Source organism: Lepidochelys kempii, chromosome 26 (genome assembly GCF_965140285.1).
Source record: "Lepidochelys kempii isolate rLepKem1 chromosome 26, rLepKem1.hap1, whole genome shotgun sequence".
Lineage (NCBI taxonomy): Eukaryota > Metazoa > Chordata > Testudines > Cheloniidae > Lepidochelys > Lepidochelys kempii.
Genome location: NC_136405.1, coordinates 14,350,836 through 14,616,622, shown reverse-complemented (window position 1 = coordinate 14,616,622; position 265,787 = coordinate 14,350,836). Strand labels below are relative to the sequence as shown.

The following is a 265,787-nucleotide window of genomic DNA, read 5'->3' as shown; positions in this document are numbered from 1 at the left end:
TGGCAGCTGGCCATGGCTCCGATCCCAGCCTGGGGCCAAGGTTGGGAGCGGAGCCACACATGGCTGCAAGCCCAGCTGCCGGCCCCACAGCAGTCTGGCTGCGGCTCCACTCCCACCCCCAGCCTTGACCCCTGGCTGCTGCCCCAGCCTCGGCCCCCGAGGGGGTCGTTGCCCACCCCCGCTCCCTGGGACTTCTGCCCCATCCAACCCCCCGTGTTCCTTGATGCCCCCCAGAACCACTGCCCCATCCACCCCCATCTTCTGACTGCCCCCAGAACCGGGCAGGAGGGTCTCATGGGCCACCGTAGTGGGTGCCCACCCTGCCCCTAAGAGCCAGAGGGACCTGCCGGGGGGCGAGGTGAGGAGTCCCGGCAGGGCTTACCTGGGGCAGCTCCCAGGAAGCATCCGGCAGGTCCCCCTGGCTCCTAGGGGTGGGGGAGCGTAGCTGGGGGGGAGCAGGGGGAGGGGCCGCTCCCCCCACTGATCACATCAAAAGTGGCACCTTAGGCGCCAACCCCCTGGGTGCTCCGGGGCTGGAGCCCCCACGGGGAAAATTTGGTGGGAGCAGAGCCCCCCCCCAGCAGCTCCCCGCCCCGCGCCCGGCCCCAGCTCACCTCCGCTCCGCCTCCCCCCCTGAACGCGCCGCCCTGCTCGGTTTCTCCACCCCACCCCCCCGCGAATCAGCTGTTCGGCAGGAAGCCGGGGGGGGGGGGGGGGCTGAGAAGCAGGCGATGGCTTCGGGCTCAGGCCCAGGGTGGCAGAGGTGAGCTGGGGGGGGTTCCCTGTGCCCTTCCCCCCCCCCCGGTTACCTGCTGCATCGCAGGGAGCCCTCCTCACCCCCCCCCCCCCGCTCACCTCCACCACCCTGGGCCTGAGCCCGAAGCCGCCACCTGCTTCTCAGCCCCTCCCGGCTTCCTGCCGAACAGCTGATTTGCAGGAAGCTGGGGGGGCGGAGAAGCAGGGTGGGGCAGCACGTTCAGGGGACGGGGAGCTGCTGGGGGGGGCTCTGCACCCATCAAATTTTCCCCTTGGGGGCTCCAGCCCCGGAGCACCCCGGGAGTCAGCACCTAAGGTTCCACTTTTGGCCGGTTAAATTTAGAAGCCCTCACGGGACAACCGGTTCTAAAAGGGCTTCTACATTTAACAACCGGCTCCAGCTCACCACTGCCTTTACCCCTGTCTGCCCAAGCCGTGGCCCCACGGAGTCTGTGGGACAAAGTTTCTCCTCTGCCTTGGTGGGTCCTGCATTTTTTGGCAGATTTGCTCACCTCAGAGGTTCACAGCAGCCCTCAGTTTGGCCACTTCTGCTAGAGGCTCAGAGCAGCCGTTCACTCAGCCAACCTCATCGGGGGAAACAGAGAACAATCCCCGCAGTCTCTGTGTCCCACCTAGTGGGTCAGGGAGGGCAGATCCCTTTCCAAATTAGACCTTCCCTTCCGGTGTTTCTCACAGACCAGGTCAGCACCTCCTGTGTTGAATCAGGAATGGATGCAGGGAACCTGGGCCCACCCTCTACACCAGGTTCCAGCCCAGGGCCCTGTGGATAGCAGCTGTCTACAGTGTCCCCTTTATCAGCTGTGTGACAGCTACAACTCCCTGGGCTACTTCCCCATGGCCTTCCCCCAGCACCTTCTGTATCCTCACAGCAGGATCGTCCTCCTGAAGTCTGATCACGCTTGTACTCCTCAGTCCTCCAGCAGCCTGCCTTCTCACTCCCTGCTCCTTGCACAGCCCCTCACTAACTGATGGGAGGTCCTTTTAAACCAGGTGTCCAGATTAGCCTGCCTGCCATAATTGATTCTAGTAAATTCTTTAATTGGCTCCAAGTGTCTTAATTAGCTTGCCTGTCTTAATTGGTTCTAGCAGGTTCCTGATTGCTCTAGGGCAGCCCCTGCTCTGGTCACACAGGGAACAGGAAACTATTTATCCATTGCCTTTGCCTTTGACCAGACTCCTGCACCCCACTGATCTGGGTCTGTCACATAACTCACTTTTTGCAGTTCACCAAACTTGGAACAGATCATTGAAATTGAACAACCATCCTAAAGGCCCTTTCTTATCTTAATCCCCTGTTAATCCCTCTGTTTATAAACAAAATTCTGACTTCCTGCCTCAGGGGCCCAAGCTGGGAGAAATCTCCTGTTTCCTCTGCAGAGCTCATTACATTGCACACTCAGGCTGCTTGCCTGAGGCTTGCCGTGTGGGGTGTGATGCCCTCCCGCCCCTCCCAACTCTGCTCATGCTAATATCGCATCTTTCGCCCTCATCTGGACGGGGCCACTACTGAGAGTCTAATGCAGGGGTGGCCAATCTGTGGCCCCGGAGCCACGTGTGGCTCTTCAGGAGTTAATAGGCGGCTCCTTGTCTAGGCGCCAACTTCCCAATGTGCCGGGGGGTGCTGACTGCTCAATCCCTGGCTCTGCCACAGGCCCTGCCCCCACTCCACCCCTTCCCGACCCTCCCCTAAGCCTGCCGTGCCCTCGCTCCTCCCCCACCCCCCCAGAGCCTCCTGCACCCCACGAAACAGCTGATCGGGCGTGGGAGATGCTGCGGCAGGGCTGCCGGTGTGTGGGAGGCGCTGGGAGCGGGTGGGGTGGAGCTGATGGGGGGCTGCTGACGTATCACTGGGGCTCTTTGGCAAGGCACATGGGTAAATTCTGGCTCCTTCGCAGGCTCAGGTTGGCCACCCCTGGTCTAATCCAACCTACGAGACAGTCACTGGAAATTGCCATATGCTCAGACCAACCTGGGCGAGCTGTTTCCCTGGCTTTCTAGGAGTCAAGTGGAGGGGGCTGGAGACAAAAACCAGCTGGATGGTGTGTTGAAGGCATGCGCTCTGCGGGCACTGGGAGGAGCATTATGCCCAAGACGCAGGGGGCCAGTGGCAGAGGGGCCCTGTGCTCAGGAAGTCTGGAGCCCTGTAATCCTGTGGGATGGAAACATTGTTTGTTCTTTTTGAACCAGGGGCAAACAAACAACTGAGTTTGGTCCTGAATGCCCCACTGGGCCTTTCCTTTCCCAAGACACAAAGGAAACAGAAAGGGGATGGGGGTGGTTGAGGCACTGTGTCTTCAAGGAGGGCGTTCCAAGGGAGGTCTCCTGTTCAGCTCCGAACTTTTTATGCAGTTGTTTCCAGCAACTCGTTAAAAAATAAAGCACCTTTTACTCATCAGGGCACAATTCCTCCATGAGCCAGAGGCGCAGCTGGTGTAAACGAGCGTCACTGACTGAAGTCGCCAATTTACACCTGTCCCGGAGTGTGGGGGAGTCCAGGCCCTGCACCCCTCTCCCAGGGATTCACTGAGACTCTCAGCCAGCCAGTAAAACAGAAGGTTTATTGGACAACAGGAACACAGTCCAAAACAGAGCTTGTGGGTACACCCAGGACCCCTCAGTCAAGTCCTTCTGGGGGAGCAGGGAGCTTAGACCCCAGCCCTGGGGTTCCCTGTGTTCCTCCACCCAGCCCCAAACTGAAACTAAACCCCCCCAGCAGGTTCCCTCCTGCAGCCTCCGTCCACATTCCTGGGCAGAGGTGTTACCTCCCTCTCCCCCTCCTGGCTCAGGTGACAGGCTCTCAGGTCTCCCATCCCCAGGGCACATTCCCAGGTCAACACTCCCCCCTCCCTGCTGCGTCACATCATCACAACACCCGCCGCGGAGCTGGCTCCAAGCATCTCAGCAGAAACTCCCCCATGGTGTGACATACACAGCTGAGCGGGGGCTGCAAAGCGGCTGTTGGACAACCCCTTTGTGTAGCCGTGCCAACTGGCCTGCCTCCCCATGTCTGTATCGGTGCATTGTGGGACGCTCTGGACAGCTATCCCCCAGTGCCGCAGCAGGGGACCGGGTTCCAGGGGGAGGTGCCTGCAGAGTAGTACAATCCTCCTAAACCAGGAGGAGTGGTAGATACGCTGGAGGGGAGGGATAGGATACAGAGGGACCTAGACAAATTGGAGGATTGGGCCAAAAGAAATCTGATGAGGTTCAACAAGGACAAGTGCAGGGTCCTGCACTTAGGACTGAAGAATCCCATGCACCGCTACAGACTAGGGACCGAATGGCTCGGCAGCAGTTCTGCGGAAAAGGACCTGGGGGTGACAGTGGACGAGAAGCTGGATATGAGTCAACAGTGTGCCCTTGTTGCCAAGAAGGCCAATGGCATTTTGGGATGTATAAGTAGGGGCATAGTGAGCAGATCGAGGGACGTGATCGTTCCCCTCTATTCGACATTGGTGAGGCCTCATCTGGAGTACTGTGTCCAGTTTTGGGCCCCACACTACAAGAAGGATGTGGAAAAATTGGAGAGAGTCCCGCGAAGGGCAACAAAAATGATTGGGGGTCTGGAACACATGACTTATGAGGAGAGGCTGAGGGAACTGGGATTGTTTAGTCTGCAGAAGAGAAGAGTGAGGGGGGATTTGGTAGCTGCTTTCAACTACCTGAAAGGGGGTTCCAAAGAGGATGGCTCTAGACTGTTCTCAATGGTAGAAGAGGACAGGACAAGGAGCAATGGTCTCAAGTTGCAGTGGGGGAGGTTTAGGTTGGATATTAGGAAAAACGTTTTCACTAGGAGGGTGGTGAAACACTGGAATGCGTTACCTAGGGAGGTGGTGGAATCTCCTTCCTTAGAGGTTTTTAAGGTCAGGCTTGATAAAGCCCTGGCTGGGACGATTTAGTTGGGGATTGGTCCTGCTTTGAGCAGGGGGTTGGACTAGATGACCTCCTGAGGTCCCTTCCAACCCTGATATTCTAGGATTCTAGGATTCTATGCGTGCATTCAGCTGCCATGAATTAATAAAATAAAAGGTTGTTAGAAGGAGGAGGGAGAAAAATTGTTCTTCTTAACCTCTGAGGACAGGACAAGAAGCAATGGGCTTAAATTCCAGCAAGGGAGGTTTAGGTTGCACATTAGGAAAAACGTCCCATCAGGGTGGTTAAACACTGGTACAAATTACCCAGGGAGGTTGTGGATTCTCCACCATTGGAGATTTTTAAGAGCAGGTTAGACAAACACCTGTCGGGATGGTCTAGGTAATACTTAGTCCTGCCGTGAGTGCAGGGGACTAGACTAGAGACCTCTCAAGGTCCCTTCCAGTCCTAGGATTCTGTGATGATTCTATGATTCTATCGTTAAGGGTTTCTTGAGGCAAGGTCAAATGCTAGCTGCAGGCTTGCAGTTTTTGCTAATCAGAATGGGAGGAGGGGAGAAGCGAGTGAACAACCAATGAGAATGAAAGAAAATAAGTGGATGGAGACCTTGAGTTTGGACATCTTTGATATAGGAGCTTATTATGGCTCAGATGGTTAGGAATGTTTTGTTGTTAAGTAGTTGATTGAAGTCAGGAGAGCTGATAACCCAGTAGGGGTCACTATGAGCCATGTGTTTTATAAAAGCTAGTTATAAAAAGTCTAGATAATAGAGTGTACTTGGGCGCAGTTCTCTGAAGCTATCCGGAGAGATTTTTCCCTGACCCCCTACTCCCCGGTGGGGAAGCAACTGGCCATCACGACCTGCTGCTAATTACTCGATACCATCTCAGATTTTAGGTAATTATTTGGGATATCCTAACCCTGTTGCTTGTGTGTGTGTGTGCTTAAATCTAATAAACAGTTGTTTTAGATAGATGAGTGATATAAATAAGCATGCGTTTATCAGCCAGAAGTGCTGTGTTCCCATTGATTTATTCCTGATGTCGTCTGGAGGGAAACAGTTAAGTTACCACGGCTTTGGGTTTTAAGACCTTGGGTAACAGTCTGGGGTGTACAAGCCAGCTCCATAGCCAGTCCGTGTCTGGTACAGGAGTACATGACAGTATCCTACTGCCGGATTCTCCTCTCTTGGTGGTGTAAATCTGGAGTAACTCCTCAGAAGGCAAGAGCAGTTGCAGGTGCTCAGTATCTGTGAAAATCAGGCCGCTAATTTAGGTATCTAAATAAGGAGTTAGGTACCTGTGTTTGAGAACTCTCACCAACAGCTATTGTACTGTCAGCCCTTATTGAAAAGAGATGAATGGCAGAGAGGTCTATAGATGTAACCGGGTCCTTTGGCCATGGCTCTCAAATCCTATAGAATTGACTAGACAATCACCATAGGCCTTTTTGAACAGCTCTACAGAATTCTACAGCAGGGCTATTTATTACTGTAGCGGGGCGGTTACCCCGCTCCTGGGATAAAAGGAGTGAGAGCAGCTGAGGGAGGCCGGCTGGGGAGTTGGCCACAGGTGTGGCTAGCTCAATCAGGGCACAGCTGGCCCTGATAAGAGGGCTGGGAGCTAGGCAGGGGTGAGTCTCATGCCAGCTTGGACTGGGAACGACCTGGCTGCCTGGGAACAGAGGGCACCTGATGCAGAGCAGAGCAGAGCAGAGCAGAGCTGGGGAAGGGCAAGAGGAGCTGGGGAGCTCCAGCCTGGCAACTCCCCAGGCTGAGACCTTGTTAAGGCCTAAGGAGGTAGTGGGCTGGGAGGAGCAGCCCGGGGATAGGCAGAGGCAGCTGGTCCAACCCCCTTGCCAATGAGGAGTGGCCATTACAGACTGCAGTTTGCCCCGGTGAGTGGGAGTCGATGATGACTGGCAGTAGCCACTGAGGTAAGGTGGGTATAGGGGGTTGGGATTCCCCTGGGAGTGTGGGGGCACTGCCATGGGGCAGCACCCCAGCTTGAGAGAGCACCGGGGTGCGGGAGGGACATGGGGCCTGCGGCAGGTGAGACACTGGCCAGCAGGGGGCGCTCCGAGGCTGAGGAGCTAATTCCTGAGCCTGACCAGCAGAAGGCGCCGCGGCGGTGAGTGCTTGGCATGCTACAATTACATTTTATAAGATGGTTCAAAGGAACCACAGATGATTTACTGTGAACTTTTCCGTAAGTAAGGGATTTTCCACTACAACAGCCCCTGACAGTTACAGTCTGCAGTGTGCGAGCAGTATGACCAGGCCCCCCTAATTGAATTAAAATCCTGGATGGTCCAAAGGCATCTCTAATACACCTTGTGTACTCTTCAATAATAGTTTACAAGAAATAGCTGTTTACAGTGTAGTGGTGCCAAGATTGTCCAAAGGTGAAGTAATGGCTTTAAACTAATAAAAGACTAACGTGGAAATAAAGGAAAACTCTTCCTTCTGGGAAGGCCCATTCGATAAGAAAAGCTATTGTGATAGCCTCGGCCAGAAAGTGATTAAGGTACTGTGCTCGCGAGCGGGGTTGAAGATGGTAGTGAAGAACAGCACTGCCCAACCCTCCGTGTTCAGAAATCAGGAGTCCCCCAAACTGTGAGACTGGTTTCAAAATCCTAAATGTCAGCCTCTGTTTTTCTGTTTTCTGGTATCTGCCTTTAGGGGGTCACGTCTTCAAGCGTTTCTCCACAATTATAAGGGCGAGAAATGTTTTTTAATGAAAGCCGAGATCACAGAGATCCAGGAGCTGGGGGTTTCAGAAAAATAGCAACTAGTGTGAGACTTGTAATGAAATCATGAAAGCTGGCAACGTTGGATAATGTACGGGGTATGTCAGCAACAAGGCTTTTGACTGTTAGAGCATTGCTGTTCTGCAAGATGGCAAAATATACTGTACATAGAACAGAGCAACAGAACTGCGTGACTAACAGATCCCTCTTCCAGAACACCTGTCAAACCCTAGGAATCGCATCCATACAGTGTCACACAGGTGTGCTCTAGGGCCACCATCATAACATAACAGCTAGCCTGTCAAATGGGGTGTAACATAACAGCCATGCATTTGACTGCAGCTCAGGCTCTTGCTGGTTCAAGTTCTCCTTGACCATAAGATGGGGTTTCAGGAAGAAGAAAGCCAAGGAATGTGTGGGCCCCTTACTGAATGAGGGAGGCAACCTAGTGACAGAGGATGTGGAAAAAGCTAATGTACTCAATGCTTTTTTTGCCTCTGTTTTCACTAACAAGGTCAGCTCCCAGACTGCTGCGCTGGGCATCACAAAATGGGGAAGAGATGGCCAGCCCTCTGTGGAGATAGAGGTGGTTAGGGACTATTTAGAAAAGCTGGACGTGCACAAGTCCATGGGGCCGGACGAGTTGCATCCGAGAGTGCTGAAGGAATTGGCGGCTGTGACTGCAGAGCCATTGGCCATTATCTTTGAAAACTTGTGGCGAACCGGGGAAGTCCCGGATGACTGGAAAAAGGCTAATGTAGTGCCCATCTTTAAAAAAGGGAAGAAGGAGGATCCTGGGAACTACAGGCCAGTCAGCCTCACTTCAGTCCCTGGAAAAATCATGGAGCAGGTCCTCAAAGAATCAATCCTGAAGCACTTACATGAGAGGAAAGTGATCAGGAACAGCCAGCATGGATTCACCAAGGGAAGGTCATGCCTGACTAATCTAATTGCCTTTTATGATGAGATTACTGGTTCTGTGGATGAAGGGAAAGCAGTGGATGTATTGTTGCTTGACTTTAGCAAAGCTTTTGACACGGTCTCCCACAGTATTCTTGTCAGCAAGTTAAGGAAGTATGGGCTGGATGAATGCACTACAAGGTGGGTAGAAAGCTGGCTAGATTGTTGGGCTCAACGGGTAGTGATCAATGGCTCCATATCTAGTTGGCAGCCGGTATCAAGTGGAGTACCCCAAGGGTCGGTCCTGGGGCCGGTTTTGTTCAATATCTTCATAAATGATCTGGAGGATGGTGTGGATTGCACTCTCAGCAAATTTGCGGATGATACTAAACTGGGAGGAGTGGTAGATACGCTGGAGGGGAGGGATAGGATACAGAAAGACCTAGACAAATTGGAAGATTGGGCCAAAAGGAATCTGATGAGGTTCAATAAGGATAAGTGCAGGGTCCTGCACTTAGGACGGAAGAACCCAATGCACAGCTACAGACTAGGGACCGAATGGCTAGGCAGCAGTTCTGCGGAAAAGGACCTAGGGGTGACAGTGGACGAGAAGCTGGATATGAGTCAGCAGTGTGCCCTTGTTGCCAAGAAGGCCAATGGCATTTTGGGATGTATAAGTAGGGGCATAGCGAGCAGATCGAGGGACGTGATCATACCCCTCTATTCGACATTGGTGAGGCCTCATCTGGAGTACTGTGTCCAGTTTTGGGCCCCACACTTCAAGAAGGATGTGGATAAATTGGAGAGAGTCCAGCGAAGGGCAACAAAAATGATTAGGGGACTGGAACACATGAGTTATGAGGAGAGGCTGAGGGAGCTGGGATTGTTTAGCCTGCAGAAGAGAAGAATGAGGGGGGATTTGATAGCTGCTTTCAACTACCTGAAAGGGGGTTCCAAAGAGGATGGCTCTAGACTGTTCTCAATGGTAGCAGATGACAGAACGAGGAGTAATGGTCTCAAGTTGCAGTGGGGAAGGTTTAGATTGGATATTAGGAAAAACTTTTTCACTAAGAGGGTGGTGAAACACTGAATGCGTTACCTAGGGAGGTGGTAGAATCTCCTTCCTTAGAGGTTTTTAAGGTCAGGCTTGACAAAGCCCTGGCTGGGATGATTTAGTTGGGGATTGGTCCTGCTTTGAGCAGGGGGTTGGACTAGATGACCTTCTGGGGTCCCTTCCAACCCTGATATTCTATGATTCTAAGAACTGCTGTCAAGAGATGGGGTCCCTTTGACCATGAAGGGGAAGAGCATCTTCATACAGTGACTTGCCAACCTGGTGAAGAGGGTCTGTTGTATTGATCTCAAGGGTCAAAAAAGTGAAAGGTGTTTCTAAACTCTGTGACAGTCCCACATTCAAACAGTGATGGGTCTAGGGGGTTCTACAGAGGCCTTGGGCTACTCAGGCAAAGACCCAAAAGCATTAATTCTAAAGTGGAAAATTCAATGCGCAACACCCAGAAATAAAAACAAGAAACTGGAATGGAGGGATTATGCAAAACAAACAATGAAAACCTATTAAAGTCTCTCTCCTTTTGGAGTCTGTTATTTTCATTAACAATCTTTCTTTGATGAAAAGAAAAGGGTTAATTTATTCTCAGCCCTGGTCATAGAATCATAGAATATCAGGGTTGGAAGGGACCTCAGGAGGTCATCTAGTCCAACCCACTGCTCAAAGCAGGACCAATCCCCAACTAAAAAATCCCAGCCAGCTGATGTTTGAAGGGTATTCACTTCTCTGGATTTTTAACAAACACACAGCAACAGGTGGGGGAAATATGGCTTTTGTTGATCTGCACACAATATTTTAAAATTCTGCAAAACTCTGCATATATTATTTGTCAAAATAACACAATATAATCACACCAGTTTCAATTATTTTGGTAATTTATTTCAAAATACCTATCAGCAAGTGTTACAGACAACAACAAAAATTCAGGAAATGCTTTTTGACAAATAGATTCCTTACTAGGCATATTAATACAGAACGTTTAGTAATAATTAATTTAAACTACAATACAGAAACGTATTTCCTGCGCCCCTCAGAAGCAGTGCAAAGGCTTGGGGGAGTCAGGGTAAGTGGGAGAAGTAAGGAGCAGGGTATTTGGAGGGACGGATTCTTAGGGAGTTGGGCGCTTCCCCCGGGCAGACTCTGGCTGACCCCAGCCTCTCCCACTCAGTCAGGCACATCTGCCCCCTGTCCCCATGTGTCCCTGCATCCCCACTCCCCCGTGTGTCCCTGCACTGCCACTCAGCCATCCCCTGCCCCCATCCCCAGGTGGCCCTGCACCCCCACTCCCATTCATCCCCAGCCCTATTCTGTCCTCCTCACTAGCCCTTCTGAATCCCAATGTATGTAACCCCCCCAACAGCCCCATGTGCCCCCCTCTGTTTGCCCCCCCATATCCTATCACTCCACACCTGGCCCCACAGACATGTCGCCGTGAGAAAAGCAGCCTCCGCTCTCTCCCCGTCCACTGCTGGCTGCTGCAGTGAGCTGGCTGCCCTCTATTCTGGCACCGTAGCAGCCCCGGGTGGGCAAAGGCATAAATGCAGTGCCTCTCCGGCAGAACGAATTTTCTGTGGAGAAAAAAAAAATTTTGGGGGGCTTTGAGCAGGGGGTTGGACTAGATCACCGCCTGAGGTCTCTTCCAACCCTGATCTTCTATGGTGCTATGAATTCTGTACGTGTGCAGTAGCGCAGAACTCCCCCAGGAGTAGCTGATCTCTTTAGAGCGCTGGACGGCTGGTCGGTCATGATTGGATGCTTTGGCTGGTAGGTCGACCACAAACATCTGTTGCTCGGACCCTGGCTCACATTGTGGTCAGGGACATCATTTTGTTGCGTCTTTTCTCCTTAGGCAGGGCAGGGTTGTGAACGTCTCATCTCACTGTGCTGATGCAGCGCAGCTGATTTCAGAGTGAGCGACAGGATAGAAGGAAAGACGAGGAGCAGAAAGTAACACAAAAAGAAGGGAAACAGAACATGAGCTTTTAAGTGCCTCTGCAGTGCTGGGAATTAGGTAACCCCACAGATGACTGAGGACTGGATGTCATGATGGTATGATGGCATCCGGGATGCAAGGGGAAAAACAAAAGTTCCTTAAACAAGAGTAAGGCCTAATGGCCTTCCTCTTGGGAAGAAATCCCTTCGGTCTGGTCTGCTCCTTCTGTCTTGGGGTCAGGAAAGATTAGGTGGGGTGACAGGAGCTGGGACAAGGCGATCGGAGTTGGGATTCATTGAGCTGACATATGGTGGGAAGAGATGTAAAAAAGTTCTACCAATCCCAAAAGATCAGACCATTGCCTCCAGCTCTTACCCAAATATACACTTACAGCCAATTCTTATGATCTAAACTAAAATTTATTACAAAAGAAAAGAGAGTGAGTGTTGGTTAAAAGATCAGTACACATACAGACATGAGTATAATGCTTGAGGTTCAGATTTATAACAGAGATGGAGAGCTTTGCAGATGCAAAGAGTTCTTTCAGAAATGGTTCATAGGTTATAGTCCAATGTTTGTATTCAGCGTGGTCCACTCAGAACTGGGATCTCAGTCCCTGTGGCTTGGGCTTCCCCTGCATGAAACCTCAAGCAGATCTGAGATGACAGGATCAGGACCCAAGCCAGTTTTTATACAGTTTCAGGCCCTCTTGTAACAGCACAAAAAAGCCTAAAATAAAAACCATACCTAATCAGCAAACAAACTACCTAAATCCAAAAAGCTCAAATGATAACCCTCCAAATAAATAAATAAAATAAACAGGTTAACCCTAAGTAAAATTAAAAAACCCTTTTTTGTGTTTATGCACAGTGCTAAAATCTAAACTCAAATACAAAATATGCATCACACCCCTACCTTTTAATTCACCGCCCCCCCATAATATAATTAAATTAAAAAGCCTATGCAAAAATTAAAAAAATACCCCATCAAATACACTGGCCTCAGAAACAAATTGTCTACATAAAAGCCATGGTATATCAAAATACTTGTAATAAATGTAATATTAATATTAAATATTGAAATAAATTTAATGTTAATAAATACCCCTGTAACAATGTAAAGTGTGAACAAGGAGATCAATCTGTAACTGATTGTGAACAATCAGTTGAGATAACCCACTACTTTCAGATCAGCTATCTCAATGTAAAGTGTATAATTTAAAAAAAACAACATAAACCTTTAAGGTCATATGGTAATAATGCTTCTCAGTTATTACCTGTAAATAAACTTAAAGCTTAGCACAGCAAAAAAACATTCCAAACCTGGTCTGTTGTATATAAAAAAACCTAAGGTACATCAAGCGGAGTGCCCCAGGGGTCGGTCCTGGGGCTGGTTTTGTTCAACATCTGCATTAATGATCTGGAGGACGGCATGGATTGCACCCTCAGCAAGTTCGCAGATGACACTAAGCTGGGGGGAGAGGTAGATACGCTGGAGGGTAGGGATAGGATACAGAGGGACCTAGACAAATTAGAGGATTGCGCCAAAAGAAATCTGATGAGGTTCAACAAGGACAAGTGCAGGGTCCTGCACTTAGGAAGGAAGAATCCCATGCACCGCTACAGGCTGGAGACCGACTGGATAGGCAGCAGTTCTGCAGAAAAGGACCTGGGGGTTACAGTGGACGAGAAGCTGAATATTGTTAAGAATTACACCTGGTAGGACACGCACAGTTCGAATCTAGGCTGAGGCACAGAAACAAAGTCCACAACTGCAGAGTTCCCAAAAAACACTAAGTTTATTACGCTCGAGCGTGGTGCCCCCCTGCTAGCCAGGGGGGGACCACGAATATAGATTATACAAAGGTTATATACTTTTTAGCAAAGCATGTTGCCCTCGTGCATCAGAAACCTTAGCCAATAAACAAACCCTTGTCTTATCTACCACCTATCCCTGCTTGGTGCATTCCTCGTGCTATACCAGTATGTTAATTACACAGCATGGTCCTAAAGCCATGCATCAGTAACTTTTATTATCAGAATGGGAGGCCTCACATCAAGGCCAAGAGACAGGGAGTTAGAGACTGACAAAAACCAGATACTGGGAGTCAAGGCAGGCTGGAGACAAGGAGGAGAATTTTCACAGGGATTCAGTATCTAAGGATCACTCCTCCTGGTGTATGATGTGCTGGCATTCAAACAATGGTGGGCCCCAAACCAAAATGGAGTCACATGTGCAAACTTTTCCTTAACAATATGAGTCAACTGTGTGCACTTGTTGCCAAGAAGGCCAATGGCATATTGGGCTGCATTAGTAGGAGCATTGCCAGCAGATCAAGGGAAGTGATTGTTCCCCTCTATTTGGCATTGGTGAGGCCACATCTGGAGTATTGTGTCCAGTTTTGGTCCCCCACTACAGAAGGGATGGGACAAATTGGAGAGAGTCCAGCAGAGGGCAACAAAGGCCGGGGCACATGACATACGAGGAGAGGCTGAGGGAACAGGAGTTATTTAGTCTGCAGAAGAGAAGAGTGAGGGTGGATTTGATAGCAGCCTTCAACTAACTGAAGGGGGGTTCCAAAGAGGATGGAGCTCGGCTGTTCTCAGTGGTGGCAGATGACAGAACAAGGAGCAATGGTCTCAAGTTGCAATGGGGGAGGTTTAGGTTGGATATTCGGAAACATTATTTCACTAGGAGGGTGGTGAAGCACTGGAATGGGTTCCCTAGGAAGGTGGTGGAATCTCCATCCTTAGCGGTTTTTAAGGCAAGGTGCCTTGCCATAAACAAGGTGCCTTGCCATAAAACCTTGGGTTCGTCTTGCCAAGACTTCCCCGGAGCATCGTGTCATGACCGACAGAACCCGGCCACTAAATTGATCCGGACTCTAAACTGGTAACTGTAACATCGACTGGCGGGACTGTGTGTGTGCGTGTGTGGTGTAATTGAATGCATATGCTAGTTATTGTATCTTCAATAAATGCGGCATATTGCCTTTTCCCCTTAAAAAAATCCGGTGTGCTTCTTATAAGCATAACACTAGGTATATAAAAAAGGTGACCTTTACAGAGCGCTAAATGTTAGGTGGGGGGAACAGAAAATTACAATAGGGTCATAGAAGCAACAAGAAGCAGAACAGTGGAAGAATCTGCTCAGCATCTGAGATGTCTATACGTAAATGCAAGGAGTATGGGGAATAACCAGGAAGAACTGGAGTCATTAGTACATACCCTAAATTGATTGGCATCACAGAGATTTGGTGGGATAAATCTCATGACTGGACTATTGGTAGAGAGGGGGTTTGCTTGCTCAGGAAGGACAGGCCTGGAATAAAGGGAGAAGGTGTTGTAAACATCTAGAATATATACAGAAGGAGGTGAGAGGCAGACTAGTTGAAAGTCTGTGTGTGACGATAAAAGTGGAAAAAAACCAGGGGGGATAGCGTCATGATAAGGGTCTACTATAGACCACCAAATCAGGAGAAGGCCGTAGATGAGGTTTGTCTAGAACAAATAACGGCAATATCCAAACACAAGACCTGGAGGAATGCCGGACCATGACTGCCTAGACAGCTGTGCAATAGTAATACAGCAAAACACAGTATGTCCAATAAGCTCTTGGACTGCATTGGGGACTACGCTTTGTTTCAGAGGGTGGAGTACGCTACCAAGGGGACAACCATTTTAGACTTGACTGGGACTAACAGGGAGGAATTGGTAGCAAACCTGAAGGTGGAAAACAACTTGGGTGAAAGTGACCATGAAAAGATATATTTCATTATTGTAAGGAAAGGAAAGCATGAGAGCAGCGGAATAGGGACAATGGACTTCCAAAAAGTAGCCTTTGACAAACTCAGAACTGGTAGGTGAGGTGTGTGGTCCCCATTTGTATTTCAATACCTGCCCTCCATCCCCTCAGCTGCGGACTAGCATATTCAGCGGTGATAGGGTCACTGGAGAGGCACGGCCTATTATAACCTCAGCTGGAAGCACGAGAAGATGCATAACACAGGTGTGGGTCAACGGACGCTGCTACGAAAACCTTCCGGCTCAAGCGCACGGCACACATATGCACCCACAATTGGACTACAGATGAGGATCACATATCTTGAAGAACCTCCAGTTACAGGTAAGCAACCTCCTCTTTCAGTATGGCCAAATGGAAGGTCATATATCTAGGAGTCGGACTGAAATCAACAAGATGAAATTCAGTATAATTTCAGGGAAATAACTGCTTAGATGGTCGTACTGCCGTAAAGGAAGAGCAGGTTGTAGTGGATCACCAACTGAATAGGAGCCAACAGTGTGATGAAATTGCAAAAGAGGCTAATATTGTTCTGGGGTGTATAAACAGGTGTTTAGCAAGTAAGACACAGTAAGCAATGATCCTGCTCTACTTGGCACTGGTGAGACCTCAGTTGGAGTACTGAGTCCAATTCTAAGCACCAGGCTTGAGGAAAGATGTGACAAATTGGAGAGAGTCCAGAGGAGAGCAACAAAAATGGTAAAAGGTTGAAAAAACCTGACCTGTGAGGAACAGTTAAAAACCTGGGCGTGTTTAGTCTTGAGAAAAGAGACAGTAGGGGACCTCCAACCTGGGAAAAGTCTTCATATCCGTCCAGGGCTCTTATAAAGAGAACAGGGCTCGGTTGTCCACTGAGGGTAGGACAAGAAGTGATCAGCTTAGGGAGGGAGATTTAAGGTAGATATTAGGAAAAACTTTCTGCTGTAAGGCTAGTGAAGCTTTGGAACTGGCTTCCAAGCAAGGTGGTGGAATCCCTGGGAGGTTTTTAAGAACAGGTTGGACAAACCCCTGTCAGGGTTGGTCTTGGTTTACTTGGTCCTGCCTCAGCACAGGGGCCTGGAGTAGATGATCTCTCAAGGTCCCTTCCAGCCCAGCATTTGTATGATTCTGTTTCCAGCTCCCTCTGGGAATTGGAACCTGCTGCCTGGCAGCATGAATTGTTTCCCCATGTGACTCCAGGTGTGTAATATTCAGTGTAATCGGGTATGGTTCTGCTAGGCAAACTCCATTAGCATCTGTATCTTCAGTGGGTGTTTTCACTTCTGCAGAGGAAACAGGACTATTCGGAACAGATTAGTAAAGAGTCAAATGTACAAGAAACCCAGCCCTGGTGCAAAGTAAATCCCAAGCACTGGTCCAAGAATGGTGAAAAATACAGAGGCCAGTGTGGCCACAGAAGAACCAGGCCAGGCGCCAGGAGAGAAATTCACCCTATGCAGAGAAGTGGCACAGGCCAGCACAGGGCCAAGGTACAGACTTGTGCCACTCAATTCCTATTTTGAGGGCTCTATTGGTGTACCGGCCTGGGCTGGCCCTTGGCACTGAATGTAATTCCCCCGATGTGCGTGAATGGGAACCAGACGCACAGAGACAAGAGAACAGAGGCAATAACGGTGGCTTGACCTAGCACCTTCCATCCAGTACGGTCCCGGTGTCCTTCACGGCCTGTATCTGGAGATCCCTCGCTTCCCAGGAACATGCACCCAAGTGCACAGGCCTCTCCCGTCAGAGCTAAAAGAGAGCAGCTCCTTTCACCCATGGCTCATCGACCAGAGGGTGAGATCACACCTGCACATATGCCCGTTCACATGCACATGTAGGCATCCATGCATCCATATGTGTACTCACACATGCACACATATTATAGGGATCAGTGCAAACCGCACCTATGGATACACACTAGGGTGACCATGCATCCTGTTTTGGCAGGGACAGTGCCTTTTTTAAGCCCTGTCCTGGTCATCCTGACGTATGTTGGCAAAAGTGGGCATTTGTCCCGTTTCCTCTTGCCAACTGATCATCATCTTGCTAACCCTAACCCAACTGATCATCAGCTGGCAAGAGAAAACTGGACAAATGCAGTTTTGTCAAAAAACGTGGGTTGCAACCTTTGGAGGGGTGCAGAGGAACGTGCCGAGGGACGGGGGCAAGCAGCAACACCAGCCCTGACTGTGTGGGAGGGAGGGCTAGGGAGAGCAGCTTGGGCCGGACTAGCCTTGCATGGGCAGGTAGCCGGGGGTCTTCGGCTGGCCCCGTTTGCAGGGGGTAGAGGGCAGCTTCAGGCTGGCCCCGCGCAGGCAAGTGGCAGGGAGGGCTAGGGGAGAGGCACATACCGGCCCCGTGCAGTGTCCTGTTTTCCCTTTAAGAAAACATGGTCACCTAACACAAACACACACACACAAATGTACCAACACACGCAGAGCAGGTGAAAGGGGTGCAGCTGCCAAATGCTTCTGAGATAAGTATGCTTGTGGTTCCAAACAACCTCTCTGGTTGTGAATTGTTTCCATCTGCTGAGATGGCTCCGTGACAATGCCGGGGGAGCTCCTCCAGAGCTCGAGCTCCCAGTGCTATCTCCTTTCCATCTTGGTTGTGTTTCCTCTCAGCTGCTGCTCTGCAACCCAGACCAGCAGTTCTCAAACTGGGGTCCGCAGAGCCAGGTGTCCTTAGAGCCTGCACCTGGGGTCAGCAACATAGTATGAAAAATGTTTAAAAAAATCTCACCGCACATCTGCATTGCCTACTGATTAAAACTGAGAAATCTATTATTTCTGTTGACATGACATATTCCATCGTGCATGAACAAAGCGGTGAGTATCAACTCACGTGGGATAAGCGTCAGCGTAAAAACCCTCACTGCTTTGCGGCAGCAAATCAGAAGTGATGTCCATTTTGGGGGTGACAGACGCCTTTGGCGGGGGGAAATGGAATATATTTGTACAGTGGGTGAGCGATTTACATTAACGATGGATAAAACGTCCGCATACTAGAAACTGCTATTTGTGCTGAAGCCCTGGACAGTGCAGAGTCAAATAGTAAGAAACAAATGAAGAACAGAAAGTCTGACGAAAATTATATTGATTTTGGTTTTATGGAATTTAGTGATGGATGATTGCAATGCGTTGTATGCTTACAAAGCCAATCAAATGAAGCAATGAAACCAGTAAAGTTGGAACGACACCTCCCAACAAAGCACCTGGAGTATAACAATAAATCCAGAGACTTTTTTCAGCTAAAGAAAGAAGAATGCAATTGACAGAAAACTCAAATGACAAACATAACATCGGTTCCTGAAAAGGCACTCTGGATCGCAAAGCCCTGGCTGGGATGATTTAGTTGGGGTTGGTCCTGCTTTGAGCAGGGGGTTGGACTAGATGACCTCTTGAGGTCGCTTCCAACCCTGATATTCTATGATTCTATACTAGAAACTCATGCTTTTAACAATGACGGTGCTGGTTTCAACCTCCCCGAATGACCATGCTGTTCTATGGGGACCTAGGGCAGGGATTCTCCAGAGCCACATCCAGCCAGTAGGAGGAAATCACGAAGGAGGCTTGTGAGCTGGGAGCAGTTTCTGTGTTAGGGTGGGGGAGAGGAGATACCAAGACGTGGTTCACAGACACCAAGGCCAGCAGGGACGGGTAGAGGCATCTGGTCCATGAGTACAGGGTCACCTGTGTCCCAACCTGCTGGGGCTGATGCAGGAGTTTAATGAACTGCCATTTTGTAGCCACCTCCCTGGTGACCTAGATGTCCCTTAGGCCAATCCACAGCGCACTCTCATGCCGCAGGGTATATTTACCCACAGACTCTGCACATCCTGTGAGAACCGTTAGGCTCTGCTCAGCACGCTCTCTCGCTCTCGGTTCAACCTGTTTCCTGCACTAGCATTTCTGCCAGCAAACGCAGGAGGAAGCGTGAGGGAGCTCCAGACGTCTTCCCTCCCAGCCCTGTCCCTCGGTGGCGATTTCTGAGAGGTCGCTGGAGCCAGAAGCCCATGGCAGGGGGGTGTCTAGTTCGGTATCTTGGTGGCCCCCCGGCTGGAAGGGATTCTCGGCTCTTCAGAGGAGCAGGAGCTTGAGAGGAAAAACAACATCGGTATTTCTGCCTTCAGCCTCCTGCTCCCTCCCCAGCGCTCTGGCACCCCTGTGCCCCAGGTTTTTGTCTAGAGATCCCCCAAACACACACACAGGTTATGAAGTGACGACGTCTCCGCTGGTTACGCCTTTCTCCCCCAGGGCTCTGAATGGGGGTTTCCTCTGGTCCTCCCGCTTCCTCCCCAGGCTGAGCCCAGGGGGTCCTGTCCCGCCAGGCCCAGGGCCATGGCCTTCCTCCTCAAGTTCTTCCGTTTCGGCGCGGAGAAGAAGAAGGCGAAACACTACGAGAACGTGAAGCGAGACGTCAACCCAGAGGACATCTGGACAGTGCTGGGGGAGCTGGGGGATGGCGCCTTTGGGAAAGTCTTCAAGGTAAGTGGCGGGGAAGGGCTGGGGTTGGCCCAATCACCAGGCCGAGCTGCTCGGAAGGAAGCCCAGCTCGGCGGTGCTCCCAAGTGAGCTAGCCGCCCAGCCGGGCACGGAGCTGCCTCGCTGAGCCGGTCCTGTAGCATGGGGCCGTGCGTTTAGAACTGTCCCAGGCCAAGAGCCGGCAGCTGGGGCGCATCGTCCGTTGCTGAGGCCCGAGAGGCTGTGAAGGGGTTTATTCCACTGTCTCTGGTTAGGGTGGCCCAGGAAGGAAGAGACGCATGAGGAGAAATATCCTAATTCACTTCCTGGACTCCCGTGGCCCTTGGTGGGTGGGCCACATTTGGAGGACGGGATACAAATGGGTGATGGGATGGATCCCTGAGCGAAACACTGTACCTCTGGGCCATGGTTTTAAGAAGGGACTCCTGATTGTGGGTGCCCAGCTGAGACACCTTAAAGGGCCCTCATTTTCTGAGAGGGCTGCAACCCCCCACCGTGCCCCACCCCCCAAAATCAGGCCCCTTGAAGGAGGCTCGGGGCAGCACCCACAATCACTAGTCACTTTGGGAAATCTGGGCTCTGATATTTCCTTCTTAGTGTGCTCATATCTTGTACTCCTCCCTTAATAATGTGCAATGGGCCACTTCCCGAATTCTCTTTATCAAGCTGATATTCATAACAAAACCTCATAATTGAGCTCTTCCACTGCTCTCCATAATCCTTCACTAATCCGCACGAAGCCCTGTTAAGTAGCTGCATATTAATTCCTTTGTACAGATAGGGAAACTGAGGCACTGTGGTTCGAGCCCCAGAGCCTGCATTTCAGAGGTGCAACCTCCCGGTGCTCCAGGGCCAACATTTCCAAACTGGGGAGCCTAAAGCTGGGAGCTGCGGGGTGCAGAGCACTAATTTATGCGCTTCACTCTGGCTTCAGCCCGCCAGGTTTGAACATGTTGGTCCACACAGGGTCAGGCTGCAAGTGAGGTGCTTGCCTCCCCTTGTCCACGCTGCGGGGAGAAACATTTCCATGGCAGTGGGCAAAGCCTGGAGGTGGAGGCTGACGGGCAGGTGAACCTGACCCACAAACGTACATCGGTGGGTAACGATCATCATGTAGTGGGAAGGGAGCGGCTTGTCTGGCTCCTCAGTGCGGGACTGGGCCTTGCTGTGTTTTGGGAGGAACTAAGTGAGGGCCTGACCTTGGGCCCCTTTATAAGCTCTTGGTTGTGCTAAAGAGCTTGGGGGAGGGAGGGTCTGCGTGCCGGGAAACCGCAGGGCAGAGCGTGAGCTCTGAACAGGAAACTGCCGGCAGAGCTGCAGCTGCACACGGGCCTGCCGTGTGCACCAGCAAAGGGCTCAGCAAGGCTACCGGGCTCGGCATGAAACTGGGCTTCCCCAGGGACCAGATCCCCAGGACTGCGCGTGGGAGGACAGGGGAGCTGGAGGCAAGAGCCCCAGGGGCGGGATGCTGGGGCCTGTGTCGGGGTGGTGTTTGGAGCCGTCGAGTGCGTGTCTGGAAAAGGAAATGGCTCTGCTGAGAGAGGCTTGCACCTATTCTGCCAGAAGCGGCTTCTGATTCTGGGAGACTCGCCCCCCTCCCTCTGCCCAGGGCCCAGTGCCCTGGCCAGTGCCCTACCCTGACGACTGGTGCAAACGCGCCTTCCCCCGCCCAGGGCCGGGGTTCTTGGCTGGCACCCGCAATGGCGGGAAGGCGGGACCAGGCTGGGCAGGGGAGTCTGATCTGCGCTGTGACGGCCACTCCAGCCCCTCCTCCAGGTCCTGCTCCTGCCCACGTGAGAGTGGTGGGGCTGGAAAACATGGCGGGGGACAAAGATCCCCCCCACACCCAATATTTCCATTGCAAGGGCTCCTGCCGCCCCCTCGGTCCTGCTGCCCCTGCTCCGCCCCTCTGAAATGCAGCCCCAGGGTGTCTCTAGGCTTGGGCACCCACCCCCAGAAGCCTCTGCTGAACATGCTGGCCTAAGACGCTAGGCAGATTGCGGCTGCAGGTGGTTCCCAGTTAGCAGCACCGAGGGCCTTCGGAAGGTTTTAATTGACCAGCTGCTGGTCCAGGGACTCCCCTGGCTTTAGCCTTGCTAGCATGCCCCGTGCCTGACTACTGCCTCCCTCCTCCTGCCCCAGGCAATACGAGAGAGATGGCAGAACACCCTCATCTATAGGTTTGAATGCAACAGAGCCAGGCATAGCAGGAACAGCAGCTGGCATGGGGACCATCAGTGTGGGCACACGCCCTTGGATGTGTCCTCTTGGGCTGGCCTGGACTGCCCCTGGGGAGTGGTGTCCGAGCCTGAGCCTCGGCCCACTCTTGGTTGCTAGATAGTAGTGAGTACGCCGAGGGTAATGGGGACGGGGGTGGCAAGTCAAGATCTGTTCAATGTTCAGTGCAGGGATATGTATCAACGCTACAGGCCTGATTCAGCACCGGGTTGCGGCCGGTTCCTGGCAGTAGCGTGCCGTTGGGTTGGAGTGAACTGGCCTGGCCTAGAACCGGAACGCTGCACTGGGGAACCGGGGCCAAGAGAGGTACAAACGGAAGCATTGAGAACCATGTGGGAATTTCCACGTTGCCTGGAAGCTGACCCGCTGCAGGCAGGACATTACACACTGTGGGAGCAGTAGGACCTCAAGGTCTTGAGGAAAAGGGGACCAAGCCATGCTCTGTCGGGGTAAAGCAGCCACGCCTCTCCTGCCAGGCATGCTGAGGAGAGCCGAGAGGCTGCACCCCCAGCTGATGCTGCTCCATTGACTTCATGCCTTCTCTGGCAGGCCGCACCAGCTGAGGATGTGGCTCCTGGGAGTACTTGGACTGTCTCTGGGTTTGGTCTGCACTGTGGTTTCTCAGCCAGTCTGACCGTTGCTGTACCATAAGCTAGCAATGGTGCTGGAACGGGGTAGTCAGGCCACTGGCACAAAGACTTTCTCTAGGAATGAGGCCCATGGACAAATGAAATCCACCCTTCCTCTCCCAGGTGCCCAGAGGAGGGTGGAGATGTCGCTGGACTCCGAGACTCCTTCCTAGATGTGCTCTGCACTTAGACACCAAGTCGCAGGCACCTTGGTGGGTGTTCCAGGGAGAGGTGTATTATCCCCGTCTAATTTGTCTGGCGGGACTCCCCCTGCCCCTCGGACACCGGCTGCCGTTCTGGGCACCTCACGCCCAGAAGGATGTTGCCAAATTGGAGGAACTTCTGAGCAAAGCAACAAAACCAGGGGTGTGGCTACAAAGGTGCGAGCCATGCCAGGGCCCACGCGGTAATGAGCATCCAGCCAGCGGGACCCCTGGGGAAAGCAGAGCCCACGTGACCCCGCTCAAGATGGAGCGCAAGGTCAAAGCATTAGCTGCTTTGCATGGGAGGGGGAAAGGGGGATGGAAGCGAGGGAAGAGAAGGGGAAGGTTGAGAGCTAGATCAGAGCTGGAGGGGACCAAGGCGGGGAGCTGGCGGAAGGCCTGAGGTGCTGGGGGTGGATCAGAGAGCTAAAAGGACCAGGAAGGGTGATTGGGTTGGGGCTGAGGGAGCTGAGGTCTGGACTGAAGGAAGCTGGAGTGGGGTTGAGGGAGAGCTGGGGGGCTAGATCAGAACTGGAGGGGAGGGAGGGAGGGTCGTCAGGGGAGCTGGGGATGGGAGGGCTGCATTGGGGCTGTGCGGCAGCTGGAGAGGAGCTAGGTGGGGGTTGGGGGGCTGGAGGGGAGCTAGATGGGGCTGGAGTGGGGCTGTGGGGGGCCGAACGGGGTGGATTTCAGACTCAGGAAGGGAGCCCCTAACTCATTCTTGCCCCAGGGCCCTCCGGTGCCTCGTTCGGCCACTGAACAGAACTGAGGCAGGGGCTGGAGGGGGGCGGCTGTGTGGGGAGACGACAGGGACGGACCGGCCCCCGGGGAGAGCTGTGTCACAGCCGTGGGGCAGGGGAGAGGAAACGGTGAAGGGTGTCCACGCGAGGAGGGGCGACTGTCTGGGAGCAAAGGAGGTTCAGCCCCCGGGCAATGGTCCCTCGGCACGTGGTACGTCAGGGCTGGTTCAGTGACAGGCCCTGGCGGGCTGCGAGGCGCTGGCTGAGGTGCTGGCCTGTGCGACCCAGGAGGTCAGCCTGGGTGGTCAAAACGGACCCTTTTGGCCTGAAATCTAGGGGGCAGATCCTCAGTGGGCGCGACCTGCAGCTAGGCCGCTTACACCAGCTGGGGCTCTGGCCCGATGACTCTAGATTGTGGAGCAGCCCCCGCGGATCTGGGAGTGCTCACGCAGAGACCGCGTGTTCTAGTGGGTAGGTAACAGCGCGGGAGTAGGACTCCTGGGTTCTGGGCCTTGCCGGCTAAGCTTTGGTAGGTCACTCCCCCCCCGTGGCAAGCAGGGATACAGCTTTCCTGTGTGACGTGCTTTGAGACCTGCTGTTAGACCGGACAAAGCGCTGGGGGACCGATCCTGGGCCAGCCCCGCTCGGCTGCCGAGACTCGGGGACCTGCCACGTCCCACGGTGCAAACCAGGCGCTGTGCGGCCACTTCCCTGCAGGCAGCTGCTTGGGAGGCAGCAGTGGTGGGCCGGTGGGAGCAGGGACTCTCTGGAATTGCTACCTAGCGTGGAGGCTTTCGTCAGCCCCGGTGTATGGCGAGAACCATTACCATAGCACCGCTGCCTGCCAGCAGCTAGCCGGGCGTCTAGCAGAGCAAGAATCGCTGGTAATTAAGAAACCACAACGACTTCCGCTGGGCCGCAAGCATGCACCAGAGTGCGCGTGTCTCAGCTCCTCTGCTGAGAGAGCCAAGCCCCGGGGCGGGGAAGGAACAGGGCTGCCCCAAAACCGGGGCCTCCACAGGCAGTCCCAAGCTCCCCGCTGTCCTGCAGAGCCTGGCTGTGAGGTTTAACTCTGGCGCCCCTGCCCGCTGCGCCCAGCCTTCCTGGAGCACTGATCTCGCAGAGCCAGGAGAACGCCAGCCAGCAAACCAGTGAACTGCAGCAGCCTGGCAGGGACCTAGGTACCCAGAAGCGTTCGAGAGTGAGTCTGACGTCCTGCTCAGCAGCTCTCCACCCTCTGCGTGGGTCAGTCACAGCTGCTGACTCTAGGGCCTAAAACAATTCTTTGCTGCCTTTCACTCCGCCTAGCCCTGCCGGGCCAGCCCCACTCGGGGAGAGGGAGCCAGCGTCCACTGCTTCTTGAACGTTCAGTGATCAAGGATAAAGGGAGAGAGAGCCAAGGCCGGGCAAAATCCAGGCTTGATTCCTTCCTCTACACCTCCGGGCCTCTCCCCTCAAGCACGTCCGGAAAGGAAAATTCTCCAGGGGGGTGTGGGGGGGGAAATAAACAAGGAGAAACAGTTTTACTTTGTGTAATGACACATCCACTCCCAGTCTCTATTCAAGCCTAAGTTAATTGTATCCAGTTTGCAAATTAATTCCAATTCAGCAGTCTCTCGTTGGAGTCTGTTTTTGAAGTCTTTTTGTTGAAGAATTGCCACTTTTAGGTCAGAAATCGAGTGACCAGAGAGGTTGAAGTGTTCTCCGACTGGTTTTTGAATGTTCTAATTCTTGACATCTGATTTGTGTCCATTTATTCTTTTACGTAGAGACTGTCCAGTTTGACCAATGTATGTGGCAGAGGGGCCTTGCTGGCACATGATGGCATATATCACATTGGTAGATGTGCAGGTGAACGAGCCTCTATTAGTGTGGCTGATGTGATTAGCCCCTATGATGATGTCCCGTGAATAGATATGTGAATACAGTTGGCAACGGGCTTTGTTGCAGGGTTTGGTTCCTGGGTTAGTGGTTCTGTTGTGTGGTGTGTGGTTGCTGGTGAGTATTTGCTTCAGGTTAGGGGGTTGTCTGTAGGCAAGGACTGGCCTGTCTCCCAAGATCTGTGAGAGTGATGGGTCGTCCTTCAGGATAGGTTGTAGATCCTTGATGATGCGCTGGAGAGGTTTTAGTTGGGGGCTGAAGGTGACGGCTAGTGGCGGTCTGTTACTTCCTTTGTTGGGCCTGTCCTGTAGTAGGTGACTTCTGGGAACTCTTCTGGCTCTGTCAATCTGTTTCTTCACTTCAGCAGGTGGGTATTGTAGTTGTAAGAATGCTTGATAGAGATCTTGTAGGTGTTTGTCTCTGTCTGAGGGGTTGGAGCAAATACGGTTGTATCGTAGAGCTTGGCTGTAGACAATGGATCGTGTGGTGTGTTCTGGGTGAAAGCTGGAGGCATGTAGGTAGGCATAGCGGTCAGTAGGTTTCCGGTATAGGGGGGTGTTTATGTGACCATCGCTTATTAGCACTGTAGCGTCCAGGAAGTGGATCTCTTGTGTGGACTGGTCCAGGCTGAGGTTGATGGTGGGATGGAAATTGTTGAAATCATGGTGGAATTCCTCAAGGGCTTCTTTTCCATGGGTCCAGATGATGAAGATGTCATCAATGTAGCGCAAGTAGAGTAGGGGCGTTAGGGGACGAGAGCTGAGGAAGCGTTGCTCTAAGTCAGCCATAAAAATGTTGGCATACTGTGGGGCCGTGCGGGTACCCATAGCAGTGCCGCTGATTTGAAGGTATACATTGTCCCCAAATGTGAAATAGTTTTGGTCAGTGATCCTAATTTGGGGCCACTTGCCCAAGTGATTTCTGAGATACAGCCCCCCCATCCCCCAACAGCTGTTCTTAAAGTTGACATGTTTTGGCAACTTTGTGCACGGCTAGAGATCAAACTCGGGCTGAGCCTGAGATGGTCATACCAGGGTCCCAGATGCTTGAGGGCTACCCCAATGGAGAGCACGCCACTCACTGGCTCTCAGGGGGAAAACAAGTTCCAGTGTTATTCCAAAAACGTTTGGGTCTCCACAGGGGTGCGCACCAAGCCGTTCTGGCTCATGTGCCAATTGGAGACGTGGCCCATGTGCAGAGAGAGACATTAAGGGAATGCAAGCTCTGCCTTACGGGCCCTGAATGGCTCAATGACTGTTCTGCTTGCTAAGTTTGTGTGTTGCTTGCTCATTGTGAGTTCAAATCCCTTCCTAATCTAAAATGCAAAAAGCTCACTTACTTACCAGCTCAGTGGTCAGGGTCACCAGTGTGCTTAGATGTTTGGCTGCATGTGTGTTCCATCTGTGTACTGCCACAGCAGACCTCATTGGAACCACCCAATGACCACAAGATCTGTTAAGGGACAAAGGCACGCAGCCAGGTTTATTGTTGACAAAGCACAGTACTAGTATCCCACAGACTCTACCAGACCACTAATACATGTATGCCCATAACAATGGACTAGCTCAGTGAATGGTGGGACTTTCCGTTCTTCGCTAGGCTAGACAAAGATACTCCCTCTGAGATACATCTTTATACCTCAGTACAAACAAGTTAGTACTGCCCCCTGACGTGGTTAGTTGTTACCCATCACCTTGCACATGTTGGTTTGATCAAAACATCTTTATTACGTACTGTGATCCTGACCTTATCTTTAGCAGGGGTCAGTGTGTTCCTGTTATCTTTGGGGAATGTTTTTGTACCATCCTTGATATCGGGATGTTTTGGTACCACTTGATATCAGGATGTGTTTGCATGAGTGCTCTGTGCCTAGCACTTCTTAGGAATGTGTATTTCTGCAATATCAGCCCTGTTCTTGCCAGATTCTGTGATGTTGGAGCAAGTGCAAATCCTTCTTGTGATGACAGGAGAAGCCTTGCACTTGATTCTCGTTGGGCGTAGTCTTTTGAGGGTCTATTTTGATCTCAACAGTCAGGTCATTGGCTTGTGTTCCTTCCCTGCCCTGCCGATCAAGGGGAGTGTGTTGCACCATCCTTCACATCTGTTTATGTCTTGTGTTCAGTGGGAGAGTACAGATCTGCGGTTTCCGTGCAATATGTGCTGAATTATATGAACGAGAATTCACCTGTTCAACTCATGGAGCTTGCTTCCAAGTGCATGTCTGTCATGAGGAAATAGTCTGAGCCCGACAGGATCTCCCACTTGTAGTACTGGGAGTCATGGTCATAGTTAGCTTTGGCCTTTGCCTGTCTCTCTCTTTTTGTCTATTTCTCCTTCTAACCCTGCCAGCTATAGTAATGGTGGGGCTATGGGCACCAAGGTACATGTGCCTCTTGACGTCAAGCCTAGCACCAGGTTGCTACTGAGCCCTTCTCTGGGAGTGTTCTTCCACCAAGGAATAGCTTGCCATCTCCTTCCTTTGTTTGGTGCCGCTCTCTTTAAAAGAGTTTTAGCAAGTTTCACTGTCAATTCAGCTTTGCCATGTGCCACGTGATGGGACTGAATTCCCATTGCTGGGAAAATTGCACAAACTCACTGCAATTAAACTGGGGTCCATGGTCTGAAAAGACACAGTTCGGGGTCCCATGCTCCCTGAAATGCTTCATTGCTGTGTCTAGGATGGTCCCTGTGATAGTTTCTCACAGTTCATCTCATTCTCCGGAGTCTGAACAGCAGTCTATAATAACGAGGTAGTCCATGTGGTTTGCCGCGAAAAGATCCATCCCTACTTTGCTCCAAGCTCTGCGGGGAAGTTGTGCATTTTCATTGCGTAATTTTGTTGCTTGACCTGCATTTCTCTACCTGTCCCAACTGCTCACCAGGTCTCTGATGTCCTTGGTCATATTTGGCCAGGATACAGCATCTCTGGCTTTCCCAAGACAGGCTTTGATTGTAGAATGGCTCTGATGTATTCTTCAGAGAGCTTATGTTCTCAGTGTTATGATTCCACTCCCTTTACATATGATGCTGTCTTGTACGCTCCTATCGGCTCAGTAGTTTGAATATTCTTAAGAGCCAGGTGCAGCTTCTCGCCTGGCGTCTGGCCGCCCTGACGGAATGACGGACACGAGCCCTGGTAAATCTTTATCTTGTATAGTTTGTTCTCAGATTCTTTCCAGCTCCTGCCTTGATACTGGCGGATAACTGTGTCTCTCTGTCTCAAATGTTTGTTCAGCGGCGGTAGTTTCCTGTTGCAGGGCTGTTCTGGATAAACAGTCAGCCGCGTCCGTCTCAGTGCTCTCTGGTGCGGGAGGGTCACAGGCTACTCAAACGGTTTTCCATCCCTGAACGCACTTGGGAACGTTATTGCAAGACATGTGTTTTCAGTGTGGATGTGTCTTTGTTCCACTGGTGACAGTGACCTGTATCCAAAAACTACGAGCAGTCCCTTTGGTAGGAGGGATGCCCCAAACCTGTCTCGCTGGCCTTACGTTGCATGGCTGCCTCTTCATATTTCAGGATGGGAGAGCGGGTCACCAGCTCCTTGGGATGTGTGATCAAGCAATTCCTGAACGTCCCTAGACATGAGCATGTCCTCATGCTGTCCTGGCCCCCCCTGGGAAGCTATCTATCCCAGCACTGAGCCGCAGCAAGAGAGTTGTTCGCTAAGCTGCAGTGGCATGAGAGGGTGGCACCGATGGGGCTGAGCGTAGGATGTGACCTGCAGGAGCTTTCTTATGGGTGAGGATGCGCAAGAAGGAAGAGCCCAGCTTGACTCTCAGATCCTGGACTGCATTTGCAGGGGCAGCTGTTAGGGAAAATGGCTTTTTACTTGTAAACTGAGCAGATTTCATCTGGAGACACCATATATATGGAGCCTGCTGGGGTGCCTCTTTGAACCTTCAACAATCGCCTCCTCCTCCAGTGATGAGTTGTGTGGCTGCTTACAGAGCCTTAGCTGTCACTCAGCTCCCTGGAGGAGGGAGCCAGATTCGCTTACAGGAGCTGGGAATCGAGGGTTCACAGCTCAGAGGGGAAGAAATTGACCCTGTAGCTTTTACAGCTTGACAGATACTTTGCACACCGTGTGTGCGCCTTTGAGAGAGTTGCCTTCGCAATCCAGTTGCTCTGTGTGAGAGTTTGGGTTTGCCCTGTGGCCTGTTTGCTAGATTTCCCCACTCCCTATGGTTGTGCTGTACACTACTTGGCTGCCAGCCTCCACTCCAGAAGTGGCTGCATTTCAGTGACACTGCGAGTATAACATTTGGAAAGTGCTTTGAGATCCTCATATGAAAAGTGCTAAGTAATGTGAACTGAGGGTGCTGGGGAGACTTTCCAGTGCTGACCCTCAGCTTCTGGCTGTTCCCAAGGTGGCTGGGCAGGGCTTTGGGTTGATTCCTCCCTGCATTGCTTTGTACATGTTCAATCTGTCTCAACAGGCACAAAACAAGGTGACAGGGGTTCTGGCTGCTGCGAAGGTGATTGACACGCAGAGTGAGGAGGAGCTGGAAGATTACGTGGTGGAGATAGACATCCTTGCCTGGTGCGATCACCCAAACATTGTCAAGCTGCTGGACGCACTGTACTGGGACAGCAGGCTGTGGGTGAGCTGTGGGGGCAGGTGGGCTGGCCTAACCTCCCAGTGTGGGTGATCTCAGAGCCAGGCGTTCCCTGGTGAGCCTTAGGACGAAAGCTAGAGGGGGAGGCAGACCCCACAAAGGTAACCCCAGGGCATGTGATTTAACCGGAGCCTTAACACAAAATAGATTTTTTTTAAAATTGGTCAGTTTAAAAAATAATCAGGTGACTGCCCCTTGGGCTTGAGCCGGGTGCCACCATTCCGAGCCCTGCAGGATGGGTCCCATTAGCATGAGAAACCGATGCCACGAATCAGGGATATTTTCGGTGTGATCTTGGTTATTTACCTAACACACGCCCGGAGCCTGGTTCCCTGAATACAGTGGGAACGAACAGCAGCATGCAGCTCCATTGCTCAGGAATCCCCCAGCCTGCCCCTCCCACAGTCTCTGTGCCCAAGAAGCTCCATCGCTCTGCTTCCTCTCAGGGTCACACCCATAACTCCTCCCACGCACACGCCGGCTGCACCCAGTCTCCTGCTAGCCCCTGCGTTTGCAATCGTTCTGATTGGGCTGGAAACTTCTCGCAGGAACCCAACATTGTCCAGCCGAAATGTTTCAGAGAAAGACTTTTCGTTCAAAATTGCTTATGGGGAAAATGGTGGTTTTGCCCCCAGCTGTAGTAGCAATTCAGAGGCCGCAGTGAATCATAGAATCATAGAATATCAGGGTTGGAAGGGACCCCAGAAGGTCATCTAGTCCAACCCCCTGCTCAAAGCAGGACCAATTCCCAGTTAAATCATCCCAGCCAGGGCTTTGTTAAGCCTGACCTTAAAAACCTCTAAGGAAGGAGATTCTACCACCTCCCTAGGTAATATATTATATTATAGAATATTTCTACCAGCCAGCCTCTAAGAAGGGTGGGTGCAGGAACAGGTGAGTGTGTGTGTGGGCAGGGGGAATCAGTCTTTTGGAGATGTAGGAGGGAAGTTGAGGGAAGCTTGGCCTTTGCCCCAACGTCACTGTCACAGCAGTGCAGTCAGAGCCGAGCAGCGATGGGGAATGGTTGAGGCAGGGTTTGAGAATGAGGCTGTGACGGTGATGAAGGAGGGACGAGCAGGTGGGTGAAGCTCTCTGGGTGGGAAGACCAGGGACTCCCCCTCGGTGGAGTATACAAGCCAGAGCCCCCTGCTGACGCTGCCCAGCCCCACCCCTGGCATGCTGAGACTGGAAGCTGGGCCATGAATGTGGCTCTCTGCTCTCTCCTCAGATCCTGATTGAGTTTTGCCCAGGAGGAGCAGTGGATGCAGCGATCCTGGGTAAGTAGGGGGGCGACCATATTTCCCTGTGCTGAATATGGGACACCTGGTAAAATTATTCGTATGCAAGCGAGTTCAACGGCAACCAGTCAGAACTATGCAGGACAAACGTACAAATTAACATCGGGTTGTCTGAGCCCTCGTTAAAAAGAAATACTGCGTAGATGGATTCTTTTTCTTTACCTTCTTATCTTGTCTCAGTCCCTCTTCCCCCCTTTCCCTCCCTCCCCCCCCCCCCGGCCATGTCTGGCTGGCTATTGAGAGCACAGGCTCTTCGGGACAGGGCCCAGCTTCGGCTCTATGGCTGTGCAATGCCCGTAGAACGGGGCCCTGAGCCCAGCTGAAGTCCCCATCCCTGGCAAGGTGCTGCCTTCGTGCCCGTACTAATTGGGCCAGCTGTAACCCCTGACCTGAACCTGTCTCCTGTCGTGCCCCATGCCCAGGGTGCTGTGGGCTTTAGCTACCACACTAACTCCCCAGGGGTGTCTGATTTCAGAGCTGGAGAAGGGTCTGACGGAGGAGCAGATCCAAGTGGCCTGTAAGCAGATCCTGCTGGCCCTGCAATATCTCCACAGCTGCAAGATCATCCATCGGGATCTGAAGGCTGGGAATGTCTTGCTGACCTTGGAAGGAGATGTCAAGCTGGGTGAGGCTCTGGGGAGAAGACAAGGGCGGGCTGAGCACGGGGTGTGCCATGGGTTCGGTAGCAGTCCAGTAGCAACCCAGGATCCTGCTCCCGGAGGCAGAGAATTAAATTGGTTAGTCTCTAAGGTGCCACAAGGCCTCCTTTTCTTTTTGCGGATGCAGACTAACACGGCTGCTACTCTGAAACTAGAAGAAGTTAAGAGCCTTCGGGTTCTACTGTATGATGCATTCCAGTGAATTATCAGCAGGCGATATAGGACGCCGCCAGCCAGGTGCACCGTATTCCCAGAGCGGCTGTAGCAGGGGTGTGTGCGAGTGTGGGGGGGTCACACCCTTGCTGGGCCGCATGCTTGGCTGACGTAACTCCACCGGCAGCCGTGAAGTGACTGAAGTCAGCAGAGTCGTGCCATGCTCCTGGGTCATGGAGTTACGCCCACAGAGAGTTCAGCCCTGGAGACAGTAACACCTCCCACTCATAGTCATCGATTGTCTTCTCTTCTCTTTATGACGTAGCTGACTTTGGAGTCTCTGCCAAAAACTCCCAAACCCTGCAGCGACGGACATCCTTCCTTGGGACACCATATTGGTATGCGCCGGCACTGCCTGGGAACAGCAGGGCATTGTGGGTAATGGACTTGGGAACAAAGTTGTTTGCTACTGGCCTTTGTCGCCTGTGGACACGGTGGCAGATCAGAAATGCTCTGTACTGTCCCTCCAGTGGTAGGCTGAGCTCCAGGGCGTTGAAAGAGGGGATACTGGAACCAATCTTTTCCATTGACATCATTTCAGCAGAAAGTGGCTTTTTGTTGAAAAGGAAAATGTAGCAGAAAAAAGGGTTTTGGATGAAAAATCAGCAGCTGAAAACATTTTGGTAAAAACTGTTGGCTTTCGGTAAAAACTTGCTGGTTAATTTTGAAAACCGCTCTTTTTTTAAAACTGAAAATGGTTTTTAAAAAAAATGTTTTCTGTTTCTGAGTCTGGCTTTTCCTTGGAAATGTGAAAAGTTTCATGGGCAATTTTGACAAAACAGAAAACGATTTTTTTCCCATAATAAAGTCTTGGCCTTTTGACCAGCTCTGGCAGGTGCAGGATGTGATGAAATCCAGCTGCCCGAAGAGACTGGGATGGCAGATGCCCCTGTCTGCACTCTCCTCACTTTAGGAGACCCCTGGCACCCACTCATGGCACAGGTACTGTCCCCCAGCTGAGCAGGGCTGGGTGGGACTCCATGCAGAAGACATCCTCATTTTTGTGCCACTTCCAAGACAGTCTGACAGTCTCATTATTTGCTGCTCTAATGGGGCTGGTGACAGCAAATGCTCAGGGAGATGCTGATGGGGAAGCCCATCGGTAGGTCATTGTGAGCTCATCTCTCTCTCTGGGCGCAGGATGGCTCCAGAAGTGGTGCAGTGTGAGACCTCGAAGGAGAACCCCTATAACTACAAGGCTGACATCTGGTCCCTGGGGATCACCCTGATCGAGATGGCCGAGATGGAGCCCCCCTTCCACGAGCTGAACCCCATGAGGGTGCTGCTGAAAATCTCCAAGTCCCAGCCACCCACCTTGCGCTGTCCCAAGCGATGGTGAGTCCATTGACCAGGGAACCCCAACACACGTAGTGCTGAGAACCCACCGACATGGTCATGGCAGTGATTTGCAAGGGTGCCCACCTCCAGCAATTCCCAAACTGCACAGGCATGCAGCACCTCTGGGGGTGGGCACCAGCATGCAAGTGGGAGGAAGGGAAAGGTTGGCCACCAATACGGGAGTGAACCCTGACTCTTACTAAAACCACCTGGAGGCTTTTGCTGTCCATGCACGGCAGACAGGGCTCCGTTTACAAGAGGATCCGGCTGTCCGCCTGGGAAGGACAAAGGGCTGAGCCCCCCGTCTGGAGCTTTGAACCCATAGCTCCAGGGAACAGAGGTATTGCAAACCACAGCCTGGGGCTTGTTACAGCATTGCTGCTGCTCCACAGCGCAAGCCGGCAATGGGGGGGTTACCATCATCCCATGGTATAGGTGGGGCACGGAGCCAAAACAATTGCAAGGGATGTGGCCAAGGTCCCGCAGTGAATCAGTGGCAGAGCTGGGGCTAGACCCTAGGAGTTCCAGCTTCCGGGCCACCTCTTAGCCACAGTCTGGGCCTTCTTCCCATCACCTGCCTAGGCTTAAAGGGGGGTCCTGGGCCAGGCTGCCCCGGGGAGCACAGAGCTAGAAAGCAGAGCTCAGGGGCTGAGCAGCACGGAGGAGTTTTCGCCTCTTCAATCCATTGCTGTGTCCTGCAGGTCTGAGGAGTTTAAAGACTTTCTGAGAAAATCGCTGGAGAGGAATCCTGAGGTCCGGTGGTCAGCCAGCCAGCTCCTGCAGGTGAGACATGCCCCCTTGGCCGCGTCCTCCCTCACAGGGCAGGGACAGGGACTGGGGGGCAGGCGAGGGGACTTTCCCTTGCTACCTTGTGCCCCAGAACCCCTCGCTTCCCTCAGCAGTGAAACTCAAGGTTCCCACCGGCACGTGCGGTGCTCCCACCAAGAGGTGCCTTGGCCCCCCAGCCCGGCACACAGAGACTGTCTCTGTGGAGAGCTGCACCTGACGGGTCCCTTGCTTCCCCTCAGCACCCCTTCGTGGCAGAGGTGTCGGAGAAGCGGCCCCTGCGGGAGCTGATCGCGGAGGCCAGGGCAGAGGTGATGGAAGAGGTGGAAGAGGAGGAGGAGGAAGGACATGTCTCATCAGTAAGCAGCAACCGAAGCTCATTGTCATTTCCTAGAGGCCAGGCTGGCTCCCCCCAGGGGGGCCGCGCAGGAAGGGGAACATCAGCGATCATGTGGCCTGGGGCACGAGGCCGCCTGCCCCTCAAACAAGCCCGGCTGGGCCTGGTGTCATATGGGAATGGGGGCGATAGCGGGGGCGGGGCCAGGCTGGGGCCGGGCATGCTGCGTGGGGGGGGAGAGTGGGTGGGACCGGGTGTACTGCAGGGGGGTGACAGCAGGCGGGGCTGGGCATGCTGGGGGGGGGAAATGGGCAAGGCTGCGGGGGAGCGATAGTGGGCATGCTGGGGGGGGACGTGGGCAGGACCAGATGTGCTGTGGGGGGGGCGATAGTGGGCAGGGCTGGGCATGCTGGGGGGGGAGTGGGCAGGGCTGGGCATGCTGGGGGGGAGTGGGCAGGACCAGATGTGCTGTGGGGGGGGGCGATAGTGGGCAGGGCTGGGCATGCTGGGGGGGGACTGGGCAGGGCTGGGCATGCTGGGGGGGGACGTGGGCAGGACCAGATGTGCTGTGGGGGGGGCGATAGTGGGCAGGGCTGGGCATGCTGGGGGGGGAGTGGGCAGGGTTGGGCATGCTGGGGGAGGGACGTGGGCAGGACCAGATGTGCTGTGGGGGGGGGCGATAGTGGGCAGGGCTGGGCATGCTGCGGGAGGGACGTGGGTGGGACCAGACCTGCTGCAGGAGGAGGAGCGAGGAAGAGGATGGGGGTGATAGCGGGTGGGTACGTTGCTGGGCAGGGAGATCCCTGAGTGAGCTGGCGCCAGCCAGGCTGTACTGGGAGAGCAGTGGGGGGTAGCGGCTGGGGCATTAGCCTGGGAATCAGGCCTCTGGGGCTCTAAGCTTAGCTCTGCCCAGGACCTGCTAGGTGACCTTGGGCAGATCCCTTCCCTGCTACCTGGCGTCTGTTTCCCTATCCACCCTTCATGTGCCTTGTGCAGTGACTGTCACTCTCTGGGGAGGGGCAACAGAGCTGGGTGTCTGCACGAGGGAATGGACCACGGCCTAAGCCAGCCTTCCCCTCTGCTTCCCCAGCCATCCAGGGGTTTCTCACCCACTTGCTATGGTGATTCATACTCAGTGGCACTGGAAAAGGGGGGGCCCTGGCCCTCCCACTTTTCACCAGCGAGCAACGGGGAGAGGGGGCAGAGTAGAACGAGCCGGGGTGTGGTTTTGGGGGGTGGGGGGTGCAAGGGCGCGGGGGGGTTGGGCCTCAGCGCTCCCTGTGCTTGGCTGTCACCTGCTTCAGCAGGAGGGAACCTTCCATGGGCCGTGCTGTATGGACGGTCCTCAGGCGTCTCCTGCCTCCCTGCCCGGCCATTCGGGATCAGGTGACGCTCTGAGCCAGGTCCTTAGGTGTTGCAAGCTGGAACAGCTCCATTGATTTCATTGGCACCAGCTGAGCATCTGCCCCCATGGCTCCTCCGGGTTAGATAGGGGGGTTTCATGAGGTCGCGGTTTAGATTTGGGTGTTTGACAAGAAGCTGCAGCTATCTCTAACCTTTCTCTTCCTCTTGATCCAACAGCCACACCATGACCACAAAGGCTCCTTCTACAAGGCCTCCAGCAGCAGCCACCACGAGCAGGAAACGCCGTCCCAGCACAGTCAGAACCTGGATGGGAGGGAAGTGCAATCCCTCCCCACGGCAGGAGCTGGCAGGGAGATGGACATGATGGCTCAGCGAGCCAGCCACTCCGCTCCACCAGCAGAGGAGAGCAAACAGGAAGAGCAAACGGGGTCTCCTAAGAATCAGACGGGGAGCCCTCTCCCTGCTGGCCAGCCTGAGTTCCAAGGACCTGGGGTCAACACCAGTGTCCAGGGGGACTCAGTCCCCTATGGTCCCCAGATGAGGACAAAAAAAGCTTCTGATTTCCTGAAACAAATGAGGCGAAAGTCCGCGCCCATGTTTGCAGCTTCCCGGGAGCTGCGCGGCTCCATGAGGCTCCCCTCCCGAAAGCCCTCTGACGTCCTGAAGCTGATGAGACGCAGGTCGTTCTTTGGTGGGTTGAAGTCACAAGAAAATGCCAGCGAACCAGGTGGGATCAATGGAGAGCCAGTGGTGCATACAGCCAGCGGGAAAGCTCAGGGCAAGGAGCAGCTGCCTTCATGTCCTGAGCCTCAGCCATGTGTGGGACTGCCAGACACTCTGGAGGAGACAGCGCCAGATCCCTTCCGAGCAGCAGCATGCAAACCAGAAGCAGAGAAGGACTTTAAAGGGGACCATGAAAAGGAGACCAGCCCTCTAGAGAGCCAAGCCCAAGCAAGAGAACTTTGTACTGGGCTAAATCATTTAGCACCATCTAAAGATCCAACTGAAGGGCAAGAGGTGGAAGCAGAAGAAGCAGAAACTGCTGACGATCAGGCCAACTCTGTACTGGAAGAAACTCAGGCAGGTTTTAAACTCCCCGACTCAAACATAACAGACAGAGTTCCCTCCACAGAAGCAGAAAGTCAACAGGCAGCTGTAGGCCTGGAGGACAGGACCCAGACATGCCCCACTTTGCTCTCAGTGAGTAACATGGAAAACCTGTCAAATAGCGATTCTTCCAGTAATTTATTGGCTCTGCAGGAACACACAGGAGCAACTAAGTGGGACTTGTCTGAAGGCTCAGCTGCGATGGGAGAAGGACAGACCGTGGATGAGAATCCTCCCCCCAGTTCCAGGAAATGGAGGATTCTGGTTGAAAGGACAGAGGAAATACGAAGTCTAGCCAAGAAACATTACCTGGATTGTGCGTCTGTGAGCAGCCCTCTTGCAAACCTGGGCGTGAGCGAGGGCACACAACTAATAGCAGCTCTAGACCTTTGTCAGACTGGTACTAAAGTTCTGAGCATCAAAGAATCCTGGAGACAGCTCCAGCCCAAAGGTGCTGGAGTGTGTATAGATAAGGAAGCGAGAGGGGTTAGATTACAGACTGAAAATTTCTCAAATGCAGCAGAAGCACAAGAAGGTGGAAGCCCAGAGACGTCTGGAGAGGTAGCAGAGCAGACACACTGGGAAACTGAGCATGAAAGACTCCTCAAGAAATTAGAGCAGAGTGGTGAGAATTGGCAACAGGCAGAAACCGTCTCAGTAAAGAATGAAGCAGATGGAGACATGGAGAACGCAGATGAACACACGGAGGTGGGATCAGCAACCCTAGAAGAGCCGTGTTGTATGGGAGAGATTCCAGTGACTGAGAATGGAGAGAAAAATACAGCAGCCGCTCGTTCTGCTCAGGAATCAGTGGTTCCAGCCAAAGCGGAAACAGGGAAGAATGAGGAAGAAACTATAGACAACAATATAAGGGGCCATTTAAATGAAGATCAACATTGGGGGGTGGACACCTCCCCCATGGAGATCATGGGGCCAGCACATGAGGAGGCAGAAGGAGATACTGTAAACAAGGTTGTAGAGGAGCATTTAAAGGGAGACCAACATGCAGTCCTGGACACATCCAGCCAGGAGATACTGGTGCCAGCAAGAAAGGAAGCCCAGGAAGGCACTAGAGAAAATATAACATTGGGTCATTTAAATTTAGAGGATCAAAACTCAGTGGCGGATACCTCCCCGAAGGAGGGCCTCGTGCCAGATAAAGCACACACAGGGGAGAAAGTGGAAGACAGTGCAGACAGTCCTAGGGGTGGCCCGTTAAATGCTGTTGAGGACAAAGACCGTAAAGCTAGGGGAGATGGAAATGGTAGAGAAACAGCAAAGGAAGAGAGACATCCACCCGGAGAAAGTCTGGCAGAGGCTGCTCCGGATCCAGAAGGGGCCTCAGGGGATGGAGCTGGAAGAGAAGAGAGAAGTGCCCCCCTGGGGAACGGAGCAGGGCTGGAAGCCCAGGGGGCATCTATTGGGCACCCAAAGGTAAGGAAAATCGTGAGCTTTGCTGAGGCATCCCTGGGCTGCCCCGCCTCCCTGAAACAGACAGCTAATGGAGGAGCAATGAGAGATGGAAAAGATCCCAGTGGTGAGGGAGATTCAACCTTAAACGATGGTTTAATGCACGACCAAGAAGAAGAGATGCTGACGTCACCGGGCAATACAGAGTCTGACATGCACCGCCACCGTCCTTCTGCAAGGCTGCAGACCCCGTGCTGCACGCAAGACGTCACACAGGTAGGCTGGCATGACACGTGAGACTAGAATGCTTTGAATGGGGGGCGGGATGCCAGGGTCTGGGCCATGGGGCCTTTTGTCTCTAGGGCTGTCTCTGGGCCTAGCTGGGAGGCTATTGTGGGCTGACTTGAGGTTCTTAGTCCTGTGGCCATACCCAAAAACCCCTCCTACTCCCCTGGCCCCACACAGACTGGCTCCCTGGAATGGAGAAGGACTGAGCTGACTGAATCCTGAGGGAGGTCCCTTTAGATCAGGCCTGAGGCACAGCCATGGGGAAAGGGGAAGATACTTTTTCTGCCAGGCCTACAAACAGGACTTCATCTTCCCCGGGGTCTCCCCCTGGCAACTCTGAGGAGCACCATTTTGAGCATTTTGAGCCCCGAGGCTGTATAAAATCCATGCTTTGTGGATGGGCTGCGGCAGGCAGGCAGTGCAGAATGGTCCAGGAGCACAGTGCTGTCTGGTTTGTCTCACAGCACATCCATGGTTAACTGCTGCTTTGTCTGGAGGATGTAACAAACCAGAGAAACCACAGACTGTTTCAAGCAGAAACAGATTAAACTGTTAGCACCGAATCCTAATGCCCTTTTTCTCTGTCTGTGCTCAGCGGGACAGATCCTCAACGTTTGTAGTGCGACAAAGGGCCCAGGACAATTTACACCAGCAGAGGATCTGTTCCAGTATCTGTGGCTGGCTTCACTGGGCACTTTGCCTGAGCAAGGGCTGAGCATGGACTTGGGGAATTAGCCCAGTGACCTCAGTGAGAGTTGGCATGTGACCCTCCGGATTTGATCCATAAGAAAATGACAATTATGCAAATACACCAGACCCTCACTAGAACGCGGGATTTGGGATCCATGTGCGGTACCGCGTTAACGCGGGGACCCCGTTAAAATGAATTCCAATTAAAGTCATTAAATTTGGGATTCATGGCCGCGACCACATTATATGCGAATTCGCGCCATATAGACGCGTGTTCTAGCGAGGGTCCGGTGTACGTTATCCAGGGAACTGGCATGTTGGGGTCTCTGGTGCCAGGCTCTGCACTGGTGGTTTGTCACGATAGCTGCTAATCGACAGCTCTTCCTCACCCAGTGCCGGCTGTGAGGAACAAGACCCGCTCAGAGCAGGATAGCCTCACTAAGGTTTGGTCCGGGTTCCCTTTCCCTGTGCCAGCAAAGTGTATGTCAGTTCCCATTCCCTGTGCCAGGAGATGTCAATTCCGCCCTTTCTGCACAGAGGTCCTGCCCTGATGCCCATTTTCTAGGCTCTTCCGAAAATTGTCAGCAACGGCCACACACATGCCGATTGCTCTGTTTGCCAACCAGACGCTTTAACTGATCGCCCCGCTACAATTCGTTGCGTGAGCCCAGCTCCTTGCTTTCATGCTTGGTCCTATTCAGAGTGACCCAGAGCTGGGCAAACCTTCCAGAGGGCCAAACCCTGACAGCCTCCGCTCCTGCTCTTGCTCTGTCAGGATATCACAGCTACAGAGGCAGGAAGCAGTAGTAGTGACCCAAGAAATGGAAGAGACAATGAAGATGACTGGATAGGGAAGTTGCGGGATGTACATTATCCTGGAGCAGGTACCTGAAAAGAGCTTTGTTTGTGTGGGGTGCTGCTGACAGATGTGATGGAAGAGAGGGTCCAAGGTCTGGAGATGCAGGTAGAAACTGTGGTTGAATTTCAAAGGGGATTTGCATGGATGAAGAAGGGAAGGCAAGAGGAGGCTGAAGGGAAAACTCTAAGACTTGGAGATGCAAGCTGGACTGGAGAACTGTGAGGGTAAAAGGGGCCAGTGGAAGCATGTGATTATGAGAACAAGCCAAGGAAACAACTGGTGAGTGAAGGAGAAATAGAGCTGAGGAAAAGGTTTGTGGAGTTGGAAAGTGAAGGGGCATGGCAGAGAAGGCGAGAGGGCCAGGAAGAAGAGAAGAGCAGCTAGTCACTTACAAGAAGAGGGGAAAAGTCAATGAAGATAGCTGGATTTCGGAGCCCCAGGAGCACAGATGATGATTCGCAGAAGATTGCAAGTGAGAGCAAAGGACAAAAGGCAGGCTGAAAGAACAGAAAGCTGGAGAATGGCACCAACACCAGGAAGAGGAAGGTCTATTAGATTGGGGACTCCCTACCAAGAAGAACAGACAGGCATGTCACCAGAGTTGATCCAGAGAACAGAAGGTTGTGCTGTCTGCCCGGAGCTAAGATACGGGATGTGGACCTGTGGCCAAAGAGGATCCTAATGTGAACAGGAAAGAATCCACTGACTGTCCTTCATGTGGGAACAAATGACACAGACACTTAAGGAAATGGAGGCTTAGGTGATCTTCAGTGGGATTGTACCTGCCCCAGAAGAGGAGAGTGAAGGTGAGACAAGATGATGATGATCAACAGATGCTCAGGCATCTGGAGGGCTTTGGGATGTTCAACCGCTGGGAGGCATTCACTGACAGAGGACTGTTCTCCTGGAACGGGCTCCACCTGAGTAGGGATGAAGATAGACTTCTGGGATGGAGGTTGACACAACTGATTAAAAGAGCTTTAAACTAGGAATTTGGGGGAGATGGTTGGGAGATGCTCATGTAATCTCAACACCTGATCCAAATATTGAGCGGGAGGAAAATCAAGTAACAGAGGATACAGCAATGGAGAAAGGAATACCAAAGGGCAAGAGAGTGGACATCAAGAGGAAAGACAGCGCTGATTCCAATGGCACTAAATCAGGTGGGCAATATCGGCGATGATCCGGTGAGGAATTTGGGCAAAGCTGAGAAGAAACAACGAAGATAACTGTACACCCGTGCAAGGAGCCTGGGTAACAAAATGGAGGAAGTAGAGCTACTGGTCGAGGAAGGTGAAACCAGACGTGAGAGGGATTATTATCCCTCTATTGTTTCTATAGAAACATGGTGGGATAGTTGTCATGGCTGGAGCACATGGTTTGAAGGGTATGTGCTATTCAGGAAAGACAGAAATAAAGATAGAGGGCTGCAGTAGCATTGTATATTAATGACAAGGTAGATTGTAAAGAAATTAGAAGTGATGAAATGGATAAAACAGAATCTATTTAGGTAAAAACACTTTGGGGAAGAAAGGTACCAGAGGCTCCACTGGGATAATGCTTGGGGTGTGAAACAGACTCCCAGGATCCGATCTGGATAGGGATAGAAATCTCTTTTATTTTTCATGAAATACTGGGAATTGTGTGGTTATGGGAGACTTTAACTTCCCAGATATAGATTCGAGGAGAAGTGCTACTAATAACCAGAGGGTCTAGGTTTTCCTGGATGTGACAGCTGACAGATTCTTCACCCAATAATCACTGAACCTACAAGAGGTGAGGCCATTTTAGATTTGATATGGTTGAGTAGAGAGGAGCTCATATTGGAAAAACCTGGCAAGCCCACCCACTGCTAAAGGTCCCTTCCCCAGCCTAACGGGTGGGACCACTGGACACAGGGACCAACTGATTGCGGGGGACAACTAATGAAAAACAGGGATCAGAGTGAAGGTCAGAGGTTCAAAACGAGGATACCGGATGGGGACACCAAGCAGAAAACCCCAGACAGCGCCCACTGCTCCTCTAAGCTGTTGAGGGAGCCAGCAGATGCTGCCCCGTGGAACTCTGCCCGGATGCGTGAAACTAGGGAGGAACGGAAATAGGCCCCGCAGTCGCAGAGCACCCCCTCGTCCTACATCCTGGTATTGTAGATGGAGACTTTGGCCAGAGCCAGGAGGAGGTTGGCAAGGAGGTCTCACGACTTCGTGGGGCCAGAGAGGAGCTGGTTGTAGGGGACAACCTTGGTTGGAGTGATCACGAGCTAATTCAGTTTAAACTAAATGGAAGGATAAACACACATCGATCTGCAACTAGGGGCCTTGATTTCCAAAGGGCAAATCTGAAAACACGAAGGGAATTAGTTAGAGAAGCAGGCTGGACTGAAAAACTCAAGGATCTGAATATGAAGGAGACTTGGAATTACTTTAAATCAAAGTTGCAGAAGCTCTCTGAAGCCTGCATCCCAAGCAAGTGGAAACAATTCATAGCGAAGGGATACAGACCAAGCTGGCTGAACAAGCATCTCAAACAGGTGATTAAGAGAATGCAGAAAGCCTATAAGGAATGGAAGAAGGGATGGATCAGCAAGGAAAGCTACCACTCGGAGGTTCGAAAGTGTAGGGATAAAGTGAGAACTGCCAAGAGCCAAGCAGAGTTGGACCTAGCAAAGGGAATTAAAACCAATAGTGAAAGATTCTATAGCTGTATAAATAAAAAGAAACAAGGAAAGAAGAAGTGGGACCTCTAAACACTGAGGATGGGGCGGAGATTAAAGATAATCTAGGCCGGGCCCAACACCTACACAAATACTTTGCCTCAGTTTTCAATTAGGATAATGAAGATTTTAGGGGTAGTGGCAGGTAGCTAATGGAAATGAGGATATGGAAGTAGAAATTACCGCATGCAAGGTGGAAGTCAAACTCAAACATCTTAACAGGATCAAATCGGGGGTCCCAGATAATCTCCATCGAAGAATATTAAAGGAACCAGCACATGAAATTGCAAGCCCAATAGCAAGGATTTTTAATGAATCTGTAAACTCGGGAGGTCATACCCTATGACTGGAGAATTGCCAATATAGTGCCTATTTTTAAGAAAGGGGGGAAAAGTATTCCAGGAAACTATAAGCCTGTTAGTTTGACCTCAGTTGTATGCAAGGTCTTAGAACAAATTTGAAAGAGAAAGAAAGTAGGTAAGGACATACTGGTAAATGGTAATTGGGATAAAATACAACATGGTTTTACAAAAGGTAGAGTGTGCCGATCTCCTTCTTTGAGATGGTAACTGATATTTTAGCCAAACGAAAGGCAGTGGATCTAATCTGACTGGATTTCAGTGTGGCATGTGATACAGTTCCACGTGGGAAATTATTAGTTAAATTGGAGAAGATGAGGATTAATACAAGAGTTGAAAGGTGGGTAAGGAACTGCTTAAAGGGGAGACTACAGTGGATCATACTGAATGGTGAACTGTCAGGCTTGAGGGAGGTTCCTCAGGGATTGGTCTTGGGACCAATCTTATTTAACATTTTCATTCATGAATTTAGCTCAAAAAGTGGGAGTGTGCTAATAAAATTTGCAGATGACACAAAGTTGGGAGGTATTGCCAATCCAGAGGAGGACCAGAATATCATACAAGAAGATCTGGATGACCTAGAAAACTGACGTAATAGAAATGGGATGAAATTTAATAGTGCACAGTGAAAGGTCATGCACTTAGGGACTAACAACAAGAATTTTTGCTATAAACTGGGGACGTATCAGTTAGAAGTGACAGAGGAGAAAGACCTGGGTCTATTGGTCGATCGCAGGATGACTATGAGTTGCCAATGTGATGTAGTCATGAGAGACTAATTCAGTCCTAGGTTGCATCAGGCGAGGTATTTCCTGTAGAGACAGGGAAGTGTTAGTACCATTATACAAGGCCTTGGTGAAGCCTCATCTGGGTGCAGTTCTGCTCTCTCATGTTTAAGAAAGATGAATTCAAACTGGAACGGGTGCAGAGAAAGGCGACTAGGATGATCTGAGGAATGGAAAATCTACCTTATGAGAGGGGACTCAAAGAGCTTGGTTTGTTTAGCCTAACCAAAAGAAGGCTGAAGGGAGATATAATTGCTCTCTATAAATACATCAGAGGGATAAATACCAGTGCAGGAGAGGTGTTATTTAAGTTAAGGGCCAATGTTGGCACAAGAGCAAATGGCTATAAACTGGCCATCAACAAGTTTAGGCTTGAAATTAGATGAAGGTTTCTAACCATCAGAGGAGTGAAGTTCTGGAACAGTCTCCCAAGGGGAGCAGTGGAGGCAAAAACCCTAACTGGCTTCGAGACTGAGTTTGATAAGCGTATGGAGGGGATGGGATGGTATTACTGCCTACAATGGCATGTAGCCGATCTGCAACTGCTCGCAGAAAATATCTCCAAAGGCTGGAGATGGGACACTAGACCTTTTCCAGGTATCTGCTGGGTGAGTCTTGCCCACATGTTCAGGGTCTAACTGGTTACCATATTTGGGGTCAGAATGCCAATCTGACTTGAAGGAAAATTCCTAAGACCCTGAAGTTTTTTCGCCTTCCTCTGAAGCGTGGAGCACGGGTCACTTGCAGGTTTAAACTAGTGTAAATGGTGGATTCTCTGTACCTTGAAGCCTGTAAAGCGTGATTTGAGGACCTCAGTAACTCAGCCAGAGGGGAGGGGTCTATTACAGGAATGGGTGGGTGAGGTTCTGTGGCCTGTGATGTACAGGAGGTCAGACTAGATGATCACGATGGCCCCTTCTGGCCTTAAAGTCTATGAGTTTTTATTTTACTCAGTCCTTGCTCAGGCTGTGACTTGGCTTCGCTGGGAGTTCCCCTGAGTAAGAACAGAGCATGTGCCTGTGTTAATTCTCCCTGGGCTGAAAGAAACATAAGCAAGTGGAATTATGTGGTGGAGGTTCAAGCTGCCTCCATATCAGCTGTTTTGTCGGGTTTATCTCTTTGAATGAGAGGATTCTAGGCTTGTTGTGAGCATAACCCCCTGTCTGTGGTCTCAGGAGGCTGTCTCCCTAAGAAGAACAGTGAGGAAAACCAGGAAGTTTGTTGTGGATGGGAAGGAGGTCAGCGTGACAACCTCAAAGACCATCGGTGAGGTGGATACAAAGGGCGAGAAGATGCGCTCAGCTCGGTAAGGGGCACTTGGCTGACTGGGAGGGGATATAGCCGAAGGATTACAGCGGGGGCTCTCAGGGTGGGGGCTGAGAGCATCCTGCCCTTCCCATATTGTTAAATAGGAGATGGGAAGGGCAAGTCATGATGCAGAAAAGGGAACATCACCTGGGCAGGGTGAGAAGCACGGGACTTAGAGCATGAGAGGGGAGGGTGAGATTCTGCTCCCAACTCTGCCACTGACTGACTGAGCAAGTGATCTTCTGTTTTCATAGAATATCAGGGTTGGAAGGGACCTCAGGAAGTCATCTTGTCCAACCCCCTGCTCCAAGCAGGACCAATCCCCAATTTTTGCCCCAGATCCCTAAATGGCCCCCTCAAGGATTGAGCTCACAACCCTGGGTTTAAGCAAGCCAATGCTCAAACCATTGAGCTGTCCCTCCCACTAATGCACCCCCATCTGGCAACAGCGTGTGCTGGGGTGTGGTCTCAGAGGGACGTTTGCAGACAGCACAGAGTCTGGGAGGGACGTCTGCAGACAGCGCGCGGTGGGTCTGGGAGGGACGTCTGCAGACAGCATGCTGGAGTTTGGGAGGGACGTCTCTGTACAAATGTTGGACATTGTTTGTTGTTATGGGCAGTAGCTCATCATAAGTAAAGGATAGTGTGCGCAGGATCGTCTCTAATCCTCATGCATGTTCGCATTTATTGCATCCCAGTTACTGAAGACGCTGGTGTTACTCCAGGGATGAATTTGGTCTACAGGTTTCACACCTTTTTCTATAGCCCCATTTATACTCAGGGTGGCAGCCACCCTGCCAATCTGCAGCTCCAGTGGGAAGAGGCAGGAAACCTTCCAAACACAGGGGATTTCTATATCTGCGCAGGGCTAGATTCTCTAGTGGCACTACTCCATTGACATCAGTTGAGTTTGCAAACTTGTGAGCTGGCTTCCCTGTGAAATTGTCAGTGATCCTCTTGTGGCTAGAGCCAGAACTGGGCCAGTCTCACCTGAGGAGACAAATAAAAACCATTCAGGGTCAGGTTTGGTTCTGAAAATGGCTGAAGTTTCAGGAGGTTGCTTATTGCTTGCCAACGCATCTCCCCACCATTGCCATTTCTGTGGGTCTGTCTCCCTGTCGCCAGGCGCCAGGAGCTGCATGAACTCCGCCTTCTCCAGAAGGAAGAGCAGCGAGCCCAGAGCCAGCTGGAGCAGAAGCTCCATCAGCAGCGGGAGCAGATGTTCCGCCACATTGAGCAGGAAATGACGGTAACCACAAACAGCCCTTCCTTAGCTGCTGTCAGCTCGGGCCCTGTGAGCGGCGCTGCCAGGCTGGCAGGCCCACGGCCCCTGGTGCAGGGTGCGACTGCTCTCATCTCCATGGCATAGTCATATGCAGTTCAGAGTTTGGAGAACTGAAAATCATCACAGGCCTCGATCCCCCCTGTTCCCAGCTCCCAATCCAGCACCGCTCCAGACCACACATGGGACATGCTTAGGGTGGCCATACTTCCCGAAGGGAAAACAGGACCACGTATGGGGCTAGCCCAAGGCCCCTTCCCCCACCCCCGGTGCAGGGCTAGGCTGAGCCACTCGCCCAAGCCCCCTGGCCCGAGCTGCTCGTCCAAGCCCCCCTCCCCATGCGGGGCCGGTGTTGCTGGTCGCCTGAGTCCCCCTCCCTGCGTGGGGCTGGCCCGAGCCCTGCCCCCCCTCCCTGCACAGGGCTGGCATCATTTCTCGCTCGAGCCCTGCTTGCCCCCGGCCCAAGCCCTGCCTCCCCCATGCCCCGTGTGGGGCTGGCATCGCCCTCCCCCCTGCACATTCCTCTGCACCCCATGTTTTTGACAAAGGTGGGTATTTGTCCCATTTGATCTTGTTCGGTCCAGTGGGCAAGAGCAAACGGGACACACGCCCTCCTTGGCCAAAACCGTTGGGCTGGCCGGCACAGGGCTGTGCTCTGCGCAGTGCTCACCGTCCCGCTGGAGACATGCACTGGCTTGTGTCCCCAGCATTGTGTGGCTGCCCAGCTCCTCCAGGACACCCCGTGTGGCAGAAGCACAGAAGTGGGGCCAGGTGCTAGCCTAGAAACTGCAATCCCTGCAATGTAGAGAGGCTGACACTGTCTGGGGCTCGGCCCTTCTTATCTTCCCCTATATTGTTTGGTTCGGTGAGTGGGAGGAAAAGGCACGTAAGCTTCCTGCTCTGCACACGCACAGAGTAAGAAGCAGTATTATGATCGCGAGGTGGAGACCCTGGAGCGGCACCATCGGCAGGCCCAGGAGCGCCAGGAGCACGAGTTCACCGCCAGGCTACGCGATGAGGCCAAGCGGCTGAAAGCCCTGCAGGAGAAGGACTACGGCAAGAAGCTGTCGACCTTTAGGGGCAACAGGAGAGAGGTACCCCACGTGCGGAGACCCAGACCCACAGAACCTACTGCTCCCATGCCAGTGGGGCCTTGATCTCACCCCCACCCCGAGCCAATGGGAACTAGGGATCCTCCCCCTCCCCCAAGCCAATGGGAGCTCAGGATCCTTGCCCCCGAGCCAGGGGGACCTAGGGAAGTGACAGACCCCCCAGAATCTGATAGAGACCTCTTTAATATTTTTAATTAAATAAATACCAATGAGCCAATGGGACCTAGAGATCTTTTTCCCATCCCCTTCTCCTCCCCACTGAGCCAATGGGAACTACGGGTCTTTTGTCTGAAGCAATGACATCCAAGAATCCTGCTGCTGCATCCTTCCTACTTAGCCAATCACATCTATGCATTTCTCGCTTAGCCAATAGGATCCAAGGATCCCTTTCCCGGACTATAAGAATCCTGGTCACTGAGCCTATGACATCTAAGCTCAGGTGGCAAGTTTTCCCTGCACCTACCGCTGGGATTACTTTCATGCTGTGGGTCCCTCTGGGTCCCATGATGGTCCTGGTATTGCTGTTCCAGCACGAAGGCAGGATTTATAATGACTGGAGCCCAGAGGGCAGAGATCCCAGCCTAGGCCTGCGCTGTTCTCGTTTAGCTGCAAAGCTGGGATTTTCCATAAGGCGGAAGAGGGGTACTGCAGCCCCTTCGGCCCGTGGAAAAGCCCCAGCCTCAGGACATGAGCTCCATTGCATAGACACTGTAACAGCAAACCTGAGCTGGCCTCCGTCCGAACAGGCTTTCTTCTAATGTTTAGTCAATATCCACATCTAGATGCCAGCTAGCAAGGAGTGTGTGGAACACCCTCCCTCACCTGGGCCTGAGGCAGGAATTGCTGTGTGAAATTCCTTGCCCTGCTGATGCAGGCGGTCAGAGCCGATGAGCCCCACTAGCCCTATGGGTACTGACCCCCAGGCACTTGAGATAAGCAGGCCAATAACCGGGGGCAGCGCAGCTGATCTGGGGAATCTGCACTAGCCAGCTGATGAGTTCATAGGATGCGATAGTTTTAAGAATCTGGCTGCTCTGGGGCCAGACCCATACGTTTCCCTCTGGCAGGAGCAGAGATTTCTTCAGCAGCAGCAGGAGGAGCTAAACCTGGCCTTGCAGAAAGTCGTCCAGGAGCACAAGAAGAAAGTGACCTCTATCGAGTGGGAGTGCGTCAGCAAGATCCACAGCCTCAGGAGAGGTAGAGCTGAGCTCTGGGAGGGATAAGGGCTGAGATGCAGAGATCAGAGAATCAGAGAAGTGTCTGGCTGGAAGGGACCTTGGGATGTCATCAAGTCCAGGCCCCTGTGCTGGGGCAGGACCAAGTAAACCTAGACCAGGGATTGGCAACCTTCGGCACGCGGTCCATCAGGGTAATCCGCTGACAGGCCGTGAGACATTTTGTTTAAGTTGACTGTCCGCGGGCATGGCCGCCCGCAGCTCCCAGTGGCTGAAGTTCGCTGTTCCCGGCCAATGAGAGCCGCGGGACGTGGTGGCCAGCATGTCCCTGTGGCCTGCACCGCTTCCCACATTATTCCTGAAGTGCAGCACCCAAAATTGAACACAGTACTCCAGCTGAGGCCTCACCAATGGCAAATAGAGCGGGACAGTTACCTCCCATGTCTTACATACGATGCTCGAGTAGGATTCTCGCTTAGGGTCCGAGAGGTCCCGGGTTCATATCCCGGACAAGCCCTCCATGAGGATGTGTTTCGGGGGGAGGGATAACTCAGTGGTTTGAGCATTGGCCTGCTAAACCCAGGTTTGTGAGCTCAATCCTTGAGGGGGCCATTTAGGGATCTGAGGCAAAAATTGGGGTTGGTCCTGCTTTGAGCGCAGGGGGTTGGACTAGATGACCTCCTGAGGTTCCTTCCAACCCTGATATTCTATGATTCTCCTGTTAATACACCCCAGAATGATAGTAGCCTTTTTCACAGCTACATCACATTGCTGACCTATATTGGGTTTCTGATCCACGACAACCCCCCAGATCCTTTTCAGCGCTATGACGGCCTAGCCAGTTTGTCCCCATTTTGTAGGTGTGCATTTGATTTTTCTTCCTCCGTGAATTTTGCCCTTCACTGTATTGAATTTGATCTGGTTGATTTCAGACCAATTCTCCAATTTGTCAAGGTCATTTTGAATTCTAATCCTGTCCTCCAAAGTGCCAGCGACTCCTCCCAGCTTGGGGTCATCTGCAATTTTTATAAGCGTACTTTCCTCTCCATTAATGAAGATATTGAATAGCACCGGACCTCGGACTGACTCCTGCAGGACTTAGAATCATAGAATCATAGAATATCAGGGTTGGAAGGGACCCCAGAAGGTCATCTAGTCCAACCCCCTGCTCGAAGCAGGACCAATTCCCAGTTAAATCATCCCAGCCAGGGCTTTGTCAAGCCTGACCTTAAAAACCTCTAAGGAAGGAGATTCTACCACCTCCCTAGGTAACGCATTCCAGTGTTTCACCACCCTCTTAGTGAAAAAGTTTTTCCTAATATCCAATCTAAACCTCCCCCACTGCAACTTGAGACCATTACTCCTCGTTCTGTCATCTGCTACCATTGAGAACAGTCTAGAGCCATCCTCTTTGGAACCCCCTTTCAGGTAGTTGAAAGCAGCTATCAAATCCCCCCTCATTCTTCTCTTCTGCAGGCTAAACAATCCCAGCTCCCTCAGCCTCTCCTCATAACTCATGTGTTCCAGACCCCTAATCATTTTTGTTGCCCTTCGCTGGACTCTCTCCAATTTATCCACATCCTTCTTGAAGTGTGGGGCCCAAAACTGCACACAGTACTCCAGATGAGGCCTCACCAATGTCGAATAGAGGGGAACGATCACGTCCCTCGATCTGCTCGCTATGCCCCTACTTATACATCCCAAAATGCCATTGGCCTTCTTGGCAACAAGGGCACACTGCTGTCTCATATCCAGCTTCTCGTCCACTGTCACCCCTAGGTCCTTTTCTGCAGAACTGCTGCCTAGCCATTCGGTCCCTAGTCTGTAGCTGTGCATTGGGTTCTTCCGTCCTAAGTGCAGGACCCTGCACTTATCCTTATTGAACCTCATCAGATTCCTTTTGGCCCAATCTTCCAATTGGTCTAGGTCCTTCTGTATCCTATCCCTCCCCTCCAGCGTATCTACCACTCCTCCCAGTTTAGTATCATCCGCAAATTTGCTGAGAGTGCAATCCACACCATCCTCCAGATCATTTATGAAGATATTGAATAAAACCGGCCCCAAGACCGACCCTTGGGGCACTCCACTTGATACCGGCTGCCAACTAGACATGGAGCCATTGATCACTACCCGTTGAGCCCGACAATTTAGCCAGCTTTCTACCCACCTTATAGTGCATTCATCCAGCCCATACTTCCTTAACTTGCTGACAAGAATACTATGGGAGACCGTGTCAAAAGCTTTGCTAAAGTCAAGAAACAATACATCCACTGCTTTCCCTTCATCCACAGAACCAGTAATCTCATCATAAAAGGCGATTAGATTAGTCAGGCATGACCTTCCCTTGGTGAATCCATGCTGGCTGTTCCTGACCACTTTCTTCTCATGCAAGTGCTTCAGGATTGATTCTTTGAGGACCTGCTCCATGATTTTTCCAGGGACTGAGGTGAGGCTGACTGGCCTGTAGTTCCCAGGATCTTCCTTCTTCCCTTTTTTAAAGATTGGCACTACATTAGCCTTTTTCCAGTCATCCGGGACTTCCCCGGTTCGCCACGAGTTTTCAAAGATAATGGCCAGTGGCTCTGCAATCACAGCCGCCAATTCCTTCAGCACTCTCGGATGCAACTCGTCCGGCCCCATGGACTTGTGCACGTCCAGCTTTTCTAAATAGTCCCTAACCGCCTCTATCTCCACAGAGGGCTGGCCATCTCTTCCGCATTTTGTGATGCCCAGCGCAGCAGTCTGGGAGCTGACCTTGTTAGTGAAAACAGAGGCAAAAAAAGCATTGAGTACATTAGCTTTTTCCACATCCTCTGTCACTAGGTTGCCTCCCTCATTCAGTAAGGGGCCCACACATTCCTTGGCTTTCTTCTTGTTGCCAACATACCTGAAGAAACCCTTCTTGTTACTCTTGACATCTCTGGCTAGCTGCAGCTCCAGGTGCGATTTGGCCCTCCTGATAACATTCCTACATGCCCGAGCAATATTTTTATACTCTTCCCTGGTCATATGTCCAACCTTCCACTTCTTGTAAGCTTCTTTTTTATGTTTAAGATCCGCTAGGATTTCACCATTAAGCCAAGTTGGTCGCCTGCCATATTTACTATTCTTTCGACTCATCGGGATGGTTTGTCCCTGTAACCTCAACAGGGATTCCTTGAAATACAGCCAGCTCTCCTGGACTCCTTTCCCCTTCAAGTTAGTCCCCCAGGGGATCCTGGCCATCCGTTCCCTGAGGGAGTCGAAGTCTGCTTTCCTGAAGTCCAGGGTCCGTATCCTGCTGCTTACCTTTGTTCCCTGCGTCAGGATCCTGAACTCAACCAACTCATGGTCACTGCCTCCCAGATTCCCATCCACTTTTGCTTCCCCCACTAATTCTACCCGGTTTGTGAGCAGCAGGTCAAGAAAAGCACCCCCCCTAGTTGGCTCCTCTAGCACTTGCGCCAGGAAATTGTCCCCTACGCTTTCCAAAAACTTCCTGGATTGTCTATGCACCGCTGTATTGCTCTCCCAGCAGATATCAGGAAAATTAAAGTCACCCATGAGAATCAGGGCATGCGATCTAGTAGCTTCCGTGAGCTGCCGGAAGAAAGCCTCATCCACCTCATCCCCCTGGTCCGGTGGTCGATAGCAGACTCCCACCACTACATCACTCTTGTTGCACACACTTCTAAACTTAATCCAGAGACACTCAGGTTTTTCTGCAGTTTCGTACCGGAGCTCTGAGCAGTCATACTGCTCCCTTACATACAGTGCTACTCCCCCACCTTTTCTGCCCTGCCTGTCCTTCCTGAACAGTTTATAACCATCCATGACAGTACTCCAGTCATATGAGTTATCCCACCAAGTCTCTGTTATTCCGATCACGTCATAGTTCCTTGACATCACCAGGACCTCCAGTTCTCCCTGCTTGTTTCCAAGGCTTTGTGCATTTGTATATAAGCACTTGAGATAACCTGTTGATCGCCCCTCATTGCCAGTATGAGGCCGGAGCCCTCCCCTCACAGACATTCCTGCCTGTGCTTCCTCCCGGTATCCCGCTTTCCCACTTACCTCAGGGCTTTGGTCTCCTTCCCCCGGTGAACCTAGTTTAAAGCCCTCCTCACTAGGTTAGCCAGCCTGCTGGCAAAGATGCTCTTCCCTCTCTTCGTAAGATGGAGCCCGTCTCTACCCAGCACTCCTCCTTCATGGAACACCATCCCATGGTCAAAGAAACCAAAGCCTTCTCTCCGACACCATCTGCGTAGCCATTCGTTGACTTCCACGATTCGATGCTCCCTACCTAGGCCTTTTCCTTCCACGGGGAGGATGGACGAGAACACCACTTGCGCCTCCAACTCCTTTATTCTTCTTCCTAGAGCCACATAGTCCGCAGTGATCCGCTCAAGGTCATTCTTGGCAGTATCATTGGTGCCCACGTGGAGAAGCAGGAAGGGGTAGCGATCCGAGGGCTTGATGAGTCTCGGCAGTCTCTCCGTCACATCACGAATCTTAGCCCCTGGCAAGCAGCAGACTTCTCGGTTTTCCCGGTCAGGGCGGCAGATAGATGACTCAGTCCCCCGGAGGAGAGAGTCCCCGACCACCACCACCCGCCTTCTCCTCTTGGGGGTGGTGGTCGTGGAACCCCCAACCTCAGGACAGCGCATCTCATGCCTTCCATGCCTTCACTAGATACATAAGAATGGCTATTCTGGGTTAGACCAAAGGTCCATCTAGCCCTGTGTCCTGTCTTCTGACAGTGGCCAATGCTAGGTGCCCCAGAGGGAATGAACAGAACAGGGACTCATCAAGTGATCCATCCCCTGTCGCCCATTCCCAGCTTCTGGCAAACAGAGGCTCGGGACACCATCCCTGCCCATCCTAACTAATAGCCATTGATGGACCTATCCACCATGAACTTATCTAGTTCTTTTTTTAACCCTGTTATAGTTTTGGCCTTCACAACATCCTCTGGCAAAGAGTTCCACAGGTTGACTGTGTTGTGTGGAAAAATACTTCCTTCTGTTTGTTTTAAATCTGCTGCCTATTAATTTCATTTGGTGACCCATAGTTCTTGTGTATTATGAGAAGGAGTAAATAACACTTCCTTATTTACTTTCTCCACACCCGTCATGATTTTATAGGCCTCAGTCAGATCCCCCCAATCATCTCTTCTCCAAGCTGAAAAGTCCAAGTATTATTAATCTCTCCTCCTACGGAAGCTGTTCCATCCCCCTAATCATTTTTGTTGCCCTTTTCTGAACCTTTTCCAATTCCAATATATCTCTTTTGAGATGGGGTGACCACATCTGCATACAGTATTCCAGATGTGGGCATAACATGGCTTTATATAGAGGCAACATGATATTTTTTGTCCTATTATCCATCCCTTTCTTAATGATTCCCAACATTCTGTTCGCTTTTTTGACAGCCGCTGCACATTGAGTGGATGTTTTCAGAGAACTCTCCACAATGACTCCAAGATCTCTTTCTTGAGTGGTAACAGCTAATTTAGACCCCATCATTTGATATGTATAGTTGGGGTTATAAAAAGAAAAGGAGTACTTGTGGCACCTTAGAGACTAACCAATTTATTTGAGCATAAGCTTTCGTTAGCTACAACTCACTTCATCGGATGCATGTTTTCCAATGTGAATTACTTTACATTTATCTACATTGAATTTCATCTGCCATTTTGTTGCCCAGTCACCCAGTTTTGAGAGATTCTTTCGTAGCTCTTCTCAGTCTACCTGGGATTCAACTATCTTGAGAAGTTTTGCATCATTTGCAAATTTTGCCACCTCACTGTTTACCCCTTTTTCCAGATCATTTATGAGTGTGTTGAATAGGACTGGTCCCTATACAGATGCCTGGGGGACACCACTATTTACTGCTCTCCATTCTGAAAACTGACCATTTAGTCCTACCCTTTGTTACTATCTTTTAATCAGTTACCAATCCATGAGAGACCTTCCCTCTTATCCATGACAGCTCACTTTGCTTAAGAGCCTTTGGTGAGGGACCTTCTCAAAGGCTTTCTGAAAAACTAAATACACTATATCCACTGGATTCCCCCTTGTCCACATGCTTGTTGACCCCCTCAAAGAATTCTAGTAGATTGGTGAGGCATGATTTCCCTTTACTAAAACCATGTTGACTCTTCCCCAACAAATTATGTTCATCTATGTGTCTGACCATTTTGTTCTTCACTATCGTTTCAACCAGTTTGCCCAGTACTGAAGTCAGACTTACTGGCCTGTAATTGCTGGGATCGCCTCTGGAGCCCTTTTTAAAAATTTGTGTCACATTAGCTACCCTCCAGTCATTTAGTACAGAATCTGATTTAAATGATAGGTTACAGACTACAGTTATTAGTTCTGCAATTTCACATTTGAGTTCCTTCAGAACTTGAGTGAATACCATCTGGTCCTGGTGACTTATTGTTGTTTAGTTTATCAATTTGTTCCAAAACCTCCTCTAATGACACCTCAATCTGGGACAGTTCCTCAGATTTGTCACCTAAAAAGAATGGCTCAGGTGTGGGAATCTCCCTCACATCCTCAGCCATGAAGACCGATGCAAAGTATTAATTTAGTTTCTCCGCAATGGCCTTATTGTCCTTGAGTGCTCCTTTAGCATCTTGATCGTCCAGTGGCCCCACTGGTTGTTTAGAAGGCTTCCTGCTTCTGATGGACTTTTAAAATGTTTGCTATTACTTTCTGAGTCTTCGGCTAGCTGTTCTTCAATGCTCCTTTCTATTTTCCTCACTAGGATTTAACTTCCACTTTTTTAAAGGATGCCTTTTTGTCTCTCACTGCTTCTTTTACTCTGTTGTGTAGCTACAGTGACACTTTTTTGGTTCTCTTACTGTGTTTTTTTATTTGGGGTACACATTTAAGTTGACCCTCTATTATGGTGTCTTTAAAAAGTTTCCATACAGCTTGCAGGGATTTTACTTCTGGCACTGTACCTTTTAATGTCTGTTTAACTAACTTCCTCATTTTTGTGTAGTTCCCCTTTCTGAAATTAAATGCTATAGTGTGGGACTGCTGTGGGGTTTTCCCCACCACAGGGATGTTAAATTTAATTATATTCTGGCCACTACTACCAAGCGGTCCAGCTATATTTATCTCTTGGACCAGATCCTGTGCTCCCCGTAGGACTAAATCAAGAATTGCCTTCCCTCTGGTGGGTTCCAGGACCAGCTGCTCCAAGAAGCAGCCCTTTAAGGTGTCAAGAAACTTTCTCTCTGCATCCCATCCTGAGGTGACGTGTACCCAGTCAGTTTGGGGGTAGTTGAAATCCCCCATTATTACTGAGTTTTTATTTTTATAGCCTCTCTAATCTCCCTAAGCATTTCAGTCATTCTCACCATCCTGGTCAGGTGGTCGGTAATATATCCCTACCGCTATATTCTTATTATTCGAGCATGGAATTACTATGCATGGAGATTCTATGGTACAGTTTGGTTCATTTCAGATTTTTACTTCATTTGATTCTACGCTTTCTGTCACGTATAGTGCCCCTCCCCGACCAGCACGACCTGTTCTGTCCTTCCGATAGATTTTGTCCCCTGGTATTACTGTGTCCCACTGATTATCCTCATTCCACCAAGTTTCTGTGATGCCTATTACATCAATATCCTCATTTAATACAAGGCACTCTAGCTCACCTATCTTGTTATTTAGGCTTCTAGCATTTGTATATAAGCACTTTAAAAACTTGTCACTTTTTAGCTGTCTGCCATTACATGATATAATTGAACGGGACTTTTTTTCATTTGACTGTTTCTCATCAGATCCTACCTGTATTTCATCATCTTCCAACCTCTCCTCCTTACTAGGACATAGAGAATCTCCATTAATAGACCCTCCCCTAAGGGATGTCTCTGTCTGAACCACGTGTTCCTCTGCACCTGTCGGCTTTCCCCCAGCCCTCAGTTTAAAAACTGCTCTGTGACCTTTTTAATCTTAAGTGCCAGCAATCTGGTTCCATTTTGGTTTAGGTGGAGCCCATCCTTCCTGTATAGGTTCCCCCTTTCCCAAAAGTTTCCCCGGTTCCTAATAAACTTAACCCCTTCCTCCTACACCATCATCTCATCCACGCATTGAGACCCTGCAGTTTGCCTGTCTAACTGGCCCTGGGCGTGGAACTGGGGGCATCTCGGAGAATGTACCATGGAGGTCCTGGACTTCAATCTCTTACCTAGCAGTCTGAATTTGGCCTCCAGGACCTCTCTCCTACCTTTCCCTTTGTCATCGGTACCTACATGTACCGCAACCACTGGCTCCTCCCCAGCACCACACATAAGTCTATCTAGATGTCTCGAGAGATCTGCAACCTTCACACCAGGCAGGCAAATCACCATGTGGTTCTCCCAGTCATCACAAACCCAGTTATCTGTGTTTCCAATGATCGAATCCCCCATAACTATTACCTGTCTCTTCCTAATAACTGGAGTTCCCTCCCCCGGAGATGTATCCTCAGTGCGAGAGGAAACCACAACATCATCTGGAAGGAGGGTCCCAAATATGGGATTGTTTCCCTCTGCTCCTGTTGGATGTTCTCCTTCCCTGAGACTTTCATCCTCCTTAACAGCACAGAGGCTGTCAGACCGGGGGTGGGACTGTTCTACTGTGTCCCGGAAAGTCTCATCTAGGTAACTCTCTGTCTCCCTCAGCATCTCCAGTTCAGCCACTCTGGTCTCCAAACCCCGTACACGGTCTCTGAGGGCCAGGAGCTCCTTGCACCGAACGCACACATACAGCATCTGCCCATAGGGCAGGTAATCACACATGCTGCATTGGGTGCAATAAACTGGGTAGCCCCCACTCTCTCGCTGGACTTCTGCCTGGATTCTCTTTGGACTCCTGAAGCTCCTTCCTTTGTTATTGTTTTGTTTTCATCAGGGTGTGATTTTGGTTTTAAGTTTAAAGAATGTTAAGTGTATCTAGCTCCCCCTCACAATCCCCCTCTAAAACAAGCACAAACACACCACTACAGACAACAAACGTACCCCCAGGGTCACGTAATCGCTCCTCCTTCACCTGGAGAACTCTCTCACAAAACTTCCCTGTGAGCCAATCCTGGTCGCTAGTTCCTCTGGTCGCTTAGGAGTGAGTTTTTTTAAACCCCTGGTCTTCCTGAGTAGCCCTGCCCCCTTTTTAAGGGTTGATGGGTGCTACCAGGCTTAGGGATCAAAGCCTCAATAAGAAGCTTTCAGCCTTGCTTAGCAGGCCACTAGGCTCAGCCCACAGTCCCCAAAACAAACAGACCACGCGGTATATTTCAGTCAAGCAGAAAGCACACCACACCCTCCCGGTTTGATACCTACTCTTTGAGTACAGTTTTGCACCCACATTATAGTAATTTCATCTAGATCACATTTCCCTCGTTTGTTTATGAGAATATCACGTGGGACTGTGTCAAAACCCTGACTAAACCCAAAATAGCTCACGACTCCCGCTCCCCCCATCCACTAGGCCCGTAGCCTGTCCAAGAAGGGAATGAGGTTGGTTTGGAATGATTTGCTCTTGACAGATCCATGCTGACTATTCCGTAGAACCCAGTTATCCTCCAGGTGCTTGCAAACTGATTAATAATGTGTGCCAGTATCTTTCCAGGTTTCAAATTTAGGCTGAGTGGTCTATAATTCCTTGGGGCCTGTTTTGTTCTCCTTTCCGGTGTTTGCCTCTCTCCAGTCTTCTAGGACCTCACCCCAACCTCCCTGCATTCTTGAAGGGAATTACTAGTGGTTCCAAGGTTGCTTCAGCTAGTTCCTTAATTTCATCAGGCCCTGCAAACTTGAATACATCTAACTTACCTAACTATTCTTTAACCTGTTCTTTCCTTATTTCGGTTTGAATTCCTTTCCCCTGGTTGTTAGTAATTAACATTATTGAGTAGCTGGTCACTGTTAAACTTTTTACTGTAGCTTCCTTGCTGTCATCACTGATTAGCTCTCCTTCCCCACTAAGAGGAGGACTTGCACTTTCCTTCATCTTTCCCTTGCTCCTAGCCCAGGGGAGGGCAAACTACGGCCCACATGCTGCAGCCAGCCCGTGAGGGCTTTCCATCCAGCCCGTGGGATTGCCAGCCCCGTGGTGCAGTAGGGCTAAGGCAGGCTTCCTGTGGCCTGGCATCATGTCCCTGCGGCCCCTGGGCGAGGGGGGGTGGGGTGGGCAGAAGGCTCTGTGCATTGCCCTCGCCTGCAGGCACTGCCCCCTGCAGATCCCATTGGCTGGGAACAGGGAACCGCAGCCAATGGGAGCTTTGGGGGTGGTACACACAGGCGAGGGCAGCACACGGTGGAGCCACCTGCTACACCCCACCCCCAGGAGCCACTTCCGGACGCGCTGGCCACTTCTGGGAATGGCACTGGGCCAGGGCAGGCAGGGAGCCTGCCTTAGCCCCACTGCACACCACTGCCACCCCGGAGCCGCTCAAGGTAAGTGGCACCAGGCAGAGCCTGCACCCTGAACTACTCCCTGCATCCCAACCCCCTGCCCTGAGCCCCCTGCTGCACCCCTTCTGCACCCCAACCTCCTGCCCTGTGCCGCTTCCTGCACACCACACCCCCTCCTGCACCTCAATGCCCTGCCCTGAGCCCCGTCCTGCACACCGCACCCCTCCTGCACCCCCTCCCACATCCCAACCCCCTTCCCCAGCCCTACGTTCATCGCCCTGCATGCAATTTCCCCATCCAGATGCGGCCCCCAGGCCAAAAAGTTTGCCCACCCCCTCCTAGTGTATTTAAAGACCCTCGTCTTCATGCTGGTGTAGAGGGAGAAGGGGCAGCAGGGCTGCATGGCACTGGGGATTTAGCTACACCTGGGAGTCGTGTGGCTATTCACTGCCCAGGGCAAAACCCACCAGACATGCCTGCCGCTGAGGGAGGGCCAGGGGACTGCCGAGGGCTCGGTAGGGGAGGAGGGCCAGGTGGGACTCTGCCGAAAGACGGGATGAGGCCAGGGACCTGAGCGCACGTCTCTGCCCTCCCCAGCCCGGGAGGCCGTGGTGTGGAGCATGGAGCAAGGGCACCTGCAGGAGAAGTATCACCTCTTCAAGCAGCAGGTGAAGGAGCAGTACTCGCTCCAGCGGCAGCAGCTGAGCAAGCGGCACGAGAAGGTGAGTGCAGGGCTGGCTGCTGGGTGGTCGGCCGCACCAACGCGGGCCCCTCCGCAGTACCCGAGGCCGGGTGAGGCCTCGGGGCTCCCATCAGCGCTGCAGCGGAACTGGGCGGGGGCCCTGGGACCAACGTAGGCTGGACCAGGGGGATGCAGGTGGGGCCAGTACCAAGGGGGAAGGACTAGAGCCACCTGGGCCAGTGGGACGCCGGAGCCCTGGGCAGGCAGCATGCTCAGCCCGGGAGCAGAGCTCTCCCTCCCCACAAAGCCTCCTCCCTCTGCTGCCCTGCCCCTGCCCTCCCCCTCCTCCCAGGCTCCCGTCCTAACCCAGGCTGGGCTCCTGTCTGGGGCAGGGATGAAAGAGGGTCCTGGGGTGGGGCAGGAGGGAGCCCGGCAGCCAGGCTCGCCCCTCAGCACAGCTCCAGCACGCTGCCCCCCCTCTGCTGCGCCTGGATGGGGGAGCCCCCAGGGGAGAACTCTGCTGCCCCCGGCGTGGGGCCATGTCTAACGCAGGCTGGCGCCATGCGAAGGCAGCAAGCAGGAGGAAGCGATGCGCAGCCCAGGGTCACTTCCTAAGCAGCCGGGCCTGTCCCGTCCCGGTGGCCGGCCCCTGACGCTCGCGCCCGCCTCTCCGCCAGGAAACCGAGCGGATGAGCCGCTTCCACCTCCTGCTGCTGGACGAGCTGAGGAACCAGCAGGGGCAGCAGCAGGGGCAGCTGCTGAAAACCCAGCGCGGGGATGCCAAGCTCCGCCTCGCCCTGTTCAAGGAGAGTCTGAAGGTCCAGGAGGTGACGGGCGCTGAGCAGAAGGACAGGACCAAGCAGGTACTGAGCCCCAGCAGGCCCCACTCCCGCCAAGCTCTTGCTCCAGAGCAGGCAGCAGGGCCCCAGCCTGGCCAAAGGCTGCCCCCAGCGCAGAGCCCGCGTCACCCGGGCACGGGGGAGATGCCTGGGGGCCAGGGAGGGGACGACACCTTCTCGGCTGTGGGCCCAGGGACAGAGCCCCTGCACAGCTCCTGGCCCAGAGCCGAGTGACCCCGTGGCTGGAGTACGTCCCCTCTGCTGGGGGGGGGAAGAGGACGAGAGAGTCCATGTGATGAGCCACCAGCAGCTGGCCTGCCACTGAACCCCCCAGCATATGGGGGCCTGGGGCTGAGCGGGCTCCTGGAGCTCCAGCTGCCTCTGGGTCCCGCTCTGAATGGCCTCGCTGAGGCTGCCAGCTGGGCCTCGGGCCTCCTGCAAGGGGATGCCGCATCTGGCCAGCGGCATGGTCCTGCTAGCGAGGGGAACTTTCCTGGCTCACTCCCACTCCCTTTACCCAGAGCCCTGCCTGACCTCGAGGGCTCCCCTCCCACTCTCCCGTGGGGCAGAGTCCTCGGAACCCCAACAAAGCTGAACCCAGGATTCCTGGGGGCTCGACCCCCAACCTGGTCGTGGTTACTTGGGCAGGGGCGAGGGTGTCCCCACGCCGGGGTGCTCTCTCTGCACTGATCGTTACACAATTCAAAGCAAATACGATTTACTAAACAGCAACCAATTAAAAAATAAGGGAAAAGGGGGAAAGGCTAAAGGAAAACCCGACACCTGCTCTGTGGCCCGGGGATGTCACCACCAGCTGATCTGGGATGTCAGGGCAGTTCAGTCTGTTCCTCACACGTCCCAGCCCCTGCCCAGGCCCTGGCTGAGCGGCAGGGAGGCTGTGGGTCGGACACTCGCTCTGGCGGTGGCCACACGCCCTCAGCGGCAGGACCCTTCCTCCCAGCATCGCTCCCGCCCTGGCAAGGTTACGACCCCCCTCCAAGTCCGGCCTGCAGGGCCTCTGGGCTGGGGGCGTCTCCCTGCGCTGGGCCGGCTGCCCGTGGTCCCCCCCTCGCTCTGTCCAGCTGCTCACCGCACCCGGCTCCGGATGGCTCCAGCCCCAGCCCCCGGGGCTGCCTTTTCTGGCCCCTCTGGGCGCTGCAGCTCTGCTCCCAGCACAGGTCTGCTCCCTGGGCTGCTTCTCTGGCTGGCCCAGCCCTGCTCCCCAGCTCAGCTTGGCCCCTGCTCTCTCCTTAGCTCGGCTCCCACTCTGTTCCAGGCCATTCCCGCTCACACGTAGGGCGCCCCCCCCCTCGTTGGCCTGTCCGTCTGTCAATCAAGCTGACCTCTCCCCATTGCTCCTGGGGACCGAGGGCCGTGCTGAGCAGGGCGAGGGGTAGGAAAGCTGGCAGGAAGGGCCCAGGCCCGCCCCAGGCAGGCAGAAGGCGCCGTGGCGCCCTTGCCGGGCCCGGACCCCCTTGGCGCAGCGGAGTGTAACGCGGGGTGCCGGCCTGCTCCCCGCAGTTCCTGCAGCAGGAGGAGGGGCGCCAGCGGGCCGAGGGGCAGCGACAGCAGTGGCAGCATAAGGAGCAGTTGCAGGACCTGCAGCAGCGTCTGGCCGAGACCCTGAGCGAGCTGCAGCAGCTGCAGGTGAGTTCGAGCCGCGCTCCGGCCACTCGCCGGCCTGCTCCCCTCCCCCTTCACTGGACGCGGGGGGTGCATGTGTGTGTGGGGCTCTTCCCCCCGCCCGTCCCCCAGCCCAGACGGCTGGTATGGGACAGAGCTTGCCCTGCGGCCACCTCTGAAGCGGGACCGTCCTGCCGGCCCTTGCAGGTGCCGGCATCACTTGCCTGTCAGCGTTTGCAGGCCTGGCGGCCGTGTCAAGGGCCCTGGTGTGGGTTTGATCTGTCAGCAGCAGTCCCAGAGCCTGGCAGGGCCCTTCCTAGGCATGATCCCAGTCTCCGCTCGTTGCCCACGTTTGTGGCGTGTAATTGCTCTCACCTTGCCTGTCTCCCAGACCGAGAAGCTCCGTCTGCTGGTCGAACAGGAGAAGAAGCAGCTGAAGGGGCTGGACGACGAACACACCCTGGAGCTGAGCGAGTGGAAACAGCGGCTCGTTACCCGCAAAGAAGTGAGCCTCGCTGAGTGCCTCCGGCCTGCGCTGGGCCCGTCGCATCACCGGGGCTGGCAGTGGCCCCGAGCACCCCTGCAAAAGGGGGATGGGTTCGAGGCCCAGCTGCGCCACAGACCCTCACCCAAGGTCCTTCCCCGTGCTGTCGTCTCCAGCTGTACTGCGGGGGGGATGGACCCCGACCTGCCGGGCAGGGCCTGGGAGCTGCTTCGATGCTGCAGAGACGGGGGGGACCATGAGAGTACCTCAGCAGAGCTCTCGAGCCTGCTCCCTCCTTCACACACAACACGTTCCCACTAGCTTCGGCACAATCGAACCCTCGAATGCCACCTGCCGAGAGCAGTGTTCTCCTCTCCTGGCTTCAGGCACCCCAGCGCCAGGCCCAGCCTTAGCTGGCGGCTGTGGAGACTCCCCCGTTTATCTGCCAACTGCTGCTTTGAACCCAGAATGTCCCTGCTAGGGCAGGGAAAGGGCCTTTGCTGTAAGACAGGGCCCAACAGGCTTCACTGGGCAGTGGCCACAGGGGTCCTAGTGGTGCAACTCCCAGTGCCTGCCCAGGGGCTCCAAACTGCGCTGCCTATAACCCAAAATGCTTTGTTCCCATGTCTGCTCTAGATGCTTGAGGATGAGCTGGCTCACTTGAACCCGCTGCAGCAGAAGGGGCTACACCATGGCAGCGAATCAGGCAGCAGGATATCCCGGTTTTTCCACTTCCCTTCCTGACAGCCCGCATAGGATCCCAGCGGGGACGGCCAGCACGGGTCCTAGGCTCCTCCTCCCCATGACCTGCAGAACAGCTCGGCCCCAGAGAGCCGGAGCAGAGAAGGTGCCAGAGAGCAGGCAGGAGAAAATCCCTCCTGTACCTATATTCAGGGGGTTTGATCAAGGTGCAGTTCAACCAGAAAGGCCTCACCTGTGACAGACCCAAGGAACCCTGCAGCAGAAGCAGCTCTGGCTAGGCTTCTCTCTGCCGCAAGACACTGCGAGGGTGATCCACAAGCCTAGAGTGCTGCAGTAAGGAGGTCAAGACAAGCAGATACACATGGCATGTAGTGGTGGGAGAGGAGAAGACAAGTGCATCTCAGACAGTTGGACACAGAGCCTGTAGGATAGGGGACAAACCGTTAATACGGTCCGCTGGAGGGGAAGATTCAGCACTAGCCTAACCGCTCACCCCGCCGACTGCATTCTGCTCCCTAAGCTGTGAGACTGAAATCCTCATGCCCTCAGCGCTGGGGGTGGGGCGGTTGTAGCTTATGGCAGGGGCAGTTCCATTATTTTCTCTCAACAGCCACATTTCTAGGTAAAGGTATCAAGGTCCAGACTCCAGAAAAAAATAATTTAAAAAGCTCAACAATAATAAGTAAATAAGATTTCAGGGTCTGTTCCAAAGTGTCTGGCGGTCCGGATTTGGCCCACGGTCTGCCTATTGACTACTCCTGCCTTACTGAAACCCATGACGACAAAGCCAGGCCTTGGAGCGGCCCAGCAAGAGGAGCACTGTACTTGCCATTTCTAATTCAAGGCGCTGGGTGGTTATGCAGTCCATTGACCACAAGTGGGTTTATTAGTGCTCTGAAATCTGGCCACTGGCACTTAGGCACATTAATGTACAGGAGAATTGTAGGGCGCACCGATGAGGGCTAACTTAATAAGCTAGTGTGCTGAAGCAAAACTCCATCACTTTTTTTTATGGGGAGTAAAACCAAACCCTCAACTCCAAACCTTGCCTGTCCCTAATTTAAGGAGAAACCTGGGTTTGCACTGGTTTGATGGGAGAGACTGTGGGTCTTGGCAAAGCAGCTGTCATGACCCAAGTTCGCCAAGGCGGGGCTGGTGCATTTCTGGTGAAGAAGGTGGAGGAAGATGAGGTCCTGAAACATAAGTCCTTGTATCAGAGGCCTAAGGCCTGAGCTAAAGTAATGGTCAAGGCTTTGCTGATATAAAACAAAAAGCTGTGAGAAAAGAGGCAGGCCCTGCTCACAGGATCTGGCAAGAAGAGGGCTGATGCTGCAGAAACACACATACCTAAAAAGGTACTTGGCCCAAGTGAGGTCAACACGTGCCAGAACACTCCAGCACAAGCACAGTCCACAGAGATAACGAGGAACGTGCGGACCCACCCTAAAGACAGGGATAATATGAGATAATATGATGGATGGGGTTGCTTTGCTCGAACCATCATGTGCAAGGTGATAGGCGGCACCTTGATGCGTAGAGGGGTGGTACCTCAATACATCAAAAGTGAGGTGTAACTTGTTTGTACCCGTGTACAAAAATGGACCCGAGGGGGCAGTGGAGTGTCCCGTCACTGACCGAGCCGGTCCATTGTCAGGGAGCACATATGTCCGAGCAGAACTGTAGACATCTGATCTGGGGAGCTAGAGACTGTGTTTCATTTAGCAATAAACCTGGCCGGGCATCTTCATACCTTATCGGAGTCCGTGGTCATTGGGGGTTCTCTCGGGGTTTGCCGTGCCAGCGATCCGCGCAGAGCCGGGGTAGCACGCAGAGGGAACACACGCACACAGCCGACTTATCAACACTGGACAGAGCAGAGCACCACACCAGTGACGTCTGACAACAGAAGGTACACGGGTTACTCAGGCAAACTTTCGCCCCAACACATGCCAAAGAAAAGCGTGACATTAAAGCAGCTGGGGAGGGGGGTGGGAGGGGAAGGGAGTAAGAATTTTCTTTCAATTGTGCCTTGACCTGTAAGTTTTCCTAATGACCTTGCCAGGCTGCCTTTGAAAAATCAAGGACGAGGGGTAACATTTCCAAAAGTACATCAGCAACAAAAGAGTTTAGGGCCTAATGAAAGCCCCAGCTCCTCCTACAATCCGCAGTAGTCCTCTTACAATCCATACAGCGTCTTCTGCACCAGCTGGAGCTGGTGCGGCTCCTCATACCGAATGCCACTTGCTTGAAGGCTATTGACTGCTGCTACTCATGGCTGCAGCTACTGCAAAGCTGGGGAAGAGAACTGAAGCTGATTGTAGGGTTGCCAAGTGTCCGGTTTTCGACCGGTCCATCCAGTCGAAAAGGGACCCTGGGCGGCTACGGGCAGCACCACCGACCGGGCCGTTAAAAGTCTGCACCCCAGAAGTAGCCAGCAGGTCCAGCTCCTAGGCAGGGGGCCATGGGGCTCCACGAGCTGCCCCCGCTCCAAGCACCGGTGCCATACTCCCATTGGCCAGGAACTGCAGCCAATGGGAGCTGGGGGGGCGGTGCCTGCTGGCAAGATCAGCCCAGGGAGTCTCCTGGGCCCCCCACCTAGGAGCCAGACCTGCTGGACACTTCCAGGGCGCAGCACCGAGCCAGAACAGGCAGGCAGCCTGCCTTAGCCCCGCTGACTGGGAGCCGCTGGAGGTAAGCCCATGCCCCAACCTCGAGCCCCAACCCCCTGCCCCAGCCCTGAGCCTCCTCCTGCACACGAAATCCCTCATCCCCAGCCCAGAACCTGTATCCCCAGCCAAAGCCCTCACCCCCTGCACCCCAACCCCCTTCCCTGAGCCCCCTCCCACACCCTGAACCCCTCATCCCCAGCTGCACCTGAGCCCGCACCCCCAGCCCAGAGCCCATACCTCCTCCCACACCCCAACTCCCTGCCTTAACCCACAGCCCCCTCCCACACTCTCCATTTCTCAGCCCCACTCCCCAGGCTGGAGCCCCCTCCTGCACTGCAAACCCCTCATCCCCTGCCCCACCCCAGAGTCTGCACCCCAACCCTGAGCCCCCTTCCACACCCTGAACCCCTCATTTCTGGCCCCACCCTGGATCCCTCACCCCCTTCAACACCTCAACCCCCTGCCCCAGCCCAGTGAAAATGAGTGAGGGTGGGGGGAGAGCAAGCCACTGAGGGAGGGGGAATGTAGCGAGCAGGGGGCGGGGCCTCAGGGAAGGGACAGGGCATTCGGTTTTGTGCGATTAAAAAGTTGGCAGTCCTAGCTGATTGCTGCCCCAGGGCTCTGGGCAAGGGACGCCACTGGAGCGTAAAGGGAGCTAGGACACTGACACTCAAGTAGGGCTGAGCAAAAGGGTCACTGCTGGCACTTACCTCATGCACTCCAGGTCAGTGGCTGAATCTTAGCGACGGCAGCAGGTCTCCTGAGAGACCCTAGTTGACCACAGCCACTGCACAGCATAATGTTGTGGAGGAGCTGCGGAGAGATCTCCCAGCAGTGCCCCGTTCCTCTGTCTGCACAGAGTTCAACCAGCGATCGACAAGGCACGCTCCTCTAGGCGTCCAAAGGCCCTGGGCTCTGCTAGTTCCAGACAATAGCTGTGCTGGACCACCCCCGGGTGAGGGCCAGGGTTGCTCAGACTTCTCTGCCCAATTTAATAAAATTGGATAAAAGTAAAAGGTTTTGCTCGTGTTCCTGCGTTGCACATGGCTGGATGCGTGCCCTCCTGGGATCACATGGGGGGCACAGCCCAGCAGCCTTGAATTCTGCTGCTCAGAGCAGCTGGTCTTGCGTATGTAGATGTGACTGGATCCGCACAGCCCGAGAGTACACTGGCCTGGGTCTACATACAAGTCGCAACTGATGGGGAGAGCTGAAGCCTTATTCCAGTGAAGCCCTAGCGATGTCACAGCTCAGGTCACGTCTATACATATGCCGGGACTGTGCACCACAGAACTCTGCAGCACACCGGTACGGTGGCATCACTTCTTGTTTACTCCAGTTGGGAGAATGGACAGAGGCAGCTGATGCGAAGTCTGCCAATGCAGAGTTCAGGAGGGCACCCACAGCCCGATGCCGTACCTTTCGCATGGTTTTACTCTTCTCTGCTTCACCGCCGCCCAGCACGGTGAATTCTGAAACTATGAGGGAGATGCAGTGGGGTTTGTTCTACCCCTGGGAAACCCACTCTCCCCCCAGCGAAGCAGAGCACCCAAAATCTGAACCAACATTGCAGTTTCTTTTCTTTTATTTTTTTAAAAAGCTGTACAAAATAGGTTAAATCATTTCAGAGAAATCCTAATAATGTGTAAAGCGAGGAGACAATAGAGTTAAGGGGGTAATAACCCAGTAATTACAACAGGTTCTATGTACAGAAAGTGAGACGGGGGGGGGGGGGGAATATGCTGGAGAGTTCTTTGCTGTAGCAGTGGCTATGGCAAGAAGCAGCATGAATCTGTGGGTCATTATTACCATCTAAAAAGGCAAGAGAGACAGTTGGATGGCTCAAAGAGGGCTCCAGTTCCCATGGAGGCACGAGAGTAGCAATCCCCATCTGCCTGAGTGCCCTAGGAGCCCAGGTTTGGAGAGGCAGGTGTCCATGATTCACACAAGGTGTTCTGAGAAATCCCATTGGTAGTGCTGGCAGGGGAGAGAAAGCTACCAGGGATGAGAGACCCAGTCATGCCACTCGCTGAAATGAATGGCTAGTCTCATGGTGGGGCGAAGAGCTCCCGTCTTATCAGAGCAGCCAGAGCGCCCTGCTCCGCCCACGTGGCACATCAATCTCCTTGCTTCACAAGGACGTCAGACAGGTCCTCTACCCCCTCCAGCATCAGATTCTGAAGAGGAGAGGAAGCAGATTAGTTCTACAAGCCAGACTCTTCCCAGCAGAGACCACCATAGCCAGCCCACAGGAAAGCTGTTACTGACAGATCACAACGGCAAAGATAGTTGAACTAGTCATGAGCCCAGTCTCCCCTGACTTCCAGCTTTGTACCTAGAACCGTCCCTAGGCTGGAACCATCTTAGAGTCACTGCCCAAGAGCCAGCTTGCTTATTTCCTATCAGTGCTTTGGAAACTGAATTAAAAACCCACAGCACAGAAGTGATGTTCAAAGCAAAGTTCAGGGTCTGAGCTAAGCCAAGAGAAGACAGGGTGAAAGGCCAAATTCAAACCTTAAATCAAGACCAATGTGCTCATTTGTGGATTAATAACCACCTCAAAGAGGATGTAGGAGTAAGCAGAGAGCCTCCTACAAGGACTTGAAGAAGGGATTGATCAGCAAAGAAAGCTACAGCTTGGAAGTCAGAAAGCATAGGCATGAAAAGAGAATTGCAAAATTCAAGCTGAGGTAGACCTTGCAAGGGAAATTAAAGCAGTAAAAAGTTCTTTGGTCATAAATAAAAAACCCAAGAAGAAAAGTGGGGTTGCTATGAAGCAGCAGAGGAATGAAGTTCTGGAACAGCCTCCCAATGGGAGCAGTGGGGGGCAAAAACCAAACTGGCTTCAAGACAGAGCTTGAGAAGTTTATGGAGGGGATGGCCTGATGGAACAGCCTACAATGGCATGCAGTCGATCTGCGACTGCTAGTAGCAAATATCCACAGTGGCCAGTGATGGGACACTAGATGGGGAGGGCTCTGAGCTACTGCAGAGAATTCTTTCCCAGATATCTGGCTGGTGGGCCTTGCTCACATGGAATTTTTGGACCCAGCACCCCACCTCTTCCACTGACTGCTCCCTGCAGGCCCAGTGGGATTCATCGGGGTTGCCAAGCATTACACGCGGACACTGCTCACCTTTTCATTTGCCAAGTGCAAGAGGCAGGCAAACGCCAGCGGCACAGAGAGGTTCTGAGCCATTGCGGAAGGCAGTCTGCAAAACGGCCAAAGGAAGGGAGGTGGTTACACAGACAGCTGGAGCCTACACATTAGACACCAGTGATGGGGCACACTGATGAGCCAGTGGGGGCTGGTTAAGTGAATGACAGATCTTTCACCACTCTCCAGCTTTTCCCATTTCCCACTAAGGAGACCAAAACCTCTTTCTCCTCCCCCCCCGCCCGAGGGCCTCACCTCAGGCCTGCAGCTTCTTCACACCCACCTCCGCAAACCCAGCCAGAAGGAAGCTGGGCCGAGGGGTGAGCAGGCCCTCTGATCGACATTCAGCAACCCAAGCCTGAGATCAAGCTATCCCCACGCGCAGCAGATGGGAGAGCTTCATACTGCGGCCAAGACATTCAGAGGATGCTACGCTGCCATGAAGCACCTGCAGCTGGCCCATGTCAGCTGGCTTGGGCTCAGGGGCTATAAAATGGTAGTGTAGACCTTTGGGCTCAGCCCAAGCTCTGGAACCTGGACGGAGGGAGGGTCCCAGAACCCAGCTTCCAGCCTGAGCCCATCAGCTGACACGGGGCAGCTGCAGGTGTTGCATTGCAGTGCAGATATCCCGCCCTCGGAGGCCACTCACTGTTCAGACTGACACCCCCTTGGTGTAAAAGCCGAGAGCGACATTATCCCACCGGGGACAGATGGAGAGTTAATAGGGAACGCCCAGGATTCATCCAGAGGCTTGCAGCCACGGCACAGCAGGACCTCTCTAGGAAGGGTCTCTACCCCCACGTACCTGTGAAGCAGATCTTTTGTGATGCCACTGAAGACCTTCTTGCCTGCTAGTGTTACAGAGTCAGTCTCCTTCTCTGCAACTTCATTCTGCTTCAGCAAGGGGAGAAAAGGCAGATAGTCAGACCCAGGCAGGTCAGGGTGCTCACCAGGACTACACCAGGAAAGCCTCACCCCAGGATTCCAGGTCTTTGCTTTCCCAAACACGAGCAAGCCGAAGATGCATCATGAAGGCATCAGACTCGAGCGTCTCTCCCCATGCGTGCTGGGAAACACCCTCCCAGCTGAGGGAGGGACACAGCTCCTTCTGAACAGAGCCAGCCTCTCTCCTAAGGCTGCCAGGGACAGTCTGGCCCCTTGGGGAGCCACGTGCATTGATCTGAAGCCCTCCCCAGGCCACATCAGCATGAGAGAAAGGGACCAAAGCTGAGAGCTTGGAGCTCCCATAGTGAACACGACAATCCTGCCAGTGCTGGCAGGGTCGTGCTGAATGGGCTACTTTACCCACCATTCGAGATCCCCCAGGGCTTGGTAAGGTGCCTGCTAGTAGCACCAGAGATGCCTGGGCTGGGAATGCAGTGGAATCAGCCAGCCAGGTCACTACGGTGCAGAGGGAGGCCTGAGAAGGGGCTGTCAAGCTGGTACACGTGTGGGTGGCCAGGGATGGCTGCTTTGGGTTTTCCTTGCACTCACCTCTGCCCCCACCTGCTCCTTCTGCACATCAGTCAGGAGGTCCCACATGGTCCGCTTTAGCCTCTTCATGTCCATCTTTTTGGCCGTCTTTGCATAATGAATTTCTATCTTATTGACCTGAAGGTAGACATACAGGTTGAGAAAGGCGGTGAGAAAGCAGCAGCATCCCCAGACAAGCGGAAGCATGTCACACTGATCAGAGAGCCGAGTCCAGCAGGATCCCCTCTGGGCGGTTTGGCAGGCATTATTCTACCGGATGGAGCACTGCAACCAGTTAGTCCCTGCGCCTCAGCATACAGGCTCGTTCCGAAGGCAGCGCAGCCTGCTCCATCCCTCAGAGAGCTTCCCTTCCATGGGCCTCCTGCAGCTGGAGCCTCAGACTAGTCCCCCCACTGCTGCACTGGCCAGCAGCTTGGTATGGGGAGCACACAGGGCGCTTCACTGCTCTCCAGGGGCCCCTACCCACCCTGCAGCTCCGACAGAGGCAAGCTCAGGACTAAGCCACATACCAGCCGGGACCGCACGGGCAGCATGCCAGCTTTTACCTTCTGGGGCTCAGCAACAAGGTTGGACTCTCCATATGTCGTGATGTCAACCCCCAGGGCCCTGCTGAGATCACCATACGGATTTGTTCCCATTACGGTCAGTTCAAACGGCCCACCCTGGCCCATGAAGTCAACGGGGTCAGGGTCATCGTCGCTATCAGCAGCCTGAGCAGTTATTGGGGGAAAAAAGAGAAGCCTCACACTGGTGCTGTAGTCCGTGTGCTCCCTGCAAATCCCAACAGCAACGTGCAGGGTTCCCCACCCCCCGAGATGCACCATCTACACCTCAGCACCAAAGCAGCAAAGGATTCCCAGAGCTGGGAAATGCCAAGGGATGCCCGAGCTCGCCCACCACAGGGGGCATGACTGAATGTGCGGCAACGGGTCTGCGAGGGCACTGAAGCAAGTCCGTGAAGTTTTTAAAGAGCCAAGGCAGAGCACTTGGAATAGGATCCTGCTGGGAAGCCACTGGAGGATGTGACAATTGCTCTGTGAGCAGAGGGTTTGCACACATGGGAGAGGTGTGTCCCCGTGTGTGTGTGCGTCCGGGGTTTTAGCAGGTGGATAGAGGCACATTTGCAGAATAGGAGCTGGCTAGTTCGGAGTCAGCGCGATTCCACGGATAGCAAGTGTGGAGAGATGAGGACGCTCCTCCTGCCCAGAGAAAGGTTACAAGAGTCATCTGGCGTTTCACTAGTGAAATCCGGTAAGCCCGAGGCTTTGTGTGGTGCTGGAGGCCACTCTCCCAGGTGGATCTTTCCCGCTGGAGAAAGATGGTATTTTCCACCAGACAGTACACAGCCAAGTGACACCCCTGCCCCACCTACCTTCAGTGCAGGACAGAAGTTGGAGGTGTCATTGGGGTTGTTGTAATCATACTCTCCAATCTCATCCTCTTGGTCAGATAAGCTGCTCTGCAGAGCCTTCCTCCACAGCTGCTGGGACAAGGTCAAGGGGGAGAAAAAGGACAGAGATCCTGAACACTGCCCAGACTAGCATCCAGACAGCCATATTCCCTTCCTCCTACGCCCATGGCACTCCTCTTCGTCCCCAGGTCCACCCCAGCCCTCCTCCATTTTACCCTCTGCCCTCCTCTCCGTGCACAGCATGCCTACTATCAACAAGGCGGCAGGTTTAACCAGATGAACCGAGCGCCTCCTTAGCGGACAGTCGCCTGGTGGAGGAGTGTTCGGTGACTGCACTATGGGAGTCCCGCAGCCCATGGCACAGCAGGCAGGGCGGAAGAACCCAGCTGGGGTCGGGAAGAGAACTGTACCTTGATAGCTGGTTTGAGGGAGAGCCGGATGATGTTGTCGGGCTCATAATGGAAGTCTTCAGGGAGCGTGGTGCTCTTCTTGTTCTGGTTGTCGAGGGTTGCTTTGGCCAGAGTTGTTGCGGCCTGTTCAAGGTGAACACCATATTACGCCAGAGCACCTGCCACGCCGGGGGCCAATCCTAGCCCAAGCACGTCCAGCCTATATCCCAGGGAGCCGTTTCAAAGAACTCCCTTGCTTGCCAGGGCATGGGAGCGCTGAGTTCCACCCAGCATTGGAGTAAGCACACTGAGAGATTGGAAGTGGGTCCTCAGAGCTCCATGGTCCAGGGTAGAGAGTGGGGGATATTCAAAGGGATGCTCAATGCACCAGGAGCAGCAGAGAGTAAGCGGGAAGACAACCAGCCCGGGGCTGGCACTACGGTGCCTCGAAAGGCTCGAGCTGTGGGAAACTACGGGAAAAGGTACCTTTGCACTCAACAGCTCTGCCCACTGTTTATTCAGTTAGGCCTGTTCACTTTAGTGACTACAACATGCTTCTACTCCAGATTATTCCTGGGAGTCTCAAAAAGCGAACAGCTCTGGGATAGAAAGCTGGAATCTATGCTGGCATCCCCATTGTACAGATCTGTTAGCTGTGTACCACTGGCAGCTCTGCATGCTGCCCTCGCTGACCCCTGGACAGCTCCCTGCCCGCAGCGGCATAAGCCAGGAAGAACCCAGCAGGACTTCCAGAATACAGGGCTAGCAGAGAAAGTCTCTACTGTCATTTGATCTGGAGTGAGGAACACCCCCACAGATGGGCCTCCAGGGCTGATTTTAGAGTCCAGTTCACAGCAAAACCCCATTTTAAAAAAATCTGCCAAAGGCTTGTACTAAAGACGCTCCCCATGTCGCAGAGGAGGGAGCAGAAAACAGCCAGGTCCCCGTGGCAACCCAGTACATACCCTAGTCTTACGGAAACGCGTTGTAAAGTCAATATCCTCATCAAAGTCGAGTTCAAAGACTTTCTTTGTGTTCCTCTTCCTGCCCCCCTTCTCAGCGGCCGTGTCCACTGCAGAAAGGGAGGTTATGGTCAATGCTCAACACTTGCGGGGGAGGAGAATCAAGTGCTTCTACCTTTACTTCTCAGATACTGTTCCTAACCTGCTTGGAAAGGTCCCCAGATCACCCGCACCCAGGTATTCTGGAGCGAAAGGAGAGGAAGATGGCACATGCTCCGCCTTCAGTCAGCAGAGCTTTTCTGTGAGCTAACCGAGGTGCTGGAGTTTTCATTGTAGATTTAATATTTTAAAGGGCTGTTTGTCTTTCTAAAGAAGCACAAGCAGATAACGCAATTGAGTTGTGTTGGAGGGAGGTTGCAGGCAAACTGGGATAGATATTTAAACTGGTATCCCCTATGGCTGCACTAGGACAGGACCTAGGTAGTATGCTATTACATAGATATATTCCCCCTCACCCCATACCAAGCTAGACTTCCCCCTAGACAGAGAGAGCTCCTCCTAAACTGGCTGGAAGAGTGACTGGAGAGCAGTGCACAGTGGTCTCTACCCTGATAGTCACTACTCAATGGCTAGAAAGGCATCTGTCTCTAGACACACCAGAAGTTTACGGTAAAGTGGATCCACTTTCTGAACTGCATCCTACAAATACGTACGTTTATGATGAGGCTTAAAGCGCCAGTGCTCTGGGCCGGCCCACATCAACATGGCGCGGGGGCTGAAGTAGGAATACTCTCCCGGTTTCACAGAGAGATGGAGGCACATGGTCCCGATGTCTCCCTCCGCAAGGGGAATCACATCCTTACTGAAAGAGCACCCCCCCCAAATCGGTTATAATCCATGCAAAAAACCACCACCACCACACACTACAGTAGCCCAGGGGCTAGCCAGTATGTGCATGGATCACTGTCGGATGGGATCAGTCCTGTTCGGATGCGGGTCATTTCCCCCTCCAGTGGCCAGTCTGCAAAAAGTATAAACGCCTTGACACAGACAACCCTTGATCTTAAGCAGGTAGGGAGCAGTGGCTTCTAATCCCTACGCCTCTTATTCACGGTCTTGCTGGTGACCATACTGTTGGTTGTAGAGAGACACACAAAAAATAATACAAGTTAGCTGACTTGCCAACAGGGGTTCTGGGGTTTGGGAAGCAGATGGCAATTTGCTATCTTGCTCCCTAAGGAGGTACAGGATAAGCAGCTGAATAAGGGTGATTTCCCTAGCTTCATTCCCCTTTCATCTCATTCCATCCCATTCCAATAGATGCCCACCACAGACAGCAGAAAGGGGTTTCACTTTCCTCCTTCTGAAGTCCGCAGGGGGTAAGGGCAGGTGTTCTGGCTCTAGCCAAGGGAACGGTCTGGGCACCTTGCAGTCCCTGCCAACTCCCAGCTACAAAAACATCTCCAGACATGGCGGTCAAATGGTTGATGTAGGGTAAGGATGCCCATTCCTTCAGAGGTGCTTTGCACAGGGTCAGGGACTGGTGGCTAACAGACTGAAGTGGCTTGAATTGCAATAACAAATACTCTGGTGCGACACTCAGCCAAGTTCTAACTTTTATTAACAAAGTGCAACCACCTGAGTATCTTCAGCACCGATGGTCCCAATGAGTCATAGCAGGGATGGTTGGGATGGGGGACTGGGAGAAATTTAAAACCATTTTAATTGCATGTGACATTTAAACAGTGGAAGGAGACCCTTTTGATAGCTGTGCAGCTTACTTTTAACCTGGAGATCATACTGGATGGATGCTGGCCTGGTTGGAGTCATTAACTGGGATCCTAGTTTTCCGTGATCAAAAAAAAAAAATCAAAATTCTCCAACAAACAAAGGGAAAACCATAAAAAGCCATCTCTTTCCGCAGCTAAAATGAAACACTGAACTTTACTTTCCTTAATTACCCTGAGAGATTAGTTGAACACAATATTGTATTGATATACAGTAGAACCCCGTTTATCCAGCTCTCTGTATTATCCAAACCACCAACCACCTGAGCCCCACCACTGGCGGTTCAGTTAATACTGAGAGCCGGTCAACGAAGGCTCGGATAAACGGGGTTCTACTACTGTATGTTTTTTTTTTGTTTTTTTTCACAAAATGTAAAAATGAAAGATTCTCTGTAAAAGCGCAAATTCCGTGTTTTTCCAGGGCGAACGGATTTCTAGGATCCCTGGTCACCAAGTCCCATTTCTGTCTCTCAGTGGGGGAAAGAAAAGATTAGAGAGAGTCCTATAATGAGAAGTTACTTGATTCACGGATACCACCTGCACAGTAAGCAAGCTCTGCTTGTAAACTTCATTGCCTCAGGAAACCTACTATCAAAACACGGCTGTTCGACATCCTGAGCTGGAGGCTGTGGCTGGATGGCAAACCCCAGCTGATGAAGGACTTAGCGCTGCAGACCAAAGCAACACCACGTACCTCATGCTCTCACGCACCATCCTGCAGGCCTCCAGCTTGTCTGAGAGCTTCCCAACATCCCCTGCTACCGTTCTATCTGGCATGTCTGCATCAAAGTCATCCTCCACTAGGGCATCAGCGTAGTCTGCAGGGTCACAATCCACCTCTGCCTTGATATCAAAGACTTGGTCGCTTTTCTTAAATTTATCCAGCAGAGCGGACACTGACTGCAGAACAGAAAGAGCAAGTTACTCACAGAAAGGATTCAATACCAAACCCTGGGCCTCCAAGGCAAAATAAGACATCTATGCAGGGCTTAACACATTTGCTCCAGAATATAAACCCTACTTGAGGCCTAGTACTCAGAGAGAGTGGACTAACTAAAAACCCGAAAAAAAAACAAAAAACCCGGTTATCCATAGAAAGGGCACATCAGAGCATCCCACACCCAGGTAACCTTCTTTTGTTTTGTTCAACATCTTTATCAATGATCTGGATGATGGGATGAATTGCACCATGAGCAAGTTCGCAGATGACACTAAACTGGGAGGGGGTTCCAAAGAGGAAGGAGCTCAGCTAGCTCAGTGGTGGGAGATGACAGAACAAGGAACAATGGTCTCAAGTTGCAGTGGGGAAGGTCTAGGTTGGATATTAGGAAACACTATTTCACTAGGAGGGTGGTGAAGCACTGGAATGGGTTCCCTAGGGACGTGGTGGAATCCCCTTCCTTAGAGGTTTTTAAGATCCAGCTTGACAAAACCCTCGCTAGGATGATTTAGTTGGGGTTGGTCGTGCTTTGAACCAGGGGGTTGGTCTAGATGACCTCCCGAGGTCTCTTCCACACCTAATCTTCTATGAACCTGCTCATCCTTGGAGCCTTCATCCTGCAGATTCAACGCTATAGGGCGTCAGCCTCAGGGGACAGACAGGGAAAAGAAATTGTTAAGAAACTGAAGAACTAAACTCAGGTGATGACTCCGGAATGGAGCATATCCTCAGGCACACGCAGGCCATTTGAGCCCAGAGTACATCGCCCTCTTCCCAATCTAGAAGGACAAGAATTGATCCCATCTTGTACTCAGTATGTGTTTTCTCAGTACCTCAAGATGCAAGAGGAATCAACCTCTCTGCTCTACACCAATAGTGGCTGATTACAATAATCCTAGGGAATCCTTTTGCAAAGGCCAGGGCCTTAATAAAATGTCTGAATGGCGTGTATTTCTCCAGAGACGTCCCTTCAAATAGTTTAAAATCCTATTCTCTGTTTAAAACTAGGTCAGATACTTGAGTTAGTCCCAGAATTCTAGTTACTAAAATGCACCCCAGGGAACTACTGCATATCACTTCCCTGTCCGGTTCTGTCAGAATAGCCCTGACCCCGCAGAGCAAGTGTCCCTTTCCTTTCCAGCCTGCAGAGAGATCTTTGACAGAGGCAGCTGAGCACACTGGGAACAACTCCCATATCACGCTCTGCACTGGGCGAATATGAGCAGCTTGCTAACAGACATACCTCATCATGGGAGTCACTGTCCCAATGGGAAAGCTGGAAGCCACTCAACGTAGGGCAGATGGGGCGCGGTTCGATGCACTGCAGCAGGATAGCTAGAGACCACAAAAGCAGTAAGAAGATATTATGAACAGGGTTAATGATCAGCAATTAACCTAAACCACCATCAAATAATCTGGATTTACACTACTGCTGAGATGACCGTACCTCAGATATGGACAACCATTTCAGAACACATGCATGGGAGTTGAAGGTTGGAGAAGAAAGCTATTTCCCCACGACTGAGAGACTAACCCAGGAAATAAATGCCTGAAGCCATACACACTGTTTACTTTCACCCTACACTGGCCATGATTTTATGGTTTAAGCCTAAAAAGCAGCAGGAACCAAGAAACCTACCATAAAATCTGCACCATGCATCCAATTTAGGAGCATCTCCCCCTAAGCAATACATGTGTGACAGCACCAAAGGGTTAACCGAGGGGAGAGGGGTAGAATTAGATAACTGAAGCCAGAATGAGATCAGCTGAGACCAAAATGTTAACAGATGAGCCAAACAGCGAAGGGAACATGGTGCCTCTTGCGCTGAGAGACAACGAGCATAAGAACTATTAGGGAGTTCGGTGGAATGGAGTGGGAGCCTGTAAGAGTCCAGAGTTCACAGTTATTACTTCCACCTACACTTCAGGTCTGCCACCTTCACAGGAGCAGAGCTCGGGGACTCCAAGGTCTCAGATGATGGGAGCGGCGTGACCTTGGCATCCAACAGGAGCTCACAGCGATAGCTGTCGGTGTGCAGGGTGCTGAGGAAGATGCCAACCGTGCTGCACTCATCGAAGGAGGCTGCTGTCTTCTGGAACATGGGATCAACCTGCACATGGACACAAAGCGAGAAAAATCAAGGAACAGAGGCGGAGGGAAAACAGATGACAGAGGGACATGAGACCCCATCACAGAGAAGCTCTAAACAGAGACATGAGCTTCACACTCACACTTGGGTTAACTAGTGCAGAGTTGGCTTGCTGAAGAATTTGAAGCGCACCAGTACAGGAGGGAAACGGTGGAGACAGATAAGAGATTTGCTATGACAGCAGAGTGCAGAGATAGACAAGAGGAAAGCATATGAATGCTAGAACCTGACACAAGCTTGCCATGTTGAGAAGAGGAGTTACATGGGGGTGAGGAAGGAGAAGTGTCTTTCTGGTCAGGGTTGAGTAGAACAATTGCTACACGAAAACTCCAGGGCAGTATTCCCCACCTCACTTCTGCGATCTGCCTGAGAGACGTTTATGTTATTCAGGTTCTGTTCAATTGTTTTGTACGAGTGCTTCTTCTTTGTCTGGAGCTTCTTGGCAGCTTCAATACCGGCAGCAGCTCCATCTATAAAAAGGAGAATTACTGCAGAGGCTGCCTCTATAGCCATGTAGCTACCAATGGTAGGGGTTTGACTCTTCTTGAAAAGTGCTGAGTTGAGAGTATATCAAACATAGACCTGACCCACTCATTCCTTTCTAAATCTCTTCTATTTCCTCAAGCCTTTGACTAAGACAGGTTGTGTGTTTGGGTTTTACCCTACACACTCATCAGGAGTTACCACAAAAATCAGTGAGCAGGTTCAAGAGTTTTGAAAAAAAAAAAAACTCCTCAGAATTACTACAAAAATAATTCTAGGTTTATTTAAAAATCTGATAGCAAAAGGCAGGACTCAAACCCACTGGGCAGATGCTGCAGACAAGAAAATTTCCTTTGATGCACAGAATCCAGCTCCATCCTCCACAAAAATCTCTTCCCATCTAGATTAGTTTGTGAGAATTAACATACTCTTCTCCTTGCACGTGCTGGTGAGACTATCATCTCTGATTTCACACAGTGCGGCCCCACGCCAGCTGACAGCGTAGAAGCTAAGTGACGTGAGTCCCTGGGCTCAGCTGAAGCTGCTTTAGGTGTAAAAGAGCCCGCGTTTTGTCGGCCAGAGGACTGATTGTAAAACTTGTAGCTCTTGATCTCTTTGCTCACGCAGACCAGCGCACGTAGGAGAAGAGTTCTGGACTAGGGAACACAGGCCTCGACAAGTCAGAAACCAAAGTCCCTCCAACTGATCAAATTAACCCCAAAATAGCCATATAATACCTACTCATAGCAAAGCCTTCACTGCACTAAACTAAAGCAGGGAGCACAAACCAGACTGGATCAGCACTAGACATTTGGGGAAATCTTTTCAATTATTTCTTATTCAACTGCATTTAGATCCCTAAACGAACAAGGAAATCAGAAAGCCATGTCATTCGGCCCCTCCCTTACTGCCCGTGGAATGGGAAGCTGAAAGAGACATTGCACACACATGCTAGAGCAATCTGGATTCATTCAGCTTGCTTAGGAATATAGGTCTGCCATAAATAGATCAGACCATTAGTCCATATGGCTCAACGTGCTACTTCCATCTGTGGCCAATACCTGCACACAAAACTGTCCCATAATGCACCTGGCCCGTGATTCGATGCTGATGGTCACAGAGGGCGTGGGAAATCCGGGGCAGTGCATGTATCCTAAGGATTAGATTCCATTATTTTTATTTTAGCTTGTATGACTACAAAAGTTACTGGGCATAAAATTATCCATATTGGGTATGTCTGGATTCCCAGCAAAGGGAAGTTATAGAAAATTAACTAAAGACTGTGTTTCCTTCTGTTGACTAATCTGTCTTTCAACAGGACAGTCTGCTTTTGTAGCACAAGACAGGATGAAGACAAAGGGGTGCTTCCTCTCATGATTTTGAATCTCTGTCAGGCCACTCTGCCAGAATAAGTAACCCAAGTACTCACATTCAGCTCAGAGGAGGGAGAGTGGTCTAGCAGGCTGAGCACAGGACTTGGGAGTCAGGAGATTTGGGTTCTAATCCCATCTCTGTCACTGATTTACTGTGAATTTATGCAGTCACTTCCCTCCATTTTCCCATCCTTAAAAAGGGCCTGGAAATCTACAGATGCTGTGTAAGCATAAGACTGTTATATAGAGGTCCTGCACCAGTTATGAGTGCAGGACCAGTTGGAGTTATGACCAGGAGAGACTGGTCCAGCTCCCTTGATTAGTACATCAAAACGAAAGCAGCAAGCAGCACACCTGCACCCTGGCTGTCCACATCCTTTGTGGGTGCTGAGTCTTTGCCCAACCCTCCAAGAACCTTGTATACATCTGCATGGACAGCATCCACTCTCACCGCATAGATCTTTGTGCTGGCGTCCAGGGTGCCGGCTGCTATCTGTGAAACAGACCGAACAGAACACACAATTAGAAAGGATCTCATCTCATTGGGATAAATTTGCCGGACAAAGTTCATGTTCCACCCATCAGCACTACTGGAGATGGATTCCTTTTGTAAAAAGGATACTTTATGAGCATGAATCACTGCAATGCATTTCTTTTCAGCCACACTGGACTCTTTCATCCCTTTTCCTTCCACAAAACACAGATCTTCAGTCATGTCGCTGTGGATCCTATGGCATTTGTTTTTCACCCACTCTACGTGCCACTGCTGTGATCCACTCTATGAAATTGAAGACCACAGTCCTCTCTTTCACATGAGTTTCATACATGGAGGTCAAACGTAGTTATGGTCAGGCCACCATTACCCTAAGACCCAGCCACACTGGAACTCTGCATTTTATGCTGTTCTCCAACCTCCTAGATCTCGCCGGTCTTGCACACCTCATTTTAGCTAAAAGTTACACTCTTATTCCCCCCCTTTCAAAACTAAAAGATATAGCTCCATCTCCTGCCAGTGCCAGCTGGTCCAGCTCTGTTTTGCTTTGAGGATTCTCAATGACGACCTCTCTTTGTAGTGTCTATCTGCAACTGAGTCCAACTTTATTGTATGTTGTTGCCAAAAGTTTCATTAATTAACTGCTTCTCCTTGTTCCTCTCCTGCCCCGTTACAATTTCACCCCCTGCTACCAGAGACAGTGTCACTTGTACTTCTGCTGTACTGAATTCCACACAGATTTTCTACCCTGTAGTGCCCTTCAGCAAATACCAGCTCTTACACTAATCCCAGCTCCCTAAGCCCACCTGATGCTTCAAAAAGATTGGGGAGGTGTGGGGGGGTAGCTACTTCTCAGAGATACCCAGGGCAGTGAGACACCTCTACCGCCCGCCCTTAACACAAGGAACCCTGTGCCTTCTATGGGTCAGTTCCTCAACACCACCAGCCTCTGGCAACATAATAGCAGCCAGACTGGGTCAGACCAAAGGTCCATCTAGCCCAGTACCTGTCTTCCGACAGCGGACAATGCCAGCTGTGCCAGAAGGAATGAAAAAGCACAGGGCAAGTATCAAACAGAGGCATCTTCTGTCACCCAGTCCCAGCATCTGGCACTCCAAGAGCATGGAGTTGCGTCTCTGACCATCTTGGCAAACAGCCACTGATGGACCTATCCTCTATGAACTTATCTAATTCTTTTTTGAACCCCATTATCCTCTTGGCCTTCACAACATCTCCTGGCAATGTTTCACAGGTTGACTGTGAGAAGAAATTCTTCCTTTTGTTTGTTTTAAACCTGCTCACTATTAATTTAATCGGGCAACCCCTGGTTCTTGTCTTATGTAAAAGTTATTCACTTTTCCCATACCACTCATGGTTTTATAGACCTTTCTCATACCCCCCTTCGTCATATCTTTTCCAATCTGAGCAGTCCCAGTCTTTTAAATCTCTCCTTATATAGAAGCTGTTCCATCCCCCTAATCACTTTTGTTGCCCTTCTCTCTACCTTTCCCAATTCTAACATATCTGTTTGGAGATAAGGTAACCAGAACTGCACGCAGTATTCAAGGTGTGGGAGTACCATGGATTTATACAGTGGCATTAGGATATTTACTATCTATCCCTTTCCTAAAGGTTCCTCATATTGTTCGCTTTTTTGACCGCCACTGCAGATTGAGCTGACGTATTCAGAAACTGTCCACAATGACTCCAAGATCTCGCGTGGTAACAGCTAATTTAGACCCCATCATTTTGCATGTATAGTTGGGATGCTTTCCAATGTGCATTACTTTGCATTTATCAACATGGAATTTCATCTGCCATTTTGTTGCCCAGTCACCCACTTTTGTGAGATCCCTTTGTAACTCTATGCAGTCTGACAGGTAGATAAGTGTCTCCTGCCTGAAAGAAACCTGTTTTACTACTTTCTGGTGACCAGCCCCAACTCACAGACCTTCGGAGCATAATTTTCAGTATATAAACATCTCTCCTCACCGATTACCTGTACATATCTTTCACAATGATTATGACCACTATTGTGACACAAGGTTTCAGTCGAGCTCTTACATGACACCCTGTGGCAAACGAGTAAGTAGAGACCAGATTCAGGGGATCCCTGTAACCCTTGGTAAGTCTCTCTGCAATTTGGCACCAAGAGGTCCCTGAGGCACAGGGGCAGTGTTTCTGACATGAATTCCTCCTTGGCTGAAGTGGAATTGTAATCTCTTCTGTGCAGGAGCTTCCTTCCCCAAGCCTAGCAGAGTCCTCTAATAAATGAAGACACGAATACCCTTGCCTAGCTTACCTTTTGCATAGAAGAGCAGAGAAAACCACCAGAGAGGCCTTTACTGAAGCCTTCTTTCTAATCTACATTTTGCTTCCAGAACACTCGTGTAGACTCCCATCAACATGGCTTGTGAACATCTGCCCTGGCAGGCAAGTATCTTTCCGTTACCAGCAAGCAGCAATGCCCACTGGAAAGCACAATGCCCACATCCAGATCTGGACTCCGTTCTGCCAGTGACTTCCCATGAGTCTCTAGACAAATCACTCCCCCCGTTCCTCAGGCTTGCCCTGCACAGTGGGGATATGCTCACCTGCCCACCATTACAAAGCACTCGGAGATCAGAAGAAGAAAAGCACTCAAGATACAAAAGTACTATTCTCAGGGTCACCAGACCCCCCGCTATTTAAATCATGACTGCAGAACCCCCTTCCCAAGCCTTGTCCACTTAGCACAAGTGAATACTCTGCTGGGGTCCCTCTAAAGAAAACTGTTCCTCCTTTTGTCTCCTCCCATCGCATCCCTGGTTCCCTTCCTGCTGTCCATCTACTCCAGTCTAATTCACCCCGCCTTCAAGTCTCAGACCAAACTCCTTTTGGATATGGCCTTGCTCTATCGCTGGCCTCTAATGTCAAAATAAGGACTTCAGGAAACCTTGCAATCCTTTCCTTGATAAATTAACCCTGGTTTCTGTGGGCTTAATTCTGCTTGATTATACCAGTGCAGAAATCTCACTGATCTCACTGGTGTAACAAAGAAGAATTTGGCCCTATGAAATTGTATTAGGAGTTACTGTCCAGTCATTTCCATCAGCTATCTTAACCAGGAACAGCAGAGGAGTTCCCATCCACTGTTCCTTCTAATTTTTTAGATCTATGTGTGGAATGAATTTTGCCATGTGCACCAATATGGAGGTGATGTGTGGCAGGGGTGAGGCCTAAGGGTTTGGAGTCTGGGAGGGGAGTCAGGGCTGGGGCAGAGGGGTAAGGGCTCTGGCTGTAGTTGTGGGCTCTGGGGTTCCCCAGGTATGAGGGATTTGGGGTGCAGGCTGCCCCAGGGCTGCAGCGGGGAGAGAGGACTCCCCCCAGCCCTCTCTTGACACAGCAGCTCTGGGCGGGGTGAGAGGCGCCTCTCCCCAGCCGCGGCAGCTCGGGCAGGGCTGGGGGAAGAGGCACCTCTCCCACCTGTGCCGCCCTTGATAGCCTACTGCGTGGCAGTGCTGTTTAGAGGGAACTTAGTTCCTGTCTGCCTGCATTATGCCCATTTGAGGTTCAGGCAGGAATTAACAAGAGGCCTCTCTGCTCCAGGAGGGAGCAAGAGACAGAGCACTGCACCAAGCTGGCAGCAGCCATCCCCCTCACCTTGAAGTTGGTCAGTTCTGAGTCCTTCTGTTTGAGTATCTCTGCCATGTAGTCTATGAGGTGCAGGCCAAAGGCATTCTTTGTGGTGATTCTCTGAAACACAGCACATAGGCAGCTTCTATTTTTGGAAAATCATGTCCTTCAATCCACAGTTACATGAGCAACACTTGGTGGGGAATCTCATCAACAGGGGGTCTTTGGAAATCATTCTAGGCCCAACACTGTTCAATATTGTCATCAATGATCAGAAAAATAAATATAAAATCGCAGCTGATAAAATCTGTGGATGGCACAAAAATCGGCAAGAGAGGTAAATAATGAGGACGACAGGGCAGTCACATAGTGATCTGTATCCCTTGGCAGGCTGGGCCTATTCAAACTAACGGTGTCTTAATACAAAGTTATACATCTAGGAATAAGGAATGCAGATGACAGCTTCAGAATTCAGAGATTACAAGGCTAGCAGGGACTGCTGCAATCATCTAGGTTGACCTCCTGCACAGCACAGGCCAAAGGACTTCCCAAAATTCGTTTCCATATGAACGAGAACGTATCTTTTAAAAAAACATCCAAACGTTATTTAAATAAGATTCCTAGCGAGTGGGAATCCACCATGACCTCTGATGGCTAGTTGTCCTCACGGTTAAAAATCTGTGCCTTATTTAGAGTTGGAAGTTAGACAAATTCAACTTCCAGCCACTGGAATTGGAGTTGGAGTGCCTAAATTAAGAGGGTTACATCTGAGCCCTAGGAATAGGGTAAGGGTGGAAGCCTTGAGCCCTAGGTAGAGGTGGGTGCCCTAGAGCATGCAAGTGACACTGAGTTTTGTGCGGGTAACACATGGACTTTACACTAGTTTATTTGTATTGTTATAGCACCCATGGGTCAGGGTTCCGTTGTGCTAGAAGATGCACAAAAAAGTCCCTGCTTTGAAGCTTACAACTTTGGGCTTACAACCGAAGGCTGCATTCTTCGCTTCCAGTCTTAAACTTGGGAGTTATTGAGTCTGTTGCTAAACAGCCCAGAAACGACAGCCTTGAGCACAAGCATAAGAGTCCCAAACTTCACCATCCCCACCATGGTACACCACGTCCTTTTCTGGGTTTGTGTTTGGGTGCGATCTGCATGTGTAGAATGGCCCCACTTGAAGAACTGGCTTTCTTCAAAGTTGGCTTATTGCGCTACACGCAGACCTATTTTCACTTACATTTTCTGTTGACAGCTTGATGCAGGTGGAGTAGTGATCTGAAATCTGGGTGTTTGTCAATTTCGGGATCACAGGCAAGGAGGTTTCTGCCCGCCTAAAGAAACAAGCAAGAACCTCTGCTTTAGAGAGCACCGCTGCCTGGGTAGCAATGCACAAGAAAGCAGTTGTAAGACTTCCTCACCCCTGAGTCCCTGGCCTTTCACACAACTCCACCCGTAGACTTACCCACCCCCACCGAGTCCCAGTACTAACACAGCCCAGGGCATTTCCTGCAGGCAATAAGCAAACTTGCACAGAGCTGCTTCATAAGTCACTCTGACCTGCTGGAAGGGGACTGCACAGAGAGGGGCGAGTCGGTGCTGCTGAGCTGCAGATCGATGACCCGGGAACGCCGCCGCTGCTTCCGTTCCTGTTCGTCGTCGTTCCCCGGGAAGCTGTCGAGCCCCGGGGTGTTCGAGGTGCTGAGGTGCTGCCGCCTGGTGCTGGGGGACACGAACACGCTGTCGGAAGAGGCGCTCTGGCTGCGACCAGCGGGCTGGGGCGCTGACGTGCTCATCTTCACTGCGGGGGGGAGCAGAGAAATACAGAGATGGCAGGTGAGGGGATAATGAGACACTAACCTCAGCCCCCCACTAACCGCCTGGGACATCTGCCCCCACCCCTGCTCCTGGAAGCCTCCCCCCGCAGCCCCAGGCCAGCCCCCGCAACCGCCCTGGGACACCTCCCCCCCAACCCCAGCTCCTGGGAACACCCTCCCCCCACCCCCACCACCACCAGCCCCCCAGTCAGCCCCTCCACCGACCCTGGGACACCTCCCCCCCACCCCAGCTACTGGGAACACCCCCCCCCACCAGCCCCTCAGTCAGCCCCTCCACCCACCCTGGGACACCTCCCCCCCACCCCAGCTACTGGGAACACCCCCCCCCCACCAGCCCCTCAGTCAGCCCCTCCACCCACCCTGGGACACCTCCCCCCCACCCCAGCTACTGGGAACACCCCCCCCCCACCAGCCCCTCAGTCAGCCCCTCCCCCCGCCCTGGGATACCTCCCCCCAACCCCAGCTACTGGGAACACCCCCCCCCCACCAGCCCCTCAGTCAGCCCCTCCCCCCGCCCTGGGACACCCCCCCCCACCAGCCCCTCAGTCAGCCCCTGCCCCCACCCTGGGACACCTCCCCCCCCCAGCTCCTGGGAACACCCCCCCCCCCACCAGCCCCTCAGTCAGCCCCTCCCCCCGCCCTGGGACACCTCCCCCCCACCCCAGCTACTGGGAACACCCCCCCCCACCAGCCCCTCAGTCAGCCCCTCCCCCCGCCCTGGGACACCCCCCCCCACCAGCCCCTCAGTCAGCCCCTCCCCCCCCAGCTCCTGGGAACACCCAGCCCCTCAGTCAGCCCCTCCTGGGGACACCTCCTCTCTCCCCTCCCCCCGGCTCCGGCTGCTCCGAACCGCGCTCGCTGGGGGCGGGGCCTCCCCGTCCGCTGCCGCGCGCCCGGCCCGGCCGACTTCCTCCGCTTCCCGGTTTGAATCGGCCCGCGCGCAGACTGCGCAGGCGCGGCGCGGGTGACGTGAGCGGCGGCCGGGGGCGGGGCGACCCGCTGGGGAGGATGAGCGCGGACGGGGGCCGAGAGGGCCCGGGGGCTGCCCCACCCCGAGCGACTGCGCCTGCGCCTGCGCCTGGGGGGGGTCGCCTCGGTTACCGCGGGGTGGTCCCGGGCCTGGCCGCTGCGTCCGGCAACGGGGGGGCCGGGCTGGCAGGGGGCTGAGGGGCAGGAGTGGGGCGCCCCGGCGGAGCTGGGGGGCGGGGCCGGGCTGGCAGGGGGCTGCGGGTCGGGAGTGGGGGGCCCCGGCGGAGCTGGGGGGGCGGGGCCGGGCTGGCAGGGGGCTGCGGGTCGGGAGTGGGGGGCTCTGGGGGGCGGGGCCGGGCTGGCAGGGGGCTGGGGGTCGGGAGTGGGAGGCCCCGGCGGGGCAGGGCAGGGCCGGGCTGGCAGGGGGCTGGGGGGCGGGAGTGGGGGGCCCCGGCGGAGCTGGGGGGGCGGGGCCGGGCTGGCAGGGGGCTGGGGGTCGGGAGTGGGGCGCCCCCGGCGGAGCTGGGGGGGCGGGGCCGGGCTGGCAGGGGGCTGGGGGTCGGGAGTGGGGGGCCCTGGCGGAGCTGGGGGGCGGGGCCGGGCTGGCTGGGGGTCGGGAGTGGGGGGCCCCGGCGGAGCTGGGGGGGCGGGGCCGGGCTGGCAGGGGGCTGCGGGTCGGGAGTGGGGGGCCCCGGCGGAGCTGCGGGGGCGGGGCCGGGCTGGCAGGGGGCTGCGGGTCGGGAGTGGGGGGCCCCGGCGGAGCTGCGGGGGCGGGGCCGGGCTGGCAGGGGGCTGTGGGTCGGGAGTGGGGGGCTCTGGGGGGCGGGGCCGGGCTGGCAGGGGGCTGCGGGTCGGGAGTGGGGGGCTCTGGCGGAGCTGGGGGGGCGGGGCCGGGCTGGCAGGGGGCTGGGGCTCGGGAGTGGGGGGCCCCGGCGGAGCTGGGGGGGCGGGGCCGGGCTGGCAGGGGGCTGCGGGTCGGGAGTGGGGGGCTCTGGGGGCGGGGCCGGGCTGGCAGGGGCCTGGGGGTCGGGAGTGGGGGGCCCCGGCGGAGCTGGGGGGGCGGGGCCGGGCTGGCAGGGGGCTGGGGGTCGGGAGTGGGGCGCCCCCGGCGGAGCTGGGGGGGCGGGGCCGGGCTGGCAGGGGGCTGGGGGTCGGGAGTGGGGGGCCCTGGCGGAGCTGGGGGGCGGGGCCGGGCTGGCTGGGGGTCGGGAGTGGGGGGCCCCGGCGGAGCTGGGGGGGCGGGGCCGGGCTGGCAGGGGGCTGCGGGTCGGGAGTGGGGGGCCCCGGCGGAGCTGCGGGGGCGGGGCCGGGCTGGCAGGGGGCTGCGGGTCGGGAGTGGGGGGCCCCGGCGGAGCTGCGGGGGCGGGGCCGGGCTGGCAGGGGGCTGTGGGTCGGGAGTGGGGGGCCCCGGCGGAGCTGGGGGGGCAGGACTGGGCTGGCTGGGGGTTGGGAGTGGGGGGCCCCGGCGGAGCTGGGGGGGCGGGGCCGGGCTGGCAGGGGGCTGAGGGGCAGGAGTGGGGCGCCCCCGGCGGAGCTGGGGGGGCGGGGCCGGGCTGGCAGGGGGCTGCGGGTCGGGAGTGGGGGGCCCCGGCGGAGCTGGGGGGGCGGGGCCGGGCTGGCAGGGGGCTGGGGGTCGGGAGTGGGGGGCCCCGGCGGAGCTGGGGGGGCGGGGCCGGGAGTGGGGGGCCCTGGCGGAGCTGGGGGGCGGGGCCGGGCTGGCAGGGGGCTGGGGGGCGGGAGTGGGGGGCCCCGGCGGAGCTGGGGGGGCGGGGCCGGGCTGGCTGGGGGTCGGGAGTGGGGGGCCCCGGCGGAGCTGGGGGGCGGGGCCGGGCTGGCAGGGGGCTGGGGGTCGGGAGTGGGGGGCCCCGGCGGAGCTGGGGGGGCGGGGCCGGGCTGGCAGGGGGCTGCGGGTCGGGAGTGGGGGGCCCCGGCGGAGCTGCGGGGGCGGGGCCGGGCTGGCAGGGGGCTGTGGGTCGGGAGTGGGGGGCCCCGGCGGAGCTGGGGGGGCAGGACCGGGCTGGCTGGGGGTTGGGAGTGGGGGGCCCCGGCGGAGCTGGGGGGGCGGGGCCGGGCTGGCAGGGGGCTGAGGGGCAGGAGTGGGGCGCCCCCGGCGGAGCTGGGGGGCGGGGCCAGGCTGGCAGGGGGCTGGGGGTCGGGAGTGGGGGGCCCCGGCGGAGCTGGGGGGCGGGGCCGGGCTGGCAGGGGGCTGCGGGTCGGGAGTGGGGGGCCCCGGCGGAGCTGGGGGGGCGGGGCCGGGCTGGCAGGGGGCTGGGGGTCGGGAGTGGGGGGCCCTGGCGGAGCTGGGGGGCGGGGCCGGGCTGGCAGGGGGCTGGGGGTCGGGAGTGGGGGGCCCCGGCGGAGCTGGGGGGGCGGGGCCGGGCTGGCAGGGGCTGCGGGTCGGGAGTGGGGGGCCCCGGCGGAGCTGCGGGGGCGGGGCCGGGCTGGCAGGGGGCTGTGGGTCGGGAGTGGGGGGCTCCGGCGGAGCTGGGGGGGCAGGACCGGGCTGGCTGGGGGTTGGGAGTGGGGGGCCCCGGCGGAGCTGGGGGGGCGGGGCCGGGCTGGCAGGGGGCTGAGGGGCAGGAGTGGGGCGCCCCCGGCGGAGCTGGGGGGGCGGGGCCGGGCTGGCTGGGGGTCGGGAGTGGGGGGCCCCGGCGGAGCTGGGGGGCGGGGCCGGGCTGGCAGGGGGCTGCGGGTCAGGAGTGGGGGGCCCCGGCGGAGCTGGGGGGCGGGGCCGGGCTGGCAGGGGCCTGGGGGTCGGGAGTGGGGGGCCCCGGCGGAGCTGGGGGGGCGGGGCCGGGCTGGCAGGTGGCTGGGGGTCGGGAGTGGGGGGCCCCGGCGGAGCTGGGGGGCGGGGCCGGGCTGGCAGGGGGCTGCGGGTCGGGAGTGGGGGGCCCTGGCGGAGCTGGGGGGGCAGGGCCGGGCTGGCAGGGGGCTGGGGGTCGGGAGTGGGGGGCCCTGGCGGAGCTGGGGGGGCAGGGCCGGGCTGGCAGGGGGCTGCGGGTCGGGAGTGGGGGGCGCTGCAGAGCTCTGGGGTGGCAGGTTTATACAGCATCTGCCCGCAGCTGGCTTACCCGGGCCAGCGTCACGGGTCTGGTCACCCTTCCAGGGACCAGGGGAAGTGGCCGTGCAGAGCTGAGGCAGGGCAGGCTCTCTGCAGTCGTACAGCACCACCCAGCGCAGCCTGCGCCTTTCATCGGCGTGACTGGCAATGTAGTGAGGCAGGAAAGTAACCAATCCTTTCCTCAGGGACTGTGTTTTCCGAATGGACAGCCGACCTAGTCCTCAATTACTGAGGGACAGTCTCCACTCCTCGATAGATTTTGCTTTCCACAACCAATCTCTGTATGACTTTTCATGAGTGATGTACCAAAGTACTTGGATTCTAATATCTAAACGGTATTATAAAATCTATTCACCTAAATTTGGGTTATTGCTGATTATGCACTCTGTGTATCATATAACTTTTAAAAACAAACTTTGTATTTGTGGATAATCTCAGCACTAGGCCCAGATGTACAGATGTTCTTTTCCTGACCTATGCATTATATATTTTTTTTAACATTTGCTTTAATAAAAATTTTAAATTTACCTCAGGAGGAATATAGTCAAGTCTCCTGGTTTGGGACTCAGCAGGGAGGGCCCTGGGGTCTGCGCCCAGCCCCCCCACCCCCTGCCAAGGTGGACTTTGCTAACTAAGTGTTCCTGATTTCAGTGCTAATAAGCTCTGTTCTATGCTGTGTTCCTGGTGACTAATACACCTGTGTTACATGCTGGCTGAGAGTCACTGCAGAGGTGGGGTGCAGGGCCCTTTGGGGGTGTGTGGGGCTTCCCCAGGTGCCCCATCCAGGGCGATTCGCTACGGGGAAGTCATGGGGTGAACTGGGGGCCCCAGGAAGTGCTGAAGCCAAGAGCGTGCTCTGAGGGGAGACGTTGCCCCAGAGTCCTGTCTGACTTCACTCCAAGTTGTTCTAGAGCACCGAGCCTGGAACGCCGGGCCACCACCCCGGCCCTGTAACCTGGGGTGCCTTATAATACCTTGCTGAGATAGCCTTCAACCTGGACTGCTTACAACCAGTCCCCAGCACGCCAGTCACTCCCAGATAGGTGTGTAACTGCAGCCTGCCAGTCACATCTTGTCTCTCACCAGCCTCAGTTATCTTGCAGAGTGACCCCAGCACATTCCCAGTCCTGGATTTTCTCCCCGAAATGTATGTCCTGTGCTGGTCAGCCCTCTCCTGGACAGTCCAAATCTGTTAAGTCTGTTATTCCTTTAAGGGAATAACATACACTAGTCTGTTCTCTTAAACTGACTCAGCATGCTTGGGGAGTCAGGTATAGAGACTGTGATGGGCAGGGAGAGAGATGTTGGGGGGGTGGGTGCCTGGGGGTGTTTGCTGTTCCTTTTTATCATTTCAGTCCCGTCTCCCCCCCCCCCCCGAAAAATATTTCCAGCAGAGAACCAGGAGACAGAGAGTCAATCTGGAAAGATGTTCCCTGCTGGTTTTTGAGCTTCCTTTGTTTTCCTTTCCTGCTCGGTGACTATGTTTGGTGTTTAAATGCACAGCAAGGCAAGCACACATCCCTTTGGTTAGGACAGACCTGTTTGCTGACTTCTGCCTGGGCAGGGCTGTGGGGTTTGGAATGCTTGTTAATAACACCACACTGCTGGGGAATCTTATAACTCCCCAGGCAGTGTTGCCACAAATATTTTATCAGGCCAACACTGACCAGCAAATTATGAGGTGTCAGATGATACCTTACAAGGCATACCTTGTGCAAAGATTATTACACTAGTGGTTAGGGTATGATCACAAGTGTGTGTTCCATCACAATCTGGTACTGATGGAGGAGTTAGGATATCGTAGGAAGGATTTTCTGACAGGGGCATCAATATATTGCAGGGGAGGGAGATGTTTGGTGGCAGTGAAAGCATTGGGATACCTGGGGGAGCAGGTTTCTCTGGGGGGCCATCAGACTGTTGGGGTGGAGGAGGTCACCGGCAGAGGTGTTGGGATATCGGGGAGGGGTGTTTGCCAGTGGGGGCATTTGGGGGACAGGGACTGCCAGCAGGGCAGCGGGAAGAGGGGAGGATGTTGCCAGCAGAGGTGTCAGGCTATGTGGGGAGAAGTGAATCACCAGCAGGGATGATGGGATATTGCGAGGGGGGTGGCGTGGGGATAGCACAAAACGAAGCATAACGATCTGGGTTATCCCAGAGGCTACTCCATGTGCTGGGCTCCATCTTTGGATATGTGGAAGGGCAAGATGGAGCACGCAGCTAGTGTTAAGGGGGACCCAAGCATGTCAGTGTCCATAGGTGCTGGGGGGTGATCTGGTTTTGATGAAGGCTGTTGTGATAAATTGGGCCTTCAAATTTACCCCGAGTGTGAGTTCAACTGTAAAAAACAAGAGTGAATTTATAAGATGTGACAACTGCCTATAGCAACAGATGTCGCTGGGTGAAAGTCTGAAAGGGAGACAGACAGACTGAATTAGTCCCGACCCAGAGGCCTCCTGATACAACTCAAGGACTGTGTTACGATCATGCCTGGTAACAAGAAAAGTGTGGAATCGGAAACCAGAGAACCAGAATGGGTGAGTTGAAACTAATTGGCGGAGAAAATAATGAAGTGACGGGTTACTCCGCCCAGCACTCCCTTTGTGGGGCCTTACAGAAACTTTGGGGAGAAAAATTGGCTACTAGAGCGCGTTCACCAGCATGGCTGCCACCCCACCATCTCCTGGGACTGTGGGACGTCATCATCCTGATCTTGAACGATGTCCTGATCAGACGGGGCCAGAGAGCGGGACCCAGACGACATCACCACTCCGCCGGCTCCAGCTGACTCCCAGCCACCACCTGGGGTGTGAAACTTTGTCTCGCTCTCTCCAGCCCATGTGTCCTTTTCTTTCCCTCCCTTTGCTCATCTCTTTGCTAGCCCTCTCTTTTTTCCTTCTGCCTCACAAGAGTCTGGCTTAGCCAGCCAAGCCTGGATATTTCGTAGCACTGCTGTAAACCTGTGACTAGAGAGGCAGCGAAAAGCTGGTCCGAGTTTGCCAGGCCTTGAAGTGGCTGATCAGAGGGTGGGCTGGGCCGGGGCTTTTCAGCAGGGAGGTTGCAAATGAGAGTCACACCAGAGACAGAAGCTGCATTTTCTCTCTGTGCTGTTCTTTTCTCTCCCCTTTTGCGGGTTTGTCGTCTTAGGAAACGGGATCAGACTTCAAGAGCAGCAGCAAGGACAGCTCCAGCTCATCTTCACTAGCTTCTCCTCTTTTCCCCAAAAGGACAGTTCTTGCCGTCACAGGTGCTGGCTCAGCCCCCTCTCTGCCCCAGGCCCTGGCCCCACTCCACCCCCTTGCCCCACCTCTTCCTGTTCCACCCCAGGGCCCGCCCCACTCCACCCTTTTCCCCAAGGGCCGCCCTCCACCCCCCTCTTCCTGCCCAGTTCTCCTCCAAGTGTGCCCCATCCCTGCTCCTCCCCCTTCCTCCCAGTGCCTCCTACATGCCATGGAGCAGCTGATCCGGGGTGGGCAGGAGGCGCTGGGAGTGAGGGGGAGGAGTTGATCAGCGGGGCAGATGGGAGGAACTATGGGGGTAGGGGAGAGCTGTCTGCGGGTGGATGCTAAGCACCCACTATTTCTTTTCATGAGTGCTCCAGCCCCGGAGTCAGCACCTATGATTGCCCGTCGTTGTTACCGTCTAAGAGACTGTCAAATGGGGGGTTTTCCTCCTAAAACCTCTCTCCGGCCAAAGGGAAAGGGAACAAGGGATGTAGTTCAAACAGACGTTTGCAGAAGGAGGCAGAGGGCTTGGCCATGTGCTGGAAATTGTAGTTGTGAGACATGAGGGCCCAGGCCTTGCCTTACTTAATTCTTTGCATTTCAAAGGCTTTCCGTCTTTTCTGTATCTTTAGTAAATGGTTAAAATGTTTCCAGGTGGGTTTGCCTGGTATGGAGCAGGCTGAGGTCTCTGCAAACAAAACCTGTTAGACCCTGGACAGTGACTGGGTTACGTCAACACCTTTGGTCCATATAGTCCATCCAAATTCCTACAACAGACTCAGCAAGCTTGGGGCGTCAGTGGAATACGTTTGGAGGGAGGGGGTCGTTTCAGCAGAGATTCAGTCATAGAATCATAGAAGATTAGGGTTGGAAGGGGCCTCAGGAGGTCATCTAGTCTAACCCCCTGCTCAAAGCAGGACCAACCCCAGCTAAATCATCCCAGCCAGGGCTTTGTCAAGCCGGGCCTTAAAAACTTCTAAGGAAGGAGATTCCACCACCTCCCTAGGTAACCCATTCCTGTGCTTCACCACCCTCCTAGTGGAAAAGTTTTTCCTAATATCCAACCTAAACCTCCCCCACTGCAACTTGAGACCATTGCTCCTCGTTCTGTCATCTGCCACCACTGAGAACAGTCTAGATCCAAAGTGATGGGGTTGGGTTTCTAACCATAGAGATTTGTCAACGCTTTTATTTGAACCAGTAGAGCAAAGCCCTTGAGAACGGACGTACATGCGTAAAAAAATACTGGAGCGTTTCTGGGACCAGGAAGTTTGTCTGACTTGGCTTTAAATGTATAGCGCCTTCTGCATGTCCTCTGTCCCCAGGTCTCTCCATGCCCAGGGCACACAGGGTGGCATCTCCGGCAAACCCCGATGGCCCTGCCCCGGCTCAGCAACGCTGTTCTGGCTCCACTCCGGTATCAGTGGCATGGTCTGACTCCCACTAGTGATTCTGTGCTGTGGATGATGGGCGAGGCTATCAGACCCACAGTATAATGGGCTGCTCAGTGCCGCGGACCCACACTGTCTTGCTACTTGCTGCGCTGTGGGAGTAGTGCCCTGACTTGCTCCATTATTTCCAAGAACTCGCTCAGTGCCTGGGCGTGAGCAGCAGGCTTCAGTGCCAGGTGCTGGAAGAGGTTGAGTGGCTCGGCATTCCGGCAGGCCTTGGGGACAGGGATCTGGTTGGGCAGGGCGCTGTTTCCGATCAGGAAGTGGTAGAGGCATTTCTCCTCCAGGCCACGGTGCAGGTAGGAGAGGGTGTCCCGTAGCCTCTGAGCTAGCTGCTCCGGGCGCCATTCCGACAGCGGCAGGAGGAGCAGGAGGTGCATCAGGGCGGTTTTGAAGTGGTAGGTGGTGAGGACCCTGTTCTCCAGAGTGGGCAGCCTGCATTCCTTGAGGTGGATGAGGATCTGCAGGCATTTCAGGTGGCAGCTGTCCTGTGGGGCGTACCTGCTCACCAGCTGGAAGAACAGCATTTCCTGGACAGCAAAGGTCTCTACCCAGACTGTGCTGCTCGGGTGGCCCGTCTCAGCCCCGTGGCTGGCCAGGAAGACCAGAGAGTCTCCCTGTTGCACCCCGAGTATGATCTCGATGCAGAGGGCCCTCCCGGACTCGTAAGCCAGCCTGAGCTTGCAGGAGGAGGCGGAGGGCTGGGCCGCGAGCTGGAAGCTGTAGTTGTGAGCCATGAGTGCCCAGGCCTGGCCTACCAGACTGTGGAACCAGAGCATGGTTTTCCCCACGTCCAGGTGGGAGCTGGAGCACAAGATGTGCACACGGAAGGGCCCCTGCTCGTCGTCACGCAGGTCTTCCTCGGCATGGTGCAGGAAGCACAGCACGTCCCCCAGCAGCCTCTCCCGCTTGCACACGCACTCCAGCTCCACCACGACGCGCCCATGCTTCTCCCGGGCGCCCTCCGCATTCTCCATCTCCAGGCGGAAGGAATGCCCCTGGGGGGCCAGCAGGGGCACGAGCACCCGGTAGGCCTTGGGGTCCCTATGGGGGCACCAGCCTTCAAAGGTGCTGGCCACGCCAATGCAGTTCTCCAGCTCTGGGAGGAAGGTCTGGTAGGTGAGGACTCGGCAGGCCTCCAGCAGGGTGTTCACCAGGCCTGCCACAAACTCACAGGTGCTGGCCAGGTCCTTGGACACTCCCTGGAGGTGTTGGTCATAAAAGTGCTCCAGGGCCGCTCTGTCTGGGAAGTCGGGATGCTGGGTGCAGGAGCGCCTGGGTGCTGCTTCGGCATCGTCCTCCTCCTCCTCGCTGCTGACATCCTCGCTGCTGGAGTCGTAGCTGGACTCGGGCTCCATGCTTGGCCTGCAGAGCTCAACGAGCAGGATAATGACCAGCACCCCGTAGTGCCACCCATCCCAGGCCATGTCGTCGGGCCCCCGCTCGGCCGCCACCCTCAGCGCTGTGGCTTCCTCCTCCCCCTGGCTCTGGTTTGGCTCCAGGCTCCGGCGTGGGCCCGGCCTCTCCTCGTGGTTCCTCTGCTCAAACTCCAGCTGCAGGCGCGTCATCTCCAGGGCCAGCCGCTGCTCCCGCTCCTGCACCCACTGCACCGTCGCCGGGTCCTGCTTGTCGCTGACCATCAGGGGGTGGTGCACGATGGCCAGCACCGCCAGGAAGAGCAGGCTGCCCACAGCCATAGCCTGGAGGAGGGGAGAGAAAACCACTCAGGGGGCGTAGGGGAGAAAGGATCGGGGAGGGGCATCGGCTCCCCCCCATCTCTGCCAGAGCTTTGGGCAGCACCCCGAGGTGCTGGCTGAGCGCTGCACGAGCCGTACTGGGAGAGCACACGGCCTCCTCCACAAGGCACAGCAGGCCTGGAGCCGGCGTTTCCCTCACCCTGCGCCCCGGCCCAGGCTGGGACGGGGAGAGGGTAGTTCCTTCTCCCATGGGCGATTTGGGGAGTGGGCAAGCCTGGGGGCTCTGAAGGAAGGAGAGAGGGATTTGGTGTCTAGGGGCAGGAAGCTGTGAAGTTAGTGGGGTTTGGGCCCCTAGGATGGGTCAGGAGGATGGATGGGGGGTGGGGTATCTAAGGTCTAGACCTGGGGCTTGGGGGCAGGTTGCTTGTGCTGCTGGGGTTGTAGGGAAATGTGGGGGTCAAATTCCAGGTGCATCAGCCAAGCTGGCTCTGAGGCATAGGTGGGGTCCACCCCAAACCCCCCAGCCCTGAGTCTCATGTAGCCCCACTGGAGCTGGAAGCTGAACGCTGTCTCATTGCCTTGGGGAGCTGCGTTCTGCCAATTTCCTCTCTCTGGAATCAGGGCCGGCTCTAGGGTTTTGCCGCCCCAAGCTGAGGTGGGGCTGGGGCTCGCAGGCGGCGCTGGAAGGGGTGGGAGTGATGTCCCGTTCTCCCAGCGCCTGCAGGGGCTTTCCCTCCCCTCCCCAGCCCGGCTGCGGAGAGAAGCCCCGAGATAAGGGGTGGCCCAAGGCCGCGCAGCAGCCAGGGCGCAGATGAGACGGCGCAGCCCCGGCTCCCCGGCGAGACTCGCCCTCTCCTCCCCAGGGAGCGGCTGGGCCCTGGCTGCTCAGCATCCCGGGGCTCGGGCTTCCCTTTCCCGCTGCGGCCGGGGGCGCGGTGCCCTCGCCCTGTCTAAGTGGCACAGCTCCGAGAGCACCACTGCCCCGAAAAAACAGGGTGGCCGGAACGCCGCCCCTGGAAACGTGCCGGCCCCCAGTACATGCCCGCTTTGCTGGTGCCTAGAGCCGCTCCTGGAACCGCAGGGCCATCGTCAGCTGGGTACAAACGGGTCAGATCGTCCCGCCTCTCCCTTAGAGCGTGGGTCAGTGACCCCAGCTCCAACGCAAAGTGCTTTCAAAGACAATTGGCCCCTTAGTCGTAGGGCTGGAATTTATAGTGAGACCAAAGAAATCCAGATTGCGGACAGGCAGCATCTGGGCCGCTTGCAGTTAAGTAATTCTGCCCACCCCCAAGCTTAGGAAAGGCTAGTTACTAACTAGCCATTAAGGCCACTGATTGTGGGGGCTTCATTTCGGAGCGCGTGGCCTGATGCCCAGAAGTACGGCGCACCCACCACTCCTGTTCGCATCCCAGGGAGCGGCAAACTCAGGCCTGGTTGTCTCAAGCTGGGCACTTCAAATTAGGGACAGCTCTTGGCAATTTGGTCCAATGCTTCTAAGGACTTCCTCAAGGAACGTGCTCCAGCAGCCAGGATGCTTCCCCAAGTCCATGTTCGCTGCTCCGAGCTTTGCCTCCGGGCTCCCCCTCCATCCGCCTCCACCCAGCCTCTCCATACTCACTCTGAGGATGCGTCACACTCTGGAAGGGGGGGTGCAGCTTAAGCCAGGGCTGGCCCATGCTACAACCCTGCTAAGAGCAGCCCTCCGGGACGTTCCACTCACATTGCACTGGCTGGCCCACTGACACCAACCACCTTCCATTGTTACCCACTCTCTGTGAAGTCACACCGGCCAGAATCCCTTTAAAGGGGCGGCGCACAAATGCTCCACGTGTGCCCTGCAATGTCAGGCCCTCAGCCGCCTCCCTGCCGTTGCCATTGCCCAGCTTGGGGAGATCCCAGCAGAGAGATGTGACAGATGGGAACTGGAGCAGGGCAAAGCAGGTGGGATGACTTGTGACCAGCTTGAAGCTGGGCTAGGCTCATCCGTGCAACATTTCCCTCAGTCTGAGCAGCTCTGAGCAAAGCTAGCCAGAGCCGTGGCAGGAGCTGGATTTTGAGCAAGTCTGGATCGGAAGATCGTACCAGCTGGAAAACATGCAGAAGCCCATGATTGTTTGGTCCATCTGTAGCAGTTTCAGATGAGCTACGCTGAGGGGAGAAAGGGCGACTCCATAGTTGGGGCCCAGTATCCAGTAAAGGGCCGTCTGGTTGCCCTTGATTTTGCTCTCTGTCTTTGTTTTTCGCTCTGCTCTGTCACTGGCTTCCCCTGGCTCCTGCCCTATCTCTTCTCAGTCTCTCCTAAGCAGGACACAAACCCAATAACAGCTAGGCATTGCTGATCGTTACTGGCAGCGTAGCGACCCCAGCCATTGGCCATTAGCGGGCTTTGAACCCAGCACCCAACCCTAGACCTCTGCCGCAAGAACAGCCCCATTAGCTGGCAGTAGCCATCTGCTCTGTGAACTAGCCCCTGAGAGAGGCACAAGACACGCTCTCCCAGGGCATTGCAGCTGGAAACCCCTCTGGGTGTTTTCTGCTGGGTTATTCAGAGTAGCAGTAAGGAACTTGGCAGCTGGTGATTGCACGGATCATAGAATCATAGAATATCAGGGTTGGAAGGGACCTCAGGAGGTCATCTAGTCCAACCCCCTGCTCAAAGCAGGACCGATCCCTGACTAAATCGTCCCAGCCAGGGCTTTGTCAAGCCTGACCTTAAAAACCTCTAAGAATGGAGATCCCACCACCTCCCTAGGGAACCCATTCCAGTGCTTCACCACTGGATGATGCAGGACGCAGAACAGAATCCAGCTCACTTTGTATTGGCTGCACAAATACCAACCCATAACATCTCCAAGGCACTTTAAACGTGAACTAACCCCTTCTCACCGCCTCTCCTGTGTCAGATCCTGACTCCCAGGCCCGGCCTTTAACCCATACACACACCGGGCCTCTTGTGCCTCTGTCTGTATTACGATTGACGTCTGCGTAGCACAGCAGCACCGAGAGGCCACGGTCCCCCCGTGCTAGGCCCTGTACGCACACAGAATAGAGAGGTTTCAGAGTAACAGCCGTGTTAGTCTGTATTTGCAAAAAGAAAAGGAGGACTTGTGGCACCTTAGAGACTAACCAATTTATCTGAGCATGAGCTTTTGTGAGCTACAGCTCACTTCATCGGATGCATACTGTGGAAAGAGTAGAAGATCTTTTTATACACACAAAGCATGAAAAAAAAAGATCTTCTACACTTTCCACGGTATGCATCCGATGAAGTGAGCTGTAGCTCACGAAAGCTCATGCTCAGATAAATTGGTTAGTCTCTAAGGTGCCACAAGTCCTCCTTTTCTTTTTGCGAATACAGACTAACACAGCTGTTACTCTGAAACCTGTCATTATGCAAGGCACTGCATTTAGCCGTATGGAGTGGAAATCTATCAACTGCATGAAAAAACTTGTACGGATACAGACAGACATCATCTTCCTTTCCAAATGCAAACAGATGGACATCGTACCAAAAGGACTGAAGGTAAAAAATCCATTACAATCTACATACCGCACAGACTATGCTGACAGCTTGTGCCACACGCTCTCAAAGAAACTGCGGAATCACCTGATCAACATCCTCTACAGCAAACAGGGAAAGGTTAAGAATGAGCTCTCAGAACTGGATACTCTCATAAAAAACCAACCTTCCACACAAGCTTCCTCGTGGCTGGACTTTACTAAAACTAGACAAGCCATTTACAACGCACACTTTGCTTCTCTACAAAAGAAAAAGGACACTAAACTTTCTAAACTACTACATGCTACAAGGGGCCACAGCAATGGTTCCCTCAACCCACCCAGCAATATTGTTAACCTATCCAACTATACTCTCAGTCCAGCAGAAGCAGCTGTTCTATCTCGGGGCCTCTCCTTCTGCCCCTCCACCCCCACGAACATGATACAGTTCTCTGGTGACCTAGAATCCTATTTTCGATGTCTCCGATTCAAGGAATATTTCCAACATACCTCTGAACAACATACTAATCCACAGAGACCTCCCTACCAACACTACAGAAAGAAGGATTCTAGCTGGACTCCTCCTGAAGGTCGAAACAGCAGACTGGACTTCTACATAGAGTGCTTCCGCCGACGTGCACGGGCTGAAATTGTGGAAAAGCAGCATCACTTGCCCCATAACCTCAGCCGTGCAGAACACAATGCCATCCACAGCCTCAGAAACAACTCTGACATCATAATCACAAAGGCTGACAAAGGAGGTGCTGTCGTCATCATGAATAGGTCGGAATATGAACAAGAGGCTGCTCGGCAGCTCTCCAACACCACTTTCGACAAGCCATTACCCTCTGATCCCACTGAGAGTTACCAAAAGCAACTACAGCATTTGCTCAAAAAACTTCCTGAAAAAGCACAAGATCAAATCCGCACAGACACACCACTGGAACCCTGACCTGGGATATTCTATCTACTACCCAAGATCCATAAACCTGGAAATCCTGGGTGCCCCATCGTCTCAGGCATTGGCACCCTGACAGCAGGATTGTCTGGCTATGTAGACTCCCTCCTCAGGCCCTACGCTACCAGCACTCCCAGCTATCTTCGAGACACCACTGACTTCCTGAGGAAACTACAGTCCTTCAGTGATCTTCCTGATAACACCATCCTGGCCACTATGGATGTAGAAGCCCTCTACACCAACATTCCACACAAAGATGGACTACAAGCCGTCAAGAACACTATCCCCGATAATGTCACGGCTAACCTGGTGGCTGAACTTCGTGACTTTCTCCTCACCCATAACTATTTCACATTTGGGGACAACGTATACCTTCAGATCAGCGGCACTGCCATGGGTACCCGCATGGCCCCACAGTATGCCAACATTTTTATGGCTGACTTAGAACAACGCTTCCTCAGCTCTCGTCCCCTAACGCCCCTACTCTACTTGCGCTATATTGATGACATCTTCATCATCTGGACCCATGGAAAAGAAGCCCTTGAGGAATTCCACCATGATTTCAACAATTTCCATCCCACCATCAACCTCAGCCTGGTCCAGTCCACACAAGAGATCCACTTCCTGGACACTACAGTGCTAATAAACGATGGTCACATAAACACCCCCCTATACCGGAAACCTACTGACCGCTATTCCTACCTACATGCCTCCAGCTTTCACCCTGACCACACCACACGATCCATCGTCTACAGCCAAGCTCTGCGATACAACCGCATTTGCTCCAACCCCTCAGACAGAGACAAACACCTACAAGATCTCTATCAAGCATTCTTACAACTACAATACCCACCTGCGGAAGTGAAGAAACAGATTGATAGAGCCAGAAGAGTTCCCAGAAGTCACCTACTCCAGGACAGGCCTAACAAAGAAAATAACAGAACGCCACTAGCCGTCACCTTCAGCCCCCAACTAAAACCCCTCCAACGCATTATTAAGGATACAACCTATCCTGAAGGATGACCCAACACTCTCACAAATCTTGGGAGACAGGCCAGTCCTTGCCTACAGACAGCCCCCAACCTGAAGCAAGTACTCACCAGCAACCACATACCACACAACAAAACCACTAACCCAGGAACCTATCCTTGCAACAAAGCCCGTTGCCAACTGTGCCCACATATCTATTCAGGGGACACCATCACAGGGCCTAATAACATCAGCCACACTATCAGAGGCTCGTTCACCTGCACATCCACCAATGTGATATATGCCATCATGTGCCAGCAATGCCCCTCTGCCATGTACATTGGTCAAACCGGACACTCTCTACGCAAAAGAATAAATGGACACAAATCAGATGTCAAGAATTATAACATTCATAAACCAGTCGGAGAACACTTCAATCTCTCTGGTCACACGATTACAGACATGAAAGTTGCGATATTACAACAAAAAAACTTCAAATCCAGACTCCAGCAAGAGACTGTTGAATTGGAATTCATTTGCAAATTGGATACAATTAAGTTAGGCTTGAATAGAGACTGGGAGTGGCTAAGTCATTATGCAAGGTAAACTATTTCCCCTTGTTTTTTCCTACCCCCCCCCCCACACTCCTCAGACGTTCTTGTTAAACCCTGGATTTGTGCTGGAAATGGCCCACCTTGATTATCATACACATTGTAAGGAGAGTGATCACTTTAGATAAGCTATTACCAGCAGGAGAGTGGGGTGGGGGGAGGTATTTTTTCATGCTTTGTGTGTATAAAAAGATCTTCTACACTTTCCACAGTATGCACCCGATGAAGTGAGCTGTAGCTCACGAAAGCTTATGCTCAAATAAATTGGTTAGTCTCTAAGGTGCCACAAGTCCTCCTTTTCTTTTTACAGAATAGAGACAGTCCTTGCTTCAGAGAGCTCTGTCTAGATGCATGAGGGCCTGGACCTTTGCTGCTTTGGGGCTTGCTGTTCTGCCCGATCTCTCCTAGTCTGTCGGCCCCTACTCCACCTGCGCAGGCCAAGGGCGTCTGTCCCACCCTGGCTACGCGGCACCAAGCAGCTCTCAGAGGGAAGTCGCTCTGTGTCACTCCCTGCCCCCTATTTCTCTCCCAGCGGCCTGGCTCTCTCCCAGCCCCGCTGCTGAATGCACCCAGCACCTGCAGTCAGTGAGCATAGGCAGTCTGGGAAATCTGGCCTTAATCGGGGAGGCTAAGTGGGAGCAAGTATCAGGGGGTAGCCGTGTTAGTCTGTAGCCACAAAAACAACAAGGAGTCCGGTGGCAGCTTACAGACTAACAGATTTATTTGGGCATAAGCTTTCGTGGGTAAAAATGGGAGCCAAGCTCTTTTGGCAACCCGGCCCTTGGTGCACGCACCTCTGTACCGTGTCCCGATTACCATCTGGGCTGGGAACACGGAGCTCTTGTCTCGGAAAGCCCAAGTGCTTGGGAAGTGGCCCTAGTGATTCATTAGGTGGCCCTTTTCCCGCCGTGTCAGAGCGGAACCCAAACCCCCACTGGCGGCCAGGGGCACTTCTGCGTAACCTAGGGTGGCCAACTTTCCTATCGCACAAAAACAAATACCCTAGCCCCGCCCCTTCCTCAAAGCCCTGCCCCTTCCCCGAGGCCCCGCCCCGCGCTCACTACATTCCCCCTCCCTCGGTGGCTCACTCTCCCCCACCCTCACTCACTTTCACTGGGCTGGGGCAGAGGTTTCCCCCAGGGGTTTGGGAGGGGTGAGGCCTCTGGGGTGGGGCTGGGGATGAGGGGTTTGGGGTGCAGGAGGGGGCTCCAGCCTGGGAGGGTGGGGTCGAGGGATTTGGAATGTGGGAGGGGGCTGTGGGTTGAGGCAGGGGGTTGGGGTGTGGGAGGGTTTGCAGGCTCTGGGGTGGGGCTGGGGATGAGGGGTTTGGAGTGCAGAAACGGGCTCTGGTTTTGGGAAGGCTCGGGGCTGGGGCAGTGGGTTGGGTCTTGGGATTGGGGCACAGGCTTACCTCAGGTGGCTCCCGGTCAGCAGCACAGCAGGGCTAAGGCAGGCTCCCTGCCTGTCCTGGCTCTGCGCTGGGCTCCGGAAGCAGCCAGCAGGTCCGGCTCCTAGGCAGGGGGGCCAGGAGGCTCCGGGCGCTGCTCTCGCCTGCAGGCACCACCCCCCAGCTCCCATTGGCCACAGTTCCCAGCCAATGGGAGTGCAGAGCCAGTGCTCGGGGTGGGGGGCAGCTTGTGGAGCCCTGTGGCCCCCCCCCACCTAGGAGCCGAACCCGCTGGACACTTCCAGGGCGCAGCGCAGTGACAGGACAGGTAGGGACTAGCCTGCCTTAGCCCTGCAGCACCAACTACCGGACTTCTCACGGCCTGGTCGGTTGTACTGACCGGAGCCACCAGGGTCCCTTTTCACCCAGGCATCCCAGTCGAAAACCGGACACCTGGCGACCCTAGATAACCAGGTGCTGTCTTTCAGATGAGATGTCAGTCCAAAATCCTGATTGCTTGGAATCATCGCAGATCCCAGGCCACCAGGCCTAGCAATGACAGGTGTGACGCTTCCCAGGGTACCCAGGGCTGTGAGGCACCTCGCTACCACCAGCCCTTAGCATAAGGCAGCATCGTCTGTGCCTTCCAGAGGTCAGCTCCCCAGCTCCACTGGGCCTGCCCCTCTTGGCTCACGCAGGCCCCGCTGCCATTCTGTAGGTTAGCAGCTGTCACACGCCAGCCCTCGCGTCCTCTGAGCATCCCCCTGCGGGGTCCGGCCACTGGACACTCACAGATTCGCTGCTTCCAAAGGAGCAGGACAACCCAGCTTACCAGCTCCACCACAGGTCACAGCACTCGATTTGGCTGTGGTGAACGCAAGTGCAAGGTTATTTACCGAAGCCCAGGTTACAGCAAGAAGGAGTATTGGAAACAGAAGGTTACATATCAAATAAAATCACAACATGCATAGAATCACAGAAGCTCAGGGTTGGAAGAGACGTCAGGAGGTCAGCTAGTCCAACCCCTGCTCAAAGCATCCTACAGCCTAGACTTAATTAACTAGATACACATGTCTAATAAAGTATTACTGGTCCCAAATCCATGCTGTGCTGTACAGCCTGGCTGGCCGGGCCCCTCCTTTCAAGAGACGCGCACGCTGTCCTAGGTGAAGGGTTCCATGCGTCTCTTTGTACCCCAAGAAATATCAGGCCAATCCTTTTCCTCTGTTCCTAAACAGGACACTCCCTGCTGCAGATTCTGCAATCTCTCAGTTCACACCCGGCTCGGTGTACACACAGGCTTACAGTGTGAGGCATACAATACACGGTACACAAACAGTCAGACAGGGAGATAGGTGTCTGTTGCCTCCTGCCTGAAAGGGACAACTCCAAGGTGTGTCACTCCTGGGGACCTGCCTTAACTCACAGACCTTAAGAACATCATTTTCGGTATAGATACATAACGTCTTAACCATGAGGTGTACGTACATTTCACAAGGATTATGATGACCAGTGGACAATTGGATCTCCATAGAGACCTCACTCTCCTCCCTTTGGTGGATGGGTGCAGATATCTGACCCCAGGAACCCTGTAAACCCTATGCAGCCTTCTACCAGTTGACATTCAGTGGTCCCTGGCTCACAGGGGTGAGCAGTTCTATCAGAGAAGTCTCACTTTTTCATTTGATCCTGTTTTGCCCCGTCCTCTATTTTCAGACAAAGTTGGTGAGTTGCAGGGATTCTCCTCTTCCTTTCCCAGGGGAATTGGGCTCCAGCTCTGTTGGGCGAGCGCAGACCCATTACATGACCATCGTAGATCACTGCTGACTTGGGCATTGCATCATAAAGGTGCAAACTCCAGTCATGGGGCTCCCTGCTTGGCAGGAATTGCTTTACTGGCTAGAACTGATGATGTTTGGCAGATAAATGATTTGTTCACTGAAAACTTCAGTTGTGATCAACCGAAACTTTGTGAATTTGACCCAATTAGTTTTGTCTAGAAAAACTTCTTCCGGGTCAGCGTCTGCAAACTCCCTCTCTGTGCTAGGCACATGCTGGAATGTGGGAGACCCAGGTTTTGAACTCCCACACTGGGGGCAGGGACTTGAACTCAGATCTCCACCCTCCCAGGTTCATACATTGCAAGGACCTTTGTGATCATCTAGTCTGCCCTCCTGCATAGCACAGGCCAGAGACCTGCCCCAGAGTAATGCCTAGCACAGATCTGTTAGAGAACATCCAGTCTTGATTTAAAACTTGCCAGTGACTCGCTTCCTGGACTTGAACAACGAGGAGTCCGGTGGCACCTTAAAGACTAACAGATTTATTGCAACTTGGCTTCTGATTCAGCCTCTGGCCACTAGGCCTGAGCACTTCTGTTCCAACCATTTAGCCAGCCTTCCTCCCTGGCCATTAGGCAAGACCATCCATGGCCCAGTCCCTAATACCAAGTCCCTTTGAATTGTTCCCCTGCGATCTTCAGCCCCTGATACTGGCTACTCACAGAATTCCAGCTTCTCTGCCCCCAAAGGAGCAGGGTAGCCCAGTTAACTAGTTTGACCTTAAATCACCACTCCTGTACAACACATTGCCCTTGTGAGCACTTCTAATAAAACAAAAGTAGGTTTATTTGGTGTGTCCTGGTCTGTGGGGAGCTTGCTTCTGAGGATGAGCTGGGAGAGGTTGGGGGGATTATTTAAAGGCCAGAAAAGGGGGTTCAGGAAATATATCTTTCAGGATGGGGTCCTCATCAAGTATGTCTCTATTCACAGACAGGGCAATTCTCTGTCTATTGTGTGTCCCTTTTTCACCTCCAAATGGTTTTGATTGTTTTCAGTTCTCTCTGATGGTTTCCATTGCTAGTCTTGGGATGGAGCAAGCCTAGATAACTGAACCTGTCATTACAGCTAACCCAGGAGGGTTACAGCTCCCATCTGCTTGAATGGACTATCTCTGATACATATTCCCTGGTGACTAACTTTTACTCCAAGTCCATAAAGCAGACTGTCAGTATAGTTCCATTATTCCTTAAATATTACCCATAAATACATCTTGCAATAATTATGAATCTTTATAAGTTACCTGCTTTCTGTAGATACCTTACATGTTATCCTTTACAGATAAATATCCTACAAGACATCCTTGTAGTGAGGTTGTCAGGTCTGAGATGAGAATTCTTTGCAAAGAACAGTGAACCCTTTGCCAATGGGTCTTAAAAAACTCCTTATTGTCCTTAACTCTGCTGGCCATAGATTTCCCATTGTGTCTCTTTGCTTCCCTTATCAATTTTCTACAGTTCCTAGCTTCAGAATTATATTCATTGCTACCAATTTCCCCTTTCTTCTATTTGTTATATATCATTTTAAAATTGTTTATAGCTGCCTTCAGTTCCCCTCTAAACCAGGTAGGATTTTTAACCAATACAGCCTTCTTCCCTTGTTGCAGCTTTTTGGGCATCTAGTCAAGTGTTCTTAAACAATTCCCAATTATCTTTCAGAATAAAGAATTTCTTCTCTTCATGTCCCTTTGTTCCTTGTTCTCAACATCTCAGTTGTGTGCTGAGTGCTCATAACTTCCCTCTTTTTACTCTCCTGTTTTGTTATTAGTTTAATGCCCTCCTGACTACTCTAGCCAGCCTGTCCCTGAGGAGATTGGTCCCCCTTCTGCTGAGGTTGAGGCCATCCAAACGATACAGCTCTCTTTCCCCTTAGAAGGTGGACCAATGTTCCACAAAACCCAAACCCTCCTCCATTTACCTAGCCAGTGGTTCACTTGCAGAATATTCAGCATTCTGTCTTCCTTTGCTCAGGGGACAGGATTACTTCCACATTTTTTTCAGCACACTTCTGAGTTCCCTGAAGTCACCTATCCCACAATCCCTTGTCCTGAGTGCTGATATGAACCATCCCCAATGGATCCTTTCCAATCGACTTCAGAAGCCCATCCAATCTTAGCGTGACATAGCATGCCTGGGCTCTGGAAAGAGAGCACACTGTCCTGTTGCCCGTTTGTCCCATGAAGAATGTTCACCCCTCCCTACCCACCAGCCTTCAGGCTATTCTGGAGTGGGCTGCTCTCAATCTGTCCTGCTGACGCTGTCCCATTTTGGATAAATACTAAATAGTCACTGGGGCAAAGAGTGAGAGTGACTCTCCAGCCTGGTGATTTATCTGGGAGGTGGGGCTTCAGATCCCGGTAGACAGGCCCAGGAATAGTTTCCGAGCTGGGCTGCTCCCCTGGAAGGGCGGAGTTTGGGGTTCAAGTTCCCAGGCAGGCACCCCAGTGCACTCACCGGGCTTTCTGAAGCTGGCTGGTAACCTGACCACAACAGACTTTTCGCATTTGTTGACAAATTCCGAACCCTTTTCGAACTGAACCAATCATTTCCCTGGGTTTCCCGTTGCTGACCAACCCGGCTCCAGGGCTGCCCTGCATCCCCCATAGTACACCGGGGCAGGCTTCCTGGGACCTGCCTCTTCTTACCCCAGTGGCGTAACTCCATCGAGCCCAGTGGAGCGGTGCCTGGTCTGCACTGGTGCGCGCCAAAGGAGACTCAGCCCTGCCACGGAGGGGGCTGCGGGTCCGGAGCGAGTATTGCGACTTCTGCCTCTGCCGGGCCAAGTTCATCCCTGCCACAAGCGCAGTGGAACTGTGCAAAGGATGGAGTTGTGCAAAGGCCCTTCTGGAACGGGCTTTGGGCTCTTTCACGCTGAACAATGCCGCGGAAACACAAGCAAACTCCCACGCAAACCTCCACCTAACCACTCCTCTAGAGCGCTGAATTCCAGGGGCCAGACCAGCAGCTCTTTGACATGTCTAAGACCTTGTCTGCTCTGGGGGCCAAACCTTCCCCTGTTGTAAATCCAGTATCACTCTCTTGACTTGACTGGTGCCAGGCCAAGTCACAGCTGCTGTGGGGCTGGCCTGGGGGTTTCCGTCACTCACTGCAGTGGTATGAACACAAGTTTCACCAGTTCAAATCATGTCTACGCTAGGAGTTAGCTGCCTGAATAGAAGAGGTCTAAATCCTTTCCACAGAGACTGCAAAGCTACAGACAGGTTTCTTACAGCTCTCTGAGGCCAGTTGGACTCAGTGACTAAATACGAAGTGCCTGCCGACTCCCTGAACGGCCCAGAGCCCACAGGTCCTGTTCCCTTTGTGTCTTCCCCCTGGCCCGGACTGCAGTTGGTTCCCATAACTCTGAGACAGAAGCGGAGGGAGCAAAGGTGTCAGGGAGATTAAAGCTGTCAGGGGGAGTCTGGAGTCATGACCAGTCACCTTGGGGTGTCAAGGGGACAGCTCTCCACAGGCAGGAGAGATTAACCCAGTTGGGTAACACCTTCCCCGGGGAAGGAGGGGGCCTGCCCCTGAGGTGACTGCTGGCAGCCTGTCACAGGGAGACATAGAGAAATGAACCATGTTGGGGGGGAGCTGGAGGGAAGGACAGAAGAGGGGGAGAAAGGCAGCACTACTGAGCAGGCCGGAAGGCCCCGGACTCAGTGCTGCGGTGGGGTCGCCAGGTGTCCAGTTTTTGACTGGCACGCCCGGTCGAAAAGGGACCCTGGTGGCTCCGGTCAGCACTGCCGGCCATTAAAAGTCCGGTCAGCGGCGCAGCGGGGCTAAGGCGGTAGTCCCGAGCTGTCCTGGCACCGTGCTGCACCCCGGAAGTGGCCAGCGGCAGGTCCGGCTCCCCGGGGCTCTGCACACTGCCCCTGCCCCAACACCGGCTCCGCACGCCGATTGGCTGGGAACCGCAGCCAATGGGAGCTGGGGGGTGGTGCTTGTGGGCGAGAGCAGGGCGCGGAGCCTCCTGGGCCCCTGCCTAGGAGCCGGACCTGCTGCTGGCCGCTTCTGGGGTGCAGCACGGTGCCAGGACAGGTAGGGACTAGCCTGCCTTAGCCCTGCTGCACGCCCATCTGGGAGCCTCCCAAGGTAAGTCTGCGCCCTAACCCCCTGCCCCACCCCTGAGCCCCCCCAAACCCAGAGCCCCCTCCTGTACCCCAAACCCCTCATCCCCAGCCTCACCCCAGAACCTGCACCCCCATCCCAGAGCCCTCCCCCCCCATTCCAACCCACTACCCCAGCCCAGAGCCCCCTCCCGCACCCTGAACCCCTCATTTATGGCCCCACCCTGGAGCCCGCACCCCCTCCAACACCCCAACCCCCAGGCGAAGCCCAGAGCCCCTTCCTGCACCCCAAACCCCTCATCCCCAGCCCCACCCCAGAGCCTGCACCCCCTCTCACACCCCAACACTCTGCCTCAACCCGCAGCCCCCTCCCGCACTCCGAATCCCTCCGCCCCACCCCCCCCAGCCTGGAGCCCCTTCTGTACCCCAAGCCCCTCATCCCCGGCCCCACCCCAGAGCCTGCATCCCCAGCCAAAGCCCTCATCCCCTCCCACACCCCAACCCCCTGCCCCAGCCCAGTGAAAATGAGTGAGGGTGGGGGGAGAGCGAGCAACCGAGGGAGGGGAAATGGAGTGAGCTGGGGGCGGGGCCTCGGGGAAGGGGCGGGGCCTCAGGGAAGGGCCAGGGCTCGGGCGTTTGGCTTTGTGCAATTAGAAAGTTGGCTAGGCTCAGGGCTGACTCAGGCCCCAAGCAAGGGGGGCCATGCCGTGACTCGGGTCTGGAGTAGCTCTCACTCCCCACCACAGCCTCCCCGCGGGGAGGGAGAGGAACAGAGCTTCTCCGGTCTTGGGGCTGCAGGGGGGGGGGCAGAAAGGAGCAAATGGGTTACGGGGCCGCAGTGGGGGGCGGAATGGGGCGGGACCGTGGGTGAAACAGGGGTGAGGGGAAGGGGCAGAAGGGGGCAGGGCCGCAGGTGGAAGGGGGAAACGGGGGAGGGACCGCAGACTGAAGGGGTGGGAAGGGGCCCCCCCATTTACTCTGGCCCAGGGCTCCATGAAACCTTAATCCGCCCTGCAGAAGAGCTGTGGGTGGCTGGAAAGCTTGCCTCCCTCCCCAGCAGAAGCTGGGCCAATACAAGACATGACCTCACCCCCCCCCCCCTTGTCAAGCTGTTATGGGGACATTTTCCCTTAGAAAAGCAGCGTTTTCAAGGGCACTGTCTGGAGATTGGGACACCCTAGGTCTAGTCCTGGCTCTGGGGCGGCCGTGGAGTCTAGTGGTGAGAGCAGGGAGGGAGGGAGACCGGGGGACTCTGTTCCTGGCTCTGGGAGGGGAGTGGGCTCTAGTGGTTAGAACAGAGCGGGCTGGGTGTTTGGGCTCCTGGGGGGTCTCTTTCCACGTCAGTGCTTGGGTCTGTCAGCTCCGGGGAGCCGCTGTGCCCTGGCGTTCGGAGAGGCTGAGCTCCCGAAAGGCACTGAAGGCCGGGGAGCTGTAGCAGAGAACGGGTGTAAATCTGGAGCGACTGTGGATTTACACCGGTGTTAGAGCAGGCTGAGGGCCAGAGCCCCGCCCGGATGGGGCCAAGGGGCTGTCAAACTGCGGCGATCTCTGGGTGCCGGGGGGCTGTCGGCGTGTACCAGGGAGAAAGGGGCTCTCACATGCCCTCCATAGCACGGCTGCTGGTGCCACCACAGACCTCAGCTCTGCCCTGTGGGCATCACTTCCTGGGCAGAGAGAGTGGGGAAAGCTTCCCCATTTCGGCCCACCCTGGGCGGTGTGGCGGGGACTGTCCATTCTTGGGGGGAGAGGGGAACGCGTGTGACGTTCATTCAGCCCCAGCCCTGGACACTCTCCCCAGACAGCTCTGGCTGGGGCTTCTCCACCCGTGCTGCCTTCCTCACCCTGGCATCCTTGCTTGGCATGGACCCTGACCTTGTCCTGGGCCCTTCCTGTCCTGGGGTGAGGGGTGAATTCCATCTTCTAGGGTTCGTTTGCCCCCACCACGAGACCCCAGCTTTGTCTGACTTGGGTGGGATTGAGTCTCCACAGCCCTTTGTTTTCCTTGTACCAATTCCCCTCCCCAGCAGGCCCGGAGCTCTGTCCTGGGGGGACCGCCCCACCACAGGGGGCCCCGTCTCCTTGATGTACAGGCGGTGCCCAGGGCGGGGGGTGGAGTAACGTGGCAGCAGCTGGTATATTTACAGCCTGGGGGGCGGGCAGGATTAAAGCCCAGCACGGCCCTGAGCTGCTGAGTAACTTCACTGGGGTATTTGTGCTGAGGCCAACGCTCGGCCTTCCCGCGGTGCCAGGCGGTGCCCAGGCTCCGAAGCACACAGATCCCCTCATAAATCAAGCCAGCGGAGGGGGGTCGAGTTACCAGGGTCTGTCAGTAATGACAGCCAGCTAATCCACCCTCCTTATCTGGGATTACTGCCCACGGCAATTCATTACTGCCCGGGCCAATCAGTGCTGGGTGGGCACAGGGGCCAGGCAGGCGCGCTCCTGCACCGGGGCCTCTTGCTGCCCCCGAGGCCTGTCATCGCAGCTATAAATAAGGCGACTTGTTTGCAGAAGAACAAATTTAGCCCGGACAGAAGGTCAGGGTGGCAGCGAATAACCTTCCATTAAAATGGTTCTCATTCCTGAGTCTCACTTCGCCTGGGGGTGGGCAGGGTGTGGGGTGCAGTGATGGCTGAAGGAGGTGCGGGTAGGGTCTTGGCCCCGTCCCCAAAGCCTGCTCTCTGCTTGGCTGGGAGAAGCAGGAATAGATCCCCAGTGGGGAAGGGGGGGAGGCGCCTGGGGTCAGCGGAGCTGTGGGGCCGTGGCAGGCAGGCAGGTGATCGTCAGGCGGCAGCCCAGAGCCTCAGCAGCACTGAGATCACACCACAGCCCCGGAGGTCTGCCAGTCGCCCCAGCGAAGGGGCTGGCTCTCCGAAGCCAAAGCCCAGCAGGACGTGGGGCACGTTTGGCTCGGGATCCTGCTCGCAACACCACGACTGAGGCTGATCCAGAGGCCGCGAAGCTCGCTTTGAATGGGGGCGGGGTGTGCACCATGGAGGCTGCAGCACAAAGGGAAGTGGGGCAGCGCCCGGGGCTCTGGCAGCAACATGGGTGTGGGAGGGCAAGGGGCAGGCGGAGGAAGCGACGCAGTCAAGGGGGGAGTTCTGCTGCCTCTGGGCTGATCCCGGGGCACAGGCTCCATTCCCTGAGCTGTGGGGACATCGGAGGCCAGAGCCAGCTGTGGCTGAACCCAAGACCAGATCTGAATGCTACAAGAATTTCAAACTCAGAGCCAAACTTTCCAGCTCAGGCCCAGTTCTGCATTTAAACGAAATGTCGCTCTGGTTCTCAGCCCCCGGGAAAGCACAGTCCGTGAGGGTGACCACGTATCCCAGGATGCTTCTGGGCCTTGTCTTTGGTGTTCCCAGCTGAAGGTAGGTGTTTGCTCCAGCTGGGACAGGAGGCCTTGGCCCATCTGCTTTCCCCCATCCCCAGGCTCAGGGTCTCATCTCGATGGCTTGAGCTGCCCCTTCCCCTCAATTCACTTTTAGTTAAAGGCCTGGGGAGTCTGTGGCATCACATAGTGCAGAGTGTGTTACCAGGGCTCTAGTTATAAGGACTCAGGTTTGCCTCAGCGGGTGGTTGGCTAAATCCAGAAACTGCCCTCCAGTGTGAATATAACCTCTCAGCTACAGCTGCTCAGGGACACTTACACAGCAGCACACAACATGAATCTATAAAAACACACAGGTACACAAACACACAATGCACACTTGTCATATACAGACACAAAGGAACGCTCAGAAACACAGCTGTATCTACCACATAGATGTATCTATACAGGGAGCACCCAGATCAGACACACGGCTAGAGAAAAAGACACACTCTGCACACTCTGGTTAGCTCACTCCAAGCCACACAAGACCAAAATCACACCCATTACTTAGCCACATGTGCAATAAACACAAAGATGCACCCACACAAGGATGCACACGGTGACAGGGTGCTCACCCAGACATACAAACTCAGTCAGACACACAAAAGCTAGAGCAGAAACACAGATAGAGTTTTTAATTCCGTTTCATTTAAAGAACCTTTATTGGGCTGATCAGCTATCGGTGAGCTGTGAACAGAGCGGAAGCAAACAGAGGGAGTTTGCCTGGGAGTTCGCCTGGGGGAGTTCCCACCGAGTTTTTTGCCTTTCAGGCTTCTGTGAGCAGTAAATACAACATACAGCTGTTGTGACCTGCACAGGATGTGCCATGTTTGTCTTTCTCCCAGAGGATGGAAGCAACTTCTCTGTATGAAGTGCAAGCTGGTCTCCATATTGGAAGAGAAGGTTAAAGGACTAGAGACCCAAGGATCTACCCTGCGCTGCATCAGAGAAAAGGAAGATTTTCTGGAGAGAAGTCAGCCCTTGGCACTGCAGGTACAGCATGCTGAAGAATCAGAGGGGGCAGTCCAGAACGGGGAAGAAAATTGGCAGCATGTGACCCTCAGCAGAAGAAAGAGGAGAAACCTTGTACCCCCTATGCTGAGAGAGGTAAGAAACCGTTTTCAGGCTCTCTGCCCAGGTACTACAGTGGAGAATGGTTTGGAAGAGTCATCTGCGGGAAGGGATCAGAAGGAGACCCCATTGACGGGAAGGCATGGGATGCGTTGTCCTAGGGACGGGGGTTCCATGACCACTACTCCCAAGAGGAGGAGACAGGTGGTGATGGTTGGGGACTCCCTACTAAGGGGAACGGCGTCATCCCTCTGCCATCCAGACCAGGAAACTTGAGAAGTGTGCTGCTTGCCTGGAGCTAGAATTCAGGATTTGACTCCTTCAGGAAACTGATGGGCAGGATCCTCTGGGAGGCTAATCTGAGGAGGAAAGGAGTCCAGGAGAGCTGGCTGTATTTTAAAGAAGCCTTATTGCGGGGGCAGGAACAAACCATTCCAATGTGCAGAAAGAATAGCAAATATGGCAGTGGAAGTACCAGAATGTACCAGAATGTCTGGCATTCTGGAAATGTGTGAGGGGCCACCCTCCTGCTAAGGGGTGGGAGGAAATGCTTAATGACTAGTTACAGTTGTTTAAACATATGCTTTAATAGACAATACATGCAGTGTGGACAGATTAATGTTATGGGAATCTAAATGTGAACATTTCCTGACACTTACGTTTAAATATATAACTTTAATATTGTGACCAGTTCGGTCACAGAGACCCCCTTGAAGCTGTCACCTGATGTGCTGGAATTACCTCTGAGCCCATTTTCCCTGCCAGCTTGGGATTTCCAGAACCCTGCCTTGTTGAGCCAGACACACTAGCCTGCTGCAACACAGACCCAGCTCTGATCCACGCCCCCAAAGCTGCAAACTATAACCAAAAACTGCTCAGCAAGTCACTTATTTCCAGCACCCAGACACCCAGTTCCCAATGGGATCCAAACCCCAAATAAATCTGTTTTTCTCTATATAAAGCTTATACAGGGTAAACTCATAAATTGTCAGCCCTCTATAACATAGATAGAGAGATATGCACAGCTGTTTGCTCCCCCAGGTATTAATCACTTACTCTGGGTTAATTAATAAACAAAAGTGAGTTTATTAAGTATAAAAAGTAGGACTGAAGTGATTCCAAGTTATAACAGCCAGACCAAAGTAAGTTACCAAGCAAAATAAAACAAAACACGCAAGTCTAAGCCTAATACATTTAAAAAACTGAATAAAGATAAATCTCACCCTCAGAGGTATTCCAATAAGCTTCTTTCACAGACTAGACTCCTTCCTAGTCTGGGCCCAATCCTTTCCCTGGTACAGTCCTTGTTAGTTCCAGCTCCTTTGTTCTGTTCCACCCCTTTTATAGCTTTGGCACCAGGCAAGAATCTTTTGTCTCTCTGGGTCCCCACCCTTCTTCTAAATGGAAAAGCACCAGGTTTAAGATGGATTCCAGTACCATGTGACATGGTCACATGTCCTGTGAGACCCCAGCCTCCATTCTTTCCGGCCTGACTCACAAGAACACAGGACAGCTTACAAGTAAACAGAGCCATTTACAACCAATTGTTCTAGTTAATGGGAGCCAGTGAGATCCTAAGCCACCATTAATGGCCCACAATTTGCATAATTAAGGCTCTTTAATGTTAAGACGGTCAGGTTGCATAAAATGTAATTTGTGCTGCAGAAACTGATCACTCCTTATTTTCCCATCCTGCTAACCAAGAGATTTTCGAGTGTTCTTCGTTTCAAGTTTTCTCACCTGCACTGAGTCCCAGATTTGTCCCAAAGCCGGTTGAGAGGAAATATGTTAGAATGTCACATACAGTGTGACCCCCTGTCCTTCGTTCAGTGGCCAGTGTTCCGGATTACACAGCAAATCAATAAAGAGTGTCTTGTATACGCCAATAATCACACCAATGATTGTGCACTGTAATACAATGTGTTGTTTGTATGAGTGTGTGTCACAAATAAAACATTGGGGAGGTGCCCTTAAAAATTAACGTTCTTCTATCGTTTCCAAGTTATCCTTTACTTGAAGCATAAAGGGTCTGTAGATGGGTATGAGGGAGATTACCATAGTCAGGGACTAGTTCTTCTGTTGTAGGAACACCCGTGCTAGTGAAGCTATGTGTTTCCTCGTGCCAGGCCCCTTCTGCTCTGCCATGGTGCTGGCACCATCAGTCCATATGACCCAATTCCTTTCTGCAGACTCCGGCGGGCGAAGTATCACGCTCGGTACTGGCTGGCTGCAGGCGTGGCTCCTGATGTGCCCTGCTGACTGGGTGGGTTGCAGTGGCCACCCCAATGGCGAGGACCGGACCAGCCCCAGTGCACTCCCCCTGGATGCACTGATAGAGACATGCCCCAAACCACACTAACCCACATGCCCCTCCTGCAGGGAGGGACTGGCCTGCACAGAGACCTAGGGGAGCAGCTGCTGTGTCCCGCTTGCTGGGAGGGGTGACTGGGGCTCGCTGTGGGGCTGTGTCTGGGCCAGCTAAACCCAAGCTGTGGGAGGGATAGCTCAGTGGTTTGAGCATTGGCCTGCTAAACCCAGGGTTGTGAGTTCAATCCTTGAGGGGGCCATTTAGGGCTCTGGGGCAAAAATTGGGGATTGGTCCTGCTTTGAGCAGGGGATTGGACTAGGTGACCTCCTGAGGTCCCTTCCAACCCTGAGATTCTATGATTCAAGCTCTGAGACCCCGGAGGAAGAAGGGACTCAGAGCTCAAATGTCTACACAGGAATGTTACAGACCCCGTCCTCTAGAGCCAGGCCAGCAGGGCATTTAATTGCAGCATAGACCAGTGGTTTTCAAAGTTCGGGTTCTGACCGTACTGGGTTGAGGCATGCAAGGCACTGGGTCGCGGTGGCTCTGGTCAGTCCCGTCGGCGGGGCTGCCCAGCTAAGACAGGCTATTCCCTACCTGCTCCAACACCATGCTGCGCCCCAGAAGCGGCCAGCAGCAAGTCTGGCTCCGAGGCAGGGGGCCACGAGGTTCCGTGTGCCCTGCCCTCACCCCGAGCACCGGCTCCGCACTCCCATTGGCCCCATCCCCAGCCCAGACCCCTGACCCCCTCCTGCACCCCTACCCCATACCCCAGCCCAGAGTCCCCTCTCACACCCTGAACCCCTCATTCCCAGCTCTGTGGGGTCACGGGCAACAACGATTTTCTTCAACTGGAAATTAACATATCCAAACTTAGCACAATAGGGCCAAACTGGAGGCCTGGATAGTCTCCATCCAAGAACACTGAAGAAACTGGCACATGAAATCACAATCCAAAGAGCAAGGATTTTTCATGAATCCATAAACTCGGGCATCGTATCTATGACTGGAGAATTGTAAATATAGTATCTATAGTTAAGAAGGGGGGGCAGGGGGGGAAAGTGATCCGGGAAACTACAGGCCCATTAGTTTGACCTCAATTGTATGCCAGGATTTGGAACAAATTTAGAAAGAAGGTGTAATTAAGGACATAGAAATAATCACTAATGGGGATAAAAGCCAACCTGGTTTTACAAAAGGCACCTGACCAGACTGATCTCTTTCTTTGAGAAGCAAATTGATTTTCTAGAGAAAGGAAATGCAGTAGATCTAATCTACTTGGATTTCAGTAGAGCATTTGATATAATTCCACATGGGAAAATATTAAATTGAAGAAAATGGGGATTAATACAAGAATCAAAAGGTGGGTAATGAACTGATTAAAGGGGAGACTTAAATGGGTCATAATGAAAGGAGAACTGTCAGGCTGGAGGGAGGTTTCTAGTGGAGTTCCTCAAGGATCAGTCTTGGGACCGATCTTATTTATTTTCATTCATGACCTTGGGACAAAAACGAGGAGTGTGTTAATAAAATTTGCAGATGACACAAAGTTGGGAGCTATTGCCAATCCAGAGGAGGACCGGAATATCACACAAGATTTGGACAACCTTGAACACTGGAGTAATAGAAATGGGATGAAATTTAATAGTGCAAAGTGCAAGGTCGTGTATTTAGGGACTAACAACAAGAATTATTGCTAAAAACTGGAGACATATCAATTGGAAGTGACAGAGGGGGAGAAAGAGCTGGGTGTACTGGTCGATCACAGGATGACTGAGCCACCAATGTCTTGCAGCTGTGTGACGAAGTGGGACTGTTCTTAATGTTCTCTCGGAATACTGTGTGGGTGCCTCAGTTTCCTCTATGCATTTCTTAAGTCTCTACGTGGTGAGATAAGCTGTGTGATTGTTGCAGAGCCTTAGAGGGCAGTGCGATGGCGTCTACACAGAGAACGGCCGACGCTCTGTTTCCTGGCAACTGATGGCCTGGGCCCCTCCTCTGCAAAGGTGCCAACTAAAGGTGTTAGAGTAGCAGCCGTGTTAGTCTGTATTCGCAAAAAGAAAAGGAGTACTTGTGGCATCTTAGAGACTAACCAATTTATTTGAGCATAAACTTTCGTGAGCTACAGCTCACTGCATTCAGTGGAATGCATCTGATGAAGTGAGCTGTAGCTCACGAAAGCTTATGCTCAAATAAATTGGTTAGTCTCTAAGGTGCCACAAGTCCTCCTTTTCTTTTAACCAAAGGTGTTGGAGAACAAAGGGATCAGGTGACCTCCTGGGCTGGGGGTGGGGGGGAAAGACAAAGGTTGGAGGAGGAGCCGGGGAGATGGCTGGAGAGAGAGTTGGAGTTGAAAGCTGGCTGGGGAAATGGAGAGAGGGCCAGATGGACCTCTGGCCTCCCTGCCTCCACCCCGAAGATGGACCTGACTGAGGGGTCCCGTTCTCTGCACCTACAAGCTCTGTGTTAGACCATGTTCCTGTCGTCTAATAAACCTTCTCTTTTACTGGCTGGCTGAGAGTCACGTCTGACTGCGGAGTTGGGGGGCAGGACCCTCTGGCTTCCCCAGGACCCCGCCTGGGCGGACTCGCTGTGGGAAGCGCCCGGAGGGGCAGAGGAGGCTGAATGCTCCGAGGTCAGACCCAGGAAGGTGGAAGCTGTGTGAGCTGCTTGCCCTGCAGACAGGCTGCTCCCAGAGAGGAGGCTCCCCCAGAGTCCTGACTGGCTTCGTTGGGAGCAGTTCCAGAGCATCGCCCGGTGACTCTGTGACAAGCTGTGAAAAAGGCTAATGCAGCCCCAGGTTGCCTCAGGCGAGGTATTTCCAGTAGATAGAGGGAAGCGTTAGTACCATTATACAAAGCAGTGGTGAGACCTCATCTGGAATACTGGGTGCAGTTCTGGGCTCCGTATTTAAGAAAGATGAATTCAAACTGGAACAGGTGCAGAGAAGGGCGACTAGGATGATCCGAGGAATGGAAAACCTGTTTTATGAGAGGGGACGCAAAGAGCTTGGTTTGTTTAGCCTAACAGGGGAGATACGATTGCTCTCTATAAATACATCAGAGAGCTAAGCAGCAGGCAGAGTGGGGCACGATTTAAGTTATGGGCCAATGTTGGCACAAGAACAAATGGCTACAAACTGGCCATCAATAAGTTTAGTCTTGAAATTAGATGAAGGTTTTTAACCATCAGAGGAGTGAAGTTCTGGAACAGCCTTCCAAGGGGAGCAGTGGGGGCAAAAAACCTGACTGGATTCAAGACTGAGCTTAATAAATGTATGGAGGGGATGGGATGGGGGTACTGCCTACAATGGCCCATCCTCGACTGATATTAGCAAGTATCTCCAACAGCCAGAGATAAGACACTAGATGGGGCAGGCTCTGAGTTACTACAGTGAATTCTTTCCCAGCTGTCTGGCTGGTGGATCTCGCCCACATGCTCAGGGTCTAACTGATCACCAGATCTGGGGTCGGGAAGGAATTTCCCCCCAGGTCAGATTGGCAGAGACCCTGGTGGTTTTCCGCTTCCTCTGCAGCATGGGGCACAGGTCACTTGCTGGTTTACAGTAGAGTAAATGATAGATTCTCTGTAAACTTGAAGTCTTTAAAGCAAGATTTGAGGACGTCAGGAACTCAGCCAGAGGTTAGGGGTTTGTTAGAGGAGTGGGTGGGCCAGGTTCCGTGTCCTACAATGTGCAGGTCAGATGAGATGATCATAATAGTCCCATCCAGCCTTAGAGTCTACGAGTCACAGTGAATTCCCCCATGTTGGATGCCGCACTTTTTGAGTTAGGAAAGTGTCATCTATAAAGTTTAGACATTCCAAGGATGCTCTCGTATTGGCAGCATGAGCTCCCAGCATACGTAACTCACATTGAAGTCCACCAGAATAACACTGGGATTTTTTTTCCTACCATACATCGTCGATTGGTACACAAGGAAGCAGTTATCCTGTTCCCTAGTGGGATTTGGCGGTTGGTAGCAGACACCAGCTATTACCACATCTTGTGCTTTACCAATGAGGACTCTGATCCGTAAGCATTCAGGATCACTTTCCTCCAGACTATCAGTGACTCAGAAACAGGCCATGCCACAGGACACTGGCTTCCTGCTGGGGAGCCTGGGCCATGGTGTTCCTGGTATTTGTGCCCTGCTTCGGGACCCTCAGACTGAAGTGCATTGAGTTATTATTTGATTGTTAATACTTCACCCTAACCCTTGCCCCCAAACCCCGAGTTTTACCCTCCCCCTCCCCCTCTCCTGTTACCTCCCTCCATTTGCCCAGTGTCCACAGCAGGTCAATGACGTCCTGGCTCCCCCACAGCCCTCTCGGAGCCTCCCCCCCAGCAGCTGTGGGGAGGCAGACTCAGCGCTGGAATCTACAGACAGCTGCAACAGCTGAGAGAGCAACCTGCTGGGAACCCTCCGCAAACCGGGCTCCAGGGCCGGCCGCCTCCGTGGAGACAAGACGTGAAGGAGCCCGTGCCCGAGACTGTGGGTGTGTGTTTGCGTGCGTGGGGTTTGGAGCTGACTGGCGGCCAGGGCCCGCAAACCACCCCAGGCTTAGCGCAGCCCCCAGGCACCCTGCAGGATTGCCCTCCAGAGCTTCGCCCAGCCTCCGAACGCAGACTGATCTCCCAGGCCCTGGGTGCCGCCTCAGTGTTCCCGGGGTGAGGCCCCCCCCGCTGCCAACCCCCTCAAGAATCCCTCCTGGTGCCCCCCACGTGAGGCACTCGCAGGCTGTTGGCCTGCCCCGCCCCGGGGCACTGAGCCAAACTGGGCGGGTTGGTCCCTCAGACCCTGCTCATCCGTGCTGCTCCGCCCTGAACTGCCCCCGCTCCTCACAGTCTCTGTCCTGCGGCTGTGCCCCGAGGGTTGCCGGGGGTCCGGCATCCGACCGGAACACCTGGATCGGCGGCACAGCGGGGGCCCGGGGCTAAGGCAGGCTCCCTACCTGCCCTAGCTCCGCGCAGCTCCCAGAAGCAGCCACCAGGGCCTTGCGGCCCCAGGCGCCTGGGGGGCCACGGAGGCTCCGTGCACTGTCCCTGCCCCAAGAGCCGGCTGCACAGCTCCCATTGGCTGGGCACTGCAATCAACAGGAGCTGTGGGCCTGCGGGCAGCGTGCGGAGTCTCCCTGGCCACCCATGTGCCTAGGGGTTGCAGGGGCCTGGCGGCCGCTTCCTAAAAACCACCTGAAGCGCCGCCGGGACCCCACACCCCGAACCCCCTTCTGAACCCTGAACCCCTCCCCCAGACCGGAGTCCCCTTCTACACCCAAACTCCCTCCTGGAGCCCGCACCGCGCCCACACCCCAACTCCCTGACCCAGCCCTGAGCCCCCTTCTGCACCCCAAACCTCTCATCCCTGGCCCTACCCCAGAGCCCACACACCCAGCCGGAGCTCACACCCGCTCCTGCACCCCAACCCCCTGGCACAGGGACGGGGAAGTCAAGCCCAGCTCCTCTGTACATCCCTAGGCCCCGGCTACACAGAGCCAGTCAGTGCACTAAGTGGGGTGCAGCCTGTGCCCCCAGGGCTTGCGGGGGACAGTAGGGAATCTACAAGGGGCTCGCTCATCTTCTGGGTCAGTTTCAGGGATTTCCCTACAGGGTTCCAAAGTTTTTCCCCTGGTACTGGCCTGACAGCTGGGGGTGACATCCTCCAGCTCCCCACCAAGCAGGCACTGTCCCCCCCACCAGTGTTTTCCAGCGCAGGGGAATGAGGGGACCCATCAGCCCTCATCCTGCCTGCTGAGGGAAGAGCCGGGCCCAGGCGTGGGCCTGGGGGCTGACCTGGACCCTTGCCCATTAGACACAGGACCGAGACCGAGCTAGCTCATTTCACCCCAGTCAGACACGCCTGGCTAAGCCTTTTGGCCACCCCCAACTACAGCAGGCCTGAAACCATTGGCCTGCCTTTCTTCCAGCCAAACCCTTCTCCGGCCCCTGTAGTAACCGAGCGCCTCACACCCGAGTGGCAGGGCAGGGCTATACCCCAGGGTGCGGATGGGAGTTGAGGCCATGCTGAGAGGTCAGTCTGCACAGCCAGAAGAGGGGTGATCTTACCGGGGTTAGAATAGCAGGAGGCCCCAGCAGCGTGGCTCTTGGCTCAGGCCAGAACACCACTTTCTGCAGTGCAGACAGACCCTCAGAAGTTGCCCAAGGAAGCCTGTGGCCAAGGGAGTCCTGCACTGCACCTGGGGTGTCCTGAGGCCCATGCTCGTGCCCAGACCACTGCACCACCCTTTGCAAACACTCCCGAGGTCATTGTCCATCCCTAAAGAGCTGGGCAATTCCGGCAGCCTCCAGGACAGAATGGCCAGTCACCAGGCACAGCGGAGAGACCGGACCCTTTCTGTAACTGCTGGGGTTCTCCTGCAGAATGTCAGGGGCTCTCTGCAGGCAGTGTGGGGATGTCCCGGAGGGCCCATGCTGGAGAAGCAGCAATTTGCCAGTTTATTCCCATACAGCCACCTTTGGGACAAGCATCCTTCCTGCTTCACCCTCAATGGAATGGGCCTTGTTCATGAACATCAAGAACCCCAGAGCTCCACCTCCAGAGGGTGACCAGATGTCCTGATTTTATAGGGACGGTCCTGATTTTTGGGTCTTTTTCTTATATAGGCTCCTCTTACCCCCCACCCCCTGTCCCGATTTAATTGGGGATTGGTCCTGCTTTGAGCAGGGGGTTGGACTAGATGACCTCCTGAGGTCCCTTCCAACCCTGATATTCTATGATTCTATGATTTTTCACATTGGCTGTCGGGTCACTCTAACCTCCAGGGACCCCACAATCCATCATCTGCAGTGTCTCCATTCCTAGAACCTCCTGCCCTGAGTTTTCATGGCGCTTCGCAGAGTCTCTCCCCCAGCATCTGTGAAAGGTAGCCACCTCTTGGGTGGAGCAGCAGCTGGACAGAACACAGCATGTCGAATAGCAGTGCAGGGAAGCCCATGATACAAGGTGTCAACCAAGGGATGTCCTTGTGGAGCAGGTAGGATTTGGAGGGTCTGCATGTGATCTTCCCCACCTAAGCTCTCCCGAGTAACGTCTCGGCTGATCGGGGGCAGGTCTGCATCCCTGGGAGCAAATGGGGCAGTTTCTGTTCATCCCTCAAGGGAGACCCAGCCATGGGGCTGCTGCAGAGATCCATGGGACATCAGGCTGAGCTCGACAGGGGTGGGCAGGCTGCCCTGGGTGCTCAGGCTGTGGGTGTCCCCGAAATGGACTGATAACCCGATGACAAAGTGTTGGCTAATAGACGCTGGCTAGCATAGACACAGTGTAGGTACTCCAAGCGGTTAAGCGTGTATATTATTAAGTATTAGCATAGCAGTTCTCTCACCCAGATTGGCCTGTACCTTCGTTACACCCCTGTCCACTTATGGCAGGTCTTCCAGAACACCTTGCTGTGGCTGCAGTCAGCCTTGGCCTGAGCAGATAGGAAACCTGCGTGTAACAGGACAGGCGATCTTACTTCCTCAGGGCAGCAAGCAAGCAGCTGTCCTCAGAAACCGAGGCGAGGCCTGCATGCCCCTTAGTCCCTGTCATGCCTGTCTCAGAACACAGGGAAGGGGGCGTCACGACCTAAATGGGTGCTGGGTTCAGAACCAGAGAGAAAGGGGTGCCCCCCAGTACTAGAAACAGACAAGATACAAAGGTGATGAACTACGTTCCATTTCAAACGACGGACCTGGGGCCTTTTCCGGGTGAACAGGGAGGGCATAAAAGGCTGGCTTTCGAGGTGGCGCTTGGGGGAGCCACCTTCTGCCGAAGGTGAATGGAACGTCACTGCGGGCCAGTGCTCTTCGGGGACTGGGATCGTACAGAACAGAGTCAGAAACCTGGCTGACACTGGGCATTTGGTCTCCGGAGTGTATTTCGTAATGAAATAACGAACCAAGGTGCTCTCCAGCAGCCGACTAGCCAGTCTATCAGCGCAGCAGGTAGATGGTGGAGGGAGCGAAGCTGACTCCTGGCTGGAGCAACACCAGCACAGGCCAGACGAGGGGCCTGATCCTGCCCAGGGCTGGACACGCTCCGCTCTCACTGCAGCCAGAGGGATTTGAGGGTGCTCCGTGGTGCGCCCCTGGCTGCCACACCAGCAGTGAAGGCAGGGGACGTTCCCCTTGTGGGTGAGTTTCTGCCCCGTCGCACCAAAGGGCTGAGCACTGGCAAGGAGTCAGCCGCCGACTCCCAGCTGCTGTCCCCTCGTCCGTCCTCATGTCCCACTTCCCCAGCATGCCAAGACCCTCCCTGATTGGCACCTGGTTAGCTCGCCCTCAGCTGTCCCTGACACCCGACACACCTCCCCATCCTGCCTCCTTTCCCGGCACTCCAGCTCGCCTGGGAAAGGGAAATCAATGGGGAAGCAGGGGGGCGCTCAGGCTAAATTGCCAGGCCACAGGGAGCCAGATAGCTTCCAACAAGCCGCACGTGGCATTGGGGGGCGAGTGGGGTCAGGGAACCCGATCCCTCCGGCCAGCGGCTGGCGGCACTCGGTTTATTTATTCCCCGGAGAGGGGCCGCTCTCTGTGTGTCAGATAACTGGCGGGTGTGGAGGGATCCCTGTGGATGGCTCACACCACCCGTGCCATGTCAGTCGTCGGCTAATCTCCTCCCCCCGGCACATCAGCTCAGCGCCTGAGGCCCTCCGGGACCGGCAGCCGGCCCACCGGATTCCTCTCCCAAGCATTGGGCTTTCCGGGAGGGCAGTGCCCAGGACTGGGGAGCATGTCGGTGCTGCTGCAGAGCGCGGGTGGGAGCGCCCCTGGGCTGCCCTCAGCGGGGCTCCCCAGCACTGAGCGTGGAGGTAAGGAGCACAGGGAAAGCCACGGGACGTGCTCAGGGCTGTGGGGAATGGGGCTGGGGAGAGAGCTCCTGGCAGTGACTGGGACTGAACCCCTGGGGATGAGGGGTGCTCTCTCCGGGCTGGGGGAGCCGTGCGGTGCAATGATAAGACGTGATACGTCGACAGGAGCCGTCCGTGTTTCCGTGCACAGAGTGCTTGTGCCCACCCCGTCCCGCAGGGAGGTCAAGTCACCAGCACGCTCCTGGCTGGGCCGGTAACGTGGAGTGCTTGGTTTGCACTGCCGAGCTCCTGCTGCCTTCCCTTGGCCTGGAAAGCCCCAACCCCACTCCAAGAGAAGCCCGACCCCTCCGGGTTTCATTTCATGCAGACGAGGCAGGCAAGGGAGCAAAGGAAACCTGTGAAACTGCAGGTTCACTGCGCGGCTTGGGCCAGAGTGGAAATCAGCATCGCTCCATTTACACCAGCTGAGGCTCCGGCCCCTGAGGCTGTTTCAATGGGGCCGTTAGGTCTGTGTTGTACAGCTGCGATGATAGACAACTCCTCGTGCACACTCTTAGCAGGGGGCTATGCCGGGAGACTGGTTCCTCTGCACTGAGGGTGGGGGACGGCACCACAGGCCGGGATAATTGTGCCCACATCAGGAGCTGCACTGGTACCTACAGCACTATAAAATCCCGTCCCTAATGGAAACTGTCAATTTGGTACAAACACCAGGCCTGTGGGCTTTAGGCACCCAGGGCCCCTTGTCATTCAAAGGCAGTTTGGCACCGCGCCTCCTTTAAAACCTCAGCCCAGGCTTCAAAGTGTAATGGAAGCAGAATGGCAAAGGCTCCCCCCCGGCCGCACTTTGCCTTTGATCCCAGGGGCTGTGGGTTCAGCATGAATCCCCCATGTGGGTGCTGCTGTGATGGGCTGTGAAGAGGCCGGCCACGCTGAGCGGGTCTCAGGCTGGAGTCGTTTGGGAGAAGAGGCACCGGGACCTGGTGTTGGTTAATGTCGCTCCCCGGGGAAAGTCAGGCCTTATTATTAGAGTGGCTTAAACGTTTTCCTTCAACATTTATTTTTGGCTGAAAACGAGTCCCTTTTCGAAAGGACATCCGTTGTGGAACATTTTCGTTTGGAGAATTTTAAAAAAATCTAGGAACATATTTGGAAAAAAAAATTTCTTTCTTTTGCCTTTTTTGCAGAAGACACATAACCAGCAGTCCTAATGGTTAGTAATAGTTGGAACAGAGAAATAGCAGAACACAAACTCCTTGGGAAGTTCACCCTAAGGTCCCGATCTCTGTACATTTTTTACTTTTCCTTTCAAGGCGAAGTCTGGAAAAGGCAGGTTTTTCCTTCGGGGGCCCTCCCCGAAGGCAGGTGTGCTGCATAAGCCGGAAGTTTCCTTAGCGGCTGCTGGGATGTTTTCATTCTAGTTTAAACAACATTCCCCCTAAGTCCATCGCAACCCAAGCAGACAGCATGCAGATAAAAGGGCTCCACTCCTCCCAGGGTCAGGGCTGGTGTGATGCTTCCCGGGGTGCCCAGGGTTGTGGGGCACCTCACTGTTGTTAGTTGTTGGCTGCATGTGTGTGTTCTCTCTGCGTTCGGCACCGGCCCTGGCCAGATAGCAGGCTCCAAACGCACTGACCAATAAGACCCCAAGGCCTGGTTTTGTAGGGAAGGCACCCGGCCAGGTTTATTGCCGACGAAGCACGGTCTTAGCTCCCCAGCTCAATGTCTGCAGTTACACTTGCACATGTATGCTGGTTGCAATGGACACAGCTCAGTGAATGGCGGGACTTTCCCTTCCCCACCAGGCTGGCCAAAGACTCCCTCTGAGACTCCTTTCTATACTCTGACACCAACAAGTTACGTGTTGCCCCCCGACATGGTCGGTTACCACCCTTTACCCTGTACATGTTGGACTGATCAGAACATCTCCACCGCTCACGCTGTCATCCTGATTTTGTCTTTAAGCAGGGGGGTCAGCGTGTCCTTGTGTCATCTTCAGGGAGTGTGTTTACACCACTCAGGGTGTTGTGGTACCACCCTTCTGGAGCGTATCTGCGTGCGTGTCCTGTGCCTAGCACGTCTCAGGAACGTGGGTGTGTTTGCAATGCCAGCCCTGTGCTTGCCTTCAGGATCCTGACACAGGGAAGAAAGGAGAGCAGCAGAATACGGACCCTGGACTTCAGAAAAGCAGACTTTAACTCCCACAGGGAACTGATGGGCAGGATCCCCTGGGAGAATAACATGACGGGGAAAGGAGTCCAGGAGAGCTGGCTGTATTTTAAAGAATCCTTATTGAGGTTACAGGGACAAACCATCCCGATGTGTAGAAAGAATAGTAAATATGGCAGGCGACCAGCTTGGCTTAAGAGTGAAATCCTTGCTGATCTTAAACACAAAAAAGAAGCTTAAAAGAAGTGGAAGATTGGACAAATGACCAGGGATGAGTATATAAATATTTGGGCATGTAGGAATGGAATCAGGAAGGCTAAATCACACCTGGAGTTGCAGCTAGCGAGAGATGTTAAGAGTAACAAGAAGGGTTTCTTCAGGTATGATGGCAACAAGAAGAAAGTCAAGGAAAGTGTGGGCCCCTTACTGAATGAGGGAGGCAACCTAGTGACAGAGGATGTGGGAAAAGCTAATGTACTCAATGTTTTTTTTGCCTCTGCCTTCACGAACAAGGTCAGCTCCCAGACTACTGCAGTGGGCAGCAGAGCATGGAGAGGAGGTGACCAGCCCTCTGAGGAGAAAGAAGTGGTTCGGGACTATTTAGAAAAGCTGGACGAGCACAAGTCCATGGGGCCAGATGCACTGCATTCAAGAGTGCTAAAAGAGTTGGCGGATGTGACTGCAGAGCCATTGGCCATTATCTTTGAAAACTCATGGTGATCGGGGGAGGTCCCGGACAACTGGAAAAAGGCTAATATAGTGCCCATCTTTAAAAAAGGGAAGGAGGAGGATCCTGGGAACTACAGGCCAGTCAGCCTCACCTCAGTCCCTGGAAAAATCATGGAGCAGGTCCTCAAGGAATCAATTCTGAAGCACTTAGAGGAGAGGAAAGTGATCAGGAACAGTCAGCATGGATTCACCAAGGGCAAGTCATACCTAACTAATCTAATTGCCTTCTATGACGAGATAACTGGCTCTGTGGATGAGGGGAAAGCGGTGGACATGTTGTTCCTTGACTTTAGCAAAGCTTTTGACACGGTCTCCCACAGTATTCTTGTCAGCAAGTTAAAGAAGTATGGGCTGGATGAATGGACTATAAGGTGGATAGAAAGCTGGCTAGATTGTCGGGCTCAACGGGTAGTGATCAATGGCTCCATGTCTAGTTGGCAGCCGGTGTCAAGTGGAGTGCCCCAAGGGCCGGTCCTCAGGCTGGTTTTGTTCAATATCTTCATAAATGATCTGGAGGATGGTGTGGATTGTACCCTCAGTAAGTTTGCAGATGACACTAAACTGGGAGGAGTGGTAGATATGCTGGAGGGTAGGGATAGGATACAGAGGGCCCTAGACAAATTAGAGGATTGGGCCAAAAGAAATCTTATGAGGTTCAACAAGGACAAGTGCAGAGTCCTGCACTTAGGACAGAAGAATCCCATGCACCGCTACAGACTAGGGACCGAATGGCTCGGCAGCAGTTCTGCAGAAAAAGACCTAAGGGTTACAGTGGACGAGAAGCTGGATAGGAGTCAACAGTGTGCCCTTGTTGCCAAGAAGGCCAATAGCATTTTGGGATGTATACGTAGGGGCATTGCCAGCAGATCGAGGGACGTGATCGTTCCCCTCTATTCGACACTGGTGAGGCCTCATCTGGAGTACTGTGTCCAGTTTTGGGCCCCACACTACAAGAAGGATGTGGAAAAATTGGAAAGCGTCCAGCGGAGGGCAACAAAAATGATTAGGGGACTGGAACACATGACCTATGAGGAGAGGCTGAGGGAACTGGGGATGTTTAGTCTTCAGAAGAGAAGAATGAGGGGGGATTTGATAGCTGCTTTCAACTACCTGAAAGGGGGTTCCAAAGAGGATGGATCTAGACTGTTCTCAATGGTAGCAGATGACAGAACGAGGAGTACTGGTCTCAAGTTGCAGTGGGGGAGGTTTAGGTTGGATATTAGGAAAAACTTTTTCACTATGATGGTGGTGAAACACAGGGAGGTGGTAGAATCTCCTTCCTTAGAAGTTTTTAAGGTCAGGCTTGACAAAGCCCTGGCTGGGATGATTTAGTTGGGGCTTGGTCCTGCTTTGAGCAGGGGGTGGGGCTAGATGACCTCCTGAGGTCCCTTCCAACCCTGAGATTCTACGATTCTATGATGTGGTCGCCGTACTTTACCATTCACACGTTCATGCCCCATCTGTCCTAGTCTGCACATTCCCTCGTACGACTGGTGGACAGAGTTTATTTTCCAATTGTTTTTAGCTCCTTATGGTGGGCCTGGGAATGTTAGGTCTGGGACTCTGATTGAGGAATGCAATTTTATGATTGAGCCTTGGGGGCACTCCCAGATAACGTACAGGGACATGGTATATATGTGTCGTGTATGAGGGTGTCGTGTATGTGTGCCTATGACACCACCTCATATTTAAGCATCACAATCCGTTTCCAAGCTGGCGTTGTCGTCTGGCCCTTTTGCTTTGGTGCTGCAGATAGCAGCTCACTCCTAACCGGAGTCTCCTCACAGGCTGTGAGTGGACGTCAGGATTTGCCTGCTGTGGGTCAGCGCCTACCCCCACCAGCCTCCGGCCACACAAGAACAGCCTCCCCGGCCTCGCGCTCTCTGTACAGCTAGCAGGAGGCAGACGACAAACCCCGAGTCCCCCGAGCTCCCCTCCAAAGTGCCCAGGCCCTGAGCCGCTACAGAACGCTCAGCTCTGCTCTTCCCGAAGGAACAGCGCACCCCAGCCTGCGAGACTCAGCTCAGGGCCCCAACGCTACTTACCATAGAGCACGGAGAGCCGGGCGCAGTGAAACCACAAATAAATGTATTCGCAAAGAGCAGAGGTTCAAGCGGTTGTGAGTAAGAATGTGGGGAACATATAACACAAAATCATCACATGCTTTCCAGGGCCTAATCTTAACTAACAAGACATTCCCCTGACTCCTACAAGATAGTTTACCCCAAGTCCTTTCCCCAGCATTTTCAACCACTTTGGCTGAGATCCCCCCTTCATAAAACCAAGCCCGCTGGCAGCTTATCCTCCCAGATGGAAGGAAGTGGGGTGTACCTCCATGCCCTCTAGTGATACCCCCAAATGTTCATTGTCCTTCTCAATAGGGCTCTCCTCTGCTGGGTCACTTTTTCCTGTAAATCTCCTCTCTTCGCAAATTGCACAACCCTTCATTAGCCCCAGCAGTGACTGCCAAAGGAGGCCAGTTCTGAGCCACACTACACCGATTTACATGTGAACAGACAGATAGAGAAACATTTCTTGCCTGACAGAAAACCTGCTTTACACCTTTCTAGTCGCTAGTCACAGACCTTAAGTACACAATATTTGGGTATATCTATAACTCCTTACACAACATCCGTAAATACATCCTGCAGTGGTTATGATGGCCAGAGTGACACAGGCTTTCCGTAGATACCTTACATGACATTCTTTTGGTGAACCTAGGGATCCCTGTCCCCCAATTAAAACAACGAGGAGTCCAGTGGCACCTTAAAGACCAACAGATTTATTTGGGCATAAGCTTTGCATCTGAAGAAGTGGTTTTTTACCCATGAAAGCTTATGCCCAAATAAATCTGTTAGTCTTTAAGGTGCCACCAGACTCCTTGTTGTTTTAGTGGATACAGTCTAAGATGGCTACCCCCTGATACTTGTCCCCCTATGTACTCCTGTGCCCATTGGCATCCAGAGGTCCTTGGGGCACTGCTCGATCCTGGTAGATCTTCCCAGAGACTGTTACACAAACTGGGAGCCTGTGGGGGTTACCGGTGGTAGCATGTGTCCTCCTTGGTGGTAAGAGCGAGCAGGCTCACGCCCTAGAAATGGAACGCAGAGCCAGCTGGAGTCGCTCGGGTATTAACAGAGATTGTATTGCTAATGGGCCAAATCCTGACATCTCCCTTTGTGTAGAATCCTCTCCTGGAGTCAGCGATTGGTTGGCTGGAGTGAGTGTTTCCGAACTGGGACCAGTAACACTAATTGTTAGAAAGTCCCCATGCAAGTCCCTTGGGACAAGCCAACAAACAGGACAATGCCCCCCGCCCCTTTTCTTCTCCTTTCTCTTGGGCCCTGCCCCTCACTGTACCTCTCCCTGAGGATATCTGGCTAGGTCTCCTGCTGCCGATAAGCCCTACGGCAGCCCCTTGGACACAGGCAAGCAAATTCTGTAGGGTCGCTCCTCTGAACAAACCTAGCAAAGATGCTGCTCTTTGCAATGCCAAGTACCAGTGCTCTCATCTGCCCTGATGATGGTGGGAGATCCACTTTCTAGCTGATCAAGGCATAGGTGCCAAGCTAACATGGCCTCCTCCCTACTGCAGTGGGTTCCTCTGTGCTAGCTGCCCTGGCTTCCCACTCCTCCCTGCTCTTGCCACCCACCACCCAGTGCGGGCTCAGGGACATGGCCTGAGCACTGCAGAGCCAGGCCAGGAGATGGCAGCATCTGCAAGAGGTGCAGGAGAATAGTGCTGCCCGTGGGCATTGTGCCCAGTGAAAGGAGCCATGGAGAGGGGAGCCCAACACAGCCCTGTGCTGAGACCCAGCTTGGTGAGATTGAGTGTGACCACTCTGGAGCCAGCAGGGTTGCACCTGATGACGGCAAGGCTGGTAGAAGAGAAGACAGCCCGTTTGCCCTGAGACATGGCCAAGGGGCCACCAGCAGGGGCTGGGTGGACACTTCAAGCAGCGCTGTGCCCACCTCTGTCCCAGCCCTCTCATCTGGGGATCCCAAAGCACTCAATCCTTCCCAGCTGCCTACAGATAGGTTCATTCCACACTGGCCTGGGAGGTAGGGGCATCATTAGGGTTCCACCCCCGTCCTGGCTGGGCTGAAAGATTCCCTGTAGTTTGCAAGCCCCTCAACTTGGGCTAAATTGAGAGCACACCTAGGCTCCTGGGAGGGGGACACCTTTCTGCAGGAGGAAGCTCTGCCATGTTTGCTTTGAGGATCATTTGAGCCCTAGACTTGGGATGGGAGAGTAACAAATCCCACAAAGAAAGCCACAGACAATCCAAGCCCTGTGCTTTGCAGGATTATTATCAGCCATTTCACAACTGGGGAAACTGAGGCACAGAGGCGGGCTGGGACATGCCTGAGGTCACAGAGTGAGGCAGCAGCAGAACTGCACACAGAACCCAGGAATTCTGAGTCACAGCCTGCTGAGGTGGGCCTACAATCCTGATTCCCAGGACCCTGCTCTCACGAGAAAATCCGGCCTCCCTAAGTGTACCAGATGTGGACTGGCTACAGAGCTTGCTTCTACACCCCACCTGTGTTCGTCATAAGAGCCTTTTGATTCTCTGCATGAATCTGCAGCTAGGCTCTTCCAAAGTCTCTCTCTGGTAGAGGCGTCTGTACACCGCAAAGTACAGCCTTGCCTCTTAAGTTGACTTGTACTGGATCTCCTTTCAAAAGTCCAATACCTTGAAATCCTCTGTCAAGTTCTTCCACCTTTCTCAGTAGGCCCATCCTGGTGTCCATGCTCTGAAGGCTGTTGGTCTATGGTCCTTTGATCACATACACTCTGAATGCATAGCTTTGTAGGTTGTTTCTGTGACGAACTGGCCCATACAATTCAGAATCCCTCCAGGGCTAGCCAGGGCTGTGTCAGGTGACTTCAGCTCTGGGAGGGATTGAGATGACTGTGATATCAGCTCCTGAATCAGTTTTAAAGTCAATAGTCTTGCCATCAATATTCAATTTCACTCTCCAGGCAGGCTCTATGTCATCACCAGTGACAAATCCCAGAAATAATGGCTCTTGATTGTCTGTAATATGAGTCAACTCCCTGACTGCTTTCATGCAGCACACAACTACAAAATGTCCATGTTTCACGTATTTATTACACTGTTTGCTTCTGACTGGACATGCATTGTCTCTTGGGATATGACTTTTTCCACACCTTGTGCATGCAGACTGGAATTGGTCCCTCTTAGCCTGGGAGTTCTCCCTCCTTGCCTCAGAGGTTTTATGATCTTGACTTTTAACATTCAAGTGTCTGTTTGTAGCTTCTCAGATAGTTTCAGATTTTTCAATTTGCTCCTGCCCTTTGTTCTGTTTGACTAATTCTGACTGCTTTGCTACCTGTATAGCTGTGTGTAGGGTTAAATCTCTCTTCAACTGTAACTGCTGTGAAAGGTTTTTATCTGTTAACCCAATGCCCAGCCTGTCACCAATATTTTCATGTTTTGCATTCCCAGAATCACAGTTTTCAGCCAATGTATGCTCTTATAAAACATTCAACATTTCCCCCTCATTCTTGAATTCTCTGGTGAAAACCTGCTCTTTCACAAAGCCCATTTATCTGAGGTATAAATTATACATCAAATATAGCCAGAACCCTTTCACAGTCATCTTTGTGACTGTCTTCAGTAAAGTCAAAGCACTTAAAGATAGGCTCTGCCTGCTTCCCCATAGCATAAATTAAAGATGATGCTTCTATATCCAGTTTCTTTGTGGAGCTGAATAGCAATGCTAAATCTTGCAAAATATTGTTTCCAGTCTGTCCTTTCTGAAGGTTTGTCAAAGCTGATGCTCTTGGGGGCATTGAAGGCATGCTGGTGAGATCCTGCACCCTTTGTTGCTTTGTTCCTTCTGTTTGCAACCTTTGTTGCTGTTTTCCTGCTATTTCTGTTCTTAGTTTACTCCTGACACCATGTCATAGTCCTGTACCAGATATGGACTGGCCTCAGAGCTTGCTTCCGCACACCACCTGTGTTCATCGTAGGGTCCTTTAATGCTCTGCCAGACATGTCTGAGGTTCATTTAAATGAGGCGTTTTACACCCATGGCCTCCTAGTGGTTGAACCGTAGAACACAGGTGAGCATTCCACTTCACTAGGAGCCTCTGCACACGTGGGCATCCTGCCTGCAGGACCCCCGGCTCACCTGCACCGTCCCTCAGCCAGAGAAGGGCCAACGAATGGCTTCAAACCACCCTCATCCTGGAGGAAGGAAATGATCCGTCTGTGGAGCATGTGGGGAAGCCTGTAGGTCGAGAGCTGGAGAAAGCCCAAGTCCCTGCAAAGCTAGATCCACAACTCATTAACCTTTGTGAGCAGGTACTCACTGAGCAGCTAGTACCAAACACACTGTTATTAGCAAGAACAAGAGATTACTCAGCAAAATAGATTGTGTCACTTCAGAGAAGAATCAACTTTTCATCTCCTTGGCCGTAGGTCCAGCGCAACTCTTACAGTCCTGCTCTTTGCGTCTCTTCGCCGCGACGTGTTCCTTAGATTCGAGGTTCCTGGGGTTGTACCTCTTTGCACCGAGTTCATCCATGAGCAGGACTTTGTCATCTAGTGGCCCCTCGTTTGTACACTAGGCACCTTTGGTCTGTCAATAGCTGTTCAAACGGTCATTCTCCCTGTTCACGGACGTAGGTCCTCTGTGGGTGGGCGTCTCTTTTACTGTTTTTAGGACCTGTTTATACCTAACAGCTTTTTGATCAATTTCCTTTTTCACCAATTTCAGGTTTTTTCCTAGATACACTCTCTGGTGCGTCTGTAGATTTTATTTCCCTCTACTTCCTTTCTCTAACCGTGTCTGTTCACATGCCCGGGGCTGCTTTCTTCTGCTTCTCCTGACCTGAAACCTTTCCTGTTTTCCTTCTTTCCTCCTTCTCCCTTCCCACGCCCTACCCTAGTCTCCTGCTCATCCTTTATTTGATCACCTCACCTCCAAACCACACTCTGCTTCATCCACAAGCTCAGCAGCTTGATCCTTCTCCGTCTTCAACAGCTTCGGGGGGATCCCGAGCCCCCTCCTCAGCTCGAGCTGCCCTCACTGGCCGCCTCTCTCCCCAGGACAGCACTCTGATCAGGGTGAGGCTTGCTACAAAGGGACCATTAAATCATCCAGTCTAATCCCCTATAGCACAGGCCAGAGAACGTTGCCCTGGTACCCCTGCACTCAGCCCAAAGACGTGTTTGACTGAAGCATCTTGCAGAAAGGCAGCCGGGCTTCCATCAAGAGCTGGAGTTCAGTCCCCCTCACTATTAACCATTGGTGCCTTTTCTAATTGGAATGTGTCTGGCTTCAGCTTCCACCCACTGGGTCTTGCTCTGCCTTTCTCGGCTCGAAGAAAGAGCCCTTCAGTGCCTGGTGTTTCCCCCCATGTACATATACACTGTAATCACGTCACCTCTCAATCTTCTTTTTGATACAATTCTTCCCTCGCCCCCATCCCCGAAGTGCCTGATTTCAAAGCTGCTGGCTTTCAAGCCCTCCTGCCCTGGGTCCTCTGTGCGTGAGAGAGCCAGCCATGGGGTTGTGGTTACAATTAGGGCTGTCACATGGTTTGAAAAAGGAATCCCAAGTAACTGCAAACTTAAAAAATTAGTCACGGTTAATCACAGTTTTAATCGCGCTGCTAAACAATAATAGAAACACCAATTCCAATTCAGCAGGGATGCATGTCCTCTGGAACAGAGGTCGAAGCACGACAGGGCATACGAATGTTTAGCCTATCTGGCTCGTAAATACCTCGCAACAAGAGTTACAACAATGCCATGCGAACGCTTGTTCTGACTTTCAGGTGACATTGTAAAGAAGAAGCGGGCAGCATTATCTCCCGTAATTGTAAACAAACTAGTTTGTCTGAGCGATTGGCTGAACAAGAAGTAGGACTGAGTGGACTTGAAGGCTCTAAAGTTTTAAGTTGTTTTGTTTTTGACCGCAGTTTTGTGAAAAGATAAGTTGCAGGTTCACGATAAAGTTTGTAAGTTGCAGGTTCACGATAAAGAGATTGCATGACAGTACGTGCATGAGGTGAATTGAAAAATACTGTATCTTTTTTTACTGGGCAAATATTTATAATTAATGTGAAGTGAGCGCTGTACACGTTGCATCCCCTGCCTCTGGGAGAGGGAGGTTGACCCAGGAGAAGGCTGGGACGCTCGCTCTCAGGCCCTGCTAAGGGAGTCCAGGAGAAGAGAGGAGGGGTCACAGTGAGGCCGTGGCAGAGCTGGGGACACAACCCAGCTCTTAGACTCATTCCATAATCACAAGCCCCCTCTCTTCTCCGAAGCCTGTACTGGCCTGAGTGACCCCTGCTGTGATGGGATGTTAGGTGGGGTGGACTCTGAGTTACTACAGAGAATTCTTCCCTGGGTATCTGGTTGGTGAATCTTGCCCATATGCTCAGGGTTCAGCTCAGGGGTCGGAAGGAATTTTCCTCCAGGGCAGATTGGAAGAGGCCCGGGGGGGTTTTCACCTTCCTCCGTAGCATGGGGCACGGGTCACTTGCTGGAGGATTCTCTGCACCTTGAAGTCTTTAAACCACGATTTGAGGACTTCAATAGCTCAGGCATAGGTGAGAGATTTATCGCAGGAGTGGGTGGGTGAGATTCTGTGGCCAGGAGGTTAGACTAGGTGATCATAATGGTCCCTTCTGACCTTAATGTCTATGAGTCTATGAGTCATGGCCGAGAAGGACACTCCAGCGCTGTATGTGCCAGTGGAACCTAGGGATGCATGACACGTCCCCCATTCCCAGGGACCTGGGATCTGTGACAGCACCCCTGGCTCCTTGGCACATGCTGCAGAGCCTCCTGTGTTTAGCTTTGGGCTGGCCCACATGGTGGTTCTGCCGCTGACCCCCCACCCCGGCTCTCTGCAGCAAAGAATGGGGAGAACTCACGGTCCAAGTCGTCTGGCTCCGGTGGCAAAGAGGAGCTGAACCTGGGCAAGAAGAAGCTGCGAAGGCAAAGGACTCACTTCACCAGCCAGCAGCTGCAGGAGCTGGAGGCCACCTTCCAGCGCAACCGCTACCCAGACCTGAGCACCAGGGAGGAGATCGCAGGCTGGACCAACCTGGCGGAATCCAGGATCCGGGTAAGCAGGAGCCTCCTCAGACACTCCAGTAGGGGGCAGTCTCCACTTCGCATCAGCCGAAGGAGCCGCTCCATTAGCTGGTAGCAGTAGTAGACCATTGTCCTCTGGCCGGTCCTCCACTACAGAAGCATGCAATGCACGTGGTGCCAGTATGTTTCAAGTGCCGATGGCAGGGCCAGGAACTTTTTGCCGTACAGGCCTGGTAACGGTGGGAGGAGGACGGCTCACAGCAACTCCCATCCAGTCAAGAAGCAATTCCTATCCACGTCTCCTGGGGCTCGAGTGGAATGCAGGGTCAGCCCTTTGATGCTGCCACAGCGCATCTGGTGCCACAGAGCCTGGGCTTTCCCTGCCCTATGTGCAGCTTGGAGGGCTTGCACTGGCAGAGACTGGCAAAAGCTAATCACAGGGGCTGAGTGAGTCTTTGGGTTCGGGACAGACCCACGTACTGGGGCACAGGAATTCGTCACGGAGGGAGACAAAACTGCCAGGGTCATTCCAGGTGCCAGGGCGACTAGGACTGCTGTTTGGGCCAGATTCAGAGCTGGTGTGAGCTCAGGAAGTTGGTAGCAGGTTGGATGGGGCCACGTGGTGCTGCAAAGATGCCAGCTTGGCATCCCTAGAGCCTTATTCACCGAGCAGGGACCATGTCTGCAATGCCCAGGCAAGCCCCATGCTTGTACCGGAGAGGGCTGGGATGGGGATTCAGCCTGCAGGGGTCATTCAGTCCCTGGCCCCTCTGCCAACTGGGGAAGGGGGGTGCTTTGGGGGATGTGCGCTCACCTGCTCGCAGCTGGGCTGAGCCCCACGACACAGCCCCCAGCTGGGGGTGCCCATGAGTCTGGTAGCTGAAGCAGGGACGGCACAAGCTGCTGAGAAGTGGGAGGCAGGCAGATCAGCTGCAATGCTGGCTGCTGTGATACTGAGCTCAAAGCAGGCTTTTCTCCCCTCCCCATTCTCTCGCTCTTGTTCTCTCTCTGAAGGTCTGGTTTAAGAACCGCAGAGCCAAGTGGCGGAAGAAGGAGCGGCACCTGCAGACTGGGCTGTGCAAGGGGGGCCTTGGCCCCCAGCTGAACGGTCTGCCCAGGGGCCCGTATGAAGACCTCTACAACAGCCACTCCAACCACAGCTGGGCCCCCAAGGGCTTCCAGACCAGCCCCCTCCCCAGCAAAGGCTTCCAGCTCTTCAATGCTGTGAATCTCAGTTCCTTCTCCCCACAGGCCATGTTCCCGGGGGTGGCAGCAGCCTCCATGCCCGGGGTCCCGGCCCTGGAGAACTTCAACAGCCTGGCCGGCCCCACCTACGGACCCGAAGCTTTGCCTTACATGTACAAGGACCCCTGCAACACAAGCCTGGCAGGGCTGAGACTCCGGGCAAAGCAGCCCCAGCCCCTTAGCCTCGAGGTCCTGCCAAGCCCTGCTGCGAGCCCCAACTCCTGCCAGTACACACTGGGCAGGCCTCTGTGAAGGGGACCCCAGAGCATCGGTACCAGCCCCCCCTCCAGACTGTACAGAGGGGTGGGGGGTTCTCTCACCAAGGACAGTGTGGATTGAGGGGGGTTCTCCCATCCTGGGACAGTGCCCTCCACCACGCCAGAGCTGCCCTCATAGCCCATGCACCCCCCTCCCTCTGCCAGTGCCCAGCTCAGGGAGCCCAGGGGGTGCCAAAGGCTATGAGTAGCCCCAAAGATTGTGGCTTAGCCCAAGACCTGTAGATCCGGCCCCAGACAAAGCTCAGTGCAGGCAAAGTGCCACAATTTGGGTTAAATTACCGTGGAAAGCGCCATCTAAGATCCCAAACAAGTAACAGACTCTTGGGAGGAGACAAAGCCCCCTGTGAGGGGAGACCTGAAGAGGCCTGGACGCAGGGCTCTGGGACTAGCCAGCTCAGAGGCACAGGGAAGGGCATGATGCTGTTCTGAGTTCTGCACTAAATGGCATTATTATCTCCAGCTCTTGCCAACAAAACAGAGAGTCCCTGAGCTCGGGCTGCGGCTAGAGCAGGGAGCTCAGAGACTTCCGTTCCCAGCGCTGGAAGGGCATGCTAGCGGATGAGCAGAGCAACAGGAACGGTGTGTCTGGACTCCCGCGGACAGATCAGGAGCCCTGGATTCTATTTCCAACACTAGCATTTCCTCACCATGTGACCATGGGCAAGTCCCGTCCCCTCCCTGTGCCTCAGTTTCCTTGTCTGCAATATGTTGGTCACAGTCCTGACCGGCCTCACCTGAGGACTCATTCATGCTTGTAACATGCTTTGGGATCCTTGGGAGGAAGGTGTAATAATGTCAGTGCAGGTGACATCAGATCTGGGGGAGTGGTAAATAACGCCGAGGACAGTCACCGATACAGAGCGATCTGGATCGCTTGGTAAGCTGGTTGCAAGCAAACCATGTGCAGGGACGCAGGGGCGGCGAGTTATATGGGCCAGTGGTGCCCGGGCTCCAGGAATATTCAGGGACCAGGGGCCAGGCTCCAGCAATGTTTGGGGCTGGGTCTCCCCTCGGCCCCGCCTGCCGCCCCCATGCACCTTCCCCAGAGTGTTCCCTGGCCCCGCCTGTGGCCCCTGGGTGATTTAAAAGGGCCCCAAGGCCCCTGCCGCCACCGCCGGCAGCGCAGCGGGGCTAAAGCGGCTTCCTGCCCGCCTTCGCTCCGCACAGCACCCCACTCCTGGAAGCAGCTGGCATGTCCCTGCGGCCCCTGGGGGGGGTGTCTCCATGCACTGCCCCCACCCCAAGTGCCGACTCTGCCATTGGATCTATGGCCAACGGGAGCAACGGGGGCGGTGCCTGCGGGCAGCAGGGTGCAGAGACACCCCCCCCCCCCCGGCAACCCCTGCCTAGGAGCCACTACCAGAGGGCTGTGCAGGTCACTTTCGGGAGCTGGCCGCGGTAAGCGCCACACGTCTTACCCCCTCCTACACCCCAACCCCCCTGCCCTAGCCAGAGCCCATACCCCAATTCCCACCCAGAGCCCACACCCTGCACTCCCTCCTACAACCCTGCCCCAGCCCAGAGCCCGCACCCAGCACCCAAACTCCCACCCAGAGCCTTAGGCAGGTGTCAGGGCGGGGGCGGGACTTGGACCCGTTCTGTGCACCACCAAAAATTATACAAACCTGCTGCCCCTGGGGGAAGATCTCTGGCCTGTGTTATGCAGGCAGACAAGCAGACTCACTAGATGCTCACAGCAGTCCCTTCTCACCTTAAAATCTCTGAATTTAGGTGCAAACTATTCTTTCGCCTTGTAAAGTCCGTGCAGGCCTGCTTTCGGATCTCAGCCAGAGTTTGCACAGGATCTGGGCACATCCCCATTGTGATGTCAATCCATGTCCCATCCGCAGGAGGATGGAACGGACTGGTCTGGCTTTTCCAATTCCAGCTCCCAGGAGACCCCCGGGACTCCTTGATGCACAGCTCACAATACCCGAATTCCTCTCATTCCATCTCATTGCTGCCTTGGGATTTTGGCGCGTGCTCAAATAGTTCCCCTGTATCACCCCCCTCCCTCAAAAGCCCACACACGCAACAGGGCCCCCTCCAGTGCCCACAGCCCTACCTTGTGAGCAGCCAAATGACAGGGTGCTCTCCAGCAATGTCTGTAGGAAATGGGGGTGGAACTTCAAATACACCCTGCTCGCCATGCCTGGGGCCCTGGCTAGCCAGCTTTCACCTCACTTCTCTGGAAAGGGGTGGGGGATAGATAGTGTTTAAGACCAAGGGCTGGGAATTGAGGGTACAGCTACACTGCAAAAAACCCAGCGGCAACAAGTCTTAGAGCCTGGGTCTACGGACTGGGACTCACACTAGGGGGCTGAAAATAGTGGGGTAGAGGTTACTGCTTGGGCTCTGAAACCTGGCCGGAGGGAGGTGTCAGACCCCAAGAGCCAGCCTGAGTGGGAATGTTTACACAGCTCGTGTTAAAAAGGGCTCCAGAGGAGATCCCAGCAATTACAGGCCAGTAAGCCTAACTTCAGCACTGGGCAAGCAGGTTGAAACCATAGTAAAGAACAGAATTATCAGACACGTAACTGAACACGATTCGAGGGGGAAGAGCCAACATGGTGTTTGTAAAGGGAAATCATGCCTCACCAATCTACTAGAATTCTTTGAGGGGATCAACAAGCATGTGGACAAGGGGGATCCAGTGGATATAGTGTACTTAGAATGTCAGAAATCCTTTGACCAGGTCCCTCACCAAAGGCTCTTAAGCAAAGTAAGCTGTCATGGGATAAGAGGGAAGGTCTTCTCATGGATCAGTAACTGGTTAAAAGATAGGAAACAAAGGGTAGGACTAAATGGTCAGTTTTCAGAACAGAGAGAGGTAAATAGGGGTGTCCTCCAGGGGTCTGTACTGGAACCAGTCCTATTCAACATATTCATAAATGATCTGGAAAAAGGGGTAAACAGTGAGATGGCAAAATTTGCAGATGATACAAAACTACTCAAGATAGTTAAGTCCAAAGCAGACTGCGAAGAGCTACAAAAGGGATCTCACAAAACTGGGTGACTGGGCAACAAAATGGCAGATGAAATTCAATGTTGATAAATGCAAAGTAATACACATTGGAAAACATAATCCCAACTATTCATACAAAATGATGGGGTCTAAATTAGCTGTTACCACTCAAGAAAGAGATCTTGGAGTCATTGTGGAGAGTTCTCTGAAAACATCCACTCACTGTGCAGCGGCCGTCAAAAATGTATACAGAATGTTGGGACTCGTTAGGAAAGGGACAGATAATAAAACAAAAAATATCATGTTGCCTCTCTATAAATCCATGCTACGCCCACATCTGGAATACTGTGTGCAGATGTGGTTGCCCCACCTCAAAAACGATATATTGGAATTGGAAAAGATACAGAAAAGTGCAACAAAAATGACGGGTGTGGAGAAAGTAAATCAGGAAGTGTTATTTACTCCTTCTCATAACACAAGAACTAGGGGTCCCCAAATGAAATTAAGAGGGAGCAAGTTTAAAACAAACATAAGGAAGTCTTCTTCACCCAATGCACAGTCCACCTGTGGAACTGCCTGCCAGAGGAGGTTGTGAAGGCCAAGACTATAACAGGGTTCAAAAAAGAACTAGATAACTTCACGGGGGACAGGTCCACCAAGGGCTATTAGCCAGGATGGGCAGGGATGGTGTCCCGAGCCTCTGTTTGCCAGAAGCTGGGAATGGGCGACAGGGGAGGGATCACTTGAGGAGTCCCTGTTCTGTTCATTCCCTCTGGGGCACCTGGCATTGTTCTTACGTTAGCCCCACGAGTTTGAGCCTGTAAACCCAGGCTCCGAGCCTCCTGCCGCACGGTGGTGTTTGCAGGGCAGCTGTACGCTGACTCTGGGGCTCCACAAGCTATGTGGATCTTGGCTGAGTTGCTTCCTTTCCAGTGCCTCGGTTTCCCCATCGGTAAGACAGCATAATAGTGCTTCAAATGGGCATGTGAGGCTTAGAGTGTTGCTGCCTGCAGAGTGCTTGGAAACCCACTGAGGGGCCCTGCTTCCCCTCTCTGCCAGAGCAGATTCACTTTGCTGTGACTGCATTGATTTCAACAGGTTTACCCCAGCATAAAACTGGAGTGAAGCAGAGCTGACGCAGGGCATTTGCTGCCTGGGGAGCTGGTGTCACATGAGCTCTGGCTGGGGAATGGGAGCAGAATCTACGATGTAAGGAGGCCTGGAGGGCAGAAAAGATTGGAGCTAAATTTAGCCCTTGGAGTGGAATTTCCATGAGTGCGCTGGGACTTTCCACTCCCCTGGGGTCACCTCCTTACCTGACTGCACAGCAGGCACAAAACAGCCGGGGATTCTCCTCTTGGCTGCTCTGCCACGGGCCGGGGCCCTCGGCTGTACCCGCCCTGGGCCGGGGCCCTCGGCTGTACCCGCCCTGGGCCGGGGCCCTCGGCTGTACCCGCCCTGGGCCGGGGCCCTCGGCTGTACCCGCCCTGGTTTCTTGGCTGTACCGCTGTGGGCCTGTATTCTGGGCTGTACCCACTTTTGGCCTGGGTTTTCTCTGACATTTGACCTCAAATAAACTTCAGGTCGTATTGAAATCAGTACCAGGCTCTGTCCCCAGTGGACAGCGGTGGGGCTGTGGTGCCCCTCCTGGACATGAGCTCTCTCTCTCTCCATTGTCCTGTTCACTCCAAGCTGTCACATGCTGCAGACATAACAACTAACTAAACCAGAGCTCTTGGTCATGTCCTCAGAAACCCCCTTGCTGGGAGGCTTGGTGTTCATGGAGGCCGAGGCTTGGGTCATAGGAACCTGTGGTTCCAGAGAAAGGCCAACCTGAAAACTCAGGCAGCTGAAATGTAGTTGTAACTGGAGTCTTGCCCGTCCATTTGAATTCTGCCGTCTTGAAGGATCCCGTTCCTTTTCTGGGCTCCTTTCCTATTCACCCAGGCCTCTCACGTCATGTTGTGTTTCTGTGGACTGCTGGTCCAGGGGCCAAGCCAGGACGGGGTACAGTCAATGGGTGCCTTCCCGTCAACCTCAGGGGGCTCCGGATCAGGCCCGGGGGAAAGCAGACACACGTGCTAATGCCCATCCCAGTTCAGCACAGCGCGTAGGCCCCAATTCAGGAAAACACCCCTGTTCAAGACTGCAGTTAAGCACATGCTTAAGTTAAGCACGCCTTAATTGCTGGACTGAGTAGGCATGGATTTACGCTTAGGTGGTTTCCTGGATTGGGGCCATAAATGTGCTCCAGTATTACTGACATTAGTTGGGTGCATGCATGTGCCTATGTGCGTTCATGAATCAGGGCCCAGCTGCGCAAAAGGGTTTTTCTTTCTGGGCACAGAAAATGGATCATAAGCTGAACATAAGTCAAACGAAACACTTCATGTATAAATAATAAAACGAATACCTTATTTTTTTAAACAGTAAAACAGTATTGTAAAAGAGAGCATTAATTCAGCCAGTGTGTCTGTGGGTTTTTCCAAGTGTTTAAACCATTTCTGATTCTCTTTTGGGATGTGACTTTTTTAAAAAATACGGCTAACAACGAATGTGAAAAGTCTGCCCTGCATCTCGGGGGGACTTTCTGATTGGGAGTTTTGTTGTCCATCTTTCGGGATTTCAGAGCCAGAGTTTACAAAAGAAGATAAAGGAACGCTCAGGTCATTAAAGAAAACTCTAGACCTTTAGCAAACAGAACACATTGTTCTGCCAATGCCCCTCAATCCCAACCCACAGCACCCTGCTGGTGCACTCCTGGGCTTCCCACATGCAGCTCTGCCAACACACCTCAAGCTAAATCTGCAGCAGTGCCTGTCTTTCCAAATTATCCTTCCCTTCCTCCCAATGCGCCTCTGTCCTGACTAGCAGCACGCCATGCTAGTCCAGCCTCCGGCTTTTCTTGAAGAAAGGAGCTCACGCAGGCCAAGCTGTTAGTTAGCTGGTGAGGTGGGCTAGCATAGCACAACATTGCGTTCCCCTGTTGATCCATGACAGATTCAAAACCAGGTCTCCAGTGGGGCAAAGCTGGTGTCTTAAACTCTGCACAGACCGTCTTCAGGCTCTACAATGATTGATGGCCCCTAAGTGCCATGGTGTCTCCTGCACTTTCTCTGAAAAAAGTAGGCGATGTTTTTGTGACGTAGATCAGGACCTGGGGGGAAGGATGAGCTGGTAAATGTAGAATAAATAAAAGAACAGTCCTTCACACAGCCGGGCTGTGGAATTCACAACCGGGGGAGCAGATGGAGTCAGACACTGTGGCTGGCTTTAAAAAGGGGGCTGGGCTGGGGAATTTCATGCCTATTCATACTAAGATGAGGGCTAAATTACCGGTTACCACTCAAGAAAGAGATCTTGGAGTCACTGTGGAGAGTTCTCTGAAAACATCCACGCAATGTGCAGTGGCCGTCAAAAAAACGACCAGAATGCTGGGAACCACAGGCGCCAGCTTCCTCCTTTCCCAGGGGGAGCTCAATCCCTGGCCCCGCCACCACTCCACCCCCACCTCTTCCCGCCCAGTTCCCACCTCCACAAGCGTGCCCCATCCCCACTGCTGCCCCCTGCACCTCCTGCATGCCGCAGAACAGCTGATCCCCGGTAGGCGGTGTTGTCAGACATCACCGGTGTGGTGCTCTGCTCGGTTCAATGTTGATAACAGTCGGTTGTGTGCGCGTGCTCCCTCTGCGTGATGACAGAGCAGACCCCGAGAGAGCCCCCAATGGCCACAGACTCAGATATGGTACGAAGGCACCCAGCCAGGGTTATTGCCAAACGAAGTACAGGAATAGTTTCCCGCACCAAAATTTTTCCCCATGGGCTGGAGCACCCACGGAGTCGGCGCCTATGGCAGTCAAACCGTGGATTGGTTGGTTGAGAAAATTTGTATTTTACTAGTCCCCGGAGGAGGGAACCCAAGTTGCTACTTCCTGATCTGAGGGCAGATGAATGTGGTGCTTCCCAAGACAAACAGCATGGGGGTTTGGAACAGACAGTGCAGGCACCTGGATTGCTGAAGGAAAAGAGACATGCGCTGCCAGAATTGCCAACACGTGGATTCTGGGCAATTCCTGGGTTTGCATGAGTTTGTGAGAGAGCGAGAAACACACCGTGACATGGGGACTGCCGACGATTTAACCTGCTTGGCAGCATCTATCTCACTGGTGACAGAAAAGGTTGTGATCCCCTAGATGATAGGGGCCTTATCTTGATGTACACTAGGTGTCCAATGGAGGAGAGCAGATTTGGCTGGCACTAGAGATGTGTGTCCAGGAGCTGTGACAGTTTTCTCTGATTTGAATGAATGGCTGAATAATCGCTACTGTGACAATATGAAACTAATTAGTAAGTGTTGGAAGAACATTAATCGGGACGCTGTACTGTACTGTGTAGCATAGAAACATTACAAGTCTGACACCTCTGCTTCTCAGATATGGGGTACATCTATTGGACAGGGGTCAGCGTAAAACTCAGTATTTTGGCACAGACACCCTGTTCGTGATTTCTCTTGCCAGCCCTGCTACAATCTTCACCCTTCAACCATTCTGAAACACCACCAGGAACACCATTCCCCTGTCACACAGTTGTGCTTTGCTCCAGGCACTGGCTGGGAGTTAGATTATAGCCGGGGGAAGTCATGGCAATATAAACCTTTGTATATCATGGAGTGAAGACTTCAGAGAGATGCATTCCCTTGTAGCAGTGGGGGGGACTCAGGTACAGTAGTGGGAGGGGGCCAGGTTGGAGGGAGAAATGCAGTGAATGGGTCAGGAGCATGGGTAGGAAGGTGGGCCGAAGCAGAGCAGAAGAGAACCCTGGCAGGGATGCTCCAGCCCGGCCCCTCAGCAGTCCCCACTCAGGCTGCCAGGGAAGGCAGAAGGAAGGAGTTCCTTTGCCTGCAGTAACTCCGCCATCCACACAACCTCTGCCACAGAAGCAGCCGCAAGCCAGTTGGTCTATGTGATACCAGGACACAGCTGAAGCCAGCAGACAGGTTGGAGTTAATTGGCTAGGAATGAAGTGCCCTCTGAACAGAGGGCTGATGGTGAATGGGTCAGGACGGGAAGGTTTGGGATCATCGTAGAGTTCAGAGACAACTCATTGAATCAAAGGAACGGAGCAAAAAGAGTCAAAGAGCAGGGAGCGGGACTGAAAAGGAGAGCAAGACAGATGGAGGGCTGTGCCACCAGGCCGATACTTACATCTCTGCCAGTGTGCCACAAGCCTGACATTCAGCCCCAGCTGCTCTTCTACTGCTGGGCTCCCCACCAGCGTCCCTCGAAGTTTTCTCACCCATGTGCAGAATGAATTTTGTTATGTGCACCACGATGGACATGATGTGTGGGGGCTCTGGCTGGGGGTGTGGGCTCCGGGGTGGAGCCAGGGATGAGGGGCTCAGGGCTGGGGTAGAGGGTTGGGGTGAGGGGTTGAGGGCTCTGGCTGGGGGTGTGGGCTCTGGGGTGGGGCCAGGGATGAGGGGCTTAGGGTTGGGGTAGAGGGGTTGAGGGCTCCGGCTGGGGGTGCAGGTTCCTGGGTGTGACCAGGGATGAGGGGCTCAGGGCTGGGGTAGAGGGTAGGGGTGAGGGCTCCGGCTGGGGTTGAGGGCTCTGGGGTGGGGCCAGGGAGGAGGGGTTTGAAGTTCAGGCTTCCCTGGGGCTACGTCGGGGAGAGAGGATTCCCCCGCAGCTGTCTCTCCCTGCAGCAGCACCTGGGCTGGGGCAGCGGGATAGGCGCCTCTCCCCCAGCCGCGGCAGGTCCGGGCCGGGGCTGGAATGGGGCCAGCAGGGAGAGGCACCTCTTCCCTGGGTGCAGTAGGTCTGGAGTTGCGGGAGAGGCATCTCTCCCCACCGCAGCCTGAGTGCCTGTGTGGCGCTTAATAGACTGCGTGTCCGCACAGCCGTGCAGCTTCGAGGGAATTTTGCTCCCCACACAAGGCTCTGCTGATGCCCCACGATCTGGACTCTCAGCCCACTGCTATTCCAGTGTGGGGATTCCCACCCAGCCCCCAGCTTTCACAGTGTCCACAAGCCCAACCTGCAGCCCCCCTGCTAATCAAGTCCTGGCCTCCCCACACAGCTCTGCTGATGGATCTCTTAAAATGAGCAACTGCCAAAATGAGGATTATGTCTCCTGGGGAAGGGATAAAGTGGCATTTAGGTCACAAAGGGCGTTCTTGTATTGCTGTAGCAAAACCCAGCTCATCTCATATCATTACAGGGCAGTACATTCAGAGTTCTTCAAAGGAAATACTACTTCTTACAGCCCGAAGCCAGGCAGTGCAATTCACTGCAGCAGGAGGTCAGAGAGTCTGATACCAACAGTGGAGTTTAAATCAAAAGGGCTGGATAATTTTCTAGCTCCTAATCTAATTTGTGGCTATGCTGGTTAAGACAATGAATCAAAGCTCTCCACGCATGGTATCAGTTGACCCTCAGAGGGGTCAGAAGGAATTTATTGCTTCATTTGCAGCATTGCACACGTGTATTCTGGGTACCAACCATTGGGGGCAGCAGGGCCGAGTAGAAAATCTGATCCGCGGGATAAATCCTCTGTACCTAATAAGGACTCAGGCTATGAACAGGTTCCTGTACCGATGACAGCCTCAATCCTTCTGCAAGGACGCTTCATGGGGATTTCACAACCGAGCTGGAACTCAACCAAGAGAGGCAGGGAGCAAGCAAGCAGGACACTCTATTCTTAACGGATCAAGGTAAGCTCCTTGGAAGGGTTGGCTAGAGGGGACTGGGAAAGCTGCTCTGCAGGAAGACACAGCACAGGTGTCTATATTTGGTAGAGTTTCTATACCTCTCCCATCACTTTAGGGCCTGAGAACTTCAGATCTTCAATATCTGGGTTTGGTTCCAATAAAACGCTGACAGTTTGGAGGCTTTGGCCGGGAATCTAGAGAGAAGAGCCTTTCTCGTGACTTGTGGGGTCTTTGCTCCCTGCTGATGCCCACCTGCAAGTGAAAACCAATGATCACAAAATTGACCTCAGCTCTTCTAAACCTCACTCAAGTCCATTCAGGTTCTGGAGGCTGCAGCTGAAATTAAGGTGTGAAAACAAGATGGGGAGGAAATGAGAAACATACTGGCCTCTTCTCTTCCATTTAAATTGCCTAATGATCAAGCCAGCTGAGCGTCATGCCTCACCTTGGTTTCAGCTCTCCCGTTCCCAGTGGCAGTGTGCTAATTAACATGGCATTGGGTCACATGCTCATTAGCACCTGCAGGATTCTTCTGAGAACCTGACTGGAACAAGCAGATTTCCACAAGAAGGAGTGAGTGGGGGGAAATCAGACATTGGAATTTGTCTTTCAGACTGCTTTTGCAGTTGCCAGGTATGGTTCTGCTCCAGCTTCACCCTCCCTATATCCAGGAAAACCAAAGGCCCTCTCAGAATGAGCTTCCAAGGCCAGTGCCACTGATCTGTAGCAACAGGGAGGCAGAGTTACTTCTGGGTTCTCTTCACAGGCAGACTAGCTGCACTGGGAGACTGGGACATAAAATGTACATGCCCCAAATGTGTTATTGTATGGTCCAATTTCCCTAGGCAGATGTGCCCTTAGAAGAGGTTGAGCCAGACCTTGCTGCAATTGAATGAGAATTTCACAGTGGAGAGAGGGAAATACCGGTTCCCCCAATGGTCTGCACTGGGACCAGTGCTGTTCAATACATTCATAAATGATCTGGAAAAAGGGGTACATAGTGAGATGGCAAAGTTTGCAGATGATACAAAACTACTCAAGATAGTTAAGTCCAAAGCAGACTGCGAAGAGTTACACAAGGATCTCTCAAAACTGGGTGACTGGGCAACAAAATGGCAGATGAAATTCAATGTTGATAAATGCAAAGTAATGCACATTGGAAAACATAATCCCAACTCTACATACAAAATGATGGAGTCTAAATTAGCTGTTACCACTCAAGAAAGAGCTCTTGGAGTCACTGTGGCTAGTTCTCTGAAAACATCCGCTCAATTTGCAGCGGCCGTCAAAAAAGCAAACAGAATGTTAGGAACAATTAGGAAAGGGATAGATAATAGAACAGAAAATATAATGCCACTATATAAATCCATGGTATGCTCACACCTTGAATACTGCGTGCAGTTCTGGTTGCCCCATCTCACAAAAGATATATTAGAGTTGGAAAAAGTACAGAGAAGGGCAACAAAAATGATTTGGGATATGGAACGGCTTCCGTATGAGGAAAGATTAAAAAGATTAGTACTGTTCATCTTAGAAAAGAGATGACTAAGGAGGCTATGACAGAGGTTTATAAAATCATGACTGGTGCAGAGAAAGTGAATAAGGAAGTGTTATTTACCCCTTCGCATAACACACAAACCAGGGGTCACCCAATGAAATTAATAGGCAGCAGGTTTAAAACAAAAATATGGAAGTACTTCTTCAAGCAAAGCAGAAGTCAACCTGTGGAACTCATTGCCAGGGGATGTTGCAAAGGCCAAAAGTATAACGGGGTTCAAAAAAGAATTAGATTACTTCATGGAGGACAGGTCCATCAATGGCTATTAGCTAGGATGGCCAGGGACACAACCCCATGCTCTGGGTGTCCTTAAATATCTGCCAGAAGCTGGGACTAGATGACAGGATGGATCACTTGATAAATTGTCCTGTTCTGTTCATTCTCTCTGCAGCATCTTGCACCAGCCACTGTCGGAAGACAGAATACTGGGCTAGGTGGATCATTGGTCTGACTCAGCATGGCCATTCGTATGTTCCAACTTTCCTCACATTTCTCTCATTCCCAGTGCACTGAAATCCTGCCCTGCCTTGGTAAGTAAGAGAGGAATTCGTTGTCTGCTCATTCAGTCTTGCTGTCACACTGCTCAGCCGATGGATCTTCACCAGTCAGGGCGAGTATTCCCGAACCACAGGTTGAATTCATCCTGGTGTAATGCTACTTCAGTAAAATGGTCATACCAGGGATTAAGATGCCCCACTACGTTGTCAGACTCTGTTCACTATCACCAGAAGATTACTGAGGTCAACAAAGGATCAGATGAGATCAGATGGAATCTGGAAATGGATGGCTCCTGAAAATGTGACCTACACATACCCCATCCAGGCAAATTGACCTAGTTACCAGAATCACAGATCCCCCAGCCTCATGCAACCACTGACTCCTTTGGAATCTGTAATTCTAGAATGATGCATTCCGGTGGTGCCTCTAGCCAGCTTGGAAGACACAATGACAGAGACAAGATTGTTTCATACTTATTTTTAAGCTGAGTGCCTCTGACAATCTGGGTAGTGCCATGACTTGTCTGTGTAGCTACATCACTGTATTGGTGATGATAGCAACTGTCTTACGTATGTATGCTCTGTAGAAAAACAACTTAATGAAGAGTACGTTGCTGACTTATAGCTGGTGTGTTCTTGTGTTTAGAGTCTGTTGAAGATCCAAAGTGCATGTGGAAATGAGGTAGCATTACTGTTAGCTTTGCTACTTAAACAGCTGGACATCAGCCTGAGACTAGACTTTGAAACCAAGACAAGACACTTGAGTTCACCTGACTCTATCCTGGAGAATTTCCAAGTCGCATGAGGCTGTGGGGCTCCCACCCATGTAACTGTGACTCTTACATTATGCCTTTGGGCACCAGAAGTCCCCTAGGCTGACTCTGCCTTTCCTTCCGTGTCACAGCTCATTCCTTTTCTCTAGAACAGTTTAACCCTCCACATCAGTTTCCAGAGCAGAGGTCTCTGAATCTCTTTGTGTGGAGCAGGGAGACCCAGAAAACTGACTTCATGACCATGATTGTCAAAGAGGCCACTCTGTCCAGTAATCCTGCCTAGGCTTAAGCACAGACAATGCTGGTGAGGCTCCACCAGGTAGCCAGTTGCAAGCTGGCTGGATCTCCCCCTCTGGCTGCCGGATGCAGAAAGGAAACTCACAACCCAGTCAACCCTTCTAGTTCCTGGGTGCCTACTTCTTGTGTCACCCATGCCAGGATTCAAACAGTGGTATAACTCCCCAGCGCAGAACCCACATGGCCCAGGATATTTATTCTTTGCTGGTAATGGCCATCATCAGAGCCTAGAGGGAAAGACAAAATTAGATGATGCCCATGCCTTGGGCAGGAATAAACAGAGTAAACAGAATGTGTACCTAGGCCTCATCAAGCAGCATCAGGATAAAGATGGGGAGCAAACCTGGGATATCAGTGGCCCAGCTGTTGTCTGGAGCTGTGACTGTGAGGGGCCAAGAAAGGAGCTGAAAGGACCTGGACTGCGTGCCATCATCAGCCCTGTGCCAGCTAATCCTGAGCACTATTGCAAGTTATCCCTGCTTCAGTCTGAACTGCTACCCGCACGGTCCCTGGCTTTAGCCCACGACCAGGCTTTTCATTTCGCTGTTGTGCTTCATTCACCAACTTCCTCGTATTGGAATAGAAAAAAATCCACCAAGAAGTAGCAGAGGTGGGGTTCACGTGCTCCTGCCAAAGCGTTAGACCCTACAGCCAGAGCTCCTGGCTCTGCACACCTGAGGGTGACTCACCATCCTGGACAATGCTCCAAGCCTGAAGTGACCACAACAGAGAACGCACCCCACCCTTTGGGAGAAAGATCAGAGCAAAACACAACACTGATGCTTCACACAATAGCGTGGCTCAGGCTCATACCAGCTGGAAGCCCTGCCTCCGGGGCCCGCAGGATGGGACGGAGCCCCACACCCCTAGGTCACGCTGGCTGGGATCCCCGCCCCCCGGGCTATAGCGGCTGGGAGACCCGCCCCCTGGGCTCGCAGGATGGGAGGGAGCCCCTCCCCCCAGGCTATATCTGCTGGGAGCCCCGCCCCCCGGGCTACACCAGCTGGGAGCCCCGCCCCCCGGGTCTGCAGGATGGGAGGGAGCCCCGCCCCCCGGGCTATACCGGCTGGGAGCCCCGCCCCCCCGGGTCTGTAGGATGGGAGGGAGCCCCGCCCCCCGGGCTCGCAGGATGGGAGGGAGCCCCGCCCCCCGGGCTATACCGGCTGGGAGCCCCGCCCCCCGGGCTATACCGGCTGGGAGCCCCGCCCCCTGGGCTATATCTGCTGGGAGCCCCGCCCCCTGGGCTCGCAGGATGGGAGGGAGCCCCGCCCCCCGGGCTATACCGGCTGGGAGCCCCGCCCCCCGGGCTATACCGGCTGGGAGCCCCGCCCCCCGGGCTATACTGGCTGGGAGCCCCGCCCCCCGCGTCTGCAGGATGGGAGGGAGCCCCGCCCCCCGGGCTATACCGACTGGGAGCCCCGCCCCCCGGGCTATACTGGCTGGGAGCCCCGCCCCCTGGGCTCGCAGGATGGGAGGGAGCCCCGCCCCCCGGGCTATACCGGCTGGGAGCCCCGCCCCCCGGGCTACACCGGCTGGGAGCCCCGCCCCCCGGGCTATACCGGCTGGGAGCCCCGCCCCCCGGGCTATACCGGCTGGGAGCCCCGCCCCCCGGGCTCGCAGGATGGGCGGGAGCCCCGCGACCTCGGCCCCAGCCCGCTGGGACAGGCCGGGGCAGATTCCTGACACCTCCCCGCCCAGAAAGGCGGCTGCTTCGGGCTCGGTGGCCGGGCTCGCAGAGCTGGGCCCGGCCCCTGGCGCAGGCCGGGCGCGTTCCCTGCCCGGCGAGCGCCGCCACGCGAGGGGGCCGGTCGCTAGGCAACGCCGCCGCGCGCTCCAGCGTGCCAGGGGGACGCGCTGACGTCTGGGCAGGGTCCGCGGCAGGGCACTTCCGCTGCGCCCCGGAAGGACTTGCCGGCCGGAAGTGCGTGCGGCGCGGCGCGGCGACCTGGTTCAGTTTGGGCCGCGGCCCCGGGGTCCGGGCGGGTGAGGCGGCGCCATGGCGGATGTGACTGCGCGGAGCCTGCAGTACGAGTACAAGGCGGTGAGTGGGCGGGGCCGCCGGGGCGGGAGCGCTGGGGGGGGGGCCCGGGTGCGTGGCCGGGGGGGGCCGCCGCCGCCCGAGGGGGCCCGGGGAAGGGGAGCAGCCGGCCGCGGGGGGGGGGCGGCCCCCTCCCCCTCCCCCTCCCCCTCCCCCTCCCTTTTCCTTGCAGGAAGGAAGCACCGACTGGAACCTGTGAACGCTTTCTACAGGCCGTAGCCGTGCTGTAACATTGCGGTCCCCGTCCCACCGTACAGACGGGGAGAGGGAGTTTTCGCATCCTTGAAACACGGTCCCGGAGGCGCTGGGTTGCAGGGTGGCTCTGGCCGCACGCAGGGGGCTGGCGCCTGGCCCGCGTTAGGCTCCGCTGTATGCATGGGGGGGGCACGGTGGCTGTGGGAATCGTCGCTTCACATTGCCCGACTGCTGTGTGCTCGCAGCCATGGGGCGTTAGCATTGCGTTTCGTCCTCTGAATTTATAAAACCAACTTACCCGTCACCCGGCTTCCCTCTCCAGCTACTGCCCCGTATCCCTTTCATCCCTGAGCTCATTGAACTTCTGTCTCTGATTGCTGTGTGGTGTTCCTTTCCTTCCGTTGCATCCTAGATCCTGCGCAATATCCCCACAACGTGGCCTTTCTTACTTCTCTCTTCACACGGCTAAAACTCTTGTCCAAGCGCTCATCTTGCATCGTGATTATTGCAACGTCCTTCTTTCTGGCCTGGACCACTGCAGTCTTGCCCCACTCATATCCGTTCAGAATACTGCTGCAAAGATAATGTCCCTAGCCCGTCACTTTGATCATGTCACCCCTTTCTTTGCTTCCCTCGCTGGGTCCCCCTTTATCATAGGCGCTGACTCGGTGGGTACTCTGGGGCTGGGTGTGTGGGAGGGGCGGGAAGAGGCAGTGGGGGTGTGGCCTTGGGGGGGGGGGGGGTCCCTCCACCCCTGTACATTGGAAAGTTGGTACCTGTGCCCTTTTATTGTATCAAACATAAGCTACTTGTCTTCACTTACTTTCAAGACTCTTCATGGTCAATTCCCACCTTACTTATCATCTCTCATTTGCTCTTGAGCTGATGACTCCTGCCTCCGATTGGCTGCTGCTACCATCCACTTGTTAAATTTTCGGACAAGCATCTTCATGCTTTCCCTGTATTGCCCCTCCCCGTTATGACACTCCCTGTAAATATTTGCAAAGGTATCTCATTATCTTCCTTCAGATCCCTTCTCAAAACTGCCCTTTGCAGTAAGGCCTACAAAAAGCTTAACAGCTGTTAGTGTGCTGAAACCACTGTTGATCGCCAATATATTGTTTCCTTGTGCTCTGCCATCTGTAGCCATTTGTTGTCTCTAGTTTTCTACTTGGATTGTAAACTTTTGGGAGCAGAGATTGTCTTTTTTGTTCTGTTTGTATGGTGCCTAGCACCATGTGGTCTGGGCTCATGACTAGGTCTCCTAGGTGCTACAGTAATGAGGATGATGTGTGGGAATTTGTTTGGGATGGGCCACTGGCAATAATGAAACTTACTACTGGCCTGGCTGGGGTTATAGAGATTGTTGCATTGGTTTTTTCACACCTCTTACCTGTTCTATTGTGCTGTGATCCAGAACTCTAACCTCGTACTTCAAGCTGATCGCTCCTTGATCGACAGGACCCGCAGAGATGAGCCTACAGGGGAGGTGCTGTCCTTGGTTGGGAAGCTGGAGGGCACTCGAATGGGTGACAAGGCTCAAAGAACCAAACCCCAGATGCAGGAAGAGAGACGAGCAAAGTGAGTGGGTTACGCATGAATTGGTCTTTCGAAGCTTGGGGTTCTAAGAGACTAAATGGGCACAGAGCACTGAATGAGAGCATCCTGACTGCAGAATGGTATTCAGGAGTCTTGTGCTGAAAAGCTCGTGTGGGATCTAGCCCTGGGAATTTAAAGTATTTCCCCACTGCCTGAGTTTCAGAGATTATCATTAAGGATAGAATTTAATCATGGAGGTCATGGATTCTGTGACTTTAATGAACCTCCGTGACTTCTTTGGCTTCAGCACCTGCAGCAGGGTCTGGAGCTATCAATCCCATCTCTCCCAGTTACGTTCAGTAAAAGTCATGGACAGGTCACTGGGCTTCCTTGAATTTTTGTTTATTGCCTGTGACCTGTCTGGCTTTTACTGAAAATAACCATGGCAAAATCTTAACCTTAATTATCATGCAGTTATCTAGGAAAACTCTTAAAGCCTGTGCTCTTAAAGTGATACCTGTTCACAGCCCTCCTCAATATTGCTTCTTATGTAAGTTCAGCTGTATACTCTTGATTTGTTTTACTTGCAACTTATTCTATAAACCTTAGATATGCACATGATAGTACAGATGGCGTAACCCTATAGAGAAAGATTCTGTTATGCTGCACGAATGCGGGAAGGAGCAGTGAAGGTTGCCTTGAGGAACCTCAACTCAAAATTCCATGACTTTAAGATCGTAATTGCATCAGACTTAATGCTGAGTTAATTTTCTCGCATAAGGATTTAATCCGAGCACTGCAGTCATGTGCTGCTGTGGAGAAGAAGAGTTCCATGTGAATTGGCCAGGCAGAGAGAATTTTTATTGAACTTGAAACAAATGAAAGTAACTTGTGTCATGGCTAGAAAATAGTATCCCTTCAAATGTATCAGGCTTTTTAAAAAATCACATTTAAAAAAAGTTCTTGAGATACTGATAGCTTGAATTATTAAAAAAAAACCAAAAACTGCCACCATTTATGCCAAGTGCTTACTTTCTAATTTGTTTCTGCTTAGACAATGGCAATTGATAGGGAAACTGACCATTTGGTGTCTTTTGCACTAGCCTAGTATTTCAGTATAGAAGTTACAAATACTGCAGCTGATGGTTAAATCCAAATAAAAAATGTTTTTTTATTTTTAAAAAAATGCAAGCAAACCTAGTGAACACATTTCTTTTCAGTTTTAAAACGTCCAACACCACCTTAACAATTGCACCTAAACTATCTGTTGTCTTCAATGAAAGGTAAATGACCCCTGATTAGAATGATGGTCCTTTATTGGATACGTAACGGGTGATTGGTGACTTTTACTGCATGTTGACGGGTTTAAAGTCAAATGTGGGGACAGAAAATGTTTCACCTGAGGTTTCAGAGTAACACCCGTGTTAGTCTGTATTCGCAAAAAGAAAAGGAGTACATGTGGCACCTTAGAGACTAACCAATTTATTTGAGCATAAGCTTTCGTGAGCTACAGCTCACTTCATCCGAAAACTTATGCTCAAATAAATTGGTTAGTCTCTAAGGTGCCACAAGTACTCCTTTTCTTTTTTCATTTGAGGGTTGCTTGTCCATCGTCTTTTCCCAGCCAGAAGGATTGGCATAATTTGGAGAAGCAGCTTCATCTGCTGATTGAATTGTGTGATGATTTCCTTTCCCTACTTTCTAGGAGGAGGAAGCGTGATGAGGACAGGCATGATATCAACAAAATGAAGGGTTATACGCTGCTCTCTGAGGGCATTGACGAGATGGTGGGAATCATCTACAAACCCAAAACCAAGGAGACCCGGGAGACCTATGAGGTGCTGCTAAGTTTCATTCAGGCAGCCCTTGGGGACCAGGTAAGGATGTGCATGGACCTGTGTGGGTATCATTGCTCTAACTGCTTGTGATGTGAAGGCACATCAGCTGAGTGCAGTTGTCAGAACCCCTAGTGTGTGTGCGAGGCAAATAGCTGGCAGAGCTGTAGCTCAGATCAGACAATAAGCTGGTCTTTGGATCCTAGACAGCAAACGCTTCTGTTGCAAGCTAGTGAGATGTATAACAACTTGTGGGTGCTAAAGCTCTTCATCTGAGATACTAGACACATCCCCTGAGCTACCTGGAGTGACTGCCCTTACTGTAAGGTGGGATCTAACTTCTGAGCAGTGTCGTGGCCGTTGCTGTTTCTCATGTGCTGGCACAGTGCTGCAGTGTTTTCGGAGGGGAATGCTTCCAGATAATTTTTGTAGGCAGAAAGCTGGAAGCATTTAGTTCATAAATGTGAACCAGTCTTCTAGTTCAACAGCTGAGCAGTGGCAGTGCTTATCCCTGTCGGGAAATGCACAGTCAGGTATATGGAGTATCCCCCAAATCAGGTGTGTTGCAGCTGTTCTCATTTCTTCTGCAGCCACGTGACATTCTCTGTGGAGCAGCTGATGAGGTCTTGGCTGTATTGAAGAATGAGAAGCTGCGAGACAAAGAGAGGCGGAAGGAAATCGATTTGCTGTTAGGACAGACGGACGACACCCGCTACCATGTGCTGGTGAACTTGGGCAAGAAGATCACAGACTATGGTGGTGACAAGGAGATCCAGAACATGGGTAGGGATCACCCTCGAGCTTGTGCCTGGACTGCTCTCGTGTATTATCTCACAGAGCACAGTATACGGGTTGTCAGCATGTCGTGTTTCAATAGCTGGTGCACAAACGGGGCACAGTGACTGTATGCAGGGAGGCTAGAAAGTGTTTCAAACTGAGACGGGGCTTGAAAAATGTTTCTTTGGATATTGGTGGTAAATAGTTATTGCACTTGGAGACGAAGGGCTACACGCTAGCCTAAGCCAGAGACATCTGTGAATAATGTTGAGTCTTTTGACTCAAATCGAGTGGTATGTTCTCTGCTTAGCCTCTAGTGGGAACGTATCCGTGTTCTGGCCTTTCCCTGGGTGTGCTCTCCATGCTTTAGCTGGTGCTGATGCTCTTGCAAAACGAGGATAACTGGGTTGAGCTTGGTTGCACCCTTCTAACTCTGTCCCCCTTTGCAGATGATAACATTGATGAGACGTACGGCGTGAATGTGCAGTTTGAGTCTGATGAAGAGGTAAGTGATCAGACGCTTCTAAGGTGGTGGCTGAACTGTCACTCTTTGTGCTGCTGGTTGTGAACAGGGCTTGGGTACGCAGGGAGCTAGAGTTTGGATCAATCTCAGCCATGTTGGCCAGCAAGGCCGAGCCAGGCCGGAAGATTAGACCCTGCTTCCTGGCACTGGAAGGCTTTGTAAATTACTGTATTAAGCTGTACTGCCTTTCACAGAAATGTGTATGAATTCTGTGGCTTGGCCCATAGGCCACCTGCTTGGTTTTGATCAGCTATCAGACTTCCTGACCTCCTCACCAGTCCCTTTCAGATCGAAACTTGCTATCTCTCTGACTTCCTGTTTCCTGCAATGCCTTTTCTAAATGTGAGCCGCTTGGGGCTATTTAATGTACTTGCTCTTCTGTAACACTTTCCTGAGTGAGGGTCTGAAAAGAATTGCTTTGGCTGGTTCCTAAGGTGGAACAATGCAGGAACCTCTGAGTCATTGGTAGCGCTTATTTTTGAAGGTCTTGAGGTGGGAAAGGATTGAAACGACTTGTACACCCTAATGAGTTCAGCCTGAACAAGGGACCTGACACGGGGCTAGGATGGCATCTGTAAGGAACTGTCCCTCTTCCTGCTTTAGGCTATAGATGATTGTTGCATGGGGTCACAAAGATCTTCCCTCACTCCCATAATTTAGGGGTGCCCAACTGGCGTGGTGCATTATTTTTTCTACTGACTTAGGCTGCATCTGGTGTTGGCCACAACTGAAAGCAAGATGCCAGACTACAATAATAATGCTCACTTCTACTGAGCTTCCAGTACAAGGAGCACCATCCCTGATACGATGCTATCTTATAAATGGGGAGACTGAGGCATGGGATGACAGGACTTGCCCAAAGTCGTGTGATCTTCTGCCTTAACCACAGTATGATTTTTCTGCTGCTGGAGGAAGGACCAGTGCTGCCGGTTCTCGGTAGGGATGGCATTTCCAGTATTCCTGCCCAAGGTGTAGGGGGGAGCTAGAGAGCTTCTCCATGAGGTTTCCTTGGGAGAGAGCTATTAACAGGAGCTGTGTGTTCCAACAGGAAGGTGATGAGGACGTGTATGGTGAAGTACGGGATGAGGCGTCTGATGATGACATGGAAGGGGACGAAGCCGTTGTCCGCTGCACCCTCTCAGCCAATGTGAGTTCCCAGGGGGGAGGCGAAAGGCCACTTTCCTATCGCTGGAGGGTTGGCTTGAAGTTGGTGGCTGTATTAAAGCTTTGGGGACTTCATTCCTAATGGTGATAGCAGACACTAGTGTGACAGATCTAGTGGAGGGCTCCCGGCTGGACTTATAGACCAGATAGATTCTGGTCTACCCTGGTAAAACAGCTGGGGCTCTTTTGTTTATGCTTCTTCCCCTTTAGAGTCCAAGCAGGAAAAAGAACCAAGTTTTTTTTTTCTTGTCAGGGATTTTTATCCCCTTCTCCCCAGAGCCCTGCTAATGGGATGACTTCATGCGCAGGTCTCCTCTTCCTGGCCGGTGGTGAGAGTGTGATTAACAAAATCTTTGTTCTTTTGAGGTCTCACAATGACTTATTTGGTTTCAAAGCCTTCTCTTTGGGCAGGACCTAACGTTTTCTGTCGGAAACCGGTATTTGCACTGGAGAAGGCTTTCCCCCCCTTTGATGAGCTGCACAGTTACAGAGCCAAAACGAGTGCCCCTCTGGGACTGGAATAGCACAAGTGATTGCTGCTGCCAGGGCTTTGCTCATGTACATGATGGCCATGGGGGATGGGGCAATACTGGGTGTGCTTTTGGTTACCCAAAGGGCTGTCTGTGCCTTTCCTGGGGACTCAGTCCTGCGCGGGCGAAGGAAGGCCGTAAGGAGACACTGACTGTCTTTCAGCTGGTGGCGTCAGGGGAGCTGATGAGCTCCAAGAAGCGAGACTTGCATCCCCGAGACATTGATGCCTTTTGGCTTCAGCGGCAGCTGAGCCGCTTCTACGATGATGCCATTGTGTCCCAGAAGAAAGCAGATGAGGTGCTAGAGATCTTAAAGGTATGTGGCCAATTATCCTGCCTCTGGGTGGAGAAGGTTCCAGACTCAGGGCCTGCTTGGCTGGAAGACAGGAAGCTGCCTGGGCAGTTCTTTACAATTTGAACCTATTCTTCCATATTAAAATGTTAATACAACCAAACAGTTTGCTACTGTGCCTCTTTTCCCCTGAGGATACACCCACCCCGTCCCTCCTCTGCTGTGAGGACCGGGTTTAACGCATGGGCAGCCCTTCTCTTGGGTGACAGTTACTGCTTTTTCAGAAACATCTTTTGGGAGGCCAACTCTGGTGTGGTGTTCCCCATGCTAACCATGGCCCTGCTCCTCACTCCCTTTGACTTCAGTTGGAATTAGGGTGCCCAGCACATCTCGGGTTCCAGCCCTTCATCTACAGTATTTATGAGGCTTAAAAGCCTGTAAACTGCACCAGCATAGATGACCCAGGTGTCCTGCCCATAGGGGCCTCTTTAGGAAGGTGGGAAGAGGTTGGTTAGACTCTTGCCAGTGTTGGTGAGATATCTGCTTAGAGTCTTGATTGTTACATGGGGGATCTCAGGTGTAAGTCTGGCGGGTAGCTGGTATTTGCTGTGCAGTTGGGCTGCACCTGCTATGCAGTGGGAGTTTGGGTCCCCTGCCCTCTCCCATGGCGAAGCAGGGCAACAGATCTAACCAGCTTCTTTCTGTCCCTTCTTTTCCCAGACTGCCGGCGATGACAGGGAGTGTGAAAACCAGCTTGTCCTGCTCCTGGGCTTTAACACCTTTGACTTCATTAAGGTGCTGAGGCAGCACCGAATGATGAGTGAGTACTGAGCACCTCGTTAACCTGGAGTGCTGTGACCCTGGTTCTTTGCCTGTGTTCTGCTCCGGTTGTGCTTGTAGCGGCCTTCTCTCACCCTCTTTCTCCCTCCAGTCCTGTACTGTACGCTGCTGGCTAGTGCACAAAGTGAAGCCGAGAAGGAGAGGATCATGGGGAAGATGGAATCTGATCCCGAGCTGTCAAAATTTCTGTATCAGCTGCATGAGACGGAGAAGGAAGATCTGATTCGGGTAAGAAGAGCGGAGAGAGGCCCATAAGGTCCTTGTTGCATCTGAGCTGACACCATTGCAGTAGCACTTTGCATGCATGTCACACACACATTTCACTGCGATCACTAAATTGAAAGGATGGGCGGGTGACGGCCTGCCTGGGTCACAGCATAGAGGTTTGATGTGATGATGGTTGTAGACTGACCATGCATCCTCTCTTCATATTAGCCAGATCCAGCTTTGGGTGCAGAGCATTGCGACTGCTTGTGTTACGGGGTCCTCTGAGATGAAACTCCCTTTGGAGCATGTCGGATCCGCTCATCAATAATTGGAAGGGGTTATGGAGGCTTTGAGCATGACCTCCTCTGTGCTCTGAGGGAGCTGAGATATCTAGACCAGGGTCTGATCCTGAGTCCTCTTCACTGTAGTGCTAAGCATGGCTTGTTAGCTCCCTGGGTCCGCTCCATGCTGCAGTTGTCCTTCTAATGAATGTTTCCTGTGCCTGGACCCGGCCTGTTCTTATGCCCGTCTGCACAGGGTCAGTTCCAGTATGTTCCCCTGGGGGACAGGTGATGTTTCTGGCCCTGGTGGTGGTGGTTTCCAGTGACCCATCAGTAGGTGGCTCTGGTTGAATGGATGGCTGTGCTTAGAGGGACTCCCAGCCTGTGGAGCTGCCTCACCAGTCAGCTATCGCAGTGGGGCAGTAGCAGGCGCTAGTGTGCGGAGTGGGGCACAGCAGCTGCTGTTCCCCACTGAGAGGTGTCTGCACAGTGTTTTAACCTGCCCTCTCTCTTTGCCATCCAGGAGGAACGCTCTCGCAGGGAACGTGTGCGCCAGTCCCGGATGGACACAGACCTGGAAACCATGGATCTGGATCAGGGTGGAGAGGTGTGTCCCTTAAGGCATCTGTTCTTTGGATGCTCGAGGAACTGCTAGATGAGGGGCTGAATGAGTGCAAGGGGGCTGTTAAATAGGGACAGGTGGGTGCAGAAGACACCCTGATCTAGCTGCCTGCGGGTGGGGTGTGAAAGGTTAAGCCCCTGATCTGCCTGGGAAAGCAGACTTGCAGGCTGGAGGGAGCAGTTGCCATGCTTCCCCTTCAAATCTGGGCCCCTCCCATTCTTTCTCTGATGCCCCTTCTGGTTTTTTCCAGGCGCTGGCCCCGCGCCAGGTGTTGGACCTGGAAGATCTGGTGTTTGCCCAGGGCAGCCATTTCATGGCCAACAAGCGTTGCCAGCTGCCTGACGGCTCGTTCCGCAGGCAGCGCAAAGGCTATGAGGAGGTGCATGTTCCTGCCCTGAAGCCAAAGCCCTTCGGCTCCGAAGAGGTAGGTGACTCTGTTCCCTTTCGGTCAGTGGTGGGCATGGTTGGATTACCCAGCGTCCCTTCTTCCCCACCCCCACAGAAACCCGCCAGCTTTGTGGCACTTCTTGTTTGCAGCGAGCAACTTAGGTGTTGAGGGAGCATCTCCACAACGCGCCCTGGGGCCAGCAGGACTTGGGCCCCTTCCGACACATGACCCTTAGGGAGCCTGAGTGTTAAGCTCTGCTTACCTGAGATTTCATGTGACCAAAAATGGCTCCTGATCCATTGGTTTCTAATGCCTGGGATGTGCACCTAGCATAGGTGCTGCTGTGCTGGGTCTGGGGGCGCTGTTGCTGCACCTCTGTCGGTTGCAAGCTGGTCTGCCGGACTGAGCAAATGAGCATGGGCCATAGTCATGGTTGGGTTCCAGTTCTGGCTGGATGAGTCACTTGGACTTCGTCAGTTTTCCAAGCTGTAAAATGGAGACAACTCAAACCCATGTGGTGAGGAGTCATTGCTGGTTGTACAGGGTTATGGATTGTTGTGGTACATACTGCAATGGCTGCTTTGCAGTTGGGCTGCCCCACACTGGCAGTCGGAGCTCCCCTGTGAACTCTGACCCGCGGTGGGAACTGCCCGGTACACAAGAGGGTGCAGTCTGGGGGATCGGTAGTGTTGGCCCAAAGAGTTAGAATCCTCTATGCTAGTTGATTGCATTGCTGGTCACTGCCCAGAGTGATGGGTGAGATTGCAGATCAACAGTTGGAGCCCCCAGACCAAATGCTTTGGTCTAATGGGCCCCATCTGATCTCTTACTGCCTGCTGGGACTGCTATGCACAAAGCATATCCCAGCCACACTGAGAGAGACAAAGAAGCTAACTGCCATTCCCCAAGGGGTCTCTCTTATAGACCACAGAGTGCCCTGCTTGCTGCACAATAGAGGGCCTGATCTTTGATGTTAATTATGTTTCACCTTTTCAGCAACTGGTTTCTGTGGACAAACTGCCCAAATATGCCCAAGCTGGGTTTGAGGGGTTCAAAACACTGAACCGGATTCAGAGCAAACTCTACCGTGCTGCGCTTGAGACTGATGAGAACCTGCTACTCTGTGCTCCCACGGTAAGGATCCGGGCAAGCTATCTCCTGTCCCATGAGGCCACCTCATAGATATTCAGAGCCTCCAGCCCCACCTGTTTAGCACAGACTTTGAGTTGTAGCCCAACTCTCTTAGAACATAAGAACGGCCACTGGGTCAGACCAAATGTCCATCTAGCCCAGTGTCCTGTCTTCCGACAGTGGCCAATACCAGGTGCCCCAGAGGGAATGAACAGAACAAGGAATCATCAAGTGATCCATCCACTGTCTCCCAATCCCAGCTTCTGGCAAACAGAGGCTCGGGACACCATCCCTGCCCATCCAGGCTAATAGCCATTGGTGGACCTGTCCTCCATGAACGTACCTAGTTCTTTTTTGAACCCTGTTATAGTCTTGGCCTTCACAACATCCTCTGGCAAAGAGTTCCACAGGTTGACTGTGTGTTGTGTGAAGAAAGACTTCCTTTTGTTTGTTTTAAACTACTCCCTATTAATTTCATTTGGTGACCCCTAGTTCTTGTGTTATGAGAAGGAGTAAATACACTTCCTTATTTACTTTCTCCACACCAGTCATGATTTTATAGACCTCTATAATATCCCCCCTTAGTCGTCTCTTTTCCAAGCTGAAAAGTTCCAGTCTTATTAATCTCTCCTCATACGGAAGCCATTCCATACCCCTAATCATTTTTGTTGCCCTTTTCTGAACCTTTTCCAATTCCAGTATATCTCTTTTGAGATGGGGTGACCACATCTGCACACAGTATTCAAGATGTGGGCGTACCATGGATTTATATAGAGGCAACATATTTTCTGTCTTCTTATCTATCCCTTTCTTAATGATTCCCAACATTCTGTTTTCTTTTTTGACGGCTGCTGCACATTGAGTGGATGTTTCCAGAGAACTCTCCACAATGACTCCAAGATCTCTCTCTTGAGTGATAACAGCTAATTTAGACCCCATCATTTTATATGTATAGTTGGGATTATGTTTTCCAATGTGCATTACTTTGCGTTTATCAACATTGAATTTCATCTGCCATTTTGTTGCCCAGTCACCCAGTTTTGAGAGATCCTTTTGTAGCTCTTCACAGTCTACTTTGGACTTTGGAACTATCTTGAGTAGTTTTACGTCATCTTAGCGGGGGGACTGGCTCATTCTTAGAGGGGAATCTGTCTTTGGCTTCTGTGAGGAGGCTGTGGATTTGATGGGGCTGATTCAGTGTATGTACCAGGGTGTAATCCAGACCGGTGGAGGGCTGTGTTATCCCCTGTCCTGCAACCTTGGGTGCCTTACAATGCCTTGCTGCTGTAGCTCCTTCTTGGCTGCTCATCAACAGCCTTCCAGCATGCAAGCCACAGCCTGACTCTCACCAGCCTTGGTTATATTGCAGGGTGACCCCAACACTCCCCCAGTCCTAGAGTTTCCACTAGAAATGTATGTCCTGTGCTTCCCAGCGCTCTCCTGGTTAGTACAAATATATTAAATATGTAGTTTTTTTAAAGGAATCATATGGCGGCTTCTTCTGTCAAAGTTATTCAGATAGTTTAACTTAAAACACACTGGATTAGCTAAAACAGTAAAACAAGTTTATTTAATACAAAGAGGTAAATTTTAAGTGAGTACAAATAATGAGGCATAAAAGTCAGAAATGGTTACAAGAAAAATAAAGGCAAGATATTTACTAATACCTAACTTAACAAACCAGATTAGATTCAAGCAAAGTTTCTTACCATGCGCTCCGGCAGATTACTGACCAAACCCTCCCCCATAGTCCAACGCCTGCTTCCCTTGTCTCTTCAGGCTCAGTGAATGTGATAGGGAGGGAGAGGGGGGTGTCTGCGGGGTCTCTCCTTGTCATTTCAGTCCCTCTCTTGGAAAACCATTTCCAGCTGAGACAGGAGCCAAAGTGTCTAGTGGAGGGATGTTCCCTGCTGTCTCTCCCCCCCCCCCCCCCCCCCCCCCCCACTGGTTGAACTTCCTTTGTCTTCCCTTCCTGCTTGATGACAGTTTCCTGCTTAAATGCAAATTAAGCAGAGCACATCTCCTTTGTTTAGGACAGACCTGTTTGTCAATGTCTTTTTGGGCAGGGCTTTGGGGTTTGGAACGTGTGTTGTGAACGCCTTTCAGGGGAATCTTATAACTTTCTTATAACTTCACATATTATGTTGCACACACGTTTTACCAGGCCAATACTGATTAACAAATTATGAGGTTTTTTTTTTTAAATTGATACCTTACAAGGCGCAGTTTATACAGAGATTATTACAACGGTGTGTAGGGTGTGACTACAGAGATGTATTCTGTCTCCCAGGGTGCGGGGAAGACCAATGTCGCTCTGATGTGCATGCTACGCGAGATCGGGAAGCACATCAACATGGATGGAACCATCAACGTGGACGACTTCAAGATCATCTACATTGCCCCTATGAGGTCTCTGGTGCAGGAGATGGTGGGCAGCTTTGGGAAGGTAATGGAATGACTCCGGTCTAGTCCTGCGGGGGAGGGGGAGTGGAGCAAGGACTTGGAGCTTTGCCCCTGTGAGGTCTGTACTCAGAAGGGCCCCAGCTCAGCTCTAGCATTAAAGGGTATCAAGCCTTGGGAGGAGAGGGTATTGTGCCTGGTATTCCCTGTTCCCTTGGGCCTGATGCCTCCATTCCAAGCTTTGTGATTCAGCACCATAGAGGAAGAATCTGTGTCTTGCTTAATGCCATGGTGCGGAAAACCCTATTTGTAGTCTTGGGAGAGGTATGCAATTATGCATGCGATTTTCCCAAAGCTGCTGCTTAGGCCCTTTCATTTTGCGGTCTCCTCACATGCGCTGGGCTCTCATCCAGCCTAACCATACTTGGTTTTTCCTAGCGCCTGGCCACTTATGGCATCAATGTGGCCGAGCTGACTGGAGACCATCAGTTGTGTAAGGAAGAAATCAATGCTACCCAGATCATCGTCTGCACCCCCGAGAAGTGGGACATCATCACTCGCAAGGGAGGGGAGCGCACCTATACCCAGCTGGTGCGCCTCATTATCCTGGTGAGTAGCAGTAATGTCTCCCCAAGTGCCCTGAAAGATGGTGACGCTGGCTGTGACTGCACTTCGAGAAGTGCCTCGTGGCACCTCAGCAGCAGGGGTTATGTCAGGGTCTCTGAGGAGGCCATAATTGATGTGAGACTTCATCTGGGAGTGGTGGATGGGTGGGTGTTTAAACCTATGCAAGCCCAGCCATGCAGTTCCAGCAGGGAATATGAATGAACCAGACATGCAGCAAAGAAGTGAGTCAAGCCTTTCCCCTTGGAAGTCAACCTCTTCCCACCACTTTTTTCCTCTAGGATGAGATCCACCTACTGCATGACGACCGGGGCCCTGTCTTGGAGTCCTTGGTCGCTAGAGCCATCCGCAACATTGAGATGACCCAGGAGGATGTGAGGCTTGTTGGCCTGAGTGCCACTCTCCCAAACTATGAGGATGTAGCTACGTTCCTGAGAGTGGACCCTGTCAAAGGCTTATTCTACTTTGATAACAGGTGCGGGAAAGGTTGGGAAGGGCCTTTTATAATCCAGTTGGGGAAGCAGCCAGGATCTTTGGTGAGATCTTTATGGGGAGGTGGTTTAAAAAGTAATCGTAAATAAGTTGGTGGTGCCAGGGTTTCATTGGGCATCCAGCCTGGTTTAACTGGCCACGGGATGAGCTTGTGGCTTCTAGGGAGATCCGTTTAGACTCTGTAGGTCCAGGATCGCATCCCTGAAATGCACCCTAGGGGTGTTTTCCTGAGGTGGTGTGACTACTCGTTATACTTAACCTTAAGATTTTGTTATGGTTATTTTTAGGGAAAGTCAGGGACAGGTCACAGGCAACAAACAAAAATTTACAGAAGCTTGTGACCTGTCCCTGACTTCCTAAAAATAACTGACAAAATGGGTGGTTTGGGCTCCAGGGTCCCTCAGGAGCCGGCAACGGCTTGGAGTTTCTGGGCCCACGGTTGGGAGCTGCGGGGTCCTCCAGCCAGCTGACAGCTGCAGCCCCACCGCCCCAGGACTGAAGTGGAAAATGTCATGGAGGTCTCTGGAAGTCACGGATTCCGTGACATAATCTTAGCCTTAGTTATATTCATACCTGGGTTCAGAACATAAGCTTGGAGGTGAAGAAAAGGGATTCTCCACCCCAATCTGCTGCAGAAGCTTTTTGGGGTAAGCTTTGAATGGCTCTGAGGTGGCTTGCAAAGTTTCATCCATATCTGAGGACGTGCCTCCAGGGAATGGACTCAAGTGACCGTTGAATACTGCTGCCATAGAACTAAAACAAGGAGGCAGTGCTTGGCCAGAACGTGACTCACTGAATCTTTGTGTTGGGCTAGAACAGGAGGGTATTTAGCATGGAGTCTCTGTGAAGGGGCTATATTGAAGCTTGCAAAGGGATCTGCACGGTAATTCTTGAATAGAAACCATCTGATCTGTGGCAGAAATCCATAGCGTGGAGGTGCCATTCCAGCCAGTTCATGCTACCTGCTTCTCATTGCAGCTTTCGCCCAGTGCCCCTGGAGCAGACCTATGTGGGAATCACAGAGAAGAAAGCAATCAAGCGCTTCCAGATCATGAATGAGATTGTCTACGAGAAGATTATGGAGCATGCTGGGAAGAACCAGGTAGGCCTGACGTTCTGCTGGTATTTTACTTGCTGGTGCATTTAAGCCTCTTGGTTATGGTGCACTGGTGATAAGCTTTTTCTCTTTACATTTGTCCCGTGGGTTCTGCTCCCAGCTCCAGAACTGCTGCACTCTCTGTCTGTGGATAGAAGTGTAGATCTGTGCTGGCTACTAGCAGCTGAGGCAGGGATATGTACCCCCAAACTGCTATTTCTCCCCCTGCTGACCATCCAGCATGAGCACTTCCGTTCTTCCCACGTGGCTGTGCCTCACCCCAACCTCTCTGGTCAGAGTTGGCTGGAGCTCCCTCCTGAGCCAGCTCACTGAGCCCACAGTCCCTTCCAGAGCCAAGCGTCTCTCCTCTTCCAGCATTAAACGGTTTTCTCTTGTGGTGCTCCCATTACCAGGCCAGCAGCTCCAGCCCAGACCTGCTGCATCAGCACCATGCCCCAGTGTGTCTTCTAGGCCATGCTTTTGCGCCATAGTCACCTCGCTTTCCTGAGCACAGGGAATGGGCTGGGGGAGAACTCTTGCCAGCTGCAGCTGCCATGGCCTCCCCCGCGCGCCGATAACAGTGCTGTGTGGTACGTTTGACAGGTGCTGGTGTTCGTTCACTCCAGGAAGGAGACAGGGAAGACAGCTCGAGCCATCAGGGACATGTGTCTGGAGAAAGATACACTGGGCCTCTTCCTTCGCGAGGGCTCAGCCTCTACAGAGGTCCTGAGGACAGAAGCTGAGCAGTGCAAGGTATCTGCCTATAGCCTGGCCGGTGTGGTGTGACAGCCTAACAGACTTGGGGGGGACAAAAATACTGCGGCTCACGTCATAAGCTTGCCACGTTTCCCTAGAATCGAGGTTTCTCTCCCTCTTGTCTCTACACTCACTCACAGCATTCAACCAAAATCTTCTCAGTAGGAACAGTGGGACCTGTGTCCTTGTTCCCTGTGGGGGTGCTGGTTTCATGGCAGCGTGAGAGACCAGCGCTTGTTAATGCTCAGGAGCTCAGGCTCAGAGGAATCCCTTCCCTGGTTTGCCCTCCAGGATTTGTCCTGGCCTGCGGTGTGAACTGTGGAGTCGCTCTCTAAAGAGTCTGACTGTAATTAGTTGTCCCTTTGCTGCAGAATCTAGAGCTGAAGGACCTATTGCCATACGGCTTTGCTATTCACCATGCTGGGATGAGCAGAGTAGACCGAACGCTGGTGGAGGATCTGTTTGCTGACAAGCACATTCAGGTGAGTGTGATTATTGCTCCCAGTGGAGCATGTGTGTTCAGCTCAGGCCGAGATCGTCCCTGTGAGACACGTGCGCACTGCTTTAAGTGATGGCTGCTTCAGCATGTGTTGGGATGCTCCACCCGGAGACTAGAAGTGCAAGTCTGTTGATTGTCATGTCTTAATGAAGCTAGGACTCACTGTGAGACTCGAGGCACACAGACAGGGTTCTCTCTGGTCACAGGTCTAGGCTCCAACCCAGGTAGCGAATGGGTCAGTGAACAGGGGCATGGCTAGGATAGGGGAAGGAAGCCTTTCCTCTAAGCTTAGATGGGTATCCATGCTCTCGGATATCCCTTTAGCTGGCGCTCTCACCAGCAGCCTGTGGGCTTCCACCTTGGTTACTGTAATGGAGGATCATTTAGGACTAGTTCCTGACTTTAATGAACCTCTGTGACTACTTCTGCTTCAGCCACGGCGGTGGGGGCTGGAGCTGGCAGATTTTTGTTTATTGCCTGCGACCTGTCTGTGACTTTGATCTGAACCGTATTCATGTCCTGGTACTCCGTTTCTCCCTGTGGCGTGATGCGTGAGTGATGCAGTTGTGGTAGTTAGCCCTGCCTGCTGCCCGCAAGGATGCAGTGGCTTTGTAGGGAAGATGTCCTGTTGTGGGAAGAGCAGGGTTCTGCTGAGCACAGGATAACATTGTCCCTTTACCCCCACTTTGTAAAGAACTTTGGGGGCAGTGAGACTGAGGTCCTATTTTACAGCTGGAGAATCTAAGGGCTGGAAAGGGTAATTGCCCTTAGACTTGTGACTTCTCTGGGGCAGGGAGAGTATTTGCCCTGGGTTGGGGCAGTGTCCAGCACAATGGAGTCCTGGCCCATGACATGGGCTCCTCGGTGCTACTGCAGTATAAATAAGAGGGAATGCTGTGATAGATGGCAACACATGCCTTACGATATCCTGAATGAACTTCCCTGGGAGCTTGTCTACATTAGGAACACTCCAGGGGCCCAGTTGTAGTGCTTCAGTGTAGACAATACCACCACCTCTGGGAGAGGTTCTCCCATCGCGGTACTTAACCCACCTCCTCAAAGGCTAGCTAGGCCAGCAGAAGAATTCTTCCATCCGCCTCGTGCTGTCTTCACCGGGGGTTAGCTCAGCGTGGCTGAGTCTCACAGGAGTGTAGATTCTTCAAGAAAACCCATTGTCTACGAATGACCTACTCCTGGACACTCCAGCTCAAAGACCCCTGAACGGTATAAAGTGGGGGACTAACTCTGTCTGGGTGTGCTTGTTCTGAGCTGAAGCTGTGATGAACTGGTAACCCCACGGAATCCCTCGGGTGGGGGCTGAAGGACTGCTCCTGCCAGAATTCATGTGCGGGTTGAGATGAACCCTGGTAAGCTTAGTACCATGTGTGTGGGTTCTTTGATCATGTTTCTCTGGAGTGCTTTTCATTTGAAGAGTAAAGTAGGCTTGCACAGGAAGTGCTGTGTGGTACCTTTTTACCGGCTCTGAAGAGAAAGCCGGTGCCCTTGTCAGTATCTCTGCTGGGACGCTGAGGCAGGGAGCTGTGGAGTCTGGAAGTACCTGGTCAGAATGAAGAGAGTTGCGGGTCTCCACGCAGAAAGGCAGTGCTGGGGAGCTGGAAACCTCCAGGGTGCTCTTGGCTGGACTGTGGAAGGGGCATATCAGTTCAGTTGCTCAGAACTGTGACCGGCCTGACTCACCCAAGGTCAGGCAGCCCGTGGCAGATCTGGGGATAGGCCTCAAGTCTCCCAGGCTGGGGTCCTCTCCACTGAGCTCTGGGTGCGTGGAAGGAGACTTTCTGGCACACTGGTCCTGTTGGAGCAAGAGCCAGTATCTGCTGGGGTTTCCTGTGGGAACGAGCGAGCGAACCAGCCCCGCTGTGTTTCTGCTCCAGGTTCTGGTCTCCACAGCGACGCTGGCCTGGGGTGTGAACCTTCCCGCGCACACGGTCATCATCAAAGGGACACAGGTGTACAGCCCGGAGAAGGGCCGCTGGACGGAGCTGGGTGCTCTGGACATCCTGCAGGTAAAGTCCTAGTGGTAAAGCTGCTCTGACCATCCCGAGCAGGTTCCTCTCCTATTGGAATCTGCCTCCTGAGTCCTCCCATGTGATCAGCCACAGCTGCCACCGCTTCCCATAGCTAAGGGTCCGTGTTGGTCATGGAGGTCACGGATTCTGTGACTTTTGATCTCCGTGCCTGCTTCAGTGGCCGGGGCACGTAGCCCGGGAGCCACCTGAGAAGCTCGGACAGCCCCTGCACCAGGCACGCTGGCTGCTGCTGGGGCAGTATTGGGCTCCCCTGCCCCCCAGTAGCAGGAGTTTGGGTGTGGGGGTGCTCAGGGTTGGGGATTGGGATGCAGGGTGGTGCTTTCCTGGGGGGGGCTCCCCAGAAGGGCAACAGCAACCCCCCTCCCTCAGCTCCTAGCTCCATGTGCTGCCTCCGCTCGCAGGCACCACCCCTGCAGCTCTCATTGGCCAATGGGAGCTGCAGAACCAGGGCTTGGGGCAGAGCGACAGGTTGCTGCTTCCCTAGGAGCTAGGTAGGGAGCCTGCCCGTGGCACCCCCCGAGCTGTCCTCCCAAGGTGCCCCCCTTTCTCCCCCCTCCCCCCCCCCCCAAAAAAAAAATTGTAGTCGGGTGTATAGTAAAAATCATGGACAGGTCACAGATTGTGAATTTTTATCCATGATTTTTACTAAAAAAGTACCTGTGACTAAAACGTAGCCTCCCCCATAGCCAACCACCCCCGGCTGGACTGTCTTGACTGTTTGAGCTGAACCCCAGAATAAGTGTGCTGGTAGGAGTGAGGACAGAAGAATGACCCCCCCGCACCATGTACACCTCCCGCTCTGTCGTGGGTAGCTGAGCACTGACTGGCTTGTGGCACTGCAGTTAGGGAAATGTTTTGCTGTTGGCTAGGCTGAAAGCTCTTCTCTGCATCTAATTAAGCCTTTTATTTATCCTAGATGCTTGGCCGTGCTGGGAGACCCCAGTACGACACAAAGGGCGAGGGGATCCTCATCACGTCGCACGGAGAGCTGCAGTATTACCTTTCCCTACTCAACCAGCAGCTCCCTATCGAGAGTCAGATGGTGTCGAAGCTGCCAGATATGCTGAATGCAGAGGTGGTGCTGGGGAATGTCCAGAACGCAAAGGTGGGAGTCTGGTTGCGTCATCCCTCCCACCCCCCAATTGCACCTTTGTATTGAAATGTTCACAACACACCTGAACCCTGGGCCTGGCGGAGAGAAGGGTGTCCTGTCTTCTGTGGCCATTCCTGGTGGCTTGCTGGACAGACTGCTCGGAAAGGCACAGAACACACTGGCCTGCCCTGGACAATCTCTTGCATCTCCATGTGCCTTCTAGTACTGTCGATAGGGGTAGCAGAAAACCCAGCCCCATCACTGAAAAGGGCATGGTGCTTGATATAGATGTGCAGATTGTAAAAGGGATGGAGCACACATTCAATCCAGCATAGGACTGGGGTTTGTGTGTAAATCGAAATCATCTGTAAGTGAAGCATTTTGGCTATTTCATGACCTTTGGCTTCCAGTTGGTGCCTGAGCTGGGGAGAGAATAGTGTCCTGAGGCAGCGAGTGAAATGATTTTTGCTCCCTGGTCCAGGATAGGCGCTTAGAAAAATGTATTCGCCCTGAAGGCATTTACATTAAACTGTGATCTGTCCGTTTCTGGATCGCCGCTTCGTCTTCACAGTATTCCCCTGCTTATGGCTAGCTTTCTTGGCTGGAATCTCTTTACATTGCAGCGTGGTTTTGCTGGCCAGGGTGTCTGAGATGAGCACTCTCTGGCACGTGAATGTGGGGCGCCCAGCTCTGAGGATAGGGAGCGTTTATTTTGCACTTTGATGGTTCTGCAGATAATGGCCTCTAACCCTAAGACAGGAGGAGTGCAGGAAAGTGGCTTGTACTCAGGAGGGTGCAGGTTAAGGTCAGTTATGACAGTCTGCCAGGGGTAGGAGCTGCCTCTTCTCCGCTTCCAGTTTTTTCTAGTTCTGATGTTTCATGAGGCCTCAGACTTTAAAACTGCCCCCCCAGTTACTTGATCTAGGCGGGGTCACATCATGGTAAGTTTTGGGCCTTGAACCAATGGTCTCCATAACTTCCTGCTTCAGGGACAGTAGTGTGCCCACTCAGCTGAAATATCCCTGGTTCTCGGTGTCTGTCTGTAGGATGCAGTGAACTGGCTGGGCTACGCCTACCTGTACATCCGAATGCTGCGCTCCCCATCGCTCTATGGGCTCTCTCACGATGACCTGAAGGGAGACCCCTTGCTGGACCAGCGCCGGCTGGATTTGGTTCACACTGCAGCACTGATGCTAGACAAGAACAATCTTGTGAAGTACGATAAGAAGACGGGGAACTTCCAGGTGAGGCAGGGGAAGGGTGGGGACTCACTGAAGCCAGATGGGGAGAAGGGTGTGAGCTGCCTCCTAAAGGTGGCTATAGATCAGCCACAGCGGGTGTTTGGGGAGCATAGCGGCTGCTGCCTTCCAGCCTGGAGCTCTAGGGAGTCACTGATCTGAAGAGACGGAAGGGGTGGGTTGAAGTAGCTCCAAATGTCGGTATCCTCATGCACGCTGCTGCCTCCTTGTTGAGCAAATTGCCATCGCGGCCTGGGTTTCCTCTGCTTTGGAGATGGAAGTAGAGAGGCTGGGGCTGAGGGAGGGATCTGTGTCCCTGACAAGATTAATGTTCTCCCTGATGGATTCCTGGCTCCTCAGGGACTCTGCTCCACATGTCAGGAGCCTTTGTGCTTGCCAGCTTCATTACGCATCTTCCAGCGAGCTCCAGGCCGCTCCTTTCTGCCTGGCTCAGCCCCCTGATCAGCCAGAGGGTCTCACTCCACCACCACAAACTGGAGTTACTCCTTCCTCCCTCCCTCCCTCCTCCAGGTGACTGAGCTGGGCCGCATTGCCAGCCACTACTACATCACCAACGAGACTGTGCAAACCTACAACCAGCTCCTGAAGCCCACCTTGAGTGAAATCGAGCTTTTCCGGGTCTTCTCCCTGTCCTCTGAGTTCAAGAACATCACTGTGCGGGAGGTATGGCTCGGGGGCTGGCCGGGAGGGTGCATGCTGATGCAGGAGAGGTGCTCCCAGGATCTTCTCTCCTGTACCCTGGAGGAGTGCCAGGTTGTTGTTTCCCTGGTTCAGAGGGATTGTATGCGATAACCCAAGCTGGCTTCACCTCCCACCCCTTCTCTCCCTGCAGGAAGAGAAGCTGGAGCTCCAGAAGCTGCTGGAGCGAGTCCCAATTCCAGTGAAGGAGAGCATTGAGGAGCCCAGTGCCAAGGTGAGCCGCCCCTCTGCCCGCCCTCCTTGGCTCTGTGTGAGAGGAGAGCACTGTGGCACTGAACCACTCCCTGCTTCTGTTCTGTGGTTTAGGGAATGTTTGATCCTGTTGCCCTGCCTCCCTTCCCTTTGTGCAGTGTCCTGGACAGGAGCATGGGTTGCTTGAAAACAGAGCCACACACAGACAGATGCTTCAAGAATGATTGGGCTGATTGGGTCAGGCTGGACTACTTTCCTGCACTGGGGGGTGGGAAGGAACTCAGTAACTCCCCCAGTACTGTTGCGAGCCCTGACCAGCTAGGAGCTCTTCCTTCCCTCCCACCCCTCTTCCCCAAAGATGGGAGGCTCTCAGCTGATACCCCGTTAAGGCTTTGCTCTAACTCCTGTTCTTGCCGTCTGTAGATCAATGTGCTCCTGCAGGCCTTTATCTCCCAGCTGAAGCTGGAAGGGTTTGCTCTGATGGCAGACATGGTGTACGTCACCCAGGTGAGTAGGAACTTCCGTGGGTAGATAATCGGCCACTGTCTCGGAATGACCCTCTCTCTGCCCCAGTGCCCTTATTTGCAAGGTGGGGATAATGCCTGCTCCTCGGGGGCTGGGAGGGTTAATTGCTTTGATGGTTAAGAGGGCTGTGAATTTGTAAGGGGGGCTAATTCCTGTCAGCTGGGTGGTGGCCCTCTTCGAACTCGCCATGCTCTGCTCATTAATAAATGAATACATGAAAATTACTGCAGGCGAAAGCTAATTTATTTTGGAGAGACGCGACCTCCAGGTCTTAACTCTGCAACAGATCTTGAATCTGAAATATTGACAGATTAAGTAACCTTAACACATACCAAGTTGCTGGCTATAGATGGCCCAAGGATTGCCGGTCGTGTGGCTGGATGGTGGAGTTGGTGGGCAGGAGGAGCCGTTTCTCAGATTGGGGTAGGAGCAGGGCAGTTAGTTGTGAACTGGAAATCCCCAAAGCCTGGTCCCCCAGTGGCTGTTAAGCACACTGATCCCCAGGACTCTGACAGCTTTCTTGTGTCCCTGGCAGTCTGCTGGGCGGCTGATGCGTGCGATCTTTGAGATTGTCCTGAACCGGGGCTGGGCACAGCTCACCGACAAGACTCTGAACCTCTGCAAGATGATTGACAAGCGGATGTAAGTGACGGCTCCGTGGCGCTCTGATTTCTGACGTGCCGCAGGCTTACCGCCTGTAACCAGGCCAGGTGTCTGATCTGCCCTGGGGGCACCGCTGACCTCCCGGTGCTCTGACCAGAGAGGCTGGTGGCAAGTGGGAGGATCGTGAGTGCAGGAACATTGACGGGAACCATACTGAGTTCTCTACAGACCAGCGAGTGATGAGGGACGAGAGAGTAACCTTAATTCCTGGGACAGCCTGGATGCCGGCTGCCCTCTGTGCAGTTGGCATGGATGCACCTGCAGAGATTGTCTCTCAGCCAGAGAAAGTGGTGTCTAGTGTGTCGTATCCCGGGGCTCTTGGAGCCTGAATTCCGCGTCCCATGAATGTGGACGTGCTGTCGGGGGGCTCTGATTGTAGGGAATGGAGGAGCACAGTCTCTGGGCTCATGGGAATGACGGCCGTACCCGAGTAGGGGGGAAACATGAGCTGTGGTGGGGTATGGGTGCTTGTAATGGCACAGTTGAAACGGCTGGCGTCTTTCCCGGTGGGGGGACGTACGCGCACGCCTATCCCGATGGCGCTGGCTATCCCCTTGCTAACTCCGGCGCCCCGCTCGCCCCCATAGGTGGCAGTCCATGTGTCCCCTGCGCCAGTTCAGGAAACTGCCTGAGGAGGTGGTGAAGAAAATCGAGAAGAAGAACTTCCCATTTGAACGTCTCTATGACCTGAACCACAATGAAATCGGTATGGGAAGGGGGGCGTCTGTACCAAGGGGGTCCCTGCATTCGAGCCACTCACCGCTTTCATCGCTCTCCCTTTGCTTTTCCCCACGGGCAGGGCAGCTCTGGAGAAGGCAGTGGGAGGGTGGCTTTTGCTTGCCAGCTCCATATCCTCCCAGAGCAAAGGATGTCAGGGGAGTGTGACAGAGGGCAGCTCGCCTACTTCCCAGGTCACCCGTGTGGTCAGATGTTGGCTGCGGGTGTGTTCTCTCCGGCCAGACAGCAGGCTCAGTTACACTGCCCAGTAAGCGCAGACTCCGTTCGTAGGGAAGGAACTTGGACAGGTTGATTATCGACGAAGCTCAGCATTGGGGCCTTATACTTCAGTGCGTGTATTCCCCTGACAGTGGACACAGCACAGTTAGCGGGACTTTCCACTATCCCCTCGGCTGGCCGAAGACACTCCTTGTGAGACCCTGCTTTATACGCCGAGACAAACCAGTTCCGTACCGCCTCTCTGGCGTATCTGAGTGCCACCCATCACCTTGTACCTGTTGGTTTACTCAGAACAGCTCTGTCCTTCATGCTGTCATCCTGACCTAACCTTTAAGATAGGTTAGCATGTTCCTGTTATCTCAGGGGAATGTGTTAGTATCGGGGTGTTCTGGTACCCCCCTTTTGGAATGTGTTTGCGTGTGGCTTCTTGTACCTAGCACTGCTCGGGAATGGGTGTTTCTGCAATAGCAGCCCTGTGCTTGCCAGATTCTGTGAGCAGGACCTGCCTCTTGCTCACAACTTAACTTTGCTTTAGAGCAGCTAAGCTTTGACCCCTACTTTAGCTCAGGCCTTTGATACAAGACCTTACGTCTCAGGCCTTCTTTCTACTACAACCTACCCCTAGGTTCTGTCTCTGTTAGGTCATTGCCAGGCTTCTGTGTCCTTAGCCTTTCCCTGGGACCAGATGGATGCACTTGTTGCTGGATCTTATACATCGACTGTAAAGCTCCTCAGGGCACCGAACAGCCTTTTGTTTGTACAGTGCCTAGCACATTGGGGGCTGGATGAGGCCCCATTGGTGCTACCACAATACATATAACATCCAGGGAATGGGTTTGGCCTGAGGGCATTGCTGTGGGAACGGGTGCCCTCGGATCACGATGCTCCCGATGTGAAACAGCTGCTTCTCCTTGAGGATGCCCTTGAATTGGAGAAGCACTGAGCTTGTGGGTCCATCTGCTTGCCTGTTCTCTTCCCCCCAGGGCTGCCCGTAACATTTGTGTCCTGCATTACAGGGGAGCTCATTCGGATGCCGAAGATGGGCAAGACGATCCACAAGTACGTTCATCTGTTCCCAAAGCTGGAGCTGTCTGTCCATCTCCAGCCTATCACCAGGTCCACCCTGAAAGTGGAGCTGACCATCACCCCGGACTTCCAGTGGGATGAGAAGGTGAGAGATGCCCCCAGAGACACGCAGTCCTGGCTGACCAGGTCACAGGGAGGGCGGCAGCTTGATGGCAGATTGGAAAACCATCCATTTAGCTGGAGAGAAGGTTAAGGGGTGACTTCATCACAGCCGATAAGTCCCTACCTGGGGAAGGAAGATTTAATACGGCTCTGCTTTGGGAATTGTGGGGCCGGTCTCTGGCCTGTGCTATCCAGAGGCTCAGACTGGCAGAGCACAATGGTCCCTTCTGGCCTGGGAATCTGTGAACATCCAGGTGTGCGGTGGGACGGCACCTGGGGAGCAATGTTGCTCTGGAAGAGCTCTAGCTGCGGGTGTGTGGGCAGGGGCATGTGTGGCAAAGCTTGTCTGTGGCTGGCCTCCCCAGCGCAGGGCGGGTCAGAACGGGCGAGATCTGGGTTCTGTGCTGCAAAGCTTGCTGCTGTCTTGTCCAGGTGCACGGCTCGTCTGAAGCCTTCTGGATCCTGGTGGAGGATGTGGACAGTGAAGTGATTCTGCACCACGAGTACTTCCTGCTGAAAGCCAAGTATGCCCAGGACGAGCATCTCATCACCTTCTTCGTGCCGGTATTCGAGCCGCTGCCCCCGCAGTACTTCATCCGGGTGGTCTCAGACCGTTGGCTCTGTGAGTCTCCACCTGCCCGCCAGGCTGGGGTGTCTTTGTGCTGTATTGCAGGGGCTCGGAGGTGCTGGAGCAGAGCCTTGCCCAAGCTGCAGTGGGGGAGATGCTTTGCCAGCCAAGCAGTGGGGGCAGGTGGCCTCTGGAAGGATCTTTTTATAAGGGAATTTGAACCTTCCCCCAAGGCCCACTGAACTGCACGTGGAACGGGTGGGACGCCTGGAGCTGTGAGCAAGCAGCAAAACCAACGCTGGCTCATGCCCTTGGGACAGAGCAGATACCTGCCTCAGTCACTGGCTGGGGAGACCTGCTGCTGTGCATTGTGGGAGGAGAGAGAGTCAGGCCCAGGTTGGACAGTGGTGGTGATTTGCTGGTGTGAGTGGCAGCTGAGATCAGTCTGTAGCAAAGGATAGCTTGTCGTGGGGGACAGGGGAGGAATGGGCAGGTGATCACCCCTCCCAGTTTGAAGCAGATGTATTTGCTTTGTGGGAGAAGTTCAGTGCTGGAAGCTGGTATTTCCCCTTGCTAGCAAGGCATTGCAACACCCGGGCACTTTCTGAGGATCTCCCATTGCTGCAGTGATCCCCGACAGTCCCTGGCCCCTACCCCATGGCTCCTGGGTGCTCAGACTCTCCGGTATGTCTGACACCGCTATGGCTGATTCTCTGTACAAACTGTTCTGATTCTCTTTCCTTTCCAGCCTGTGAGACGCAGCTGCCTGTGTCCTTCAGGCACCTGATTCTCCCCGAGAAATACCCCCCGCCCACAGAGCTCCTGGACCTGCAGCCGCTGCCCGTGTCCGCTCTGCGTAACAGTGCCTTTGAGAGCCTCTACCAGGACAAGTTCCCCTTCTTCAACCCCATCCAGACCCAAGGTGGGTACAGCTCCCACCCCACACTGCTCCCTGGGTTGCTGAGAAGCAGGTGGCTCCGCTCCATGGGGTGGGGGTGAATGATCCTCCACATTAGATATCCTGCCTTCTCTCCCTGCCCTGTGCCTTGGGAAAGAGCAGGCTGCTGGGGTCTGAACAACCTTGGTTTGCCAGAAAGGCTTGACAGAGGCCCCACTGTGATAATCAAAGGCCAAGACCGTACTTTTCACTTCCCAAATGCTGCACCTGGGTAACAGGGATGTCCGGAGCTACAGTAGCTAATGCTCCGGGCAGTAGTGGGAGGGATTGTTTCAGCCTCTAACGACTGCGGTGGGGATAAGAACATGAGAACGGCCGTACTGGGTGAGACCAAAGGTCCATCTCGCCCAGTGTCCTGTCGTCTGACGGTGACCAATGCCAGGTGCCCCAGAGGGAATGAACAGAACAGGGAATCATCAAGTGATCCATCCCCTGTCACCCATTCCCAGCTTCTGACAAACAGAGGCTAGGGACCCCATCCCTGCCCATCCTGGCTAATAGCTGTTGATGGACCCATCCGCCATGAATTTACCTAGTTCTTTTTTGAACTCTGTTACAGTCTTGGTGTTCACAACATCCTCTAGCAATGAGTTCCACAGGTTGACCGTGTTGTGTGAAGAAATACTTCCTTTTGTTTGTTTTAAACCTGCTGCCTATTGTCATTTGGTGACCCCTAGTTCTTGTGTTATGTGGAGTAAATAACACCTCCTTATATACTTTCTCCACACCAGTCATGATGTTCTAGAGCTCTGTCATAACCCCCCTTAGTCCCAGTCTGGTTAATCTCTCCTCATACGGAACCTGTTCCATCCCCCTAATCAGTTTTGTTGCCCTTTTCTGAACCTTTTCCAGTTCCAATATGTCCTTTTTTGAGGTGGGGCAACCACATCTGCATGCACTATTCAAGATGTGGGCGTCCTATGGTGGAGCAGGGAGAGAATCTAAGCTACAAGCCCTTGTGTCAGAGGCTTGAGCTAGAGCAGTGGGCAGTCTCTGCTGATATAAAGCAAAGTTAGCAAGAGTCAGGCTCTGCCTGCGAGCAAGTTCACAGACTCTGGCAAGCACAGGGCTGATCTTGCAGAAAGACATATTCCTAAGACGTGCTGGGCACAGAGCACGCATGCAAACACCGCCCGGTATCAAATGGTACCAGAACATCCCGATATCAAGGACGGTACAAAAACATTCCCCAAAGATAACAGGAACATTGCCTAAAGATAAGGTCAGGATGACAGTACGCAATAAAGATGTTTTAGTCAAACCAACATGTTCAAGGAGACGGGTAATAACTAGCCACATCAGGCGGCAGTAACTAACTATGTCAGGGGGCAGCACTAACTTGTTTGTATCAGGGTATAAAGATGTATCTCAGGGAGTATCTTTGTCCAGCCGAGTGAGGAATGGAAAGTCCCGCCATTCACTGAGCCGTGTCCATTGTCACGGGCATACATGTCTTAGTATCCTCATAAAGTCTTCCAGGGCCTATTACCGTGCTTTGTCAACAATAAACCTGGCCTGGCGCCTTTGTCCCTTAATGGATCCTGTGGTCATTGGGCGGTTCGCTTAAGGCTGTCTGCGCAGAGCTGGGGCAGCACAAAGGGAGAACACACACGCAGCCAAACCTCTCACAACACATGGATTTTTATATTTTCTGTCTTATCTATCCCTTGCCTAACGATTCCCAACATTCTGTTACGTTTTTTGACGGCTGCTTCACATTGAGTGGATGTTTTTGAAGAGCTACCCACAAGGACTCCAAGATCTCTTTCTTGCGTGGCAATGGCTAATTTAGACCCTATCATTTTGTATGTATAATTGGGATGATGTTTTCCATTGTGCATTACTTTGCATTTATCAGCATTGAATTTCTTCTGCCATTTTGTTGCCCAGTCACCCAGTTTTGAGAGATCCTTGTGTAGCTCTTCGCAGTCTGCCTGGGCCTTAACTATCTTGAGTAGTTTTGTGTCATCTCCACCTCACTGTCTACCCCTTTTTCCAGATCATTTATGAATATGTTGAATAGGACTGGTCCCTGTACAGACCCCTGGGGGACACCACTATTTACCTCTCTCCATTCCATAATATACCCATGGGGGCAGATTACCCCACATCTGCCTGGTGGCGGAGATCCTTACACCTTCTTCTGAAGCAACTAGTGTTGTCCTGTTTAGGAGAGAGCCTGTGTTCTGATCTTAAAATGCTTCCCAGTGCCTGCCAAGTCAACCTGGAAAGAGTCTGCATTGTAATGCTCCTCCTGTGAGGAATTCCTGTTAGGTGTTTAGAAGTACTGCCCTACTAGCGTGCCTTGGCCTGGAGGGGCCTCCTCTGGGGTGATGGTGCGAGTCTGTCTGCCAGGGCTTTGGCCTGCCAGCAAGGAGGCCAGGGTAATGGGAACCTTGTCCTAGCTGCACTGGGTTGAAATCCCCAGACCTCCTCCAGGCAGTGTGGCTGGCGTTGGCTTTGGCTCAATGGTACTGCGGCAATTTGGCTACCTGGGGTAACCAAGTGTTCTGTCTCTTTCCAGTGTTTAACACCGTCTATAACAGCGACGACAATGTGTTCGTGGGCGCCCCCACAGGGAGCGGAAAGACCATCTGTGCCGAGTTCGCCATCCTAAGGATGCTGCTGCAGAACTCGGAGGGGCGTTGTGTCTATATCACCCCCATGGAGGCCCTTGCTGAGCAGGTGAGTCCCCACGGCCCTGTCTCCTGGGCGTGGGTTGGATTCCTCCTCCAGCCCGTGTGCTGGGAACTCCCAGGTCCTCAGGAGGTGGTGTGTGGGGTCTCTGTCTCTCTGTTCATAAGAACGGCCATACTGGGTCAGACCAAAGGTCCATCCAGCCCAGTATCCTGTCTACCGACAGTGGCCAATGACAGGTGCCCCAGAGGGAGTGAACCTAACAGGTAATGATCAAGTGATCTCTCTCCTGCCATCCATCTCCACCCTCTGACAAACAGAGGCTAGGGACACCATTCCTTACCCATCCTGGCTAATAGCCATTAATGGACTTAACCTCCATGAATTTATCCAGTTCTCTTTTAAACCCTATTATAGTCCTAGCCTTGACAACCTCCTCAGGCAAGGAGTTCCACAGGTTGACTGTGCGCTGAGTGAAGAAGAATTTCCTTTTATTTGTTTTAAATCTGCTACACATTAATTTCATTTGGTGGCCCCATAATATTATGGGAACAAATAAATAACTTTTCCTTATTCACTTTCTCCACACCACTCATGATTTGATAGACCTCGATCGTGTCACCCTTAGTCTCCTCTTTTCCAAGCTGAAAAGTCCTAGCCTCTTTAATCTCTCCTCATGTGGGACCCCTTCAAAACCCCTAATCATTTTAGTTGCCCTTTTCTGATGCCAGTATATCTTTTTTGAGATGAGGGGACCACATCTGCACGCAGTATTCAAGCTGTGGGCGTACCATGGATTTATATAAGGGCAATAAGATATTCTCCGTCTTATTCTCTAGCCCTTTTTTAACGATTCCTAACATCCCGTTTGCTTTTTTGACTGCCGCCACACACTGTGCGGACGTCTTCAGAGAACTATCCACGATGACGCCAAGATCTTTCTCCTGATTAGTTGTAGCTAAATTAGCCCCCATCATTCTGTATGTATAGTTGGGGTTATTTTTTCCATTGTGCATTACTGTACATTTATCCACATTAAATGTCTTTTGCCATTTCGTTGCCCAATCACTTAGTTTTGTGAGATCTTTTTGAAGTTCTTCACGGTCTGCTTTGGTCTTAATTATCTTGAACAGTTTAGTATCATCTGCAAACTTTGCCACCTCGCTGTTTACCCCTTTCTCCAGATCATTTATGAATGGGTTGAACAGGTTTGGTCCTAGGACTGACCTTTGGGGAACACCACTAGTTACCCCTCTCCATTCTGAAAATGTACCATTCATTCCTACCCTTTGTTCCCTGTCTTTTAACCAGTTCTCAATCCATGACAGGATCTTTCCTCTTATCCCATGACAACTTAATTTCCCTGCTTGTACTCTGCTGTCTTGCCCCCTCCCTGCTTCCCCGCAAATGTCCCTGTGACCCGGGGAGTACAAGGAAACTCCAGGGCAATCCCAGCCAAGAGCTCTGGCCCAGGGTTAACGGCAGTACCTGCTGTGCCCTGGCAGGTCTTCCTCGACTGGTACGAGAAGTTCCAGGAGCGGCTCAGTAAGAAAGTGGTCTTGTTGACGGGGGAGACCAGCACAGATCTCAAGCTGCTGGGCAAGGGCAACATCATCGTCAGCACCCCCGAGAAGTGGGACATCCTGTCCCGGCGCTGGAAGCAACGCAAGAACGTCCAGAATGTCAACCTCTTCATCGTGGACGAAGTGCACCTCATCGGGGGCGAGAATGGGGTAGGAGGCCGAGGGGGCTGGGCTGCCTTGGCGCGGTGGGGGAGGCCCGCTGGCTCCTTTACCTCAGCCCAAAGCAGTGCCCAGGGAAAGGGGTCGGGGGGAGCTAGACCACCAGGGTGGCTAATCTCGTTCCTGCTGCATGATGTACCTGGGGCAAAAAGCTATTCCAGGGCTGCCCCCTGGACTGCAGTCCTGCTGGGAGCGTACCCCTGGCACTTAAAGGCCAGCAGCTACAGGGTCAAGTGGGGGGCAAGATCGGGTCTGGAGGTGGGGGGATGGATGGCCCTCCCCGCTGGAAGTCCTGCAGCTGGCTCGGAGCTGAGAAGGAGGTGGGGCTCTCCACAGAGGCCATGGGAGCCCGGGACAGCAGAGGTGCTGGCCTGCTGCCCTTCTGCAGCCTTGATGGTCATCGCTGAGTGGCTGCTTGGTGCAGGGGCTGGGGAGAGGGCTCAGGCTGACGGGCTCTTCTCCTCTCCATCCCCCCACCTGTAACCTGCCCTCGTGTCCATCCGCAGCCCGTGCTGGAGGTGATCTGTTCCCGGATGCGCTACATCTCCTCCCAGATCGAGCGGCCCATCCGCATCGTGGCCCTGAGCTCCTCGCTGTCCAACGCGAAGGATGTCGCTCACTGGCTGGGCTGCAGCGCCACGTCGACCTTCAACTTCCACCCCAACGTGCGCCCCGTGCCCCTGGAGCTGCACATTCAGGTAGGGACCCGGGAGGAGCCCCCCACCCTGGGGCTTTGGTCGGGGGCTTCACCATTCACTGCTGGCTCCTCTCTTCTACTCAGGGCTTCAACATCAGCCACACACAGACCCGCCTGCTGTCCATGGCCAAGCCGGTCTATCACGCCATCATGAAGCACTCCCCCAAAAAGCCGGTCATTGTCTTTGTCCCGTCACGCAAGCAGACGCGCCTCACGGCCATAGACATCCTCACCACCTGTGCCTCCGATGTCCAGAGGCAGAGGTACTAGGTCTGGGTGTGGGGCAGGGGGGAGGACTGGACGGGCATTTGGGGTTTTCTCCCTCGTCCCTTCTCTGACCCTTCCCAGTGGAGAAGCCCAGGGGGGCGAGGGGAACGTGCCCTGGATGAGACCAAAGTAAGCTGCTGATCACGTGTGGTCACTGGACGTGCTGAGATCCGCCCTGTAGGGGTGTGTTAATCAGTCCCACTGGCCTGACAATTCCTCTTAGAGCCACTCTCCCCCTGGCCTCCACCTGCATGTTCAGCCACAGAGCTTCACCTTCCCGCTCCATGTCAGACTCCTGTGTGCTGTTAGAAAGCCGCTGTGTTCCATCCCAGAGGTGGCTGCCTTTCAGGCTGGGCTAAGTGACCCGTGTGTGTGTGTCCTCTAACTCCAGGGGTCGCAGAGCTAGGCACTGAGACCCTGTGAGGCGGGCACCAGGGTGTGTTACGTTACACCCACTGTATCGACAGGGAAACTGAGGCATAGTGGTGAAATGATGTAATGTGGGTCCATAGTCGTAGCTGAGCCAGCACCAGGACCCAGGTGTCCTGGCTCTTGGTCCCCTGCTCTAAAGGCTGCAGCTCCGAGCACGGGGAGGGGAACCAGCAGTCCAGGCCCTGCTGCCTGCTCTAGCCATTGATCCCACTGAAGGGGCTGAGGACTTGCTGTCAGGGTGTGAGCGCCGCTTCGGAGCGCACAGGGGCGGTTCTGGGGCGGGCAGGGCTCTTCGCTGGGCCCTGATGGTTCCTCCCCGCAGGTTCCTGCACTGCACAGAGAAGGACTTGGGGCCGTATCTGGACAAGCTGAGCGACGGCACCCTGAAGGAGACGCTGCTCAATGGTGTTGGCTACTTGCACGAGGGGCTGACAGCCATGGAACGGCGCGTGGTGGAGCAGCTGTTTGGCTCTGGTAACGGGAGCGAGCGGGGGTGGGAGCTGCCACACGTTGCTAACGTCCCCACCCTGGAGTGGGGCTAAGGAGGCCTGGAGGGGGTGGCCTGCCAAAGCCTCAGTGGCCGAGCTCTGGGAGTCTGGGTCCCACTGCCTCCTCTTTGTAACCCATTGCCCAGTGACAGCTTTACCCCCAGACCAAGTGGGGCTGGCCAGCCGGGCTTGGGCGGAGCTCTGTACGCAGCACTGGCCCAGGGGGGCTCGTGCTGCTTGCAGGGGACAGTGAGGGGCTGCTGCTCAGTGCACAGGCCGCCTCTGGGCCTGAGAGAAGGGCCCATGCCAAGTCCCCGTCCCCGATGCCCAATGGGCATTCCGTTGGCATGGCTGGCATCCCCCAGGCCCAGGGTTTGTTTGTGAAACATCCTGCAGCTTTCTGCTGACTGCTCCTTGCTCGCCCGCAGGCGCTGTCCAGGTGGTGGTAGCCTCTCGGAGCCTGTGCTGGGGCATGAACGTAGCCGCTCACCTGGTGATCATCATGGACACTCAGTACTATAACGGCAAGATTCATGCGTGAGTATCCCTGAGCACACGCGGGAGGAGACCTCCCAGTGCCTGCGGCAGTAGCCGGGCGGAGGAGGGAGTGGCTCGCGAATGAGGGCATTGTCCTGAAGGTGCCCCGCCCCGCCCTGGCGGTCAGGGGTGTGTCCGGCTCACAGCTGGGACACTCTCTGCTTTCTCTCAGGTATGTGGATTACCCCATCTACGACGTGCTGCAGATGGTGGGCCATGCCAATCGCCCCCTGCAGGATGATGAGGGGCGCTGCGTTATTATGTGCCAGGGATCCAAGAAGGTGAGTGAAGCGAGGGGCGCCCGTGGGGTGGGGGTGGGGGTGTTTTGTACCTCCCGGCTCGGGCATGGATTTCCTATCCCAGCTCTGGTCAGATTGGCCCAAATCTCCATCTTGGGAACAGGCTAACTTGGCTCAAATGCTGCAGTGGGCAAACACCATGCCCTGCGACGGCACCCTGCTCCCCCAGCATTTTACAAACCAGACCTCTGCTGTCATTTCGGGGTGCGATGGACACCCTGGCTTAGGACAGGTGCACTGTAGTCCCGCTGGAGACGGAAATTTACCGGTGTACTGGTAAATCCTTCGAGTTACTTTCACCCCTGGGTGGGGTGCATCTGTCCAAAGTGGAAGGGGTCACTTTCTCTTGAGTTTCACACCTGCTTTGTCTGCTTCCTTTCTCCCTGTTGCAGGATTTCTTCAAGAAGTTCCTGTACGAGCCCCTCCCGGTGGAGTCGCACCTGGATCACTGCATGCATGACCACTTCAATGCTGAGATTGTCACCAAGACCATCGAGAACAAGCAGGATGCCGTGGACTACCTCACCTGGACCTTCCTGTACCGCAGGATGACCCAGAACCCCAACTACTACAACCTGCAGGGTGAGCCGCGTGGGATCGCGGGAACCGACCGTGTGGGGGTGGGGGTAGGGGGGCGATGTCCAGCATTCACCCGTTCTCTCCGGCTGGCTTAGGCCCTGGGGGCGGGGCAGCCTGGCTGTGCCCCAAGCATTGCGAAGCCCCTCCGCTGCGCTGCTTCATCTGATCTGCCTCTTGTGTCGGCAGGGGTGTCTCACAGACATCTGTCCGACCACCTGTCCGAGTTGGTGGAGCAGACCCTCAGTGACCTGGAGCAGTCCAAGTGCATCAGCATCGAGGACGAGATGGACGTGGCGCCCCTCAACCTGGGGATGATCGCAGCCTATTACTACATTAACTACACCACCATCGGTATGGGACCCGTCCGGGAGGGCAGCCAGGCCGCGCAGATTGCTGCTCCTGGCGTGAAGGGGAGGGCAGTGAACGCTCGCCTCCTCCAGTGTAGCCATCGGCCTGGTGGCAAGGGGGGGGTGTTGGCCTGTTCGCCCTGCAGTGCGCCCGTCCTAGTGGGCGGGGTCACAGCTGGGGCGGGCCGTGCTCTTGCTAATGCTGCAAAGAAAGATCCGCTCTTGGGACACTTGATTCTGTGCCTCTAAGCCAGCCCAGCAGCAGCTGGATCTGTTCCCAGACACTGGAGTCATCTCCCGCTGCTGGGCTCCCCCTGACCCCTCTCCCTGCCTCGGCTTCCCTAGAGCTCTTCAGCATGTCTCTGAATGCCAAGACCAAGGTGCGAGGGCTGATTGAAATAATCTCCAACGCTGCTGAGTACGAGAACATCCCCATCAGGCACCATGAGGATAACCTCCTGCGGCAGGTGAGGGCCGGGCTCCATGCCCACCGGCGTAAGGTTCGGGGATAGCAACCTAGATTCTAGGTCTGACCTAGATCAGTGCTTAGCCGCTCACTCGGACGCTTGAACAAACCGGCTGTCCCAGACCGTCCAGGGGCAGCTGTCTGCGTTGATGCGGACCCTGTTATCTGGAGCTGCTGTGTTGTTTCGACTAGGTTAGATCATTCCCGGACTAGTTGCTGGGGTATTCTGGGGAGTCTCTGGGGATCTGCTCCTCTGGGTGAGGTGCAGTGGGTTATGTAGCCTTCTCAGCGGTAGGATACAGCCCAGGGAAGCTGGATCTAGCTGTTACAGCACTGGCTGATGGATGTAGGCTCTGCTTGGCCGTGCCAGGCTCTCTACTTCGAATGGCCAAAGTGCCAACTTAGCTTCTCTCTCTCCCCAGCTGGCGCAGAAAGTCCCTCATAAACTGAATAACCCCAAGTTCAACGACCCCCACGTCAAGACCAACCTGCTGCTGCAGGCACACCTGTCCCGCATGCAGCTGAGCGCCGAGCTGCAGTCCGACACGGAGGAGATCCTCAGCAAGGTGCGGGGGCAGGCGGTGCCCGCGTGCCCACAGTGCTTGGGAGGGGGGGTGTCAGTGGGGCTGTTTCAGAGCTTAGGATTGAGTTGAGCGGTCAGGCCCATAACTACCTGCCTTCCTGGGGGGAGGCGCTTCCTTCACTGGGGGCGTGGCTGGCCTGCGCAGAAGGGCCGAGCTAGCTGAAGTCTCCCCTGAGGAGGCTGTCGGCTGTCTGTGTCCCTGTACTGCACTCCTCGCCGTTCCCCGGCATGACGACTCTCTCCCCACCCAGGCGATTCGCCTGATCCAGGCCTGCGTGGACGTCCTGTCGAGCAACGGCTGGCTCAGCCCGGCCCTGGCGGCCATGGAGCTGGCCCAGATGGTTACCCAGGCCATGTGGTCGAAGGACTCCTACCTGAAGCAGCTGCCGCACTTCACTTCGGAGCACATCAAGCGCTGCACGGACAAGGTGAGGGCGGGGGAGTTCTGGCTGTGGGCGCCCCAGAGCCTGGCTAGATGCAGACGCCTGCCCTTGGTTTTTTTGAAATGGGTTGAACGTTTTTTGCAGCCCCAGCTGCGTTTCAGCCGGCACTGGGGTAACCCCTTCCCCGTGTCGCTCCAGCCCTGGCCTGTTCGGGTGGAGAGCGCCAGGCTCTTGGTGCGGGTGCCGAAGGCTGCAGTTGAAGCCCGGTGCTGGCTCCTTGCCTGGTGCTGGGAGCTGGCGCAGGCTGGGTTCCTGGCACTGCAGGGAGCGCAGGGTTTGCTCAGTGCCTGCACCGGTGTGCTTCATTGCAGGGGGTGGAGAGCGTGTTCGACATCATGGAGATGGAGGACGAGGACCGCAACGGCCTGCTGCAGCTCTCGGACGCCCAGATCACTGACGTGGCCCGTTTCTGCAACCGATACCCTAACATCGAGCTCTCCTACGAGGTGGTGGAGAAGGAGTGTATCCGCAGGTGAGCTGGGAGGTGCCGAGTGGCGTGCAGAGCTGCCTGCGGCGAGTGCCGGGGAAGGAATAGGCAGTGCCCTTGGCATCCCTGGCTGCAGAATCCAGGCGCTGGGGAGGCAGCGGGACCTTGCTGACCTCTTGTTTCTGTCCGCAGCGGAGGGCCGGTGGTGGTTCTGGTGCAGCTGGAGCGAGAGGAGGAGGTCACGGGACCTGTCATTGCTCCTCTCTTCCCCCAGGTACGTTGGCATGCTCGCAGAGGGGGACTGCTGCCTTCATGGCTGTGACTGGCTGAGCCACCCGACAACTAGAAATGGGTCTATTCCAGGGGGTCCCCCACAGACCCCCTGGAACAGGGTGGGCCAGGGTTCCTGAGCCAGCCCGGGAAGCCCTCGCTGGCCGGCGTGCTGGGAGAGCTGCGGTGCTCAGCCCTCGAGCAGGATGACTGTCTCTAGGCTCCTCGCTGGCCAGCGCGGAGGGGAGGTGGAACATAGCCCGGGGAGCGCCTCCCTCCATTGCGGGCAGGGACTGTTAACCGCTGGTTGTCTCCTCTGCAGAAACGTGAGGAGGGCTGGTGGGTGGTGATCGGAGACTCCAAATCCAACAGCCTCATCTCCATCAAGAGGCTGACTTTGCAGCAGAAGGCCAAGGTGAGCTGTGGCGTGGAGGGAGGGGGACTGGGTGCAGCCCTGCTGCGGGGGCATTGGCACTTCCGGGCTGCCTGGCAGCAGGGTCCTTGGCAATGGGCGTGTGCTAGATCAAACCAGCCTGTGGCATTCCACTGTTGTTTCAGTGCCCCTGAGAAGGGCTGTCCTGCCCCCAGGCTGTAGCACGCAGCACGCCAGGGCCAGCCCTCCTGGCACTCGGAGGAAGCCTGGCTCAGCGTCTGACACGCAGCACTGCGAGCGAGGGGTGGGAATTGCGACTCGTACACGCAGGCAGGGGAGGCATGACCTGAGAACGAGGGGGTCTTGGTTCTGCCACTACCTCGGTGTGACCTTGGGCTAGTCGCAACCCCCTGCCTCAGTTTCCCCATTTCACCTGGGGCTAATGTCCAGCTCACAGGGAGTGCTGATTCTGACCCAGAGGGGCTGGGCACATTGCCCCGTATGCCAGCCACAAGATCTCTGAGCCGCCAGGGAAGCCCCCTGCCAGCGCTAGCTCCTCTGCCCAGCTACCAGCTCTCAAATGCCTTTGTCTGTTTAGGTGAAACTGGATTTTGTGGCCCCAGCCACAGGCGCCCACAACTACACCCTCTACTTCATGAGCGACGCCTACATGGGCTGTGACCAGGAGTATAAATTCAGCGTGGATGTGAAGGAGGCAGAGAGCGACAGCGACTCGGACTGAGCCAGGCCTTAGCCAAAGCTGGCCTGGGCCTCCCTGCCTGGTAGCCGAGACCTGGGCGCAGCTGAGGCGTCCCCAGTGGTTCCAAGGGAACAGTGTGTACAGCTCTGGCATTTGTTTGAATGTGGGCAGCATTGGGCCCTTTCCCCAGTGTAGTGGGGCCGCCTGCTTCTAGGCCGGCTGCTGATCCAGCGTGGGGCAACCTGGCTCCTTTAAATCATAACCTCCCCAAGCAGTTCTGAGCTGGCCTGGGGCCTGCCCCATTCCTCGCTGGGCAGCACCAGCCCGTGGCGTGTGCAGGAGACTGCATCTCGTGGAACCTGTGTTTTAGATGTTGATGCGTGTGGCTAAGCAGGAAAGCTTTGTACAGTGGTTTTAGAGGCCTTGGCCTCAATAAAGCTCTTTAGAAACAACCTCCCTGGTGTCCTGAGGAGTAACCTTGCTGGGGGGGAGGTACGTGTCTCCTCTTGCATTGTTCCTCTGGTGCCTGGAGCCTCCAGGCCCAGGCACTTGCTGTTGGGAGGAATTCTGACTAGTGCACAGAGGGCGTGAGCGGCATCCCAGCCCCAGAGCTCTCCCACTTCCTGAGAGGCCCCTCTCAGCACACTCTCAGGGGCATGTGCTCATGCCTGAGTCTTTCCTTCCTTGGTGGTTCTGGCCCTGTGTCCCTGACTGTCTTCCAGCTGGGGACCAGAGACGTCCGTTGAGTTCTCTCCAGCCAGCAGTGCCTGTGCTTAAGGAGGGGGGCTCCCCTTCGGTTCCCTCCCATGTTTACTTTGGAGTTGAGCCCTTGCAGCCAGCCAGGCGGCCAGCCTGCTAAAGGTAGCCCAGGGAGGAAGTCTGCTGAGATTGCTAGGGGGCTGTGTCACTCAGTGGAAGCAGTTTTATGACCCTAGCTGCCCCCAGCTGAGTCCCTGCTGACAGTTTTGGCCAGGCCAGGCCAAGGAAAATGAACCAGGTGACATTACTCCACCAGCTTTAGCTAACTCCTGCTCTGGAATAGGAGGCTTAGGGTCCTGCTGTCCCTCTGTATCCTTCCCTTCCTGCCTGTGGCAGTCAGCCTGAGCAGGCCATGACTGCATCTTTTGCAATAATGCTGGGAGCCCATGCCCAGGGGGGCAGCTAAATGCTGGTATGAGTTTGCCAGGTCTCAGCAGGGCTAAGATGTCCATGTTTCTCCAGCAGTAAGGTTGCAAGTAAAGCTGCATTCTCTCTCTTCTGTCCCCTTAAGGAACCAGTGTCAGACTCTAGCCCCTGAAGCTCTCTCCCTTTTCCCTCCAAAAGCACAGTTAGTGTTTAGCAGGTTCTCCTTCCCCAGCCTCTAAAGCTAAAGGGATACAGCCCTGCTCCGGGAGGCTCCTAGAGGCCACTTCAGCAACCTCATTTCCAGCCAGACTCCCCCAAGACACTGCTTGGCCCAGGGGTCTGCTGGAGATGTCCGGCTCTAAGCCCAGTTGATACCACATCAGGGGAATAAAGCAAAGCCAGGATTTGGGGGGACAGCACGTGATTATTTATTAGAACTCTTCACTCACAGATTGACAGGGCAGCAGGCAGCCCCTCCTTCCCACCCTGCGTCTAGAACAGCCCCAACCATAACGGATTGTACATGGCCCCTGTCCGTGAAACCCTCAACTAGGAAATGCCTGTTTCCCATATAACAGCCAGAACAGGGACCAGCTCCAGAACTGGTCCTGGCACCTGTCAAGGAGTTGCACTATTGCAAAGAGCCACACGCTGAAGCATCCTGCCAGTCTAGTAGCAGGTCCAGGAAGGAGCTCTTGCCCCCCTACCATCCACTGAGACCTAGGCAAAGCCATTCCCTAAGGAAGCTGTTTGACACACACCCCAATCTACCTTTAAGACCCTAGTTTAGCAGAACTTGGGTAGGGTTCACAATGATGCCCTGGCGATCCAAGTGCTGGAGCAGTCCAGGGCAAAGGGCTGCTCTTTTCCCCCTGCAGGTTAGGGCTGCAGGGAACATTAGCCCTCCCACCAGGTAACAGCAGCTGCTGCTGCACATCCCAGCCCCGGGCCCATGGCGGTGCTGGGTCCGTGGCATGGGGAGGGAGGTGGGGGTGAGCTGCACTGCTGGGATTCTCAGCAAACCTCTGGCCGCTGGTACTTCCAAAATGCCATTTCTCCATCGTCACTGCATGATGCCAGCAGCCCTGGCTCCTTGGGATTCCAGGCCACACAGTTCACGTCCTGGGAGTGAGCCCTGGGCATGTGGGCGGTCAGTGTGAAGGTGGGCTGCTGGGGATTCGAGAGCGGTTCTTCCTCAAATATCCGGATAGCATCATCTCCGCAGGCGGTAGCCAATGCCCCTGTCAGGCGACACCTGCAGCAAATGGAGGGCAGTGAGTGAGCAGAGATTATTCTCTCTCCGCACATTGTTGCAGTGTGGTGGGGGGAGATGGTGAAACCAAGCCCATCCCTGCCCTGAGGAGTGCAGACAGGCATGACCAGCTCCAGGGGGGTAGGGGGAACGCAAGGAGGCTGCTTGGGGCAGCAGTGCTGGTAAAGGCCTGGAAGAAGGAGAGAAGCAGTGGGATGAGCCCTTCATTAGGCCACTGCACATGGTTACCACCCTCAACCGGGACAGGCTTAGTGGAGCCAGTTTCCTTCTGAGAGCCTCAGTGGCTCCTTGGAAAGTGGGGTTTGGAACGGTGAAGGCAGTTGATGCCAGGTGGAGCCTGCAGTAGGGACCAGATAATTCATACTCCTGGGGGGGATTCTAAACTAAATAATTACAAATTATGCATATTTTATTTGTCAAAATAACAGCACGTAATCATGCCAGTTTCAATTATTTTGGTGATTTATTTCAAAACACCTGTCAGCAGCAACAGAAGAGACTCCCCCAGGAGTAAGGAGTTAAACCCCTACAACAACCAGTTCCTGTTTCTCTGTTATGTTTTTGCTGGATGCCCAGTCTGGGTGTGTTACACCTGCCAGTCGGGCCCAGCTTGGGGGAGAACTCTGCCCCTCTGCTCTTCCAGTCAATTCTCATTTTTTTCACCCTGGCCCCATAGGGTTACCATGTTTCAAGTTCCCCACAGATGACATTACTGGCTGGAGGGAGAGCTGGAGGTATGTGTGTGTACTGGAGGGGGCTGTGTGGTCCCTCCCCAGCCCAGACACCTGTACCCCCAGAACCCAGCCACAGGGTACCCCCCCGGCTCCCTCCCGAGCCCAGCTGCAGGCTCCACTCCATGCAGGTTGGTTAATGTCCTGCCAGACAGACCCAACCTGTACCTGCTGATAGCAGGAGGGCACAATGTAAAGGTTCGGACACCCCCAGAACAGCTTGTGTCAGGCCCCCCCGGCATCCCCCTCCCAGAAAGCAGCAGCCCCGCCCTGCAGCTCACAGCTCTTGCTCCTGCCTCTCCCCATGAGGTGCAGTTTGTGCCGTGCCGGAAGGGGGCCCAGCTGCACCATGTGACTGAGCGGGACCGGCAAACCCAGGAGCCACAACCTGCCCACTCAGTGCGAGCTGGGGAACCAGCAGCCCCTAGAGGCAGCCAGCCGCTCCAGTTCTGCAGGAAAAAATGAAATTTTGCACAGAACATTAATTCTGTGCAAGTTCTGCACTGGGCGGTGGCGCAGAATCCCCCAGGAGTAAACTCAGGGCTCTCCACTACCCTGAGTCAGTGCTATTTTAAACATCTGACAGTGGGGGGCTGATCATTCCTGCCTCTGCCCCACCGCTAGATGGGAGGGGTCCTGGGCTGGAAGCAACTGGAGTCCTGAGTGCTGGAGGACATAGCACTTGCTTGGCGACCTCCAGCTCCTCCTGGCCTAGCAGGTTGGTGGTGCTGTGGGCACTAACCACTGTGCTAACTCGATCATGGCCCCACTGCACGGACCCCAAAATATGGCCAGACCCCAAAATTCCCATCATGCTTCAATGACAGGAGTGATCTGAAGCAGCATCTGGCAGGCAGGGACTCAGTTGCATCAGTCTCAGCCACTGCACTGCATGGCCTGCAGTCCCAGCGCCCTGGGAGTGATTCTCACACAAGTATTCGGGAGTCCCTGCAGGACAAACCCCTCCCACCACAGAGTGTGGACTGGACTGAGTGTTCACAAGCCCAGGCTCACCATGCCACGTCGTAAATGGTCCTGGTGTGGAAGCCAGAGAGGGTGCAGATGCATTTCCAGCTGGGGTCGGCGCCGCTGCAGACCACCCCTGCAATGAACCAGACAGCAATCAGCAGTTCTGCCTGCGGAGCATGCCGCAGAGCCCCAGAGGCATGAGCAGCACTTGCTCCCAGGTTCCGGTTCTGCACCAGGAAGGGAAGACATTCGGTCACACGAGCACTGCGCCAGGGCCTGGTGGCTAGGGGCAATGCAGTCTTTGTTACAGCACATGGGGAAAGTCTGCCTGGACTCCGGGGCAATGAACACTGGACCATCGGGGCACCCGCTCTAGGGGAGGTTTGTAGCTCTGGCACCAAGCATCCCAGTGGCATCAAATGAATGTAAAGCAGCAGGTGTCACGGTGACGAAGTGGGGATTTTCCCTTCTTATCCTGTACTATGGGAATTTTACTGTTTTGCATGAATACTGTGTGTGCCTCAGTTTCCCTGTGCGCTGAACCAATGCCTAGGTGGTAGGAATAAGGGTGTGACTTTTGCCAAGACCCTCGGGGGCAGGTGAGGATGAGACTAGGTGAAGACCAGGTGATACTTTGCCTGGGAAGCAAGACAAAGACCAGAAGGAGGAACAAAGGGGGGTGTCTGAGGTTGGGTTGCTGGAAGCTGGCAGTCTGCTTGGGGGGACTGGAGCAGGGAGTCCAGGGTGTCTGACCCGGCATTCCCCCAGGATGGACTAGGCTGAAAGTCACTGCTTTTGTGCTAAGAAGTTCTGCTCTATGCTGCGTTCCTGTCGACTAATAAACCTGTTTTACGCTGGTTGAGATGAGTCATGTCTGACTGCAGAGTTGGGGTGCAGGGCCCTCTGGCTTCCCCAGGAGCCCCACAAGGGCAGACTCACTGCAGGAAGCGCATGGTGTGGAAAGGGATGCTGAATGCTCCGAGGTCAGATCCAGGAAGGCTGAAGCTGTGTAAGCTTCTTGCCCTGGCAACAGTATGCTCAGAGAGAGGCGGCTCCCCCAGAGTCCTGACTGGCTTCATACGGAGTAGGTCCAGAGCACTGGCCAGGTGACTCTGTGACAGTCACAGATTTGGCTGCTCCAAGAGGAGGGGCGAGATGAGCAAAGCACAAGTAGGTTTCCTTGGAGGCTGGTCTGCTACCCCAATAGGCACAGGTGCCAGTTGGGCCTGACTCAGAGATGCAGAGGGTTTGGGTTACCTGTGCCAGGGTGTGTGCGCACTGGCAGAGGTGTCAGGGGGAAGCTGGCACAGCATCTTTCTGAGTCATTTGTCAGACTAGCCAGGGCTATTTGTCCCTTGCTCTCACCCAGCTTCACCCAGACCAATGCTACATACGAAGGGGAGTGAGTCTAATGGTTAGAGCAGGGGACATGGAGTCTAGAGTCCTGCTTTCCATTCTTAGCTCTGCTACCAACTCCTTGCGTGACCTTGGGCAAAGCCTTTCCCCTTTCCGCAGCTGTATATACTAGGGACAGTACTGATGCACCTCTCTCTCTAGTGCTCCAGTCTCCTGGGATGGCAGTGGGGTAGGAGCGGCTCCTGGGATAGCAGACTCTACACCCCCAGCTTGCCCTGCTCACCTTGCTCATTGCCTGGTTTGTACTGGTGCCAGATGCGCACTGTCTTGTCATCGCTGCAGGAGGCCAGGCGCTCCCCACTCTGGTCGAAGGCTAGGCTCCACACAGTGGACTCATGTCCCTCCAGTGTGGCACAGCACACCCAGTCATCCTCCTCTTCGCGGTACAGCTTCACTGTGTCGTCATAACTGGCTGATGCCAGCAGCTGATGGGGGAAGAGGAGGGACAAAAAACGAGCTCTGGAGCAGGAGACCCAGGATGGGGGGCAGCACACAGGACCTTGCACACCCATCGAAAACATGGCCTTTAGATTCCCCCAGGCTGGAAGGAGAGAGACAGGCTAAGGGGAACATGGCCTTGGGGAGCCAAGCCTGAAGCCCTCTTTCCTCCCAGAACAGTGGAGCTCCCTCTAGGGCAGGGTTGCCCTCCACTTGCAGGGTTGCGGGATCTGTATGCCTCTTACTCACAGAGTTGGGTGAAAGGGAGCCAGTCAGCTGATCACCTTTGTGCCTCTGGGCTCTGCCCAAAGTCAGACCCAGTGGATTTCTCTCCCAGTTCTAGCTGCACCACCAACTCCCACTACCTTTGGCACCTGCCTAGGATCACAAAAACGACGGGCACTGCCCCGGGACAGCAGATATTTGGAGTACTGAAGACCTGGGTGGGAGGGCATGAGGGGGATAGGGAGGCCTGTGGTGCCATTGGGGAGAGCCCTCACCTCCTGGTTCGGATGCCAGACCACGTGCTTGACATCCTGCGTGTGGGCATTCAGGACACTCACACACTCGTATTCGTCTTCTTCGTCCACTGTGAGAGAGAAGGGGTTGTGGGTGAACGCAGCCAGGGACTCTGCCCAGCACCCTTCTGCATCCCTGTGACTGCCCAACAGAGGGGCAAAGGGGAAGCCCTGGCTCTGCAGCACCCAACCAGAATGGGTCAGCACCGATAACAGGGCTGCCCCTTAGTCCTTCAGCCGCCCCTTTCCAGTCCCACCTGTTCTGCCCACCTCTTTCCTATGATCCTCCAGGTCTCATGTCCCAGCCTCCCACCCATGGTCCCACCTCATGTTTCTTGACACACCTGGTGTGACAGAGGTTCATCGGTGCCAACGGTTCACTGTTTTTGACAAGTCATTCGTGTCTCAGACCTGACAAACTCACTACTCCCAATACACCGTGTCCATGGTATATCATGGTAGCATGTGAGGTCTCTACTGAAAGCTTGTAACTTATCAATACTCATTACACGATGTACATACGGGCAATAGTTAAGGAATAATAGAACTATATTGAAAATTGTGATATATGGTCTTGGAGTAAAAGTCAGCCACCAGGGAACCGTGCGTCTCGGTGATAGCCCATTCCAGCAGACAGGACGCTGTCACCCCTGCCTGGTTGGCTGGTGATGTAATACAAGGGTCAATTGTCTACCCTTGCCCCCTCCCAGATCAGTCAAGGGAAAAGCATCAAAGTCAACTGCAATCAAAATCATGTGGAGGGAAAAAGAAAACCTTGTAACACACAGGGGAACACCTCAGCTGTGAAGAGACCAAAGACCAATTCAGTAGGAAAGACACTCTGCATTCATTCACTGAGGAGCCATCTTGAAGAGCAGGAGTGTTGTTATGAACATTTGGATCCTGGCTCCTGGGAAGCAGCCAGGTCTGCCAGAGACTAAACTTTGGGGGGAACCTCCCTTATTAGCTAGGAAAGGAAACTTAATAAATGTAGGCCTTAGTGCGCTGTTTATAATTTTGGTTTTATTGTAACCATTTGTTTCCACCACTCAGCTTTGTGTCTGGTGGAATCTTTACTCTTAAATAAACCTTCTTTTGTTTTATTAGAAGTGTTCACAAGGACTTTGTGTTGTACAGGAGTGGTGACTTAAGGTCACTGCTCCTTTGGGGGCAGAAGTTACAGGATTTCTGTGAGTAGCCAGTGTCAGGGGCTGGATATCAGAGGAAAACTTCAAAGGGACTTAGGGATTGGGGTGCACCTTTTGTTAACCTACAAGGCACCTGGGGTGCACTTCTTGTTAACCTAGCCCAGAGGGGAGAGAGCGGCCGAAAGACTGGTGGTGTCCGGGAGTGAACATCCAGGCACCATGGGCAAGGCTCCCTCAAGCTGGAGGTACAGGGTAACAAGGTGCCCCTCAGTCCTGAGAACCACCAAACCTGGTTCCCCACATATCTCCCAGGGTGCTCCTGGTCCCCCCACCCCTCAGACCTGTCTCTCACCTTCCCAGACCCAGACGCTCTTGTCTCGGCTGCCGGTGGCCAGGAGGCTGCCAGATGGGGCCCAGGATACGGACTTCACCTCATTCTCATGTCCCTCCAGGGTGGTCACACACTGTCAGAGGGAGAGAAGGAGCTTGTGCTTAAGCCAGGCCCAGGGAGGGAGGAGCCTCATGCTCCCAGTGCCTCCATTGGTCCAGGGAAGCCCTTGGGCCAACCAGAGGGATCACGAGGAGAGACAATTGACTCACTGAGAGCAGAACAAGGAGGGCACAGACAACCCCCCTCCACCCCCCAAGCGATTAGGAGCCCTGGCAGCTGGGGACAGAAGGAACCCCTCCTCCCAGGAACAGCTGCAGCCAGGAATTCAAACAGGCTCTGTGGGAGGCTCAATGCAGCTCCACGTGCCAGGCCACATCCTCTGCTGTAACCCCACTGCACTTGTTCCACATGCACCCGACTGCAACTCCATGCCTTGTAAGGACGCTGTCCCCAGAGGTACTGGGCCAGCCATCAGCTTGGGGAATCCAGCCCTAAATTGGAAACGCTGTGTCTGTACGAATATATGTTCCCACTTCAAGCCAGGCCCCAGAGATCTCCCTGCAGGCTCTTGCTCACGAGAACAAGGGACACTCAATGGAACTGAAAGAGGACAAGTTCAAAAGTGATCAAAGGATAAGTTGTTTCACACAAGCAGGGATTAGCCCGTGAAACACCCTGTTGCGGGATACCCCTGAGGTCATGAGCATTGCTTAGTTCTAAGAGAGACTGGACATTTATATGAAGAACAAGATTATCCAGCATTAGAATAGTTAATACTCATGCCCCCCTGCTTCAGGGCTTATCCAGTTGTTATGAGAGGTTAGGACAGGGGTGGGCACACTATGACCCAGGGGCCACATCCGGCCCTCCAGACATTTTCATCCAGCCCTTGAGCTCTAGCTGGGCAGCGGAGTACGGGGCTTGCCCACTCTGGGCAGCTCCTGAAAGCAGCAGCATGTCCCCCCTCTGGCTCCTGCACGTAGGGGCAGCCAGGGGCCACCGCACGCTGCCCCCGCAGCTCCCAAAGGCCGGGAACTGCAGCCAATGGGAGCTGCAGGAGCAGCACCTGTGGACAGGGCAACGTGCAGTTGCCTGGCCACGCCTCCACGTAGGACCTGGAGCGGGGGCATGCTGCTGTTTCTGGGAGCTGCTTGAGGTAAGTGCCGCCTAGAGCCTGCACCCTGACTCCCTCCCGTGCCCCAACCCCCTTCCCCAATCCCCCTCCCACCCTCCTAACCCCTCTGTTCCAGCCCGGGGCAACCTCCTGCACCCCCAACCCCTCATCCCCAGCCCAGAGCCCCCACACCTCCCCCCAATCCTCTGCCCCAGCCCAGAGCCCCCTCCTGCACCCTGAACGACTCATTTCTGGCCCCACCCAGAGCCCACACCTCCAGTCAGAGCCCTCACCCCTACCCCCAATTTTGTGCGTATTCATGGCCTGCAATTTCCATACCCCGATGTGGCCCTCGGGACAAAAAGTTTGCCCACCCCTGGGTTAGGATCAGACCGTCATAGGGGCCAGATCATCTCCCATCTGCTTCTGCAGGGCTGTTGCACCTTCTGCTTAAGCAGCTGGGGCTGGTTCCTGTCAGAAATGGAATCCAGTGTACTGGGGTTTGTCCACTTTGGCATCCCTGTATCTCTAATGAGGGACACCCATGGGACTGAGACAGCATGGGATATGTCCATACCCAACTACGAACTCCATGTTGTACTGCGTGCTGAACAAGTCTAAACTGGCCTGAGGACAGCCCAGAGTACTGTATTTCAGACAGCACCTCGCCTAGGAAAGGGGCTTGATGCCAGAGCTAGACAAATAGCTGATTTTTCAGCTTGCTAACAAATTGGAAAAAAACCTGTTAGTTTGGGCCAAACTAAATCTGAAATTTTTGCAAGATTCCAGCAAATTGAAAAAGTGAACAGAAATACTTCAACCGTTTTGTTCAACCAAAAACAAACCGTTTTGATTTGCAGCACTTTCACATACCACCACCACTGAGCTCTAAAATAGTGCTTTTCATCAGCAGAGCTCACAGCATTTCACAACCTTTAATGTATTTCTCATCATTCCTCAACAGCCCTGCAAAAGAAATGAAGGCCTAGGTCTACAAAGTGGGGTGGGGTGTGGTATGATTGTTGGTGGTTCTGTACCACTTTGTACAAAATACTCAGTCAATGGCCCAGAGTGAGAAAGATTCTGGTGATCAGGGTACCCACTTGGGTGGCAGGACACCCACCCTGCTCCAATGACTAGTTATCCACAACGCAAGAACTTTAACAGGCAAGACAGAAAGAGATCCACAGCCCAGTGGCTAGGGCACTCACACCAAACAGAGGGGGGAACTGAATCTAGAGGAGACCACCCCTGCAATGGTGGCATTGGAGGCGAGGGCCCTAACCATTGCCTAAAGCTTACAAGGGACGCAGCACCTCCTCCAGTTTGGTGAATAGCGCCTACATCCCAGAAAGTTTTGGGGCCTGAACTATTTGTGAATTTGTGTCAAATTCATGAATCATTTCGGGTCAAGTGAGACTAAATTTTCAATGAATGTTGTGCTCAGCTCTCCCCGACATCTGACTGATGGACGATCACTATGCAGACAGACAGAAATCCGGGGCCATCCACTGCATCTGCAGGAGGCACAGTAGCAAGAGGGGCGGGGGTGAGGAAGAAGAAGAAGGTGTGTTCTGCTCTCACTGGGCTCTTGTTGATACTTCTGGAGGGCACTCAGATCAGTACCTGACACCAGCACTGGCTCCACAAGCATCCTCTGCACTCAGCCTTGTGGAGACAGCCTTACCTCAAACTCATCCTGGCTCTTCTTCCATATACAGGTGGTGGCATCAAAGCTGGCTGAAGCCAGGTAGCTCCCACACGGGGACCAGGCGACCTTCCGGATGGTCCTCTGGTGCCCCTCGCCCAGCACGGACTTGCACACCCAGCTATCCCCTAGGGCAGAGGACAAGAGAGAGGTAAGCGAAGAGTAGGGGGCTTGGCAGCCAGAGCTCCCCTCCCAGCCCAGCTCACAAGTAGCTTTGCCTATGGCCAAGGCACAACGTGAGGCAGCAGCCCGTGGCCAGAGGGGCTCCCAGGACCCAGGAGACTTCAAGAGCAGCTGGGATTTCACCTTCCTGGGATGGAGACGCATCCCCACCCAGCAGCTAACAGCACAGGCCCAACCTGGCAGCGGCTCCCTACCCTCCTTGCCCCAGATGCGGACGCTGCGGTCTCCCCCGCAGGAGGCCAGCAGGGTCCCGGAGGGGTCCCAGGCCAGGAACCAGCAGCGAGAGTCAGGGTGGGCCGGGATCCGGGCGAGCAGTGACAGCGAGTCCTTCATCCCGACGCGGGTCTGGAACAGCCTCCCTGTGGAGCGGAGCAGAGGTTAGCCCGGAGCACCCAGGCCGCCCCCCTCTCCGCCCAACCGCCCCCCCATCCGGGCCCCCCTCAGCCCAGCAGCCCCGCCCCCGGGCCCCCCAACAGCCCCCCCTGCTCCGCCCCGGGCCCCCCTCCCCCCGACAGACCCCCCCAGCCTCCCCGCTCCGCCCCCGGGTCCCCCTCCCCCCCCAGCCCCCGGACCCCCCCGATAGCCCCCCCCACTCTGCCCCCGGGGGCCCCCTCAGCTAAGCAGCCCTGCCCCCCTGGCCCCCCGACAGCCCCGCCCCAAGCCCCCCCATTCCACCCCGGGCCCCCTCACCCCGACAGCCCCCTCAGCCTAGCAGCCCCGCCCCCGGACCCCCCGACAGCCCCCCCGCTCCGCCCCCGGGCCCCCCTCCCCCCGACGGGCCCCCCAGCCTTCGGGCCCCCCCCGCTCCACCCCCGGGCCCCCCTCACCCCGACAGCCCCCCCCAGCCTCCAGGCCCCCCCGATAGCCGTCCCCCTCCGCCCCTGGGCCCCCTCACCCCGACAGCCCCGCCCCCTGGGCCCCCCGACAGCCCCCCCCTCCGCCCCTGGGCCCCCTCACCCCGACAGCCCCACTCCCCCTCAGCCCAGCAGCCCCGCCCCCGGGCCCCCCTCCTCCCCCCCCAGCCTCCGGGCCCCCCCGATAGCCCCCCCCGCTCCGCCCCCGGGCCCCCTCACCCCGACAGCCCCACTCCCCCTCAGCCCAGCAGCCCCGCCCCCGGGCCCCCCCCTCCCCCCGACAGCCCCCCCCAGCCTCCGGGCCCCCCCGATAGCCCCCCCCGCTCCGCCCCCGGGCCCCCTCACCCCGACAGCCCCCCCCCACTCCACCCCCGGGCCTCCTCACCCCGACAGCCCCACTCCCCCTCAGCCCAGCAGCCCCGCCCCCGGGCCCCCCCCCTCCCCCCGACAGCCCCCCCCAGCCTCCGGGCCCCCCCGACAGCCCCCCCCGCTCCGCCCCCGGGCCCCCTCACCCCGACAGCCCCCCCCCCTCCGCCCCTGGGCCCCCTCAGCCCAGCAGCCCAGCAGCCCCCCCCGCTCCCGCTCCACGCCCCCGGCCCGGCCCGGCCCGGCTCCCGCCAACCCGCCTGCGGCGCGCGGCGCTGCCCCCCGGAAGCCGCCCGACCAACGGGCCCCGCCCACTCGACTCCCAGGCTGCCTGGCGGGCGCGTGACGTCCTGCGGCGCGTGACGTCGGACGTACGCCGCTGCCGGCCCGGGAGGCGGAAGCGGAAGTTCGTTCGGCGGCGGCTCGGGCTCGGTCTCGCGGCTGCAGGGGCCGGTCGCTCCTCGAGGGACTCCGGAAGTGCGGACCGCAGTGGGAACTGTGGCGAGAGACCCGCCCGGGCCGGGGCTTCCCTGACTGGAGCGGGGAGGCGAGACCGTCACCTCGGGGCCCCTCCCCCTAGGGACCCGCCCGGCTCGGGCCCCGCCGCGCCCCTCCCCCCCCCCCCCGGAGGAACCCCCCGGGGACCAGCTCGGACCCTGCTGCTCCCCTCCCCCCCCTCCCCAGTAGGGAGCCTGCCGGCTGCTGAGCGCTTCCCCCACCTGCAGCCCCCCCCCCCCAGGCGCTCGCTTGGGCCCCTGGGTGCCCACCCTGCTTCCAGAGAGCGCTTGCCGCGGTCCCCTCTTCCGAAGCGGCGCTGTGCCCGCCCGGCACCCCACCTGGGGGGCTGAGATTTCCTCACCGAGCGTGGCCCCCGCCTGCGGGTTGTCCTGACTGGCGTCGGCGCCCTGCTGAGGGCCCCCTAGCGCAGCACCGTCCACGGCAGGTTGCCCTGAGCTAGTTTGTGCCCCTTGGTAGTGGATCCGTCGCCAGGAGAGGACTCGGGCATGTACACCCCAGGTGGCTCTGGGTTGCCTGGAGGGCGCAGGCGGAGAGGCCAGAGTGGAGGTGCCCTGCCAAAGCAGCCAGAGAGGAGCCTGGCCTCTGCGCTGCCCGGCGCCCTGTCTATCACGGCCCTGTGCACTGCGCTGGCCGAGCCTGCCTGGCTGCGGATTCATGGGGGGACCTGTTCCCGTCAGGAGCTGGGTGTAGCTGATGTACTTGGCTACGTTGATCCAGAATTGCTTAGAGGTGAGAATGGGTTATTTTCGGTTCCTCCTGGGATCAGCGGTGGGGGAGTATGTGGTTGGGAATGGCCTGGGTCCAGTAAGCAGGAGCAAGCATTAGTGCCATATGCTGTACGTTTAAAGGGCTTGTAAATCCCCGTGCTGTTTCTATTGCATATTTGTACAGTGACGGCTGACATGGCTTTCTCAAATCATCCTTATTATGACTGACTTCATTTCCTGTCTGCTCTGCACGAAGAGCTGAACAGCTTGAGGCTTGCTTTCAGACTTTGCTCTTGAGGCAGAATTCTGCATGTTGATCTGGGTGGCAGGTGTCTCAGCTCTGAGATTCTGTTCTCCGCAGAATTGCCTGTGGCATCAGTGGCAGTTCATGCACGTAGAGGGAGAGGTGGTTTTAAACTCTGTGCTGGGCAGAAGCTCTATGTTGGCCTATAGCCAGTTGTTGGGTGAGCAGCAAGATGTTTGCATGCACCTTAACTGGGAACTACAGGCTGTTATTTTGATAAGACGTCCTACTTCACCCCACGTTTTTAGTGACTCTCATTCAATGTGTTCCATCAGAAATTAGACTGAGCTCTTTGGAACAGAGCCAGGATTTCATTCATGGTTCCTTTGGAAGTCATTAGGAATTTTGCCATTGACTTAATAGGGTCCGGATTCTATATTTTAGTCTATATAGGTATTCAGAAAAGAGATGACTAAGGGGGGATATGATAGAGGTCTATAAAATCATGACTGGCATAGAGACAGTGAATAGGGAAGTGTTATTTACCCCTTCCCATACCACAAGAACTATGGGTCACCCAATGACATTAATAGGCAGCAGGCTTAAAACAAACAAAAGGGAGTATTTCTTCACACAACTCCCAGTCAACCTGTGGAACTCGTTGCCATGGGATGTTGTGAGGGTTAAAATATAACTAAATTCAAAAAAAGAATTAAATAAGTTCATGGCAAATAGGTCCATCAATGGCTATTAGCCAAGATGGTCAGGGACACAACCCATGCTCCAGTTGTCCCTAGACCTCAAACTGCTAGAAGCTGGAACTGGATGACAGGAGGTGGGTTATTCAGAATTGCCCTGTTCTGTTCACTTCCTCAGACACATCTGGTACTGGCAACTGTCAGAGACAGGATACTGGGCTGTTGTTCTGGACTCAGTATAGCCGTTCTCCTGTTCTTCTGCCACAATCATCACCCTAGTACCTGAGTGCCTTCCAGTAGTGCATTAAGCAACATGACTGACACCTGTCACATACTGTTCCTGGGGGAGAAGCATGTGCAGTAGTTTCTAGGGCTTTTAAATTTACATGTTGGTCTGTTTCAGAGTAACAGCCGTGTTAGTCTGTATTCGCAAAAAGAAAAGGAGTACTTGTGGCACCTTAGAGACTAACCAATTTATTTGAGCATGAGCTTTCGTGAGCTACAGCTCACTTCCTAGAAGGGAAGTAAAAGAAATGCATCAAGGTGCATTGGAGATTGGAAATGCTTGGAGAGGAAGGTGGGGAGGTTTGTGATGGTCTTTAGTTCCTGGGGGAGTTCATTCCACAGGATTTCAACCCATGTCTTTGCGGATTTCTTTACAGTGTCTGACGTGCTTCTGGTAGCTGTGTAAAGAACATCATTGGAAATTTGCACTGGGTTTAAGGACAACACATGATATGACTTAAATTTTATAAAAACTAATTCCTTGTTCAGTTTCATAGAATCATAGAATATCAGGGTTGGAAGGGACCTCAGGAGGTCATCTAGTCCAACCCCCTGCTCAAAAGCAGGACCCATCCCCAATTAAATCATCCCAGCCAGGGCTTTGTCAAGCCTGACCTTAAAAACTTCTAAGGAAGGAGATTCCATTCATTCTTTATTAGCGAAAATAGAGGTGGTGAAAAATGGGGGAGAAAAATTGGCAAAAAACTTCAAACTAAAAAAAAAATGACTTTCATTCCATGTTTTTAAAAGGAACAATTTTTTCACATTTAATTTTTTTTTCATGAACATTTGTGTATTTTATTTGCAACAAAATTGGGTTTTTGGGTTTCTGTCTCTCCCCTCATTTCGCCCCTTTTCATGGTTACCCAAGGAGGCTGTGAATTCCTGTCACTGGAGAATTTTAAAAACAGGTTACTCAAACACCTCCCAGAGGCAGTCTAGGTGTATTTAATATAGTCCCAGCAGGGGAGGTGGGGCTAGATGACCTGTTGAGGTCCCTTCCAGCCATTCTAAAACATTCAGCTTCATAAATGTGGATCCACATTATCAACTTTTTAATGTTGTTTGAACCCTCTGCTGAGGGTTCTGAATTTCTACAAAGTGTTTGCCCCAGTGGGTTTGTAAAGGGTCACCATGGGTCAGTTCAGTATTGTTACTGCCTACCTCATAGCTACTTAATCGTCTGTGTGAAATTAATCAATGCTTCTCTAACTAGATCCTAGTGGATAAGTGTCTGTAGCACAAATGTATCCCTTGTTGTCAGTCTTAGCTGAGAGACCAAGGTCAGAATGGTCCATGGAGTCCCTTTAAGACTAGATTTAAACACTTTGATGTTGAAAGTTTGCCTTGTCTCTCTGTGTTAGGCATCTGCTTTGGAGATAAATAGAGGTCTTCATTTTCAGGTCTGTGCGTTCATCATCTTTCACTAGCACAAATTCCTTTTAAATAAAAATTAGTCTGAAAAGTACCACTTCATATCCTTGTCCATATCACATCCTTAGGATCAGCTTTGTTCTTGGCACTGGCTGGGGAAGTGGAAGGAGATGTTCTTGAAAAGGCAAGAAATACAGAAACTTTGGTATAGTTGATTTTTTCCTTTAATTTCCTGTTTTAATCAAGTTACTGTCAGATGTGGTTGAGAAGTTGTTGTTCATATTCATGTGTGATTGTGTCATGTTTAGACCTAAATCTCTTTCCTCTATCATATATCCGTTACGTCTTGCTGCTTGTTTCTGCAGATTGTTTCAAAGAGATTAAATTCCAGACAACAGGTTAGAGCAACCCCTTTACCTCAGGATATTAAGTCACTTGGAGTCTTTGACTCCAGTATTTTGCCTGTTCCTCATTTTAAAGACTAGTATCCCATGTGTGAGGGTCCGTCATGAGGTGCTATCTATCTATCTATAGTGGTTAATTTTGGAGTTGAGGCTGATCCAGCCAACCCCAAAATCCAGATCCTAATGTTGTTGCTGAGGGCTTGCTTACATGGTGTGTTAGTGAGCACCAGTGGGGTGTGACTTCTGGTCCTCACCAGCGTGTCGTTTACTAACTGGCTCATGTGGACCCTGCTGGCGCGCACTGACAGTTCCCTAGTGCGCATTAACGTTACTGTTTGAAATAGGACTACATTAACACACAATAGGGAATTTTTAGGCACATCAGCAGGATCCACATGGGCCAGCTAGTGCTTGACACACGCTGGCGCAAATTAGAATTCACACCCCACTGGTGCGTGCTACCACACTGTGTAAATAAGCCCTTAGGACTCGCCACTAGCCAGTTAGCTCTTGAGAGGCAGCACCAATGTGAGAAGGTTACTCTGACAAGCTGGCCAGCAAGTGCAGGCTTCCAAATATGGCTTTGCTCTTTCCTCGCGGACCCTCCTCTCAGTGTAGTGATCCAATGTTAGCTAGGCCATGACTGCAAATATGTTGCTAATAATGAAAAACTTGCTTTTTGAGATGCCTAAAGTGGGGGAGAACCTACATGTCTGTTGTAAAACCGTGTAATTAGTGCTAGGATTGACCTTCCTAACCGAGAAACTGGAGCTGCCGTTGCCTGGTATGTGTCATTCTTTTGGATAGAAGAACCATAAAGTGTGCTACTCAGATCTCTGAGCATTTAAAGGGGTGAGTTTTATTCAGGTACAGCTCTGCTTTCATTGCTTAACAATGACTTCTCCCTCCCTCTTGGAATCTTATTAAGGAGGGTTATTTGGTTCAATGTTGAGGTTCACCTTTAAAGCGTTCATCCGTGACTTATTTAATAGCCACTTTTTCCTTTGTATAAACTCACTCTTCCTGCTCCACTAGCAGTCGTATGGATAGCGCCCCTGTAGTTGGGAGGACAGCTGACCTTCTGAGCTCTGGGCTTTGCTTCATGACCAGCTGCTAGGGAATTCAAAAGTGCAATGACTTCCTCACTCTATCAAAGGCTGACATCAGCTCTGTAAGACTCACAATTCCAGCGGGCCCAAGTGGCAAATGCTTTGAGGTTGCTTTGACTCCTATGTGATAACACAGCACCTGCTGCCGTTTGTTTGGCCACTGTGCTAATTCAAGTGATCAGTTTTTAAAATCACAGCTTTAAAATCCTCCTGGCCTAGATGACATCACTTCATAAAGCCCTGGCCTGCTTCTCGGCAGGGAGGAGGTGTTCTAGAAGTTCTGAAAGTGCTCCACAGTTACTAAGCTACAGTGTGAAAACCAGGCAGACCTTTTACAATGGGGGATTTCTACTGGGGGATTTAGGAGATTACTGTAAAACTGTACACAGGTGAGTTGTGGAAGCACAGAGATAACATCAAAGAAATTTGCTCATGGTGCATTTATTCCTGAGATCACAGGCACACGAACCCCATGGTGTCCAGCAACAGAGTGTTTTGTATTTGCTTTATGATGAGCTGAAGTGAAAAGTTAGATCAAACAAGGAAAGGAAGAGTATTGGGTTTCTGATTTTTAGCAGCTGCAGCTCTGTGTCCTGCATCTAATCCTTTGTTTTTATTAGGGCTGTTGATTATTGCAGTTAACTCACGCGATGAACTGAGAAAAATTAATTGCGATTAAAAAAATTAATCGTGATTCATCGCAGTTTTAATCGCACTGTTAAACAATAGTATACCAATTGAAATGTATTAAATATTTTGGATGTTCTGCATTTTCATATATATTATATTCTGTGTTGCAATAAAAATCAAACTGTATATTATTTTTGCACTGTATTTTGCACAAATATTTGCACTGTAAAAATGAAAAACAAAAGATGGTATTTTTCAATTCACCTCATACAAGTACTGTAGTGCAGTCTCTTTGTGTTGAAGGTGCAACTTAGAAATGTCAGGTTTTTTTGTTACATAACTGCACTCAAAAACGAAACAATGTAAAACTTCAGAGCCTAAAAGTCCTAATGTGTGGCACTTTTGTAGCCAGCATTGCAAGGTATTTACATGATAGATATGCTAAACATTCGTATGCCCCTTCATGCTTCAGCCACCATTTCGGAGGACATGCTTCCATGCTGATGACACTTGTTAAAAAAAAATGTGTTAATTAAATTTGTGACTGAACTCCTTGAAGGTGGAATTGTGTCCTCCCTGCTCTGTTTTACCCGCATTCTGCCATATATTTCATGTTATGGCAGTTTCAGATGATGACCCAGCAAATGTCTATTTTAAGAACACTTTCACTGCAGATTTCACAAAATGCAGAGAAGGTACTAATGTGAGATTTCTAAAGATATCTACAGCACTCGACCCATGGTTTAAGAATCTGAAGTGCCTTCCAAAATCTGAGAGGGATGAGATGTGTAGCATGCTTTCAGAAGTCTTAAAAGAACAACACTCCAATGCGGAAACTACAGAACCCAAACCACCAAAAAAGAAAATCAACCTTCTGCTGGTGGCATCTGACTCAGATAACGAAAATGAACATGCGTCGGTCCGCTCTGCTTTGGATTGTTATCGAGCAGAACCCGTCATCAGCATGGACACATCCCCTGGAATGGTGATTGAAGCATGAAGGGACATAAGAATCTTTAGCACCTCTGGCAGGTAAATATCTTGCGACGCCGGCTGCAACAATGCCATGAGAATGCCTGTTCTCACTTTCAAGTGACATTGCAAACAAGAAGCAAGCAGCATTATCTCCTGCAAAGGTAAACTTGTTTGTCTGAGTGATTAACTGAACAAGAAGTAGGACTGAGTGGACTTTGTTTTATTTTTGAATACAGGTTTTTTTGTACATAATTGTACATTTGTAAGTTCAAATTTCACGATAAACAGATTGCACTACATTACTTGTATTAGTTGAATTTTCCTGTCATCATAAAATAAATATAAAGTGTGCACTGTACACTTTGCATTCTGTGTTGTAATTGAAATCAATATACAAATAATCAATATATTTGAAAATGTAGAAAACACTGTACACTTTCTATATTTTCCACTGAATGCATCCGATGAAGTGAGCTGTAGCTCACGAAAGCTTATGCTCAAATAAATTTGTTAGTCTCTAAGGTGCCATAAGTACTCCTTTTCTTTTGCGAATACTGAGTAACACAAAGATTTCAGAGTAGCAGCCGTATTCTTTGTATTCTGTGTTGTAATTGAAATCAATATATTTGAAAATGTAGAAAACATCCAAAAATATTTAAATGAATGGTACTGTATTATTATTTAACAGTGTGATTAATCACAATTAATTTTTTTAATCTCTTGACAGCCCTAGTTTTTATGTTTGAATCCTGCTGCTACAAACATCTGCGTTGATAAAATTCTCAAGCTGTTAAAATGCTAATCAAATCATGCTGCCCGAGCTTTTCTCAGCTCTATCATTCTTGCCCTTTGGGACCCATCTTTACCTCACTCCTGTCATATTTATTCCACGTGCACGATATATTGTAAGCTACATGCATTATTATCTACAGTCGAACTTCAGAGTTATGAACACCAGAGTTACGAACTGACTGGTCAATCACCCACCTCTCTTGGAATCAGAAGTATGCAATCAGGCAGCGGCAGAGATAAAAATAAAAAAGCAAATACTGTACAATACAGTACTGTGTTAAACATAAACTACTAAAAAAAAAAAGGAAGTTTTAAAAATGATTTGATAAGGTAAGGAAACTGTTCCTGTGCTTGTTGCATTTACATTAAGATGGTTAAAAGTAGCATTTTTCTTCAGCATAGTCAAGTTTCAAAGCTGTATTAAGTCAATGTTCATTTGTAAACTTTTGAAAGAACCACCAACATGTTTTGTTCAGTTATGAACAGCTTCCATTCCCACGGTGTTTGTATCGCTGTGGTTTTACTGTATATGCTTGTGTTGTTCGTAACAAACTCTGCCCCTTGTGGGGTAATTTCCATCCTAGGATCTCAGTGATTTTGGGATGATTGGCATGATTCCCATTGTGCAGATGTGGAAACTAAAGCACAGTGAGACCAAGTGACATAGCAGTACTGGGAATAGAACCCAGGGACTCCAGTTCCCTTCTCTAACTCGTAGACACGCAGTGTTGAATTTCACTTTTAACCTCACTGCTGGAAAAAACAGGCCCAGCACATGGTCTTATCAGCCACTCCAAGGCCCAGCAAACTCGTACCAGCATTGGGCTAGTTAGCGCATTGCTTTTAGCTGCCTCTCTGGTCACAGGCTTACAGCAGTGTTGCAAAATATATAGAAAACTTTAGCTGCCTCAGCCAGACTCTTTGTTAGACAGAAGGAAAAAGGAGAGGGCTAGCAAAGAGAAGAACTAAGGCAGGGAAAGAAAGGGACACATGGAGGGGAGTGGGAGAAGAGAGAGTCTTTCATCTAACACCCCCCAGCGCCCCACCCGGGCCAAGTTTCTTTTTGAGGACCTTAAAAGGGGAGTGATAAGCAGAATACATTATTAGTTTGTCCACCTGTTAGACCTAGTTTCTGACACCAATTCTGATTCACTGATTTCTGGTTCCACATTTTCTTGTTTACCAAGCATGATTTTAACATAGCCTTTAAGTTATATCAGTAGGCCGTTTTGTTTGGACAAATTTAGTCTTTCTGTCTTGGCTTTTGCACTTTTTCCCATTGGCGTTTGTTTCTCAACTTTTTCTCACTTCTTACAGTTGAGCTCACAGTTAGGGTAAATGTTTAGACCCAAGTTTTATAATAGGCCGTTGGAGAATTTACCCTGGTTAAGGTGATGTGACCGAGGTCTGCGGATGATAATATTGTGCTCAATTTGGGTACGTACTTGTTGAATATGTTTTTATGCAGCTTTATGTTGCCAAGATGGAAGTAATATAAAACAGAAGTGACTTGCCTGTCGAGTGTCTAGTTAGCTGTGAAAGTTCTTGAAAATATTTTCAACATGAAAGAGACTAGACTAAAATAACTCCTGTGCAAAACCTCTCATAGATCTGAACTTTTGCTAGCTGCGTGGGGCTCTGTGCTGTAAACAGCACCACTAACCTAGGAGGGAGGCTCCCCTGCTAAGGGGAAGTGAACAACTGAGGGGAAGTCGAGCATCCCACCAAAAGGCATCGGAAGCAGCTTGTGACTCTCAGTTCCAAGGCTGTGATTAGAGCCAGGAGCCTGGGGGGCCTGGGTTCTAACACAGGCTGTGCCAGTGACTCACCGTGTGACCTTAGGCAGTCACATCCCTTGTGCCTCCCTCAGCCCTCAATAACGATAATACAGGGTAACACACACACAACTGTGGAAAAGCAGCTGCGGTATGTGCACTGATCTTTCTAAGGCAAATCATACAAACAGTGCCTGAAGAAAGAGAACCTTGGTTCTAACCGACCTGTACTTAGTGCAGGATAAAATAATCTACATAAAGTCTTCGCAATACTGCTAGATTTGTATGTACAATGTAGGCTGATGTTACCCAATATCTGAAGTTGACACTACCACTGTACCAAGGAGGTGAGAAATCCCACAATGGTCATTCCATATTAAATTGCCTCCCTTCTGCTTCATACAATACCACAGTTAGATCCACGTGAGTGACCCCTTCCATCCACAAAGAGCACCATTTGGTCTCAGTTGCTGGACCGCTGCTGTAATCATGCCCTTGTTAGCTGAGAGTCACAAGCTTTGCTGATGCCTTCTGACAGGATGTTTAAGTTCATCTCAAGTGTTCGCTTCCCCTCTGCAGGTGACTCTCCTCCTAGTTTGATGGAGGTGGTGGTGTTTACAGGGGGTGCATGTGGGAATCCAGTTCCATGATCTGGGCCGCCTTCTTTGTAGTCTTTCGCATAAGCCACATTAACACACCCCTGCCATGCTTTCCAACCTGACGTGGCAGTCCAATAACGTCAGAGGGGGAGAGGAACTGAGTGAGTTGAGCAAGGGAGAAGAAATGAAGATTTGCAGTTGACATTTGGAAATGAGATAGAGAGTAGTACGGGGGAGAACTCCAGGAGGGCGGATCCAGATTGCTGCTGCATGAGCCTGCAGCTCATGTAAAGTGGAAAGATCATGGTCCGGGATGGAGAGGAAGCTGGTGCTAGATGAAAGAAGAGAGGATGGAGGGAGAAAGAAAGAAAGAGAATATTCATGAGTTAGTTTGGAACAAGTCTCTGGAGGATTTAAAAATGTATGGATTGTGTAACTGGGTCAAGTTTTTGTGGCACAGTGCATAGGAAACGCCCTCCCCGCCCCCATCCATTTCATTGTCTGCATCATTAAAACCTTCCACACCAGGTTGCACTGTTTCAGCCAGTTGACTTTTCCACATACCCAACTACCTGTTAGATTTAAATTTTTGATTAAAGCTAATATTAAAATTATATAATACACAAGTTGAGAAAAGAATGCCTGTACATCTGGATATAGGGCTTAGACTATCCACAAACACAAAGTTTGTTTAAAAAATCATAAGATACATAGAGTACATAATCAGCATTAACCCAAATTTAGGTGAATAAATTTAAGAATATAGTTTAGATTTTAGCATCCAAGTATTCGGATACATCGATCATGAAAACTTATGCAGAGAGTTGGTTGTGGAAAGCACATATCAATGAGTGAAGATTGTCCCTCAGTAATTGAGAATTTAGGGTAGGCTGTCCATTTCGAGGTGTCACGCAGCTCTGTTAGCAGCATGGTGAACACCATTGCTGCAGGCAATATATAAAAATTAATGTCAGTTTTCAGACTGCTAACATGTGGTTCACGTGATGCTTATGCAGTGTTAAATGACTGAAACCGTTTCACTTTGCTGGGGATGCTAGAAGAAGAGGGTTCATTGTCCTCAACAAACAGGCGTAATTGCATCCAGCCTCTTATGTAAGCTGTTCTGTGTGTTGCGCTTATCAACATCTCTTAGCCAAAATATAAAATAAGCCACAGTGATCGTTCTCTGCTACAATTAATGCTGCTGGACTAAAGGAGCTAACCCCCTCATCCCATCAAACCTTAATTGGCCTTCTCCTTGTCAGCCTCAGGGGCTGAGAATTGGCACCACCCTGGAGATGGAACTGCCCTATGCCATCACCACTCCAGGTTGCGTATGGTGGTGGGTGGGTTTGGGGGAACTTGCCCAGTGCTTTCCAGGCTGTACCTAATCTGTGAACAAAAAGGGAATTTCTTTCTTGTGGGCTGCTAAATCAGCAAATTTCAGCATCCTAAAACTCTCACGAAGGCAAACTTGCCAACACAAGTGATCATAGATCATTACTGGAATAGTTAAGAGCAAACCAGAGTTAACCCTTGAAGGAATGGCCACCTCTGGGCTGCAAGGTGATCTCCATTTCTACAGTACTAACTTATTCGTCTAGACACAATGTTAGGTGTAAAAAGAAAAGGAGTACTTGTGGCACCTTAGAGACTAACCAATTTATTTGAGCATAAGCTTTTGTGAGCTACAGCTCACTTCATCGGATGCATTCAGTGGAAAATACAATGAGGAGATTTATAGACACACAGAACATGAAAAAATGGGAGTTATCATACACACTGTAATGTATGTATGTTGCACTCTCCTTACTGTGTGTATGACAACTCCCATTTTTTCATGTTCTATGTGTCTATAAATCTCCTCACTGTATTTTCCACTGAATGCATCCGATGAAGTGAGCTGTAGCTCACGAAAGCTTATGCTCAAATAAATTGGTTAGTCTCTAAGGTGCCACAAGCACTCCTTTTCTTTTTGCGAATACAGACTAACATGGCTGCTACTCTGAAACCAATGTTAGGTGTGTTACCAGGATGCTTTATTACTAACTCAGTTTAATTTGCAGACTGTTTCCTGAGTCAGTTTCATCAGCGTAATAACTTCCAGTGAAATATTTGACTGATCTGGTTGATAGTTGCAGTGTATACACTTTGGAATATTAAGGTGAATGCAACTGGCAATGTCCTGGTTTGTGCCTGTATCTCTTCTGTTTTGTTAGTGCCTTTCACTAGCTTTGGAAAAACATTGTACAGAATTGCAAATTATGGGGTGATAAGCACCTCTTGAGAGGCACTGAGCACCCACACCTCGGACTGAAGTCAATAGGAGTTGAGGGTTCACAGCACCTTGTGATTGGCCCCTAAATTTATGTATAGATCTCTGTCGCCATTGTGCTCTTGTGGGAATAACTTTGGGCTGGATGATTGGGCAGAGGCAGAAGACGTCTGAACTGATATTTCTGATCTGGTATGACGGGCAGGCTCTGTTCCCGTGTTTGATAACTGATCAGTCATTCCTGCTTTGGTTGAGGGACAGAAGTATGGTGTCTGGATAAAGTGTGAATATTTCAGTAGAAATGTGCTCTGCAGAGCTCCAAGTGAAGATGCCCCCAATAAAGGCCTGGTAGCTGAAGGCTGATGCCTGTGCAGTCCCCTGCATGGATTCTGAGGCATGTGGAAGGTTAAATGATTCGGTTCTGAGAAGCCCATCTCAGTGTTTGAATGAGCTGAGCAGCTCAAAATCCATTATGACAGTGAGATTTTGAGGTTTGACACTTTGTATTCTCTCTTTCTCAGACTACTGCATGAATCCACAGACGGTCTTGTTGCTCCGGGTCATCGCTGCTTTCTGTTTCCTTGGAATAATCTGCAGCCTTTCAGCTTTCCTGCTGGATGTTTTTGGACCCAAGCATCCTGCGCTGAAGATCACTCGGCGCTATGCTTTTGCTCACATTCTCACAGGTAACTGCCAGGGCATTTGCACCTCAGTGAGGCTGGTTATGTGAGGTAGCATACGAACACGGAAGTTAGCACCATCAACTGCAGCATGAGAAAGCTGAGCTGATATCTTACCTTGGGCCCTTGTACACCCTCAGCCAACTATACCTCAGAGTATAGCAAACAGGATATAGTGTTGCTATCCAAAGGGGTTTTCCTTGCCTTCCTTGTGACCCTGATCCCTGCTGGGTCTGCGTTCTCAAAGGCACATGAGCTCTGCAGCTATCTTCCCCTCTGCTATCAGCACAGAGCATTAGAGTCCTAGAGGTGTCAGTCTGTGCTCTTGGCTGCAGGACTCTTGCTCCATGTTGTGCAGCTGCAGCTTAAAAAGCGGGGGTTAAATCTGTGAGAAATAGAGGCCTAGGATGAAGTTTATATTTACTCTGTTAATGGGGATGAGCTGGTATGTTTCATTTTCAGAGTGATCCCTTAGCACAGAGTGAACCAAGATAACCATGGGTCCCCTTCCCCCCAAGTCAGGGGAAGAATTGCCATTGATCTTCGTAGCAGCAGGGTTGTACGCCCCCACCTGCTGTGTCACACAGGTGCCAGCTGCCCGCTCTGCACTGTGACCAGGGTTGTTCTAAATCAGCCCTGGAGATGTGCCAAAGGTGTGGTGCAAAGTTGCGTAACTTGCGTGAACCTTCAACTTCCCTTCCTGCCTGCTGGCTCCCATGTGCCCCCTTCCCCGGTTTGTGAAAGATGAATTTAGAGATTGAACACTCTGGCCCTGACTCCCAGGCATGGTCAGCTCCTCCTTAAAGCCCACATTGCCCATGATTTCTCCCAGCCTGTTTTGGCTTTCATGGCATGTGTCCGTTTTCCCACTTCTAGTTAACGAACCCTCCCACCGTGCTATGCAGGTTATAGAAGTCAGGCTGGGGTTCGTGTGCATTACTGTGCAGAGACATCGGGCCAGCCCTGAAAACCTGGCCTTTCTGTTTGCTTTGTGGTGGTCTCCCAGGGGGCTTCCTGTGCAGTCTCGTTGATTTTTGCCTAACAAATAGAGTAATTTGCTTCCTCCTTGTCACTTACTACTTTCTCTCTCTCGCATATCCTCCATGGCTGCTGGTCTCAGTTTTGCAATGTGCCACTGTGATTGGATTCTGTTACTGGGCCTCGGAGCTGATTCTTGCACAGCAACAGCAGCACAAAAAGTACCATGGGTCTCAGGTCTACGTCACCTTTGCGGTCAGCTTTTACCTGGTGGCGGGAGCCGGCGGAGCCTCCATCCTCGCTACTGCTGCCAACCTGCTGCGCCACTACCCAACCGAGGAGGAGGAGCAGGCACTGGAGATGCTGTCCGAGATGGAGGAGAATGAACCTTACCCCGCAGAGTACGAAGTGATCAACCAGTTCCAGCCGCCTCCTGCTTATACGCCATAATGCTGCCAGCGAGCCATAGCGGGTGGCAGCTAGGCTTTCTCCCAGCCCCCCAAAACTAACTGCCCACCTCTTTTTGGGAATGCACCTCCCTTGCCCATGGAGGCCACTCAACGGTGCCTCACTTCCCAGGCACCTTGCTCACTCTTATGCTCTTCTACCCACAAGGGAGAGGACTTGCTTTAGAGAGTCAAATGACCAGCGGTTTCTTCCTACAGAGCCCCCAAACCCTCTTGTTTTAAGGACTTTGTTTTGTGATTTTTATCTCCCACTCCCATGGACTGTACGTACCTGGCAGTGCTGAAATAGTACCTGACCAGGGTGATTTCAGCAGCTCTCAACTTCCCGTGTAATCTCAGAGACTCGTACTGTGCTGCCCCAATACTCCCACTCACCCATGTACTCACCAGCATGGTGCAGGAATGCATAGCTGTGCAGGAGATCACACCTGTCTGTGACATGCATGTGCATACCTGGGGGCAAGGGGGTGTGGTTGGGGGCAGGGTGGTTCCATAATCTTGCATTGTGATATTCAAGATCTCATTCACACTGGCCCGTATGCCTACACAGAGGTGAAAGTCACACAGGTACACACACCTGTATTAGAGGTGAATTCTACAGTCTTCTGCTCTTATCCATGCAAGCTCAGTCAAGCCTCTGTAGAGGTGTAACTTAGTGATAAGCACACCTGGAGAGGTGTGCTCCATAGGAGCACCATGGCACCTATATATAGGTGAAACTCCCGCCACTATGAACTAGTGTCTAGAGGAGAAATTCCTTTATATCGATAGCATACTTGTTGAAAGGTCTAGCAAATCTGCCACCGCTGCTTTTTCCACTTCTACACTCTGATCCATGCTATTTACACAAGCATTTTGCACTTTACTCGAGCTCACAGCCCCCCCCCCCCCACCCCGACTTCTGGGGAACTGTGGAACTTGCTAGGACTAGCTGCTGTATACCGCTACCATTAAGTGGCCCTCCGATAAGTTTGCAAATGTTAGGCCAGAGCTGGGTGAAAGATGGAGCCTCCCTTTTAAAAAAAGCTGTGCTAATTTCAACTGTGGTATAAAGGGAGCTGACAGTACCTGTTCAGGTCCAGCGCCCGTGGCTACCACAGCACAGTCAGCAGGTGGATCTATGACAGCTTTTAGTCTGGTGTTAAAAAAGAGAACAATCTGCTGTACGGTGACAACTACTGAAACCCTGTTCCATGGTCTCCACAAGATAGACAGCTGGCTAGAGATTGTATGCAAAGTCTGTCTTCACGCTGACCTGCTCTGGTTTTAAGGCATTTTGTCCCCTTTTCTTTTAATCTAGATATTTTTCTCTCCTTTTTGCCCTTTACAAAGACCATTCTCCCAGCTGAAGAGGATAGGCTGTGACCAACCAGCACTCTTCGTCTAACAGCTCCAGGAAGCACTCTAGAACTACTCCTGGTGCTTTATTTCCACAAGGAGCACTGGACTGGGCTCCCTTCTCCCTGCACATGTAGCAGTGCAGCGTGCTGGTACCAGGCCTGCCGAGAAGGAGCCAGTAACACGCATCCATATATGTGCACTGTGCCAGCCATCGTCACAATTGTAGGGACAGCATATAACACTGAAAGATATTGAAGGGGAAACAGTTAAACGGTCACTTCTCCTTGGAGGGGATTGTTTTTAAAGAGGTTTTAGAAAGTGGCCTGCATGTCACTGAAATGCTGAGCTGAGTTCTGTGTGGGGTTTGGTCATGTTCTTCAAATGGAATAATGAGGCTCGGGAAGGAAGGTCATGTCCCCCGAGTGCTGGCTTGGAGCTGATGATGCGGTGGTTTGTCTGAGTCACTTTGGTACAGGCCTACTGCAGCTTGGAACTCTTACGCAGTTCCGAATGGATCCCCTCTCCTTCTCTTTGAATGTATATCTGCTATTGAAGTGTTACCAGCAATGTTGTTGAGCTCATTCCTTTCCCTCCCATATTTGCAACAGTGTTGGCAGTACAAAAGAGGAGATTGCCAATGTAATCCAACATCCAGACCTCAGATGCAAACCTGGAGTCTTATCCTAGGAGAAAGTAAGACATTCCACCCCCGGCACCCCCTCCTTAGGGGAAAGCCACCATAGCTCGTAAATTGACTCTGGAGAGTTAAGGCATCTTCTCCACTGAAAGGCTTGGAGCAGAGAGAGGAACAAATAGATAAGGTGTCTGATAAAGGACTTTTAGAGTTTAGAAGGAACTCAGGTGGCAAAGAGGCTGCCAGTGGTAATGGTAATGGGGTCTTCTCCAGCAGGCAACCAAATGTCTCAGCTTTGCTTTTCCCTTCCACTTCAATGGAATGGTCAGCTTAATGCCAGCTGTTATACATGCAGCCAAAGGGTGTATTAGTGAGGCCCCTAGACTGTATCCTGATGGCTGATATGATCTTGCCATTACTTGGCATCCCTGTTCTTGCTCTGATATTGAATTACAGTCCATTTATATAGTGGACTCCACAGTGAGCTCTGTGTCTGGTTTGGGTGGGAAATGTTCTGGGTTTCCCCCTACTGCTGTGAGAGAGGGAGAGTGTGTGTTGGACTAAAAACATCCTATGCATAAAAAATTGTATTTCTGTAAAAATACTTTAATTATCCCCAACTAATAATTGATCCTTGGAGCTTGAGGAAATCTACCTGAAATCTGGGGAAAACCTTATTCCTAGCCACTCCATGCAGCTTTCTTTTCCTCCTCAAGGCCTAGGGAGGGAAAGCAGAACTGGCAACATATCCATGTGCCAAAGGGACTTTGAGCCACTTTAGGAACGGTGACTGCCTCTGCTCACCTGGTTTCTGCCGCTGGGACTCCACAACCGGTTTACAGATGATCCATGTATTCAGTCTGTGAGATCCCTTTCACACCATTAATGTCATCCACAAGGCACTGGTGGCTTATGTAAATTCAGCTCTATGTTCTGATTTTTTTCTAGAGAAAATAAAAAGGATGTAACTAGTCTCCCCTGGGAGTCCTTACTCTTTATTTCACACAAGATTATTTGTCACAGTGCTGAGGAACAAGAGAAAGAAGGGGTTACTCTGGTAGTAGTTGGCACTTGTCATTTGTAAGATCAGTTTAACAAGCCTCTTGACTCCTCTGTGACACAAGAAACCTCTCCATTTCAGAGAAGGGAAATGATGAAAGAGAAGTGAGGTGACTTTCCCAAAATAACAGATGCAGAGCTGGAGCTAAAACTTGGGCATTCTTTGCTGCTAGTCCTGTGCTATAATCTGCAAGCGGTTGTTGCTTTATATTCCATTGCTGGGCCCAATCATGCTAAAATAAGGCTGATTGACTCTCATGCTTCAGGCTGTAAGCCTGCCAGGGCTCAGAAAGGGCTTTTCACTCCATGTCCAGTATTGTATGACTGGCTGAGAGCTTTACGCTGGGGGGTTTCGGTAGAATGAAGCATCAAGGAGAGCCAACTGCTGGAGTCTTGATTCAACACAACATAGATCAGTCACAGGTTTTGCTGTGGCATTGTGGATGAACATGGCTCTAGAACAGGGGTTCTCAAACTTCATTGCACCGCAACCCCCTTCTGACAATGAAAATTACTACACGACCCCGGGAGGGAGGACTGAAGCCTGAGTCCCAACATGTAGGACTGAAACCCTCTGGCCTCGGGTGAAGAGGCTCGGGCTTCAGCCCCGGGCCCCAGCAAGTCTAAGCCAGCTTTGGCGACCCCATTAAAATGGGGTTGTGACCCACTTTGGGGTCCCGACCCAAAGTTTTAGAATCGCTGCTCTAGAAGAGAAGGAAGCTGTTTGTTCATCCTGGCTATCTGTACATTGAATACTAGTGCTGTTTGAGTTTGATCCTGCTCTCAGGGTGCACCTTTAGTGTGAGGGGACTATCAGGTGCTTAAGGAGTGCAGGGCCTTATGTTTGCTGGGAGCTGTTATACACAATGGATTGAATCTATCCCTTGGGCTGAGTAGAACACGGTCATAGCTGTGGGTACTATTAGATTTTAAATTTTATTAAAGCTAATGTTAAAATTATGTAATACACAGGTTGAGAAAAAAGTGTCTGTACATCTGGGTATAGTGCTTAGATTATCCACAAATACAAAGTTTGTTTTTAAAAGTCATATGATACATAGAATGCACAATCAGTAATAACCCAAATTTAGGTGAATAAATTTAAGAATACAGTTTAGGCATTAGCATCCAAGTAGTCAGGTACGTCACTCATGAAAAGTTGTACAGAGATTTGGTTGTGGAAAGCAAAATCTATCAAGGAGTGGAGATTGTCCCTCAGTAGTTGAGAATTAGGGTAGGTTGTCCATTTAGAAAACACAATCCATGAGGAAAGTATTTGAGTTACTTTTCCCACTGTGCTTCTCATCGGCACTCTAGCTCATCCCTCCTGATATTGCCGATGTCTGATGATGTGTTCTGTGTAGATGTCCGTCGAACATCTGATGGCGTCCAACACTATGAGTTGCCACATCAGCTGAGCGTAGCGTTGATTAATTCCGCATTCTCTCAACACTCGTTCCTTACTGGGATCCAATGCGTCCAAATTGTCTGCACCTGGTAACCTGTAGCTCTCAAGGTTTCGGCCAGAGGGGCGTATTTCTCCACCTTATGAACTTAGGCATCATGGAAGGCCAGAGTCCTGTTCTCAAAAGACACTGATGTCCACCATGATGATCTTCCGGTCCTCGTTGGTGATGATGATGTCCGGTTGTAGTTGGCTGTCGGTTCCGGAGATGGTGGAGTTCACAGCAACCTTCCCTACGGGTGGTGGGATGACCAGGTGATCTTGGATGGCATTGTGTCGCAGCTGCCAGGCTCTGGAATGGGGCTTGCAGCTACACAGGACGTGGGGTAATGTCACTGGCTTAGCTGCACTTCCTACATCGCTTGTCCCAATTCTTATGGTGGACGGCGCTGTTCAGCGGAACACAGTTGAGCCAGGCCTTGTGGATGAACCTCCAGTCTGCAAATCGGATGAAGCTGCCCCCGGGGAGGAAGTGGTTGCTGGCATCCCACTTGCAAGTCATCTCTAATGCCTTGCCCTGGTCTGGCTTCCGTTTTAGGTTTTCCACATACTGGCAGTGGATGGCATCTTTCAGGGTCCTCTCCACTAACCTGCTACCTAAATGCTTGTCTTTCGCTGAAGAGCAGGAAACTACGTAAGAACGGCCATACTGGGTCAGACCAAAGGTCCATCTGGCATCCTGTCTTCTGACCATGGCCAATACCCGGTGCCCCAGAGGGAATGAACAGAACAGGAAATCATCAAGTGATCCATCCCCTGTCGCCAATTCCCAGCTTCTGGCAAACAGAGGCTAGGGATGCCATCCCAGCCCATCCTGGCTAATAGCCCTTGATGGACCTGTCCTCCATGAATTTATCTAGTTCTTTTTTGAACACTGTTATAGTCTTGGCCTTCATAACATCTTCTGGCAAGAAGTTCCACAGGTTGACTGTGCATTGTGTGAAAAAAATACTTCCTTTTGTTTTAAACCTGCTACCTATTAATTTCATTGGTGCCTCCTAGTCCTTGTGTTATGAGTAAATAACACTTCCTTATTTACTTTCTCCACACCAGTCATGATTTTATAGACCTCTATCATATCCGCCCTTAGTCGTCTCTTTTCCAAGCTGAAAAGTCCCAGTCTTATTAATCGCTCCTCATATGGAAGCCGTTCCATACCCATAATAATTTTTGTTGCCCTTTTCTGAACCTTTTTCCAATGCCACTATATCTTTTTTTGAAACGGAAGGGAAGGAGGAGTTCACCCTCCGTTTACTTTTACTCAAGAGATAATAAAACTCTGAGATGGTTTGAGGGGTGGGATTTTGGACTCCAAGTAGTTGTCCCATTTTTCATAATGGCTTAATTTTCAGATTGCACCTTTCAGTGCTGACATACACCCTGTCTTTGTGAATAGATCGCTCCACTTGCCGTTGCTATGCAGCCACTTCTGGGGTGGCGTAAGACCGCTATCTAATAGTGTGCCCCAAAACTATAGGCAGCTGGCTGCAGTGACTAAGACGGCTAGGAGACAAAGGGAATCCGTTTGTTGAGTTTGCCTACAGAGAAAGGCAGAAGTGGGACTTTTCTAGCACTTCTCTAGGTACCACAGCAGGAAAAATCTACAAGGAGAGAAAAAGGGTGTATTGCCATCTCGGCCACGAGCTCTTCTTCTACCTGCAGCTGTGGGCGCCAGGCCCAGGCGGGGAGCCTGACCCTCAAGGTGTCCTCCCGCACCCTGGTTATGAGTGGCTCGGAATGCAGTCTGGCGGGCCCTGCTGAGGAAAGCCAGGCAGGCGGACACAACCAGGCGTCCTTGTGGCACCTTAGAAACTAACCAATTTATTGGGGCGTAAGCTTGCGTGGGCTAAAACCCACTTCCTCAGATGCCTGGAGCGGAAAATACAGTCGCGGGGGTGTGTGTGTGTGTGTATATATCTATAACAGTGTGGGGGAAATTAGTTTACGCGATGACCCCCCCCCTCCGCTCCCAGTCGCTATTCAGGCCTAACTGGAGGGTGCCCCCCCAGCGGTCCTGGGCAAGGGGGCACCCTGGCGGGGGCTGTTCTTTTCCGGCTGAGGAAGGGCCCCTTTTAAGCCCGCTACGGAGGGGCCAGGGAGGCTGCGGGGCCAGGCTGGAGAGCCTTGGAGGAGACGCCGCAGCTGCGAGGCACCCAGGACCAGGGGGGCTTCAGGGGCAAACCCTTCCCCGCCCCCGGGGGCAGGCAGCTCCCCGGCCGCCCCCGCGCGCTGCCGCCGCAGGGCCCCTCGCGCGTCTCCAAGGCGCCCGCGCTGGCTCACAAGGCGGGGGCGGCGCCCTCGGGCCCGCTCCGCGAGGGGCCGGCGCGTGCGCCGCAGACGGACGGCGCCGCGCACCAATGGGCGGCCGGGGGCCGGCCGGCGGGAGGCCAATGGGCGCGGCGGGCAGACCCGCGAGGGAGGCGGCGCGCGCGCGCGGTAGCGGTTGCGCTCCCGGTAGGCGGCAGGGCCTGAGGCGGGCTTGGCCCGCGCGCAGCCGGGCGGGTAACGGGCGCTGCTCCCTCGCGCTAGGCCGCGCGGCGATGTTCCACCCGCTGCAGCGGAGGCCGCCCGCCAGCATCTATTCGTACTGCGCCCGCTCGGCCCACTGGGGCGCCCGGCCGGGGCCCGCGCAGGCCCTGTGGAGCCGCTACCAGTGGCTGCTGGGCTGGCTCCGGAGGGAGCCCGAGGCATGCCCCGGCCCGCGGAGCCTCCTGTCCCTCCTGGCCAGCCAGTGCAGCTACGTGACCGGCCAGCGGGTGCGGCGGGCCCAGCAGACCGGGCAGCTCTACGGCGACATCTACTCGGAGCGGGCGCGCTGGAGCCTCTTCCGCTGCCTGTGGCGCCGCTGCCAGGCCCGCCACGCCGGCGCCTGCAAGCTGATGGCGGCCCTGGCCGGCGTCTTCCTGTGGGAAGAGGAGCGGATCCAGGAGGAGGAGTTGCGAAGGTGGGTCTCCCCCGGGCCGCCCCCTCCGCGGGCGCCGGCTGGTCCTGGGGCTGCCCGTGGTCGGGAAGAGGCGCCCGCGTTCCTTAAAACGAGTAGCCGCCGAAACTGCCCCGGTGCTGTGGGGACAGTCCCGATTTGGGGATTTTTTTCCCTATCTCGGCTCCTATTCCCCCCCCCACACACACACACCCCGTCCTGATTTTTCCACACTTGCTGTCCGCTCACCCTACTTAGTGCAGGGCTCCCCCCGCTCCCGCCCATGCACTGGACTGCCCCCCCCCGGGCCCATCTAGATATTTGCCTAGATTCACAGCAGGCGACATTGAAAGTGCTGGCGAAGTCCGCACCCAACTAAAGTTTCGTACAATGACTTGTTTCAGGGGAGCCGCCCGTGTTAGTCTGTATTCGCAAAACGGAGAGGAGGGCTTGGGGCACCCGAGAGACTAACCCATTTATTTGAGCATTAGTTAGTCTCTCGGGTGCCCCAAGTCCTCCTTTCCTTTGTACAATGACTTGTTTATATTGTTCTGTATACTATACAGGGAAAGGTGAGTGCAATGTTTCGATTCCAGTTGATTTATAGTTATATGGTAAAAAATGAGAGAGAAAGTAAACCATCAGTAACGGTGCTCTGTGACCCTTTTTTTTTTGTATTTTTATATCTGATTTTGTAAGCAAGTGGGTTTTAAGTGAGGTGTAACTCGGGGGCATGCAAGATCAATCAGACTCCTGAAAGGGTGACTGTTGTCTGGAAAGGTTGAGAGCCACTGCCTTAATGCACTAGAAAATGAAGGTCATAATTCAGGGATGGATGGATGAGATGACTGGCTAGATCCTTTCCATCTCTAGCTTCTGATCTGAAATATATCCATTCTTTAATAATAAGAGTAGGGGCAATTCATATTTTAAATATCTGATTAATGGTTTTGTGAGTGTTTGGGCCTCAGAAACATGGTTGAGGGGTGATATGTGATAAGATACTTTTGCTTGAAACTGCCTGTAGAATGAAGGATTTGAGGGAGGTACAGAGATTCAAGGTCATTCCTGTCTCAGTACTGTCTTATTCAAATGTTTAAACTTGTTGGCATCTTTTCTTAGAGGTTAAACACATTACGTTATGCAATCTATTAAATCACAAAAACCCTTAGAAATGAAATAACCCTTGCATTTGCACCCATCCTTGGTACTTTGTCTGTTAAAGGTTAAACAAAACCCTTCATGGCCTTTTATATATTTGAAATACTGAAAATGTGGTCTTTTTCCTATTTCTTTTGAGGGGCTCAAGTGTGTATCATGAGTCCTCTTAGGACCCAGTGTTGTAAACAGGTAGGCAGGTGGCGCCTGATCCAATGCCTGGTGAAGTAATAGGAATTTTTCCATTGACTTACGTGAGTGTTGGATCAGGCATACCATCAAGGCTACCCATGGGACCGTACAGTAGTTATTAACATGCTTAAATGTTTATGGGATTTGGTCTTTTAAAATTAATTGAAAGGCTGAGGTCGGTAATCTTCTAACAGACAGATCCATTCTTTTGTATCAGAAAGCTCATAAAACTTGTCTTACAACTTACAACAGTGATAAAATTTTTTTATATATTTGTGTGTGTGTGTATATATATATAAAACTAGCTTATGGAAGTCCTTAAAGCTGTATTGGTGAGACCAGCTACCAGTCATTCTCTTCAGCTTTGTGGTATTGATCACATATTATAGTTGATACTTTTCTACTGTCTTCCTCTTCTGTCTTGTGAGTTGCTAATATCACATTGTTTTTTTTACATTTAGATGCATAACCTGTTAGTTGGCCCATTAAAACTCTGTGAGATAGAGCTTTTCTACTTTTACTTCATATCTATTTTCCTTATTTTAATACTTAGTTTAATTTTGATGATTGTTGAAGGGGCTTTTCCCTTCCTTAGTTTTCAAAACATGGTTGTTTGTTTTAAAATACTATCAGGTTTGGTAGCAGGAGATAAACTGTTCCAGTAAACTCCAAAAAGTTCAACCATATTTCTAAGTAGTAGTCTTTTTTCCTTCTCTATAGAACTGACTTGATTAACTTTTTCTAGTACCAAAATTTCCTACCAGAGTGGATAAAAATTGATTATTTTTTAAATAAAAAAATCTGTTTTTTTATTTTGTTTAAATTTTTATTTTTAAAAATCTGTTGAAAATGATAACATATTTTGTATTAAATTCAGATAAGGCCCACATTTACTATACTCTCTTAACATTTAAATACAAAATAAATATGCTGAGTCCATGAACCTCTATCAAAACTTTGAGTTAAAAGCTGCTTTTCTCTATAAAGACAGGTTTCAGAGTAACAGCCATGTTAGTCTGTATTCGCAAAAAGAAAAGGAGTACTTGTGGCACCTTAGAGACTAACCAATTTATTTGAGCATAAGCTTTCGTGAGCTACAGCTCACTTCATCGGATGCAAAGCTTATGCTCAAATAAATTGGTTAGTCTCTCAGGTGCCACAAGTACTCCTTTTCTTTCTATAAAGACAGATGTTTTTCCCCCTGATTCTAACTTTTGAGGTCAAGCTATATAAATGTGGCACAGTAGGTCAGCCTAAGTAACTTAGGAGACTTTCATTTTCAAGAGACTTGGACTCCAGTGATTCACTCAGGCATATTTGAAATTTTTCCTGGGCTGACCTAAAATAATCAGTTTAGTTCACTGATTATCATTTATCACTCTGTTTTAATAAATGATTTATTTGTTGACATGAAACATGTTTTGGGTACATAAATTTCTCTTATCAAAACATTTAAAAGTTATTTTATTTAATAAAAATAAATGTAATATGCTGGTTTTGACCTATAGGTTTTTTTGTTCGTTTAGGTTTTTTTTTAATCCAGGGGATCATGAGAAGTTTGATTCCACAAGTTTGATACTGTATTATTCAGTACATCAAGTTCTTAATTTGGTAATAACGCTTAATGTCTGGTTAAGTCAAACCTCCCTTTTACCATGGCCCCCTTTGTAAAGTAGATTGCTTAAACCTTGAGTTTTTTATTTCTCCAAATGAATTGGTTTATCATGGATTGCCATTGACCCAAGAGGCTTCCTGGAACTAAAATGGGGAGTGTTTGGGTGAAAAAACCTTAATTTGGAGTTGTATCTCCTTTTTAACTCTACAGAGTGAGTTGAAAATGTTGTTCAAAGCTGTTTGCTTTTGCTTTAAAAAAACAAAACAAAAAAACCCCTGAATTTCTCTTAGTCCTGGTTCAGTTGCTTGAGGTCTGTGATGTCATAGTTTTACTAATTGTTGTAGATGAGGTAGACAAGACCTGAATTTTGAACTGTAGAAAGAAATGGATTTTATTTTATTTTATTTACATCATAAAGAAGTGCAAAAACAAGGGAGTCGTGGGCAGGGCAAAAACCCATTTCTGGAGTTCCTTTGCAGGTCACCTTTAAAGCCAGTTTCTAATAAAGTAAAAATTACTAATGGCTCTACCCTTTCTTGTGGGGGAAGTAATTCTTCAATAAAATCAGCTGCATACAGACTTCCTTGTTCAGTGTTTGTTTCACTTAATTTTAACTGGGAATTGTAGGAGCTTTAAAAAGCAGATTAAAAAACTAATTTATTTAACTGTATGATCTCTACTTCTGAAATGCTGTTCAACCACCAGCGTGCGCACAGCTGGGATTTTTTCATCTGAGACCTCAAAGCACTTGACAGTGTCATTCCCATTTTACAGATAGCCTTCCTGTTTGATCTCAGTCTGACAAAATCAGGAATGGAACCCAGGAATCAGGGTGCATTGATTTAAATCAAATGTGATTAAAATTGCGGTTCAGCAAGAAGAAAATCTTGATTTAAATCATTTTAATCTTGTTTTGCATTTGTACATCTTAATTATTTTCCTAAAGAAAGATTGATTCTCACTGGTTGGTAACGATTAAAACGTTTTGCAACATAATATAGTCTTCACTAACTGGTTTATTAAACCAAGGAATATTATCTGTAGTAAATAAAATGAAGGAATTTTTTCTGGTCACCATGTGTCTTTCAAAATTTCAGAACTTGTAGAGCTCATCCTCATGTCTCATTGTTCATGCACTGGAAAAGGAAAACAAACTTTCTTGCTTTTTCAACTCTGTTCAGAGTTGAGAAACTGATTCCACCTAGTAATTGAACTGAACTAATTGAATAAACTGAAATGAAGAAAACATTCCCTCTACATGTGCAGAAGCGGCTACTGCTGTCAAAAGCTGGGTTAGCACTTCAAACTCTGGTTCCAAGTGCTTAGCCAGTGACTTGCACCAGCTCAGTAGTTTGACTTTTTTAAAAACTTCAGCAGCAAACATGTGCCATTTGGATATTTTCATTTAAATGATTATAATAAATTAAGGCCTTAATATAGGTTTTCATATCATCAAATTTGATTTGGAAGTGGTTTATTATTTAAAAAAAAAGAAATATATTGGATTTAAATTAAAATCGGATTTAAATTAAAAAAGAAAACATTTTTAATTTGGCTCCCAGCAGCCCTCTTCTAGTTCTGTGCTGAGATGGTACTTTAACTAGCTGGTCATGCATGTACCCTTCCAAATGCTACAATTTTAACTCTCAGGCCTATGTCTGTTTAATACCCTTATGTGAATGTACTCCTCTGCATCATCCTGTTTTACTGTCACATTTCTCATGAAGTTTTAGAGCAGTTTAAATAAAAATAAAGATCTATTCATTAATAACTGATCTAAAACATTCAAATTGGTGTCTGACATAATAGTATCAAATCTAAATACAGATCTTGGACAAGAATTTGTAGTTGCATTTTAAGACCGCGTTCTCCTGTGGCAACTTCTGAAAAGGGGCAATTTAAGAGTCTCAGCATGCAGTGATGATCACGTTAGGAAGAAATGTAAAGAACATAGGTGTTTTTTAATGTACTGTACAGCACTAAGCGATATATAAACTTACATTTTTAAATAATGAGCAAGCAATCCAAAATTACCACAAATTCTATAGGCAGAGGTAGATTAGGGGTTTGTGGGGCCCTGGGCCAGAGCAAGTGTGGACTCCTCCCCACCCTTTCCTCCTGCAGACCCCTTCCCTCCTCCTCCCCCCCTCAGCTCCCCAGTGCTCCGCTTGGGGCCTTGTCCATTTTGTGGTGGGGGGTGGATATGCTGAGGCCCCTGGGCACGGGCCCTGTTGGCTCCATGGCTAATCCACCACAGACTATAGGTGGTGAATACTGGTATTAAACACTCCGTCTTATTCTTGGTTCCATCACTTTACTTGCTGTGTTACCTTGTGCAAGTGCCGAGTCGCTGCTCTTAAAAAATCAGCCCCCCTTCAGGATGTCTCAAGTTTGGCACCCCAAAAAATGAAGTATTCCAAATCACTAGTCAGTTTTGGAAAACTAGACTTTAGTGCCTGTTTCCCACCTTTAAGATGAGGGTAATAATTGTTACAGTTTCAGGGTAACTGCACCTGTATTCCTGCTCCATGGTCCCTCAAGGTTTCAGGCTTCCAGCCATCACCTCTCGTGGATAGAGACCCTCTCCCCCCTGACTGGGGGTTTTAAGGCTGCACCACTGATCTATACTGTGATATTCCCAGTAAGCCAGTCTGCCAAAAGGCCAACACCTGGGCTGTGCTTTACCTCAGAGAACGGTGCTGATGTTTTTACCAGTCACCATGCAGCTCTTCCAAGCAAGCACATGTATTAATAGGGCAAATGCATTACAGATAAAACATAAAAAACAATAAATACAGAGGCAGAAAAGAGGGGAGAAGGGTGGAGTAATCTTTGTAATTTTGGTGAAGGTGCAGAAGTCCAACACACAGACATGTTCTCAGTGTTGGTAATGTTATCTACATTGTGTCCTTAATACGGTAGATCAGCATGAAGTCCTGTTCTGCACAGCAATCCAGAAATAAAGGCTTAACTCACATTGGTAAGGTACTTTGAGCTCTTCAGATGAGCACTTCAAACAGCATTACTGTGCCTTGTTCTTGTACCACACAGTCTCACCTGCACCATGACTTCAGTAGGACTTTCCATGGTAAGAATGATGCTTTATTGTAAGTAATGATTTGCCTGTGCAGTGTGCTCCTTCATGGCAAGCCTCTGCACAGCTGTGTTTTTGCCTGCTGCACATAACTCCCATGTCCTGTTTTGTAAGGCTCTGTTCCGATGCCCACCTCTAAAAGATTATATGGAAGAACAGCATGAGTTAGGACTTGAGTTCTTATTCTCAAACTCTTGGTGTAGATCAGTGTGTTCTGTGGAGACCTCCCTTCCTGCTCCTGATTATGCGGGTAACTTCCCCTTTCAGACCACATTTGCAATCACATACCGTCCTATAGTATCTACAGCAAATGCCTACCTCAGAAAATAATCTTGGGGCAGTGTTGGATTTTGAGTTACCTCTTTGTGAAGAGTAGCAGCGGGAGATGAGAAGCAGCGAGCATCATGAGATCATCCGGCTCTGTGGGCTTCTAGCCGGTGCTCTGTGGACCATCACTTGGGAACTGGTGGGCTAGAGTGGCAGGCTTCATCCTGAATGTCCTTGGTTCTAGAACTCAGGCCTTTAATACTAACTTAGTATTCAATGTGAGGCCTTTTATAGAGAATAAATGACTGTCTGGAAAAGAGCCTGAGTTGAGGTGCTATAAAAAACCTTAAGTAGGTCTGTACTGAATATTCATTAGAAATCACGTTTCTCCTCCCTTCTTTCCCCCCATGTTGTCCCTCTACAGTAGCATCTGATTATCTTCTTGCGTGCTTTTTCTTCCTAAGTGGACTGTTTGGGAATAGTGACAGACCTTAGCCACAGCTGTGGATGTAATGGAGAGAGATGAACATGGGGTACAGATGATCTGACCTATATTCAGAGTGAAAGATGGTGAGAGTGACATGTCACCTGTTACATACAGGGAGTCTTCGGAATTATGTTGTAAGTTGAAACCGCTTTTCCCATAGGAATCAATGGTATGAAGGGGGGATTGGTTCCTGAACCAAGGCTTGATACACTATTTTCACCACAATAGCCCACATTTTTGTACTAAATGAATTATAGATGACTAATGTTGCAACATCAATGTATTGACTGTACACTGTATTTTGTAAACAGCATTCAAATAAACATATAAACTCACACATGCTGCACTGAATGCCAGCAACACGGGCTCAGAAAGCCAGGGAGAACGCACACATGCTGAGCCTCAGTCAGTCACTGTTGGCTTCCCAGCTCTGAGCTCAGCCAATCAAAAACAAGCGGCAGTAAGCTATCCTGCTTCCTCGAAGCCAATCAGAAGCGATCACTTCCTGGTTGAGTTATACTGGTATTGAGGTGGAAGTGATTCCAAGCAAACTTTATGCAAATCGAGCATTGTAAGGGCGAAGCAAGTATCATGGGGCGAAATGGGCAGTCAGTTGAAAAGCATCATCTGACGTAAGTCTGAGGACTCCCTGTATTTGGGAGCTTCCACTAGTGAGCCTTCAGATATCATAGAATCAAAGAATATCAGGGTTGGAAGGGACCTCATGAGGTCATCTAGTCCAACCCCCTGCTCAAAGCAGGACCAATCGCCAGCTAAATCATCCCAGCCAGGGCTTTTGTCAAGCCTGACCTTAAAAATATCTAAGGAAGGCGATTCCACCACCTCCCTAGGTAACGCATTCCAGTGTTTCACCACCCTCCTAGTGAAAAAGTTTTTCCTAATATCCAACCTAAACCTCCCCCACTGCAATTTGAGACCATTACTCCTTGTTCTGTCATCTACCACTGAGAACAGTCTAGATCCATCCTCTTTGGAACCCCCTTTCAGGTAGTTGAAAGCAGCTATCAAATCCCCCCTCATTCTTCTCTTCCGCAGACTAAACAATCCCAGTTCCCTCAGCCTCTCCTCATAGGTCATGTGTTCTAGTCCCCTAATAATTTTTGTTGCCCTCCGCTGGACGCTTTCCTATTTTTCCACATCCTTCTTGTGGTGTGGGGCCCAAAACTGGACACAGTACTCCAGATGAGGCCTCACCAGTGTCGAATAGAGGGGAACGATCACGTCCCTCGATCTGCTGGCAATGCCCCTACGTATACATCCCAAAATGCCATTGGCCTTCTTGGCAACAAGGGCACACTGTTGACTCCTATCCAGCTTCTCGTCCACTGTAACCCCTAGGTCCTTTTCTGCAGAACTGCTGCCGAGCCATTCGGTCTCTAGTCTGTAGCGGTGCATTGGATTCTTCTGTCCTAAGTCCAGGACTCTGCACTTGTCTTTGTTGAACCTCATCAGATTTCTTTTGGCCCAATCCTCTAATTTATCTAGGGCCCTCTGTATCCTATCCCTACCCTCCAGCATATCTTCCTCTCCTCCCAGTTTAGTGTTATCTGCAAACTTGCTGAGGGTGCAATCCACACCATCCTCCAGATCATTAATGAAGATATTGAACAAAATCGGCCCCAGGACCGACCCTTGGGGCACTCCGCTTGATACCGGCTGCCAACTAGACATGGAGCCATTGATCACTACCCGTTGAGCCCGACAATCTAGCCAACTTTCTATCCACCTTATAGTCCATTCATCCAGCCCATACTTTAACTTGCTGGCAAGAATACTGTGGGAGACCATGTCAAAAGCTTTGCTAAAGTCAAGGAACAACACGTCCACCGCTTTCCCCTCATCCACAGAGCCAGTTATCTCGTCATAGAAGGCAATTAGATTAGTCAGGCATGACTTGCCCTTGGTGAATCCATGCTGACTGTTCCTGATCACTTTCCTGTCCTCTAAGTGCTTCAGAATTGATTCCTTGAGGACCTGCTCCATGATTTTTTCCAGGGACTGAGGTGTGGCTGACTGGCCTGTAGTTCCGAGGATCCTCCTCCTTCCCTTTTTAAAATTAGCCTTTTTCCAGTCGTCCGGGACTTCCCCCGATCGCCATGAGTTTTCAAAGATAATGGCCAGTGGCTCTGCAATCACATCCCCCAACTCCTTTAGCACTCTCGGATGCAGCGCATCCGTCCCCATGGACTTGTGCTCGTCCAGCTTTTCTAAATAGTCCCGAACCACTTCTTTCTCCACAGAGGACTAGTCACCTCCTCCCCATGCTGTGCTGCCCAGTGCAGCAGTCTGGGAGCTGACCTTGTTCGTGAAGACAGAGGCAAAAAAAAGCATCGAGTACATTAGCTTTTTCCACATCCTCTGTCACTAGGTTGCCTCCCTCACTCAGTAAGGGGCCCACATATGTGAAGCATCGAGTCTTGAAACCTGACAAGCCCCAAGTTAGCTGCCCATCAGGTCATGTGGGATGTGCTGTAAGAAATACTATCTGCTGGAGATGAGTGCTTTACTGATGGTACCATCTGTGGAGTGGTAGATGAGAAGTGCCTGCATAAATTGTCCAGGGAGTTTCTGATTCCCTTGGGAGCGGTGGGAGCAGATTCCCAACCAAGAAATGCAGAACTCTTGGAATTTTGTTTGGAAGCTCTATTGCACGTCTGCTGTAATTCTGGGTTTATTTTTAGGTTGTAAATGCTGCAGCAGGGACTGTCTCATTCTGCAGCCTGTTTGCTGGGCACCCTAGCAGTGCAGCCAGAGTATTTATTTGCCAGCCAGAAATTACTTTATAGGGGAGTGTAAGCTGTTGCCTCTCTTTGGTAATGTGTGCAATATGATTGACCTTTGCAGATTGCTGCAAGGCAAACAGTGACCCAGGGAGGGCGGGGCCTAGTTTGAGAACCTTCTAAACTGATTCTGCCAAGTTGGTTTTATAGACACTTTATCTGTTCCAGGTGCTGGCTGAAGTCTGGTGCCAAGGTCAGAAGTGATTTATATGATTTGTAGAAATACAAACTGCAGCCAGGCTTTTCCCCTCCCTTCAAAAAACAAATTAAAAGGGAATTTTTAAGGAAACTTAGTCTCCCTGCTGTCCTGGCTATACTTTGCTTTGGGCAACTGCATCCTGCCTACAGCTCTCCCTTCAATTGAATAAGATTCACAGATTCCAAGCCAGAAAGGATCATTGTGATGATCTGTTCTGACCTCCTGTATAACACAGGCCAGAGACATTCTCTGAATTAATTCCTAGAGCAGATCTCTTAGAAAAACATCTGGTCTTGATTTAAAAATTGTCAGTGGTTGAAAATCTACCATGACACTCGGTGAATTGTTCCACTCGTTAATTACCTTCATTATTTAAAATGTACACCTTATTTCTAGTCTGAATTTGTTTAGCTTCAAATTCCAGCGTTTGGAGTACCTTTCTCTGCTAGTTTGAGGAGCCCATTATCAAATATTCATTCCCCATGTAGATACTTAGACTGTAATCACATCACCCCTTAACCTTCTCTTTGTTAAGCTAAACATACTGTAAGGCAGGTTTTCTAATCCTTTAGTCAGGGTATGTCTACACTGCACAGTTGTCGCCAAAACTTATGTCTTTTGCGGGTACTTAACGTGCGCGCGCACACACACACACACCCCACCCTCCCTGCGAAAGACAAAAGCAGCAGTGTGGAAGTATCTTGTCAGCAAAAGAGCCAACAAAATACCGCAAAAGAATGTTCACAAATGCTGACTTTTAGTGACAAGGTTGTGTTGACATAGCCTTGTCGCTAAAAGCTGCGTAGTGTAGACAAGCCCTCAGTCTTGTGGCTCTTCTCTCCAATTTTTCAACATCCTTCTTGAACTGTTGACACCAGAACTGGACACAGTATTCCAGCAGCAGTCACACGAATGCCAAATGCAGAGGTGGAGTAACCTGTCTACTCCTGCTCAAGAGTCCCCTGTTCATTGATTGCATTAGCTCTTCTGGCCACAGCATAAGATTGGAATCTCATACTTCATCTTATTATCCACCACAACCCCCAAATATTTTGCTAGTCACTGCTACCCGGGATAGAGTCCCCCATCCTGTAAGTGTGACCTATGTTTTTTTGTTCCTAGATCTATCTATACATGGACATTTTGCCATATTAAAATGCATATAGTTTGCTTGCACCAGTTTACCAAGCAATGCTGAAACAGTGACCTGTCCTCTTCATTACTTACCACTCCCATAAGTTTTGTCATTGATAATTTGGTTTTCTTCCAGGTCATTGATAAAAATTTAGTTAGTACAGGGACTGATCCCTGCAGGACACTACTGGAAACATACCCTGTTGAAGACAGTTCCCCATTTAGAAACATCTTGAGACTTATCAGGCAGGTTTTAATCCATTTAATGTGTGTCAATTTAATTTTATATCATTCAAGCTTTTTTTTAATCAAAGTATCATGGAGTACCAAGTCAAACACCTTACAGAAGGTACATCAAAATTAACCTTTTTCAGCCAAACTTGTAATCTCATCCAAAAATATATCAAGTTAGTTTGATGTGATCTATTTTATATAAACTCATGTTGATTGGCATTAATTATGTTTCCTGTTTTACTGCTTTCTTAATCGTGGGTTGACTCCTTTGTCAAAACTGTTGAGTAGTGTCCGCTCTGCTTAGGTACTCGTATCGCACTAATCATCTGGGGAATCGGTGCATCTTCCAGAGGCACATAGTCATATGCCTGGCATCTGTTGCACATGATGCCTCTTCCATTCCTCTCCTCTCCCAAAGGGGAAAACTGAGTGTTGCACAATGCTTTTATTAGTCAAAGCAGGCAGCGTGTGCCTTGCTTTTGCAATGGGAAGTGAGGCTTGCAATAGTTTTTAAATCATGTGGCAGTGAGTTCCATAGTCTTATACTGGTCTTTGAGATTGTGCAGGAGACTAACTCTATCCTTGCATTGTGCAGGGCTACTGTGCCATGGGAGGGTGAGGATGACCATGGTCATGATCTGATTGTGACTATCCCATTCCCAAACTATTAAGGTCTTTGAAGATAAGGACCGAGATCTTGAACCAGGTGGGATAGTCAGGGGAACCAGTGTAGAGAGTGCAGAACTGGATTGCTGTCACCATGTGATGTTAAATCCCAGAACTGATTGCCAGTTGATGTTGGAGATGGGGAGTGATCCTCAGCCTGTAAAGTGGTTTGGGTTCCTTCTTAATAGCATCTTTCCCTCTGGTTGCAGCTGAACAAGTGGTCTTAATGCTGCTTCCTGCTTTGAATCCCCTAAGATTGCTGCTGACGTCATTCCAGATGGGCAAGAGAGAAAATATATTGTAAATCCAGAGCTACTGTGAATCATCCATGGGTTCCCATTATCTGGCTGTGTGAGCTAAGGCAGGCTTTCACCCAGCAGTCAGAATGGAATGCAATCCTCTAGATATTTGTGTGTTACTGTAGTGCCTAAAGGGTCCTAAGCAAAATCAGTACTCCATTGTGCCAGGCAGAGCACTGACAAAGAGTAACTGTACACTCTTTGGGGCGGGGACTATCTAAATAGACAAGACACTGTGTGAGAGAGGAATGAGGATTATCCTCACTTTACAGACTAGGAACTGAGGCACAGAGAGGGGACTTGTTCAAGGTAACACAGACAGTTGTAGCCTTTCTATCCATATGAATCCTCAGGAACCCAGATCTCCTGAGTCTTAGCCATATGGCCTTAGTCACAAGACCAGCCTTCTTAGTTGCATTAAAATTAAACTGGGCATCTTAATTGGCCCAGATTGAGTCTTTGCCCACAGAATCGAGTGGCTAAGGGAGGATCATCCCCCTCTTGCTGGCTATGAGCTTTTCTGATAGGCTAGGGAGCCCTGCTAAGCCTCTTCTTTTACCGTGTAATTTGATCACAGCTAGTACGTGTGAAGTTTCTCTATTACACTCTAGTTCTATAATAAACCGGCAAAAAGACTATTACAGGGGAGCAGCTGGCTAAGATCAAAGGGAATTTCCATACTGGAAGAGACCAACAGTCCTTTGAGTCCACTCACTGTCTCTGAGAGTGGTGTGTGCCGGATGCTTTAGAAGAGTGGTCTCCAACCTTTTTATGCCCAAGATCACTTTTTGAATTTAAGGGCAACCCAGGATCTGCCCCACCCCTTCCCCAAGGCCCTGCCCTTTTCCCAAAGCCCTGCCCCGCTCGGTCCATTCCCCCTCTCTCTACCACTTGCTTTCCCCCACCCTCACTCACTTTCACCGGGCTGGGGCAGGGGGTTGGGGTTCGGGAGACGGTCTGGGCTGGGGCCAAGGGGTTCGCAGTGTGGGAGGAGGCTCTGGGCTGAGCTGGGTGCAGGAGGGGGTGAGGGGTGCAAGCTCTGGGAGGGTGTTTGGGTGTAGGAAGGGGCTCTGAGCTGGGGCAGAGTGAGGTTCAGGAGGGGATGCAGGGTGCTGGCTCTGAGAGGGGGGTCAGGGCTGGGGCAGGGGTTGGGGTGCAGGAGGAAGTATGGGATGCTGGCTCTGGGAGAGGGCTCAGGGTGCAGCAGGGGCTGGGGGTGGGGTGCAGCCTCCCGCTGGGTGTCACTTATCATGGGCAGCTCCTGATCAGCAGCGCAGCGAGGCTAAGGCAGGCTCCCTGCCTGTCCCGGCCCCACGCTGCTCCCGGAAGGGGCCAACACGCTTCTGCGGCCTCTGGGAGGGGAGGCGGGGGGCACATGGCTCTGCATGCTGTCCCTCTCTGCAGGCACTGCCCCCAAAGCTCCTGTTGGCCACAGTTCCCTGTTCCTGGCTATGGGGAGCTGCGGGGGCAGTGCTTGCAGGCAGGAGCAGCTGATGGGAAGTGGGGCTGCACTGCAGCAGACTGGGAGCCTGCCTTAGCAGCAGCCGTGCTACACCGCTGGAGATCGCAAATGACTGGGGGAGTCCCCAGGATCGACCAGTCGATTATGATCGGGTTGGTGACCACTGCTTTCGAAGGACCCTGGGCCTTGTTTTCATTAGAGCTTTTTACAAACGGTGAGGCCTCATCTGGGGTACTGTGTCCAGTTTTGGGCCCCACACTACAAGAAGGATGTTGAAAAATTGGAAAGAGTCCAGCGGAGGGCAACAAAAATGATTAGGGGACTGGAACACATGACTTATGAGGAGAGGCGGAGAGAACTGGGGATGTTCATTCTTCAGAAGACAAGAATGAGGGGGGATTTGATAGCTGCTTTCAGCTACCTGAAAGGGGGTTCCAAAGAGGTTGGATCTAGGCTGTTCTCAGTGGTAGCTGATGACAGAACAAGGAGTAATGGTCTCAAGTTGCAGTGGGGGAGATTTAGGTTGGATATTAGGAAAAACTTTTTCACTAGAAGAGTGGTGAAACATTGGAATGCGTTACCTAGGGAGGTGGTGGAATCTCCTTCCCTAGAAGTTTTTAAGGCCAGGCTTGACAAAGCCCTGGCTGGGATGATTTAGTCGGGGATCAGTCCTGCTTTGAGCAGGGGGTTGGACTAGATGACCTCCTGAGTTCCCTTCCAACCCTGATATTCTATGATTCTATCCCACTGTGCAACTTGCCACCATCTAGTGCAGGATGTTTTGGGAAAGGTTCACAATGCCTCATGGGGGCAAACGAATCATGCAGGGTTGATTGGGAACATGGTTTCAATGTCCCTTGCAGTTTTCTCCGTCCCATAATTTTATCTGCATCCTATAATGTTTTACGCCTCTTTTTCAAAAGCCCCCATGTCCGCCATCTCTGTGGGAAGCATGAATCCTGCACAGCTTTGCAGTATTGTGATGAGTGTTCCAAGCACAGCATACCTGATCCTGCAGTATTTGCAGAGCCGCCAGAGGAGTTGCGGGGAACTAGACGATTCCTTGGAGGCCAGATTGCTGTGGGACATAAAAAGAAACATTAATATAATTTGCTTTCCCCTTGATGTGGATATGCACATGCCTATGTTAACCAAGATGAGATTTTCCCAGGAACTTAATTTAAAGACACACTGGTTATGATAAAATATAAAACAAGTTTATTAACTACAGAGAGAGAAATTTTAAGTGATAGCAAACAGATCAAAGCAGATTACCTAGCAAATAAACAAAAATGTGAACTAAGCCTAGCATACTAGATAGGTAGGACTTGAATTAGTTTCTCACCCTGACTGATGATACAAGCAGGCTTGCAGATTCTTAAGGCACAGACCGCATTCCAAGTCTTTTGTCTTTCAGAACATCTTTCAGGTGTTGAGTTATGGGGGAGTGAAGACAAATCATGATGTCACTCCCCACCTTGTATAGTCTCTTCATCTGGCGGGAACCCTTTGTTTCAAGCTAAGCTTCCAGCCCAGTTTGTGAACAAATACAGGTACCAAAATGGAGTCCAGTATCATGTGGTCTGGTCACATGCCCCTGCTTGCCTTGCTGAGTCACAGCAGCCATTGCTTATAGGCTAGCTGAAACATTCACAGAAAGGCTCAGCTCTTCCATGGTCCATTGTCTTTGTTGATGAGCCATCAGCACTGTCTAGCTTCTTCATTTTTGTACCTGAAAGGCTAACTGTGGGTGTTTTCACTTACCTAGCAAAACTGTATAACTTCACATACAATCTAACAGGATATTAATGTTCAACAGGTCAAGACTTTTAGAATGATACCTTACAAGGCATGTTTTGTACAAGATGCTACATAATTATATCATCATCATATTACTATGGTGAATGTGGGGTGCAGTGTCACAGTGGGGTTTAGTTGTCTGCTGCACTGTGGGATCTTATGGGGTCTCCACTTTTACAAGGCTAAACATTATACTAATAATAAATAGGCACAACCTGTCCTAGATTATCTTGGGCAGCTACACTTCTCTGGCTTACTGAGCACCCTGGCTCTAGTTCAGTGCTGCAAGTGTCATCTTTAGGAATGGGTAAGTCCCGAAGTTTCACCTTGTTCCAAAGCGGTTCTTTCCCTTGGCAAGTCTTTTTCTTTTAGCAGTTCATCCCTTGCACATTAGCAATCTGTTCCATCATCTGTTTACTTCAGATAACTGCTGGCTGCCTCTGCTGTTAACCAGGGTTTTCGGAACCCCCAGCAGGGGCAACTTAACTATTTCACTCCAGCTGGTGTAAGGAATAAATCAACAGGAACACAGCAATTCGGGCCGATAAGATTCATGCAAGTAAGCGTGCTCTATTTAAAACTGCAGTTTATCAGATTTAAGCACACACAGACATAAGTAATAGGTTTAGAACATCCCAGATACTTACCTAACATCTGGAAAGGTATTGAGTAACTAAACAGCAGGTTCACTGTGGCCAGGTGCTCACCCACCAGGGCAAAAGGGTGTCAGGAAAAAGGTCTCTCCAGATAGTTTCAGAGGACTGCTCCAAAGTACGCTGTGTTAGCCAATCTTTTAAAATTAACTTCTACAAAACACACGGGTCATAATGACCCCCACTGGATCATTACTTTTCCTAACTTTCAATAAACTTTCTAATATCCGAGGTGTCTAGATTCAAGGTTTTCCATCTCAGTTTGTTTGTCTGTCCCCTCCTCCCATTCTGATTAGCAGAAACTGCTTGCTAGATATGACATTGCTTCTGAAAGCCGGTCTCCAAATTAACCCTTAGCTATGTGTAGTTCTATTTCATTAATTCAGGGTAGCTGAATGCACATAATATGATTTCAATTAGCTTAATCACATTCTGGGGTATATACACCCCTCAAATCCAGGGCAGTGCTGTAGCTTTTTACTGGAAGCTTTGCTGGGAGCTCAAATGGATCATTCAGCTCTTGTAAAATGAAGTCTGACTTCCACCCGTGAACTTTTGAACCATCTCTGTAGGTGATATAGGAGTTCTGTCCCTGCTTGGGGGACTAAAAATGTGTGGAGAATGCTAGAAAATACTGCTTGCTGAGTTTGTTCTTCTCGAGGGGAAAGTATTTCTGACCTTGTGGAAAGCTTCAGTCCATCTGTACAAGGAGCAGGCTCCTTTGCAGTTGCCTCTCCCTACACAGGCAGTTTGGCTTCCTAAGGAGCAGTGTTCGCATTAATGGTTGCCCCAGCTGTGCCCCCTTCTCTCCTCCCCAAGAAAAGATCTTTGCTATCCCCATCAATGCTGAAGGAGGCTTTCACTTGGAATCCTGACAAGCCTAGCAGGGAATCCTGACAAGCCTAGCAGGTAGTATGAAGAGCTCTGACTAGGGAGAGAGAGAGTATACAGTGGAGCTGCTGTCCCTTTCCCAGCCTGGCTTCTCTGAGTTCTGTTTCCTTGGCGCGGGAGTGTGGGGTCCATTGCTGGCACCTCCGGGGAATCCTATTGTAACGTGGCTGCTGCTGGGATAAATGGAGGCAGAAAATACTTTGCTAGCCTCGTAGGCTATGTATGTAGCAAAATACTAGGTGATCCTGGCCTCTTCTGTGGCAAGGCCTTGGCACTGACTAGCACAGCCTTTCCTCTCTTCCCGCTCCAGGTCTGCAGAGGAGATGAAGCACATGGAGGAAGTTTCCAGGCTGTTCCATGGCAGCGGGGGAGAGCACCAGAAGCTGGTTTCCAAAGCCCATGTTGATATAACAGCCACTCGCGAGGAGCACCCCTGGGAGATGGTGATGGACAAGAAGCACTTCAAGCTATGGAGGCGTCCGATACAAGGGACCCACCTGTATCAGTACAGAGGTAATTCCTCCATCCCCCTTGCCTGACTATGTGTGTGGTCAGTCGCGGTATGATGCCTGTTCACACTCTGTGCGTGGCTCTCAAATGCTGAGCAAAAATTCAGCGTGGCCTGTCCTAAAACCTACTTCCTTCTTCCTCTCTTGACATGACACTGTTCCCTCTCCCAGCTTCTCACTGGAATTCTCCATCCTCCCCCATATTGTCCCTCTTTCTGGTCACGGCCTCTCCTCTCCTCTGTAGTATGATTCCAGCCTTGATAGCAGCTTCTGGAAAAGACCTTTCCCATGTGATCCCACTGAACTGAGATACAGACTGGCTTATACCTGTGATCTCAAGACTCTTTGTTTCCCTTTACTGCAGTCTTTGGGACGTATACAGATGTGACTCCCAGGCAGTTCTTCAATGTGCAGGTGAGTGTTTTGGGGCCCATGTCTCTAATTCTAGGATGCATGATGTGTTGGAAATAAAACACAACTCTCTACCCACAGCACTTAACATAACATCTGCATAGGAGGGGCAGCCACTGCGTGCAGGTCCTAGGGCTTGCTTTGTTGTGATGCCCACAGCAGAGTGATTTGCTCTGTATTAACAGTCCACCTGTAGTTCACCTGGAAGTGGGCCTATTTGGCTTTACATATGTATACAGCTTCTGCTCACCTCCTGTTAGCTTTATGCCCTGTCTGGCTGGTAATCTCCTTAGGATCCGTTGTTAAGTAAATCCTTGATACGAACTTTATGCTCCTCTTCACATTTATTACCTGGTATGTCTTTTCTGGTGAATCAAAAATACTTGGCAGGATAGGGCTGTTTAAATTAGTTGAGACTCTATTTTCCCAATGGTAGCCGTCCTGGTCCAATAGATAGGGCATGGCATTTGGATTCAGGAGGCATGAATTCTAGATAAGATACTTCTCCATATAATGCATAATTAGACTGTGAAACCTGCTGCCATAGGATGTTGAGGCCAAAAACTCAGCAAGATTCAAAAAAGGATTGGACATTTTATATGGTTAGCAAGAATATTCAGAGTTGCAATTGTTAGTGCTGCCAAAGCCATCCTTCTCTCATATCCCACTTCACTACTGGCACAACCTAGTATTAGAGAAACAAGGTGAGGGAAGTAATATCTTCTATTGGACCAACTTCTGTTGGTGAAAGAGACAAGCTTTTGAGCTGCACAGAGCTCTTCTTTAGGTCTGGGAAAGGTACTGAGGGCAAGTCTACACTACAAAGTTAAGTTGACCCAAGGTTGCATCGACTTGCAGCCACCGCAGTAATTAAACTGCTTTTGCATGTCCACACTATGCTCCTTGTGTCGGCGGTGCGCGTCTTCACCGGGAGCACTTGCTGTTTAACTGTCAGTGTGGGGCATTGTGGAACCACTTCTGAAAGGCAGCAACAATCAATGCAAGCAACTTAGTGTCTACACTGGCACTACATCAATGTAACTAGATCAACTGAGGCCATGTCCACACTTACAAGCTTTCAGCGGCACAGCTGTATCGATACAGCTGTGCCACTGTAAGAGCGCTTGTGTAGCTGCATTATGCCAATGGGAGAGAGCTCTCCCGTTAATGTAATAAAAGCCGCTCAATGAATGGTGGTAACTATGTCAGCGGGAGAGCGTCCAGAGGAGCCATGAAATTGACAAGACCGCCAATGTAAGAAATGCAGTGTCTACACAGACACTGTGTCGCCCTAACTACATCAACATAAGCCCTATGCCTCTCATGGAGGTGCAGTTATGTTGGTGTAGTGGGGTTCTTAGCTCGGCGGGAGCAAGGCTGTAGTGTAGACAGTGACATAGGTCGACATAAGCTGTTTTCGGCCTTGTCTACAGTTTTGTCAGCAAAAGGCAGCTTTTATTGACAAAACTACAATGCTACTTTTGCCGACAAAACTCTCCTGTTAAAATAAAACCGCCTTGACAAGAGGCATAGAGCTTTTTGCAGCAAAATTTTAATGACACAGTGTCAGTGTAGACACCGCATTTGGTTTTGTCACTGTAAATGGCCTCCAGAAGGTGTCCCACAATGCCCATCCTGACGCGTCTGGTCAGCAGTTCAAACTCCACTGCCTTGCAGCCAGGTACGCAAACATCACCCTTTAAAGGCCCAGGAATTTTTGAAATTCTACTTCCTATTTGCTCAGCATGGAGAGCTCACTTCACATCTTCCCAGCTGACCACGGTGGGTGCACGTGGCAGACGCTCTCGCACTTGGACCATAGCAGAGGAGTTGGATCTGCTGTGTATGTGGGGAAAGGAGGCTGTCCTGTCCGAGCTGTGGTCCAGCCGTAGGAATTTCGATACCTACGGGGAGATTTCTTGTGGCTTGTGTAATAAGGGCTGCAATCAGGACACTATGCAGTGCAGAGCGAAGGTAAAGGAGCTGAGGTGGGCGTACAAGAAGGCAAGAGAGGCAAACTGTCACTCTGGTGCTGTGCCGAAGACCTGCTGCTTCTCTAAGGAGCTGTACGCCATCCTTGGCGGCAACCCTACCATCAATAGCCCCCTGGATACATTGGCATGGCTGGAAGCAGCAGACAGTGGACCTAACCCCAAAGACAAAGTCATGGATGAGGAGGTGGAATTGTAGGACTTTGTGGAGCCCACAGCGGTTTATCCGGTGGGGCAGCAAGTCAGGAACTCTTCTCCACTCTGGAAGTGTCTAGCCAGTCCCGGCAGTCCCTTGCTGGCGAGCAAGAAGGAGAGGAGACCCCTGGTAAGTGATCTTTTTGACTTGATACTGCTCAGTTATATGACGTGCAGCTGCCCTTTGCTTTGTATACTGTAGAAGTGGGTGAAGGGATAGAAATGTGCAAGACTAGCTGGGTTTGTGTGTGCTCCAAATTACTCTGCGCAGCTAAGCAGTGCGGTGGAACAGTGTGTTGATGCACACCGAGATTTCACAGGAATCCTCCAGAGAGATCTCCAGAGAAATCTCTAGGAAACTTTCCTGGAAGTACTCGCCAATCCTCTGCCAAAGGTTCCTTGGCAGAGCTGCTTTGTTCCTTCCCCCATTGTAGGAAACTTTCCCATGCCACTTGGCAATCACTTGTTCAGGGACTAAAGCGGCACACAGGTCAGCCGTGTAGGGACCGAGTCTGAAGCTGCACGTGTGCAGTAGATGTACCCTGGTATCCTTGCTTATCCTCAGGAGTGAGACATCTGCTTCAGTGACCCCTGCATGTGGAAAATGGTGGCAGAATCTACAACATTGTCCCTAGTCGCCTGCACTGATCCCTTTGAAACATAGCGTGTTCGGCAAGGTGTGTGCTTGCTAAGGGTCAGTGAGAAAGTGATTAATATGTTACAAGAGGTGTATTTTGCTGTAATGATTCAGTGCTGTGCGTGAACTAACAATCATGCTTCTGTGTATTGTTCCTTGTGCTTCTGCAGATGTGGCCTTCAGGGGAGTGCCTCTGGCAGATAAGGAAGCAACCAAGGTGTAGCGAGGAAGACATGTTCCAAAAGGTGCTCCAATCCTCTGAGGCAGAGAATGCAGGGAATGGCGAGAAATGGAAAGGCAGGACAGAAAGGAGAGTGAGGCGTGCATTCAAAAGGTCCATGAGCAGATGATAAAAGACATGGAAGAGCAAACAGAGATGCTGAAGTCCCTAGTCATACTGCAGTCAGAATAGATGCGTGCTCTACCCTCTGAGGCAGAGAATGCAGGGAATGGCAAGAAATGGAAAGGCAGGACAGAAAGGAGAGTGAGGCGTGCATTCAAAAGGTCCATGAGCAGATGATAAAAGACATGGAAGAGCAAACAGAGATGCTGAAGTCCCTAGTCATACTGCAGTCAGAATAGATGCGTGCTCTACCCTCTGCAGCCAGTACAGAACTGTTTTCCATGCCTTCCCCAAACTCCTCCCATACATTCCTTTCAACTTTTCAGAACATCTCGGTATCCCGTTCACTCCACCCCTTCGGATAGCTTCCAAAATGATAGTTGATTTACGCACAGCTCTGAGAGCTTACACTGCCCTTCACTGATCTCTTCCTTCCCACCAAGCCTTTTCTGTGTGTTAATTGGTGTTTAATAAAAACAAACTCTCTGAAAGATAACCAGTCTTTGTGCCCTACACCTATTGATTGCAATTGGTAGTAAAACATAGGCATGAGTTTAATCATTTGTTTACTGCAAATCCTGCTTAGGAATCATGTCAAGAGTTAGGCAAAACAAAACTCAGATTAACGAAGCCTGGCAGATTGCTGTATAGAAATACACATTTCTGGTTCTCATTATCAAAATGCTGCCTCAAAGCCTCCCTGATTCGAATTGCCCCCTGTTGTGCCCCTCTAATAACCCTTGTATCAGCCTGCTCAAAACCAGCAGCCAGGTGATTTGCCTCAGCACTCCACCCCGGGCAAACCTTTCATCCTTAGTCTCACAAAGATTATGGCGCATGCAGCAGGCAGCTATGACCGCTGGAATGTTTTCCTCACTTAGATCTTACCTGCCATAAAGGCATCATCAGCGTGTTTTTAATCTGCCAAATGTACATTCTGTGGTCATTCTGCACCTATGCAGCCAATTGTTGAAGCACTCCTTGCTGATTTCCAGGTTTCTCGTGTAAGGCTTCATGAGCCATGGGAGTGAGGGGTACGCTGGGTCTCCTAAGGTCACTGGTCATTTCATCATCATTCCGTGCCTCCCCCCCCCCCCCCCCCCCCCGGGAATCTTCTGGTCTGGAAAGAAAGTCCCTGCTTGCAGCTTTCTGTACAGGCCAGTGTTCCTTAAGATGCTTGTGTCATGCACCTTCCCGGACCACCCCACCTTGGTGTCAGTGAAATGCCCATAGTGATCAACAAGTGCCTGCAATACCACGGAGAAGTACCCCTTTCTATTGATGTACTCTGTCACAAGATGGTCCAGGGTCAAAATTGGAGCGTATGCCATCTATCATCCTGCCACAGTTAGGGAATTCCATTTCTGCAAAACCATTCACTATTTCATGCACATAGCCAAGAGTCATGGTCCTTCATAGCAGGATGCGATTAATGGCCTTGCGCACTTGCATTAACGCAGTCCCCATGGCCTACTTTCGTAACCCAATCTGATTTGCGACCAACTGGATGGAGTTAACAGCTTTCATACTGCCATTGCCATGTGCTTGTCCACTGAGCAGGCACCTCTCATTTTGGTGTGTCTGCGCCACAGGGCTGCAGTGAGCTCCGCACACAGTTCCAGGAAAATGGCTTTCTGCATCCGAAACTTCTGCCGCCACGGCTCGTCATCCCAGACCTGCATAATGATGCAATCCCACCATTCGGTGCTTGTTTTCCAAACCCAAAAGCAACGGTCCACCATGTGCAGCTGCTCTGTGAATGCCTAAAGTAATCAGGTGGTGGTTCTTTCCATGGCATGCAGCAGGTCAGGCAACGCTGATTCCTGTTCCGTTTGGGAGCTCATGATGTACAGCATGTCCGTCCGTGATGTGTTCACAACCACATGACCACAACAGTAGAGAGGAGTGTAGGATCCCTTCACGCAGAGATGGACGCACAGTAAACTGGGGCTGTTGAAAAATGCTGCAAAATACAGTCAGAAGACCATGGGAAGACTGGGACACAAAATAATGCATCATGGGACGTTGAGCTCACACCTGTGATGCTCTGCGATCCACTCCACCTTCCCACAAGTCCTAGCTTCAGAAAGTGGTGAGCAGCACAGTGTGATTGCTACCCACAGTGCACTGCTCTCACTGTCTGTGCAAGAGCACCAAGTGTGGACTTGCCCTGCCCACAAGGGGAGCATAGTGTGAACGTGCAATAGCGATGTTTATAGCACTTTTTGATCGTAGACATAAATTTTGTCAACAACACTCTGTAGTGTAGACAAGGCCTTAGATTGATGTAAGTTGCCTTACATCGACCTAACTAGTGTAGACTAGGGGTTAGTGTCCCAGCTAAATACAGGGAGGAGCAGATTGTTTAGCATAAGTAGTTAACATGGATTGTAAGAAACCATTCAAGGTGAATTGGCCTGTTAACACCTCTGCGGTCATAGAACAAAAAAGGGGGGTTAGTGGGTTACAGATCGTTGTAATAAGCCATAAATCCAATGTCTGTCTTCACTGTGATTTTGAATGTCTAGTAAAGTTATGAATTTAAGCTCCCAGGCTTGTATTTTGAAGGCGTTGTGCAGGTTTTTTTGTGGAGGGACAAGGACTGAGAGGTCAGATATGGAGTTGTCATTTTGTGAAAAGTATTTGCCCACAGGTGATACGGTGTTTTTTTTTTTACCATTTTTCTGTGTGAGTGGAACGAGGTGGAGTCACCAAGATTATTCTAGTATTTGCCTACAATTTTTTGTGTGTGATGGTCAGTTGTAGTCCTCTAGAGTCTGACTCTAGGGCCGTCTATCCGCAGTCCTCCTCAGTAGAGCATCTGCTTCTCAATGCAGCCTTATAGAGGGGAAAAGCTATAAAGTCCTGTGTCACTGCTGCAGTAGCCATCCCTGCCACTGTGCGTTTCTTCCCAGCAAGAGTATCTTAGGGATCATAAACTTCCTGTAATGCTGCCTGGCTCCCAAAAGCAGTGTTTATTTTTGGCAGGTAGAGTTTGGCTTTTCCACAGTATAAGAAACTGCTCATTTGTCTGCCTTTCTAAGATGGGGGTCACCTCCTCCAGCCATAACCTCGGCTATAGAAGAAACATGCTACAGCTTCACCCCATGACACAATTGTCAAAATTCTTCCCTTGTTCCATAGCTGGACACAGAGTACAGGAAGAAATGGGATTCACTGGTCATCAAACTGGATGTGATTGAGAGAGACCTATCCACTGGCTCAGAGGTGGTTCACTGGGTTACTCACTTCCCGGTGAGTGTTCCTTCCTCCTTCCCTCACCCCCTTTGCTTTCTGACGGCCTGTCTGCATTAGAAGGGACTGATTTGCATGTCTTTGTTCCTTTAGTACCCGATGTATTCACGGGACTATGTGTATGTTCGGCGGTACAGCGTGGACCAGGAGAACAATCTGATGGTGCTGGTGTCACGGTATGTATCACTGATGCAATCTAGCTGTTCCTGCCACACCTAGCACCCTGGTGTGAGGATGGGGTTGTCCTTAGACTCACTGTCACTCTGACAAAGATAGCAAAGGCATTGTTTCTTCTGTAGGCCTTGCTCCTTTGCCATTCTTTTACCTGGGTCAGTGGGTTGTTATAGGCAGTTAGCTATAGATGCTACCAGCCATGCCTATAAATGATTTTGTCTGACCCTTTCCATTATAAGACCCTGTGTTCAAATTTTCTGTGCTGGGTGTCTGCCTCAGAAACTCTGCTGGTTCAGCTGTTTCTGAGAATAAGGCTAGGGAAAAACGTTTTGTAGTAGTAAATTCTGATCACTTTTCTTTGAAAAGCTTGTGTGCTCCTGCATCTTGGAAGAGGGACTCGAAATTTGGCAGGAAGGGTGGACTTTATATCAGGGATGTGCCTTTTGCTGAGCCTGTGAAAATCTGCTCTAATTTGGCCAAGCTGTAGCTCTTTGAAAAATCTCAGTTCACATGTGCTCAGTAGAGAGACTTCTTTGATTTTAAGCTAAAATCTTCAGAGATTTTATGTGCATTGTACATGCTCCAGCATCTCCAGCTCGTAATGCTGACCCGGCTGTGCTTGTGCCGTCTCCACGGTATGAATAAGCAATACGCTGTAGCCCTGGGCTGGAGGGAGTGAAGCTGGACTTCCCCTATTATTGGCAGCTTTGTGCCAGGGTTGGGCTGGACTCCAGAACTGAGAGCAAGGAGCCTCTCTCTCCTGAGCTTTCAGTGACCCTCAGGCTGGCACCCAGGCAGTGTGAAGGAGTAAGCCACATGACTCAAATGTGGGGGGCAGAGGGGAAGAGCTGGACCTGGGGGGCAAGGGGGAGTAGGCTGGAGCAAGAAGCTTTGAAGTGGAGATGGGGAACCGACTGGGACTGGAGGCTGGCACAGCGGTGGGGACTGCCACTGCAGGGAGGAGACTGAATGACAAGTCCAGGGAAGGGGACTCTGAGCTAGTGGGAGTGAGGAATATGGGTGGGGGGAGAGGGACTGGAGGCCACTGAGTGGGGAGAAGATGGGCCTGGGGAGAACTGGGAATAGCTGGGCAAGGAGACTGGGGATAGAGTCTGTAAGGGGTGAGGAGAATAGACTGAGACAAGGAGCCATGGGTAAGGACAGGACTGGGATGGGGACAGTGCAGAAAAGTTCAAACTTGGGGGGAATGGAATGGGCAGAAGTGTCTCCGCTAGAGCCTCAGTGCAAACTTAATTCAGTGTCTTATGCCTATGCCCTAGCATATAGTCTCTAATTTCATGGATACGTACTATCCTGCGTTTATACAGCACTGTTGACCTTTGCTGCGTAGACCGTCAAACATGGTCCCTGCCAATCTAGGTGTGATGGCAGACAAGGGCATGGGAGTGAGAGGGAAGTTTAGATGGTGACAGATCAAGAGGTTACTCTTCATTTTGCACTGTGTGCATTGTGTTCCCCTTCTTTGTTACGTTGGTGTGGGGGAGCTTGTTTGGAGGAAGTGGGCTTTGACAAGATATTTGAAGAGGAGTGAGAGGGTCCTTCCAGGCGTAGGAGAGAGCGAGTGAGATGCTTGTGGGAGGAGGGCATGAAGGAAGCTGGAACTGAGTGAGCACAAGGCTCAAACAGTGGTGCTCGGATGCTGCTATGGCTGTGCAAGCCTTCTGCCCTGCAGTCCGTGGAATGGCCTCCGTTCTGCTGGCTGAAGGATGAGCGATGTTCTTGATCCAGTAGTGGAGGAAAGAATGAGAGCTTCACAGGGGGATGTGGCTTCAAAACTGGAAAGGCCGGGGCTTCTCAGGTCCCTTGTCAGAAGCCCTTCTGTCATGTCTAGCGTGGTGTGGAAGAGCCCATTCTGGAACCACTGGGTTAGGAGAGAATACTGGAGAGGGCTATCTGGTGTGCATTTTAGTCACATACTTAGCGATACCTGGTTCATAGACACACAATGACTACTTAAAATGCCTTATCAATGGCAGGGGAGGCAGGGTGGATAAGATGGCAGGCCTGCTTCCTGTTCTTCCGCAGACTGCCTGTGTGAACTTGGACAAGTCATGTCTCTGCCTCTGTTTCCCCACTGGTAAAATAGGGATGTTGATGCCCTCTTTTGTAAATCACTGTGAGTTAGGTATTACTATTAATTGCCTGTTGGAGCCTCTCTAAATGACTGCAAAATTTCAGGAGGCTCTCTGAGAATAGCTTGGGTTCTCTCGATTGTGGAGAGAGTCTATATTTTATCATATGTGATGACTAGTACAGTCTGTCAGCATCTGTCCTTTCAGACCCAGGTCTTAAGCTAACCTCAGGAGGGATTACCCAGGGTTATAAATACCCTTTTCTCATCTTGCATATATTCCAGAGCAGTGGATCACCCAGGTGTCCCAGAAGATCCTGAGTTTGTGCGGGTTCGAACCTATGAATCCCAGATGGTTATCCGACCACACAAGACATTCGATGAGGTAAGTTCCTGGCCAGTCTGGAAAACCAGGGGAACAGTCAGCCGTCTTTGAGGCCTCCCCAGGTGGAATCTGAGTCAGGACAGGAACTCTTCTGAAAGGTCGTAACTGAATATGCTGACTAAAGCTCTGTGGTCTGCAGCTGCTGCACCAGGGATACCAGCTCTAAGTATCAAGGGGAGAGCTGTATGGATTCGCCTAGCCCTAATGACAGCAAACCACTCTGACGGGACCCAGGACTGTGAGGCCCTGGACAATTGCCTGCTTTTAGCATAAGGAAGTCTTGTCTGTGCCTGCCGTGGATCAGCTCCCTGAAACTACCAGCCTCTGGCAGCACAAGTACCGCCTTCCAGGCCCTGCAGGCCTCGCATTGTATGTATGGGTAGCAGTAGGCACACACCAACCCCTGAGTCCTCCGAATGTCCCCTGCAGTGTCCAGCCCTTGTCCACTGAACACTCTCAGAATTACCTGGCCTGCTGTTCCCAAAGGAACAGGACACACCAGCTTGTCAGATTCAACTCAGGGCCACCTCTTAGCTTAACACCACAGGACTGAGTTATGTTTATAGTGAAAACAAGAATAAAGAACAGAGATTCAGGTGATACTGAGTAAGAATGTTGGGGGAAAATGGTTACATATAAAAGAATATAATTTTTTCTGAAGACTGAACTTGACAAGTATCAGAGGGGTAGTTGTGTTAGTCTGTATCCACAAAAACAACAAGGAGTCCGGTGGCACTTTAAAGACTAACAGATTTATTTGGGCATAAGCTTTCATGGGTAAAAAACCCATTTCTTCAGATGCCAGGTGGGTTTTCCACGGTAAACATCTGATGAAGTGAGCTGTAGCTCACGAAAGCTCATGCTCAAATAAATTGGTTAGTCTCTAAGGTGCCACAAGTACTCCTTTTCTTTTTACTTTAACGAGAGTGATCAGTTAAGGTGAGCTATTATCAGCAGGAGAGAAAAAAAACCTTTTGTAGTGATAATCAAGATGGGCCATTTCCAGCAGTTGACAAGAACATGTGAGGAACAGTAGGGGGGAAAAATAAACATGGGGGAAATAGTTTTACTTTGTGTAATGACACATCCACTCCCAGTCTTTATTCAAGCCTAATTTAGTGGTGTCCAGTTTGCAAATTAATTCCAATTCAGCAGTCTCTCGTTGGAGTCTGTTTTTGAAGTTTTTTTGTTGAAGGATAGTCACTTTGAGATCAGAAATCGAGTGACCAGAGAGATTGAACTGTTCTCCGACTGGTTTTTGAATGTTATAATTCTTATAAGTCTGTTTTGTGTCCATTTATTCTTTTACATACAGACTGTCCGGTTTGGCCAATGTATGTGGCAGAGGGGCATTGCTGGCACATGATGGCATATATCACATTGGTAGATGTGCAGGTGAACAAGCCTCTAATAGTGTGGCTGATGTGATTAGGTCCTATGATGGTGTCCCCTGAATAGATATGTGGACACAGTTGGCAACGGGCTTTATTGCAAGGATAGGTTCCTGGGTTAGTGTGTGTGTTGTGTGGCTTGTGGTTGCTGGTGAGTATTTGCTTCAGGTTGGGGGGCTGTCTGTAAGCAAGGACTGGCCTGTTTCCCAAGATCTGTGAGAGTGACGGGTTGTCCTTCAGGATAGGTTGTAGATCCTTGATGATGCGCTGGAGAGGTTTTAGTTGGGGGCTGAAGGTGACGGCTAGTGGCGTTCTGTTACTTTCTTTGTTGGGCCTGTCGTGTAGTAGGTGACTTCTGGGTACTCTTCTAGCTCTATCAATCTGTTTCTTCACTTCAGCAGGTGGGTATTGTAGTTGTAAGAATGCTCGATAGAGATCTTGTAGGTGTTTATCTCTCTGAGGGGTTGGAGCAAATGCGGTTGCATCGCAGAGCTTGGCTGTAGACAATGGATCGTGTGGTGTGGTCTGGGTGAAAGCTGGAGGCATGTAGGTAGGAATAGTAGTCAGTAGGTTTCCGGTATAGGGTGGTGGTTATTTGACCATCACTTATTAGCACTGTAGTATCCAGGAAGTGGATCTCTTGTGTGGACTGGTCCAGGCTGAGGTTGATGGTGGGATGGAAATTGTTGAAATCGTGATGGAATTCCTCAAGGGCTTCTTTTCCATGGGTCCTGATGATGATGAAGATGTCATCAATATAGCGCAAGTAGAGATGGGGCATTAGGAGACGAGAGCTGAGGAAGCGTTGTTCTAAGTCAGCCATAAAAATGTTGGCATATTGTGGGGCCATGCCTCCCATTTGTATTTTATGCTCTTATTTCTGAACCCACTATCTCTAATTTTATTGCTGTTATGTATTGTTCCAAAGGTCTCTGATCTGCTGCCTCTCTCAGATCCTCCTGCTCAGGGTTTTGTAGCATGGTAAATGACACATTTAACACTTCACAAACTAACCCTCCGCTCTCCCGGGAAGGAGCTGACTAAATATGCTGTTGTCATATGGGAAAATGGAGCAAATGGGTGAAGCAGCTTGCTCAAGACACCTGAAGCTGGGGCTAAATATGATTTCCATACTCTGAGCCCCTTGCTTGCTTCCTCCATGTATCGTCTGTCTTCGTGTTTTTGCAGATCTCCATCAAAGCCCTGGATGTCAGCTTTCTCTTGCCCCAATTGAAGAGAGACTGGAGGAGAAAAATAGTTCAGACTTAAAACACATAATGCCAGTAGTATCTGCAAAGACTCTATCAGGATTCTGATACATTTGTTTTCAATTCTCATGCTTCCTGGTTTTAAGTGGCAGCCAGGAAGAAAGTTCCCTGTGTGGTATAGTGTTGTGCAACTAAAACACCTTCCTGTGAGGCATTCAGCACTACAGGCTGGCTGAGATGGGGGCTGTTGTCTGCCCCGTTTAGGTAGTGGCTTTGTAAGATGAGCCCTGGTTGCCAAGAGGTTCCTGTGACAGGTCAGGTATCGCTAAACGTATTCCTCTTGCAGAACGGCTTTGATTACCTGCTGACGTACAGCGACAATCCACAGACAGTGTTCCCGCGCTACTGTGTCAGCTGGATGGTCTCTAGTGGTGAGTCACTGGCTCTAACCCTTCGCTCTGGACTAGGAGTGTAAAATAGTAAACAGTTAACCAGTAAGCATTAGTGTTACCGGTTAACCCAGCCTAACTGTTAACCCCCAGCCCTTGGCGGGCTGGTGCAGCCCTTGGCGGGCTGGTGCAGCCCTTGGCTGGGTCACGCCGGCCAGAGCAGCCCCAGCCCTGCGGGCCCCTCTCCATTAATTGGTTAACCGGTTAACTTTTTAAATGATACTCACATCCCTACTCTGCTTTGGGGGTCTGGATGCTCTGAGCACCATGAGCCCCTCCGGTCTCCTTGGTTCTGGAATGAAAGCAGTGGGAGGCTGTTTTGTGGAGAACCTTGCCTGTGTTGGTCCAAAGGACCTCTTCTTTTGGGAACTACAGACAGACTTCAGTACACAAACTAGAGGTCTGGTGTGGGGGATCTGGGGAATGTGTGGTGAAGGGCCTCAGGACTTTGCTGTTGGTTTCTCTGTCCCTATGGGGAGGGGTAGGTGCACTATGCAGGGGCTTCAGTTTGAAGAACCTGAGAAAGATAACTGTAGAGGAGAGCTGCCCAGCGGTGCTGATTCTCACTAATTTCCCTTGATCAGCAATCAAGGGGAAATGGGAATTGGGAGGCTTGTCCGTGACTTCTTGTCTGTCTGACACTTAAGGGGATTTACCTACTGTGCCACTGTGGCCTTTGTACCTCCAATCCTTGCACTCTGGAATGGTGTTCCTTCCCCCTCACACCAGGTGTTCTCTGCACCCCAGGGGCAGTTAAAGGCACTCTGCCAGGGTTGAGACCCACAGACTGGAACTTGCCATTAAAATAAATCACTACTTGTAAGATCCGGAAGAAGCTGAACAAACTCTCATCCCCTCCGAAATGCCTCCTGGGGTGACCCTCCAAGCACTCGATTGGGATCGGCTCACTGGCCACTGCAGATGCACATGGTGTGTTTTAGTCTCCCCTCGAGAGTGGGTGAAAACATAGAAGCTTCCTGCTCCGGGATTGGAGTGGAAGGGCTGTGCAACAAGGTGACTTATCCCCGAATGCTCTGCTCTGCTCAGAACCTCTGAGACACAATCCATCCATTCTGTACCTTAATCAACCCACTACCATTTAAAGGACTTGAGTTTCCCATCCCCAGACTCTATCCACATTGGCCCAAAAGCCTGTGTAAAATGGATGCTCTAAAGCTTGGGCTCTTTCAGACCAACAGCATGAGGGAATGCTAGAGACAAGGACCTTAATTGAAAACACCTTGCCACCAGCTGGGTCCTGCTTACACCAGGGTCTGTTAGTTTGAGAACCTCTACTGATGTCATCTGCAGAACATGGCAGTGCATCTTCTCAGCAGTACGGGCTACAGTGAGAAGAGCAGGTCTGGCATCCACTCCCTATGTTGGCTTCCCATCAAAAAGCAAGTTAAAACCAAGTTCTCAGTTCTTGCTTTCAAGGTGCTCAGTGGTCTGGGACCAGCATATCTAACTGAGGCTAGCGCTCTGTCAGGGAAGACACTGGTCAGCAGCTTTGCATCTTGGGCATGATGGAAAACTCTTCCATGAGGTGAAGCTCTTTTGTACAGGAGACAGAGCTTTCTCAGGGGATGGTCTGCAGCTGTGGAATGAAATCTCTCACCAGCTAAACCACCTCCTCTTCCACTCCAAGTACTCGGTGCACTACTCTGACCTGTACCCTGCCACACACCGCTCTCCAGGGGAGAGAACGAGCTGCACACGATGCTTGTTAGTCACCGTACATAGTGCATGACTGAAAGCACTAGGGTACTACAGTTTCGAGCATGGGATAAGAACCTGTGTAGAAATACATTAAACCATTAAGATTGCAAAGTCAAGTGCTCAAGTAGCGCAATACAGAATTAAGGTTGTCCAGGAGCCCTTAATTTGGCTCCCTTGGGCATCTGCACTATAATAAAATGAGATCATGTAACTAAATACTATTTCCCCATAGTACCCGTCTCCTTCAGTTCAGTGTTTCTCTTGATCCTCCTCATTCAATATATGCCCTCAGGCTTTGCTTACCACACACCGTCCAAAACCTGCACTGGATGGACCCAGGACTTGGAATTTCCTCCTGACTCTTTCTGTGTTACTCTTACCATAGTATTTGAGTGTTTCACAAACATTAATGAATGGTTTCAGAGTTGCAGCCGTGTTAGTCTGTATTCGCAAAAAGAACAGGAGTACTTGTGGCACCTTAGAGACTAACCAATTTATTTGAGCATAAGCTTTTGTGAGCTACAGCTCACTTCATTGGATGCATGCCGTGGAAAATACAGTGGGGAGACTTACATACCACACTATTCAGAGGAACCATTAAGAACAATCCCGCTTCGTCACGTCTCTCCCCCCTTCGAGATCAAACTGAGCGGGGTCACTTTAGCTGGTGACCTGGGGAAGTTCAAAGCCACCAACGTTCCCATGGATGCCCCAGCATCTCTCCCATTCCTTGGTGGGAATTACACCAGGCCCTTCCAGTTTCACGCCCTCCCTTAGGTCGTTGGAGTGATCAATAGCACTTGCAGGCCGCATGTGGGAAGGTTTATGTGGCCCGTGCCCTTTGGCCACCCCAAAACCCCAGGGGGTCAAACTGGGATTGGGTCTTCTCCCCAGTAAGCTGGCCAAACACTGCCACTTGGTTATATAAATCTCCTCACTGTATTTTCCACTGAATGCATCCGATGAAGTGAGCTGTAGCTCACGAAAGCTCATGCTCAAATAAATTGGTTAGTCTCTGAGGTGCCACTAGTCCTCCTTTTCTTTTTGCAAACATTAATGAATGTACGCTGTGAGAGTAAGTGATGCTGGTATCCCCGTTTTTGCAGCTGAGGCACAGAATAAGGCCAAAATTGCCAAGTGTTCACTAATTTTGGGTGCCCAACTTGTGATACCTAAGGTCCGATTTTTATTTTTATTTTTTTCAGAAATACTTAGCATTTTTATAGCCCTCTGTCTGATCAAAGAACAGCTCTGCTCCACTTCCATTGCAGTTCTCAACTTGGACATGTGTATCTCCTAACACCCATGAAAGGAGGAGTAAATACACACCACCTGCCTTTTGCACTCAATGAGGCAGAGGTTCTACAGACAGCCTCTGTCACTACACAACCGTCATTCATTCCCAGAGCACACGGTCTGGGTCCTCTGGGGGGAAAAATATTATGTGATCATGTAACCAAAGACTATCCTAATACAGACACACAAGGGGGCAAATGAAGGTTGCCTGGGCAACCTTAATTCTGTCATTTCCTAACTGTTGAGTGCTTGACTTTGCATCTTTAACATTCTTTCAGTGTAGCTTTTTTGGGAAGTAGCTTCCAAATTTAAAAAAAAAAAAGGCAAAAAAACAACTTCTCTCACTGTAGAATCAGCCTGATCTGCCCATGGGCCATCAGCAGGATTCAGCCCTTTGCAAACCCAGCCCTCTCCCACTTGAGCTAACAGAGGGGAATAGTACAACGACTATCTCTTACTCCACGTGGACCTGCACTAAAGGGGGATGACACTTTGCCAGTGGTTTCACAGAAATTTGCTGACAGCAGAGGAGTCTGGAGCCTGAGAACTTTGATACCAGGTTTTGGGGAAGTATACTCTAGTGGCTGTAGACCATTGTGTTCCTGTACCCCAGCCTGCTTGTTCCCCCATGCTCCTTCCCACCCTCTGGTTCCCATAACCCTACCACCATTTTCTCACTCGTCTACAGAGGTGCTTCTTCCTTCTACCTCCTTATTTCCTGGGTACCAGAAGGGGGAGCACTCAGCAAAGGAGAGACAGGCTCCCTGCTCTAAGTTCCAGTGACATAGCAACAGTTAGGAGGAGCAATTGCAGGGCAAGTCCTGATCAGCCCCAGGATGGAGCAGGCTCACTTGGGAATGACACATAGGGGTTGTGAGGGGATGGAGCATGTTCAGTGCAGATGGAATCTAGGGTGATTTAGTGAACTTCTCAAGTCTCTAAAGTGCAAACTGAGACTTCTTCAGATGCTTGCGATTTGGCCAAATTTGGATTAATTTTTCACTGGGATGGCACAAGTCACATCCGTGACACCACAGCATCTCCCCAGCGAAATTTCAAGACCCTGCTGCAAAGCCTGGGAGTGGCAGAGCTTCTCAGTGAAATAGTTGGAAGACTTTGTTTTAACTAGCTTCCTCCTCAGAAATGAGTGAACAGTTGAAACTTCCCAGACAAATTCAGCTGGAGGCAGAAACATGTCATGAGAAATTTTAACCCAAAGTTAATGTTTGGCAAATGTATACACAAGTGAAAAGAGGGTCTTGTAATGGAAAGTGTTTGGGCAACCTTAATCTAGCTTCATGTAGAACAGAACAGGAAGTTTACTGCCATGGCCCTGCCAAGTCCTTCTTGATTTGATAGCATCTCTGTGAACAAGAGAGTACACCTTCCTGTGAGTGTTCTTGTGTGTACTTTCCCTCACCACCCCATAGCACCATTGGCCCTGCTTAGAGGAGGAAACTAGGCAAGTCACCTCGCCTCTCTGTACCTCGAGATCAGTGTGTCAGTGACCCAGTTGGGAGTTCCTGGCTACCATACTTATTCCTACCTCTTAGTCAGGTGGCTCATTAGCTCTGGGGGGGGCATGGAGGTGCCTAGGTTTTGTGGGGATGGGTGCTCCCTTTGTGTGGTAGACACTGGATAGATTGTTTTGGCGGCTGTTTGTGTTGAGGTATGAGCCTGTTTTTGGAGCAGTCCAGATGTCCCCTCCCTGCACGTCCTTGGTGCTCACTGTGTCATTGCCTTTCCTGCCAGGCATGCCAGACTTCCTGGAGAAGCTGCACACAGCGGCTCTGAAAGCGAAGCGGATGGAGATTGAAGTGCGGGACTACATCTCTGCCAAACCCATTGAGAGTGGCAGCAGCGGCGAGGGGAAGGCGAGCATGCCCGGTGCAGAGCACAAGAACGAAGACACCCACAGCCCTGCGCAGCTTGAGTACGCCTAAGGGCTGGCTGTGCCACCTGAGTCAGCACCCTAGCCTCTGCTCCTGGATCCACGGAGCAGGGCTGATGGGGAGCTATGACGTCAGTGTAGCCCCTGGAGCTTAGTTCAGCTGTTCTCCTTTTGTCTCCAAACCCCTCCTCACCTCTGTCTTCTGCAGCATGTGGGGAGAGGGGTCTCTCCTCTGTGTGAGCCTTGTTCCTAGCGAGGCCTGGCCATTGAAACACAATGTTGTGTAATATCCTCTCTGTGCTGGTGTTTTGTCCTGGTGAGGGGATGCCCTAGAAAAACACCTGGTCTCTGTCACAGTATGGACAACATGTCTCTCCCTCCTTCCCCTCCCCTTTGAGCTCGTGTTGGGCACAGATGCCACTGGCTCCTGAAGCTCCAGAGCAGTTCAGCTCTGCAGCGCTGGGGGTGGGGTCTAGGGAAGCTTAGGGGTGTGCTGGTCTGCAGCCAGCCCCAAACACGATATGCGGGTGGGGCAGGAGGATGGGATCTGTGTTCAGCAGCACCGGGGCTGTGGCACTGTGTGTGTACTGCAGTTTGCCTCTGCCACATGAGGGGAGTGTTCCTCTGTTGTCCAAGTGCCTTTCCCCCGCAGCTGCCCTGGCCTCAGCTGGAAGCGGAGAGCCATGCCTGGCAGGGGTTGTGGCTGTACTCAGCGCTGCCCACTGGAACAGGCTGATGCCTCCTGGGGAACCAGCACCGCGGCACCTGTCGCTATATTTTTCCTGTGGTTTCCTGGTGGGAAGAATGAAGGACTCTTGGCGGCATTACTACCTGTAGCTCTGCAGGCTGGCGTGGGAGAGGGACTTGGTATCACTTGGGCAGGGAGTATGGATTAGGAGGCCTGGTTCAGCTGCCTTCTTGCCTCAGTGGCTTTTTATTTTGATTTTTCCCTGGGAGGGCACAGCTCCTGCTGCCTGTGAATGCCCATGCCACCATAACTAACAAGGGAACAGAAAACTGCCCGCAGCTGCCTCTTGTGGTGAGTTAGCTGCACCTCTGTCTTGTAGGATCAGAGACACTCCTGCAATCATGGCTGCTACCCAGCTTCCCTTGCGTTGGGAGAGGAGGTACCTCCCAGGCATACCAATGAGGGGAAGCTGTCAGGATGCAGCCAGGGTGAGGGTCACTGGCAGCACTTGCTTTGGTAGGGAGGGGTCTGGAGCAATCTAGGAATAAACAAATAAGTTCTTGTAGCAATGACCGAACTGCATATTGGGTCAGGCTAATTGCATGTGTTCACCCCAGAGGTTCCTGTTCTGCACTGTAGTCCCGGTTTGGATCTAGAGGAGAGACCAAGAGCTCTCCCTGTCCTGTGTATTTCCTGTTACCCAGAATGTACTAGCCAGTGTGTTTCAGCCTGGTTCTCCTTGTGATAGCAGAGTTAATCCAGTCCCCTGGGGGGGCAGGGGGGAGCACACAGTCCAAATGCTCTTCCACAGGGCTGAAGTCTCATTCCTGAACAGCCCTAACTGCACCATCGCAGGGAAGGACTCCATGAATTCTCCTGTGCTGTAGGGAACTGCTGCTCCTGGCGCTTGCCTGGTGGGGCTCACCTCTCAGTGCAGGGAACTGGGGCATTAGGGCATTCTGCCACCTCCTCTTCGGGGTATACCTGGTCCCAGCAGAAACTGAATTCTGTGCTGATAGCCCCCAGTGGTCAGGTACCCCGACCCCACTCCTTTTCTTATAACATGCGGTTTGAAGTCCCATGTAGGACAGACAGCATGAGCCTGGTGGGCTCCAACGAACAGATCCTGCTGTGGTGCCAGAAAGCAACTTTCCACCTCCCCTTTTCTTCAAGGGCCTGGCTACCGTATGGTACAGTGAGTGAGTGGGAGGGAGCTCGACCCTCATCTGAGTGCAATTGAGGGGGGCTGCTTTGGAGGCCTCCTGGCCTCTCAGTTCCTGTTTGTGGCCATTGGGGTCCATTAACATAGCCACTCTGGATTTGTTACTTCACTCAAACCTGGCATTTCTATGAAAACGGATGTGTGAATAAACTTATACTGGTACAAACCCTAATGGAGTCACAGCGTCCTTCGGTTGAGGGAGGGAGTGTGGAGCTGGCGATGGGGTTAGCAGAGCAAAGCTCTCACTGTGCCTCTGGGGGCAGCTGGAAGGAGTCAGTTGCCTCTGGCTCTGGCCAGCTGCTTCTCAAGGGTATGCAGGGCTGGGCTGAGGAGGGGGAATGTGTCCTCCAAGGCAGGACACATGAACAAGGGGAACAGCAGCAGTTGGTGCACTGCCAGGCACCCTGCTTGCCAGGAGATCTAGATACAGCCTAGTATGTGTTTGCACGTGTTCTTGCATGCCAGGTGGGTGGTGTCAGTTCAAGGCAACTGCACCTGTATATTCTCTCCATGATCTGGAAGGGTACCCACTCTAGGGTCCCGGTTCCCCAGCTGTCCCCTCTCTTGGGCAGAGACCTGCCTGCATCTCCCTCCTGAGTGAGGTTTTTCCAGCCAGCACAGTTCCCTGCCTACACTGCATTCCCCGGCAAGCCAGGCGACCTAAGCAGGCCTGCATTGCTTTTCTCATCAGAGGCTGTAAACAGCAGAATTGCCACACATAAGTTACCACGTGGCTGTCTCTAAGCAAGTAGACTTATTCTTAAGGTAAAATTTTGCATTGCAGAAAAAACATGAAAAAAAATGAAGAACCTATAAACATACTAATAAGCTTACCAGAGATCACCCCACATGTACAAGGGCTCTGGTTGGTGTCAGTCTTTCCAACCCTTCCAGAAGGGTTGGGGTCCCCTTGGGCAGAATGTCCTTCCCTTTTCCTGGATCAGAAAGAAGGCCTTGAGTCAGTTTAAACACAGGCTATTTATTCAAAAGTCCTTTCTTTGTCTGCTAGTGTATAAAGAATCCAGGGACTTCCAGAGGTCGTCTAGTCCAGTTCCCTGCACTCATGGCAGGACTAAGTATTATCTAGAACATCCCTGACAGGTGTTTGTCGAACCTGCTCTTAAATCTCCAATGATGGAGATTCCACAATATCCCTGGGCAATTTATTCCAGTGCTTAACCACCCTGACAGGAATTTTTTCCTAATGTTCAACCTAAACTGCCCTCGCTGCAATTTAAGCCCATTGCTGCTTGTCCTGTCCTCAGAGGTTAACGAAATCAATTTTTCTTCTTCCTACATGTAACAAACAACCTTTTACGTACTTGAAAATTATCGTGTCCCCTCCCAGTCTTCTCTTTTCCAGACTAAACAAACCCTTTTTTTTCTTCAGTCTTCCTTTATAGGTCATATTTGTAGACCTTTAATCATTTTTGTTGCTCTTCTCTGGACTTTCTCCAATTTGTCCACATCCTTCCTGAAATGTGGCGCCCAGAACTGGACACAATACTCCACTTGAGGCCTAAGCAGCGTGGAGTAGAGCGGAAGAATTACTTCTCGTGTCTTGCTTACAACACTCCTGCTAATACAGCCCAGAAGGATGTTTGCTTTTTTTGCAACCACATTATACTGTTGACTCATACTTAGCTTGTGGTCCACTATGACCCCCAGATCCCTTTCCGCAGTGCTCCTTCCTAGGCAGTCATTTCCCATTTTGTATGTGTGCAACTGATTGTTCCTTCCTAAATGGAGTACTTTTGCATTTGTCCTTATTGAATTTCATCCTATTTACTTCAGACCATTTCTCCAGTTTCTCTAGATCATTTTGAATTGTAATCCTATCCTCCAAAGCATTTGCAACCCCTCCCAGCTTGGTATCGTCTGCAAACTTTATAAGTGTATTCTCCATGCCATTATCTAAATCACTGATGAAGATATTGAACAGAACCAGACCCAGAACCAATCCTAGCGGGACCCCACTCGTTATGCCCTTCCAGCATGACTGTGAACCACTGATAACTACTCTCTGGGAACAGTTTTCCAACCAGTTTTGCACCCATCTTAAAGTAGCTCCATCTAGGTTGCATTTCTCCAATTTGTTTATGAGAAGGTCATGCGAGACTGGATCAAAAGTTTTACTAAAGTCAAGATATACCATGTCTACCACTTCCCCCACATCCACAAGGCTTGGTACCCTGTCAAAGAAAGCAATCAAGTTGGTTTGACAAGATTTGTTTTTGACAAATCCATGCTGACTGTTACTTATCACTTTATTATCTTCTAGATGTTTGCAAATTGATTGCTTAATTATTTGCTCCATTGTCTTTCCGGGTGCAGAAGTTAAGCTGACTGGTCTGTAATTCCCTGGGTTGTCCTTTTGTCCCTTTTTATAGATGGGCACTGTTTGCCCTTTTCCAGTCTTCCGGAATCTCTCCCATCTTCCATGACTTTTCACAGATAATCGCTAATGGCTCAGATATCTCCTCAGTCAGCTCCTTGAGTATTCTAGGCTGTGTTTTATCAGTCCTTGGTGACTTGAAGACACCTAATTTGTCCAAGTAATTTTTAACTTGTTCTTTCTCTATTTTATCCTCTTCTGATCCAATCTCATTTTCACTGGCATTCACTACATTAGATGTCCAATCACCACCAACCTTCTTGGTGGAAACCGAAATGAAGTCATTAAGCACCTCTACCATTTCTACATGTTTTGTTGTTTTCCACCCCTCATTGAGTAACAGGCCTACCCTGTCCTTGGTCTTCCTTGGGGAAAACTCCAGAAGAAATCTGTAAGACCTTCGATATCAAGAATGACTTCGCTGAAGAGGAAGAAGCACAGGTCCACAAAGAGAACCAGTCGTGTGAAGAGAAGTGAAGTTTTGTGCCTGGCACTCTTAACACTGTAAGGATCGTTCCAAATACTAGCTGCATTGCTTTGTTTATAATTGTTAATATTAGACAAATGCAGCTGCAAATGAAGTTGTAGTGGCAGGATACTGTTCCCTTTGCATGTGTAGTGTTTTTAAGTACCGATTTAAATCCTATGGTTGAGTTTTTACTAGTGTAATCAGTACATGCAAACCTCCCCAGGAGGTAGTACCTGTGTGAATTTGCCTGATCTCCCCT

The 265,787-nt window shown here is 52.0% G+C and overlaps 8 protein-coding genes across 11 annotated transcripts; 5 read left to right on the top strand and 3 right to left on the bottom strand.

Moving 5' to 3' along the window:
• The first annotated feature begins 19,015 nt into the window (after window positions 1–19,015).
• LOC140903550 (uncharacterized) lies at window positions 19,016–65,410 on the top strand. Its single transcript, XM_073324985.2, has 18 exons — window positions 19,016–19,570; window positions 29,698–29,862; window positions 31,106–31,154; window positions 31,651–31,800; window positions 32,313–32,385; window positions 33,188–33,382; window positions 34,087–34,168; window positions 34,414–34,530; window positions 36,090–38,666; window positions 45,260–45,390; window positions 46,518–46,641; window positions 47,589–47,768; window positions 48,854–48,983; window positions 59,943–60,067; window positions 60,705–60,890; window positions 62,388–62,513; window positions 62,881–62,994; window positions 63,610–65,410. Exons 1-18 carry the CDS (start codon window positions 19,424–19,426, stop codon window positions 63,715–63,717), a joined length of 4,779 nt encoding a protein of 1,592 aa, XP_073181086.2. The 5' UTR covers window positions 19,016–19,423; the 3' UTR covers window positions 63,718–65,410.
• A 2,507-nt stretch (window positions 65,411–67,917) lies between these two features.
• On the bottom strand, window positions 67,918–87,367 carry NCAPH (non-SMC condensin I complex subunit H). Its single transcript, XM_073325119.1, has 18 exons — window positions 87,282–87,367; window positions 86,154–86,394; window positions 85,834–85,927; window positions 84,627–84,719; window positions 80,846–80,984; window positions 78,984–79,105; window positions 78,407–78,596; window positions 77,729–77,820; window positions 76,240–76,445; window positions 74,472–74,620; window positions 73,762–73,868; window positions 72,818–72,940; window positions 72,369–72,476; window positions 71,542–71,706; window positions 70,997–71,113; window positions 70,308–70,393; window positions 69,482–69,557; window positions 67,918–68,521 (listed from the first exon to the last, which is right to left on the bottom strand). Exons 2-18 carry the CDS (start codon window positions 86,387–86,389, stop codon window positions 68,462–68,464), a joined length of 2,163 nt encoding a protein of 720 aa, XP_073181220.1. The 5' UTR covers window positions 86,390–86,394; window positions 87,282–87,367; the 3' UTR covers window positions 67,918–68,461.
• A 7,846-nt stretch (window positions 87,368–95,213) lies between these two features.
• Window positions 95,214–96,830, bottom strand: ITPRIPL1 (ITPRIP like 1). The gene has a single exon (XM_073325341.1). The coding sequence runs from the start codon at window positions 96,828–96,830 to the stop codon at window positions 95,214–95,216; it is 1,617 nt and encodes a 538-aa protein (XP_073181442.1).
• A 28,817-nt stretch (window positions 96,831–125,647) lies between these two features.
• On the top strand, window positions 125,648–139,201 carry LOC140903458 (pituitary homeobox 3). Its single transcript, XM_073324757.1, has 3 exons — window positions 125,648–125,726; window positions 137,521–137,735; window positions 138,719–139,201. The coding sequence occupies exons 1-3, from the start codon at window positions 125,648–125,650 to the stop codon at window positions 139,199–139,201; spliced, it is 777 nt and encodes a 258-aa protein (XP_073180858.1).
• A 14,725-nt stretch (window positions 139,202–153,926) lies between these two features.
• On the top strand, window positions 153,927–192,144 carry SNRNP200 (small nuclear ribonucleoprotein U5 subunit 200). The gene is made up of 45 exons (XM_073325223.2): window positions 153,927–154,067; window positions 155,677–155,840; window positions 157,504–157,675; window positions 158,224–158,416; window positions 158,860–158,915; window positions 159,982–160,080; window positions 160,791–160,943; window positions 161,640–161,739; window positions 161,851–161,987; window positions 162,771–162,854; window positions 163,120–163,293; window positions 164,254–164,391; window positions 166,679–166,834; window positions 167,227–167,397; window positions 167,694–167,887; window positions 168,883–169,006; window positions 169,604–169,753; window positions 170,128–170,238; window positions 172,148–172,279; window positions 173,220–173,408; window positions 174,443–174,640; window positions 175,166–175,318; window positions 175,488–175,568; window positions 175,970–176,053; window positions 176,607–176,713; window positions 177,322–177,440; window positions 178,708–178,862; window positions 179,312–179,501; window positions 180,196–180,369; window positions 182,930–183,090; window positions 184,548–184,775; window positions 185,291–185,482; window positions 185,566–185,744; window positions 186,503–186,654; window positions 187,097–187,205; window positions 187,378–187,486; window positions 187,897–188,086; window positions 188,270–188,434; window positions 188,776–188,897; window positions 189,319–189,462; window positions 189,731–189,907; window positions 190,234–190,394; window positions 190,542–190,623; window positions 190,942–191,034; window positions 191,591–192,144. Exons 1-45 carry the CDS (start codon window positions 154,023–154,025, stop codon window positions 191,732–191,734), a joined length of 6,411 nt encoding a protein of 2,136 aa, XP_073181324.1. The 5' UTR covers window positions 153,927–154,022; the 3' UTR covers window positions 191,735–192,144.
• A 1,077-nt stretch (window positions 192,145–193,221) lies between these two features.
• CIAO1 (cytosolic iron-sulfur assembly component 1) lies at window positions 193,222–203,104 on the bottom strand. 2 transcript variants are annotated; one of them, XM_073325225.2, is made up of 7 exons: window positions 202,901–203,102; window positions 202,503–202,651; window positions 199,663–199,774; window positions 198,145–198,233; window positions 197,430–197,631; window positions 195,836–195,923; window positions 193,222–194,072 (listed from the first exon to the last, which is right to left on the bottom strand). In XM_073325225.2, exons 1-7 carry the CDS (start codon window positions 203,037–203,039, stop codon window positions 193,832–193,834), a joined length of 1,020 nt encoding a protein of 339 aa, XP_073181326.2. In that variant the 5' UTR covers window positions 203,040–203,102; the 3' UTR covers window positions 193,222–193,831. The 2 variants fall into 2 exon arrangements, with proteins under 2 accessions (XP_073181326.2, XP_073181325.2); XM_073325224.2 differs by having other exon boundaries at window positions 202,503–203,104.
• A 1,191-nt stretch (window positions 203,105–204,295) lies between these two features.
• TMEM127 (transmembrane protein 127) lies at window positions 204,296–221,386 on the top strand. Its single transcript, XM_073324851.2, has 3 exons — window positions 204,296–205,174; window positions 216,834–216,998; window positions 218,113–221,386. The coding sequence occupies exons 1-3, from the start codon at window positions 204,931–204,933 to the stop codon at window positions 218,418–218,420; spliced, it is 717 nt and encodes a 238-aa protein (XP_073180952.1). The 5' UTR covers window positions 204,296–204,930; the 3' UTR covers window positions 218,421–221,386.
• A 3,960-nt stretch (window positions 221,387–225,346) lies between these two features.
• Window positions 225,347–262,836, top strand: STARD7 (StAR related lipid transfer domain containing 7). 3 transcript variants are annotated; one of them, XM_073325397.2, is made up of 8 exons: window positions 225,347–225,880; window positions 243,119–243,321; window positions 243,682–243,731; window positions 250,039–250,149; window positions 250,243–250,325; window positions 252,701–252,800; window positions 255,746–255,830; window positions 260,616–262,836. In XM_073325397.2, exons 1-8 carry the CDS (start codon window positions 225,477–225,479, stop codon window positions 260,804–260,806), a joined length of 1,227 nt encoding a protein of 408 aa, XP_073181498.1. In that variant the 5' UTR covers window positions 225,347–225,476; the 3' UTR covers window positions 260,807–262,836. The 3 variants fall into 3 exon arrangements, with proteins under 3 accessions (XP_073181498.1, XP_073181501.1, XP_073181499.1); XM_073325398.2 differs by lacking the exon at window positions 260,616–262,836 and adding an exon at window positions 259,214–260,609 and having other exon boundaries at window positions 225,349–225,880; XM_073325400.2 differs by lacking the exon at window positions 255,746–255,830 and having other exon boundaries at window positions 225,348–225,880; window positions 260,616–260,748.
• Window positions 262,837–265,787: the final 2,951 nt, after the last annotated feature.

Coding starts and splice junctions, on each gene's coding strand:
- STARD7 (XM_073325397.2), top strand. CDS start 225,477: ATGTTCCACCCGCTGCAGCGGAGGCCGCCCGCCAGCATCTATTCGTAC. Junction 250,150..250,242: donor ACTGGGTTACTCACTTCCCG/GTGAGTGTTCCT, acceptor TTGTTCCTTTAG/TACCCGATGTATTCACGGGA. Junction 252,801..255,745: donor CACACAAGACATTCGATGAG/GTAAGTTCCTGG, acceptor TTCCTCTTGCAG/AACGGCTTTGATTACCTGCT.
- SNRNP200 (XM_073325223.2), top strand. CDS start 154,023: ATGGCGGATGTGACTGCGCGGAGCCTGCAGTACGAGTACAAGGCG. Junction 164,392..166,678: donor TGCTACTCTGTGCTCCCACG/GTAAGGATCCGG, acceptor TCTGTCTCCCAG/GGTGCGGGGAAGACCAATGT. Junction 175,319..175,487: donor AGAACATCACTGTGCGGGAG/GTATGGCTCGGG, acceptor CTCTCCCTGCAG/GAAGAGAAGCTGGAGCTCCA.
- LOC140903458 (XM_073324757.1), top strand. CDS start 125,648: ATGTCGGTGCTGCTGCAGAGCGCGGGTGGGAGCGCCCCTGGGCTGCCC. Junction 125,727..137,520: donor CCCCAGCACTGAGCGTGGAG/GTAAGGAGCACA, acceptor GGCTCTCTGCAG/CAAAGAATGGGGAGAACTCA. Junction 137,736..138,718: donor TGGCGGAATCCAGGATCCGG/GTAAGCAGGAGC, acceptor CTCTCTCTGAAG/GTCTGGTTTAAGAACCGCAG.
- CIAO1 (XM_073325224.2), bottom strand. CDS start 203,039: ATGAAGGACTCGCTGTCACTGCTCGCCCGGATCCCGGCCCACCCTGAC. Junction 198,234..199,662: donor GAGCGTCTGGGTCTGGGAAG/GTGAGAGACAGG, acceptor TCTCTCTCACAG/TGGACGAAGAAGACGAATAC. Junction 197,632..198,144: donor TCTGGCATCCGAACCAGGAG/GTGAGGGCTCTC, acceptor TTCCCCCATCAG/CTGCTGGCATCAGCCAGTTA.
- ITPRIPL1 (XM_073325341.1), bottom strand. CDS start 96,830: ATGGCTGTGGGCAGCCTGCTCTTCCTGGCGGTGCTGGCCATCGTGCAC.
- LOC140903550 (XM_073324985.2), top strand. CDS start 19,424: ATGGCCTTCCTCCTCAAGTTCTTCCGTTTCGGCGCGGAGAAGAAGAAG. Junction 32,386..33,187: donor TTCCTTGGGACACCATATTG/GTATGCGCCGGC, acceptor CTCTGGGCGCAG/GATGGCTCCAGAAGTGGTGC. Junction 60,891..62,387: donor AGAAGGACAGGACCAAGCAG/GTACTGAGCCCC, acceptor TGCTCCCCGCAG/TTCCTGCAGCAGGAGGAGGG.
- TMEM127 (XM_073324851.2), top strand. CDS start 204,931: ATGTACACCCCAGGTGGCTCTGGGTTGCCTGGAGGGCGCAGGCGGAGA. Junction 205,175..216,833: donor TGATCCAGAATTGCTTAGAG/GTGAGAATGGGT, acceptor TCTCTTTCTCAG/ACTACTGCATGAATCCACAG. Junction 216,999..218,112: donor TTTTGCTCACATTCTCACAG/GTAACTGCCAGG, acceptor TGCTGGTCTCAG/TTTTGCAATGTGCCACTGTG.
- NCAPH (XM_073325119.1), bottom strand. CDS start 86,389: ATGAGCACGTCAGCGCCCCAGCCCGCTGGTCGCAGCCAGAGCGCCTCT. Junction 78,597..78,983: donor AGGCAGATCGCAGAAGTGAG/GTGGGGAATACT, acceptor GTCCATGTGCAG/GTTGATCCCATGTTCCAGAA. Junction 76,446..77,728: donor ACAGTGACTCCCATGATGAG/GTATGTCTGTTA, acceptor TCTGTTCTGCAG/TCAGTGTCCGCTCTGCTGGA.